Source organism: Pinus tabuliformis, chromosome 2_1 (assembly GCF_031772625.1).
Source record: "Pinus tabuliformis cultivar Carrire ecotype Pingquan chromosome 2_1, CPIR1, whole genome shotgun sequence".
Lineage (NCBI taxonomy): Eukaryota > Viridiplantae > Streptophyta > Pinopsida > Pinales > Pinaceae > Pinus > Pinus tabuliformis.
In genome coordinates, this window is record NC_142299.1 from 970540749 (window position 1) to 970829106 (window position 288358).

Consider the following 288358-nt stretch of genomic DNA (forward strand, 5'->3'; position numbering starts at 1 on the left):
TATACCTATGGATGAATGGGAAAGAATGGTGCAAGACCCCGTGACTACTAATGGCAGACAATCCCTGTTTAGAAAAACCTTACACCAGTACTGGGTTATGAAAAATATAGTGGCACGGGCCATGACCCTCCACCACGAGCACATGGAAGGGGAAGAATTCGAAAAACAAGAAGACAAAAAGGAGAAGGATCCAGTCCGAGCTAAACTTCTAAGGGAAATAGCGACCATTCAGATACAGACTTACCGTAACAATCTTGCCTTAGGAAGGATTGAACAAACCCTGAAAGAGATAAAGTGGAAAATGGAACAGAGAAGCGAGATGCCAGGATCCAGTGCAAAGGCACCAGCTCCAGTAATATCCTCAGATGAGGAATGATCAAGCGAACCAGAATGCTTTGAATTTTGAACTTGATGAAGAAAACAAACATGTTTATTTTGATCTTTAGAGATAGTAGTAGAGACAGTCAACATAGAAATAGTGGCTGGATTGCTATAAACTTATTTAAATTTTGGACTGGATTTAAAGATGACCGGTGGTCACCTGGTTTCCTCCAGGCAGGTGACTACCCGAAGCAAATGGATGTAAAAAGTTTTGGAAAATAAATGATAAATAGAGACTTGCCAAATTTACAAAAAAAAAAAATTGTTGCATTGATCTATTTTTTCTTTTAGCTACACAATTTTGTTGTGGGGTGTTAGAAATAGTGAATTGTCTTCTTATGTCATGTTCTTCACAAAAATTGTTAAATTCATTTGAAGTGAACTCCCCAACCCTATATGAACATACACACTTTAGTTTACAATCATCTTTATTCTTAGCCATGGATTTGAATATCTTGAACTTTTCAAATGCTTCAAACTTTTCCTTTAGAAATGAAACCCACACAAGTTTGCTATAATAATCAAAAATCAACATTAAGTATATCTCTCCACTTGGAGTCTTAGTTCTTTTGGGCCCACATAAGTATGTATGAACTAGTCATACTGGCCCGGTGTACGGATTTTCTTTGGTTTTGGCATGGTGCATGAATTTTCTTTGGTTTTTAAAGGCATTAAGATTTGGTTTCCATTTTGGCATGATTTATAGATTGTGTTGCTTGGATTAGAAATATTTTTAATTCCCTTTTAACTCCCTTTTACTGAGCTTCAAATATGGTTGAAATTTAAGTGTCCCAATCTTCTAATGCCACAACCAGCTTTCATCAAGCTTCCCCAAATAAAAATCCTCATTTTTATCCTTGAGTATGTACATATTATTTGAGTTTATCACACATGTTGTTATTACTTTCCCTATGTTTTTTGACTTTATCTCATAGCCTTTGGAACGAAGTGTAACATCATAACCTTGGTCACGCATTTGGCTTACACTTAATAGATTGTGCTTGAGCCCATCTACAAAGAATTATCTAAGCTCATTGTTCCTTTTCCCCTAAAGTTTCTTGGAGCATCATTTCCAAAAATAGTACTTCCTATCTTTCTTTCATTTAGTGACAAGAATTTTTCCTATCACCACTCATATGCTTAGAGCATCCACTGTCCACATATAATGGCTCCCTTGGTTTTGGGTATACAAGACAATGCCATATTCTTCTTTCCTTTCCTCCTTTTTCTTCCTTCAGGTCTTGGGTTCTTCTTGTATTTGTTTAATCTGAGGAGTTAATATGAATTTGTTGGTTTTACACTTAGCTGCTTTATGTCCATAATTATTATAGTTATAGAATGCAATACCATCAAATAGGGGAGAAAAATGGTTTTTGTTGCTGAGATTATTTATATTTGAATTTACAAATATGTTATCTTTGTTTGATTGATAAGATTAATTTTTTTATTTCTTATCTGGTTGCTTCCAAAATATGCTCTACAGTATACAACTTTATGTCCAAACTTTGTACATGAAAAATAATAACCATTGAAAATATTCTGGTGCCTAGGAGAAAATTGCCTTTAAGGGTGTGATCTGTAAATTATTTTATGACTTTCTCTTGTAGAGTAATGATGTATTTACTGATTATTCACTTGATCACTATGGAATTTTGAACTTTTGTAATAAATTTTCTTTTGCTGCTACTGGTTCCTTTCATTTCCTTTGATCGTGTTGTTGGTTGGTCCTTTGACTGATTCAACATAGATGATTGGTCGTTTACCTTCATTTTCCCTATTGATTGATTCTACTTCATAGCCTAGACCAGTTTTGATGAGAAGGGGTCTATGAGTACTCATAATTTCATCCAACTTATTAGATCATTTAATAAAACTTAAGTTTTGGTTCAACTAAGTCTTGGTTTCCTCTAATTCCTTTCTAAGAGAGGCTACTGCTTCTTCTCACTTTTCACACTACTTGTCCTTCTCCTTTGGTTGGTGTAACAAGTTTTCTTCAATTTTCTTTACTTCTTCCAACTCAACTTTAAGAAGAAGTGATGAATCTTCAAATATATCCTTGTCCTCTTCAAATTTTGCAAGAATCTCCTTTTACTTCTTATTATTTTTCTTGAGCCTTTGAATTTTTGTTAAGGCACTAATCAATTCACCTTACAGGTATACTTTAGCCTCTTCTTCATCAGCCTCATTTTGTCCTTCATCTAGAGTTTCTAAGCCATGAGCATAAAATCCTTATTTTTTTCTTTCATTCTTTCTTCATCAGAGGATTGCTCATCTTCATCTTCTGAGGTATTGTTGTGTTCTTGGGTATAGAAAATATTATTTTTGAACTTATTTTCCTTCTTTATTTTCATATATTTATTCTTCACTTTATGATCATATTCATTATTTTCTTATTTGTATTGACATTTAGATTCATAATGACCTACTTTTCCATAATTAAAGCATTTGAAGGTTAACTTAACTTTGTACTTTCCAAATCCTCTATTCAATATTCTGACAAACTTTACCTCTTCTTTATTATATCCACATCTCTAGTCTTCTAGTTCTTCTTTTCTTTTCCTATAAGCTTTGAAAGAAGCCTCCCTTGATGTAGATTTTCCTTTTGAAGTTCACATTTCATAGGTTGTTTGTGTTCCATACAATCGATCCAATGTCAATGTGTTGAGATCTTACATCTCTTGAATGGCTAATACTTTGGCATCGAATATGGTTGGAAGAGATAACAACATATTTTGAACTATAAAGGAGTCATCCACATGTTCATCAAGTCCTCTTATGGTGTTAACTATTTTATCCACTTTAAGAAAGAATTTGGCTATGCCTTGTCCTATTTCATCTTCAATATCTCAAATTACATTTTGTAGCCTTCAAGTTTGGATTGCTTTGCTTTACTATCACATTTATAACAAATCATCATCTTATCCAATATATATTTGGTTGTTTTGCAGTGCATGATTTTATCCAACTTAGATTCAGGTAAACCACTTAGGATTTCATTCATTTCTTTAGCATTGTTAGTGAATTCTAGCTTATCATCTTTACTAACCAATGTATCTAGCTTTTTATCCATTTTGTATTGTGTCCCAGACATCTCCACCAATCGACATTATGTAGTTTTTCATATGTACCTTCCAAAATGCATAATTTGTTCCAATGAACATGGGGTATTTGTTGGTGGAATTTCCATCCTTGTTAGCAATTGTCTTGGATCTACCTTTCATTTGTTAGATTGTTGTTGAAGGAATCAACTCTAATACCAATTGTTAGAAACCATGATAATATTGAGAGGGAGGGCTAAATCAATATTATATATATTTCTATAATATTTAATTTTATTTATGTCATCACTAATTAATTATACCACAACACCATAAATCAAACAACATACACATATAAGACAATTTTTTTACTTGGAACCCAATAAACGGAGAAAACCACAAATATTTGTTTTATTCGTAATGCAAATGCAAGCTCCAAATTACTTAGTACATCAAATTTATTAGCACCAACCAAAAGGATATGCCCATCCCCTGACTTGAAAGCACCCACTTCCTGGAAGCACAAACTCCCACAATTTGTAGGCACCAACCTGTTGAAGACTGTTAGACCAAGGTCACACTAAGAGGGTGAGAGAGTGAATCAATGTGGTGGCAATTTTATCATTTCACAACTTTTATCAATGAGAAATTATATAGCTATCTACCATAACTATTTGTCACATATCAATAAATAGAGCAATGCATCAAGAAGTTATCATCACATCAACAATTGTTCAAGAAGCCATCACATCAACACAAGAGGACACAAGTTTTTACATTGAAAATCTTACAGGAGAAAACCAAAAATTATTCCTCTTGTTCTTCTTCAATTTATTACACAGATTTGCAGGGACCGACTTGCTGAAGGAACCCACCCCTAATATTTGCAAGGAACTACTTGCGATAGGCTACAACTTAATTGAGGCACCAACCATGAAAATGTGCAAGAAGCTACTCATTATATGCTACAACCTAATTGAGGCACCAACATAAAAAATTAGCAATATTTGAATTGATATAGGCTTCAATGTGATTAAAGCACCCACCTCCTTCTTAAACTCTACGTGGACCACTTTTCTTAATATTTCAAATTGTATCCACCTGCTCTTCAATGTAATATTTCAAAATTAATCATGTTGTTATTGCCATATTGTATTCATCAACATGACATAATTTGTGCATGCTTTATTCCAACTTTCTCATTAATTTGGTCACATAAAACCCTTCTCGGAACTTATTCTACCCACATACATAACTCTAACTGCAACCTGCTCATAAACCTTCAAAACACATAACAACGATTCTGGACATCAAAAATATATCATCAAGTCTCTCCATGCCTTCAAAAATGTTCACCACTAAAAACTTCTCATTGTTTCTTCTGGAATCCAATTTGGCTTTCAAATGAGCCCAAAATTCCTAAAAACTATATAAATCAAATATAAAACTAAACATCATACAAAATGACATTTCCCGGGCACGTTCTATAAATTTCCCAATACTCGAAAACAATTCTACAAAATGCTCACCACCAAATGTTTAAGTGTTCTACAGAATGGAAAATATTAGTGTGTCAATAACCTTTTTATAAAAAAATGACCGAGCTTGACCATATTTGGACCTATGACCAACACTATAGAAATCATGCCACATAACCAACCAACCAGATGCATAAGTCATTACTCGTCACCATATCACAAATATACATACCAAAGTTTGGGTAGAAATACAAAAACAACGGTGTGTGAACCCTTCATAACTCGCATAGCTCATACTATAAACACATCAACAATTCATACTCTACAGACTCGAACCATAAATTCAACATTTCAAACCACAACACTTTACCCTCAGGCTACCACCTCATACTTGTGTGTGTGTGTGTATTGTGTGGACCCACGATTATTTGGATCCAACCATCATTCGCCTGTATAATATGGGCTTAGCCCTTTTCCCTTTGACGCCAACCATGTGGCTCAAGATTTTCTCTCATCCCCGTTCAGTTACCCATGTGACCATTCATGTGACCCTGACCCTAGGGGTCCATGGTCACCTACATGATGACATTAGCATGATTTCATCATGCCACATGGCCGCCAATGAGGGGTGACATGTGTGACCTTTTTTTGGAATTTTCACCAGTCAAAATGTGCCAAGCGTACCTGCCATGTGGCGGGCCCTGGGGGCTCCACCTCATGTTGTTGATGTCATTCAAGTGACGTGTTAGGCCATGTCATCCCCTTTCCTGTCATGTCATTTTCTTTGCCCAATCATTCCTTGCAACATCACCAAGACTGCCAAGTCACTTTTTTCATTCAATCAATTTTTACCATGTGTAAGAACAACTACATCAATTTTTTTAGCCAATCATAGTGCCCCATGTGACATTGCATGACTGCCTGTCATGCAGGGGGGGCTGCTTTAGATTAACTTGTGAGCATGTAGATACAAAATTCATCATTTGATTCATCACCTATTCGTCTGATTCATCGGATTTGAACAACGGTGCTCAATGTTTAACATCATTAACTATTGTGCATGTTTGGTTGCTATATTCCATTGAATTAATTACTAAACCATGGATCTTCCCATTAGTTGCACACTGGTTTTAAAATTTGGTAATTATGGGTTTGGCCCAATAGTTTTTAAGCCCTTAAATATTGTTGATTTTCAAATGGTCATAACTTCTCATCCAGGAGGAGTTTTTTAGAATGTGACTATCCAACCATGTTTTTCATAGGGTCATTAGAAAATAATAATTGCACCAAAACTCAATAAAATTCATGCTTCTTTGACTACATGGATGAGAGAATACACAAGATTTGGAAATCATACTTCTTCCTTAGGCATCCCCTTTGACATCAATGACACTTGTTGTCATCCAACATCCCCTTTGACATTAATGACACTTGTTGTCATTAATGAAAACATTATATGCAACAATATCCCCATTTTTCATCGATGAAAAAACCACAAGACACTGATAGTCATTGATGATAATGAGTTCAAAACTCCAAAATTCCTTAACATGTTGTTGGGGACTTCTACTTGATTCTTTTTCTTCTCTCTTTTTGTATTTCTCCTTTCATCGATGCATTATTTGACCTATTATTCGATCTTATTGCTCCTCTGTCTTATTTCTTCAATTTTTGCATTATCTCCCCTTTTGACATCAATGGCAAAGGTACATGGATGCTAGCCAAACTGTCATGATTGTGTGGGAACCTAATCTTGATATAAGTGTAGTCTCTCCTTGAGACCACATTGTAAGTTCCTACCAGTGCTTCTCCAACTTTTCTTTCATGTGGACTTGGTAGAGTCTCCCCCTGTGACCATGTTTCCAACATCTGTAAGTGTTTTACTATGTTCTTCAATTGTTCTCCCCCTGAGACCTTGCTGCCAACATCTATAAGTATTCTCCAATGCTTCTCCAATTGTTCATGTACTTCCCTGTGAACTTGATAGCGTCTCCCCTTGATACCATGATGCCAAAATTTATGAGTGTCTACCTATGGTTTCCAACTATTCTCCCCTTGAAACCATGCTACCAAAATCTGTAATGTTTGATAATTTTTGCATCTTATTAAGTCATCCTATGGACTTGATAATATCACTTCTAAAACCATATATCCTCCTATTATTCTTCCAATAAATATCTTCATATGTTGTTATATTACTTTACATTTGGGATATCATCATCAAGTCATATTCGTGAATGGAATGGGATTTTCCCTTGAAATCATGCTTCATGTTGATGTTCTTTGTGACTCGTCGGACCTTTTTGAATGTGCTTGTGGACTTTATCAAGTGGAAAGTGAAGTCTCCTTCTTGGTTGAAATTGGTGATGCATTCCTTTCTGTTATACATATCCTCTAACATGAACTTCTTTGCTTCCTTAAATTGTCTTTCTTCTTTGATGGTGAACATATATAAGTTACTTATTTGTTCCTATGGACCTAGGCTTCTTTCTTGCATATTCTTGCTTCTTCAAAACATTCTAAATATTTGCAACTATAATCTTGTTGTGAGTATTGTCCTGAAATTGTTTCTCTTATCAAAAAAACTTCTTTCCACAGGAGATCATTCTCCATAATCTTGCTTCTTTGAGTTCCAATATAGTTGGTCATAAACTTGAAGAAGCCATCACCAAAGGATTAAATTTGAGAGGTGAAATCTACTTTCTTCCTTTCTCATCCTCCATCCCATAGTGTCGATTCTTGGATTAAAGGAAAATACATCTCTCTTAGAGCTTTTTAAGTTTATTTTGCAATCACATGTTGTATGTCCTTGATTGTGACATATGTAACATTAAATATTGGGTTTCATCTTTAGTAAAAATGGTCAATTTGTTCTTCTAATTTTGTCCATATACCTAAATCTAAGAACTTGAACATATCATATATGTCTGATCATATCATAAGTTATGCAATATTGTGCTTTGTGCCCAAATTTTGCACATGAAAAACAATTACCAAATAATTTATTTTGATACTTGGAGGTATAGCGTGACCTTGATCTTTTGAAGTTGTCTTTGGAGGATTCTCATTCATTCTCTGATTTCCAAAACTTAATTTATTATTTCTTGTGGATCCTTTATGAATATTTTTTGTGATGGGGGTTCTATTCTTTCATTTTAATTCCTTCCCTTTTATGTGCAATATGGTCCTTGTTGATTCCTGGCCTCATGTTGAGGATCATTGAAATGAACATGATTGAGCCTATTCATTAGTTGTTTAGGATCATCAAGAGAGTTACTATTGGATGCAATGAATGTATGATCAATATTCCTAGGATGACCTTAATTTGATGCGTTTAGGACACCTTTATTCTTTGATGTCTCACAACCTTCTTGATAATCATGACCTATTTTGATGAGAGGAGATATTTGTATGTTGAGAATGTGATCTAGAGATTCAGACCCTTTGTGAAGCTTTGTGTTGTGTTTGAGTTGTTCCAATTCTTATTTCAAAAGTACAACTTCCTCTTCCAAAATTTCACAAATTTGTTCCTTCTCATTCAATTATTATGACAAAAACTCCTTTATCATGTTAGCTTCCTCTAGTTCAACTTTGAGAGCAAGAATGGTCTCCTCATTCAAATATTTGTCTTGGAGTTGCTACATTAATTGACCTTCCCTCTTTATAAGGGTATTTATTTCCTTCAATGCACTTATAAGTTCTCCTTGATAATCTATTTCTTCTTTAGGTTCTTTTGTTTCAGAGATGAACAATATTTCACCTCTTTCATCATTGGTCACACTTTCACTGCTTTCACAGCCAATTTCTTCTTTTGAGTATAAATTATTCTTGTTGTTGGCTTGCTTCTTCTTTTGATGTTTAGACTTGAATCTTGGTTCATCATCATTATCATTCATTTTAGCATAAGGACATTTAGAATCATAATTTCCTATCCTTCCACATTCAAAGCACTTAAAAGGGATCTTACATTTGAGTTTGGTGGTTCCTTTTTCATCTTCTGGACAAACTTGACTTCTTATTCATCATAGTTAGAGTATGCTTGATTTTCATTCTTTTTCTCTTGTTTGGCTACTTGGAATGTTGCTGCCTTGATTTCTGATTTGTCCCCCTTTATCCTTAGCTCATATGTTGAGAGTGTTCCATGAAGCACATCCCTATTCATTTTGTACACATTTGTCAGTTCTTCAAGGGTTGATACTTTCGGAATGAATCATGTTCGAAGAGATCTCAATATTTTTCGAACAACAACACCATCCTTGACTTCTTCACTAAGACCTGCAATAGAGTTGACAATATTTTCCACTCAAAGAAAATATGAAGCAATATCCTCATCTTCTTCCATCTTTAAACTTTTGAATTGGGCCCTAAGAGATTGTAGCGTATCCTCTTTTACCTTCATGTCCCCTTTATAATAAGTCTTGAGCTTTTTCTATACCTCATGATTTAACTTACACTACATTACTTTGACAAATTCTGAATTTGATACGCCACTTAGAATATCATGCTTAGCTTGTGCATTGGATGTATAGAGTGTCTTACTAGCTATATCTATCGGAATATAATTGGGAACTTTATACTTGGTCTCTGTAATTTCCCAAATCTCAACTCTCAAGGAGATGAGATAGGTATCCATCCTTATCTTCCATAAAAAATAGTTGGATCCATAAAACAATAGAGGCTTCTCTGCTTCTTTGATCGTGGACATATTTTCTTGAGATCAACCTTCTAGTAGTTAACTATTCCTGAAGGCAACCCACTTTGATACCACTTGTTAATCCAAAGATCATGCTAAGAGCGGGGGGGTGAATTACTTTGGTGGAAATTTGATCATTTCACAACTTTTATCAATGAGAAATTATACAACAATGTACCAAACATTTCCATAATATTAATAAGTATAGGAATGCATTAATAAGTTATCATCACATCAACATAATAGGACACAATTTTTTATGTGGAAACCCTTAGTGGAGAAAGCTAAAAATTTGTCTTCTTCTTCTTCTTAAATTTATTACATAGATTTGAAGGCATCGATCTACTAGAGGCACCCACCCCTAAGATATGAAAGTAACTACTTGTGGTAGGCTATAACCTGATTGAGGCACCAATCTTGAAAATGTGCAAGAAAATACTCACTATAGGCTACAACATGATTAAGGCACTAACCTCATAAATTAGTAAGCTTCAAATTATTGTAGGTTTCAACTTGATTGAGTCCCAACATTAGTGGAGGCACCCACCTCCCTCTTCAACTCTATGTGGACCAATTCTCATAATATTTCAAACTGAATCCACATGCTCTTTAATATAGTACTTCAAATTTGATCATGTTGTTGTTGTCATACTATTTTCATAAACCTGTCATACCTTGTCCATGCTCTGTTCCAGCCTGCTCATCAATTTGGTCACATAAAACCCTTCTCAGCACATGTTCTTCCCACATACATAATTCTAACTGCAACCTACTCATAGGCCTTCAAAACACATAACAATCACCCTAGACATCAAAAACATATCATCAAGGCTTTTCATGGCTTCATAAATGTTCACCACTGAACATTGATCATCATGCTTCTTCTGGAATTGAATTTGGCTTGAAAATGAGGCCAGAAACCCTCAAAAACTATATAAAATCAAATATTAAATTAAACATTCTACAAAATGGCATTTCCTGGGCATGTTCTAAAAATTTCCCAATACTTGGAAATGGTTCTACAAAATTCTCACCGTCAAATTTTTAAGTGTTCTATAAAATGGAAAAAATTAGCACGCCAATAACCTTTACATAAAAAAATGACCGAGCTTGATCAAATTTTAACCCACGAGCAACATTGCACAAGCCAAGCCACATAACCAACCAACTAGGCACATGATTCATTACTTGTCACTATATCACAAATATACATACTAGAGTTTGGGTGGAAATACAAAAACGACGATGTGTGATCCCTTCATAGCTCGTGGAGCTCACATTTTAAATGCATCAATAATCGATAGTTTTCACACTCGAACTTCACAGCCAACACTTAAAACCACAACGCTTGACCTTCAAGCTACCACCTCAGACTTGTGTTATCAAAACAATTCAAATTGTATGTGTTCATTTGATTCGTGGCCTGGTTCTGTTCTGTATCTATATATATATATATATATATATATATATATATATATATATATATGTCGTGTCGACCCATATTTATTTGGAGCCAACCATTTTTCAACCATATAATATGGGCGTAGCCCCTTTTCCTTTGACACTAACCATGTGACCATGTCATGCAACCTTAACCCTAGGGGTCCATGGTTGCTTGCATGATGTCATAATGTCATGTAGCAGCCCATTAGGGGGTGCCACATGTCACCCTTTTTTGGATATATATATATATATATATATATATATATATATATATATATATATATATATATATATATATGTCGTGTCTACCCATATTTATTTGGAGCCAACCATTTTTCAACCATATAATATGGGCTTAGCCCCTTTTCCTTTGACACTAACCATGTGACCTTGTCAATGTGGCTTGAGATTTGCACTCAACGTCGTTTGGTTACCCATGTGACCATGTCATGCAACCTTAACCCTAGGGGTCCATGGTTGCCTGCATGATGTCATAATGTCATGTAGCAGCCCATTAGGGGGTGCCACATGTCACCCTTTTTTGGAATTTTCACCATTCAAAATGTGCCAAGTGTACCTACCATGTGGAAAGACCTGGAGGCACCACATCACCTTAATGATGTCACTTAGGTGACGTGTCATGCCACATCATCCCCTTGCATGCCATGTCATTTTTGTCACCCAATCATTCCTTTCCACATCACCAGGGATTCCATGTCACATTCTCGTGCTAATGAAATTTTTTCATTTGTCGAAACTTTAACATTTTTTCTTTGGGACAATCATGGTGTGCCATGTGGCACTACATGATTGGTTTTCAAGGGGTACTTCCCTAGATTAACTAGTGAGCATGTAGATACAATCTTTGTCATTTGATCCATCACTTGTTCATCTGATCCATCATATTTGAACAAAGGTGCTCGATATTTAACATCAATAATAATCATGCATGTTTGGTTGTTATGTTTCATTGACTTAATTGTTGAACCATGGATCCACCCATAATTTGTGCACTAGTTAACAAATTTGGGAATTGTGGATTTGGCCCAATAGTTTTAGGCCCTTATCTATTTCTTATTTTCAAATGGCCATAACTTCTCATCTAGGAGGAGTTTTTCAGAGTGCGATTTACCATTGGAAAGGTCTTGGTGAGAACTATCCAACCATATAGTTCATATGCTCATTATGACATCATAGTTTTACCAAAATCTGGGGAAAATTCATGCTTCTTGAAATTCATAGCATGCACGATATCCGACTATCACACTACTTCCTTAGGTATCACCTTTGACATCAATGGCACTTGCTGTCATTCAGTGTCCCCTTTAACATTAACAACACTTGTTGCCATCCATGAAAATACTATGTGCAATAGAGGCACCGAATTGAAGGAAGCACCCGCTCCCTGATATGTAGGTACCAACCTACCTTGCCTAGCAGATCTTTGTTTCATTCATTTTCAAACTCAGACACCCAGGCACATTCTTCTCAAATTAAAATTTAGACTTTAATTACTTTAGCTCTTAGTCGGCTAGATAGTCTAGAATTACAAACATGCCCAGATCAACAATTCAAATCTACTCTCTTCTCTACAATTCTTCTACTTAGCCTTTCACTACTACTCATCAAATTATTCTCTCACACACATAGTCATTATTGCACTCACATTTTTCACGCACAGTGATTCTCTGTTAGCCGCACACCACACAATAGTTTTAGTTTTCTTATTCATATGTCATACAACTCAACTCCAACATTCCCAACACTCTTAATTTTTCATATGTTAATTCTTCATTAGAGTAGTTGACCTTCTTGTGTTGTTCTCTTCCAATTTTATGGTTTGGCCCTTCAATTACCATGGGTATATATCCATGGTATTTACCCATGCAAATCTTGTTTAAATGTATCAACAACCCAAGTTTTTTGATTGTATCAGCAACTGAAATTATTTTAGTGTATCAGCAAATCATATCCAATTACTTTTGAACTTGTCAATGTCGTAGGGGTTTTATAGCTCATTTTCTTTTATTTTTGTTTTCATATGTCCATTGGCTAAAACCTAAACCTAAACTTCATAGGCACTTATCGGTCTATCGAATTATTTGCCTTTTCTCCATTCAGTATCATAACTTGATGGATGATAGGACCCCTAGGTACTAACTCTTTAGCCAAATGTACCTAAGGGTTGTGACCAAGATTTGCTTCTTTGTTGGCCCATCGCTTTGTTTCTCATCATCCTTTGTTTACACCTTTTTTTCTCAGACTGTTGAAGGCCAATACACCCTTTGGTGCTTTCCTATCTATCACTTGCAACTGAGGGCTATGACCATTGCTTTTCTATTGACCCCTCATCATTGTATTACATTCACATTTTGTCACTCTTCCTCTATCCAGGTAGTGGGAAATAGAGAAGAGCATCGTTTGACGATGTTTCATTTCAACAAGGAATTCTTTCTCAAATGCCCCACTACTCATTTCTCTACTGCTAGAAAATATTCATCATGCTCGTTTTGTTTCCAATGGGTGGTGGGTGGTGGCCAATGGCCCCATCTTCGTAAAAACATGAAAAAATCCCAAAAAAAATCAACATTGAAAACCCTTGAAAAACTAGTCCCTAACACAAATCCCAAGGCATCCAAAGTTTCCACGTCAATTCCACATATACCAATCAAAATGTGTCATGTATCATCCATGTTATCATGTACAACCAATTAAGTATTTCCACATGTTTTCCACTGACGTGTACCTTACCATGTGTCACTAGCTAACTGTTCATTTTTCCATAAAACATAGAACCCACCTATCAGGTGTCACTTTCACATGCTTCCATGTCATCATCACTTCCATGCCATTCTGTACCACTTTTCGTGCCATGTAATTTCCATGTGTCACTTGGAAAAGGTCTACTTGGCCACCCAAAAAGGTCAAATCCAATAGCTATGGATCATGACCACAAAGTGCCACATGTCATCATGTACACATCTCACCATGTGTCATCATCTCACTGGGCCACGTCATTGATCTTCTACCCATTTGTGCCACCTTGAACCTCAAAAAATATGTCAAGGATTGTCACCTACTACCTCACTGATGTGTTCTTTGTATGCACATCTTTTGCTCTTGGCAATTCAATAAGGACCTTGGTGCCTAGTATGAGAACCTTATGACTAGGGGCCTTTCTGCCCCACTACCTATTGCTCATCGTTTTCTTGTTTCTCATCATTTGATGCTCATTGTTGTTGCTTGTGCATCAAAAGGGCCAAGTTGTTCAATAAGAACCTAAGAACTTCATCCCAACTGCATGTGATTAGGGGTTAGGACTAGCAGCTTACTGCTCCACTGGTCATCGATTGCCACTACATTTCCTATGAGTTTGCTATTATATTTTGGCACCGCAGTGTTCCTTTTGGAACCAAAAGCCTTTGGGATCCATGAATAATCTTGAATTGAAGATTTCTTCTTATCCCTTGGGAGTTAGGAAAAGTGCCATATACCATTGGAAATATTTTTGAGAAAGCTCTCTACCCAAACACTTAGTTTCCTTATTTGAGCTAAGGAACTAAAGAAGAGATGCCTTCAAAGATATTACTTTCATTTATGACCTCAAACTAGCAATCAATACATATTACCACATCAGTATCAACATATTAACACATCAACGATAACACACTTACTAGGCTCCCCTTGAATGTGACAAAAAAAATGTTGCGTTGACACTAATGACTTGCACTTGACATCTATGGCAACAACTTCTAACATGGTCAACACCACATTTCAATTTGGGGGATGATTTTAAGGTTTTTGTTGGCAACATAATGATGTTTTTAAGGCCACGCTTGCAAAACATATGAATTTTAACCCAAAAAAACTTACACCCAAAATGAAGAGGGAAGAACCACACTCGCTCCTAGGATCCAAGACAAATTTATCGACACATATATTTTACATTCATACTCTCAAAAGGCTAAAATTAATTATTTAGGTTTCATTAATATTGCACCTACTTCCATCTTGGAAACTTTCAAGGGAATTCAATATGACTACAAAGAACAATATATGGAATGGAATTGAGAAGAAATAAAGCTACTACAGTAAGGGGTTTGTCACTCACTTTATGGATTATAATCTCATAGACACATGGGAGGAAGAGCTTTCAAAAATTGAAGAAATGGGGAAGGACTACTTCAAGAAATTTGCATTCCTTTTTGTATACATTACATAGAGGCTTACAATCCTTCAATTAGAGCTATAATGAGCCCTACAATTGTCCATTTTGTCTCATACTTTCCTACCCATCGCACCCCTTGTGGTTTCTTATTAGTCCATTGATGCACTTAAAACATTCCTATATTATTATATAATGACATTTTAAATATCACTGAATCATTTTTATTTTAATCCATTTGATATGGATTAATGATGATAAAGTGTGATGAATGTTGGATGTAATGACCCTTTTAAGTATTACTCAATGATTTTTATTTTAATTAATTTGATATGGATTAAAGGTGAGTGTAACCACCCCTCCGACATTTACCCCATTTCACAAGCCTTCCAGGGTAAACATGATACAAGTTTCACTATGACATGACCCATCCTCTCAGTTCCAATTAAGGAAGTGGAGCCTACAAACTAACCACAAATTGACATCTTACAAGGACTACAGATCACCCAAGAGCTGAAGAAACACCCTGGGTGGTCAACCCCTGAACTTGAACCTTGTTTCACTAACCTAGACCCTCAAACGAACCCTTGACACTGCTTCCATGTCGGTATGAGACTATAACTGCACTCATTAGCTTACCTCCATGTGGTTATGGCCTAAACTCCTTAGTTATGAGCATGTGGTCTCAAGATCCGTTCCATCTTTTCAGGCCAACCTCTAGAACATTGCCCATAGTTGCCTAAGACTTTCCAGAATCATTATTAACATGATAACAAAGCTAAATATTCAATCTTGAATAAAAAAATTGACCTAGAATGCCTAGAACATGCTAGACATTTTGTCAAACACATGGAAAACTTATAAGTTATAAGTCATGAATGCATATATGATCATAAGAGACTAAGATTCATTTGAGAATCACCAAGAAGGTTATATTCTCTCTCCATATAGTTGCAACAACACTTATTAGTCCATACATTCATCAACTAATAAAAAACTAAATAATCCATTATAAGAGCCATAGATGGTGTACATCATATAGCCAACATAGAAACCATGGAAACTCATCCATAATATCACCAACGTCATCACTTCAAATGCTCATAGATCACAATAACGAAATATCTCATATTAACATATGAAAATATAAACCAAGTCAAGGACTTCCACGTACCACCTAACCATAGTTTGGGTTGAACCAAACCTTTCTTTCAGCCAATCACCCCCGCGCCATATTCCAAGCATGAATGTGGGATCTCATGGAATAAACTAAAACAAAACCAAACCATGGCTTCCAGAGGCCAAACCACCTCAACCCTCAACCACAGTGATTCCACCTCTACGGTCAAACATCACTAACACCAACTAGATCAGGTCTCTACCCAAGTTGTCTAAGGCTCTAGGAACTAGCAACTCAACCCTCAGCGTTCCAGGGCTCTAGAGGGTTTGTCCAACCCAGCTCCAAGGACTAGTAACTCAACCCACCAAGGGCTCCAAAGCGTTTGTCCCAACCTAGGTTCTAGGACTAGTAACTCAACCCAAGTTGTTCCAAGGCTTCTAGAGCATTTGTTCCAACCCACGGCCATAAGCAATATGAGCACTAATCAGAAATACAATAAGTGAAAAAACCCACAAAACCATGGCTATCCAGGAAATGGCAAGGAAAGGCTAAAACCATTATCACTCCAATAAAATATCCATGTCAATGGCAACACGTAACCAGAAAATCACATGCATATACCATGTATCCAGAATTCGACAAGGAAATCACACATGCAACCCTACAAAGTAATCCAATTGTAGTTTTTGATCTATTTTTTCTCTTGTGCTTTCCTTCTTTCCTTTGCCTTCTTTCTCCAAATCCAAGTGAACACTAAAGTGCTCCAAACATGCTCCAAGAATGCTCCAAGATTTCTCTAAGTGTGCAGGAGTGTGAGATAATGAGAGAATGAAAGAGAGCTCAACCCATAAATCATCAAAAGGATCGCAATTGGTCCTCATAAGCTTTTTTATCATTGATGCCTCTATTTTCTTCATTTTCCTTCATTTTTCCTCCAATTTCCTTCGCATGCAAATTTGTGTCTCTTCACCCTCCTTTTCTCCTATTTTCCTTTATTTCATAACTAAAATGTCAATTAATGCCTCTTTGCCTTTACCAATGCCTTTGCCAATTTCCATAGCCATAAACAAATTGAAAGTGATCCCCACTATAATATATGCCCACCATTTAGCTTGAAATATGTGTCCCATGACCTTCGTCTTATTTTTATTTACATGGAAAAATCGACCAGGGGTTGTTACAGTGAGAAGGTCTGATGAATGATGGATGTTTCTTGAATATTTTATCTAAATATGTTGATCATGATGTTGTGGCATGAGGTTTCTTGTACTTTCTTTCCATTGAGTTCCTAAGTTATATTACAATATTTCCATGTTGTTCATTAATATGATTATCTCCATTACATTGTAGACTCCTTCAACCCTAGTAGCACAAGGAGTGATTTTAGGGATCCTATCACCCAACTCATGGAATTACCTAATGTTTTGTTAAGTGACTTATAAAGTAGTTGAATAGCTAACTAGAGTTTAAAACACTAAGCCTTCAACTATGATTGAGAGTAGCTTTTAGTTATGTGGATATTTTGATTAATCCTATGAGTATATGATAAGGTTATTACATCCATCCTACTATAATATTGACAGAATCCATTACATTTAAGTTTTAAATTTCAACTAAATTCTTATATTTTGAATTTCTATTGTTTTTACAATTGGATTGCAATTGAGGATTTTGAGCTAAGAATAGAGATGTAATTTCTACATTATTAATTAATACAAACTCTATTATATTATTGGTGATTTATGGTTTTATCAAGGGTTCATATGCGTTCTTTGAGTAAGGGTCCGATCAAAAGAATGTAACAAAATGAAACCATTTGTTATTATGTGGTGCAATGTTCTTTCGTTGTTAATCACATAACTTTTGTGTGTTTCATTATCTTGATTACTCATAGATATTATTACGAACACTATGCAGTTTCAAACATTTGAATGAAAAAAGTATTAATTTTTTTTTATCAAGTGAGAGTAGGACCTTCTATTAATCTGTAAAAAAAGTACATAATATACATGAAACAGAACTAGCTGCAAAGGAGCCGTAGCCCACACAACCACATAGCCAAGCGTGCTGAGACACTAAGGGACACCATAGAAAAATCCGCCCTTAAGGTGCCATTCAGGACAACCGGAGAAATAGAAACCTTCTATCCTCACTACCGAGCCACAAAAAAACCTTTGTTGACGGGGCCCACCATGTTGAAGGCCCACACAACAATGCCAAGTAACCACACATAACCTCCATAGAACTTGTTATCCCAAAGACTGTGTGATCAGCCTTCAAAGATCCAATGGTCAAGAGGTGATATCGGGTTGCCACCATGCTTACCCTTTATCCGTTCAAATGGACCCGAAAAGAAAAATGTGCCATCTCTCTAAACTATTTCGGGTCCGAATGAAGAGATATCCAACGAGCAGTTTAACCGCCTGAAATCCATCGGATGCAAGAGATCCAAAAAGGTCTGTGCAACTAGCTTGTATTATAACTGCCCTTATGGACCCAAAGAATAAATAAGTCACCGCCTTAAATAATTTCGGGTCCGTTTGGAAAATTATCGGTCTTACAGATTACCACCCGAAATTCATAGGATGACTACGATCTCATCAACTTGCCCACACATTAACAAAGAAAACGGGCCCAAAGAGTTAATAGGCCACATTCAAAGTATTTCAGGTCCCTTCAAGACTTAACCTATATGTAGTTTCCCACCCGAAAACCATAGGATTATAGAGTTTAGGGAGGAGTTTCCCGCTTGAAAACCAAAGGAAAACTTTAGTCGGGTGCCTGTCAAATTGCTCGCACTTTACCATATGCTACTTCCCCAAAACTCGTCTGTTTCCATTAGTCTTCACCCTACATATTTCTTATGCTCTGAAAGTACTCCCTGTCTAAGGTTGCTTGTCTATGATAATCTTCTCGCAATCGTCCTTGGGGAGTCACCATCCAGTCATATCTTTTATTTCTTTTGGAACAGAGTACTCTTTCGTTTGCTAAAATATCCGCTAACCTGTTGGCTATTCAGCGCACATGAACAAAACTAAGGGTTCTCATGGTTCGCGGGTGGGATTGAATACGTTGATAGACCTGCAGTAACTACCAGTGTTTCAACACTTTTTCTAGTGCTGAGCCATTGCATATTTTCTTGACTGAATTGATTATCAATTCAAAATCAACTTCAATGATGGTATTATGTAAATTTGACTCCATCAAGATTTCTAGGCATTGCTCAAGGGCCATGAGCTCTGCCATATTATTAGTGGCCTTCCCCAAATGACTATGAAAGATGGCTTTTATGAAACCCTTTTCATCTCTTATTACTCCGCCATAACCAGCCATACCAGGGTTTCCTTTAGAGGCTCCATCTATATTGCATTTCATAAAACCATGAGGGGGAGGTTTCCAGAAGTCCTTATCAGCTATTATATGACTTATAGTCTTATTTATGCCCTAGGGTAAAAGCCCCTGTAGGCCCAAATGAAGAAGTATCTGCGCATCCTGGTCTTGAGGTAGGTTCTCAGGGGGTTTCTTTAGAAGGGTTCCTACAGTCTCTTTGAGTTGTCTTATGATATGAGCCATGATGCTCTGGGATGAACCAATTATGTTCTTGAAGATCCTATTGTTGCGTTCTTTCCAGACATCCCAGATTAGAAAGCCTGGAACCATAGCCCAAGCTTTGTTGATTATTTCATTTTCAAAGAAGTTTCTCCTCCAATTCCTCAAAGTGCTGGTTATGCTGCCAATGTCCCTGTCCGTTTGTCTGAAGATTGAAGCCACCCAATTCCACAAGGTGGAGGTGAATGGACAGAGGTTGAGTAGGTGTTCCATTGTTTCTTCTTGTAATTCACATAGCTGGCATCTAGATGGTCCAGCTACACCTCTTTTCTGAAGGTTTTCCCAAGTCAGAATTTTTTTATGTTGCACCAACCACATGAACAGTTTGATTTTCATCCAGTTTTGGTTCTGCCATAGGTCCTTCCATACCTTATCAGGGTTTGGGGAGTCAAGCCCTAGGGCCATACACTTGGCTTCTTTGAGGTTGAAATTTCCTTCGTTGTTTTTTCCCCATCTCAGACGGTCTGAAGATGTTGATGTCAGAATCTTTCTCTATTCCAAGATAACTGCAAGAGCTTCTACTTGGGCCTTCAAATGGGAGTCATCACTATATACCAGTTTCTTCCATGTTCTCCATTTTCCATCGCTTCTATCCTGATCGCAGAAGTCATTTACCCTGAGTAAACCTTTGTCGTCAGTATCATTCTTGAGATTGGCAAATTCTTCTCTTAACAGGTTAGGTTCTTGTTGCCAATTGTCCTCCCAAAACCAAGCTAGGTTTCCATCTCTGATCTCCCAGAAACTGTGTTTCTGAATAATGGCTCTATTCTCCCAAGCTTTGTTCCAAATGTGGGAGCCTTTGATAAGCCCAGACATTTGAATGTCCTCCCTTTCTTGCCAATTATTTGCATATTTCTGTTTCCATACCTTGGCCCAAACCTCCATGTGTCTTAGGTTTACAGATCTTTTCCCAAGCTAACAAATACCATTTATTTTTCTCTTCCCCTTTGCCCCAAAGAAAATCTCTTTGGATATTTCTGATGTGTTGCACAACTCCTTTAGGAGTTGGAAGGGCTGAAAACATGAAGATGGGGACAGTTTGTAGGATAGCTTTTGTAAGCACTAGTCGTCCTGCTAAATTCAAAGACTTGTTTGTCCATTTTCGGATTGTGTCCTAGAGTTTATTAGTAATTGGCTCCCAAACTGCCTTGCTTAGGGGTTTGTTTGTTAGAGGTATTCCCAAATATTTGGAGGGTAGCTGATCTCTTTGAAAACCTAGAATTCTGGTGAGGTTTCTTTGAATAGAAATGTCAGTATTAAAAAAGAAAATCTTTGATTTGGTGAGGCTTACCTCTATACCCATAGCCATAGCAAAGTCGTTCAGGATTTGCTTGAAGGCTAGAGCTTCCTTGACCATGGGTGTACCCTGCAGCATGGTGTCATCCACAAATTGTTGGTGAGTCAAGGCATCCCCATTGAGGGTGAGTTTAAGACCCTGGATTTTTCCTTCTGCTTTGGTTGATTTGATCGTATTTCCTAAACCTTCCATCATGAGAATAAAGAGGAAGGGGGAGAGCGGATCTCCTTGTTTGAGTCCTCTCGAAGGCTTAAAGGTTTTGGATGGTGAGCCATTAAGCAGGATTGAGAAACTAGAGGTGGTAACAAGGGCCATTACCCATCTTATCCAGTTATGGTCAAAGCCATATGCTATTAGTACTTCCCTGATGTATGCCCAGCTTAGCTTATCATAAGCCTTTTCTAGGTCAAGTTGTATGATCATACCTGCCTGCTTATTTCTCTTGAGAGAGTGTACCACCTCATGAGCTTGAATGATGTTATTTAGAATTTTCCTTCCTTCCACATATACCGTTTGCTCCTCAGACACAAGAGTTGGAAGAAGGGGCTTAAGCTTGTTTGCAATTATTTTTGAAATAATTTTGTACACCACATTACATAATGCTATGGGTCTAAATCTATCTGGTGTTATAGCATTTTCCTGCTTTAGAATCAAATATATAAAGGAGGCATTGAGCGCCTTCAAAACAATTTTGTTTTTCCTCGAGTCCTCCAACACATCAAGGATATCTTGCTTAACTATTTCCCAACATGATTTAAAGAAGTCGACATTGAAACCATCCGGGCCTGGAGCTTTCCCATTTTGCATCTCTTTGATGACTTCGTTGACCTCCTCTTTAGTCACTGGCCTGTTAAGATTGTAATTGTCTTCTCTTGTCACAAGTTTAGGAATGTGCTTTGTGAAGTCATTAATGAATTGTGATCTATCTATGAGAGGCTCTTCTTCTATGCTTTGAAAATGTTGTACCAGAGCAGATTATGTTTCTTTGTGGGTATTGAGCTTTTTTCCTTGAGTATCTTTGAGTTTTGAAATCCTGTTATGAGACCTATGATCCATGGTGGACTTGTGAAAAAAACTTGTATTTCCTTCTCCTACTTTTATCCATTGTACCCTCGATTTCTATCTCCATAAGATCTCCTCTTGCTTACATAAGCCTTCCTAGTCCTGTTGAAGAGAGTCATCTTGTATTTTACTTTCCTCGGTGAAGCCATCTATGATGAGGACCTGGTTAATTCCCTATAGTTTCTGTTCAACTAGTTTTTTGGCTTCGAAGATATTACCAAACTCATTCTTATTCCAATCTTTAAGCCTGAGTTTGATGTGTTTCAATCTCTGATGTAGAAGGAACATTTTAGTTCCCTGAATGTTCATATCTTCTATCCACCATTTTTCAATATTGCTGATGAAGTCAGGATGGGTAAGCCAAATGTTTTCAAACCTGAAGGTCTGTTTCTAGGAGTGCCTATAAATAAAGCCTCAAGTTGAATAGGTCAGTGATCCGAGCCTCCAAAAGGGAGGATTAAAGCCGACAAGTCAAGGCCTGTGAGGATGAGGTCCTCAGAGATAATGAATCTATATAGTTTAGAGGAAACTTGAGAAGCCCCTTGTTGTGGAGGTAAATCCCCTCTGCGGACAGAGGCGATCCCTACTAGCCCAAATGGGGTCTAGCAACAATCAAACAATGCTAACACGCAGGTTCCTAATTGCAAATCAAAGACCGATGATGAGGGCCTACCTGGATTCCAACACTAGTACTTGTAGAAGAGTCGTCGCTCCAGTTCCTTTGCTCCAGCTGGTCACAATCCCCACGATCCTCGTGAACGCACACCTGCACATGCAAAGAACGACACAAACACAAACATAAAATCCAATAGATGCAACTATATATTAGTCAGAAAGGATATAACTCATCATCATCACAAATAATAACAAGAGTGGAACCATAATGATAGTCGTCTATTATTGATAAATAAAGAAGAATACAACCATATTTCTGACGTCAAATCCTCCTTTCGCTGGGTGATCAGCAGCACATGCCTTGCAAAGCTTGTTGGGAATGGGGAACAAGCCTCTCTCTCCTTGGTTACTTGGACAAGAATCTCCTCACTTTAGATTTAGCTTCATGGGAATGAAGAAGGCTTCTTGTAGCATAAGCTTAGCAATTCTCGGACTTTGGGACTTAGAATTTGGAACTTGGAGACTAACTTGTCAAAGGCAAAAGGAAAGGCTTTTATAGATAGAGGAGAAGGAGTTAGGGTCATCCACAAGATTCATGGGATTGGCTTTATCACTAAGAAGCTTCCATGAGAGGTGGAGAACTACTTCCCTTCTATGGAGATTCGAAGCCCAACTGAACTAACTCAAGATGGAGTCAATTCATGAATAGGTTAGGAAGAACCTTCGTAAGTTTGTTTGTTAAAAATTTTACCCAACTGGGCTGGCGTGAGTGCAACTCTGAGACAGAGCGCCAGCTGGCACGCCCTCTTTGGAGGATTTCCCCCATTGGCGCGAGTGATACACAGTGGAACTGTGCCAATGGAAAAAGGGCTATTTTTATGGGTATTTTGCAGAAGGTGTCTTCAGGGCGTATGAAGTACATACTCAAGGGGACACAATGCAAGTGTTTTTAGGTTATGTCACTTCTCACATGTCCCGGAATAAGTCCTCCAATGTGTGGGAAAAGGGGTAACAGGGACAGTGACAAATTACTGTGTAACAGATGCCCCCTAAAACATGAAGCCCGAGAGAGAGAGAGGGGTGAAATGCTTTACAAGAACATGGCCAACTGAAAACACTACCGCCATAGAACCTGCATGAAGAAGTACAACTGATATCTCAAGTACATGATATATGTGGTATGGGCGTAGCCATCCATAGCAGAGTACATAAAAATCCAGATCCAAGGTATGGGCGCAGCCATCCAGTAAGGATCGATAAGTAGACTCAAGCATGGTCGCAGCCATCCAGTGAATGAGTCATGTAATGATCATAATAATCCACAAAATCGCAACCTGTATCTCAACAGACAAAATCCAGGGTCTTGCGCTCCATCTCGACCCGAACAAAGTACAAGTTCAAGCATGCGAATATGGGAGTCGAAGTTGAACATGCAAGAACATCGACTGGTTACCATTCAATGATGAAAACTGTTAATAGACGCAAGAGGTACTACCAATAATGACAATGGTCCTCAAGGTACTATAGGTACAATCTACGACGTGCGAATCAGTGAACCGGCGTCGAACACCCATAGAATCATTCGATCGGAGGCCAATGATGAAAACCTCGCGTCGAACATGAAGAACCTACCATTGAGGCATGCAGGCTCCAAGGCACCTGAAGGGAGTCTCTAGGTCAACTTCCTGGATAATGAGCTGAAGTCGACAGGAAGTGACCTTGATCGAAGGTGGGCCATAATGTTTCCCACATCATCGACACGAGACAGAGAAGGATAAGATGTTTTGTGTGAGGTATCAGAGGGAGGTTGAGTATTCTGCAAAGGTCAACTTCTCTTGAACATATTAGCGGCATGACAGTGGACTTGGCAGTATTTGACATCAAATGATCAAGGGTCATGGTGACGAGGTAATGAACAGATGAGAGGTCAAACAGGATAACCCAAACCCATGGAGGCAAGTGTAAAAACAAGATGAGATGTCCCCACCCAGACACGAATGCAGACAAGTGCCATGTTCAAGAGCGACATACTGTCGACATGGCAAAAATTGTTGTTCCATTTTCCCCACCATTGTTGGCGAGTACCCCGGTTATTTTTTGATGACAAGCTTGACAGGGATAGCATATGCTTGAAAGGTGTCATGTTGACAGCATCCAATGTCATTAAATTTTAACGAGTCTGACAAAGGAAAACTCGGCGGCTTTTCACGTTTAGAGAGTTTGAAAAGACAGCAAAAAAGGAAACTCTAGGGGTGTCCTTTTTCGTAAAGTTGTGTCTCTCGAGCCCGAAAAAGTATAAAACAATGCTCAAAAGAACAGCCTGACCATTACGATCGAGGAGTACTTTTCATGAGTAGTGAATTTTGACCTGAAAAAGTAAAAAAGCAATCGAAACCACATCGCTTCATAACCGTTAACGAACCTGAAACGACAAGGGTCCGATGATCTTTTCGTTTTTACACGGTCAGAAAAGGGTCTAAAGACGACCACCTCTCATTTACATTTAACGAGTCGAGAGGAATAACTCGGCGTTCTTTTAACGTTTAGAGAGTCAGAAAAGAGCAGAAAGATGACTCCAGAGTGACTTTTTCGCGTATTTACCGAGTCCAAAAAAGTATAAAATACAACTCGTTTCATTGCCTAAGCCGCATAAACACCTGTCGCTGCACAAAAACCAGTGTAAAATCCATTTTCGACACAAATATACATTAAAATATTCATAAAATGACTTTTAAAACCTATTGAGGGTCAAAAAAGCTATAAAATAGGTGAAAATGGTAAAAACAAGAAATTACTTTTCACTTTTACCTCTTGAGAGTGACATTAGGGCTTTTGGTGTGCGACCTTCAGGGGACGATTGTGACAAATCCAGGTGACCATTCGGAGCGTCGTTAGTGACAGGTAAGAGGCCTCTTCCCCTACTCCATTTTTGTCTATGTTGAATTTGTTTTAGGTTGTTTTTCATCCTCTATGGAGGGGATTTCAAAAATGAGGGTTGCGCCCATTGGCGCGGGTTTCAGGCACAGACCCGCGCCAATGGGGAAATTTTCCATAAAGGCTCGCACCCATGGGCACGACTGTTTTAGAAACAGTCGCGCCAACGGCCGCGTGGACTTTTCCTTCAAAATTTAACAATTCTAAAGGCATTTTACTGCATTTTTAAATTTCCCAAGGGTATAATTCAATGCTTTGACCTTGTGATTGTAGGAAAACACGCAAAAATGGTAGTCGTATGGAAAGAAAGAGAACATGACCAAGTAGACACATTGGCCCTAGCAGATGAAAACTGCATGGAAGTGCTTAGAGCTTGCGGGCTCAAGAAATACTTCCTCCTGTCTTATCTATGAGCTCAGCCAGAGCTCTTGCAATATTTGATCAACTTATGGGATGAACAGGATCAAGTGTTCTGCATACGGGACCAAGTACTGGAATTAGACGTGTCTGACGTCTATTTCATCACTGGATTGTCGCGTAGAGGGCTGGTGCCCCGATTGACTAGTAGTAGGCCATCCGGGGGGAAGATGGAAGAGGTGAAGGCTCGAGTTTGCCCAGGGGCAAGATATGGGTCGGGCAGCTCGAAAGTGGATATCCCCACTGTTCAGGACCTAACACTCAGAGCTCTATTATTCACCATCACACGAGCTGCGAGGGCACAGGCACCCCATGAGGCTACGAAGAACCACCTGATACTAGCGACAGAGTGTCTTAACCCGACGGTCTTCAATTGGGCGTCAGCAGTGATGACCAATATGAAGAGGCAGCTAACAAAGGCCAAGCGCAGCAAGATGCAACAGTTCGGGTATGGCTCCATCTTGGTGACGTTCTTCTTGGAATGTGTGCCACTCTTCTAGGGCCAAGGGGCCCTTGTTCCTGACCCAGCACCTCGAGAGCTGAGGATGGCTCGTTGGGTGGCACTAATGCCGAGAGGGGGGGTGGTTAGCAGATGTCATTCAAACCTGAGTTTTTTGGGTGGCTTCGCCGCCAATTGATCGTGGTTGAGGACTGGCCGTATGTGGGGACAGACTTCACCGGCGACCCTGATCTCCCATTGCCAGAGGGAGAGGATTGGGATGAGGAGATAGGTATGACCTCATTTTGATTTTGTGTTTTATGATTTTTTTTTGTTAATACATGTTCGTTCTAACAACGGTTATATGTGTATGCAGATGTTGGCCCAGAACGCCCAGCTGGCATGTCTCCTATTGCAAGGAGACACCAGGCTGCAGCGGATCCTTAGGAGGAGGGTGGTGATAGAGGGGAACTCATCCAGAACCTTGAGGGTATCACTCGAGGGATCCCGGATTATGCTCAGCTAGTGGATGTCCCGTTAGCGTATCAGAGGTACACGGTGGGGGTGCCCAATCGCATCCACCGACTCCTGAGACGTTTAGTGCGAGCAGTGACGTGCTACCATGAGCACCATAGGGATTAGATATCTAGGCTTTATTTCCATGCATATTTTTTGAGAGACATGTCATCTCCGGATGTATTAAGACGAACATGTATTATTTTTTGATCTATGTGATGCACGTTGTGCAAACATTTCGACACACACACACACACACACACACACACACATATATATATATATATATATATATATATATATATATACATATGCCTATTTTGGATGGATCTTTTACATGTGATGATGTTTTTATATGCTATGCAAATGTCTAACACAAATGTAATCTAATGTATCAGATGCATAACAAATGACCCAATGCGAAATGTTTTTAATCACGTATTTTATTTTTACGCAAGCTTAAAAGCACACATGACAACACATATGCAAACTATGCTTGGAAATGGATTTTATTTTTATACAAGCTTAAAAGCACACACATGCAAACTGTGCTTGAAAACAAGGGAAAACGGGCATGCCCCCCAGCATGATGTCTCAATTCGAGGTACATGCCCCCCAAGCTTTAGTCCATTAAAAATGGAGTGAAGGTTGACAATATTGTGATCGCACTCGAATTGCACGAGCTCATGTTTCATTATTTTAACAAGGTTGACACACTTAAAATAACTATCCTCATAACACCTAGGTTCATTTGTTAAGGAGCTTGACACAGGAAAGGAACTATGCTCCGACCAGACCCAGTTTCATTTTTTAAGGAGCTTGACATAGGAAAGCGAACTATGCTCCGACCAGACCCAGTTTCATTTTTTAAGGAGCTTGACATAGGAAAGCGAACTATGCTCCGACTAGACCTAGTTTCATTTTTTAAGGAGCTTGACATAGGAAAGCGAACTATGCTCCACACGAACTTCATCATAATGAACAGGAGGTTGTTGCTTCCAAGGGTGTCACTCCCAGTGGAAGGAAAACATCTGGGAAGTTAGGACCCAACGCCCCCAGGACATCATGCACGACGGCATCATCACTGGATATAGGCACGGGATAAGTAGCCACGTAGTTGACCTGCGGTGGGGCAAACACAACCGGTGGATAAAAACTAATAGGGGGTGGCAGTTGCACAGGAGGCACCGGGGGACTAAAGAATGATAATTGATCTATAGTCACGATTCTTCCGTCGTGTGGAAAACAAACCACACGGAAAAGTGAAGAGACCAGGGCCGCCATGGCATAAACATAGTCACGACCAAGGAGAAGACTGAAATCTAAAGCACCTTGGGTAACCAGTATGTCTATATAGACGGTTTTGCCTCCCAAAGTAACAGGAAGCTTTGGGAGGATCCCTAAAGGTTGACTGGTTCCTCCGTCAAATGCCAACAGATTCTATGTGACCGGCACAAGCTGTGGGGAGCCCAAAGCTTGCCAAGTAGTGAAAGGCATGAGACTAACTAACGCACCCTCATCCAAGGCAGTGCCAGGTACAACCTTATCATAGGCATGTACTATAATCTGGAAAGGCACATGGGATGGAAGGCGGAATGTAGTCAAATGACTCCAGTCGAAGGCCAACTGAACTACTTGGTGGGGGAATCGTATGATTGCCCTCCTGCTCTACAGGAGCCGAAGGAGGACCCCCTTGATCAGCGAGGATAGGAGGGTCGTTCTCGGACTCAGGATAATCTGACAAGATGAGAAGAACATGAGCAGTAGAATCATGATGCTCCTCTGGAAGAGAGTAATCAACAGGTGATGAACCCAAGTCAACACTCTCTCCGACCAATGGTTGGTCTGGAGCAGGCTTGGCATAGCCAGGTTTGGAAGGAGGAGGACAGACAAGAGAAGAATCTAAGTTGATCTCTTTGTCTACAAGGAGGGGGTCAGAAGAGAGCTTCTGATAACCAACAGGAAGTTGGGGTGAAGAAGCTATAAGACTTTCCAAAGCAGTGGAAGCTTTATCCATGAGCGGACAAAGGTGAAGGGGATGGTTGCCTTCACATAGTCTACAGGGGATTCGAATCTTCCCTTTCTTCTGAATGTTGTCAGTTGATAGGGTGGCATCGCCATGAGCTTTAAAGGACAATGAGGGACGAGCCGGATCGCGAGACCATACTTCAAGGATCCTAGGAATACCAGGACAATCACGAAGAAGATGGTCACCCTTGCACAACTTACAAGGAAACTTAACCTTCCGCGGGGGGGCGGAAGGTGTTTCGACCTGGGATGGATTTGGAGCAGTAACTGCACTTTTAGCCTCTCGCTTATGAGACTTCTTCTTCTTCGTCTTCTTATTCTTCTTCTTAGCCACCTGGTTACTTGAATCTAGGCTTTCACCAGGCGAAGTAAAAGACGAGGACGTAGAAACAAGTGAAGAAGGGGAGAGGTCCACCTTGGAATCAACATGATGTTGTTCGAGTGGAGGAGACAGTGGAACAGGAGCCATAACACTTGGGACCACCGAGGTTGAAAACAACCATACGGGCAAACCGATGGTTAACCCAGGCAAAGACAAAGTTGCCATGTAAGGAGCACCAACATTTCCAAAAGGAGGGAAATGACCAGGATTCCCATCAGAGGGGATGCTTGGGTTGGTAAACTCTGAAAAAGTTGCCATCACAAACGAGAAAGAACCCTACTCAAACTAACACAAACAAGATCTAACCGGGTAAATTTGAATCGTGGCCGAATAAATTTTAAGACACAAGGACATAACTTGACCTTTTTATTTTTTAAGAGTCGAGCAAAGGACAAAAAGATGACTCTAGTCGCCTTCGAATGTTTAATGAGCCGGAAGTGACAAATTCTCAAATGAGCCTTTTCTTTTAGGGAGTCTGAAAAGGATCAAAAGTGACTACTCTGGAGAACTAGGAAAAAGGTTTACCAAACAAATCCGTAAAACTGCATATACACCTTGGCAATCGTATGAAAAACAAGGACTTTCCGTACGGCAGTCAATCTTCCCGAATACTGTGTTCGGTGCATTACGGCTTGTAAGGCGGCAGGCACGGCTTCCTATGGATAAAGGATGACAACCTAGTGAGGTCTCCCCATATACTCGATGGTACGTGGGAGCACAAGTCCGTACTAGACCACAATTGAGTCACAAAAGGAGGAATCACCCAACCTTGAGTGGAAACAAAAGTGACTAGGTTTAACGACGCCGAAGCACGTCTCTAGCCTAGACCTCTAAAAAGTGTGCCTTATGTTCCAATGCGTTGTTAGATTTATTCAGTTCATTTTAAAGTTGATCTTGTATTAGGTTTCAGTTTTCAGGCCTTACTGTATGTAATCTCTCAAAATTCCCTAAATGCAAACTATATGCCAAAATATGCCATTTCATTCGATGAATGCTAGTTATGAGAGGGTTTGAGGGCTTTCACGCAAATGAAATGATCACAACACAACAAAGAACTTCCCTAATGAAGCTAATGGAAATTAACAAACTTTTCTTCGAGATCACTAATCACTAATCAAAATGAAAAGTTCTAATTCTCATTAACTAATACAAAGCAAAAGAGATTTTTTCCTTTTTGATGATGGCAAAATGCACTAAACAACTTTGAGAAATGACAACAATCAAATTCTATTCAATACAAGCACATTCAGTTCCCTAAATCACAAATCAAAACTCCAAAGAACAAGAAAGATCCCAAAGACACCAATGAGTCATGTAATCTAGGCTCAAAGTGAGACAAAGCGGAATTCAAGTGAAGACAAAGCAAGTCACCCAAATAACGCAACAAAACGATTTACAACCACCAAACAAGTGCAAGGGAGTAATCAAAGAGTCGACTGGACCACTAAAAGATCAAAACACCTGAGGAAGGCTCGACACACAAAGCCACTAGATGTCCTAGGGCTAGAAATGTGAAATCGATAGGAAAAAGAAAACACCTAAAGGGTAAAGATCAAAGCCAGTCAAATCACACTCCAACACACTCAAGTAGTCTAAAAAAGGTACCCGGAACAAAAACTAAGCTCAGAGGGCTCACAGCCAAGCAAACTTCAAAAGTTCCCAGGCCTGGCGCGACTGTCAAGGTGAAAATATTGCCTTTCATGGATTGGCACAGGTTGTCAATGTGCAACTGGCACCAACTAGCGCGACTGTAACCCTATAAAAAAGCGCCAGCCGAGTTTGCTATGGAAAAATAAAAAACAAACGAGCCAAAGCTAATTCAACAGTACTCAGGTACACCAAAGAGCAAGAAGCAACACAGGGATTCAACCCAGAAGGCTAACCAAGTAGAATAAACCAAGAAACAAGGCAAGTTCCAAGTCGTTCAGTTCGTAAACCAAACCGGAGATGGACTGAAGTGGCGTTGATCTACTTTGCTAATGTAGAGCAATAGCGTTTCGAAGGCTATCTGGCCGTACTTCAAGCTCCGTCCAAAGTTTACAAATCAAACAACAAGACAAAACAATCAACAAGACAAAAAGCCAACTCCCCAGTGGAGTCACCAAATTGTTGTGGAGGTAAATCCCCTCTGCAGACAGAGGCGATCCCTACTAGCCCAAATGGGGTCTAGCAACAATCAAACAACGCTAACACGCAGGTTCCTAATTGCAAATCAAAGACCGATGATGAGGGCCTACTTGGATTCCAACGCTAGTACTTTTAGAAGAGTCGTCGCTCCCGTTCCTTTGCTCCGGCTGGTCACAATCCCCACGATCCTCGTGAACGGACACCTGCACATGCAAAGAACGACACAAACAGAAGCATAAAATCCAATAGATGCAACTATATATTAGTCAGAAAGGATATAACTCATCATCATCACAAATAATAACAAGAGTGGAACCATAATGATAGTCGTCTATTATTGATAAACAAAGAAGAATACAACCATAGTTCTGACGTCAAATCCTCCTTTGGCTGGGTGATCAGCAGCACATGCCTTGCAAAGCTTGTTGGGAATGGGGAACAAGTCTCTCTCTCCTTGGTTACTTGGACAAGAATCTCCTCACTTTAGATTTAGCTTCATGGGAATGAAGAAAGCTTCTTGTAGCATAAGCTTAGCAATTCTCAGACTTTGGGACTTAGAATTTGGAACTTGGAGACTAGCTTGTCAAAGGCAAAAGGACAAGCTTTTATAGGTAGAGGAGAAGGAGTTAGGGTCATCCACAAGATTCATGGGATTGGCTTTATCACTAAGAAGCTTCCATGAGAGGTGGAGAACTACTTCCCTTCTATGGAGATTCGAAGCCCAACTGAACTAACTCAAGATGGAGTCAGTTCATGAATAGGTTAGGAAGAACCTTCGTAAGTTTGTTTGTTAAAAACTTTACCCAACTGGGCTGGCGCGAGTGCGACTCTGAGACAGAGCGCTAGCTGGCGCGCCCTCTTTGGAGGATTTCCCCCATTGGCACGAGTGATACACAATGGAACCGCGCCAATGGAAAAAGGGCTATTTTTATGGGTATTTTGCAGAAGGTGTCTTCAGGGCATATGAAGTACATACTCAAGGGGATACAATGCAAGTGTTTTCAGGTTATGTCACTTCTCACAGGTCCCGGAATAAGTCCTCCAATGTACGAGAAAAGGGGTAACAGGGACGGTGACAAATTACTCTGTAACACCCCTCCCCTTTTATTATTCCAAGTGAAGGTACCATTTCTTGTCTCTGTATCCACTAGCCTCATGTTGTTTATGAAGTTCTGAAATGCTATGGAATCTCTGCCTAGTGATCTGGTCCCACCTTTTTCTTTTTAGAGAGATCTGATCATATTAAAGTCCCCTCCCAGAATCCAGGGGATAACCGAATATATTTCTCTTAGCTCCTCTAGTAAGGTCAGAAACCTAAGTTTGTCCTCAAGTTTTTGTGGACCATAGACATTTGTGATCAAATAAACTTCCTTATCACCCAAAGGTTGGATAACCATTGATAGGTAGTTCCTGGATGCTTCAGCATCTAGGATTCCAAGTTTCTGGGGGTTCCAAAGTGTGAGAATTCCTCCTATTGTGTTGTCTACTTTAACTTCTAGATATTCATACTTTATAAGCCATTTGCTATGTATCTCTCTTATTTTCTCTATTGAACATTTTGTTTCCTGGATAAACACCATATCTAGTTTTTCTTCTTTCATTCTATTGCTGAGATTTCTTTGTTTCCTTTTACTTCCTATGCCCCTAATATTCCATGTTGTAAGCTTCATTAAGAAAGATTTGTAAATGAGTAACTATTAAGGTCTTTCATCTTACCTGAGGCAATCATGAGTTTTCCACACTCTATCAGCAACTCATTCTGTCCTTTTCTTCCTCTTTTTCTACCTGGGTTCTTGGGAACTTGTCCCAATGTTGCCTCCATCATTTTTACCCCTCCGGTGTCTTAATTGTCATGGTTTCTTTTGGCCCTAGAACCCTTTGCTTGAGATCTCCAAAGGAAGAGTTGTTGTACTCTGTTAAATTCCTTTTGAGCTAGCGAATCCACCCCTTTGGCAGTTCCTTACTTCAAGAAATTTTCTAGATCGAGATTCTCCCTTTCAAGAATTTCCTGCAGCTCATGATCCTCTATCCCCACTTCGCTTGGGGTCATCTCATGGTCCCTGTCAAGTTCCATAGTGCTTGGTAGATCCTCCTTTTGTTGGTTGTTTTCAAGTCTATCCTCCATGTTGTCATCCTTTTCCTTCTTTGCAGGACTGTCCTCCAGTACCTAGTTCGCTCCATTGTTCCCATCTTCTTCTTCTAATATCTTGAATCTATTATGACTTGGCTACTTTTCCTCGTTGATTTTCTTCTGGTTATTTCTCCCTCCTTTCCCTCTGCCTCCCACTTTGGTAAAGCCTTCAGTGTCTTTGCCTGAGGTGGCTTTAATACTGCTCTCCATTTTGTTTAAAGGGCAGTCTCTAAAGAGGTGCTTGCGTTCATGGCATTTGCGACATCTGAAAGGGACATGCTCATAGTCCACCACCTACACCCATTTTTCATCATATACTTCTAGAATGATTTCATCCAGTAGAGCTCTAGAAAGGTCCATTTCTACGCATATTCGGGCAAAGGAGGTGTATTTTCCGCGCAGTGTGGCATCTGATATTTTTAAAAAATGCCCTAGTTTATTGCCTATGGATTTTAAGGATTCTAGCAGCCAATAATCTAAAGGTAGGGAGTATAGTCTTATCCATACCGACACTGATGTGAATGTCTCTTGTTCTGGGACAAAATTCATCACCCATGGCTGCATATAGAGGCCTGCAGCAGCATAGAAGTATGGTCCTCCTTCGAACACTCTATCTTTATCCTCTAAGTTTGAGAACACTATTGTGAAGAAACCCTTGGATCCAAGGTGAAGATTTATTTCTCCCTTAGGTTTCCAATGGTTCTTTATCCATGCATGTAAAGCCTTCTCCATTGGCCATATCCCCATAAATTTGCAGATTACTGCATAAGTCACCATGTGATCCCTATGCGCCTGTAGTGCTGGATCACTTAACACCACTCGGGGTGTGATGGTTGACCTAGGTTTACATAGTCCTGTCAGATTCCTGTGGTCAGCTTTCTGACTGCCTCCTCCTATTCTCTTCTCTCTTCTAACTTCCTCCTGATTTTTTGTCTGCCCCTGTGATCTACTGTTTTCCTGTTTTTCTCTGTCGATACTCCCGGTTTCTGCTTCCATTGGCTTCTTGAAGCGGTTCGAGACTGCATGACTATAGGAGGGAGTGGAACTCCCCCCCTCTTGCCCCTCCATGGTGCCCAACACTGATGCCCTGCTGCAAACCCTAGTTCTGCGTGTTTCCCCCGTAGTCCCAACAAAAATCCAATTGTGATTAGTCTAGCTTTTCGAAACAAACTTCGGGAAACACCAAATGAAAAAGTATTAATTAGTATAATTATTGTCATTGTATTTTAAATGAGTTTTTTTACTAATAATTTTTATATTCATAAATGAATTTTTTTTATCATTGTATTATAAATTAGAAGCATCACTAAGTACTTAGGTTAAGGCCTTTACTCACATTTCATATAAGCAAATAATTTTTTAAGTTTTTCGAAGATTTTGTTAGTATTTCAATGAAAGCACAAAAGTGAAACTTCATATACATATATTTTCTTAGTTATTATTTTCACTCATTCAATTATTGTTTCTAGATTTAAGATTTTGGTAGTATTTCAAGGAAAACACAAAAATGAGTCTTCATATACATATATGTTTTTAGTTATTATTTTCACTCATTATTGTTTTTAAATTTCCTATATATACTTTGAAGAGCAAAATAGATAATATCGTTTAGTAAATCTTTAGTAATTTTAAAAAGAATATAAAAATATGTCTTGATCCATTTATATAAATATGCAATAATGTTACAAGTACTTCATACATTTAACCATTACCTTAAAATAATCTTATAAACTTTTTAAAATACCAAATAAAAACTTTATTTAAATTAAATCTAAATTAATAATAAAAAACATATTACCTGCAATCTTTTTAAAAAATATTCTTACTTACTTTCACAAAATTCACTTTGCAATTTAAATTACTTTGAAATATTTACTTACCAATCCAATAAAATTATTTGCTTGGGCCTCCCAACATGTAAGAGAATAAATCACACGACATTTCAGTTCAAATGATTAAACTTCACACATGAAAAAGAAACCTTCACTCAAAATAAGCCACATATCTTATAAAGGATTCTTATAATAATTTAATGTTTGTGATGTGACATTGAAATCTCTTTGCAATATTTTTTATATCTCCCAAGGAGCCTCTTTTTTCCACAACCTGAATATGTGGTGATTGCATTTCATTACTATCACTTTACCCGGCTCATATGTGGGGGTTTGCTCTTATTTATTTATTTATTTATTTATTTATTCCATGGTGGGTGGGATAGTGCCATCACCACAAATGATGCAAAGGTCATTTTTATATGTAAATTAATGATCCACATTAGATTCTTAGATAAAAAAAATCAAGTAGAGATTGAAATTGCTTCGGGAGCAAGCAATTAATTGGGAGTAGCGCTCTCCTTTTACAACATATATTGGCATGTTGTTGATCATGTCCCATGCCACAAGCGGTTCTAAACATAGTAAAAAAATAGTAAGTGGACAAAGTGTGTGATGTAATAGTAGAGTTTATGCCTCACACTTGTTTCGGTCAATTCGTTATGGTCCCCTCACCTTACATTAAGGGATGGTTGCCACATTCGAAGTATTTTGGGTCATTTGTTTTTTTCATGGATAATTTTGTTGTGATTTTTATAGATAGGTTTGAAATGTTATAAAAAAAATTTTAAAAGTTAAATTTTGATAATCTCATTTTTTATTTATATAGTATTGTTTTTTAATTTTTAATTTTTATAATTTTCTTATAAATATTTTTTTTTGAATTTTTGAATTAATTAAATATGATTTTTCTTTTATACCTTACTTTTCAAACTAATCCTATATGAATAAAAGTTAATATAATGAAAACGATTTTAAAATAAATGATAAAAGACAAAATTCAGAAGGTGGAAGATAGTTTGAAAAATAAGACATAAAAGAAAGTTCATATTTAATTAATTAAAAATTTCAAAAATGAAAATACACATATCTTACTTTCCCATATTGATAATCTTCGTACACATTTTTATTATAATTATAATGATAAGATTATGTATTAAAATTTTATTATAATTATAATGATAAGATTATGTATTAAAAAACTATACGAATCCAAAATATAGGAATCTTTTTATGCAACAATAATGATGATCATAGAATTAATTTTTAATAATAATAATTATCAAATTATTATAATGTAATACTGTTCTTATTTGGTGTGTTTATTGATTTTCATTTTATGACTTTTCTATATATATCACTTTTCGACATATTTAATCATTATCAAACGATTATTGTGTATTAATAACTTTTATTATTATTAAATTTTGTTTTAATAATCATAATTAATAAAGTATTATAATGTAGTATTGTGACTGTTTTTTGAGCGCTTTTTTATTTTATTTTTTAATTTTTTATTCTATAATTATTATTATTTTAATTTTTTTATAATTTTTTTAATGGAAATATTATTATTTTTATTTATATAATTTGTGTATGTTTAATGGTTTAGAATATGTATTTTTCTAAAAAAAGTTAAAAATTCAAATCTTTAAGGAAAACAATAGTAGCTAGCATCTCAACAAATGAACTCAATAGATTAAAATATGAGGAATGGGGAATTAAGGGTCATATTGTAGCTAGCCCTCAATAAATGAACTCACTGGATTAAAATATGAGGAATGGAGAATTCGGGGCCAATAGCTCAATAATCTATCAAGTCATACCGTAATTAATATTCATCCTTCGATTGGTAAGGATACGAGACTTGCATTCTCCTTATAGATATTTAGCTTCATGTGGAGGTCCACTTTGAATTGGCTTTGGATTTATATCCTGGTTAAGGTGGGAACACGGTGAATGGTTGTGGGAGCTTTAGGAGGGCACATGGCCTTCTCCTTGTCCTGCTACTAGGGAACAAGAATGTTCTGCAACTCTTAATATGTGTTAAATTGATGCCAGGTTGGTGACACTAAACTTGTACATTGCATTGTTCATCATTTGTGGGTTTAAAATTTTTGCGAGTTATAGGTGTGTGAGTTTGTGAGTAATTTCGTGTTAAGGCTTCTTCTCCTACATGGAGCACCAAGTCATTACTTGAAGAATTTACCTATGATTCCATGTTCTTCAATTCATGGATAATGTATCAATGTCTTTGGTTTCATTTCCTAGTGACAATTTTCGGTCTTTTAAAGGATTGTTTCAATATACAGTTATCCCTTTTTGCCTTGTCATTGTTTTCTATACCTTATTTCTTAGCAATTTTTTTATTTCAACATGGGAAAATGGACTATAAAAGACAACAAGAAATATGAAGGATGTTATGGTTCACTTCCATTATGCAGATCTGTATCAATTAAAACAATAAACGGTCAATCTTGATGTTGAATGTGCTATGTAAGAAGCTTGATTATTCATTTAAGCTAGGATACATGTTTTGAGGCCTTAAATTATATGGAATCAACTAATTTTGGACCAGGAGAATTCCAGGATCCAACAACTTTTTGAAGCCATAGAGATGGGTAAATAATAATAACTCGTGCCACTTAACTAGGCATAAGTAGAAGAAGCTATTAGTTGTCACATCTTTTGAATAGGCTTTTTAAATTTATTTCATGCATAGAAGTAGAATTTTAATGACATCCAAGTAATCTTTTACTTTCCCTAAGGTTCAATAGACCAATTCTAAAATAGGTGGATGTTCATCATCAACATCAATGACTAATTTTGAGATATCATCATCATCATTAAAAGATACTAGGAAATTTTGTTGGCAAACATTTGTAAGCTTTGTATTTTGGTTTGATCTACTTTGTTTGTTTATTTTTGAAAGACTTTAGTTGATTGGAATATTGTTATATAGCTCAGTTGACTCATGAGGTATAGGCTAATTAGATTTTGCGGGGTTTAGCCACCTTAAGTCTTAGGTTCAAATCTCATAGGGAGAGATTGAGAATGGGAACTAATTAAGGTGTCCAAGCTTGACCAAATATGACACAATCCTAGTGATAACATCATATTATTGGGAATATTGATCCAATTATCATTCTTCCATCCAACATATAAACTATCCCTAACCTCACATGATTTAAAAAAAAAAATATTAATATCAATAAATTAAATCAAATCATAGTAAAGGGGAGCAATGTCTAGTTCAACATCAAAGTAAATGTATGAAATCCCCGGAGGCATCTAGGCCCTTCTATTCCACTTTGACACTCTCTTTATCGCTTCAGTGCAAATTAAAAATCTAAAAATCACTATCTTTGTTTGTGAGCTAACATCTAGTGGGAAGTAGGGTCCACGGCCTCTTTAGTGCCTCAACCTTTGAATCCTAATGGCTCGAAATTATCCATACATCCTCCTATGGTTAGGCCAAGGGATTATTGGAGTATTATTCACTAATTAAAGATTAAAAATTAATTAATTATATTTTGCCTCCTTATAAAACGGAGACCCAGAGGCCGCTTAGTTCCGTCGAATGAAGTCCTGCACACTCTCCATCAATATCTGCGATCTCTTCATCGATTCAAGGAATTTTCATTTTCAATTTTTCTCGGATAAAGTGCAACAGAAGCTATAAAATCCGCTGGTAAGCGCTCAAGATTAATTTTGGCCTGTTCTTTTCAGATTTAGAGTTCGTATAGAGCCGGAGCTTCGAAAATGGCGGAAAGACTGGATCCCGTGAGTATAGAGAAGCTGGAGGCGGTGAAAAGATTCAAGAAATTTCAGTCTTGGAAGAAATCGATGCGCTATTTTGTGCTCTGCAGCGTTCCTGTGATTATTTTCTTTTCTTTATTTGATTTGAAATCGGTTTTGCCTTATATGCGCGTCGTTTGTCTAGAGAAGATACCAGCAATTTGGCAATTCTGTTCAAATCAGCGGTTTCTGTTCCTGTTGAGCAATGTTATCATAATGAGCCTGGCGGCCAACTCCGGACTCCTAAACCCTTCCGACGGAGGCGCGGATTTGTACGAGGAGTTTGTGCGGCAGAGCAAAACCACCCGGAAAAACTACGTTTGCCGGCCTGCTTTGGCAGAGGAAAAGGCCGTTGCCGGAGAAGCGACGGTTCAAGTTAGTTCGCAGGCCAAATACGGTCGGAGCAAATCCGAAATCGTAAAGCCGACGGCGCGGCAGAGTGAGGGGAAACTCCGAAGGTTGGAATCTGAGAAGACGGCCCAGCGCAGGCCGAACCCTGAAGAAGCGCCAGATGAAGGAGCGGAGTCAGCTGTTGCAGACGAAGAACTGAACAAGAGAGTAGAGGAATTTATCGCTAAATTTCAACGGGAAATGCGCCTCCAGGGCCGGCGATCGCTCGTCTGTTCACAAAGTTGAGCAATCTGCAAGCATAACAGATCTTAAGCGGTGTTCAATTTAGAAGAATTCGCATTTAATGTTTGCGAGTCTTGCCTCTACTGTTATATAACAATACCTTCCCCTATTCCCCCTGTAAATATAGCACGGAGGTCTTCTGTATTTTCTTTCTTTGTAAATCACTTCCGAGGCCGCCTAGACAAGATTTCAGTTTTTCAGATTGTCTAGTATTACTGTAAAGAGACGTAAAGAGTACCGACATAAGCTCTTAACAGCTAAATAGTAATATTTTCTTCTTCAATTATGACATTTATTTTGAAAAGTCTAGGCTATGCTACTCAATTTATGACCTTATTGAAATTTCAGTGTAATATTGTTCAATTTATGACCTTATTGAAATTTCAGTGTAATATTGTTCAAATTATCACGCGTAACATCAGTTAGATCACTTGTTTAATTGTATCGTAGGTTTTGAAATATTTCTGGGAATTGTTTAATTGGAAATATTCAAAATTTCTTTTGCAGTGTATATTATTCTTTTGCAGTTTAGATTTTGGAAATATTCAAAATTTCTTTTGCAGTGCATATTATTCTTTTGCAGTGTAGATTTTGGAAATATTCAAAATTTCTTTTGCAGTGCAGATTATTCTTTTGCAGTGTAGATTTTGGAAATATTCAAAATTTCTTTTGCAGTGCATATTATTCTTTTGCAGTGTAGATTTTGGAAATATTCAAAATTCGATAAGCAAATTCGGAAATATTTCTAAAATTTATTTGTAAAATCTGCAATCGAAATTTAGACCACTATCATGCTGCTCCTCAATAAGGGAAGGTTGAGTGACAGTGCGGGACAGAAATAAAGAGTCATATTTCTAATGCGGGAGAGGCTCAACTAGCCAGGCTGACGCGTTGGTCCGGTGAGAGCGTTTGACAGTTGCCAAGTCCGTTTGTTACGTTTTGTCAGGCCACGGCAAGACGGTCCAAGATTGGGTAGAGTGACTTCCCATGTTATTGTGGCCGCCAATGTAACATCAGCTGTCCACCGAGCGGTAGAAAAAGCTTACCAAGCGCTTCAGCTGTCGTCTATCTGTTGTCGGTCGAGACAGAAACACGCGTGATTGGATGTGGCGCTCGTGTCGTGTTGACGCCTGGCTGTATAGGGACGGTCATACATATCCGAATTTTCTCGAGGCTCGTTGTCGTGTCATCTCTGGTTTATCTTGGCTCAATTTCACATCCCCACCGATGCGACATTTCCTTGAATCGCAAGGAGATTTGATAGGCGGTCCTGTGATCGCCACGTACCTGCTTAAATATTTGGAACTGTTTATTGTATATAGGTTTTCCATGAAAAGGAGATGTGATAGGTGGTCCTGTGATCGCCACGTACCTGCTTAAATATTTGGAACTGTTTATTGTATATAGGTTTTCCATGAAAAGGAGATGTGATAGGCGGTCCTGTGATCGCCACGTTCTTGGTTAAATATTTGGAGCTGTTTATTGTATATAGGTTTTCCATGAAAAGGAGATTTGATAGGCGGTCCTCTGATCGCCACGTACTTGCTTAAATATTTGGAGCTGCTTATTGTTTATAGATTTTCCAATGAAATTTGGGGATAAAAATATGTTAGATATATTTTAAATTTAAATTTGTTGTTTTCCTAAAATGGTGGGCGAGTTATTACGGGTTGTTGTCAGCTAATGCAGTTTGATTCATCCCGAATGAAAACCATGAAAACCATTTCCCTTATAATTGCGATGAAAACCATTTCAACCATTTCATTTAGAATTGGATCTAAATTGCGATCCATAGAGAAAACCATGAAAACCATTTCACTTAGAATTGCGATCTATAGAGCCTTCTAGGCATAAAATTTTACTTTTTCTAGATACTTAGGAAAAATAGTCCTTAACCAAATGCAGCTTGACTTATTCCCTGTATGGAATGAAAACCATTTCACCAAAAATTGCACACTAGTGATCCATAAAGCGATCTTATAAAATTAATTTCACTTCTTCCATATACCTAGATAAAAAACAGAAATTCTAACAAAAGTATCAATTAAATATTTAAAAACATGATATTTATTAAAACATATTTAAAAATAATAATTAATATATTTAAATAAGGAATTTTAATATAAAAAATAATCTAATTTTTAAACAAAATAGATTTATGAATTTTCTGTATATAACAATTTTATATTATTAAAAAAAATCTCACGTATTTTTTATGTATTTTTTTTTTTTTTAATTGGAAATAAAAATATTATATTATAATTATTATAATTATAAAAATGTATATTGCAAATCACAACTTTTAGCCACCAGACAGGTGCATGCATCTGAACCAAACCAAAAATTTATAAAACTGTGAAAAACATAAAGAAAATAGATACATACATGTCGGATAAAACTGTGAAAAAACATAAAGAAAATAGATACATACATGCTGGTCACTGCTTGCTCAAGCCCAAAATACATGTGACTTTGAAATGACAAAAACTAACTACTTACTAAAGGCCAAAATACATGGGACTTTGAAATCATTAAAACTAAGTAAAGACATGTCCACTCACTACTTCCTCCGGTAAGTCTATTGATTCACTTTCCATTGATATTTTGGATTGGTGAATAGTGTTTTTGTGAGTCCATCCATAGATTCAAAATTGCTTTACTCATCTAAAAGATTCATAATGCTTGCATTTTGTGTTGAACAGTATGCCCTATAAACTATGCTAATACTCTATAGTGTCTCTTCTTGTCATCATTTTTCATTGTCACGAGAATGGAAAGAAGATGCTTCGAGAACTATGCTAATACTTTGTAGTGTCCTCTCATGCCTTGTTAGAATCTTGTGAATTTTATATTGATCTGTGTAGTGTAGTGTACTCTCATGCCTTTTTAGAATTTTGTGAATTTCATATTGATCTTTAGGGTTCATAATAACATAGAATGTAGATGAAAGAACAAGATTTAAATAAATTACATCCAAGCAAATTATATTTGAAAAATAATTCCCGAGTATACTATGTACCAATTTTAGTAGTGAATTGCACCTAATAGTTAAGAACACTAATCCCAAAGCTATTGAGCAGAGCTTGATACCAAGGTTGAAATTTTGAAGAAAAATCCAAGATCAAAGCTAAGAATTTGAGTTATGGAGAAACTTGTAGGAATCTACCAAAAACCAATCAAAGAATTTCCTAAACTTGAAGCTTAGCGCATTGACACTCCTAGATAAAATAACATAAATGAACAGAGTACACGGGTTGGGAATAGTCTTTCTATAGCATACCTTGTCATAGCCCCATGTTGTGGCGACTCAAAGTCCACTTGTGAACGTGGGGTGACACCCCCTAACTTTTTCGTTTCACTGCTACTCAAGTTTACAAACTACGCCTACTACCAACACTTAGCCAAATTCTTGTTCAAGTGTTCTCTTACTTAGCTATGCAGCGAAATTAACTTCAAATTATCTTCATTAACATTCACTTAATAAGACGTGTGATATCATAAACATCCATAAACAACAGTATACACAAGTTATGAAGGGAGGGGGAAATTCCCCAAACAAATCTACCCCATCTATAATAAAAGTCCAATATATAATACAAGTGTCAATTTTACAAATTTACAATGGTATGATAGTTGCCTGGTTGTCCCAACAACTCACCCACACAATACTTCCCAAGTCGTGTTGTTAAACATGCATTGCCTGCCCTGGTTGTGTAGTTCGGCCCACATTTCTATTTCATGCAGCGCTTGCCAACACACCTTATTGAACTGTGCCCTCTGTCTGCACACTGCTAGGAAACCCCAAGCTTGGCCCTGCCATAATACAGAATTATCCATTCAGAATTTTGCCTGTATGCCCGCCCTAGGTGGGTGCATGGCCCTAGCCATTGCCTATTACGCGTGGTTGCCCTATCGCGCGCTAGGATGCCCTATGATGACCTAAATCATTATGCACACGCCCTTGCCTAAACTGTCCTTACATGTTCACAGTATTTTACATGTCTTAAAATATGTGAACTTGTGTGTTTGGTTAATGCCTTGAATGAATGACACTCCTTCATATTTATACACTCTTCACCCAACTGTTTTATGAACCATCACATCCCTTCACTCCATGGGTCGACCTAAACGTTTTATACACTCTGTCGACTTGCCAACGTATGGTGAACATCCCCGGGTGACTTGTGTTAAATGCACTCCTTTGTTAATTTTGCCATGAGCCGACTTAACTTGTGTTCGGGTGGGTTCTCTTTGCCGAGTCTGCACACGCTCGCTCGTCTGCACCTTGCCTTGGTTGCTCGCTCTTTGTTGCATGTTGTGCCTGTGTTGCTATGTTGCTCTCTCAAAGCTTGCCTTCCCACTACACGTCGCACGTGCTACACAAGTTGGGCAGGCACCCGTCGCTACACCCCGTCGCACCTCATTTGAATGTGCTTGGGTGCCCTGCCTTTGTGCGCGCGCGGCCCCTCCCGGCCGACCCTTTTTGTGTCGTTCGGTTAAGTGCGTCCATTGCCCGTCAGTCCAACTCGCCCTCAGTGATGTGTGTTCATTTTTTTTACTCTCCCCAAGTTAGTGGGCATTCATGTGCGTTCGCCAACTCGAGGCCCTGCCCACTTTAAAAAGGTTGTCGCCCTCAACAACACCATCCCAACAAATCCCATCACCAATACCAAATGTCACAAAGTGTCATCAGCTCCAACATAAAACCATCCCTGCTGCATGAATTTTTTTCCTGCATCGTACGAACCTCCATCAAGGCCTATGACTCCATGTGGGTAAGACTCCTCAATCCATGTTCATCAGCCACAACACATCGCAATGTATCGTTGCGACTAATCCACCATTTATTATCATCATCATGTGAATTGTTGTTGCCATACTCCAACTCAACTCCAATATAACTTAGTACATTGAGCTCCCCCATGTCTCGAACTAGTCGGGTGATCAGTCCAACTATCACGTCGAAATCATGAGAATGCACCTCCTCAAGCCATCGTCAATCGTTTCCTTCAACACTTTGTCAAATTTTCCAACTTCAATCAAGATTTCTTCCCATCTCCATGCATTAGTCCTCCAACCAATGCTCATCATGCCATACCCAGGTCCATGAAGAAGTCTTCATCTCATCTATGATATGATTCCCATCAATGCTATCATTCATGTGCTACCCATGGTCATAGACCAACAACCACATTCATCCAAGCATCATCTTTGTCTGCTGCAAGGCCATTTCTCCTAAGGCCCCTTTGTCATGGTGGTGCAACACCTCCTCTTCATCAAGACATTGCACTCACCTATCTCCAAAGTTCTAGTGCATGCTAAAGGCTAGGAAGTTGCCTCCCTAGATCTCATCCACCCATGTGTCTGATTGTTCTTGTGTCCCTAAGCAATTATGCACAACAACAACCTCCTCCTTCATACATCCAATCTTCTCAATTTTTCCTTCATCAAATGAAAATCATGGATGCCCATAACATATCTGCAATAGTCCACTATACCAATCAAATCTCTACCTGCATACTCACCTCCTTCGCTTGCCTTGGAAGAAGCACTTGGGCCTCCTCTCTCTTCAACACTTCCTTGGTGAAGGCTCACGATAGAAGTCACATCTTCCTTCTTTGCGATGGGTGGAGCCATTCCTCCACCTCCATCCTTCTTCTCCTTCATGGCTCGTGCAACAAAGTCGATCATCCTCTTCTCCTTTGTTACTTGAGTCAAACATCCAACCTCCTGTCATTCCACATGTTCATGCTTCATGTTTATGCCCTTCTCATACAAAGTCATCGAAGCAATCCTTGGATGATACCCCAAGCAACTCTTCCTTGTCATCGACATGATCATGGTTTTCCCACCAGCTTTAATAAAGAGTATATCTTGGTCCACCATTACTATGGCTTGTGCTACTACTAAGAAGTCCTACCCCATGACCATAGCATGATCATCCATCTGTATCACCCTTAGATCCAACTTCCCAAACCACAAACCTACCTTCACTTGTGTCTCTTAGAACACCTATCACAACCTTCATACTTGAGTTAATAGCTTTGAAAGCACTTAACTCCCTTTCCATTCCAACCTTCAACTTCAAAGATTTCGTTACTTTCTTGTTAAGGAAACTGTGTGTAGCTCTCGTATCAATCAATGCAGCAAACTTCCTTCCACACATGATTTCCTGCACAAAATTCAATCCCAATGTGTCTTCATTCTACACGGGCTTCGTCTTGCATCTTACTTCGGCAACATTCTTCATCAATTCCTCATTCGAACTGTCTTTCGCCCCACGTATCAACCTGATCGTCCTCTTGGGGTATGCTACTTCCCCTTTCGGCACACTTGGGAAATTCGAACCTGGCCCAACTTGAGTGGTCTTCATTCCATCAAGCTTGTCCCTCTTTGCATGTTGCCCAATCGCACCTACTCGGCACACATAATCGTCAACTTGGAGTGCTCCCATCCTTTGCAAATCATTCTTCATTGAATGGTACCAAGCTCCAAGTCTATCAATGTACTTGATCTCATATTCTTTTATGACAATGTGATCTTCTTTTTCGTGATCAAGAAATTCCCTCTTGATCCCTTCCTCATGTTCCTTAACTTTGCCCTGTAAGTCTTGTTATTCCTCCCTTATGGAAACTCATCCAGTCATGAGTTCTTAGAGTTTACAATTTCCTTGTTGCAATTCTTCATCAAGTTCCTTAAGTTCAACGGACTTCTCATGGAAAGAATTCAAGGCCCTCTACACATCACTATTCCATCCTTGATGCAGTTCAAGTGCTCCCAGTCCTACACAAGTTCTTTGTAGTGTTTCTGCCCCTTAACCTTCCAAAAATATGCCATCTCTTCAAGCTTTTAAACATCCCTTATGAATGCCATTACACTTCATTCAGCTTGACTTGGCCCCTTAGTGTGCCTCTTCCGAAACCAAACTTTAATGCCTCTATGTGTTTTGCTCAACCCTGAGTTTCCACCTTGTTCCTGCCAAACTATGTTGCACTGGGACAAATTCTTAAGTCAGCTCAGTCATGCCTAAACCAAGCTCTGATACCATCTGTCATGGTCCCACATTGTGGCGACTTTAAGTCCACTCGTGAACGTGGTGTGGTACCACCTAACTTTTTCGTTTCACCACTACTCAAGTTTACGAACTACGCCTACTACCAACACTTAGCCAAATTCTTGTTCAAGTGTTCTCTTACTTATGCAAAGGAATTAACTTCAATTTATCTTCACTGACATTCACTTCATAAAATGTGCGATATTAGAAACATCCATAAACAATAGTATACACAAGTTATGAAGGGAGGGGGAAAATCCCCAAACAAGTCTGCCCCAACTGTAATAAAACTCCAATATATAATACAAGTGTAAATTTTACAAGTTTACAATGGTGCAACAATTCCCTGGTTGTCCCAACAACTCGCCCACACAATACTTCCCAAGTCGTGTTGTTGAACGTGCACTGTCTGCCTTGGTCATATAGTTCAGCGCACGCTGCTATTTCATGCATCCCTTGCCCACACACCTTGTTGAACTGTGCACTCCGCCCGCACATTGCCAGGAAATCCCAAGTTCGGCCCTGCCACAATACAAAATTATTCGTTCATAATTTCGCCTGTCTACCTGCCCTAGGTGGGCGCATGGCCTAGGCCACTACTTGCTGCACACGACCACCTTCTCGTGCCCTAGGATGCCCTGAACAATTCCGCACGCGCCCTCGTCCTTAGTTGTTCTTGATCGTCCGTACTATTCTATATGTCCTGAAATATGTGAACTTGTGTGTTCGGTTAATGCCTTAAACGAATGACACTCATTCATATTTATACACACTTTGCCCAAGTGTTTTATGAATCATCGCATCCCTTCACTCCATGGGTCGACCTAAACGTTTTGTACACCCGGCTGAATTTCCATTGTATGGTGAACGCCCCTGGTAAACTTGTGTTGAACGCGCTCCTTTGTGTTGAGGTTTTTTCTGTTTTAGACAAAATAGGCAAAAATCCCAGTGTGTGACAACAATAGAAATCTGTTGCTGGATTAGCTTCAGGTTGTTGGGAGAAAATTAATGCATCCTAAATTTGATGTGAGAGGCGGTTAGATTCTCCCTGCTATAAAATAGGTATTCATACGGATAGCTGGGAGTAGTGTGAGAGTTTGTTTTATGTAGTCTCCTGTTTGATTAATAAGATTGCCAATGCCTTAGTTGTGTGGACGTAGCCCAGATTGGTTGGGTGAACCACGTTAAACTCTCTGTGTCTTTATGTGCTTGATTTATCTGCTGTGTATTTGATTTAATTCTGTTGTGCATCTGATCTCCAACAATTGGTATCAGAGCAAGTTGGAGACGTTGTGTGAGGGTGATGAGTGTGCTGCGTGGATCAACTGATTGCTGGAGGCCGGAGAACCGAGGCGAGTTGGACTTGCGTACTGGAGGTGGAGCGCAAAGGCGTTGGAGGTGCTTGGTGCCTGCAGAGTCCTGCGTATGACATGCTGGAGCCTTACCTGCGTGAACTGGTGGTGCGTTGCCTGTGGAGCGCGTGAACACATAAAGTGGCTGACCGAGTGCTGCATACTGTTGCGTGGTGGAAAATCCATAACCTGCGTAGATATATATGTAAAAACAGCGTGGATATATATTTACAAACAGCGTGGATATATATTTAAAAACGGCATAGTTATATCAGCGTGGATATATGTTAATATCAGCGTGGATATATAAACTGGCTTGAGGGTGCGTATAGACTGCTGTTGCGCGCTGTATGTGACAGCGTTTCCATACGTGGAATTAAACCATACACACAGCTGCGTGGAATTGAACCAGCGTGGGTGTGCTGCTGTGCTTGGAGCTGCCAGGACCTGCGTATGTCAGATACGTGTAATGCCAGAACACCCAGGAAAATTTTGGTGAGTGCGTTTTCTGCTTGGCGCGGGTAATTCAATACCAGTCGCGCCAACCAATTGAATTAGCGCGGATACGAATTAATTAAGTGCGCCAATGCGCTAATTTGCTGCTCAGCGCGTATTTTCAAGGAATACTCGTGCCATTTTGTCATCACTTACAGCGTTTTTTAAAAGGCGCGGTTCAGGTGCTGATCAGCAAGCGCCATTTGTCTTTTACATTGAAATCTGAGCTTTAAAGCACAGGGGTTGTTTTTTTTTTTAAAAGGCAAAGATAATCTGAGGCATAGGAATATATATTGAGATTCAATTTTGTTTTTTGTTAAATTGAAATTGGAGATTCTTTGTTTTAGACGAGATGGCGAAAACTCAGAGTGCCCGATTCGAAATCGAGAAATTTAATGGCAAAAATAATTTCGAGATCTGGAAGGTAAAGATGCATGATCTGCTGGTACAGCAGGGCGTGGCAAAGGCATTGTTGGGCAGGTCCAAACTGCCTTCCCCCATGACAGATGATGAGTGGAATGAATTGGATGGAAGAGCCTTGAGCGGAATTCGGTTGTGTTTGGCTGATGATGTTTTATTTAACATCGTGTCAGAGAAGACTACAGCTGGTTTGTGGACAAAGTTGGAGAAGCTGTATATGACAAAATCCTTGACAAACCGGATTCTCCTGAAGCGGTAACTTTATGGTTTGCGGATGAAAGAAGGTACCTCGATTACTGATCACCTGAATGTTTTTAATACCTTACTGGTGCAATTAGACAGTCTAGATGTGAAATTTGATTCAGAGGATAAGGCAATAACTCTATTGTGTTCATTGCCTGAATCCTGGGATCACTTTGTTACTTCCATAAGCTTTAGTACAACAGACATCCTTGAGTTTGACGATGTTGTTGGAGCCTTGTTTTCTGAGGAGACGAGGAAGAGGTCGAATGCAGACACCTCTACATCAGAAGTAATGATGGCCAGAGGTCGCTCAAGAGAGAGACACTCCGGGGCAAGCATAGCGACTCTCGTTCAAAGTCCAAAGGAAAGAAGACAAAGGTGAAGTGCTGGCATTGTGGCAAGGCTGGACATCTGAAAAAGGATTGCTGGAAGCGAAAGCAGGCTACTAAAGAAGGCTCTTCGACAGAAAAGAAGGAAGCCAACACCACAGATACAGGTTCAGTATCTGGTTCAGGTATGAGTGATGAGGTATTGTCTGTTAATGTATCAAAACATGATCAACATTGGTTGTTAGATTCCGGGGCATCTAACCACATGTGTATTCATAAAGATTGGTTTAAGACATATAGATCAGTTGATGATGGAGTCGTGTACATGGGTAATTATGTCACTTGCAGTATTATTGGAATAGGAAGCATACAACTACAAATGTTTGATGGCACAACCAAATTGCTAACTGATGTGAGACATGTACCAAATCTAAGAAAAAATCTAATTTCATTAGGAGCACTGGATACGAATGGATATAAAACTGTAATTCAAGGTGGAGTTATGAAAATCTATAAAGGTATCTTACTAGTGATGAAAGCTAAGAAGGTAGGAAATCTTTTTCAATTAGAAGGTAGAACTGGGTCAGATCATGTGTCTATGGTGTCTGAACAGGACAGTAGTTCCATTCGCCTATGGCATCAAAGGATGGGCCATATGAGCGAACGAGGGTTGAAAATATTGGCTGACCGCAAGTTACTTCCTAATCTAAGATCTGGAAACTTAGATTTCTATAAACATTGCTTGTTTGGAAAACAAAGTAAACAAAAATTTAAAACAGGCAAACATACTAGTAAAGGAATACTTGACTATATCCATTCAGATGTTTGGGGTCCAGCACCTACAACTTTGTATGGTGGCTCGTCGTATTTTGTATCGTTTATTGATGACTTTTCTAGGAAAGTATGGGTCTACATGTTGAAAAGGAAGTCTGATGTTTTTACAGTTTTCAAGCAGTTTAGAGCATTGGTAGAAAACAACACTGGTAGAACTATAAAATGTTTAAGAACTGACAATGGTGGTGAGTTTACTTCCAAGGAGTTTGACAGCTATTGCAAGGATGCAGGGATCGAGAGACATAAGACCACAGTTTATACTCCTCAGCAGAATGGAGTTGCTGAACGCATGAACAGGACTCTTCTAGAGAGAGCAAGGAGTATGTTGAGTAACGCCGGGTTGCAAAAGGAGTTGTGGACGGAAGCAGTGGCAATAGCTTGTTATGTGATAAACCGATCTCCATCAACGGCGATAGGCTGCAAGGTTCCGCAAGAGGTATGGAAAGGACACCCTTGTGACTATTCTAAACTCAGAGTGTTTGGTTGTGAAGCATATGCTCTAGTGCCTAAACATCAGCGAACTAAATTAGATCCGAAATCGAAAAGGTATGTCTTTGTTGGGTATGGTGATGGAACAAAGGGATATAGATTGTGGGATCCTACTACCCGCAAAATCATCATCAACAGAGATGTAAAGTTTAATGAATCCTCTCTTGTACAGTTAGATGTAGATAGTAGATTGAAACAGGATGATGTATCTGATTTCCAGCACATTCAGTTTGACAGCATTTCTAATGATAGTCATGATGACCATAGTTTAGATTCTAGTCATGAACAGGTTTCAGAATCAGATTATGAACAGGGTTCAGATGGAGGTCATGAACAGGTCTCAGATGGCGATCAGGAAGAAGTTCCTACAGATGATAGACAACCAATTGTGGAAGCACCAGAAACATTCTTAAGGAGGTCTACAAGGATCAAACGCCCTCCGAGGAGGTATGATGATTATGTTACTTCAGTTGCTTTGACCGCTAATGATGATGAACCTTTGTGTTATCAGGAAGCTGTAGAAGGTTCAAATAATGATAAATGGAAAGCAGCCATGAAGGAAGAAATGATGGCCTTAGGTAAGAATGGCACGTGGGATCTGGTTGAACTTCCCAAAGGCAGGAAAATTGTGGGATGTAAGTGGGTGTTCAAGGTGAAACGGGGTGTGAATGATACGGAAGACAGCTACAAAGCGAGACTGGTTGCAAAAGGATTTTCTCAGAAAGCTGGCATAGACTTTCATGAGATTTTTTCACCAGTGGTTAAAATTGTTTCAATTAGAATTGTGTTAGCATTAGTGGCTTTGCTTGATTTAGAATTACAGCAACTAGATGTTAAGACTGCTATTTTACATGGTGATTTAGATGAGGAAATTTATATGGAACAACCGGAAGGATTTGTTCAGCATCGCAATGAGAAATTTGTCTGCAGGCTCAAGAAGTCATTATATGGCCTGAAGCAGTCGCCTCGACAGTGGTATAAGAAGTTTGATTCTTTCATGTTGAGTCAAAAATATGTAAGAAGTGAATATGATCATTGTGTTTACTTTAAGCAGTTAAATAATGGCATGTTCATTATCTCAGTGTTGTATGTTGATGATATGCTTTTAGCAAGCAAAAGCATTGAAGAAATCAACAAGTTGAAGACTCAGATGGCAAGGACGTTTGATATGAAAGATCTAGGAGCAGCAAGACAGATTTTGGGCATGGAGATTTTCAGAGACAAGAGTAATGGTAAGCTGTGGCTATCACAACAGAAGTATGTTGAGAAAATACTTTTGACGTTTGGTATGAATAATGTGAAGCCTGTGTCAGTCCCTTTAGCTTCCCATTTCAAGCTTTCTTCCAGTTTATGTCCTAATACAGATGAAGAAAAGGATTATATGTCTCAAATTCCATATGCCAATGTAGTAGGATGTTTGATGTATGCGATGGTGTGTACACGACCAGATATTTCACATGCAGTTGGGGTTGTCAGCAGGTACATGGAAAATCCAGGTAAAGAGCACTGGTCAGCAGTGAAATGGGTGCTTCGGTATATGAGAGGCACAAGTAGTTATTGTATTACTTACAATAAGAGTAGTGAATCTGTTTGCGGATATGTTGATTCTGATTTTGCAGGTGATTTGGATAAGAGAAGGTCAACTTCAGGGTATGTCTTTACTCTTGCAGGTGGAGCTATTAGCTGGATGTCAAAGCTACAAAACATTGTTGCTTTATCCACTACTGAAGCAGAATACATTGCTGCTTCACATGCTTGCAAAGAGGCGGTTTGGTTGAAAGGTTTGCTTGGTGAGTTTGGTAGGTTACAGGACAACATCAGGTTACTTTGTGATAGTCAAAGTGCAATACATTTGGTTAAGAATCCGGCCTATCATAGTAAATCAAAGCATATTCCAATCAAGTACCATTTTGTAAGACATGTTATCACTGAAAGGGGAGTTTCTCTTGAAAAGGTGCATACAAAGAAAAATTGTGCAGACATGTTCACGAAACCAGTTTTGTTAGAGAAGCTGCGTTGGTGTTTGGCTTCTCTTGGCTTGCAGAAAAGATAAAAATAATAAACAAACAAGGCATCAGGCTAATTGTTGTCAAGGTGGAGATTGTTGAGGTTTTTTCTGTTTTAGACAAAATAGGCAAAAATCCCAGTGTGTGACAATAATATAAATCCGTTGCTGGATTAGCTCCAGGTTGTTGGGAGAAAATTAATGCATCCTAAATTTGATGTGAGAGGCAGTTAGATTCTCCCTGCTATAAAATAGGTATTCATACGGATAGCTAGGAGTAGTGTGAGAGTTTGTTTTATGTAATCTCCTGTTTGATTAATAAGATTGCCGATGCCTTAGTTGTGTGGACGTAGCCCAAATTGGTTGGGTGAACCACGTTAAACTCTCTGTGTCTTTATGTGCTTGATTTATCTGCTGTGTATTTGATTTAATTCTGCTGTGCATCTGATCTCCAACACTTTGTTAATTCTACCATGAGTTGGCTTGACTTGCATTCAGGTGGATTCCCTCCACCGAGTCCACACACGCCTGCCCATCCTCACCTTGCCTTGGTTGCTTGCCCTTCCTCGTACTTTGCTCCCGTGTAGCTATGTCGCTCACCCAACGCTCACCTGCATGCTACACGTTGCACGCGCTGCACATGTTGGGTGGGCGCCCGCTGCTATGGGTGTGCCCACCACTATACGCCACCACACATTAGTTGAACGCGCTTGGGTACCCCACCTTCGTGTGGGCACGTGCCCTCCCAACTCGCCCTCCGTGTTCATTCGATTAAGTGCGCCCATCACTCGTCAGTCCAACTCGCCGTTGGTTATGTGCATTTGGTTTTTCTACTCTTCCCGAGTTAGTTGGAGATCAGGGGTGCTCACCAACTCAAGGCTCTAACATGCCCCCTACTATCCCTAGCCCCTACTAAGGGTAGAAGGAGGCAGTGACTATGCTAACCTAACCTCCAATGTCTTGTTATGGAAATGGGGAATAATTTTTTTTATCTCTTTCAACTTCTTCAAAACTTAAAATGGATAACAATGTTGTGTTCATCACTTTGAGACATTTCCAATGATATAAAACTTGCTTCAATCTTACTCTTGGATTGAAAGATATGACCATTCAAAGAATGGCCTATCAAATAGTGCCATGTCATCTTGACCTGCCATGTGGTGTCGATGTGGCTATCCGAGTTAGCCACCTCATTGCCACATGGTAGTGTTACCCTAACTGTCGACTCATCCACACTGGTCTCATATATTAACCCATCTTTATGGCTCACATGGCCAAAACTATATATATATATATATATATATATATATATATATAGAGAGAGAGAGAGAGAGAGAGAGAGAGAGAGAGAATTTGATTTTAAAATCTTGACATTGAATTCCATGTCATAATGTGTAAGTCAATCAAAATCCTTTAAAATTCAAAAGAAATACAGGTGTGACTAGGCACCAACAATTTTTTTAATAATATAATTTACCTACCTCAAACATTAATGGTGCTCAAGTGACCCCAAACTACATTAATATTAAAAATAAACTAATATCTTATTTTACGAAAGTTATAATACAAAGAATATTTTTAATGAAGGGTAAAATATGGGTTGAGTGTTTTTAATGACGCATAACTAATTTAAATTTTTAATTTAATTTTTTTAAATCTTGTGTTAATAATTTAATATGTGTGTGTGTGTGCGCGCGCACGTGTGCGCGTGCTTGTGGGGTTATTTTGATAAAAGTGTATTTATTTGGGTTATATAAATTTAAATTTACCTTTTTCTTAATTTAATTATATATATATATATATATATATATATATATATATATATATATATATATGAGGTTGATGCAGACACTTTCTGTCAAGGACACGAAGGTACGGGCTGGGCTAGATGGCGGATCCACCGAGGCAAGGATGCATGAGTCAGGTTAGGAAGAGACAGCTGGGGTATCATGTAGATGCTCTTTCTCTTGGTTCGGGGTCACAGTACCTGTTGACGGTTTTGTCGCTGGTGGATACCCACTGTGGAGGTTTTGTGGTGAACGGTCCCAGGCGGTTTTAGGAACAACAGCTATCCGAGTAAACAAAAGTTTATTGTTCCCAGGCAGTATCAGGAGTGTAACAGGTAACGACTGGTTGCGGTGTCAGTTTTTTACTGCAGTCTATTACCATGGTGAAACCTAATGAGGCAGTTGACCTAGACCCAGCTCTGGAAGACATCCTGTTGGTTTGGGGAAAGGAGGTAAATGCCCAGAATATCGTCAAGTTTTTCGGGCCTGTAGGCAGCCATGCATCCGCCAGTTTCCCTGTGGAAGGTTCGTGGAGCAACAAAGCGTCAAAGGGCTTGCTGGAGGAAAGCTTGGAATTATCTGGTTTGCTCGACAAAGGAGGAAGGGTCACCAAAGAGACTGTCTCACCGGAGAAGGAATGCATCCTGAAAGAAAATCCCTACGGCACCCTAGCAAGTAAGGTCCATTTTCCCTCAAATGTGTTTTGTCCGTCCGGAGGGCTCGAGGATATCATTAACTTCAAAGAAAACTAGGGGATCTGGAGAGCTATGGGGGGTGGACAAAAACCCGGAAATGAACTGCTAGAAAGGGGCGAGCAGCCAGCCATTAATAGGCACCTTATAATAAAAGGATCTCCTAAGCCCGGCTCGGGTGCAGAACGGATTTTCTCAGCTCCCGGCAAGGTTTCAAAACTAGGGAAGGAAGGCCAAACCCTAGTATCTGGATGGGAGGAAGAGGATTTAATATTGGACCCAGGCAGAAAGGAAAGCGCTGAAGGAGGTATACATGCAGCTATCTCAGAAAAGGAAGGAAAAACCCTAGCTGGAAATGAGACTGGACCTCAGGTAGTCTCGGGCAAGACAGACTTCGAGTTCATAGCCAGGGAGGTGGAATCGGATCAGGAAAGGGCGGGGGGTAAACGAAAAAAGGCGAAACCACTAAAGAAGAAAAAGATCGAAGGAAATCTGGTCCTAGGTATGGATGTTCAGGTCGAAGATGCTCTGGAGGTAGCGGAACGTACGCTAGTGGGAAGAGCGAGAGGGAAGTTTGTCTCAGGCAAATATCTGAACCAGTGGGCGGAGCAACAATGGAAGGAAACCCCGGTAAAATATTTTGAAACTGCAAAGCTGGTAAAAGGTTGGTTTATCGTTAGATTTGAAAATAAGGAAGCAACGGATTGGGTTGCAGAGAGAAACTGGGCTTTTGGGAACCATCCAGTAATGTTCAAAAGGTGGTCGCCCTTATTTGATGCATCCAAGGAAAAGGTAGAGGAATTCCCTGTCTGGGTCAGGGCACCTTGTTTGCCTCCTTTCCTGTGGGTAGATTCTGTCTTCAGATCAATTGGAAACCTACTGGGTACTTTCCTGGAAGCAAATATGTCTTTCCTTCACACCCACGAAAGAGTCATGGCCAGGATCTTAGTACGATTAAATCCAAAAGACGGATTAGCTGAATCCATAAATCTGCAGTACAAAGATTATGTATTTGAACAACCGTTGGATTACGAACATCTCCCTTTTCGATGCCACAGATGCCATGAATATGGGCATTTGGCAAGGCACTGCCCGATGGGCAATCGCAGAAGGAGGACACAGAAAAAAGACGTGCAGGGGGAGGAAATATTACGGAATGAATCGGATCCTGCAACTGAGGTTATCCCAGAGGGAAATCCTATGGAAGAGTTCCAAATCCAGAAGGAAGATGGCTTCAATCGGGCCGGAGGGGATCCAACTGAAGGTAAAGAGACTCAGAGCAGCGTAGAGAAGATCATCAACGAGACTACAGTCGATGATGCAGATATCTCTGTTAAGGACCCAATCGGTATGCAGCTAGACCCATGTAATTCATCGTTAATTTCTGAATCTAAAGATGATTACGTACTTTTGGGAACTCCTCTTAAAAATAGTTGCAATGATGATCTCTTAAATATTGAAAATCTTACTGCCGCTATCCCATCCATTGACCTGAACTGTGAAGATGTCTCCCTTAATAGTTTGGATATTGGGTCTTCCCCTCCTGTGTGCCATTATAACCTTAGATCTCTCGGCAAATCCTCTGGCAGAAGGCTAGAATCTCATGATACGGTTGGTGGGCTCGGTCCATCACCGTCTCAAGCCTTCAAAAGGAAGGTCAAAGGCAGGAAATCAAACTTGTCAAAAGTTCAGGTTAAAGCGAAGTTTGATGTGGCCGATGGAAAACAAATGTCTATCCCTGGGGCGCTTAGAGCAGCTATTCCCCCTGAGAATGTTCTAAAATGATTTTTCTGTCATGGAACTGTAGGGGTTTAACCAGTAAACCCAAAAAACTGGTCTTGAAGGAGTTAATCTCGCGTTACAATCCGGATATCATCCTTCTCCAAGAGACTCTAGGCAGAAGTGTTGAGGTGGAAACATCCCTTAGGATCTCTCTCCCGGGGTGGTACTTTCTAGCGTTAGATGCTGTGGGGCATTCGGGTGGTTTGGCTATTGGTATCAGGGAAGGAAGAATGAAGGTTAAAAATCATTGGGGTATGGCTCATGTGCTCGGAATGGAGATTCTGTCTCCTGAATTCGATTTTCCTCTTCTGATTATCAATATTTACGGGCCATGCCAGGGTAGGGTAACTTTTTGGAATGATCTCTTGTCAAAAGCTTTACTGAAGGATAGAAACCTGATTATAGGGGGAGATCTAAATTTTTCAATGGGGATTGCGGAGGCTTGGGGTCCCTATACCAGGGAAGATCCTCTATCGGATTTCTTTTCAAACGCCCTCCTATCTCACAATCTGATAGATGTAAATTTAATCAAAGCAAAGCCTACCTGGAGGAATAGAAGAGCAGGGGAGGAGAGAGTAGCAAAGAGATTGGATCGTTTTCTCATATGTGAAGAGCTGGCATCCAGAATACCAATGTTCAGGCAATGGGTGGGTGAGGGGGGAAATTCAGATCATTTCCCCATCCTAATGGAATTATCAAAACCTCCCACTAAGCCAGCGGCCCCGTTCAAATTCAATGCTTCTTGGTTGCAAGAGGATTCTTATAATCAGCTCTTCAGGGACACTTGGAGACATCCGGTCAGAAATTCTTTGGAGAATAAAGGAGCTTTCTTTATGGAAAACTTAAAAAGACTCAAGAAAGCAACCATGGAATGGGCAAAAGATAGAAAGAAAAAACAAAATGAGGAGCTGTCCAAAATCGATGTTGAATTACGAGATCTGGAAGAACCTGAGGCAGATGGATATGCTACTCAGGAGTCAAAAGAAAGAATTCTGATGCTTGAAAAGAGCAGGGCTAAGATTTTACTGGACAGAGAAGAGGAGTGGAGGCTAAAAAGCAGGGCGATCTGGTTGAGAGCTGGGGACGAAAACACAAAATTCTTTCATAATTATGCAAGAGGTCGGAAAAATGCAAACACAATATGGAAGCTAAAGGATGCAGAAGGAAGAGAAGCCTCCTCTTTTGAGGCTCTATCAAATATGGGAAAGACTCACTTTCAAAATCTTTTTACTGAACAAGGTGGGATAACTTTAGCAGAAGTAATCAGAACTGCTCAAGATTTTCCCCGTTTTGTGGAGGAGGAGGAAGCAGAAGCTCTAATCAGAGAAGTAACAAAGGATGAAGTGGAAAGTATAGTAAAATCAATGCGAAAAGACAAAAGTCCGGGACCGGATGGGTGGACAATCAAGCTCTTCCAACACTTTTTTGAATCGATTGGAGCAGAATTAACAGAAGTGGTGGAAGAATCGAGGAGGAAAGGGGAAATATATTCTCCTTTTAATTCAACTTTTATAGCTCTCATACCAAAAAAGGAGGATCCAGAGTCTTTTGAAGATTTCAGGCCTATATCTCTGTGCAACTGTGTTTATAAAATCATTGCAAAGCTAATAGCTGTACGCCTAAAACCAATCTTGTCAAAATGCATCTCAAGTGAACAATTTGGGTTCTTAGACGGTCGTCAAATCCATGAAGCCATAGGGGTGGCTCAGGAAACCATTCACAGTATAAGACAATTAAATAAGAAAGGGGCTGTGATAAAAATTGATTTGTCCAAAGCTTATGACAGGATCAGTTGGACATATCTCAGGATGTTGCTGACCCAACTGGGGTTCAATCTGGAGTTTATAAATTGAATTATGGGATGCATTACCAGTGTAAGTTTTGCAGTATTGATAAATGGGGCTGCTTCTCAATTCTTCAAAGGACAAAGGGGGTTGAGGCAAGGATGTCCACTTTCACCATTGCTTTTCCTCCTAGCAGCAGAAGGTCTTAGTAGACTGATCTTGGAAGCCAGAAGAACAGGTTTGGTTAAAGGTTTGGAAGTTGCTGTAAATTTGTTCATCACTCATCTCCTATTTGTAGATGATATTTTATTATTTACAAATGGGAGCTTAAATGAAATCAAAGAACTTAAAAATATCCTTGATCTGTTCTTGAAAGTTACAGGGATGCAAATAAACTCTAGAAAGTCTCAGCTAATAATGGAAGGTTTCAATAGGCAAGAAGAGATTCTGATTTCATCTATTTTTCCTTTTGAGGTTTATAATATGGAAAATCCGTTCAAATACTTAGGTTTTTGGCTGAAGCCAAATGCCTACAAAAAGCAGGACTGGAACTGGTTGGTGGCCAAAATAGAACAAAAAATCTCCCATTGGAGCTTCAAGTGGCTTTCTCGAGCTGGCAGGCTGACCCTAGTGAACTCTGTGTTGCAAGCCATGCCAGTGTTTTGGGCATCCCTGACTTGGATCCCAAAAGGGATTCTCCACAAGATAAAAAAGATATTCAGCAGATTCCTTTGGTCAGGGTCAAAGGAGGACTCGGTTCTTCCCTGGGTGGCTTGGGATATAATTGCAAGACCAAAAGACTGGGGAGGATGGGGAATAAAAAACCTCTATGATTTCAGTGCCTCTATGGCAGCAAAATCTGGATGGTGGATAATCAATTCTGAGAACCTGTGGACAAGAGTCATGAAGCGTAAATATATCAACCCTGTTCCTTTGGAAGAATGGATTCGGAACCCAAATAAGAAGGGAAGGAATGTTTCAGTGATGTGGAAAGCCACTACTGAGGCATTCAAAATCATAGAACAAGGTTTGGCTTGGCAGGTAGGAAATGGTGAAAATCTGAGGATAGGCAGGGACCCATGGGTGGGATACAATGAATTGTATGCACTGTCCCCAGGTCTGATTAAACACTTGGAATCAAAAGGAATCATATATCTAAATGAGATAGCGAATATAGGGCAGTCTACTATATGGGGGCAAGCATGGAAATCTGGAGAAGATCTAGATATTAGACCTTTTTGGTGGAATGAGCGGCAGGTGTTCATCCAGGAACTCTCAAGGTCCAATGTAAGAATAAAGGATAGACCAGATCTCTTGGTATGGGCTCATGCTGACTCTGGAGCCTACTCCCCAAAGGCAGGGTATAAGTTCTTAATGAAGAAAAAGGGTTGGGAAGAACTGGAATGGTGGACTAAATCTCTGCTGAAATTAAAATGCCCTAAAAAAGCTAGATTGTTTTTTTGGTGTGTGTTAAAAAAAAGAATACCTACATGGGATATTCTTCAATCTAGATATAAACAAGGTCCAGGAAGATGCCCACTATGCATATCTGATTTGGAAACCATTTCTCATCTATTTCTGTTTTGTCCTTATGCAAAGAAGGTATGGGAAGAGGCGCAAAATTTGCTAAAGAAGCAGTTAAGATGGGAGGGGGAAAACATTTTAGTTGCATGGGAAGATTGGTGGAAGTGCAACACTGAGAGGAATATGAGGAATATTCCGCCTATTATTTGCTGGGGTATTTGGATTGCAAGAAACAGAAGAATTTTTAGTGACAGACACTCCTCCACTGAATCAATTTCCATCCAAAGCTTAGCCATCCTGTCCAGTATCCCTGAGCCAGAGGAGACTCGAAAACCAACTCAGAGTAGGGAAGAACATATTAGAAATGGGATTCCTTGGGCCTATTTCGATGGGGCAGCTCAGGATAACTTAGCTGGGGTAGGGATTATCATCCATCTAAGTACATCACACTCATTAAAAGCATCAGTGGGTCTTGGAACCGGATCAAACAATTATGCTAAGCTTTCTGCTTTAAAACTCCTCTTATGCTGGCTTCTACATAGGAACATCTTCACAGTTCAAATCTTTGGGGACTCATTGAATGTAGTAAATTGGGTCAATGGGAAATATAGATGTCAGAATTATTTGTTGAGACTGCTTTTAGAAGAGATCCATAATTTAAAGCTCTCTTTTAATGTGTTTACAATTGATCATATCTATAGGGACCGGAATGAAGCAGCGGACAGGCTTTCTAAAGATGGTCTACAACAAGTTATGGGCTCGTGGCGAATAACTGAACAATTCCAGGATCAGATCCGTGTGTCGGATCACCCTCCTTACACTTAATTTTATATCATCAGCTAGTTCAGAGCTTTTTTTGAAAATCTTTCCCATCTATAGACTGCAGTTTTAAAATTTTGGATAGTACAATTTTGTTGTTATCTGGACAAGGAAATATGGAGATCTCGGTTTCTTCTCTGTGGGTTGTTTTTCCTCTTAGAAGGAGACCCACGAATTGGAACCGAACCTGTGACTTTTTTGACTATGCTGTTTCGGTTGCAACAAGCCGGATAGGTAAAGAACGTTTTTGGAAATCAGGGGAACAGTGTTTTAGTTCTTTCTTACACTGATTATTGTACAGAGGAGACAGGTCCCCCGTTTGGACTGCTGTTGGTTGCATCACCACAGCTCACTGAATGTTTACTCATCTGCTTGTAACTTTTTTATCAATCCTTTATAAAAAAGTTCGTTTTTTTTCTTTGGAATATATATATCTATATATCTCTCTCTCTCTCTCTCTCTCTATATATATATATATATATATAAGTGACGTTTATTTGGGAAATTTCTATCTAAATTTAAATTTACATTTTTAATTTAAATTTTATTAAACTTTGCGATAATAAACTAATTTAAATAGAATATATGTGTGTGTGTGTGTGTGTGTGTGTGTGTGTGATTATTTTGATAAACGTGACATTTATTTGGTAATTTTGATTACTAAAATAATAAAAATGATATATTAAAAAGTTGTCTACATGGCATTATTTTATTATTTTCTTAATTTTTTCTTAGGTGGCTATTTTTGAGTTGAAATTTCCTCTATATATATATATATATATATATATATATATATATATATTCGATGTATGTGGGTGTGGGCCTTCTATGGCCATGCCACCCTAAGAACAAATTATGGCAGGTTCTGATATTGTTCCACGTTGAAACTGTTGGGGTCAACCTTCTGGGCTATGGGGCAATACACACTTGCAATAAAGCTAGCCACCCCCTTGATCTATATGTAAAAGCATTTATGACATGCAACAGTCATCCCCATTAAATGGGCCCCACATGCCAAGTTAGCCCCAGGCTTAAATCCTAGGAGTTCTACCATGCTCCTTGTCCAAAACCTCCAGGGTCCGATGTCTGGGGTGACAACACCAGTCCTAAACATCGGGGCGACAGCGTACATTTTCACGTCCTCCACGTGGCCTTGGTCCCACGTAAGTCTTTGAACTCATGCAATTCATAGCTTTTGCATTGCACGGAAATTAGGCGTTTTTCCTAGTCAATGTATGCACCCATATGGTGGCTTAATATGCCACATCGTCCTTACATTTTATTTCTAGAAGGACTTGCCTAGCCTCCCATTGAAATATTTGGGATTCCAAACCTCCAGGACACATGGATAGCTACAAGGTGCTTAGCCAATGATGGACTGAATTTCTCCTCATCTAACACTTGATCACCACACTTAGTCACAGGGTTAAAAAGGGTTTAAGCCATTTCCTTTTGAAGTCTAACACTCTGGTTTTAAGGATTCAGCCCCCATGCTTGGAAATTGTTAATGCGCAATAGGGGCCTTTGCCTATGCCTCCGAAACATAATCTATAAATATATAAGGGTATATGTAGGCCCTTCTGGGCTATCCCTTCTGAGATTTATGAAGGTGCTCAAACCAATTCGACCTCTCACCTACAAAACAAAGATATACATACAAACATACATATATACATATATGTGTGTGTGTATGTGTGTGATATCCCTCCTAAGCTTGTACTGCTTCAACCCAGACTTAGTTTGCGGATGCATAGATGAACTAAGTATTCATATACTTGTATGTATGTGGATATAGATTTAAGGCTATCTCTCCTGAGCTTACGGGTAAATATTGACCCAATAGCCAAGGTATTTTGAATGCACATATTTATTTGTTTAAGAAATATTGATCTATCTCTTCATACACAGTCCATTTAGGCCAATTTGCAAGCTCATGATGGACACAAGAATAACCATTCCTAAGAAAAACATTCAAGAACACTTATGTACAAGAAGTCACATTCCTTAGTCTTAACCTGAATAGTTCATCAACATAATGCCCAGATATCCAGGAATTTCCATGCCATTAATTAATCATTAATAGAGATTCCCATCTCTTCATGCTTAGGAAATCCTAGGCTAATTTCCAGCTTAGATATATCCATAGGAAATGAATTATTCCTTAAAATATTTACACAATACATTGAGATTCCTCATTCATGTAGGAAACAACACTCCTCAACATAATTATGACATCATTTCAGCACAATAAACAAAGACATAATAATCACATGCACAACGCACAAGAGAATACTTATCTTATAAAGAGATATGACAACTGAGATTGGGAATCTAACTCTCCACCCAACCTTAGACAAGCTACAACCACATTTACTTTTAGTTGTCACCCCAAGCACTAAGTTCGTCAAGGAAACATTTATTTCATCAACAAGTCAAGCACTAGAGCTTCAACCTCAAGGCAACTCCCATTGGTTCATCATCCCTCACAAATACCAGAGTGTCTCTTCCCAATTTAGTAGGTTCATCAATCAATAAGCTTCCAGTGGATTCCTTAGCCTTCAATAAATCCACTACTCTTTATAATGTTTTCACCTAGAAAGCCTCTCTAAGGGTTCCTCAGCTAGTTCACCTTCTCCAGAGCTTAATCATTGTGAGTTATGATCACTGCTCTAAAAATTATCTTACACCTCCAACCCTTGGTGGACTTTTCTAGTTCTCCCTGTTGGGTGTTTTTTCATTGCACCCGAGGGAGAGAGAGAGAGAGAGATAATGCATTCTCCACTCTTTTGCCCATCAACTTGTTTCGTGTCTCCTAATAGACCAATCATCTGTCCTTTTTCCAAAGATCCACACAATCAAAATGCCTTAAACAGTGTAACCCATTCCTATTCTTTAATTTTTTGTCCTTTGTTGCTTGATGTTAGAGACAAAAGACACATGGGTTTGTTCTTCTTCTCTCCAATTAAATTTATTGCACAATCATCTCATTTAAGCCTCTTAACTAATCCATGGTTGATACATTTAAAATCGTGAATTCCTCAAGTAACAACCCTCCTTAAGCAACTAGAATCTATGTCCCTTTCTCTCAAAATTATAAATAATTAGAATTATTTACAATGAGGGAACATTAGCCAAGGGATGTCACACTTCCCAAGCCCCACCCCATTGGAAAAAATATTGAATGATCAAAATTGATGTAGGAGCATCCAACTAAGGCACCATGACCGGGTGTCAGTCTCTGCCAAGGTGGAGAGTTGAGTTAACATATTGTTTTTCTTATATGTTTAGTTTGTCAGAGTAGGAGGTAGGATTTTGTTTTTGTCTTAATCTTTGTATTAGTCAAAGGTAGTTTGGTCGGTTAGGGTTATTTACTTGTCTGACTTTAATAAACAGTAGATTAATAATTGTCTTGTCATTTAAGAGAAAAAGACAAATGTGTCTAAATGTAAAATATTTTCATGTAGATAGAACCAAATACTTAATAGTTATGTAACTAAAATTTCTACAACCAAAAGTAACTACACAGTTCCATTAACTGTAGACAAAGCATATAAATGTAACAATGAAAATCATGAAAAGGGTTCAACATTTCTTTGCATTCAAGTAATAATAATAACAGAGCAGACAATTCAATCCATCCATGCGTTCTATTATACTTTCTTTGTGCTTCCTAATCCACTGAATATCTGAATAGACAATATAATTCTCACAGACCATTTCATTTAATTCTTTTTGTTTTCCTGAGAAGACAGTCCAGACAGCGAGACAAAAATGCAAATGCCAGAACAAGGGTTTGTATTTCCATAGAAGAAAACAACATTGATTAAACAGGAGCGAACACAAATAAGTACCAGGACAAGTAAAGCACCTACAGGCCATACGATAACCTTTAACTTCGAAATCGACCACCAAACAAATTATCAGAACAACCACAGAATTTCCTGTTCGTGGAAAAGCGTTACAAGCACAGCCGTAAAACAACAATTGAAGTTCGAAGGCGTAGAATCTAGATTGGAAAGAACGACGGCCTAATCATATAATTAAAACTCAGGTAAATCGAAACCAACATTCTTTCCTGAAAGTTTTCTTCGAATTACAAAAAGAAATGTATGAGAATATACAGTAGAATTCCAAAATAAATCACGGACAGTCATATAAGCCAACAGTCGACAAACCCTAGGTGAGGGTTTTGAGAACTGTTTCCATACATAGAAAGTTACAGCTAACAATCACTAGAACGAGAAAGCCCGAAGACAGCAAAACGGCCAGAACGCTGGCTACAACTGAAAACCACATCGACTTAGCATCGAGGGGAGACAAACCCTCATACTCACAGGCCTGTTCTAAAGACAAGAAAAAGACTGAAGACTAATTACGTTGGCAGAGCCTACCAGGCAAAGACCGATGTGTTCATTCCAAGAATAACCAACCGCAAACCCCAACACCTGCAGAGGAGCCAACACACAGTTGTTAGTGCAAATTGACAGGGGAAAACAAAACCACAGTGCATGAAAGCAAATATACGGAGGATACATTCACCATACCTGAAGGATTTGCAGTGAGACCAGAGAACGAGTCTTTAACCCACGAAATCCAACCAACGGCTGAGACAAAGGAGCAGTCACGTCAGAAACGGAGGAATGAAAGTGGCAAATTGAATCAAGGATAGAGGAGGCTACCTGCATTGAAGCCGAAGACCGGAGAATGTCGTTGTTTCGAGCCCTGAATGCACGCCAAACACTGAGTTTCGCAAACAAGATAACATCATACCAGACCACGAGCTCGAGGAACAAAGACCACTTGAGACAATAGTAGAAAAGGCACAGAACATTACTTACACAGGTAGCGGCAAAGTCATTCTCAGTTGCCCAACGAACCAGGGCCAGAGACTATCCACACAGGCATAGAAAAACCAAGCACGAGAGTCACACTGTCGAACTAGCAAATAGACCAGAAGGTGCGCCCAGAAGTTGCAGCGCAGCTGCATACCCAAGTAGCAGAACCATACTAGAACAAACCCTCAGCAAACACAAGCAGAATGACTAAATGAGCGATAAAGGAGGAGTTTTGGCAAAGCAAGAAGCGAGAAATGTGACTCGAGGTGAGTACATAACATTGATTGCAAAAATAAATGCCACCTATCACTTTCTAGAAATATCCGAGGGCATTGGTAATCACAAATTAGTCCACAGTTGAAACACTTTGCAATCATTTAATTATTGATAGTCCAAACAGTGTTGGGCTGGTCCCATCATAGTGGTATTAGAGCAGGTGAAATTGACTAAAGAAATGGAGGTAGGAAGGAGAGGTTGTGGAAGAGGTGTTTGGAGGATAGCAGAGGAAGGATTGAGAGAAGAGATCAGGATTCTTACTGCCCCTTTGGAGGCAGTCGAAGCAGGGAGAGGAAGAGACCCTGAGGTGGGCGATGACAGTGAAGAGGAAGCTGAAGTGACAACAGATGGATCAGATGGCGAGGGCCCATAAATGAAACTGTTGAGATCTGTTTTAGTGGCTAGCAATAAACCCAAACCAGAACTCCCAATCTATGACGACAACCTGTCCATAGAGGTTCTACTAGATTGGATCTGCGAGCTGGATAAGTATTTCGAGTGTGAGGAGGTCAGTGAAGACTGCAGAGTTAAGTTCACTGCGACGAAGTTGAAGGGACACGCAGCCCTGTGGTGGGACAGTGTCCAAGCAAAGAGAAGGAGATTGAACAATTTGTCGATTAAAACCTGGTCAAAGATGGTGGCCAACTTGAAGGACAGATTTCTGCCGAAAGACTATCAGATTGCACTACACAAACAAGTGTAGAATCTGAAACAGAAAGGAATGACGGTGAGGAAGTACACTGAGGAATTCTATCGAGTGAACCTAAGAGCTGGTTATACAGAGGATACCTCGGAAAAAACAGCCAGGGACATAAATGGTTTAAGACTAGAAATTTTAGGTGAAATTAGTATTCTGTCTCCAAAGAACATTGAAGAAGCATATCAGAGTGCAATGAAAGTTGAAGAGAAAATTACTAGAAGGCAGAATGCCAGGAGAGGACGAGGAGCCGGTAGGGGAAAAGGCCAGTCATATGGCAGAGGGCAGACTGCTAGTAGTAATGAGGAAGGCAACAGTTCTAGAGCTTCCGAATCAGTAGACAAAGGTGATAATGTGAGAGGTGGTAGGCCATACCAGCGAGGCAGGGGAAATGGCCAAGGCAGAGGAGCTAGTTACCAATGTTACAGGTGTCATAAATGGGGACACAGATCATTTGAGTGTCCTGAGGTAGACCAAGCTGGACAGAGGGGTGCATATGTTGCACAACCAGAGGAAGCAGAGGCACCTCCCCAAGAAGCAGAGAATGCTCTAGAAATAGGGGAAGCCCTGGTGCTGAACAAGGTGTTGTTAAAACTAGCCAAGGAAGCCGCCAAACAAACACAGCGGAAGGCTTTGTTTAGAAAGTCACATGGTAAGTGTTGTAAGTTAATTATTGACAGCGGTAGTAAAGATAACTTAGTGGCCACAGAGATGGTGGAAAAGTTGGAATTGAAGCGATTGAAACATCCCACCCATTACAAAGTTTCATGGCTGCAAAAAGGCCATCAATTGCTGGTGGATGAACAATGCGAGGTGGAGTTTCAAATAGGCAGATATAAGGATAAAGTCATTTGTGACATCATGCCGATGAATGTATGTCACATACTGCTAGGTAGGCCATGGCAGTATGACAGAAAGGTGGTACATGATGGATTAAAGAACTGTTATAAGTTTTTCAAGGATGGAATCAAGCATACGCTTGTGCCCATCAAGGAGGAAAGGACAACAGGGACAAGTGAGCCAAGAACATTGTTGATTAGTGGAAAACAGTTTCTGAAGCAAGTTGAGGATAGCGAGATGGGTTATGCGGTTGTAAGAAGAGAAAAAACAGTGTTGTTGCATACGGAGGCATCATATTTACCCCCAGAAATTCAACAGATGTTGCAGGAATTTACAGACATAGTGGTGGATGATTTGCCAGACAAATTGCCCCCCAAAAGAAGCATAAGTCACCATATCGACTTCATACCTGGAGCCAGTTTGTTGAACAAGGCATCATACCGAATGAGCCCCAAGGACAATGAAGAGATTAGGAAGCAGGTGTAGAAACTGCTAGACAAAGGATTGATTAGGGAGAGTTTGAGCCCTTGCGCAGTTCCAACGGTTCTCACTCCCAAGAAGGGAGGAGAGTGGCAGATGTGCACAGACTCGAGGGCCATCAACAAAATCACCATCCAGTACAGGTTTCCACTGCCACGGATGGATGACATGATGGATTGTTTAAGCGGGGCAGCATATTTTTCTAAGATAGACTTGAAGAGCGGGTATCATCAGATCCAGATATGAGAGGGGGACAAGTGGAAGACAGCCTTTAAGACAAATGGGGGACTGTATGAATGGCTGGTTATGCCATTCGGACTGAGCAATGTGCTCAGTACATTTATCTGGTTAATGAATGAGATGCTGAAGGAGTACATCGGAAAATTTGTGATAGTATACCTGGACGACATACTAATTTTTAGCAGGACAAGGGAGGAGCAGTTTCGACATGTTCAGAAAGCGCTGGAAAAATTACAGCAGAATAAACTGCTGATAAATCTGAAGAAGTGTACTTTTCTACAGAAGGAATTGATTTATTTGGGCTTTGTAATAGCAGAAAATGAACTGAAGATGGATCTGGAGAAGATTGCGGTGATAGTTAATTGGCCATCTCCGAAAGGCTTATTTGAGGTACGTAGCTTTCATGGGCTAGCGAGTTTTTACAGGAAATTCATAAGAAATTTTAGCGGAAACTTGTGCACCTATGTTGGACACCATTAAAAAGGCCAGTCAGCCTTTTCAATGGACTGATGCAGCAGAGAGAAGTTTTCAGCTACTAAATAAAAAGATCACAGAGAGGCCGATCCTGAGATTGCCAGACTTTAAGAAGCTTTTTTAGGTTCGTTGTGATGCTATTGGTACAGATATTGGAGCTATACTCAGCCAGGAGGATAAACCTGTTGCATTTTTTAGTGAGAAGCTAAATGAAAGCCAACAGAAATATTCATCTTATGATAAGGAGTTCTATGCTGTTATACAGGCATTAAAACACTAGAGGCATTATTTGCTGGGAAATGAATTTGTGTTGTTTTCAGATAATTCTACACTATAGTATGTAATGCAACAACATAAGTTGAATCACAAACATGCCAAGTGGGTGGAATATTTGCAGAGTTTCACCTTCGTGTTGAAACACATCAGCGGGTAGGCCAACAAGGTGGCAGATGCACTGAGTAGGAGAGCTTTACTTCTGCAGGAGAGTATTGTACAAGTGCTGGGTTTCGAGCATTTGAAGGATTTATATCAGACGGACACGGATTTTAAAGAAGCCTATGAGGCATGTCAGAATCCCTTGGTGAGAGATAATATTCCATGGTTGGACTACAACTTGCAAGAGAAACTACTATTTAAAGGAGGACAGCTATGCATTCCTGACTACTCAATGAGAGAGAACATTATTCGGGAGAAGCAAAGTGGAGGTCTAGCCAGACATTTCGGCATAAACAAGACACTCGAGCAGCTCAGTCATTTCTACTTTTGGCCAAAGATGCGAAGGGATGTACAACGATTTGTGACCAGATGTTAAGTGTGCCAGTTGGCGAAGGGTCATAGTCAAAACACAGGACTGTACACACCGTTACCTGTTCCAGGCAGGCTGTGGGACTCAATCAACTTGGACTTTGTCTTGGGTCTACCTAAGACACAGTGAGGTTACGACTCGGTGATGGTAGTAGTGGACAGATTCTCGAAGATGGCACATTTTATCCCTTGCAGAAAAACTAGTGATGCCACTCACATGGCCCACTTGTTTTTCACAGAGATTCTCAGGCTACATGGGTTGCCTAAGTCCATTATTTCGGACAGGGATGTGAAGTTTACAGGGCACTGTTGGCGTACCTTATGGAAGAAGATGGATACACAATTGAGTTACAGCTCTGCTTATCACCCGCAAACCGACGGACAAATAGAGGTGGTAAACAGGAGTCTGGGAAACCTACTACGAAGCTTGATTGGTGAAAACTCGCGGATGTGTGATCGAGTGCTTGCTCAAGCAAAGTTCGCTTATAACGACTCACCTAATCGTAATATCGGTTACAATCCATTTCAGATCCTGTATGGCATGCATCCTTGCAGAGTGCATGAGTTACAAGATCTCAGACTACAAGAAAGGCGAAGCGTAGATGGAGAAGATTTTGCTATTGCGATGAGAGATTTGCATGAGCAGGTGAAAATTAAATTGCAGGATAGCAGCCAAAAGTATAAACAACAAGCAGATTTGAAGAGAAGGGAAGTACAGTTCAACGTAGGAGATGAAGTCCTCACGCATTTGCGCAAGGAACGCTTCCCCAGAGGTGCATACAATAAGTTGAAGTATAAGAAGATAGGCCCCTACAAAATTCTTCGAATTTTTTTAGAAAATGCCTATGAGATACAACTGCCACCAGGGATAGGCATTTCACCCATCTTTAATGTAGCAGACCTGTTCCCTTACACTGCTGACCCAGAAGAAGAAGAAGACAGAACTACATAGCCCACTCGGAATACCCAGGATGGAGGAGAAGCTTGGATGAGACAGATGCCTTACGTTCAGCCTCCCGATATCGAGAGCATCCTCAATACTCAGGTGGCCAAACGAACTCGGCGAAAGGAGTATTTGCAATACCTGGTCAAGTGGAAGAACCGTCCTATTGAGGACAATTCGTGGCTTGATGCCAGGCAGATTGAGCAAATAGGTTCTTTAGTCGAGAAGCTCATGGACCGGAGTCATGATTTCTTTTTGCCCCAAGAGCCTAATGCAAGAGCATCCAGCTAACGCACCATGACCGGGTGTTGGTCTCTGCCAGGGTGGAGAGTTGAGTTAACATATTGTTTGTCTTATATGTTTAGTTTGTCAAAGTAGGAGGTAGGATTTTGTTTTTGTCTTAATCTCTGTATTAGTCAAAGGTAGTTTGGTCGGTTAGGGTTATTTACTTGTCTGACTTTAATAAATAGTAGATTAATAATTGTCCTGTCATTTTAAGAGAAAAAGACAAATGTGTCTAAATGTAAAATCTTGTCATGTAGACAGAACCAAATACTTAATAGTTATGTAACTAAAATGTCTACAATCGAAAGTAACTACACAGTTCCATTAACTGTAGACAAAGCATATAAATGTAACAATGAAAATCATGAAAAGGGTTCAACATTTCTTTGCATTCAAGTAATAATAATAACAGAGCAGACAATTCAATCCATCTGTGTGTTCTATTATACTTTCGTTGTGCTTCCTAATTCACTGAACATCTGAATAGACAATATAATGCTCACAGACCATTTCATTTAATTCTTTTTGTTTTCCTGAGAAGACAGTCCAGACAGCGAGACAGAAATGCAAATGCCAGAACAAGGGTTTGTATTTCCATAGAAGAAAATAGCATTGATTAAACAGGAGTGAACACAAATAAGTACTAGGACAAGTAAAGCACCTACAGGCCATACGATAACCTTTAACATCGAAATCGACCACCAAACAAATTATCAGAACAACCACATAATTTCATGTTCGTGGAAAAGCGTTACAAGCACAACCGTCAAACAACAATTGAAGTTCAAAGGCATAGAATTTAGATTGGAAAGAATGACGGCCTAATCATATAATTAAAACTTAGGTAGGTCGAAACCAACATTCTTTCCTGAAAGTTTTCTTCGAATTACAAAAAGAAATGTATGAGAATATACAGTAGAATTCCAAAATAAATCACGGACAATCATATAAGCCAACAGTCGACAAACCCTAGGTGAGGGTTTGAGAACTGTTTCCATACATAGAAAGTTACAGCTAACAATCACCAGAACGAGAAAGCCCGAAAACAGCAAAATGACCAGAATGCTGGCTACAACTGTAAACCACATTGACTTAGCATCGAGGAGAGACGAACCCTTATACTCACAGGCCTGTTCTAAAGACAAGAAAAAGACTGAAGACTAATTACGTTGGCAGAGCCTACCAGGCAAAGACCGATGTGTTCATTCTAAGAATAACCAACCGCAAACCCCAACATCTGCAGAGGAGCCAACACACAGTTGTTAGCGCAAATTGACAGGGGAAAACAAAACCACAGTGCATGAAAGCAAATATACAGAGGATACATTCACCATACCTGAAGGATTTGCAGTGAGACCAAAGAACGAGTCTTTAACCCATGAAATCCAACCAACAGCTGAGACAAAGGAGCAGTCATGTCAAAAACGGAGGAACGAAAGAGGCAAATTGAATCAAGGATAGATGAGGCTACCTGCATTGAAGCCAAAGACCAGTGAATGTCATTGTTTCGAGCCCTGAATGCACGCCAAACACTGAGTTTCACAAACAAGATAACATCATACCAGACCATGAGTTCGAGGAAGAAAGACCGCTTGAGAAAATAGCAGAAAAGGCACAAAACATTACTTACACAGGCGGCAGCAGAGTCATTCTTGGTTGCCCCACGAACCAGAGCTAGAGACTATCCACACAGGCATAGAAAAACTAAGCATGAGAGTCACACTGTCGTACCAGAAAACATACTAGAAGGTGCGCCTAGAAGTTGCAGTGCAACTGCATACCCAAGTAGTAGAACCATACCAGAACAAACCCTTGGTGAACACAAGCTGTTATGCTCTTAACCTCAAAAAGATACCCAAATACAGAATATGTGAAGAAAGATACCCAGAACATAGAATAGTGAGAGACAACAACAAATATTTTATTATTCAAAAAGCAATGTTCACTGGCCTCTTCGAGGGGGCAACCTCCAATAGAGCAGAGCTCGATTAAAAAATAAGACACGATGCTCCTCGCAGGGAGTCTCTATCCTTTATATATGACTCATACATGCAATACCATGGATCAATACCATGGGTTTTATTAATACCATCTATCTAATACCATGGCCCATTTGCAACTAATTGTGGTCCCGTCATTAATTGCGGGTTAACCACTTACAATTATTAATATGGGCTTTATTGACTCTTTACTATGACTCGATCCCACTACATAAATAAGGGGGTTAGGGTGGGGCCCTAACATGCCATCCCCATTAAGAATAGCCTTGTCCTCAAGGCTGAAGCTGCGGAAATTGCTGAAGAATAGTGGCTGGTTCCCAAGTTGCATCTTCCAGAGAGGTGTCTTTCCACTTGACGAGAACTTCCCTAATCATGCGACCACGCAGGTGCCTTTCTCGTGTCTCTAGGACCAGTTCAGGTTAGAGCCAGATTGACCCTTCCTCGTACAATTCAGGTAGACTCATTTGAATTCTACAATTGTTCCCAATCACTTTCTTGAGGCATGAGACATGGAAACTGGATGGATTTTTGCAGTAGGCAGCAAAGCCAGCTTGTAGGCTACTTCTCCAATGCGCTGAAGTACTTGATATGTTCCGTAGAATTTTGGAGATAGTTTCTGACAACCCTTGTCTTTGAGTGATGTTTGCTTATATGGTTGCAGCCTCAAAAAGACCTGATCCCCTTCTTGAAATTGGCGCTCTGAGCAATGCTGGTCTACCTGTTGCTTCATGCGGTTTTAAGCTTGATGAAGATTCTCTCTAAGATGGGCGAGCATGGTTGCGCGGTTTTGTAGGAGTTGATCCACTGCTTGTACCTTTGAGCACCCCTTGATATAAGAAGTAGGGGAAGGAGGGAGTTGACCATATACTGGTTCATAGGGAGTCATTTTGGTGGTGGCATGATAGTTGGTGTTATACCACCATTCAGCCAGAGGTAACCACTGTACCCAAAGATGTTGCTTTTCTGAAGTGAAACACCTAAGGTAGGTTTCCAGACATTTGTTGACGGCTTCAGTTTGACCATTCGTTTGTGGATGATAAGAAGTACTAAGTTTTAGTTGGGTGCCTTGTAGCCTGAAGAGTTCCTGCCAAAAATTACTAGTGAAGATCGAGTCGCGATCGGACACAATAGAAGTGGGCATGCCATGCAATTTGAAGATCTGATCCATGAAAGATTGAGCAACCAAAGTTGGTGTAAACGGGTGGGGTAGGGTGCAGAAATGAGCATACTTCGAAAGTTTGTCCACAACCACAATGATGACTGACTTGTTTCCTAACTTTGGAAGACCTGTAATGAAATCCATAGAAACCTCCATCCATATTGCTGCCGAGATGGGCAACGGTTGTAATGTGCCTGGTGCTTTGACGGTCTCCCCTTTGTGGCGTTGACAGACATCGCATTCTACTACAAAAGTAAGGATGTCCTTTTTCATTCCTATCCAAAAAAATGATCTTCTGGTGTGAGCATACGTCTTCTGAAAGCCTGAATGTCCTGCAATGAGGGATGAGTGCAATTATGCCAAAATGCGACTTTTGAGGGTGGTTGTTGGTGATATTATGACTCTGTCCCTATAGTGAAGAATCTCATCCTACCACGAGTAGCCCTTGGTGGAATTTGGATCTGCCTGCAATTAAGAAATGAGTTGGGAGAGCTCGAGATGTGAAAACCATTCCCTGCGAGCCTCTTCAATCCATTCTGGAATGGGAAGGGAAATTTCTAGCAGGGTACTTCCCTCCTCAAATTGGCGAGATAATGCATCTACTACACTATTTTCTTGCCCTTTCTTGTAAATGATCTCATAATCATATCCCAGGATTTTGGCGAGCCATTTATTTTGTTGTGGGGAGGATAGGCCTTGCTCCAAAAAATATTTATGACTGTGGTGGTCTGTGCGGATTTGGAAACGTCGCCCCAATAAGTAAGGTCGCCAGGTCTCTACGACATGTAAAATGGCCATCATTTCCTTCTCATAGGTAGATTGGCCCAGATTCTTCCCACTTAGTTGTTGGCTTGTGAAGGCCAAAGGTCGCCCTTCCTGCATTAAGACCACCCCAATACCCGTACCCAAAGGATCACATTTAATGACAAAATATTTGGTAAAGTTAGGGAGTGCTAAGACTGGAGTGGAACACATGGCATTTTTGAGAGATGTAAATGCCTGTTGTGCGTCCTCATTCCAGAAGAACGAATTTTTCTTTAGGAGTTGAGTGAGGGGCTTCGCTATGCGACCATAATTGCGGACAAATTTGCGATAATAGCCTGTGAGACCCAAAAATCCTCTCAAGCTCTTCAAGGTCTTAGGTTGAGGCCAATCCTGCATTGCCTAGATCTTTTTGGGGTCCACCTTGACACCTTCACGTCCCACAATGTGGCCCAAATACTCAACTTCTTCCATGCCAAACGAACACTTGGACATCTTAACAAATCATTTATGCTTGCGGAGCAGTTGCAAGAGTAGATCTACATGCTGAAGATGTGCGGCCCAAGTGCAACTATAGATAAGGATGTCATCGAAGAAGACAAGGAAAAATTTCCTGAGATAGGGTTTGAGAAGGTGGTTCATAAGGCTCTCAAAAGTAGATGGGGCATTACAAAGACCGAATGGCATGACCAGGAACTCATAATGGCCTTCATGAGTTCGGAAAGCAGTCTTTGGAATGTCGATTTCCTTCATGCGAATTTGGTGGTAGCCTGAGCGAAGATCCAGCTTAGTGAAGAATTGAGCCCCATTGAGTTCATCCATCAAATCATCAACCATCGGGATGGGAAATTTATCTTTGAATGTCAACTTATTGAGGGCCCTGAAGTCTGGACACATCCGCCACTCCCCATATTTCTTGAGCACCATGACCACCGGTGATGAATAAGGACTAATGCTGGGACGAATGACACCTACTTCCAAAAGTTCCTTGATTATTTTTTCTATTTCATTCTTTTGGGTGAAAAGATATCTGTATGGGCGCACATTTGGGGGTTGGGCCCCTGGAACCAAGGTGATGCTATGATCATGTTCCCCTCTCGAGGGTGGAAGTTCATGAGGCTTGTCAAAGACCGACAGATGGTTATTTAAAATCTGTTGCATCTCAAGATGAATCGGCAGAGACTTGGTTTTGACTGCCTGGATGGCATTAAATTGAGCTATAACTCCATGATGGCCCTTTTTTAGCAATTTTTCCATCCTATGCGAGTTGATGATAGAGGAAGCTCTCGCCTGGAGTCCACGGAGGGTATGTGTGGAGTTGTTCTGCTTAAAACTCATATATAACTCCTGGAAATCCATTGTGATTGGCCCAAGAGTGCGAAGCCATTCAACACCGAGGATAATGTCGCACCCTCCCATGTGTATGGAAAACATGTCGGTCTTCAACTGATAATCCCCCATTTGAAGTTTGACATTTTCACAATGGCCTTCACATTTCATTGTGCCCCCATCCGCAATTTGGACTTGGAAGTTAGAAATTGCTCGTACAAAACAATGAACTACTTCCGCGACTTTTTGATGGATGAAATTATGTGTACTTCCACTATCAATCAAGACTACTACTGGGCGATGCTTAATAAAACCTCTGATTTTGAGAGTTTGAGGTGAAGAAATCCCTGCCAAAGCATGCAGTGAAATAACTGGTTCGTAAGGGAGATTGTCCTTTTGGTTGCCCTCTTCTACCGCCTCATGTTCCTCCAGTGGTGGATCTTCCTCCGATGAGCTATAATCAGTGGCATCAATTTGAAAAAATTTGGGCTCCTTGCATTTATGACCTGGGGAGTATTTTTCATCACAGTAGTAACATAATCCTTGCTTTCTTCTTTCGGCCATTTCTGCAGGTGACACCTTTTGAACCTTAAGTGTTTCAGTCGTGCTGTGAGCCTGTGGGGGGCGACCCTTAGCGGTGAAATTTGGGCGACTATACTGGGCTGCTAACGCACGTTCCACGTTACGAGCTACCTTGCAAGCCTCCGTCCATGTGGGAGGGTGGTGCAGTAGGACGTGGGCTTTTATGGCTTCTTTAATACCGCTGATAAAACATTCCGTGTAGAACACATCTGTGAGACCCCTAGTGTGGAAGGCTAAGGCTTCAAAGGCTGTAACATATTCATCCACTGCGCCAGTCTGTCAGAGTTTAGTAAGACAACCCAAAAAAGAAGATTCCTGGTCAAAGCGTTCTGTAAGAGCTTTTTTGAAGGTGGTCCAAATCACAAAAGCTCCATTGCAATGTTGATGCCATTCCCACCATTGCCACCTTTCATTGTCCAGGTACATGCTCCCCACCATAAGCTGAGTCTCATAATCTAAGATGTTATTCAGATTGAAACACTGCTCCATTTGTGATATCCATGCTGCCGGGTGAGAACCATCAAATTTATGCATATCCAACTTGGGAGGTCGCGGACGGGATTGTTAGTGGGGGCCCCAAAGGTGAAGAGAGTAGCTAGACTCACCCTCACTGTGTCCATTGCCAATATACACCTCCTCGTGGGCTTCCTCCTTGCCCTTCGGGATTATGCTAGTTAGTCTGTCAAGCTGAATTTGGAGGGATTGCAAGGATTGTTCAAGTTTGTCCATCCTCTCGTTGGCCATAGCTTGAGCTCTAGTTTCTACCATGCACCGACCCGATGTTCTTGAAATTTGGGACTGCCCAAAAAAAATTTCACTAAGAATTGAATGGTACCACCGTGCTCAGCTCGTCGTCCTAATTCTGATGGGCTAGATCACCAATAAGTGCCCTGGGAGATCTCAGTCTTTTTTTTTTTTTTGAAAACTCCTAACGGAGTTTTAATCCTCCTTTAGGAATACTGCAGTAACCGAATCCTCAAAATGTCAATGCTGCCAAAAGTCCTGCGAAAATCATGCCCTGGTATAGGAACCCCACACAACTACTCAGATCCAGTGGATCTGAGAGATCTGAATGGCGGATAGGATAGCTCTGAGCGGCGGAACAGATTGCGGATCTGATGGATCTAATAGATCAGAATGGCTGGTCTGCTAACTTGGAACTGTGGGACTGATGTCTGCTGCTGCTGCACCCCTTTGTGCGAGCGGATCTGGCAGAGATGATGCGTGATCCCAAGATAGAAAAGGGAACTATTGTCTCGAGGAGTGTCAGGTGCTATAGATCGCAATATACATAAGGGTCTGACAGTAGTACTCGGCCCAATGTTTCAGGGCTCTAACTAAGGAGGATCAACCGTACCCTTAGCCGTACAACCTGACTACCCTATCATACGGGCGAGTAATCTCTCCGAGTGCTGTTCTCGATGTACTGTAGCAGCAAGACGGCCAACGGTTTATCTATGGCGAGGTTGTAGAGGAGCTAAGGGGCTTCCGATATACCCAGAAGGTACTTGGAAGACAGTCCATACGCGGTTCTGTCTAATGCGCTACTACTCGAAGGGGTACCCACAGGGGTTACAAGGGATTCCAACAAGTGTGACCACCTCTTGTATTTCCTGCGTGCATGCCTCCCCAAATCCGCAGGTTTATGCGCTCAACGACAAATCCCGTGGTTTAAAGACGCCGGAACACGTCTCTAGCTAAAAAAATTTTTTTTGCTAAGAAATGGAGATCCCACCAGCCCTGGAAAGTGCTCTGATACCACTTTTTATGCTCTTAGCCTGCAAAAAGATACCCAAATACAGAATATGCGAAGAAAGATACCCAGAACATAGAATAGTGAGAGACAACAACAAATATTTTATTATTCAGAAAGCAATGTTCACTGGCCTCTTCGAGGAGGCAACCTCCAATAGAGCAGAGCTCGATTCAAAAATAAGACACGATGCTCCTCGCAGGGAGTCTCTATCCTTTATATATGACTCATACATGCAATACCATGGATCAATACCATGGGTTTTATTAATACCATTTATCTAATACCATGGCCCATTTGCAACTAGCTGTGGTCCCGTCATTAATTGCGGGTTAACCACTTACAATTATTAATATGGGCTTTATTGACTCTTTACTATGACTTGATCCCACTACATAAATAAGGGGGTTAGAGTGGGACCCTAACACAAGCAAAATGACTGAATGAGCGACAGAGGAGGAGTTTTGGCAAAACAAGAAGCGGGAAACGCGACCTGAGGTGAGTACATAACATTGATTGCAAAAATAAATGCCACCTATCACTTTCCAGAAATATCCTAGGGCGTTGGTAATCACAAATTAATCCATAGTTGAAACACTTTACAATCATTTAATTATTGATAGTCCGAACAGTGTTGGGCTGGTCCCATCAAAAATATTGAACACACAAACTATATCCAAACTTATATACCATAGAGTGCCCTTGCAAAGACCTCCCAACAACTAAGCCATACAATAGACAACAAGGGAAACAAAGTTTTTACATGTTCCAAATGCACTCCACATTTATAGCAAGACATGAAACCAAAGTGGCAAAATAAACCCAATGACTACTGCATGCCAAAAATTTGGTTGAAGACCCCAAAAACACCAAAAATGAAGCCACATACTATGTTGGGGATATTTTGATATAATACCACCTTGTAGGCTAGGGGCTAATATTCGCAAGTGAGCTAATTTTCCATGTTTTTTCCAAAAAAAAAGATTCGCCAATTTCCATTTTTTCTAAAAATGATTTGCCCAAATTTTGTAGTATAAAATTATTTTTCCTTAAATATCACTTAAATTTCACAAATGTTATATATAAAATCAATATAAATTTGAATATTTTTAAAAAGATATCTCCAAATATTGTATAGTTTGAATATTAGGGACTTGTAAAATTCACTGAAATTTCTAAATTTTAAGACAAATTTCCATCTTTAAAATGCTCCCTACCTAAAGCATATCAATTCAGGCATAACATTCCACTTGTGTCATAAATTCCATGTAACTCCTCTTGTTTTAAAAAATCATATATTTTGAGAAAGGGTTTAAAATAAAAATCCTTTTTTTGTCAAAGCACCTTGTGGTAGATGGGTGGCCTCATTCACTAAGAAATTAAGATAATAACACGAGACTTTGTTCACAGACTAAGAAATCTAAATGATTCTTAAGATAATGAAAGATACTTTAATGTTTCTTTTGACTAATTAATAAATCGAAGTTTTAACAATACTTTTTAATTAATTTATTATAATTATAAAATTGATTTTAAAATCCAAAATTATAATGATATTTTAAAAAGTATATCATTTATAATTATAAAATTAATTTAAAAACTCAAAATTATGATCATATCCCCTTTCTATATATATTTAATTATTCATCTAAACATTTATATTCTATCTAAAAGTAGTAAAAAAAATTGGGGCCATAAATCACTTTCTACATCCCACACCCTTTAGTCATGGCACCATTAATAATCAGTGTTCTTTTCAACATTAAACACTTTCAATATAGTCTAATATTACAATAGTTCCGAAATTTATACTTTTAAGGTAAGAGTTATGTTTAACTAAAATTTATATGTTTAAGAATTTGTAGATTTAAGAGGATAGATGGTCTTTATATATATATAGCTTTCAGAGAAGAATGCAAAGAATAATTTATAATTAATAATAATTTTAGGAATACAAAATATTAAGTTAAATTAAATTAATATTAATAATAACATGATTAAAAATAAAAAATAATAAAGATTATATAGTAGTTAGTACTTGTTTTTAGTTTAAATATAATTAATTAAACTAAAAATTAATAAAGACAAATATTTTATTATAAAAATAAAATACTATATTGTTGAAATTCATCACCAAAAATTAAGAAATATGATTAATTAATATTGTTTATATATTTATATATATAATTTTTTATAACTAAAATTATTAAAATATATTTTTAATATAATAATAAGTATTTTTGAAAATATGGAGAAAAAATTATAATTCATGAAAATGGAAATAATAAATAAAGCAAAGAAAACTAAAAATGAAAAAGTTAAATGAAACTAAAAACAAAATATTAGTAACTAATAAAAATGGAAGTTACTAAACAACCTATAATAAGACCTCAACCAATCACATTACAAATAAATAAATTTAAATAATAATAAAAATTATCAAAAATTAAATTTTCAATGTTAAACTATGGATAAGAGGCAAACAATTTTGGTTAAAAACATAATAATATTAAAAATAAACAAAAATTAAATAATAAAAGGGTAAAATTAAAGATTAAAAAATAATATAAAAATTATTAACATAATTTAAATGATAAATGAAATTTAATTTAAATATAAAGAAATTAACACCCATCGGGCGTAGAATAGGTGATGATGGGGTGCTTTGTTAAGGCACTTCGTGATATGAAGGTCACTGGTTCGAAATTCCATGGGCAAAGATGCAGTCATGTTAAGTGTTGGTGAGACCCATGTTGGATGTGATCCCCGAGTGATTTTGACAGCTTAGATGACCCTATGTCATGGTTTCTCAAGCCAAAGGTTAAACGTGCAATCATCTCAAGACTTACACAACTTAACTATATATATATATATATATATATATATATATATATATATATATATATATATATATAATTATTGACATAATTTAAATAATAAATTCTTAAAATAATAAAGGGAGGAATTTGAAAGAGGAATACAATGAAGGATACATTGCATTTTTAAACAAAAAATGAAAATGCTTAGTAAAAAAAAGAGAAGATTACTATTTTATATAATATAAAATTTCCTTGGATGGGGATGGGGTATCTAGCCACAAGAGGAAGGATGTAGAGAGGGTATATTTTGAGATCAATCATTCTCCTATGCAAGTCAATATATGTATATAAGTTTAGGTGGGTAATGTAGGGGTACGATTAATAGTTTAATTATTTAATGAGGGGGAATAAGAGATCTGCCATTCTAGTGGATTTGCATGTAAGCAAATGCACAAGTGATTGTGGAGGTTTGTCGATGTGGAGGGTGAAGAGAATCAAGGTAGAGGGGGGAAATGTGTATAGAACTGGCTCCAACAAAAGCATGGTACAACATTGATGTGAGATTATAATGATATCTGGACTGTAAAGAGTTATGGTTGTGGTGGGATAATCATTAGGGGAGTTTTCAGGTCTAAAATGGGCCTCCTAAGGAAATTATAAAATAATAGTGGAAATAATAAAATAAGATTTGATTACATCATCAAATTTTAGAGGGAAAAAAGAAAAAACTATTTTTTCAACTCGTATTTTCAACTTATCTCCCTATGGATTTACTTAAATTTCGAGCGACAATACTCGTTGGATGCATAATCTGATTCCTCATCAAAGGAGTACCCATGTTGCAAAGTTTTGATGGACCCTGCTACACGAAAAATGAGAAATACATGAAAAAACATGATTGGAATCACATTTTTCATGTATTTCTCATTTTTCGTGTAGCAGGGTCCATCGAAAGTATGCAACATGGGTACTCCTTGGATGAGGAATTAAATTTTGCATCCAAAGAGTAATCCCACTCGAAATTTGAGTAAAACTTAGGGAGATAAGTTTAAAATACAAGTTGAAGAAGTAGTTTTATTATTTTATTATATTTTAATTTTTTTACCTTTTTACTCCAAAAATGGTGAATCATCCCCCATGGTTGACATCATCATCTTAAATCCTATTAGTTCTTATAAAGGTTATTTTCGTTGTAAATTTTTCTTAGGAGGCCCATTTTAGACCTCAAAATTCCCCTAATGATATATTGACGATGGGGAAAAAGTTATAAAACAAGTTAGAGGAATGCATAAACATTGTCTCAAATCTCAAAGAGAAGGAGTTGACTTTGTAGCCCCGATATTGTAAGTGAGAAGGGATCGAATTTGTAGCGGTATTCTCATCCCCCATCTCATTCAACTCAATCCAACATGATGGTTATTTCTCAATGGTAGTTAGAGGATTTTCATTATTGTAAGTGGGTTTCTAGTCCTCTACTAGCTATGGGGAGAGGGGCTTTATTCTTTGATAGCATTGTGGTGGTGAGGATAAGGGGAAGGACAACATGGATGAGGAGAGCTAGTGTCTTCCCCATATAGAAGGCCTATATCTCTTGCCATGTCATGTGGGCATAAAAATATGTAAGGAAAGTGGAGTATAAATTCATGAAACATTGCTTAGGGGTAGGAAAGAGAGAATTCCAAATAAAATTGGGGAAATAGTAAAATGCAAATGACTACAGATGAGTGAGGCTCAAATTTTAAGGGAAGTTATATATTAGGTGAAGGAACAAGTTCATTCCTGCACATGAAACACCAAATATTTTAGGCTGGTGGAAATGTGTTTGGTTAGTGAAGGCCATAACTGCTCATGCCTTATAACTAGGATGGCATGGGCAAAAATATATCAGGAAATTGATTTGTGTTTTTGAGGGTAAGTTAAAATCCTTTTGCAAAGAGGTCATTAGGCCTAGTATTTTCAGTGAAGAAAGTGATCCATAAGTTGTGGTTGATATTTCACTGGAAAGTTCTTCACAAAAGATTTGATAATATTATATTAAAAATCTGAGATTCTGCACTATTAAAATTTTATTATACTTTAAAATCTGTAGGTTTAATTATAATTATTGCATGCATGCGAATGGAAATTATGTCAAAAGTAGACAACGGAAAAATAAGCTCACACACACACATAAGACACAAGATATGCTCTATGGGAAACCCTTTTGGGAGAAAACCCAGCTAGAAGGTGAGGTCGCTTCGCTCTCTTTCTCTGCCTAGAATTATGGCTGCAGGTACAAACAAGTCATGCTTGTGGCCCATGAGCTGCTACAGTGCACATATCCTCTATGTGTGCTCTACCTCCTATCTCTCCTAGCTATATTTGCTCAGTTATGCAACAAAATTATCTCAAACGAATGGAAAGCATCTTCCTCCTAGTGGTTCAGTTATAACACAGTCTGATAGCCTACTAGTGGTTACTTTTGACTATATCAACTCCTAATTAGAGTTATAATATAGAATTTTATAGAATCTTTTACATAATAATCACGTGACTAGCCCCTTTTCCATGAATAATGGGGATTGACAAGACATCCTCCCGAAATATAGGTGTGAAAATAGGAAGGTCAACTTATGAGTTGCATACGAACTCTAATTGACGCGCTTCTTGCGTCGTTGGAAAGATATTTGTGTGTATAATAACATGAAATAGTGTAGCTCTAAAGTGACAAAGTTTTACCCCAAAAAAACTTCGTTTGATGCCTCAAGATGCTCTCAGAAGGTTCCAGACTCCGTTTCGCCAAACTGGGTCCTGCCAATAACAATGGTCCCATGAGTTGATTCCTCCACTTTTCCACTCCAAATGCATCGATATGGATGAAAAAAAATATAATTATCCAATCTAGATCACACCTCTCGATTTTAGAAGGATTTTGGTCACCAAAATCTTTTACTGAATGAGGTGAGGAAATTTTCCCTCCACCTTCTCTCCAGTGTACCATTTAGCTTTGCCTAGAAGTTGTCCTTAAATCTAATTTGCCAAAGGTCATGCTTCCCCTGTCTTGTAGTTCTGGACCTCTTTTGCAAAACTATATCTTTTGTCAACTCTTCCTGAGCATCTGGTGCCAAATCCTACACAAAAGGTAGGACATGTTCCTCTTCCTTATCTAGCATGGAAGGCTCATAGAGTTTCAAATTATCTACATTCACAACTGAGTAAATGCAGATATATGGTGGTAAACTGAGTCGATATGCATTATCACCCACCTTTTCTAGTATCTCAAGGGCACCATACCTCATAGCCTTCATTTTCTTACCAGGCCCTTGCAATCTCTCCTTTGCTCAATTATAACCATACTTGTCTCCCACCTTGAATGAATTCTCTATTTTATGTTGATCATGCATGACCTTATACTTCTCTTGTGACTTTTGCAGTGTTTCTTGTACATGTATATGGATCTACTCGATCTTCTCTAAAAAAAATTCAGCCCTCAAAGCATCTCCTGTAAGATCTTCCCTCACTTGTCCTTGTTTCCCATATGCAATATCGAAAGGTGAAGGTGGAAAATATCCAAAACAAGTCTCAAATGAGGACTATCATGTAGAAGTGGGGACTGTTATGTTGTAAGAATGTTGTATATATACTAGATTTTCATCCCAGGTCTTTGGATATTCTGGTTGTATCCCCTCAAAAGATGCACCAAAGTCTCGTTGACGACTTATGTCCACTCATCTGTCTATGGATGGACTATTGTACATATTTTCAACTTTGTGTCCATCTTCTCCCACAATGTAGTCCAGAATGCACTAAGAAATCTTGTATCCCTATATGAAATGATGCTCCTTGGTATCACAAAATGCACCCAGAACTATCCAAAGAATATGTTTGTTTCTTCTTTCCCACTGATGGTCATTTTACATTGCATCAAAACACACATATTGTTGAACCTGTCAACTACCATGAACAAGTAGTCATGTCCCTTCCTGGTTGTTGGTAAGCCTCACACAAAGTCCATGGAAATTCTTTCCCAATGATGAGTAGGTACATGAAAAGGATGATATATACCCTATTTCATGTTGTTAGGTTTGCTAGTACAACAAATCATGCATCCTCTTATGAACCTAGTTACTTGCTCTTCAATATTGGGCCAATACAGATACCTCTGCAAGTTAGCCACAATCTTCCCTACACCAAAGTGCCTTGCAACCTTTGAGCTGTGAGCCTCTCTGGTCAGTTGCAATCTCTCACCTTTAGGAACATATAGCTTATCCAGCCTATAGAGTAACCCATCCTGGAGATGGTAGTCAACCGTGTTATCACCATCATGCACATGAATTTGACTCTGCAACTGTTGATACACCTCCTTGAAGTCCTCATCTTCTGAATATGCATTTATGTATGCATCATGGGTGAATGGATCCATGTGAATAAGAGTCACAAAAATTGTGATATTTAATGTGGGTGGCCTTGAAAGCATGTCAGGTAACTTGTTTGTGCTTCCCTTCTTACACTTGATCACCAAATGAAATTGTTGTTAAAACCCCATCCACTTGTAATGTCTAGTCTGTTGTAGCTTATTATGGGCCTGCAAGTACCTTAACGATTGGTGTATTGTCTCCTTTCCCATCAGATAGTGCTTCCACTTCTTCACAGTGATGAGCCTCGATATTGCAACAAGAATGTTGCAACTCCCAAGGCTACCAACTTTAATAATTAACCGGGGGTTCATACAAACTTAAGAGGTACTGACACTGTATGTGTAGCATATAATGTGTCAATTTCTTTGATGTCATGATGTAATGGAGTGAATATAATAAAATCAGATCCTAAACTAATTGCAGAAAATGAAATGCTCGAAATGGAAACCTTAACCTATCACAAGAAAGAAAATACAAGGAGAAAACCTATGCTAATTGCATAAAGTAAATATCATGAAGTAAATATAAATCATTACATTTCAAAGAGTTTACGTCCATTAACAAAGTCCATTGGATGTGGCAATCATCATTGTATTATCCATTTCATAAATCTGTTCATTAGCCCAAATCGCTGAAATGTTTTGCATGGGTAAAGAGGAAATTCCTAAGCGGTCTTTAGTTTTCCCTAATAATTTATTTAGAGCCTAGGGGTATTGATTCAACCATAAGGGACAATAACCAAGCTTCTTGAGTAAATATGGGCAAGTATATACATGTTGGAAGGCTGCTACAGAAGATTCTATAGTTACTACAAGAAACTATAATTCACCGAATGACTAACAAATCAAATCCAAACTGGATGGGAAAATTTTTGTTATTGACTAGGATGTCTCAGGTCTCCATTCCAAGTTGAACCACTCAAAAGACCTCTGTTAACCCATGCTAAAAAATAGCAGAAAATTACTAGTCTAAAATCTAGAAATTCGAGAACTAGTGAGCTAGTAAACCTAATCAATTGCAAATGCAATGGGGTAATTTTTTATTATTAAATAGAATTTTTTGGTGATCTAATGCAAGTGGAATCAACGCGGTTGAAGCTCATCAGCAGGCTCTAAAAAATAGCAGAAATTTACTGTTATTTGCCACAAGGGACTTCCACAAATCTAGATTTGGGAATAAGCAAACTAATCCAAGTAGTTCAATGATTACTATGACCTTCCAAAGTTGTTCCAATGATGAAATGATGCTTTTGATTGTGAAAAATATAACTTAATTCAACCATTTAATCCAATCCTAAAACAAGAAATCATTAATACTAAATGCAAAAATAGAAAAAGGACAAGAACAAGAGATGCATGTGAATAAGAAGTGAAAAGAAGAAAAATAAATGATACAAAAGGGCTCTGAGGCTCCTGGGATGGCCAAGCCCAAGGATAATTAGACTCCTATGAAGGACACCAAGATTTAGAAGTTGAACATGGCACCAATATTCATTATTTCCATCAATACAATTACATCTCTAGAAGAAATGACAGTGGATCTGCAAAAATATGAGTTCTCTCCACAATAAGACTAATCAAAATCAAACCGTAGAGGCAAATACGACTTGGTACTTATAAAAAATGATTAGGAAGCATTCCCCGTGAAAGGAAGAAGTTTTCCTCACAAAAGGCCCTTAAATAGTGGATTTGGTTCCCAATATTAAGAATCTGCATTAAATGACAGGGAACACATTCCTAGATTTTCTCAATCATTGGAGCTCCAAAATCTGTGCAATAATTTCATAATATCTTCTTGATTTATTATTTAATATTGATCCTCCTGTAGTAGGGAGAAATTCCCTAAATCATCTCCTCCTCCAAATCTTCATAATCTGCCCAATATTCTCACAATATTCCACAAAAATAAATAATATTAGGTATAATTATGCAATTATCCATAAGCATTCATAATGAACATATTAAAGTTAAAAATACATTATCTAATGCAAAAGAAAGGTTTAATGTGCTAAAGGATAGTCATATGGGCCTTAATTTATGTCAAATTTGGAGGCCCATCATACCCCCCTACTGAAAGTGTTTCTCATCCTCTGAGAAAGTTAGTGACCTCATTGTGACTCATTCATGGCCTTGGTGGCCTCTCTCTTGTGCATTCCTCAACCCTTTCTCTTAAGAATCTTGGTTTTAAGTTCTGCAAGGACAAGCACAAAAATGTAGTTGTTCCTTTCATGATTGTTTAACAGTCTTTCAAGAAAAAAAACATAACTTTCCTCTTTGCAAGTGAACTCTATTTGCTTGTAGATCCATTTCATTCATATCCTCTCCCTTGAAACCTTCATTCCATTTTCACTCATTTTTCCAAAATTATTTGTGCATAGAAAAATCACAGTGTTTCTTGAGACCACTGGCCTATCTTCTTCCCCTTATTCAAGGTGCATTCTTGAATATTTTTCAGTTTGGAAAGGTCTTCCACATCCTTTTTCAACCTCCTGCTACCTTTTTCCACCATTTGGACACCTCTAAAACCTTCAAAACACCTTTAGATGAGATCTTGTAGTAACTAGGACATCCTGTAGTAACTACATGAAACCTGGTAGCAACCTGTTTAAACCTGTTTTGAGCAAAAATGATAGTCTAAGCATAGGGTAGGCCCTCAACTTGACTTTCATGCCTCTCAATGCCATTTTGGACTGGCTTTTCCATGCCTTTCTCCCCTTTCTAAAACATCTTTTAGGCCTTGGACAAAAGCTAGAAAGAGATTAGAGACCCCTTGGAAAGCCTCTTTTCATCACTACAGCTTGAGTTCTATTTTGATGCTGAATTCCTTCTTGCCTTTTGTTGTCTTCTTCTTCTCTTATGTGGCCTAGATGATTTCCCAATGGGATTTGGAGTTCTTTGTTTTGAGTAGGTCTATCTTTGGCACTGCCATTTTGGTTTTCAGCACAATTTGTTCATTTTTTCCTTCTTGTAGCAACATTCTACCTTTCTGTAGCAATCATTCCTTCTCTTTTAGGGTCTTCTAACTATATGGGAGTGATGAGAAATGATGTAGAGGGTTTGGAGGATGATGTTAGGGCTCAAAAGGAGTAGTGTAGGTTTGTGAAAATGGAGAGGATGTGCTTTGTGTTTTTTCAAGAAATTTTCAGGGTGAGATAGAGTGTAGGGTTTGTTCTTGAAAAATGTTAATTTTTTCTTATGAAATGGGAAGGATGAATGATGGATAGATTGTGGATCTGAAGTGGATGGAGGCTTGGAGTGCTTTGGTGACTTAGCCTTTGCACAAATTTCCTCTTTTAACTTTTGTCCCCACTCCTCAAAATCATTACCCTTCCTAATTTGGCTTTTCCACATTGCATGAGTGAGGGAGTTAGTTGCAATTAACTAGTTGAGGGTGGCTGAGACTGCTGACCCATCCTTATCTTTATAAAAAATCACCTCTCATGCATTGAAAACAAATTTCTAACTATAATATGCTCAAGAGAAGAGTTCAATAATATTGCATACATGTACCTACTTGATGGTTGTTGGAGAGGCATGCATGTTGCCGCTGAGTTGATGATCGATCCATGCTTCCCTGGAGGTGCTAATTTTCTTTGCTTGCTTCTGTATAGGTCTTCATATCTTGTTGATTCTTTGACTGATAAGGTTGTTGTGTGCAATTTTCTTTCCAGTGTTCAATATTTTGCTGGTGGAGTGGATGGACCGCTTCCTAAGTAGGGTGTGCCCCCTTTTCAATCTTCAGAAACGGTTTCATGCTTCTCAAGGTGGCTAGATCTTATGCTGTGTGAGTGAAAAAAGAATTTATGTTGAGTTCTGTTGTAACTATGCAGGCTACTTACAAGAGGTATCCTCTTCCTGTAGCAGTCATTTAATTCCTCTTCGATACCTCATTAATGCATGTTGGATTTATGGAAATTCATAGGAGGTATATGGAGGGTTAAAATCATCAATAGGTGGTGTAGGTGGTGGAAAAGTTGATGACAAAGACTTTTCTGATTTTTTTCATGTAAGGCAGAGTGGAATTTGAAGATGGATTTTGGTTAGATGGAGTGGATGAGTGATGAAAGTGGTGTTGAGGTACCTATATCAACCTGTATGTTTTAACCCCATATAGAAATTACCTGCATACGAATTCTAAAAACATAAAATAAACAATGCGAGAACATAACACATAAAACACATATACACAGAGATTTTCCCCTGGATCCCAAAACCGGGACTACCAGCTTGATTTTTCATTATATTCCTTTCAATGTTACAATACATATTTATACATGCCGAAGCATCCAATACCATGGACCGAAAACCATCGCATCTAAACCATGGACCAAAAACCATTGCGTCCAAAACCATGGACTGAAAACCATCACGTCCAAAACCATGTGCGAAAAATATGCACAAAACCATAGGTAGGTCCGCCCAACCTAATATAAAGTCCAATTTATTTTTTCTTCGGGGCGTTTCCCCAGACCACATAGAGGGGGGCTACCTGCCCCCCTCAAACCCCTTGGACAGAGGGGGCTGTCGCCCCCCTCGTGACCCCCCCACTGCGCAATCGGCGCAACAAAGGGGGGGCTTCGCCCCCCCTCTAACCCCCCAGTTAACTACAAGGGATAGTCATGGAAAGAATATAACACAACATTCCCTAAATAATACATGACCTTTTGACCCCTTTCTCTAATCAGATTGTCTCCTATAGCTTCTTTTCAGCCATCCGGTAGTACTACCAGATCTTCCTGTAGTAATTCAGGACAACCTCCCGTAGTAGACTTGTTTTGTCGATATCTCCCAAGTAGAATGGATTTACCTGCAATTTTTTGAGCACGTTTCCATCATCCTTATGAACCTCCCCATTAAAAATATTGGCTAATGGATGCACGAATCTAGAGAAAAATTAAAAATGGCTGTAGGTGATGGAGGTCAATTTCTCAAAAACTGTGCACTGAAATTTTCTGAAAATTCTTGGACATGTTACCATCATCCATGTGCATATCCACATCAAACAACATTGCAAATGGATGCACTAATATCAAGAAAATAAAAAAAAAAATTGTAGGTGATGGAGGTCAATCTATCGAAAAGTGTGCACCAAAATTTGCTAAAAATGCTTGGGCACCACTACAACAAAATAGACAATTTGCGCCAAATTTAGCACCAGCTTTTAGTGCATTTTTTTCTCAATTGGGATGAGCAGCCTGGCACTAAATCTGGCTCTATTGTACAATTTTTAAAGCATCATTTTTTGTGCCAAATTTTCCATCTTTTTTTACGCCAAATTTTTCATTTGGTTTTACAATAGGTTTTGCTTATAGTTTTGTGCCATTTTTTGCATCATTTTTTGCTTCCTATTTTGTGCCATTCTTTTCTTCTAGTTTTGTGTCGTAATTTACATCAAGTTTTACACCATTTTTTCATCTGATTTAGTGCCCTTTTTTGCTTCTAATTTGTACTTATTTTTACATCTATTTTTGTGCCAGTTTTTCTGCCTTTTTTTAGACCATTTTTGCATTCCATTTTGCACCATATGTCGAATCTAATTTAGTGCCAAATTTGCATCTAGTTTTGCACCATTTTCTGCATCCACTTTTACGTTTTATTTGTCTCCCTTTTTGAATCCTATTTGCACCATATTTTGCATCTAATTTTGCATCATTTGTTGCATCCAATTTAGCATCATTTTTAACACCACTTCTTACATCCAATCTTGCATCATTTTGAGCATCTAATTTGCATCCTATGTTGAACCATGTGTTGTGTCCACCTTTGCATCCCATTTTGTGTCTAATGTTATGTTCAATTTTGAGCCATTTTTTTCATCTACTTTTGCATTTGTTTTTGCACCAAGTTTTGAATCATTTGTTGCACCTCATTTTGCATCTTAATTTGTATCCAAATTTGAGCCATTTTTATTCCCATTTTTGCACCATTTTTTTCTACATTTGTGTACAATTTTTGTTATGAAACCAGCTCACAAAAATATAGAAAAGAAAGATAAACGCCTTAGAATTCAACCTTTTCGAGGGGGCAACCTCCTTTACATTACACAATTGAACAATTCTTGGATGATTCAAATGACAAAACCTCCTTTCTATATATAGGAGTCTAAGGGGTCACAATATAACCAAGCCAACCTAACAATAATAATATAAAGGCACAAAAATAACAATAGAGGGTTTCTATGGGGCACAGTATTAACAATATGGGGACAATAGGGGTGCAAAAAAATTAATAAGGGATACAACTACAATAGTAATGGGGGCATCACTAGTATTATAGGGACCTAACATGCCCCTCTCCTTCAAAAAAGTGTTGTCCTCAATGCTTGAGTAGTTCTGGATGCTTCTGTATAAAATTCTCATCCTCCCATGTGGAATCTTCAATGGATAAGTTCTTCCACTTGATGAAATACTCCGAAATGGATCGATTTCATAGCTGTCGAGTTCTTGTTTTTGTGACTACTTCTGGTTCTAATATAATTTTTCCTTCCTCATCAAGTTCTGGAAATATTGTTTGAACTGGGAGCTTATCGCCTATAACCTTCTTTAAACATGAAACATGGAAAACTGGGTGCACTCGAGAAGCTGCAGGAAGCTCCAACTTGTATGCCATAGTAACAATCTTTTGCAACACCTTGTACGGACCATAATACTTTGGTGATAATTTATTATCCTTCTTAGCTTGCTTGAGGGACATTTGTTTATATGGTTGTGGCCGTAGGAATACACAGTCACCTACATCAAAACTTCTTTCACTGCGATGTTGATTTGCCTATTGTTTCATTCTATTCTGCGCCAACACGAGGTTATCCTTTAAGAGTTGGAAAACTTGTTGTTGATGCTCGATGTGATGTTCCACTGCTTGAACCTTAGAATTTTCTCTTAAATATGATGTGATGGATGGTGGATGATATCCATAAAGTGCCATAAATGGGGTCATTTTTGTTGCAGTATGGAAGGAAGTGTTATACCACCATTCAGCCAGAGGCAACCATTTGACCCATTATGTCTATTTATCAGATACAAATCAACGAAGATATCCTTCCAAACATTTGTTTACTATCTCATTTTTCCCATCAGATTGAGGATGATAAGGTGAGCTATGAGCTAATTGAGTACCAAGACAAGAAAATAATTCTATCCAAAAATTTCCAGTAAAAATGGGATCTCTTTCACTTACAATAATCTTTGGGTTTCCATGTAGCGTTTGAATTGTTTCCATAAATGCAGTAGAAACTGTACTGGCTTTAAATGGATGTGATAATGCACAAAAGTGTGCAAACTTGGTAAGTCTGTCAACTACCACCATGATGACACTCTTTCCCTCAGACTTGGGTAAACCTATGATAAAATCCATTGAAACCTCCTCCCAACGTTGGCTTGGAAAGGATAAAGGTTGTAATAGACTTGGTGTCTTAATTGTTTCAACTTTATTTTGTTGGAAAACCAAACATTCGGCCACAAACTTTTGAATATCCGATTTAAGGCCATCCCAAAAAAAAATCCTTCTTAACCCTGTGGTAAATTTTTAGAAATCCCAAGTGCCCTCCTAAGGGAGAAGTGTGCAATTCTAGAAGAATCTTTTGTTTGAGTTGGGAATTCTTACAGAGGTATAAGCGATCTTTGTACCATAATGAATCATTTTTCCAGCTAAATGTATCAGATGTACTAGAATCTTGTTGTAACTTTTGAATAAGTGCCCACACTTCTTCATCATTCTTCCATTCCTCCCTTGCTTCGTTTATCCAATCTGGTTGGATAATAGAAATGGTGCACAACAATGCTTCCACATCCCCATCCTTTCTTGAGAGTGCATCTGCCACAACATTTTGCTTCCCTTTTTTGTATATGATTTCAAAGTCATAATCCAACATCTTTGTGACCCATTTTTGTTGTTATTTAGAGGATAATCTTTGTTCTAAAAAGTATTTAAGGCTATCATGATTCGTTTTTACCTTGAAGTGTCTTCCCATTAGGTAGGGTCGCTATTTCTTAAGTGCATGTAGTATTGCCAACATTTCCTTCTCATAAATAACTTTGTATAAATACTTTCCCTTGATTGGATGACTTTCAAAAGTAATGGGTCTTTCATCTTGTATTAAAACAACACCAATTCCATTTCCTGAAGCATCACATTCCACAATAAAGGTTTTTGTGAAGTCCGATGTAGCTAAGACTGGTGCTTGGCACATTGCCTCTTTAAGATGTTCGAAGGCCTTTGTTGCTTCTGGAGTCCATGAAAATGCATCTTTCTTCAATAATGTTGTTAAAGGTGCTGCTATTTTCCCATAATTCTTAACAAACTTGTGAAAATACCCTGTCAACCCGAGAAATCCTCGTAGATGCTTTATGGATGTGGGGATTTTCCATTCCTTAATGGCTTTAATTTTGCTAGGGTCTACCTTAACTCCTTCATGAGATATAATATGACCCAGATATTCCACCTCTTGTACTCCAAAGAAACATTTGGATCTTTTTGCATATAATTGTTTCTCCTCCAATAGTTGTAGCACCCTGTCAACATGTTCAACATGATCCTTCCAAGACTTGTTGTAGATTAGTATATCATCAAAATATACTAACACAAATTTTCTAAGGAAGGGTTTGAAAATGGAATTCATCAAACCTTGAAATGTAGAAGGGGCATTGGTAAGGCCAAAAGGCATGACCAAAAATTCATAGTGACCCTCATGAGTTCGAAATGTTGTTTTCGGGATGTCTTCAGTCTTCATTCTGATTTGATGATATCTTGAACAAAGATCCAACTTGGTGAAGTAAATTGATCCATGCAATTCATCAAATAATTCATCAATGACAGGAATGGGAAACTTATCTTTAATAGTGAGCTTGTTGAGCTCCCTATAATCAGGACACATGCAACATGATCCATCCTTCTTGTGCACCAATACTACTGGAGTTGAGAAAGAACTTTGGCTAGGTTGAATTATACCAGCCCCTAGCATTTCTGCAACCATATGTTCAATTTCACTCTTTTGGGCATAGGGATATTTGTATGGCCTGATGTTTGGAGGAACACTTCCTGGAATCAAATGAATAGCATGATCATGATCACAAATAGGTGGGAGACCTTTGGGAGTCTCAAATACCTTGGAATGATTTTCCCAGACTTTTTGGAGATTTGGAGAAATAGATGATTTCGATGTGGAAACATCTAGCGAACATAATTGTGCAATTACACCTCGTTGTTCCTTTTTTAGAAGCTTTGTCATACCATTAGAGCTTATTATCTTTCCCGATTTCCCTGCAATACCCCTTAATTCAACTTCTTTTCATTCTATAGAAAATTTCATGAAAAGTTCTTGAAAGTTAAAAGCTATTGTACCCAAGGATTGTAGCCATTGGACTCCTAGTACAACATCAGCACCTCCCATTGGAATGGAAAGCATTGGGCTATTCAATACATATTCTCCCATGGATAGCTTGATATTATGGCACTTTCCAGAGAAATTTATGGTTCCTCCACTTGCAACCATCACTTGACACTCTGGTGCTAGATATAGGAAGCAATTCAATTCTTTTGCTATCTTACAATGGATAAAATTGTGGGTACTTCTTGAATCAATCAACACTATTACCTTTTTCTTCTTGATATGTCCTTCTATCTTAATGGTTTGAGGAGTGGTAATTCCAGCCAATGCATTACAAGATATGGTTGGATTCATTTCTTCTTTATCTAAGGTTTGTTCCTGGAGTATATCCTCTTCTTTTGACCTTTCTTGTTCATTTTCTTCCTTCTCTTCACAATCTATGTAGAATAATTTCTTCTCAGCACACTTATGACCTTTAATGTATTTGCTATCACAACTGTAAAAAAGCCTTTTTGCTCTTTTTTCTTCCAATTGTTGTGGTGTCAACCTTATAGGTTGTGGAAGGCTAGGGGCAACAACACTTCCATATTTATAGTTGTGAGTGGTAGGCTTCCTGGTTGCCATAATTTTTCTTTCCATTTTTCTTGCTAATCTGAATGCCTTCTTCAATGAATCAGGTTCCCAAATGCGAACCTCATGTTGGATATTATCCTTTAAAGTCCCTATGAACACATCAATCCTATGCTCCTCTGCCTCTGGAATATATTTTACCCTTATGTTCAATTTTTGGAACTCCTCAATGTGCTCCATCATTGAACCCTTTTGTTTGAGACTTATCAATTGGCTAAAAAAGGTGTTTCTTTTTGTATTCTCATAATGTGCTGTCATTTCTTCCGTAAAAATTGCCCAAGTGACAATTTGTTTACGAGAGCAAAGCCATTGATACCACAAACTGATTTGGTTCCAAATATAAAGTTGCAATACGTACCTTTTGTGTGTTTTGCACATTATGCAAATCGAAAAATTGCTCCATTTGTAGTATACATGTTGCAGGATCCTTGCCATCAAACTTCCTCATATCGATTTTTGGAATATGGTGGGTCTTCAATCCAACATTAGAGTCTATGAAATCATGATTAACATTTCTTTTGTTCTCATCATAAGTTTCCTTTACTACCATTTCACCAATAGTGACCATTTCTTGTAGCAACTTATTCAAATTTATCTTTAATTCATCCATCTTATCGTCCATGCCATTCATCTTAGCTTTCACGTCATTCATATTAGCTTCTACGTCTTTCTTTAAATCATCCATCTTAGTTTCCACACCATACATCTTAGCTTCTACATATTTCTTTAAACCATCCATCTTAGATTCTGTTACTTTTTGTGCGAGTGACATTTGTTGCACTTGGTCTCATAATTTTGATATATCATGTTGCATATCTTCCTCTTCCTCATGAGTCATGCTAGAGCTTTCAAGTTGCTTACTAGGTGTTTGCATTTTTTTTCCTCGAGTCATCAATTACTGATAATAATGCTATACTATGCTCTTTGAATTCCTTCAAACTAATTTTTCAAACCAAGCTTATGCAAAAATTAAAAAAAAAACTACACACCTTTTTTTCTCACTTTGTAGGAGCTCAATATTGAATCTGATGTATCTCTGTAATTTTGGATCATCCAATTATGAAATTGTGATTTGAAGTAGCCCTCTGCGTCTTATTTCCAATGCCACCAGTATGATTGAATTTAAATTCTCCAAGGTAGAGTTATGCACAATCTCCCAAGATGACCTGATTTTAGACCTTTTCAAAAGAGCGAACTTGTATGAAGTGCTGCGTGTCACTGTTTTGACCTTCAGATCTAAAAAATATACTCATGAAACTACAGTCCGTCCTCTTTCTGTAACTTCTTACAAAATTTCAATCTGATGATCAAAACAAAAGTTATGACGATTTTCCCCAGGTCACCTGTTTGGAATGAAATTCGGGAGTCTGCAAAAAGGCCAACTTCCTCAGATCATATCTCCGCAAATATAGCGCAAAAAGATCTGAAATTTGGATCTGAGGTTCATAATGATTTCGGCCCAAATGGGTTTTTTTAACTTTGAAACGTCGCAGAAAAAAAGTTATAGCGCAAATGCCACGATGACCTGTTTGGAGTAGCGAAACCCTAAAATCCAAAGCTCTGATACCAAATGTTATGAAACCAACTCACAAAAAGATATAAAATAGAGATAAACGCCTTAGAATTCAGCCTCTTCGAGGGGGCAACCTCCTTTACATTACACAAATGAACAATTCTTGGATGATTCAAATGACAAAACCTCCTTTCTATATATAGGAGTCTAAGGGGTCACAATATAACCAAGCCGACCTAACAATATTAATATAAAGGCACAAAAATAACAATAGAGGGATTCTATGGGGCACAGTAATAACAATATGGGGACAATAGGGGCACAACAATATTAATAAGGGATACAACTACAATAGTAATGGGGGCAACACTAGTATTATAGGGACCTTACAATTTTGCACCATTTTTTATGTCTAATTTTGCATCTTTTTTTTTGCCACATTTTGTGTCCACATTTGAATCTCATTTTGCACCAAGATTTTAGTTTGGATCTTCTTCTAGTTATGCATAATTTTTGGCATCCTTGGTTTCACCCTTTTTTAGTCCCATTTTGCATCTTGCTTTGTGTCTTTTCTTACATCCTTTTTCCACTCAATTTTTCATCCTAATTTTACACCATTCTTTGCATCCTCATTTTGGTCTCCATTTTGCATCCTTGTTTGTGCCTAATTTGATATCCTTTTGTATGCCCTATTTTGTTCCCTTCTTTGTGTCTAGTGTTGCACCCTTTTTTAATTCTACTTTAAAACCCTTTTTGTGACATTGCTTGCATCTTGTTTAATGGCTAATCTAACATCCAATTCTACTCTCAATTTTGCATCCATGGTTACATCCACTTTTCACTTCTTGTTTATAGTTTTACTTTTATTTCCATTTATGACCCCCTTTATGGATTGATTTTACTAATTTCAATTACATAGTGAAATATATTAAAGTTTCTAAATATCATTTTTCTGTAGGATTTAGTGCACTGTTAGATGAACATAAAAGCCTCTCAGTTTATCTTGGAAACCTAGGATAGGTTGATTAAGAGAAAGGTTGTTCTAAGGCTTAGGATTCTTAGTAGATCAAGATGTAGAGTATAGATTAATAAAAAAAGAAGGAATTCCCATGAGTCTTCACATGTAGGTTTTGTTGGAGTTTTTAGTGTAGCTGGGAAGCACTCTTAGCTAGCTCTAAATCTTGGTCCTACACATAAGAGAGAGAACAAAGCAACCTTCACATCATAATATCTTGATAATCAAAACTATCATAAACATATAAATATTACTGAATAAATAAATATAAACCAAAATCCCATACATTCATTAGTTAAATAGAATAAGTAAAGAATGAATATAAGAATATGGAAGGAAGAACAACTAATCTATATTAATAAAGGAGTTGGAGGAACATTACAACCATTAGATGCAGTTGCAGCAGCACCTCACCCAACTCCTAGCTCCAAAACTCTCCTCTCAAGATAGATCTCAGCAGCGTGACAATACAAGAATTCCCATCCTTTTCTCAATGGCCAAGCCCCAATATTAAGGAAAGTGAAGGCTATGAAGATTTCCAAAATTCATGATTAGTTCAATTTGGGCAAAAGATTTTTGGTGAATAATGTTTCCTCATATAAAATGGCCTTTTCCACTTTTTAGATGCTTTTGTGCTTAGGAAAAATCTTCCCCATGCTTTATGGATCTTTCCCACTTTTGTATGATTTTCTTTTATGAAAAATTTAAATATGAGGATAAAGAGATCACATTCCACCATATGAGTTTCTGAAAGTGAACAAGAGTGTCAAATTCTAACTCGAGCTTTTTACCTCGTGATTGAATGAGAATTTTGGTAACAAAAGTTAGATGAAGGGGACAACTTGTTATAGACTAGGATAACGTGGTCCTCATGGTACATAACTTGTATTATAGTCTTATACAGTCTAGGAGAAAGGTGTATTTCAACCAACAACATAGTATTCTCCTCCAAGATGATGAGGAGGCATTTTCATATATAACACATTTAAGAAGATATCACAATTCAAATTAATAACTTAATATTTGTAAGCAAATTTAAGGGTAATTGCGAACATTCATAAAAAAGATAGCAGTATCCTCATATATAACAATTCTCCATCAAAAAATCATTGACAAATTTTCAATATACATATATGACTACTAAATCAACACTTATCGCAATATCATTATTCCAAGGTAAATTCACAACTTTACATCCAAAAATAGTAATATCATCATACATAATGATTCTCCATCAAAAACAATTGGCAGTTTTTAACACATATATAAAGTAACAAGAAAATACTAATAATATCCTCATCATCTTTAATCAAATCAACTAAGATTCAAATGTGTGATTATCAGATCAAAATCTTTCCTGAACACCATTGATAAATTCACAACATCCATAAAAAAATAGGAATCTCATCATACACAATAATTCTTCATAAAAAAAATGTAAACAATTTTCAACATATTCATAAGATAACAAGATAGTACCGATAGTATCATCATCATTATTCGAATCAACTAAAATTCAAATGTATGATTACCATATTAAGACATCCAAACTAAATATAAAAAATAATGCATGGCTAGCTAGCACCACGAAAATCATAATTAATATCATCCTCGTAATCATTTCCATGATCATCATCCTGACCATCCTGATAATATAATCCACATAATCATCACCATTGACATCACCATCCTCATCATCATCGTCTCTGATATATGATGTAACCTAAACATAGTATGTATCATCATCTTCGTGGTCCTTACCTGTAGCATTTTCGAAAAAACGTCAATATTACATATTAGTACTAATTCTATAACACAATGCATATTTTTATTACAATGCTAACCATAAAATGAGGTAGGACATAATAACATTTAATAGTAATAAAAAATAAAATGAAAATATGGTTTAAGATGTATTGGAGATCCAACTAAGATTACACTTGTAATTCACGATGTAGTAGAAGCATTTTTTAATGCATAAGAAGTAGATACCTATTTGTTCTTCATATTATATTGTGAATGTTTCTTTTGATGTCCATGCACGATTGGAAAATTAAGAGTTACTGGAAGCTTTGTTTCAAATTACAATTGCAATTTAGATTAGAAATAGAACAAATTTTAACAAAAAAAGAATGTCGCATGAAAAAGTAAATTGTTTTTAATGACAAAATAAGTCATATACAATATGAATGTCACATGAAATATAGAGTTGTTTTTAATGCATGTACTTTTCTCTATGATAAAATGGATCCTAATGTTCATTCAAGAACAAATGCTCACAAATAATTACTTCATTTTATCCATTATCACACTTAATCCATTATACCTAGTGATGACAATGATTCTATTCAAATTGCTTTGAACTCCCTAAATATAATGTAATAGAAAAAACTCCACAACCACGACCGCGACCGCAACCCCCTCCCTTGCCTCGTCCACCATCAGAGACAATGAACTTGGAGTTATGACCACGATAGAAACCCCTCCCTTGCCTCATGTCCACCATCAGAGGCATTGAACTTTGAATTAAGAGTACTGATGTTTTCTTTGCTCTAATTAATCTTGGTGGAATCAAAACTTGATCAATATATTAAGGACTCCATCAAGGAATAGATATATCATAGGCAAAGCTCAATAGGCTTTGCCAAAAGAGTGTGAAATAACAGTTGTCTCTGTTTTATGAAATAACTCGAGTGAGTGGAATGAATGGTGGGAAACACTTACCACAGAAAGAAATATTTTTGGTTTTGAGCTATGCCAAAAGAGTGTGAAATAACAGTTATCTCTGTTTTATGAAATAACTCGAGTGAGTGGAATGAATGGTGGGAAACACTTACCAGGGAAAGGAATATTTTTGGTCCGTCCTTATTTCTATTATTATTTTTGCTTTTTAGAATGGAGGGAAGTGTTGAAAAAAAAAAAAAAAATTAAATTAAAAAAAAAAAATTATTTGCTTATGTTTTATTTTTTCTTTAATATATATTTAGTTTTATTATTTTTTTTATTTTCTGAAAAAATATATTTAGTTTTTGATTTTTTTTTATAACAAAAATTATATTTTGTTTTTATAAAAAAAGATTTTAAACATTCCATTCATTCTAAATTTGTGATTTTATGATAGAAGTTTAAAAAACACACACACACACAGAACCTAATGCCACACACACACACACACACACATATAACTTAATGCACACACACACACACACACACATAACTTAATGCCATGTGTTGTGTCGCTGAGATGTGTATTATACATCTCTTCCTTGCTAAGTTATAGAATGTGCTTGGGTTTTCTCAATGCAATAAAATTAATTCTTCTCTTCATTATATCTTGAGATGTTCAACTTGCACCTAATAAAACAATAAAGTTAAAATAGGTTTGCCTTTTTCCTTTGTAGATATTTGTCCCCATTAATCTTTCTCTTAACAGATTAATTGCCTTATGATGGCCTTAAGTGGTCACTCCCATTAGTTGCATGCTTTTTAGTTTTCTGTTAGTGACATGTCTTAGGATTGATAACATGTTATTTAATTTATGAAAATGTTTTATTGTCCATATTATTGTTAAATATTATATTAAATATGTTGGTTTTGGGCATGGTTTAGAAAAAAGTTCCCAAAAGGTTTATAGATTGTATTTAATAATGTAATGATTCATTTCTTGATCAAATTGTTTTGAATATTTCTTTTTAATGATTCATTGATTGATGAAATTGTTATGGATTTTTTTTAGTGTATTAACTTGCATGTGATAAAGTCACCTCTTTTTGAGATTTTCATTCGTAAATTTCCGTTAAGGCCATCAAGTTCACCATTCGATCCCAAGTTAAGGAAATATAGGAGCCATGAAGTGGCATTTTCCAAGCACTCAAATATTGAAACATGTTTTTTTTAGTCACATTATACTTCCTTTCTATGTAAATTCTCCATGAAAACAGTCTCATGGAACATGACGGGCCTCAATAGTAAAGGAAAACAAAGACTCCTAAAATAAAAATGGTACGCAAAGCACCCATCAATAATGTTGATATAAGAAACAAAAATATTAAGTGAAGTTCTACCTCATATAATTAGAAAATGGGGGAGGAATTTCCAATTAGTAGCGATTGATGCTTAGAGATACTTGGGTGGAATGGTTGTTATTTGGAATGATCAAGACATCAAGGTTACCAATATGTTTACCTATTTTCGCATTATGACAATACAATTTTAGCTAATTGACATCGAGGACTACTACCATGTATCCAATGTCTATGACTCCAATATTGCAAATCGAAAACCTCTATTTCTCAATTCCATTTCCAACACAAATAATTTATACTCCCCATATCCATGGATTATTGGGAGTGACTTCAATATTATCAAGTGTCTCAAGGAAAAGAAATGATGAATCACAATTTTTACCAAGAGATTTTGTAAGCTATACTATCAAAGCCCTAAACTAGTCCCCATTAAAGTTCTCAAGCAATGAGTCTCCAACCCACACATGTGGATCAATGAGATGCAATACATGTGTGTGTGGTGACTAACTTAATACACCATTCTAATAACTCCACAAATTTAAGTATTTCACTCTATCACCCAAATTAACTGTAGTGTGACATAAGTAAACCAAGAGTAGACATGAAACCCTTAGGCAACAAACATTCCCTAGATCCTCAATTAGGTACTTAAATAATGAAGTGAAAATGCAAGGGGAAAAGAGGACTTCATGATTTAACCATCACAAACATGTGATCAAGTGTGACTAGGAGTGTATATATTCATATGTTTTCCAAAGAGGGAGCGAATACATGAGTTACCATTCATTGGGCCTTATTTTTATTTCTTTTGCCTTTTCTTATATATAGGACTTAGGGAATAAGGTTTTCATAAGTTTGGCATAACTCATAGATATAACATTTACATGAATTTTCACTTCAACTTTAGATTTTAGACTTAGATAAATCATTATAGTGTATCTTTAATTATTTTGGCTTTCACTTTTTTATTTTCTTTCATCACAAATGAAAAAGGGAAAATATTTTGCCACAAATCTATGAATGCTTAATCATAAAGGCATCATGCGATGAAAACAAATTAATGATGTTATTCTCTATGAAAATGATACGTATTCTTGAGAAAAGCTTATGCTTGTGGATGTCTCTTCCCTGGTTGAGAGGGAGCGAGGGTGCACACCATATTATCCATGTGTCATGTACTATGGCCAGGAATAACAGTTGTAAGCCTAGTAAAGACACCATTAGGGAGAATGGTGGACTGGATAAACATCTGGGACCAATATTCTTTAAGAATTTGTATTTTGACTAGGACTAACCACCATAAGTCAAGTACATTAATCAAAGATGAGAATAGTAATGAGGATCGACATTTCTTGGTGTCAAATATTATGACAGTGAATTAGGAAATGATCATGTGAGGACATACCTGGTGAACATCCTCGCAGGGTAAGTGCATAGAGAGGTAGTGGTGTCCAAATTTATGCCTCCCAACATTGTGCTCTAATCTAATGGAGAGATAGAACTTGTGAGTCAAGGCCTTTATATTTTGACAATGTTGGCTATGATGATGTAAATCATCATTGATGCTCATCAATCCATATCCCTTCTTATATGAATATTTCAACTTGACAGTACTTTTTTGTCTCATTATGAGTACCTTCCTAGTTTAGAGGGAGTGTCATCATATTCATTATCATCATCATCACCACCATCATTGTCATCATTACATTATCATCATAATCACCATTCAGGTCGTCATCATCATCATCATCATGATTACAAACATTGTCGTCAATTGTTCATAATTATAGGTGTCGAAAGAAATATCATCAACCCAAAAATGTTACGAGTGCTTGAAAAGGGTTGTTAGGACACATGATATATGCGAGAGAAATAACAAATTTATTTTTAAGAGATGATCGACGATCATCATCATCACTGCCATTATCATCATCATTATAATTTTCATCATCCCCATCATCATAATTAATGTAATTTCTATCATCATTGTTGGTGATGATCACCAAGATGAAAATAATGATAATGATGATCAGATGATGATGACTTGGAAGACAATGCCAAAGATAATGATTATGATTATGACCATGACAACATTTAAAAATTGGGAATATTGGCCAAGGTCATTAGCATCATCATAATCATTGTCATTGTAACCCCCATCATCTTTATCATCATTGTCCTTATCATAATAATCACAATTCATGTCATCGTCATCATCTTCGTTATCATCATCGTCATAATTATTGACATTGTCATCAGTTGTTCATAATTTTCAAATGTCATAAGAATGATCATCAATGGAAAAAATATGATGAGTGTTGGAAAATGGATGCAAAAGTGAACAAAAAAAATGGGGGCAACAATAGACATAAAATTGGATGAAGAGTCAACACAACATAAGTAGATGCAAAACAAGACAAAAAAATTGACACAAACGTGGATGACAAAGTAGATGAAATAGTTGATGCAAACTTGGACACAAAATAGGATGCAAACATTGGTGCAATAGTAGGCATAAAAAGTAACATGAATTGTGGTGAAACAAATGTGGATGCAACAACGATCGCAAAAAAAGACACAAACTTGAATGCAAAAGGGAGACAAACATGGATGAAAAAAGAGATGTAAACATGGACCAAACATGGGTGCAATAGTGGACACAAAATTAGATGAAAAATTGGACGCATCAAAAGTGGATGTAAAAGTAGATGCAAAAAAACATAAACAATATTTGATGCAAACTTGGACACAAAAGAGGATGAAAATGTGGATGCAAAAGTGGAAGAAAATGTGGGTTGCAATGATAATCACAAGATATGACACAAATTGTGGCACAACAAAATTGGATGCAAAAGTGGATGTAATAACAGACACAGAAAAAGATGAAAACTTAGATGCAAGACAAGATGCAATAAGGGATGTAAAAGTGGATGCAAACATGGGTGTAACAAGAGAAACAAAATTGGATGCAATGGAAGTAGATGCAGAAGAAGATACAAAATGAAACACAAAACCCAACACATAAGTGGATGAAAAAATAGATGCAATATTTGATGCAAAAGAGGATGCGAAGATGGATGTAAAATTGGAATAAAACGTGGGTACAACAGTAAGTACAAAACATGGCACAAATTGTGTCACAAAAAAAATGGATGTAATGATAGATGCAAAAAAATAAAATGAAGATATAAAATAAGATACAAAAGTGGACATAAATATGGGTGCAACAATGGATGCAAAATAGGATGCAAAAGTTGATGCAAAAGTGGATAAAATAAGGGACGCAGAAATGGATGTAAAAATCGATGAAAACCTAGATGTATATGAGGATGCAATCGTGGATAAAAATTTAGAAGCAAAAATGGGTGCAAAGGGAGGTGCCAAACTAAGTGTTAATTATGGCACAAGAAAATTGGATGCAATAGTAGACATAATAACATATGAAAAAGATGATGTAAATATGTATGAAAAAAAAGATGTAAAAGTGGATGCAAAAAAGTTAGATGCAAAATTAGATGAAAAACTAGACACAAACCTTGATGCAAAACTTGGCGCAAAGTGGATGCAAGAAATGATACAAACATGGATGCAAAAAATGATTTAAAAAATGATGCAAAAGAGGATGCAAGAGATGATGAAAAATTTGATGCAAGTGTAGGTGCAAAAATTGGATGCAATAGAGGATGAAAAAGTTGGTGAAACAAAATTAGGTGCTAAGCTTGATGGAAAACATGGTGCAAAAGATGGCACAAAAGTTGGCATAAAACCTGATGTAAAATTTGGTGCAAAACCTATTACAATACCTGGTGCTAAACTTGGTGTAAGACTTGGTGCAAAACTTGGTCCAAAATTTGCATCAAGTTTTGCACCATATTTGATAAATGGACACAAATAGCACCAAAAATGGGCTCTAGACGCAAAAAAGGAAGCAAAAAGGGACATTAATCACAGGGTTTTGTTGTAGTGCATATTACTATCATCCATATGCATCTCCCCCAGAAACATCTTGGCAAAGTAATGCATGGTTTTGAAGATGTGACAAAAATAAGTTTATGCTCTATGTATTTTTGTTTCGTGTAGTAACTACAAGATCTTCCTGTATCATATTAGGAAAGCAAGGAGAACGAGTGGTAAAAAGGTTGGGAATGATGAGTGGATGGTGGAAGTAGATGAGGATGATGGATTGACATGGCCTTGGTCCTTCTGGAGCATCTGAGAAAATGAGGAAAAAGTCCAAGTTTGACTAGGATTTTGATCAACTTTTCTTTTGGTGGCTAACTTTTTTTTGTTGCTTGCAGTGGTTGGAGAACACCTGCATTCATGACAGAGAGATACATGGAGCAAAGTTTTTTTATTTTTTCTTATTTTTTTCTTCTAGTCCTATTAGTTGCCTCAATGAGGTTTTCAACTAGTAGGTCTGCCTAGGCGCCTCAAAGGAGGTTTTCACTTAGGATCTTTTTTTTTCTTCTCTTTTTCCAACCCATTGACTACCTCATGGAGGTTTTTAATCAATGAGTCAATATTAGATGCCTCAAAGGAGGTTTTCACCTGAGATTTTATTTTTTTCTCTTATTTTTCATTTTTCATTTTTTTTCCTATCATACTCTACTTGAAAAAACAAAATCATTTTCAAGTGTAGGTATACTTCCAATGGAGCCACTTGCATAATTGGATGGAAAATAAAATCATGTATAGGCTCGAAACATATTCTTTGATATGTACTTGAATGTAAGAGAACAATTGCTTTGACTTCAATGATATCAAGAACAGTTGAAGAAGAGAGTATTGTTGCAACTTAGTGACTATCTGGAACCATATTTTAATATAGTTGTGATGCCCCTGGTCCACTTGCTGATTTGGATCATCTTGGATGTCTTCTTCTTCCATGAAATTCATATCTTCTTCTTTTTGTTGATTATTCTCTTGAACACATAGAGGATTTGATGGTAAACATGAGGGCACTTTCCCAATATCTGATTCTAATGTCTGCTCTTCATCAAGTGCAACCCATGATTCTTTGGTATTCTCATTTGAATCTTCTTTTTCTGCATGTTGTCCTTTAATGATATCAAGATAATTTCTTTCTTGTGATACTCTTCCAGAGCTAATATGAATACCATTTAGATCAAGAGGATATGTTTGGAAGTTTTGTACCTCAACATTATAAGTGGGTTGAGCTACTTCATTGTGTGGGTTCGGAAATGGTGGTAAAGGTAGTTGAGTGGGATTGGATATTTGAGATGGATGTGGTTGGGAATGTGGTTATGGTGCAAGTGAATGGTAGGGATACCATGGAGTTGGGTATGGAGGATATTGAGGAAAATATTAAGGATATTGTGGTTGGATCCCATAAGTTCCTTGCCAACCTCGTTGGCAAGATTGGTTTTGGGGCTGAGATGGCTAAGCTTGCCAAGGAAAGGGTGTGTTCCAATTACTTTGAGATGGATGTGCATAAGCCTAAAATTGGGAATTAGGCTCTTGCATCATATCATGTTGAATATGCTACCATGGTCCTCTTGGAGCTACATAACATAGTTGCATTGGAAATTGACTTGCTCCATTGTCCTCTTGGTAAACTTCCTCCAACCTTGGTAATGAGGGGAAATATTTAATAGCATGTGATTCTGCACGAAAAGCACAAATATCAACATCTTATTTTTCCTCATATTGCATTCTTAGCATTTCTACTTGTTTTCTTAGATTTCTAAGAATTTTTGTTTTAAAGTCATCAAACAAATTTCCAAGTTTAGCTTGACTTACCGATCTTGATGTTGATTTACTTACTCTTGCCATTCCTCTTGATATGTGTTTGCATGTTTCACAAATTTCTTCAAATGATAATTGGTATAAATCACCTATACTCATGAGATCAAGGAGATCAATCCATTCATCCCTAATTGTTCTAAGTAAGAGGGTTCTAAGTGTGTCGAGTTCTAAATGACGTATTTTTTCCCTCTTAACATTATACATGAACCTCTCTATTATATACTCAAGGCTCTCATCTTCTTTTTGTTCATTCTAAATATTTCTTCTTTAAGATTATGATCTTTATATTTTCTAGAAATATATTTTGCATATCATTCCATGATCTTATTAAATTAGTCCCTAAACACATGAACCATTTAAGAGATCTACCCTTCAATGTTGCCGAAAACAATCTCAAATTTTGAGTGTTTAATAAGTAACCATAAGATATATAAACAATTTAAAATTTAAAGAGAAAGGTTTCTGTATCCTCTGACCTTAAACAATGAAAGTTTGGAAGAAGAGATGGAGGGATGTTCTTCATGCGCACACTGACATCAATATCTTGAATGGGAAATCCAAGAGGATCTTCTTCATTGTCATCATTTCCATCCATTTATTCTTCCTTCTCTGCCACCTCTTCTTCTTCTTCTACTTGCAAAAATGAATGGTCATGTGGCTCTTACTGCACCACGTGATCAAATGGGGGGCAAGGGTTGGTGTTGGAGAAGTATTTTTAATATTTTTTGTTTGAATAAGAATGCTAATGCAATACAATTTTCTGTTTTTGAAATGTAATATGCCAAACGCAATTTTTTTGTTTATGCAGAAAGTAAAAGAAATGAATCAACTAGGGAATAAAACAATGCATACTTTGACACCTCCAAGGAAACAACACCAAAAAGTGATGAGCCTTGGTATTGCAAGAACGCTGCAACTCCCAAGGTTACCAAATTTAATTATAAACCCAGGGTTCATACAAATTTAAGAGGTATCGACACTATATGTGCAACATACAATGTGTCCTTTCTTTGATGTCATGATGTAATGGAGTGAATATAATAAATTAAGATCCTAAACTAATTGCAGAAAATGAAATGCTCGAAATAGAAACCTTAACCTATTGCAAGAAAGAAAATACAATGAAAGAAACATATTATAATTGCATAAAGTAAATCTCATGAAGTAAATGTCAATCATTACATTTCAAATATTTTAGGTCCATTAACATAGTTCATTGGATGTGGCAAACATCATTGTATTATCCATTTCATAAATATGTCAATTAGCCCAAATTGCTGAAATGTTTTGCATGTGTAAAGAGGAAAGTCCTAAGTAGTCTTTTGTCTTCCCTAATCATTTATTTAGAGCCTAGGGGTCTTGATTCAACCCTAAGGGACAAAAAACAAGCTTCTTAAGTAAATCTGGGCAAGTATATACATGTTGGAAGGCTGCTACAGGAGATCCTGTAGTTACTATAGGAAACTGCAAATTTACTACACGAAACTATAATTCACCGAATGACCAAGAAAATCAAATCCAAATTATATGGGACAATTTGTTTTATTGAATATGATGTCTTAAGTCTCCATTCCAAGTGGAATCACTCAAAAATACCTTTGTTAACCCATGCTAAAAAATAGCATAAAATTACTAGTCTAAAATCTAGAAATTTGAGAACTAGTAAGCTAGTAAATCTATCAAATGCCTAACCTAATCAAGTGCAAATTAAATGGGGTAATTTTTTTATTAACTAGAATGATTTTTTGATCTAATGAAATTTGAATCAACTCAATTGAATCTCGTTAGCATGCTCTAAAAAATAACATAAATTTACTGTTGTTTGCCACAAGGGACTTCCAGAAATCTAGATTTGGGAATAAGAAAATTAATCCAAGTAGCTAAATGATTACTGTGATCTTACAAATATGTTCCAATGATGAGATTATGCTTGTGATTCTACAAAATAACTTAATTCAACCATTTAACCCAATCCTACAACAAAAAATCATTAATACTAAATGCAGAAATAAAGAAAAAAAAAGAGAGACAAAAACAAGAGATGCATGTGAATAAGAAGAAAAGTAAATGATACAAAAGAGCTCTGAGGCTCCTGAGATGGCCAATACCAAGGATAATTAGGGTCCTATGAAGGACATTGAGATTTAGAAGTTGAACATGGCACCAATCTTCATTATTTCCATCAATACAATTACATCCCTCGAAGAAATGACAATGGATCTACAAAAATATGAGTTCTCTCCACAAGAAGACTAATCAAAATCAACCCCTAGAGGAAAATTCACCTTGGTACTTATAGAAAATTATTATGAATTATTCCTTATGAAAGGTGGAAGCTTTCCCCACCAAAATCCCTCAAATAGTGGATCTGGGTCCCAATACTAGGAATCTACATTAAATGACAAGGAACACATTCCTAGATTTTCTTAATCATTGGAGCTCCAGAATTTGTGCAATAATTTCAAAATATCTTCTTGATTTATTATTTAATATTGATCCACCGATAGTAGGGAGAAAGTCCATAAATTATCTTCTCCTCCAAATCTTCATAATCTACCCAATATTCTCACAATATTCCACAAAAATAAATAATATTAGGCTCAAATATGCAATTATCCATAAACCTTCCTAATGAAAATATTAAAGTTAAAAATACATTATCTAATGCAAAAACAAAGGTTTAATGTGCTAAAGGATGGTCATATGGGCCTTAATTTATGTCTAATTTGGAGGCCCGTCACACAACTTGCACCATGGCATAGATCTCCTTGTCATAGGTAGGGTAGTTAAGGACTGCCCCATGAAATATTTCAGAATGGTAGCATACAAGCCTTCCTCCCTGCACCAAGACAAGTCCCATAACATATCCACTCACATTTGTCTCCACTTCAAAGCATCGCTGCAATTTCGGTAATGCTAGAACTGATGCTTGGATGATCTTCTTCTTTATCTCTTTGAAAGCCCTTTGCTGACCTTTTCCCCACTAGAAACTCTTGCCACTTGTTGTTATGGCATGGAGCGGTGTTGCTACCACTGAAAATAAGGCTATGAATTTCCTTAGGTACTGTGTTGCCCCAATGAAACCCCTAACCTCAGAAACATTAGTAGGAACCGACCATTTCATGATGACCTCCATCTTGGAAGGATCTATCTTCATCTCTCCTCCACCGATCACATATCCCAAATACACCAAAGACTATTGTGCAAACTCGCACTTCTTGAGATTTTCTAGCAGCTAGTTCCTCTTTGATGTTTTCAACACCTGTGTCAAATGTGACATATGCTCCTCCCAAGTAGCACTATATACTAGTATATCATCCAAATAGACAATAAAAAATGAATCTATAAAAGGGCGCAATACATCATTCATTAAGCCCATAAATATAGTTGGTGCATTACATAGGCCAAATGGCATGACTAACCACTCATACAAACCTTGTTTGGTTTTGAAGGCGATCTTCCATGTATCTTCTTCTTTGACTCGAACCTCGTGATATCCAGATTTCAAGTCCAGCTTGGTGAAGTACTTCTCTTGTTGCAATTGATCCAACAGATAATCTATCTTGGGAATGGGGTATATGTTCTTGAGTGCGATTTTATTCAACATGCTGTAATATATACACATATGCCAAGTCCCATCCGTATTCGGCACAATGATGATGGGAGACCCACATGGTGATGTAATCGATCAAATGACACATGTTCCAGCAACTGCTGGAACTGTTTCTTCACCTCACTTGCTTCTATACCAGACTACCTGTACAACCCAATATTTGGCACCGGGGAGTTTGGAGATAGATGGATCTCATGCTCCACTTCTCTCTTAGGTGGTAACCCTTTAGGCTCTTGGAACACATCCTTGTATGCCTATAACAACTCCTCCAATTATTGTTTATGTTTCTTAGTACACCCCTCCAGGGATGCCTTGCCTCTTATTGACTCCTCTTCAGACTGAATTTCTCTTAAAAAAAATAAAACATACTTCTTCCTGGACCTGATCAATTTCTTGGCTTAGTTGGCACCTCTAGTGAAATTTTCGACTTGCCTTTGTGTGCGTTGATGATGAACGATTTTTCATCCTTGACGAGTTAGTACTGATTGAATCTCCTAATGAACATTTCATTGTGCATGTACATGTATGGAATCCCAAACATGACTCCACATACATCAAGGGGAACCACATCTAGATGTACTTCATCAATAAAATCAACAGTGATAGCAAATCCATTTTTACATTATTTTGTTACCTTCAGCTTTGCATCCTTATTTACCCATCCTAATGGATATGAGTTTGGATTGTCATGAACTTCCAACCCCAACTTATTGACCAACTCTACTACAATGAGATTTTCATGTGATCCTGAGACAAATAGAGCATCAATCTTCATCTTCTTGAACTATATCTTTATATGGAAGAGTTTGGTCATTTCTTTCTTTTCCTATTGTCGAAGGCTACTCAGATTCACCTCCTTCTGCACTGATTTACAGACTATCTTCTCATCCACATCCGAGCTGCTTTCAACTTGGTTTCTCAAATTCGTGGCCATGAGATTCTTCTTCTTGTCATCTTTCTTCTTGTTCTTCGGGTTTAGCTCTGGATGCAACTTCCAACATTTCTTCTCTGTATGGCCTTCAATGTTGCAGTGGTTACAGTGGCTGTTAGGATCTTTGCACTATTGTGTTGTGGCTGCCGTATTTTTATCTTTTCCCCCTTTTTTCTTCTTCTTCCACTCCTTAGAAGTGTCTTGTTCCTTCTTTTGCTTTGATCCACTTAATTACGCTCTCTTCAGGCCTATTTTTTCCAAGTACTGTGCCTATACATAAGACTGGTCCACCAATTTGGGTTTGAACAACATCACTTGCACACGCAGATGGCGGTGTTGACCCCCCAAATATTTGGGGAGTACATCCAGGTTCTTTGGAGAGATACCCAACATTATTGCCATCTTTTTGAGTTTCATGGTGTACTCTTGTACGCTTTGGCCTAAATTTTGTCTGAAGTAATCCCATCAGATCCACTGGTCCTCCACGTGCCCAATGGGATAAAACTATGACTTAATGAGGGTTTCGAAATATTCACACTTAGTCACTAGAGGTTCTCCCTCCAACCTCAGGGTTTTTGTATGGCTCTCTGACGAAGTCATTGCATGGCCCTCTAATTTCAGTCGTGAGAATGAGATCTTTCATCCTTCCTCAATCTCATGGACGCTGAAACAAACTTCTAGTTGTTGCAACCAATGGTTCAACTTCAAAGCGTCGATCTTACCATGATATGGATTGATATCAACTTTTTATTCCATTTTAAACAGGGACTGTCACTGGTTCATGACACTCAAACTGAGTTGATCTTTTTCAAGTCCTTTCTTCGATTGGTTCTCCATTTCTCCCCGGCCTTCTGATCCTCATTCTAATTTGTCCTCTGCATTTGAATCCCCATCTTCTCCAAATATCCCCATCTTTTTATTCAAGGCCGCCACGAGGAGGCTTACATTACGGTTGATATCTGTGACTTGTTGTTCAAACCTTGTAAACCTCACCTCTACAGGATCACAAGGTTTGTTTACATATTCGTCGGCCATGATTAGGCTTTTAAGATTTTCAGTCCCGCTGATCTAAATCCCTGCAATCTCCACAAAATATGAAAAGAAACATGGTTTGATATGAAATGATCCTTAAACTACCATGGATATTCCACTGGACAATTCGTCACAACAAATATGATAATATTATATTAAAAATATGAGATTCTACACTATTACAATGTTATTAGACTTTAAGATCTATAGATTTAACTGTAGTTAATGCATGTATGTGAATGGAAATTATGCAGAAAAATATAGAACTACAAAATAAGCTCACACACACACATAAAACACAATATATGCTCTCTGGGAAACCTTTTCGGGAGAAAACCTAGCTGGAAGGTGAGGCCAATTCGCTCTCTTTCTCTGTATGGAAATATGGCTGCAGGTATGAACAAGTAATTCTTGTAGCCCATGGGATGCTACAGTGCACAAATCCTCTACGAGTGCTTTACCTCCTATCTCTCTTGGCTATATTTTCTCAGTGATGGAACAAAATTATCTTGAAAGAATGGAATGCCTCTTCCTCCTAGTGGCTCAGTTATAACACAGGCTGATAGCCTACTAGTGGTTACTTTTTGACTACATCAACTCTTACCTAGAGTTACAATATAGACTATTCTAAAGTATTTTACATCATAATCACTTGGCTGGCCCCTTTTCCATGAATAATGGGGCATGGTGTGACATCCTCCCAAACTATAGGTGTGAAAATAAGAAGGTTAACTTCTTAGTGGAAAAAATTTTGCATACAGACTCTGATTGATGTGCTTCTTGCGTCGTTGGAAATATATCTATGTGTAGAATAACATGAAATGGTGCAATTCTAAAGCGGAAAATTTTTACCCCCCAAAAACATCATTTGATGCCTCAAGATGCTCCTAGATGGTTTCAAACCTCGTTTTGTCAAACTGGGTCCCGCCGGTAAAAATGGTCTCGTGAGCTGATTCCTCCACTTTTCCACTCCAAATTCATCGAGATGGATGACAAACAATATAATGATCCAATCTAGATCAGAAAGTGCATGAGAAAAATGTCATAAGTAAGGACGAGACTACCCCATGACTCTAGAGATTTGTTAGCTAACCCTATTGATATCATTGAGAATGCTTAACCCTCTACGAAGTCCTTAACCACTCTGGACTCTGACACTATTCTCCTAAAATTTGTAGTGGAGGAAAGTTCATCATCCTTGTTGTCTGATTCATGTTTTTTTATTTTATTTATGGCTCGTTAGGTGTAGTTCCCCTATACCAATAATAATAATAATCTTTTTTTATTTACTAATATTTAGATAACAAGACAACCACCTATGATGATTTGAATAATACGATGCTAGTAGAAATATTCTTTTTTTAAGGGCAAGAATCCACTAATAATTAATTTAGTGTACTTTTATATATAATATAATATAATATAAAAAAATTGATTCAAAGAAATCGAGGAAAAAAGAAATATGAAAGGTTAAAAATAGGAGAAATAAATATATGACTCACACATGAGTAAAGGTAAAACCAATGTTGAAAAGGAAGAATAAACACAACACAAGGTAAATCCAATGTTCAAAAGGAAGAATAAATACAACACAGAAAATTTAGTATGGAATTTAAGATACGAGGATATTAAAAAAAAAATAATGATGTTAAATAAGAAAAAGAGAGAATTGAGAAGAGAAGATGAAATTTATTAATAAAGTTTATAAATTACAAGTTTTATAATGGTTTAAATTTATAATTATATTTTTAGTTGAAATTGTTACTAAAATTGTTATCATGTTTATTAATTTTGAGAACTTTTCTAATAATTTGACATAAGTTTGGTTGAAGCAAATTGAATGTTCAAATATTATAAGAATGTTTAATGGTTGTAGATTTAAATACATAATTAAGAACGATATAAGAAACTTGTTTTTGAGTCGATTTCTCATAAAATAGTTAATTTAATCAACATAGGATGATTTAGATAATTTGGTGAAAGCAAATTGAATGCTAAAATATTATAAGAATCTTCCATGGTTGTAGATTTAAATACACAATTAAGAAAAATATTAGAAACATTTTTCTTGAGTTGAGTTTCAACATAATGATTAATTTAATCTACATAGGATTTGCCACAAGAACATTATATTTGATGAACATCTTAACAGTGCCATGACAAAATCTATATTTGACGTTTCCAAATAATTGTTTGAGGGCGTTGTAAGGTTTGAAGAGAAATTTATGATTTTTTTTTGCTAGTATATTGGGTAATTGATTAGTGATATTCTAGATGCAAGGGATAGAAATTTGACCTTTGGAATAAATAAATTAGTGATTCTTAGGCCAAGGTGAAGGACAACCTCAAATGTTTTGTTGATATAGGAAAGGGAGTAGCTATTTGATTAAAGGTATTTAATGAGGTGAATATATTAGACTTTGTTTAGGTGATGGCCCCATTGTTGGGAACGGGTCCCTTGGGGTCAATTTTGGAGTTAAAAACCCAATTTTTGGGGCAGAAGGCCCGAAGTTTGTATAAAAAAATGTAAAGTCTCCGCATTTTGTGGTCACGAAGTGTGAAGATATATAAAGTCAAAAGGGGTTTTCCGCCCTTAGTCTAGATAGGTTGTGTCGGTTTTGGAGACTCGCCCTTGGTTCGCGGACCATGGGGTTGTATAAAAAGGAGGTCTTAAGAGGAGTCTAGATCAGAGAGCAGAAGGAAAAGGGAAGTAGTACTTGATGAGTCTGTAAAGAGCTAAGAGTGAGAGTATTAGCGTAGGAAGAGGCTCTGCAGTTCAGTGCGCAGAGGCCTAGGGTAGAAGTCCGCAGCTGAGTGCACAGACCCCTACAGTTGTGTGTGCAGGGCAGATAGAGTCTGTATTGGGCATCTGAATCATCAATAAAGAGAATTATTTTGAAATTACTATGTACTTTCCATCTGTGTGTGTGTTATTTTACTTCTATTATAAATGTTGTGATTATGCTATGTTGAATACTAGGGTTATGAATTAATACTATATTGATGCATGAACCTATGTATTTCACTTTGTCATATGAACGCAAGTAAGAATATATGTTTACGCAAATATAACCGTAATACATGTTAAAATTAACCAATACTTAAGCTAATCTGGGTAGACACAAAAGTAAGACTAATTACAGAAGCGCGTAAGCACCTGATATATCTATTTAGGGTCTACGAAGGATGACTGGAGACTTTCACGGAGGCTCCAAGGATGAATAAGAGAAGTACATTGATAAGCCCTAAAGGGCTTATCGATCAGCGCGAAGGCAAAGCAAAGGTCTAAAAACCGACATCACAACCATCTCAAGGTGCAGAAACTTGGTTCCTGCATCCCCCCATACTGCTTCGGGTGAGACTTCAGTCCGGGCTCTATGGATTAATGCCGAAAGGGTCAATAGTGTAGGGATTTGCTTGGCTTCTTAATGATGAACCTGGGTCAGAGCCCATCAAGCCAACAAATGGTTCGGTTGCTGGGACCGGGATCTGCATAACGAGATGTGTGATGTCGCATCATTGGAATCCAACTAAGAAAGAGATCGAAAACTAGTTGGATAGAAAGATAGATGACGCAAGACAACAAGAATCCATGATTGATGAAAGAACAGTGGTTGGATAGGTATCTGTACACAGAAATACACAAAATCTTCTTCTGTTCCTTCCCAGTTGAGTTATACGAGTGGATCGCGAAGTTGGTAGACGGCCAAGGAAGGTGGAGGCTTGACAATCTGATTGTTTCGACACCAGAGTTAGTACGGAGATTGGAAGCCTTTGAAGATAAGATCGTGCGCACTGTCGACCATTGGCTCCACCGCATCATAGGAGGACTTGTGAGAGAGTTCACGGTCGATACTTCTGCTAGTTACAACAAAGCAGAGCAACACTTCTTTAAAGGACCGTGAGGTAAGTATTTGAAGTCACTAAATACTTAGATTAAGATGCTCTTATGTGAAAAACGGGTCATGCGGTTACTTGATGTTTTGAGCTACGCGAAGTGGAAGGTATTTCAGGGACGGAGGAAGAAAAGGTCCTGAGTATAGCCTGTTGATTGAACCTCCTTTGAGTGACAACAAAGGAGCAGTGCAGTCTTCTCCACTAAGCACTGTTCAGCTGATAAGACAAGGGTTCCCATGAATACCTACGCTACCCCCATCCTCGTCCCATCCATCCACAACACCTCCATCCTCACCTCCACCACTTATCCCATCACCCCCACCAGCATCACCTCCACTACTGTTCAACATGGCGAACAACATAAGGCTACCTATATTCAAGGGCATAGGGAATGAAGATCCTAATCAGTTTTGGTTCATCATGAAGGCGGTGTGGGAAGCTCAGGGTATCACGGACAACCAAATGAAGAAAGCCGCACTGGTTAGTGCTTTTCAGGACCATGCACTAACATGGTACATTAAGTACAGTACTGATAACCCAACTTCCGTGTTGGCATATATTCGGGTTGCGCTGAATAGAGAATTCAGTAGACCTAACTCTCAAGTGCAATCAATTGTGGGATTTAAGGAGATCATGATGAAGCATGGGGAGATGCCCTGGGATTTGGATCAAAGATTGAAGTGTACAATCTATGAAGCCAACATGAACCTAACTGATGGGCAACACCGCGAATGGTTCGTGGCCTCCCTCCTGCCCCACTTAAGGGTTGCGCTATCACAACAAAATATTGGGACCCAGGCAGAAGATCTGAAAATCGCGATGAGACTTCGTGAGACACCAATGAAGGATGCTAATTTGGGGGTTCAGCAAATTCAAGTGCAGTTGCAGAACCTTTACCTCGAAATGCAAAGTCGTAAGAAGGAAAGAGCAGCTCTGTCAATGGTGCACGAAGAAGTTTGGTGCCTAAAATGCAAAGGTTAGGGGCATGACAATGATCACTGTCCAGTCCTTCTAAACTATGTTGCAACAGGGGGACCAATGCCTCTACGGCTGGAAGCTATGGCAGGGCCAAGTGCAGGGCCCACGCTATGGTGCACTATTTGCCAAGTGGCTGGGAAACATGCGACCAATAATTGCCATTTGCTGCAGAAATTTGTACAGACACCACAACAACTCTTCTGCAATTTCTGTCAATCAGTAGGTCATGATGAGCGTAATTGTCGTAGTTATGAATTAATGATGGATAGGACACCTACATACAGGGTACAAGCAGAAACTCCGCCTCCAAACTAAGGCATTGGGGGAACACGAGGTGAGTATCAAGGGTGCGGCCAAGGCCGAGGGTAGCTTATTTGTTACAATTGTGGAGGACCAGGACACTATGTGAGGGACTGTCCAAATCCGATGCGACTGTCATGCCACTACTGTACTCAGTTTGACCATGCGAATGAATATTTACCTATATTGTTGGCCAAGATTCGTGAAAAGGGGGCGCGGTCTCCGCAGCCGACACAAAACCTCCAGATGATGAGGGCTGAGCCTCACGAGGAAGACCCTAAGGTAAACATTATGCTGCGGAGCGAAATGATGACTAGGGAGGATAAAGGGAAGCAACCTACAGAAGATGAATGGGTCTGCAGAGCACCAAAAAAGGAGACTGGGTTTGATTTGGAGCGTGTGAAAGAAAAAAATATGGAAGCAAAGAAAAGCTTCACTGAGGCCTATACCTCAAGAAGTCAGGAGAAACTATTTGAAGAAATGGACCCATCCATGATTACCATGTTCTTGGAGACCTGCATGAAACTGCTCCACAATAGTAAGGCTGTGAAGGGCCTATAGGAACTGATCAATCGGTACGCTAGCAAGGACAACGCTACTAGCGAACCATGCGTAGTTAGAAAGCTTGACAAGCATAAGGCAAGGACTGAGCGTGAGATGAGGCTCACCGCACAGATAGGGGAATACAAAATGGACCAAGTTATCTTGGATTTGGGGTCCGACACAAATATTTTGCCAAAGAAAACATGGGAAAGAATGGGGAGACCTACGCTCCAATGGTCTCCGATCCAGTTAAGGATGGCGAATCAACAGAAAATTATCCCGATGGGGAGGCTGCAAGGGGTGACAATTGACATCGAAGGCACGAGTGCACTGGCGGATTTTGAGGTAATAGAGATTGTGGATGATAGCAATCCCTACCCTGCGCTCCTTGGAATCGATTGGGCCACTGACATGAATGGGGTAATCAACCTGAAGAAGCGAAATATGATATTTGAAAAGAAGTCGCTCCGCATAGTGGTGTCATTGGATCCTACAGAAGGACCGCACTATACAGAACTAGTTCGTGATTATGAAAGTGATGACAATTTGGACCAGATTTACAAGATAACAGCACGAGACCAGGATTGGGTAAATTTGACAGCATACGGGCATATCGCATGGGACCACGAGAGCTCCTGCACATTAGATTCAGATGAAGAATTAGAGCACTCGAAGGACCAGCTGCATGAAGTATCTATGTTGCGTTGTAATATCATGACCAAGTCATTGCACTGCATGTCATCAGAAGTAAGGAATCTTCCTCACTATGATGGGCTAACTGATGTTGATCGATTTTTGGATGCATTTGAGAGAGAAGTGCCAGAGAAGCATCACTTCCAGGCCTTGAACTAGGTATTGCGCGCTACGCTCCCAAGATGTTGGGGTATGCACAAGGATAATTTCGATGATTGGCGCGACTATAGGAGGATGATGAGAATGCATTTTGGACAGCCGAAAGTGTGGATGACAGACAAGTATGATAGAAGGGATGATCCACATGATCACTTGGCCAAATGGACTAAGGCTTATGGAGCGGAGCCCCAGCCTGAATGGGTGCATCTTTTTTGTCATACCAATGAATTGGTACTTGGAAACAGAGCTCCGCCATGGCACTGAAGAATGGGACATCTAGCGCCAAGATTTATAATGAAGTTCAGCTTTGAGGATGGGTTTCACTGTATTGACACGGCACTACAGGAGGTTAAAGCAATGATCTTTAGGATACCGCAGTATCCTTTGGACCTGATTCAACCTGATTGGACTACCCAACTGAACCATGCACTGGAATGCTATAACGTGACCGCTGAAGAAGAAGACGAGGATCCCAGAAAGATTAATATTCTGGAAACCAAGGGTCACCACGAGGTTGAAGGTCCACAGATAGAGGATCTAGACATAATCGCACCACTAAAAACTAGGTAGGTCAACATTGGCACAGAGGCGGAGCCAAAATTTGCAAAGATTGGGGACTATTGGGATGATGCAACAGTAGACAAGGTCGCTGAGCTCCTCCACGAATATCAGGATTTGTTCCCCACAAATTTTTCTGATCTGAAGGGAATAATAGGAGCCCTGGGTGTCATGGAGATCAGCCTGAAACTAGACGTGAAACATGTAAAACAAAGACCTTACCACCTTAATCCGAAGTATAAGGAAAGGGTCCACGCTAAGTTAGATAAGATGCTCGCGGCAGGAATTATTGAACCAGTGGAAGAATCTGATTGGGTAAGCCCGATAGAGGTTCAAGGAAAGAAACAGAAAGAAGAAATAAGAAAATGCATGGATCTTTGGAAATTGAATGACGCTTGTGTGCATGATCCTTTCCCGACCCCGTTTAGTGATGAGGTCCTGGATAATGTAAGTGGCCAAGAAGCATACTGTGTCACTGATGGGTTCTCTGGGTACCATCAAATCAAAATCGCACCTGAGGATAGAAGAAAGATGACCTTCATGATTGAATGGGGATGTTTTTAGTACACCGTAATGCCTTTTGGGCTAAATAATGCGCCAGCAATGTTTTCGCGCGTAGTCATTGAGGCATTCAAAGACTTCATTCATAAATTTCTGGAGGTATACTTTGACGATTGGACAGTGTTTGGATTGGTCAAGCGCCATGTGGCAAGTCTGTGCTTGATGTTGGATACATGTCAGAGATACCAGATCACACTCAATCTAAGGAAGTGTCTGTTTTGTGTCCCTTTTGGGATCCTGCTAGGTCATGTGGTATGCAAACAAGGATTGATGGTAGACGCCGCGAAGATCGCGGTGATAATCAAATTGGAGGTGCCGAGGAATTTGAAACAACTGTGCGCAACTCTAGGGCATACCGGATACTATAGGAAGTTCATCACGAGCTATGCTCAGATCCCCGCACCTATGGAGAAATTGTTGAAAAAGGATGCTACATTCTATTGGAATGATGAATTTCAGAAGAGCTTGGACGTGCTAAAAGAGAAAATGGTTACTGCACCAATCCTAGTCTTCCCAGACTGGAAGAGTGAATTTCATGTGCATGTGGACGCATCATGTAACGCGCTTGGGGCCTTGTTGAAACAAGCCGGTGAGGGAGAACTGGATCACCTTATAGCGTTCGCAAGTAGGAAGCTATCTAAAGCAGAGGAAAATTATTCCACGACAGAGTGCGAAGGATTAGCTATGGTGTATGTGATCCAGAAGTTCAAGCACTATTTGTTGGGCAGACACTTTAAGATGTATACAGATCATTCCACGTTGAAGTACCTGGTCAACAAGCTTGTGTTGGGGGGGGGGGGATATGTAGGTGGCTACTGTTGTTCCAAGAGTACGACTTTGAAATTATTGTGAAGCCAGGATGACTAAACACGGGACTTGATCATCTGTTGCGCATTGAAACGGGAGAGGAACCTACTAATTTGAAGGAAGGGCTTCCTAGCACGCAGTTCTTTGTGGTACGTGTCGTCGACAATCACTTTGAGGATATCATCCACTTCCTGACGACAGGATCAGCTCCGGAAGGTTATACAAGTCAACAGAAGAAGGAACTAGTAGTGTGCGCGGTAGACTTTTCTATCATTTCAGGGAAATTGTAAAAAATGGGGTTATATGAAGTATTGTGACGTTATATGCCCGACTCTGAGTGAAGCAGCATCCTCGCTGAGGCTCACGGAGGATCTGCAAGAGGACATTATGTAGGGAAAGCAATAGCACAGAAGGTTCTACGTGTTGGGTTGTGGTGGCCAACCCTACATAAGGATTCATAAACGTATTGTAGGGAATGTGATGCATGTCAAAGGACTGGTAGGCCGTCGCGGAGGGATGAACTGCCTTTGATGCCATAGGTGATGTTACAACCATTCAAGAAATGGGCGATTGAATTTGTGGGTCCAATTCAGCCTCAAGGAAAGAAGACGGGTGCACGGTACATCATCACTGCAACTAAGTACTTGACCAAGTGGGCGGAGGCATAGCCTGTGAAGGACTGTACAAGCGCGACAACAACAAAGTTTATTTTTGAATATGTGTTGACAAGATTTGGCTATCCAAAGATCTTGATGAGCGATCGTGGTACACACTTTCTTAACGAAACAATCAACACGTTGACATAATAATTTCATGTGTATCATTAGAAAAGTATGTCTTATCATCCGTAGGCTAATGGGGCTGTGGAAGCATTAAATAAGATACTGGAGATCAAATTGATGAAGGTCTACAATGCTCAGAGAAATGATTGGGATGTGCGCGTACTCACAGACTCGTGTATGGTGTAGAAGTTGTGATGCCAATGGAATACATTGTACCTAGTCTACGCATAGCAGCACTCACTGAAATGACGGACCATGGAGCCTTGGAAGAGAGGCCTACGCAACTAGCAGAGCTTGAGGAGGACCGATTTCTAGCTGGATTTCATCAACAAGTTCAAAAGGAGCGCGAAAAGGCATGGCATGATCGGCACATCAAACTGCGCACCTTCAAGGTAAATGATCTGGTCTTGTTATATGATAGTAAATTTGATAAATTTCCAAGGAAATTTAGGATGCACTAGCTAGGGCCATATGTCATTAAGGAGATTACCGATGGTGGAGTAGTTTAGCTGGTTAAATTGAATGGAGAACCCTTCCCAGGGAAGGTGAATGGCAGTCGATTGAAGCCATACACCGGTGATCCAACTAGGTGACTATATGAGGGAAGCACAGTCTTAGCGCTCCAGGCAGCTGAAAGGAAGCGTGGGACTATAAACTACACTACCCGAGTCGGAGAGCTACGTGATCGAGGAATTGCACAGAACAAATATATGTCACAAAGCCTGCAAAAGTGTGTAGGGAGTTGTGCTACCAAGGGAACAACCGCGCAGGATAGCCAGAAAGTGACCGTTAAAGTCATTGGACGATGAAAAAATGGCCAAAGGGAGCGGGGGGGGCCGCCATTTAAGTCAGAATGTATGGACTAGATCTTTGAAAATCTATCATCAATCTAGCATTAATGAACTGATTTTGGGGGGAACGGTCGGATTTGAATTTGAAAGTACCTATAAATTGAAGGTGGCTGCCCAACGAAAAACATTTGGAATTTTTAGAATTGAGTTGTTGATCTCTCAGGTGTGCATGAACCGTGAAACCTTTGAAGTTTTGCTAGCAAGTTTCGTATTTGAGGCATTGCCACAGGTGACACAGGATTTGTTGCATAGCATCATGTCAACACCCACAGAAGCTATGAGCGCTGAAGCAGTGACAACCGAGGGAGTTGTTCTAGAGGTGGCAATGGCAGCAGAGGGAGCTACCCTGGAAGTTGTGCCTGTGGAAGTACGGACAGAAGTGACTAAATACCCCAGGACACCCCGGCCAAGGCCTACGCTGACCCAGGAGGGGCCAAAACCGAAGAAGGACAAGCAGAAAATGCCATCGCTAGTGTGTGCATCACCTAGGAGGCACCCACAGTTGGGAAAACCCACCGTGCAAGAAAAGGCCAAAATGATTGACCTAGAGCCGAAAGAAGAGGTCAAAGAAATCCCCATGGACGATGAGGATATTGCAGTGGAAACGAAGGTCATTGAAATTGAGGGGTCAGACCCCATATCTAAGTTGCCTGAATACATTCCTCCGCGCAGGGGCAAGATGAAGGTGCCCAAAGATATTGATGAGAGTAAAGTCACCCTGCACACACCCCTCCTGCCGGACCAAATCATCTTTGAGGGACTGCACTTGGGGCGTGTCCCCCTTTTGAAGTTGGAGGACTGGGACTTAGCAGACACGGAGCACTTCCCTCATTTAGCGACATACCAACTTATGCACTGAGTCTTCCACAAAAATACTGGAGTAATCGCATTGGAGCTAAGGAAGTGGCTGAAAGGTGTGGACAAGGCAAGCCTACTAAACCTACTATGGGTGCATTACAACCATGCACCTATCACGCTGGCAGTAATCAAGCAGCTGATGTGCTGGGTGCATGATGGGTGTCTGTGGCTGGAGGAGCCGATACCCATCATGGACATGCTGATCCATAGGATCACGCGGCTGCTATACATAGGAGAAGATCCGGCCATGGCATTTGGCGGAAAGTTCGGCCAGCATGTTCTTGTCGAGGCGATGAAGGAAAAATTCAAGCTGGTAAAGAAGCTGCGCGACTACGCCATTTCAAGCATCTGTGACCCTGCGATCAAAGTGGCAATGCAAATCTTAGTCAGGAAGGTGATGCGAAAGTGTCACGTAGATGAAATGTCGGCACTAGTGAGAGCTTTGGTGGCCCAGTGTGTGGAGGGAGTCCAATTTAACTAGGTGCGCTACCTTTGCATTGATTTCCTCGTGAACTGTCGTGAGGCACAAGATCACAGTAAGACCTTTCACTATGCATGGCTATTGCTGTCCATAGTGCTAGTTGCATGGGAGCTACCTGAAGATAGCCAGTTCCCTCTGGTTGCACCGAACCTACCAGAGGCAGCGAAGTTTGCTTCACTGTGGGCGACGAAGGATCCTCCGCAGATAAGGGACATCAAGATCTTCTAGAGCTTCATGGAAATGAGCATACATATGGCCATCAACCGCAAGCCATGGTTGACACCTACAAATTTTGAGAAGTTGCAAGAATACATGGAATTCAAGGCTGACTTCCACCATGTGTCAATACGGGCATGGAAGGACCCTGAGCAAAAATGGCATGACCTACCATACTTGGCCATTGATGATGAAATTTCAGCAGTCCTCGACTACTGGACGAAAGATTGGTGCAATGCCATGGATTCGACAAAGGGGTCTAGCAAGACCACCGCGCAATGGAAGAAGGAAGAAGCCAAGTTGAAGGTGGAACAGCTGGCCGCGAAAAGGAGAAAGGAGGTTGACGACAGGACCAAGGTGGAGTGCGCTACTGTGCAGCAGTCAGGTGGGCAGGCAGGAGAAGAGGAGCGCGGCTCTGACGGAGGTCAAAAGTTGCCTTCACCAGAAACAAAGGAAGAAGAGGATGAATAGACGGAGCAGGGAGGAGCAGATCTGGAGATGACTCCGTTCCATATCAGGTGCACTAGAGGTTTAGAAAAAGTAGGGCCACGGAAGAAGTCCAAGGCTAGCAAGATGTCTCTGGATCCGATCACCCTAACAGAGGGGGATCTGAATGATATTGGGGATACGGTGTGGGATGCCACTGCTGAATTTCTGCAACAATTCGAGCAACAACAGCAGCAGGCATTGGGCGCTATTCAGACAGGTCTGCGTGAGCTGCAGATCCATGCATCACAGATACAGACCAGCGCATCACCCACCAGTTTGGCCCTTGGCACCTCAGAAGTTGTCGGGATGCTGTGCGCAAGGGACGCCCGAGCAATAGTGCTGCCAGATGGAGCACTAACAACAAAGACTAAAGCTGAAATACCCGCTGTTAGTGCACTCAAGGGAGTTAGACTCAACCTGGCCATGCTTCCGAATTAGGTGCTTTATTTTTTTCTAGACGGTGTGATCGCGGAACTTCTGGCCTACGAACAATGCACTTTGCAGATCATCGGCGAACAAAAGGTCAACAACGCCCAGATGTCTGTGCAGCGAGACTCTACCATTAACCTTGTGACCAAACTCACAAACAAGAATTAGCGTATAACCAAGGTTGTGGATGAAGCATGCCGGACTATCCCAGAGCTAAACATTCCCGAGGCTGAGCCAGTGGATGTGCGGGTTAGGAAACTCGCTGCGAGAGTGCATTACACATGCACAGAATTGGAAAAGGTTCAGTTGGAGCTGAACCTCAAAACTGCAGAATTGCAGTTGAAGGCCCAGCCTTCGACTCCGTCAGAGATCAAAGAGCAGCGTGAGACCACTGTGAAAGACGTGGTAGCAGTGGTGGAGAGAGTAGTAAAGGACTGTACCACGTTCTTCGAGCAGTCGATCCAGGTAGTCACCTGCCTACAAGAAGATCCTAGGGTACAATGAATGGAAACAAAAGCACGAGAGCTGCAACAACGCTATGATGAAGTCACAACGACAGTCCGCACTATCACCATCACGCAGAGGTTAGCTAAGTTGTAGGTGGCCAAGGTGTTGAAAGAGTAGGTAGATGCAGCTCAACAAAAGGAAGTCGTGCTGAAGGCTCGCTTGAAGCCTTGGTTGGACGAGGCCTACTTGATCACGACCACTATTGAAGGTAAGCTCGCTAGTCTACAGGAGACTCAGCAGAAGATTAAATCTGATAACGCAAGGCCAGCAACAGAGCAGTTAGTCGAGGAGATGAAGAATGTGGTAACGCAGTGCGCCGCCGTGGTAGTAGTTGTCTAAGTCGAGCTAGGAGGTCTTCATGACAAGATCTCTGCGCCAACTGAGTGATTCGAGGGTGAGTCACCATCTTTGTGTATTTTGGGGTTAAAATCCCAAGTATTGGGGCAAAAGAACCAAATTTTGTATAAATAAATGTAAAGTCTCCGTATTTTGTGGTCGCAAAGCACGAAGATATTTAAATTAAAAAAGGGTTTTCCACCCTTAGTCTGTATAGGTTGTGTTGGTTTTGGAGATCCTCCCTTGGTCCGCGAACCATGGGATTGTATAAAAAGGAGGTCTTAAGAGGAGTCTAGAGCAGAGAGTAGAAGGAAAAGGGAAGTAGAATTACTTGATGAGTCTGTAAAGAGATAAGAGCGAGAGTCTTAGCGTAGGAAGAGGATTTGCAGCTGAGTGCGTAGAGGCCTAGGGTAGAAGTCCACAGCTAAGTGCGCAGACCCCTGTAGCTGTGTGCGCAAGGCGGATAGAGTTTGTATTGGGAATCCGAATCATCAATAAAGAGAAGTATTCTGAAATTACTGTGTACTTTCCATTTGTTATGTTTTATTTTACTTTTGTTATAAATGTTGCGATTATGCTATGTTGAATACTGGGGTTATGAATTAATACTATATTGATGTGTGAATCTATGTATTTCACTTTGTCATATGATGCAAGTAAGAATATATGTTTACACAAAGATAACCGTAATACATGTTAAATTTAATCAATACTTAAGCTAATCTGGGTAGACACAGAAGTAAGACTAATTATAGAAGTGTTTAAGCACCTAATCTATCTATTTAGGGTCCGCGAAGGACGACCGAAGACTTTCCCGGAGGCTCCAAGAATGAATAAGAGAAGTACATTGATAAGCCCTAAAGGGCTTATTGATCAACACAAAGGCAGAGCGAAGGCCTAAAATCTGACATCACAACCATCTCAGGGTGTAGAAACTTGGTTCTTGCATCCCCCCATACTGCTTCAGGTGAGACTTCAGTCCGCGCTCCGTGGATTGATGCTGAAAGGGCCAGTAGTGTAGGGATTTGCTTGGTTGCTTAACGTTGAACCTAGGTCAAGGCCCATCAAGCCAACACCCATAAATTTGAATACTTTAGATATAAGAGTCCTGAGGACGATGAAATTTTGAGTTGGGTGGTGGTGGGATTGGGCATGGTGGTCTTTGTCGATATGAACCCTTTTACAAAAAAATTAATAGGAGAGGGAACCATCAAGTTGATGTGTAACTAAGACATCTAGAAAATGAAACAAGTTTCCTTATTCAATTTCCATTGTAAATCTAGATGTGAAGGAATAAGTTGTTAAGATAACTAGAAAATGACTTTAGGAAAGAATGACGATAAACATTCTATGTTTCAAGCTTTCATGGTTTTTTGTCACTAAAATATGGTCATGCACATTTTTCTAAAATTACAATTTTGGATTTTGATAAAATTGTTATTTTTAATGTGTAAATGGATTTACTGTTCTTGATTACCTCTATTGGAACATGGGAAGTTAACATGTGATATTTACAGTTCCATTAATCCAAAATCATTCTTGTAAGATGTTAGATCATAAATGTCGATTTCGTATTTTGTTATTTTCAACCATAAAAAAAAAAGAACAATTATAACCATATTTAAACTAGGTAAATTGAAATTGAATTAATTTGACATAACTTATTATGAAATGAAAACTAATGTTTTTCTTTCCCAAAGTAAGAAAAAAAATTATAATGTTTAGGACAACCAACATAAGTGCAATCCTAGGACCTTAACATGCAACAACATTATTGTGTGTAGATAAAATATCCCTATCTAAATAATAATGTACTAGTAATCCATAAAGAAACAAAATTTCATTTAATTTATATGTCAACATTATTGTGTGTAGATAAAATCTCCCTATCTAAATAATAATCTAATAGTAATCCATAAAGAAACAAAATTTCATTTATGTTTTTTGTCACCGGATACTTAACAACCATTAACATATTCTTTACATTTAAAAAAATTAAATAATAAAAAAATATATAAAATCATATTTTAACATAGAGAAAATTTTCAATATAAATCACATTAACAAGAAAATTAAGATGTTAGAGAAAATTAATATCTTATAGTATAATCATTGAGAATATAGCAAAATAACATTTAATTTCAATCTCTAAATAAACTTGATTTTTTTTTTTTTTGAAAAGCTAAGTATCTTGCTATTCATTGTTGAATCAAAGATATATACATTAATCATGCTCAAGAAGGAGCTCAACAAAATTTGAAAAATAAATACAACTAAACCTAGAAACATCTATAAGGGACTAATAACAATCTAAAAAAGATTCTACAACTACGAAAGATGAGATCCAAAAAGAAATAGACTTTTGACATGCAATTAATTATAACCAACAAGAAACACCACTGCATCAAGACTATACCTAAATATCCATTAACAATTTACAAAATGACCAAAGATATAGACTTTTAACATGCAATTAATTATAACCAACAAGTGATAGTTAGTTCCCTGTCAGCAATGACTTCTCCAATTGATAGGAGATCATTCTTGATCTCAGTGATCCATAAGAAGTAGGATTGAATATCCTCGTCCTTGCCCTTCTTAATATCCTTCAACTTATTTTTTAGGAACAAAACTTGATTTGCATCCCTAACTTTAAACAAACTTACCAGTGTATCATAGATCTCCTTGAAAGTGTTCAACTCGAAAACTTAGACCACAGAAGTTTGCAAAATAACCATTATATTTCAAAACAAAAGCAAATTCTATAAAAACTTAAAACAACTAGTATATATCAACATGAAAACTTTTTCATTAAACCATTCTTCCAACGGAAGGAGTCCCTAGCTAAAACAGAAGATTCATTTTTGATAGTAACAGAAGACCCATTTTTGACAGTAAATCTACCTGATAGTTGAATTCTCTGTGAACACGGAAAAAGGATATTAGGATGAGATATCTTTTCATGTAATTTCATGAAAAGAGGTTTATATTACAATTTTAAGGATTTGAACAAAAACGTTGAAAAGGAAATACAATTATTAATTTGGTACAGCTAAACCTTATTCCCACATCTCTTTCAAGTATTCCTTTTAGGCCAATCATGGCTTTCATTGATCCACGTTCTAAGCGTTTCTCATGATATGTCTCTTTTCATTACTTTTGAGCCCATAACGGATCCACGTTATCAGGATGCGTGTATATTAATTTTTACGTACGCATGTCACTTTTTCTTTTAAATATTAGATTTTGATTTTATTCTTAATAAAGTAAATGCATTTATATTTGTGATGTGTGAGATATTTCTCCCACTTGGCTTGTAAAAATTGAGAACTTGGAAAAGGACATTAAAGTTTTCTCCACTTTCCTTCAATCTAAAGTAAGCGCCAGCTGGAATTAAAAAATTATTATTAAAAAATATTTAAGATTAATGAAGCACCACGTGCAACTACAAAATTTTAATATAAAAACCTTTGATATTTTTGTTTTTTCTAATAAAGGTAGATCAATGTTCAACTAAAATATTTGTACTTCTTAAAAAGATCTATTTTTAACTATTTTTTTGAAATAGGGGTACGTGGCTAGATTTCTTGATTTGTCCCTACTCCAATTTATCTTCTCTTCTTATCCTCCTTGGTCTCAAAAATATCAAGAGGGTTTTTTCAAATTCTGAAAAGATACATGTTGATGCATCGTTAGGTGCAAACAATGATATATATTAAGGTGATTTTTTATTCAAAATATGATGTATAGTGATGCATTGTTTAGTCATTGAGTTTAGCTAGCGGTTAATGTGTAATCATCTTTATTTTTTTTTTTTTTGGGTAATATTTATATCATGATTTCTTTTAATATATTAAAAGAAATAAGATTTATATACGATGTTTTATAAGAATTATGATTGATTCTGATTTATATAATAAGATCATGTTGATTTGGTTAGAAATCTATGTCTTACGGACTAAAATAGGCTTAAAGATTAGAAGTTAAAATAACATGAATGTTTTTTCATTCTTCAAAATTTTCGAGAGTTGAGAAATTACAAATCAACTTTGACTCAGACCTTGACATTCTAGTATTAAACAGTTAAACGAAAGACATAACAATGACATAGTAAAACAAACATAGTTATATATGAGGTGGCTATAATGCCATTAACAGTGGATGAAACAAAACAAGAGCACATTGATGAATTTAATCATCCAGTATAATCATCAAAGGAGTCGGTGAAGGAGGTGCATGAACCATGTTGAGTGGTGCTGCATTGATGACCGCCTCACCATTTTGGGCTTTCTTTGAATCAGTACTTGAATTTGAGACAATGTAGTGTTTCATTTTGTTGAGTCTCACTACGATTTCATTCATATCATAGCGAATGTCTCAAACAATCCTCTTGATATCTTCCTGTCCAACAAACAACTTGTAATTATCTACTTGCTTGTCACGTAGTACCATGTTGAGGAGATTCACCATCTGCCTATGAGATGCAATTGAGTGGAGGAAATATAAACGTCTCTTCCTGCATTTTCCAGGGCCAAGAACCCAATTTGTACTACCCCTGCATACAACTTTTGAATTCGAATGGTACTGATATTCATCAAATTCCTATGGCTCAAGAGTGCGAAATTTCCTTTGAACTTCGAAAGGCATTGAGTCTAAGAAATGTGATGTTGATTCCCAACCAAAGAGGCAGCACTTCTTGAAGGTAGAGGCCCCTGAGGTGCCATCGTGACGACTAATCATACATTGACGTGGTGCCATATGCGAGGCAAACCTGCAAGAGAGTGTAACACAAACAGACTTGGACAATCAACTGACCTTACTCAATTCCACTATAGACCGAACACCAACTAATTTAATGCGAAGAACCCCATTATGAGGAGTGTGCAAATGGGTAAGGGCCACAGTAAATTGAAAACTGATATCATTAATGTAGTAGTACCAGATGAAACCCAAGACATGATAACAAACATAGTAACGAGAGACATGAGTAATTGAAAGCATAAATTTGTTTAACAGTCGAACTATCATGTGTCTTATAGAAGTTGCAGGATTGTTAGAACCAAACCGAAAAGGTGCCACTATACGAGACTCTTGCAAGCAACACAAGATAGTTGAAGGAAATACCAGATGGATCAACAGTTTGAAGGTTCACAGAGGGCAAGATGACCACCAACTCGAAAGATGGACCGAAGGAAGAAGCATGTAAGAAATAGACAAAGTACATTTGTAACCACCATTAATACCCTGCAAACCCTGATGCCAAGAACCACTAACTGAATAAAAACCCAAGTGTAGAGACCCACACTTATTAAACCCAACACCCTCAAATTTTTCTAGATGTTCACTATGAGAGAGGAAGTACCAAAATCCAAAGAAATGATGAAACAAACCAGAGACAACCAACACATACTGAGAGAGAAGTTGTAACTTAAATAACCATCGTGAACAAAGTTGCGATAAGAAACATACCCAAATGCAGGCATAAAATGAACCAGGGATGGCTAGTACCAACCTGGAATGAAATTGAAACTTAACTCACCACCTCGAGTCCTTACGGTGAGTCCACCACCCTACTCTTACAGGTATCTGAAATGGTGAAATAACTAACCAACTCTAAAGTAAAAGAATCACTGCTCTGTGGTGAGTTTCAATGCCCGAAGAAAAACAACAATTTTCTTGCTTCACGGGATCCTCCATCCCAATGCATTGAATGATGGAGTCATTAATACTATGTATTCTCTTGTTAGAGGGGATCCTCGTCTTAGCCAATTGCTCCACCATTCTCTTCGTTGCCATGTCTACAACCTCAATCCGAAGGAATGTCGGATCAAGTGAAGAACCAAATAAAATGTTCCCCTGTGTCATGACATTAATGTTGTCATCCTCCCCTTCTATGGATATCTTGTTAAACTTAACTCCTTGCCACACATTGAAGGAAGAGTGCTAAGTGGAGGCCTGGGCACACCCTCCAACAACCACCTCCATCCTGGCCAAAATGTTTCGCTGCATGTCAATGATGGTTGGCAATACAAGTTATTAGCCGAAATCCGTCCTCCGAGACTTTCCAGGACCTGTTCACGACGACAACACCCCAATAGGGGAATCTATAACCATCTCTATTAAATAGTGAATAAATAACATGTAGATTAGTAGATATAACATGAATATGCTATTTCCAATTTATTTAACGATTGTGTACCAAATAGAAATTTACGTTGTGTTATGAATAATTTTTTTGTTTTTTTCCTTTCTTTAAAACTGTAAGAGACTTAAATTGTTTTTTTACACCATTATCTATTTATTTTGTTGAAGATAAATTTAATTATTTTATAATTTTATATACAAAATGTAGAATATACATCATATTTATGATATTTATTATATTTAACAAATAATATACCTCATATTTATTATATTTAACAAAAATATACCTTATACATCATATTTATTTTTGTGATTTTACAATTTTTCATAAAAATATTTAGAAATTCAATGCACATTTCAAAAGATGAGGTTTATGTAACATACTGTGGGTCGTACTTTTATATATCAATGACTAAAAGCTTGTAATAAATAATGTACTATACTATCTTTGTTTGTCCATTTTTTTGTTATGGATACATAATATTTATTATATTTAATTGTGTATTTATATAGTTTTTTATAGAAAATATTTAGAAATTTAATGCACATTTTAAAAGATGAGGTTCATGTCACGTTGTGCACTATGCAAGCTTTATATGTTAATGACTGAAAGCTTGTAATAAATAGTGTACTTTACTAAAATTTTTATTTGTCCATTTTTCTACGGATAGAATATTTTTTTTTTAATTGGATATTCATCAATCTCCATAATGTTTATGGAATTGATTCATAAATTTGTTGTTACGATGATTGGATGATAATAATCCAAAATTCCTCCTTAATCATTTTTGTTTGTCCATTTTTCTATAGATAGAAAAAATTATTTTTTTCATTGGATATTCATCAATCTCCATATGGAATTGATTCATAAATTTGTTGTTATGATGATTGGATGATAATAATCCAAAATGCATCCATACTCAATCATGGATTTCTACATGGATGTTGCAAATCATGACAATCATTATTGAAATATCCACAATTATCATAAGATATTTTTGGTCCTTATTAACATGGATTCTTATGACCTTTTCGAAATTGGATTTAGGAGACACTGGTACAACTTAAAAATTATTAAATTTAATTGACTATTTAATGATAACTTGTGCCTTTCATATTCATTTTCATTTCTTTAAACTATTAGGAAAAAAATCTTTTTAGTATAAAATTTATAAAATATAAATTTTAATTAAAACTCTTTATACTCATTATCATATTTATTTTATAAATAAATGAGAAATTAAACATTTATATACATTATATTTTACTTACATAATTTTCTAATCCGAATGGGATCCATAAAGAACTGTCAAAGGAACCATGACTATATCAGGTCGGGACAGACATCAAAGAATTCAAAAACAGCGATCAAAAACACCTCAAATCAGTGGCAGTGGCATCCAGCATGGAACGACGAGGACCTTGGTCAAAGCGCGCTGACCGAAGCCCATAGAGACTACACGAGAGGCGAAATTAGCCCCTAGGAGGCCCAGATCGGGAAACATAGGAGGTTTTTGATGCGTGATTAGCGCCTGCTAATTGCGCATCGCTAGGCGAAAACCCTCAAAATGGAGAAGCCGGAGCGCCCGGTCGCATGGAGAGTCGGGGAAGCGAAGGACAAAAGGCGAAAAGGGCTAAAAGCTAAAAGGCGGGACCTGCTCCGAAACCGATGGTATTGATCGGGGGCTTCTTGAACGGTAAGCAGTTTTGGATGAAAGCGGAGCGATCCTACTCAACGATCGATGCATGGCGAGCAGAGGAGAGAGAAAACCGCCGCTCATCGCGCACTAACGATCGAGCAAGTCACCCGCACGAAATGAGTGGATGGCTTTGGATCTGGGGGATCCAGATCGGACAGTTGACATCGCGCCCAACGACAAGACCGGACCTAACGAGGGAATAAGTCGCGATTTGAAAGGATTTGAGATCCGCTTTGACCGCCACAGTGGAGGAAGACTCATTCCACGACGTAACCGAAGAATTGAACCAACGAAGCAGGCTGGCGTAGTTATAGGAGGACATGTGGCCACTCCCTGTGAGCCTGATGATGACACCGAACAGGGAGCTCCAAGCACAACTGCAGAAGGCGATTCAACAGAGGTGGAAGAGGAACTGAACAGACATGGGAACAAATGGCCTTAAAGCCATGCACAGGAAAAGCAGAAAGACACTTGAACCCCGAGAGGAGGACGAAACACAGAGAGAGGAAGACAAAAGACAATAAATCAAGCAAAAGCAGAACGAAAGACAAAGGTCCGAGCTAACCAGAGGCAACATCGAGCACCAAAGAGCTTGAGAGATTCAATCCATCCCAGAGAGGATCTATCTGGACTGAGCACCACATTGGGCTCTCTCCATTGTAGACCAAAAGGTCACAGAGCTAGTAAGGAGAAGAATCTATGTACTCTAGTGGCTTGGGGCATCCCAAGAACCACCCTGCCAAGAAAATTCTGTTCAAGAGACTCATAGTGAGCTCCTGCATTGTAATTTTCTGCTTAAGACACAATAAAATAAGGCCACCACTGAGAGCTGGACCGGAGATGTAGCCCTGGAGGATAGGGTGAACTCCTTATTAATTTCTTGTGTTCTTGTATTGCTTACTGTATTTCTCTGTTGCCTTTCCATTTTCAAGTGTCTGTGTATTTTCAATCTGATCGATCTGTTGCTTAAATAACATAGACACACACACGAGCACATGAGTCTGTACTACCTTTATTCAATAAATATTTAACTGAGGTCACTCATAGGGTGCTTATCAGATCAAGTGGTATCAGAGCTTTAGGTTGTAAGGTTAAACAAGCTTGTGTTGGTTTAGCTGTTGAATGCTCACTAGATCAAAGCTCAAATTAGGAGAAGGAGAGTTGGTGGAAACTAATCCTGAAATTGGGAGAGTCTATCCTCAGAAGACAATGTCAGAGGAAGGTTCTGTGGGGCCAGACCCTCAATTCATAGAAAGTTTCCTAGCTATAAAGTCCATGGTAGAAGAAATGTATAGGGACTTTAGAAAGCATAAAGATGAGGATTCATCAGGTTCTAAACATGACAAAGAAGAAGATGAGTCTCATTCCCATGACCACTCCAAGGGAAAAGGGAAAGAGTAAAGCTTTCTCACACCTCCTAATAGCCATGTGCATAATAAGAAAGCATCTTTGATCAAGCTAGATGTTAAATTTGATTTGCCTATATATGATGGAGAGCTAAATGCTGAAAATTTGGACAATTGGATTAGACAAATTGATGTGTATTACAAAGTACAGAACATTAACTCAGACAAGAGTAAGATTCAGCTGGCAAGCCTACGCCTAGGAGGCACTGCCTTGGTTTAGTGGGAAGGCAAAACCCAAGCTGACATGAAAAGACATGGTAAGACTATCTCTGTCTGGAGTGACTTTGTTTCTGCAATTAAAAAGCAATTCTATCCATTGGCCTACATGCAACAAGCCATGATGAGTTGGCAAACTCTTCGACAGTTGAAAGGGAAAAGTGTGCAAGGGTGTTATAGACATATTTGGGCACTTCAACCCCAATCACATATTTCCATAAACCAAGGGCTTCTAAACCCCTAAAAGTGTTGTTTCATACCCTAAAGGGACAAGGTCAGCTGATTACATCATTTCCCAGAAGTTCTCCCTGAAAAACTCCTCAAAACTGGTCAAAACTGGACCATATAGACTGCTCCATGCTGAGGGTGCGATGCATCTCACCTGTTACACACGGGGGGTGCGATGCATACTGAAAAGCCCTTCTGTAGGGTGCGATGAGCGAGAGCAAACAAATGGCAGAAGTAGTTTGCTAGGTGGAAACTCAAATAATCTTCTAGAAACTGCTCATATGACACTTGCATCTTTGAATTCACCTAGGGATGAGTAAGAGATCATGAAATCTCCAAGTGGAACCAAGAACTATCAGTGAAATGACACTAATAAAAATCCCAGAAGCTAACTCACTCTCCTGCAAACATCTATATATGGATCCCTCGTCCTAGAGATCCAAGGGGGCTGGAATTTTGTAATTTGTAAGGAAGTGCTGTTGGTTTCTCTTTGAAGACATTGTATTGTTGGGTGATCTTGCTTTGTATGAGGCGAAGAGGGCTTTCATGCTAGGAGGATGTTGCTGGATCAGACAGCTTGGTTGTAATCCTCTCTTCTACTACTTCTATCAATAAAGCTATTTGAGTTTTCCTCCGTATGCTTGTATATCTCTGAATCTTGTATTTGTATGGTTAATGTACATCTGATCCTACATTGTTTATGGTTATAGATCTCTATGCTTTGATGGTATTTTGCTGCTTTGACTCTACAGGTGTTCTTTAAAGCGGGACAAGTGAGAAAGGAGTGGCGAAAGCTCTATCAAAGGGGAGAGGAAACAAGCAAGGAGACTAGCGAAAGACTGAGGTTGGTACTCTTTGCTTCTCTCTCATTTATCTCTCATAAAGGAAAACACAAGTAACTTTAGTTTGTTTGTTTCTAAGATAGCTACCCGTCTTAGTGGGACTAGCAGCTCTGAATGGACACTAGTTTTCCCGATAACAAAATGGCGACTCCACTAGGGAGCGAATAGTTTGTTTGTTTTGTTACTATTGTTTGCTTTATAAACCATAGACAGAGCCTGAAGTTAAGCCAGCTAGCCTTCGAACTGCTTTTGCTATGCAACTGCAAAGTAGATCAACGCTGCTTCAGTCAATCTCTGAGTTGGTTTATGAACTGAACATCTAACTTGCAAACATCGTAAGTGACCTAGTGGTAGCTCAAATAACCTCATTAGATCAGCCCCTATACTTTGTGTTTACTGAAAATCATTAGCTCAGCTTAAATCCCTGAACTTAGCTGCAAACTGTGAGTGAAAACCAAGCTCAGTCTCATCCCTGGACCATCGCACTATCTCTCATTGGAAATCTGGATGCATCGCACCTCCTGTGTGTTGCAGGTGAGATGCATCCTTGTTTCCCTGTGTTACAGGTGCGATGATTGACTAAGACTGTTTCTGCCTCCAAACTTTGGTTTTTTCTTCATTGTCTTCAACTTTATTCAGCAGTTTTGCTGTCTATGATCAGTACATCGCTGTTGAAACCATCTTCCTTTGCATTATTTCAGCCTCCATTGATAAGGAATTATGAATGTTTTTAATGTATTTTTCATCATTTACTGTCCTCCTTTGCAAATAGTAGCTTAATCGAACTGTCGTCTTTTGATTTGAAAGTGTCGCAAGTGTCATTTTCAGTCAACAAAAAGAGTGTCGTAAAGCATTCCTCTTTTAGATAGTCGATTACACTTTTGCCATTGTATTTGATTTGAATTAATAGTATTTCAAGTGTTGAAAGCAATTTTAAATTCGAAATCGAAAGTGTCGTCTTAGTCTTCCTTTCGTTTTTTGAATTCGAAATCGCAAAGTGTTGTCTTAGTCTTCCATTCATTTTTCGAATTTGAAATCACAAAGTGTCGTCTTGGCCTTCCTTTCGTTTTTTGAAGAGAAAATTGTTAGTACCGTCGCTTTGAAAGAAGATAGTTCAGATCTGTACTTAGTTTTATTTTGTCATTCTCACATTAAGGAAACTAAAAAACAATACATGCATGTGCATTTGCATTTAGACTGCATGCTGAAATTGATTTAGGAAAAGTGTATCTAGTGTGTGCTCTCTGCTCTATGTTGAAAGAATTTAATCTCTCTTTCCTTAGTAGCTAGGATTTTCATTACAAAAAGAAAGTAAATGATTGTTTATCATCTTAGATTGCATATTTAGGAATTGTATATCTATATCACGTGATGAACCTTAAAGGCAAACTTCTTAAGAAAGATCAACTATAAAATAAACCTCAATGAACATAAAAATGCTTTGGAACCTAATGCACAACATTTAGAAGTCTAGGCTAGAGACGTATTTCAGCGTCATAAAACCTGGTAACTATCGCTTTCATCATAGGTTGGGTGATTCCTCCTCTTTGAGATGACAAGTGCTAGTACAGACTTGTGCTCCCACGTACCGTCGAGTATATACTGGGAGACCACAATAGGCTACATCCTTTATCCTTAGGAAGTTGTGTCTGCCACCCTATCAATCGTAATGCACTGAACACAGCATTCGGGAAGATTGACTGCCGTACTGTAAAAAGTATTCTACAGTTTTGCGATTGGTTTGGTAATCCCTTTGTATAGATTTCTAGAGTAGTCACTTTCATTCCTTTTCAGACTCCTTAAAAGAAAAGGTCCATCTGAGCACTTGTCACTTCAGGCTCATGAAAAATCGAAGGTGACTATAGTCATCTTTAGCTTTTTCTCAACTCTTAAAAATTGAAAAAGCAAGTTGTGTCAAAGCGTCATAAAATTTATTTTAATTGAAATAAAATCATTGTTCCCTCGTTGGTATTAGGTTGAGAAAATGGATTCTACCAATCAAGGATTTCCCCCTGGGGGAAATCCTAGTCCCTTCTCCTCTTGGGGAGATGTTGGTGCTCCACACATGGCTACATTGTCCCTTCCAGGACTCACAATTGGCCTGCCAGTATGGCTTTTCTCGACCTCTATCGTTCAAAACATCGGAATTCCTCAGCAATAAAATCAGCAACCAGATGATACTGAAGTTTCTCCCCCACCTTCTACTTCGTTTGTTTCTTCCTCTCCTTCTTCCTCTTCACTTGGTGAAGCTAATAACGATAAAAACCAAGTAACTGAGAAGAAGAAGAAAGGGAAGGAGAAGAAGAAGAAGAATCCAATGACGAAAGGGGGCAACCATGCATCATCTGGTGAAAATCCACACACTACATCTTCCAAACCTAAATCTCCATGTGTCATTTGCAAAGGAGACCACTATCATCGAGATTGTCCTTGCATCCCACGGATCTTGAGGGACTGGTCTCCCCGCTTGCACAATCTGGTGTCTTCAACCTCTGACGATCATGTTGAGAGCACACCATCAATTAGTGAAAACGAAGCCAATGGAAAGAATGGAAAATCTAAATTTCCTTGTAAACTGTGTGAAGGCGATCATGCCCTCCACCATTGTCCTTTCCTGGACGAAGCTAAAAGAGTCTTGGATAACCATCCCGCTTCGTTGCAGTGACTTCCTCCTAGATACAAGAAACTCTTGCCAAGTCCATCACTAGTTGAAAATCTAACTGACACAACTTTGTTGTCAGTCGAAGCACCTATCATTGAAGATAAACCCTCTGAGTCCACACTGGACCAAAGTCAACAGGTCGAGACGACAGTTGACCCAATCTTGTCTTAGAAGGTCCACCTTCAGATGATGCAGTCACCAAAGAGAATGAGAACAACATCGTTCAAATTCTTTTTGTTAACACAGAATCTGATGAACATGGGGGAAATCTACCTGTTCCTTTACCACAGGAAGGAATTTTGTCAGAGATTTATCCGACCGTTTATTCGGTCCCTCCTCCAAGCAATCTAGTCGTTTCCTTTGATTGGAATCTACTAGGGAGACCCCGCCTACCATCTAATGTACCATTTCAAATCATAGTACAAGCTTATAGAATGATAATGGTTGGTACTATCATAGATGAAGGGGCTTCTGTGAGGATCCTTTCCTCAATTGCTTGGAAATCGCTTGGTTTGCCATCACTTCTGCCTGAGATTCAAAATCTGACAGGCTTCAACAAAGGAACCAGTTGACCGTTGGGGATCCTTCCAAATTTTCCTATAACTTTGAGAAGGAAAACCGTTCATCTAAACGTGATGGTAGTCCAAGGGCCTCTAGATTACAATCTACTCCTTGGGCGTGACTACATTTATAGCATGGGAGCTATTGTTTCCTCACTCTTTTGAGTGATGTGTTTTCCGCATGAAGGCAGAGTGGTCCACCTAATTGACCAGCTTTCATTCCCTGGTTCAAACACAGCTATTAGTCAAATGCCATCCATAACTGGTATTTTTGCACAAGGAATGTCTCATCAATCTCCAGTCCGTCCACCTGATGATCACGAGTGATTCAATGAGTGTGAGTGAAACCCAGGAGGCATGCGCCTTGGTCTGCTTCGACAGGAAAACCCCAGATATAAGGTAGGTTTCTACGTAGGAATATGACTAGTTTGACTATCCTGTCTGTTTAGGAAAATGGATAAGACTGGAAAAGGATTCCCCCATCAAAGGTTAGGTGATTGGAACTTGAATCACCTTCGTCCATTTTGATGGACAAAGCTGAGGAAGCGTTTTATCTACTACGCGGATGGAACAATCTTGTTAATGGAAGAACTTCCGTATGGTAACCTGGAAGCTCTATTTCATTATACCTGGGGGCATGCAAACCTTTTTGCATGCAAGTGAAAAGTGACCATTTATTTTCCTAGTTTGTAGGCTCTCAACCCTTTAAACTCATAGGTTGGTCATTCCTAGCTTGCATAACAAAAGGATTTAGAGCAAAGTTTCGAATGGGGCAAACTGCCTAAAAAATGAACCTATCGAAGAGATATCCTTATTATACGACTAGCACGAGTAGGTTTATGCGAAGTTCAAGCTCGTTAAAAAATAAACCTAGCAATGAGCAAATTTCCCCCCAGAGTTTAAGTTCATTAAAAAATGAACCCACTTTCGGTAAATAACCATTATGAACGCATGACTATTAGCTTTTGAACCTTGCTCATGTTCTTACCATCACCTCCACTCTTTTTTAGCTGATCATACACCTCCATTTGATTGTTTACCCTTTTGAGGAACAGCTGCGATGAGTGATTCTATTAGCCACCTTCTTTACACTACCATGATTGAAAAGTTCCAAACCTTACCTGGAACCAGTTGCTATCCAAAAACATCACTCGTTCCTCAAAAAACGAGTCTCCTTTAAGCTCTTTTCATCTGACTCATAAAATATGAAAAGATTGTCGAGAAATTGGCCTCCCCAGCTCGTTAAAGCAATCGGAAGTTCCATCCCTCCTCTAGTTTTTAATCTTTTTGGACCTGAGGGATCATTACACAAAAAGATCGAGCGCTTGTCTTGTTCGGCTCGTTAAAACTATCGAAAAGTCATCCCTTTCGTATTATTTTATACGTTTTCGGACTTAAGGGATTATATTACAAAAAATGACTACTGGATTTGCCTTTACGTCTATTTTTAGACTCTCTAAAATTGAAAAGGACGAAGTTATCTTTGTTGTTAAACTCGTTAAAACAATAGCGACAAACTTGTCCATGTAGACAAGAGCGAGTTTCACTGTCGCTAGGCTCATTAAAACATAGAGACATGTTTGCCCGAAGGGAAAATTATAGAACAAGAATATGTTATCCTCCTCAAGCTTGACAAAAATAAAGAGGTACTGGTCAGCAATGACTGGGGAAAAAGGGAAGAAAACTTGAATAACATCATTGGTAGCAGGTCACTCTTGAACATGACACTTTCACTCCATCACCATGATTGAGTTGGGTTGGGTTATTCCGTTCACAGGTCATATCACCATTGGTCCGCCGTACCATCCATTTTGGGGTTAATGCTACCAATCCATTTCAGTGTTGCTGATATGTTCAAGAGAAGTCTCTCAGAGAATTCACCAACCCAACTAACGCCTCCTCCGCTGCAATACCTTCACTCTCCATTTTTCATGACCATCACCCTGAACCTTATATCATCAGATTGTTTTCACCTCCACAAACTCATTTGCTCCATTCTGTGTTGTAGATGTGGGATTCATTAAGGCCCTCCTATGATGGGTCACTTCTTGTCAACATCAGCTCATTATCCAAGAAGTTGACTTAGGAACAACCCTTTCAATACTTTGAAGCTTGCATGCCTCAATGGCAAGTTTCTCACTTCCAGCGACATGTTTACATCAATGGCCTTCGACCGAAATATTTTGCATGGTGTTTGACATCAACTCATGTATTCACACCATGTGAATTGTACTACAGTACCTTGAGGGTCATTATCATTATCGGTGATTCCTCTCGTGCCCATTAACAACTTACATCATTGGTGGGTAATCAAGCGATGTATTTCCATGTTCGACATCAGAAAATCTTTTCACATGGATCGACTTGTACTTCGGGCGAAGATTAAACGAGTCTGAAGACCTCGGATCTAGTTTCATCCATCCGGGATGCGATATATATTCAGGAAAATAAAAACATCAAATGTACATCATAGCTGCATAGATAATCATCCAAACTAAGGGATGATGGCTCTACCAGAATCATTAGTTTGCCACACAGATGATTGTCTGTCTTATGTACATGAAAATGAATTTATAACGCTGAGCATGGGAATGCCTGCCTCAGCTAGATCATGAAAATATTATGAAGATAATGTATTGCATTGTATCTTATTATAGGTCACCTTCTAGTTTGAAAAGCCTCAGATCCTCATTATAAAGCATTTCACCCGACATCAGAAGATATACGACCTCATGCTTTAGGGGGCAACTGTTATAGACATATTTGGGCACTACAACTCCAATCACATATGTCCATAAACCAAGGACTTCTAAACCCCTAAAAGTGTTGTTTCATACTCTAAAGGAACGAGGTCAGTTGATTACATCATTTCCCAGAAGTTCTCCTTGAAAAACTGCTCAGAACTGGTCAAAACTGGACCATACAGATTGCTCCATGCTGAGGGTGCGATGCATCTCACCTGTTACACATGGGGGGTTTGATGCATACTGGAAAGCCCTTCTATAGGGTGCGATGAGAGAGAGCAGACAAATGGCAGAAGCAGTTTGCTAGGTGGAAACTCAAAGAATCTTCTAGAAACTGCTCATATGACACTTGCCTCTCTGAATTCGCCCAGGGATGAGTAAGAGATCATGAAATATCTAAGTGGAACCAAGAACTATCAGTGAAATGACACTAATCACAATCGCAAAAGCTGACTCACTCTCCTGCAAACATCTGTATATGGATCCCTCATCCTAGAGATCCAGGGGGTTGGAATTTTGTAATTTGTAAGGAAGTGTGGTGAGCTCCAGTATTGTAGCAATAATGCTACAACTCTTGGGGCTTCCTGTCTCTTAATTTTATCAACCCGGTAGTTCGTACAAACTTGGAAGCGACGGTGCTATATGCACAAGTACTAGCTCTTGTCGCAGCTGTCACTTGGTCAGCTGGCACAAGTCCGCTAGGGCTCAAGCCAACTTCTATAGGCTCTCAGAAGAAGCTTGCTAATTGATGGACGAAAGCTATTCTCAAAGGAAAGCTACTTTACTTGACAAAAATGGACTGAAAGCAAATCAAAGCATGTAAACCTAGGAAACCCTAATTTGACTAGTCTAACCTCTATAACGCAAAGAATGTGAATGAAACTTCTACCAATGCTGTCATTACCTCTAATAAGTGAAAATGCATGAATCTAAGTTGCTTGCATCTTAAAAGACATATTTTTGTATTTTTTCTTTAAGTGGATGGAATGATTGTGATTTTGTGCTTATTAGGGTTTGGTTGTGCAGATGGGATGGAGAAGGAAGGAAAGCGTGGGAAAGGTTGGGGAGGCTAGGAGAGGTCCCCAGGGATCCTTAGCATCCGTCCACAGAGGTTCCTCACGTTCAGAAGCTCAGCAACCGAGTGAGTGGCCTCCTACAGGATGTCTGCAGGGGATCCTACAGGAAACTCAGAGGTTTCTACAGGAAGTCTACAAATTGCTACAGGATGACCTACCGTGGGTGTTTGAAGTGATGGAGGAGTGATGGAATGGTAGGGGGAGATATGTAAGGTAGGAATAAGGCTGGTGATGGCTCAGAAGTGGAGGGATAGGATGGGGAATGAGTGTAGGGAGTAGGTTGGAAGATAGAGGGCTATGTCAATGAAAGGGCTAAAGAATGAAGTTACGTGAGGAGTGGAGGAATTTGGAAGATAACAGAGCGGAGCAGTGGTCAAGGATGTGGTTGCATGCGTGATCAAGACGAAGGAGGAGGTAATGGAGTGAGGGAGAGCAGTGTAAATGAAACAAATGCTTATGACTGTCACCAAGACGAAAATGCATTCACCTAGACTACCTGTGCTATGAATTCAATGAACAGCAATCCAAAACGCGAAGAGGAATGTGCATGAAGCTGTGATGAAGGTGTGTGGTGCAGGTGTTATGAAACCAGCTCACAAAAAGATAGAAAAGAGAGATCCACGCCTTAGAATTCAGCCTCTTTGAGGGGGCAACCTCCTTTACATTACATAAATGAACAATTCTTGGATGATACAAATGACAAAACCTCCTTTCTATATATAGGAGTCTAGGGAGTCACAATATAATCCAGCCGACCTAACAATAATAATATAAAGCCACAAAAATAACAATAGAGGGATTCTATGGGGCACAGAAATAACAATATGGGGGTAATAGGGGCACAACAATATAAATAAGGGGTATAACTACAATAGTAATGGGGTAATCACTAGTATTATAGGGACCCAACATGCCCCTCTCCTTCAAAAAAGTGTTGTCCTCAACGCTTGAGTAGTTCTGGATACTTCTGCATAAAATTCTCATCCTCCCATGTGGAATCTTCAGCGGATAAGTTCTTCCACTTGATAAGATACTCTGAAATTGATCGATTTCGTAGCTGTCGAGTTCTTGTTTCTGTGACTGCTTCCGGTTCCAATATAATTTTTCCTTCCTCGTCAAGTTCTGGCAATATTGTTTGAATTGGGAGCTTGTCACCTATAACCTTCTTTAAACATGAAACATGGAAAACTGGGTGCAATCGAGAAGCTGCAGGAAGCTCCAATTTGTATGCCATAGTACCAATCTTTTGCAACACCTTGTACGGACCATAATACTTTGGTGATAATTTATTATCCTTCTTAGCTTGCTTTAGGGACATTTGCTTATATGGTTGTAGCCGTAGGAATACCCAATCACCTACATCAAAACTTCTTTCACTGCGATGTTGATCTGCCTGTTGTTTCATTCTATTTTGTGCCAACACGAGGTTATCCTTTAAGAGTTGGAGGACTTGTTGTTGATGTTCGATGTGATGTTCCACTGCCTGAACCTTAGAATTTTCTCTTAAATATGATGTGATGGATGGTGGTTGATACCCATAAAGTGCCATAAATGGGGTCATTTTTGTTGCTGTATGGAAGGAAGTGTTATACCACCATTCAGCCAGAGGCAACCATTTGACCCATTGTGTCTGTTTATCAGATACAAAGCAACGAAGATATCCTTCCAAACATTTGTTTACTATCTCAGTTTGCCCATCAGATTGAGGATGATAAGATGAGCTATGAGCTAACTGAGTACCAAGACAAGAAAATAATTCTGTCCAAAAATTTCCAGTGAAAATGGGATCTCTGTCACTTACAATAATCTTTGGGTTTCCATGTAGCTTTTGAACTGTTTCCATAAATGCAGTAGAAACTGTACTGGCTTTAAATGGATGTGATAATGCACAAAAGTGTGCATACTTGGTAAGTCTGTCAACTACCACCATGATGACACTCTTTCCCTCAGACTTGGGTAAACCTGTGATAAAATCCATTGAAACCTCCTCCCAACGTTGGCTTGGAATGGATAAAGGTTGTAATAGACCCGGTGTCTTAATTGTTTCAACTTTATTTTGTTGGCAAACCAAACATTCTGCCACAAACTTTTGAATATCTGATTTAAGGCCATCCCAAAAAAATTCCTTCTTAACCCTGTGGTAAGTTTTTAAAAATCCTGAGTGCCCTCCTAAGGGAGAAGTGTGCAATTCCATAAGAATCTTTTGTTTTAGCTGGGAATTCTTACAGAGGTATAAGCGATCTTTGTACCATAACGAATCATTTTGCCAGCTAAATGTATCAGAAGTACTGGAATCTTGTTGTAGCTTTCGAATAAGTGCCCACACTTCTTCGTCATTCTTCCATTCCTCCCTTGCTTCGTTTATCCAATCTGGTTGGATAATAGAAATGGCACACAACAATGCTTCCACATCCTCATCCTTTCTTGAGAGTGCATCTGCCACCACATTTTGCTTCCCTTTTTTGTAGATGATTTCAAAGTCATAACCCAACATCTTTGTGACCCACTTTTGTTGCTCTTCAGAGGATAATCTTTGTTCTAAAAAGTATTTAAGGCTATCATGATCCGTTTTTACCTTGAAGTGTCTTCCCATTAGGTAGGGTCGCCATTTCTTAAGTGCATGGAGTATTGCCAACATTTCCTTCTCATAAATAGCTTTGCTTAAAAACTTTCCCTTGATTGGACGACTTTCAAAAGCAATGGGTCTTTCATCTTGCATTAGAACAGCACCAATTCCATTTCCTGAAGCATCACATTCCACAATAAAGGTTTTTGTGAAGTCCGGTGTAGCTAAGACCGGTGCTTGGCACATTGCCTCTTTAAGATGTTCAAAGGCCTTTGTTGCTTCCGGAGTCCATGAAAATGAATCTTTCTTCAATAATGTTGTTAGAGGTGCTGCTATTCTCCCATAATTCTTAACAAACTTGCGATAATACCCTGTCAACCCAAGAAATCCTCGCAGATGCTTTATGGATGTGGGGATTTTCCATTCCTTAATGGCTTTAATTTTGCTAGGGTCTACCTTAACTCCTTCATGAGATACAATATGACCCAAATATTCCACCTCCTGGACTCCAAAGAAACATTTGGATCTTTTTGCATATAATTGTTTCTCCTCCAATAGTTGTAGCACCCTGTCAACATGTTCAACATGATCCTTCCAAGACTTGCTGTAGATTAGTATATCATCAAAAAATACTAACACAAATTTTCTAAGGAATGGTTTGAAAATTGAATTCATCAAACCTTGAAATGTTGAAGGTGCATTGGTAAGGCCAAAAGGCATGACCAAAAATTCATAATGACCCTCATGAGTTCTAAATGCCGTTTTCGGAATGTCTTCAATCTTCATTCTGATTTGATGATATCCTGAACGAAGATCCAACTTGGTGAAGTAAATTGATCCATGCAATTCATCCAGTAATTCATCAATAACAGGAATGGGGAACTTATCTTTAATAGTGAGCTTGTTGAGCTCCCTATAATCCGGACACATGCGCCATGATCCATCCTTCTTGTGCACCAATACTACTGGAGCTGAGAAAGAACTTTGACTCGGTTGAATTATACCAGCCTCTAGCATTTCTGCAACCATACGTTCAATTTCACTTTTTTGGACATAGGGATATCTGTACGGCCTGATGTTTGGAGGAACACTTCCTGGAATCAGATGAATAGCATGATCATGATCACGCATAGGTGGGAGACCTTTGGGAGTCTCAAATACCTTGGAATGATTGTCCAGGACTTTTTGGAGATCTGGAGAAATAGATGATTCCAATGTGGAAACATCTAGCGAACATAATTGTGCAATTACACCTCTTTGCTCCTTTTTTAGAAGCTTTGTCATGCCATTAGAGCTGATTATCTTTCCTGGTTTCCCTGCAATACCCCTTAATTCAACTTCCTTTCCTTCCACAGAAAATTTCATGAAAAGTTCTTGAAAATTAAAAGCTATTGTACCCAAGGATTGTAGCCATTGGACTCCTAGTACAACATCAGCACCTCCCATTGGAATGGAAAGCATTGGGCTAGTCAATACATATTCTCCCATGGATAGCTTGATATTATGGCACTTTCCAGAACAATTTATTGTTCCTCCATTTGCAATCATCACTTGACACTCTGGTGCTGGATATAGGAAGCAATTCAATTCTTTTGCTACCCTACAATGAATAAAATTGTGGGTGCTTCCTGAATCAATCAACACTATTACCTTTTTCTTCTTGATTTGTCCTTCTATCTTGATGGTTTGAGGAGTGGTAATTCCCGCCAATGCATTACAAGATATGGTCGGATTTATTTGTTCTTCATCTAGGCTTTGTTCCTGGAATATATCCTCTTCTTTTGACCTTTCTTGCTCCTTTTCTTCTTCCTCTTCACAATCTATGTAGAATAATTTCTTCTCAGCACACTTATGACCTTTTGTGTATTTGCTATCACAATTGTAACAAAGCCCTTTTGCTCTTTTTTCTTCCAATTGTTGTGGTGTCAACCTTGTAGGTTGTGGAAGACTATGGGCAACAACACTTCCGTCTTTATAGTTGTGAACGGTATGCTTCCTAGTTGCCATAATTTTGCTTTCCATTTTTCTTGCTAACCTGAATGCCTTCTCTAATGAATCAGGTTCCCAAAGGCGCACATCATGTTGGATATTATCCTTTAAAGACCCTATGAACACATCAATCCTATGCTCCTCTGGAATATCTTTTACCCTTATGTTCAATTTTTGGAACTCCTCAATGTGCTCCATTATTGAACCCTTTTGTTTGAGACTTATCAATTGGCTAAAAAAAGTGTTGCTTTTTGTATCCTCATAATGTGCTATCAATTCTTCCGTAAAAATTGCCCAAGTGATAAATTGTTTACGAGAACAAAGCCATTGATACCATACAAACTGATTTGGTTCCAAATATAAAGTTGCCATACGTACCTTTTGTGTGTTTTGCACATTATTGAGATCGAAGAATTGCTCCATCTGTAATATCCATGTGGCGGGATCCTTGCCATCAAACTTCCTCATATCGATTTTTGGAACATGGTGAGTCTTCGATCCAACATTAGAGTCTATGGAATCATGATTAACATTTCTTTTGTTCTCATCATGAGTTTCCTTTACTACCTTTTCACCATTAGTGACCCTTTCTTGTAGCAACTTCTTCAATTCATCCATCTTATCATCCATGCCATCAAATTTAGCGTCAATATTAGCTTCCATGCCATCCATCTTAGCTTCCATTCCCTTTATCTTAGATTCCACGCCATTTACCTTAGATTCCACGCCACTTATCTTAGCTTCTGTTAGCTTTTGTGAGCGTGACATTTGTTGCACTTGTTCTTGTAATTTTGATATATCATGTAGCATTTCTTCCTCTTCTTCATGAGTCATGCTAGAGCTTTCAGGTTCCTTACTAGGTGTTTGCATTTTCTTTCCTCGGGGCATCAGTTACCGATAATAATGTTTTACTATGCCCTTTGAATTCCGTTAAACCAAGCTTACACAAAAATTAAAAAAACTACACACCTTTTTTCACTTTATAGAAGCCTGATATTGAATCTGATGTATCTCTGTAATTTCGGATCATCCAATTCTGAAATTGCTACCTGTAGTAGCCTTCTGCGTCCTCTTTCCAATGCCACAAGTCTGAGCCAAATTGGATTCTCCAAGGAAGAGTTATGTGAAATCTCCCACAGTGACTTGCTTTTAGACTGGTTCAGTAGAGCGAACTTGTACGACGTGCCACGAGTCACTGTTTCAACCTTTGAATCTGAAACACACGCACAAGAAACTACAGTCCGTCCTCTTTCTGTACCTTTTTACGAAATTTCAATCCGATCCTCAGAGAGAGAGTTATGACGATTTTCCCCAGGTCACCTGTTTTGAATGTAATTCAGGAGTCTGCAAAAAGACCAACTTCCTCAGATCATATCTCCGAAAATATCACAAGAAAAGCTCTGAAATTCGGACCCAAGGTTCAGCGCCAATTCTTCTCAAATGGGTTTTTTTTGCGACTTCTGAAACGTCACAGAAAAAAAGTTATAGCGAAAATGCCACGATGACCTGTTTGGAGCAGCGAAACCCTAGAATCCAAAGCTCTGATACCAAATGTTATGAAACCAGCTCACAAAAAGATAGAAAAGAGAGATCCACGCCTTAGAATTCAGCCTCTTCGAGGGGGCAACCTCCTTTACATTACATAAATGAACAATTCTTGGATGATACAAATGACAAAACCTCCTTTCTATATATAGGAGTCTAAGGAGTCACAATATAATCCAGCCGACCTAACAATAATAATATAAAGCCACAAAAATAACAATAGAGGGATTCTATGGGGCACAGAAATAACAATATGGGGGTAATAGGGGCACAACAATATAAATAAGCGGTATAACTACAATAGTAATGGGGTAATCACTAGTATTATAGGGACCCAACAGCAGGTGTGAATTACATGGAAGCATCTAACATAACCGTGACTGTGTTGCAGCAATCATGAAGTAAAGAAATGCGTATTTTTGGTGGTTGGTTATGGACTGCACCCCAATCCCTAACAGAGATGGCAGTGGGCCTTTACAACCTTTTTGCTGGAGCTCCAATGATGTATAACTATCCTCCTATTGAACTTAAGCAACTGAAACAAATGCACCATAAACTAATCCTATCTAAGCTCATGAAAAAGACTAAGTTAACAAACTGTAAATTCGAATTGCATGTGAAAGTAAACAAACTCAAAGTGCTGGAACTAAATGCAAACACATTACAACACCGAGGAGATCTATTGCTCTCAGGTTGGGCCCTAACCTGAGAGCTATAGCTCCTTGAGAAAACTCAGAACTAGATCAAAATTTGCCTTCTTTATTCATAATCTGATGTCATGCCAAACTGGCTTACAAAAGGAACAAAAACACAGAGCTGTGCTCAAGAATTACAATAGTAATGCGAAAGTTTCAACAACCTCTCAAAGGCTACGGCCTCTATACTTATGCAAAAATGATCATCCAATAGGTGTCCTTGATTTTAGGAGCTCGGCTGTCCAACTGAAGTTTAAACTGCTGATCCTGTAGGACAGTCATAATTGCTGTTCCTGTAGAACAGTTATAACTGCTGTTCCTGTAGAACAGCTGGCTGCTTCTAAGCTCGGTGGGGAGATGGATTGGAGCTCGGAGCTATGGTGGGAATCACGAGGAGGGTCCCAAGACTGTGGACATCCTCTCCTAAAAACCAGCAGTGCCACCTCATTGTCTCCTTGTCTCCTTTTCACGTGGTCTTTTCTCCATTTTAATGCAAAAACCTGAAATCATAATGCATTAGTCACGTGGATAGAGTGCCTACCCTTCTTCCTACAAACAACATGAATAAACTAAGAAATGCATGCATAAGCAATAAAAGATGAATGGTTTGAGCAAGTAGAATAGGCCAAAATGAGCCCAAAATTGTACCAAAATTGGGGCTCATCAAAGTGCTGTTGGTTTCTCTTTGAAGACATTGTATTGTTGGGTGATCTTTCTTTATATGAGGCGAAGAGGGCTTTCATGTTGGGAGGATGACGCTGGATCAGACAGCTTGGTTGTAATCCTCTCTTCTACTACTTCTATCAATAAAGCTATTTGACTTTTCCTCCATATGCTTGCATATCTCTGAATCTTGTATTTGTATATGCATTTGTATGGTTAATGTACATCTGATCCTACATTGTTTATGGTTATAGATCTCTATGCTTTGATGGTATTTTGCTGCTTTGACTCTACAGGTGTTCTTTAAAGCGGGACAAGTAAGAAAGGAGTGGTGAAAGCTCTATCAAAGGAGAGAGGAAACAAGCAAGGAGACTAGCGAAAGATTGAGGTTGGTACTCTCTGCTTCTCTCTCATCTATCTCTCATAAAGGAAAACACAAGTAACTTTAGTTTGTTTGTTTCTAAGATAGCTACCTGTCTTAGTGGGGCTAGCAGCTCTGAATGGACACTAGTTTTCCCGATAACATAGGGTATACTCAAGAATTTAGAAAGAGAGAATTGATTCTAGGCATCTCATTAGACTCACCAGAGACTCTTTTGAAGTACATTGGTGGTCTACACAGCTACATGAGGCATACCATCCTCATGTTTAATCCCACTAGTATAGATGAGGTATTTTTACAAGCTACTCATCTAGAAGCTAGAGGAAAGAATTGAAATCTAGAAGTTGGGGGACCATCCCACCCACTGCAAGCAAGAGCAAGGAGAAAAGAAAGCAAAAGTGGAAAGCAAGGAAGGCTAACACTGCACAGAAAAGAAAAGCTTCATGCACTCACTATAAAAAGGATGGGCATGATGATGAGCATTGTTGGATTCTGCATCCAAAGCTGAGACCTAAGAAGTCCGAGGGCAAGAAGAAGAAGACTGCTGCAACTATTCAGAAAGATTTGGGGTCAGACTTAGGAGATGAAACAACTATTGCAGCCACAAGTATAAAAGGTAAGAATTCTGAAGCATCTACTAGTAATTCTGCTCAATCTGTTATTGATGAAGAAAATGAGAGAAAAAGACATGAGCTTTTCCATATTCGAGTTGTTTCCAAACATCAAAAGATTGATACTTTGTTTGATAGTGGCTCACAAGTAAATTTAATTTCTGAAGCAATTGTAAAGAAATTGGGATTAGCAACTACACCTCATAAGAAACCATACCCATTAGGATGGTTGAATGATAAAGCACAACTACAAGTGACTAGACAGTGCAAACTCAAGTTTTCTTTTGGGTCAACATTTGTAGATGAGGTTGAGTTAGACATAATTCCTTTGGATATATGTGGAATTGTTTTAGGAAGTCCTTACTTGTATGATAGAAAGGCTATCTTCTATAGAGCTGAGAACAAGTATCTACTTGTTAAAGATGGAATCAAATACTTTGTAAGAGCTCATAAGCTCAAGAATAATTATACTCTCATAAACTCAGGGCAGATGAAAAGAATGATAAATTCATGCAAACAATTCTTACTGATGGTTGTAAAGGAAAAGAAACCTGATAAAACAAATGTATTTGAGGGCTGTAATGCTGAACAACAAGCTGATATAGAAAAGGTTGTTTCAGAGTATGATGTCTTATTTCAAGAACCTAAAGGTCTGCCACCCAAAAAGGGAATAGTACATGATATTATTTTGCAGCAAGATGTTCCATTGCCTAACATTGGAATGTATAGGTTGTCTGCTTTAGAGAATGCTGAAATCAAGAAGCAGGTGCAAGAGTTGCTTGAGAAAGGGTTCATCAGGCCTAGCACATCACCATGTGGGTCACCAATCATTTTGGTGAGAAATAAAGATAGCTTGTGGAGAATGTGTATTGATTATCGAGCACTGAATAAGATAACAATAAAAAATAGTTATCCCCTTCCTCACATAGATGATCCTTTAGATCAATTAAAGGAAGCTGTTTATTTCACCACGCTGGATTTGCACAGTGGATACCATCAGGTCAGGGTTGCAGAGCAAGATGCATGGAAGACCGCTTTCAAAACAAAGCAGGGATTGTATGAATGGCTGGTTATGCCTTTTGGCTTAACTAATGCTCCTGCTACTTTCATGAGATTAATGAATGATCTACTCAGAACTTTTCTTGATGATTTTGTTATTGTGTACCTGGATGACATTCTGGTTTTAGTAAAACGTGGGAAGAACATTTAAAGCATGTTAAGCAGGCACTAGATGTTTTGAAAAGAGAAAAACTTTATGTTAAACTCTCAAAATGTGAATTTGGCAAAACATGTCTAAACTACTTGGGTCATATAGTAGGGGGAGGTGAATTGAAAATAGATCCCTCTAAAGTAGCAGTCATTGTAAACTGGCCTAAACCCAAGTCTGCTACAGAAGTGAGAATCTTCTTAGGAGCAACACAATATTGGAGGAAGTTCATTTCTAACTTTTCCTCAATTGCAGCTCCCTTACATGCTTTAACAGGATTGAACAAGGTGTTTCAGTGGGGAGGAAAACATCAGAAAGCCTTTGACACCTTGAAAGAAAAGATTAGTACAACACCTGTACTAGCACTGCTTGATCTGTAAAGACCATTTGAGATCCAAACTGATGCCAGTGACTATGCCATGGGAGTGGTGTTGACACAAAACGGTAAACCCATATGCTATCATTCTGAGACTTTTAATTCTGCTGTAGTTAACTATCCTACATATGATAAAGAATTGTATGCATTTGTTCAGAGTGTGAAGAAGTGGAAACATTACTTAATGGGCAAAGAGGCAGTAATACATACTGATCATCAACCACTTCAATATCTACACTCCCAAACTAAGTTTCAGCAATCAAGACATTACATATGGATGGGTTTTTTACAACAATTTCATTTAGTCATCAGATATAAAAAGGGCATACATAACAAAGTTGCAGACATGTTATCTAGACCCATTATAAATGCATCTACTATACTTAAGCATAATTCTGTGCTACATGAAAGCTACATTGAACAATATGCTCAAGATATGGACTTTAAAGATGTATATGCAAATTTGAGTCAAGGCAAAAGAGTAGAAGAATTGGATTATCATGTGAAGGACCGACTCTTATACCATTGTGGGAAACTCTGCATTCCACAAACTGAGAGAGTAAAGATAATTAGGGAAGCACACACTTCTCTGATATCAGGTCACTTTGGGGTAAGTAAAATAGTTGCACAGCTGCAAAGGTTTTGTTATTGGCCGAAAATGAATGAGACAGTTTCTAGATATGTAAGAGGGTGTGCTATGTGTGCTAAAAGCAAGCCCAGTAACAGAAAACTAGGCTTGTACACTCCTTTGCCAGTACCTTCTCACCCTTGGGAAAGTATTTCCATGGATTTTGTTGGAGGATTGCCTAAATCTAGGAAAGGTCATGATTATCTATATGTTGTTGTGGATAGGTTCAACAAAATGTATATTTTGATACCTTGTAATAAACAGATTATAGCTGAACAAACTGCAAAATTGTTCTTTGAGCATGTATGGGTTCATTTTGTATTACCCACTTCCATTGTATATGATCGAGACACCCGATTTGTGGGGAAGTTTTGGTCAAGTCTGTGGGAACTGATGGACACCAAACTGAAGAAAAGTACAACTTTTCATCCACAAACTGATGGCCAGACAGAAGTAGTTAACAGGACAGTGATCCAGTTACTGATAGGATATTGCAGCCAAACATCCTAAGCTTTGGGATGGACACTTGTGTTATGTGTAGCGTACTTACAATAGAGTAAAGCATTCTTCTACACAGAGATCTCCTTTTGAGACCTATTTTGGTTTCACATCAAGGTCTCCTTTGGATTTTGTCTTTGGTAAAGATACCATGGTTGATGGACACAGTGATGTGGATAGGGAAACTAGGTTCATTGAACAGATCCAGGAGATCCACCAGGAAATACAGGAACAATTGGAAAAGGGCCAAGCCAAATACAAGGCTAAGCATGACAAGCATCGGATGGAGCATAGTTTTCAAGTTGGTGACCAGGTCTGGCTATATATCAGCAAGGACAGGATGTAAGGTGAAGGTAAGAATCTAAAGCATATCAGGTATGGACCCTTCAAGATACTTGAGAAGATTGGTGAAAATGCTTTTCGCCTTGATCTACTAGCTTACATGCACATCTACTCAATCGTAAATGCAGATTGCTTGAGATTGTCTGAACCTTCAATGATTGAGGACCCTGAAGAGCAAAGTCAATTTCCTTCTATTGATGACCTGCTACCTGAATATCTTAATGAATTATAGGAAGACACCGTACTAGACAGGAAGGTGAGGACGACGCGCAGGGGAGATGTGGAGTACCTCAGGATTGGGCTCAAAGGTTCAAATCCAAGCAGTGCAAAATGGATTGAGATTGGGCAAGTGAGAAAACAGTACCCTCACTTAGTCGATGCTTGAAAACCAACTTTTGGTGGTCCAAAAGCTTTTTAGTGGGAAGGCCGTGATTCGAATGGAATCCATAAAGAACTGTCAAAGGAACCATGACTGTATCAGGTTGGGACAGACATCAAAGAATTCAAAAACAACGATCAAAAACACCTCAAACCAGTGGCAGTGGCATCCAGCGTGGAACAACAAGGACCTCAGTCAAAGTGCGCTGACCGAGGCCCATGGAAACTGCGCGAGAGGTGAAATTAGCTTGTGGCAGGCGCACATCGGGAAACAGAGGAGGTTTTTGATGTGCGATTAGCGCCCGCTAATCACGCATCGCTGGGCGAAAACTCTCGAAATGGAGAAGCCCGAGCGCCCGATTGCATGGAGAACCGGGGAACCGAAGGACAAAAGGCGAAAAGGGCTAAAAGCTAAAAGGTGGGACCCGCTCCGAAACCGACGGTATTGATCGGCGGCTCCTTGAACGATAAGCAGTTTTGGATGAAAGCAGAGCGATCTCACTCAACGATTGACACGTGATGAGCGGAGGAGAGAGAAAACCACTGCTCATCGCCCGCTAATGGTCGAGAAAGTCACCCACGCGAAATGAGCAGACAACGTTGGATCTGGGGGATCCAGATTGGATGGTTGACATCGTGCCTGATGACAAGACCAGAGTTAACGATGGAATAAGCCGCGATTTGAAAGGATTTGAGATCCGCTTTGACCGCCACGGTGGAGGAAGACTCATTCCACGATGTAACCGAAGAATTGAACCGTTGAAGCAGGCCGACGCAGTTACAGGAGGACATGTGGCCACTCCCTGTGAGCCTGATGATGATGCTGAATAGGGAGCTCCAAGCGTAACTACAGAAGGTGATTCAATGGAGGTGGAAGAGGAACTGAATAGACATGGGAACGAATGGCCTTAAAGCCATGCACAGGAAAAGAAAAAAGACACTAGAACCCTGAGAGGAGGACAGAACACAGAGAGAGGAAGACAAAAGACAGTAAAGAAAGCAAAAGCAGAACGAAAGACAGAGGGCCGAGCTGACCAGAGGCAGCATCGAGCACCAAAGAGCTTGAGATATTCAAACCATCCCAGAGAGGATCTGTCCGGACTGAGCACCACATTGGGCTCTCTCCATTGTAGACCAAAAGGTCACAAAGCTGGTAAGGAGAAGAGTTTGTGTACTCTAGTGGCTTGGGCATCCCAAGAACCACCTTGCCAAGAAAATTCCATTCAGGAAACTCACACTGAGCTCCTGCATTGTAATTTTCTGCTTAAGACACAATAAAATAAGGCCACCACTGAGAGCTGGACCGGAGATGTAGCCCTGGAGGATAGGGTGAACTCCTTATTAATTTCTTGTGTTCTTGTATTGCTTACTGTATTTCTCTGATGCCTTTCCATTTTCAAGTGTCTGTGTATTTGCAATCTGATCAATCCGTTGCTTAAATAACATTGACACACACACCAACACATGAGTGTGTAATACCTTTATTCAATAAATCTTTAACAGAGGTCACTCATAGGGTGATTATCAGATCATTTTCTTATTTAAATATTTATATACATTATATTTCATTTATATTTATATATAATTTTATATTTAACCAAACCAACTTTGACATTAAATATATTTTCATTTCAATTGCATTGAAAGAAAAAACATATATAATATAAAAAAGCAAGCATGCACATGTGAATATTATGTAAAAATAGTTTTCCTCCCATGATAAGAATAAATGGCAATTATTATTATTTGACTTAATACATTAAATGACAAGGGAAACTCTCTACTACTTGAATTTCCTTCTCTCAACACAATACCAATTCTTTCTTTCAAACACAACACCAAAATATGTTCACAATAATGTCACTTAATCCAATCCAAAAATATTTTTCCCAACATAAACTAATACTAAATAATTGAATGTTGCAAATTCACTAAGGATGCTATGTTATCACTCATTTTCCCTGTGGGCATCTTCTCATGAAAATTACGCACATTCGAATGGTTGTTGCATTTTCGGATCTAACACTGTGTCCGGAAACTTTCATGCTATGATTCTCATAAGAAACCTCTCCCTATATCTAGGCTTTATTAAGACAATGCAATTCATCACTCATACAAGCACTACACAATTTCATAAGTAAATTTAATTGAAACTTTCAACTTGAGTCAATCAAAGGTTTAGCATAAATATTTCTTATGCTTATTATTATCATTTTAATTACTTTTACACAATAATATATTTAAAGAGGTTGGATTTAATGGTAAAAAGTAAGGAGTTTCTCATAATTAGATAAGGTGTAGTTCTTGTGAGGGCTTAACTCTAAATCTATAGATCACTTTGAGATAGTAGTTGAATGTTTGGTTGCACTCAAACAAATTATATTAAAAATAGTTTCATAAGTGGATAAAAGCTCACCACTATATCTTTTTTTTTTTTTTTAAATAAGGCTTCCGGGGGCAGTTCAATTGACAATGACTATGTTATGAAGTACCATATAAACTATGAAATTTGAGGTTCAACTCTTTAATTAACCGTGTTTGTGAAAAAGACACACATAAACACTTAAATTTTTTAGTGAGAGTGATTAAAATCGACCCCATATGACATAAATACAAAAATATCTTTTTATTCAATTAAATATTATTGTTAAAAACAATCATTCTATGGTTACTATAATAGTTAATTATATGTACAAATAAATATAAATGTTAAGATGATCATAATCCAAAGACAAAGTATTGATATTGGTACCATTCCAAGTGCCTATATATATATCATCCACACGGGTTTGACATGTTGCCGAACTAGCACATAGAAAAGTCCAACGTACGCTCACCATGGCTTTGAAAAACATCATTGAAAACCTAATCTTACCCTTTCACCTTTCTTGTTTGGATTATAAGCTTTGTTGTTATAAGTTATATGTTTATAAGAAAACATGTTGAATAAGAAGGTGAGGATGATGACTAAATTTAAAATGAAGTTAACAAAGCAAGATTTAAAAGTTAACAAAGGAGGATTTAAACTTTGGGTAATTTTAATTATTATTGATTTGATTAATAGAAACTTTAATTATATACTTTAACAGTAAAAAATGTTGATTTATTTTAAAATATCCAAATTATTAAAATTTAAAAAATTAAATGAATGAAAGTAAAATTTTACTGAAAATTTGAACTCGTCCACTCAATCTACTTCAACATAAACTATTAAAATAAAAATATGAAGTGGGGTAACATTAATTAAGCTTCCTAACAATGCAAGTTGGAAGGTTAGAAAAATTTAAAAAATAACAAAACACGATACTCAACCTGAAATTGAGAGGACAATAGATATGGCGACAGGGAGGATGCATGTATGGCATTAATATGCATCTACTAGAGTTTCTGTCCCATAATGTCCACTACATAACTTTGCAATATGTTAAAATATTTGGGAAATACTATAAATGTCCTAGGATCATTACTTGAGAGGGATATCCAGAATTTAAGTACATATAGAGAATTAAGAAAAGGGGATTACTCACTTGGAGAATTAGATCATTTCCATACCTATGTGTTTATAGATTATTCTTTTTGTCCTTACACTTTTTGTATACTTAACCATAGTATATTGAAAGAAAGTAATAAAGTGTAGAGAGTAGATAACTAGTTGAAAATATAAATATAAAAGCATTCTCACACTTTATAAAATATTTCATGTCAAGGAAGGAGATTACCTTGAAATTTGGTTGGAAGGAAAATTCATAGCCTTCTTTATGTTTATGAAGGTCATTTAGTACTCAATGATATTTGTTTTTCTTATATTGCATTGGAAATATTTATATATTTTTATGGTAATAACTTGTTTGATGAATGCATTATTAAATGATTTAATGGTAAATGTCATACCCATGAGGAATTTTGGTTACCAATAAATATATTGCATCTAAGTTGTAATCTCTAACCGTGAGTCATAAATCAAGTAATAATATCAAGTGAAACTTGCTTTAAATCTTAATTATTTGGTTGCATATTTATATAATGGTAAAACACTATGAACCATCATGATGTTTATATATCGTTGATATCATACATCTTACATGAGGTGATAAGGAGATTTTTTTTTATTAATGGAAATTTTAAGATCTTTATGTCAAGGAACAACTTTGGTTAGTAGAGCATTTTGGCCTCTTTTAAAAGGAGAAATTTTTTCCCTTTTTTAATTTAAAATGATTTATTGCAAGAATCATCAAAGTGGTTCTTATTATAAATCTCTGCTAGCATCAATATATTGTAAGTTAGCATTACTTAGGTAACTTATGATTTAACAAGTGTTAAGACATCTAAAGATACACCTATGGGATCTCATTTGTAGGGATGCCTACCCTTCCAACCTCGTCACAATAGGCCAAATGTTTCATTCAGAACTCAATTTTGGGTGGGGATAGTATGAAAGTTACTCCAAACTAGTAGAGCTATATTCCCCTCAATAATTCTTCCAAATTTTATTACACACTGAAAGCATCTGAGTCCTAAGAAAGAATTTAATTTTTTGGGAATCAAATACACAACCTATTATGTTCCATTATAGCATTTTACCATTATGGAACTCCTTGGAATTATGACTCTCTTGGTAATTTCTCTTCAACAATTTTCTAGAATGTAGCTTCTTAATTCTAGTCAATAGGGCCCAACATGGGATCAAGCTACTTGTAACAACCCTGGTGGAAATTCCATGTAATAAAAGTTAATAAAGGAAAAATAATAGCCACGGTTACGGGACACTTATTCCAAGCTAAATGTTGGGCAAGGCATCATAGTGTGGGTGTTCATTTCGGTTATTATGGATAAGGAAATTGGCAAAGGCAATGCCAAAGGCTTTGGAAAGGAAAAATGGCATTTTTGGCATTTTATTTATGAAAATAATGGAAAATAAGAGAAAAGGAAGGTGAAAGGTCACATGTTGCATGTGAGGAGGAAAATGAAGGAAAATAAGGGAAAATGAAGAAAATAGAGGCCTCATTAATAGAAAGGATTCTAAGGATTAGTTCATGGCTTTTTTGTTAGTTCAGTCTTGGAGCCCTCTCTCTATTCTCTCTCTCTCTCACTCTTGGATACTTAGAGTTTTCTTGGAGCACTTCAACATTGGATCAAGAAAGACAAAGAAGGAAAGAGGAAGCAAATATCAAGCAAGGAAGAGCAGTATCAAGCAACTACAATAGGATTATTTGCAGGTATTGATTTGCATGTGTGATTTCCTTGCTATATTTGGCATGCATGGTTGTGCATGTGTGTTCTTGGTTCTCTTGCTGTCATGGGCATGGGTTTTGCTAGGTGTGACAATGTTTTTCAGCTTAGCCTTGCCATTTCCAGATAGCCATGGTGTGGTGGATTCTTTTGTATGTGGTTGATCTGGATTGTCGGATGGAATCGAAGCTGAGTGGGGTGGTCCTAAGATTATTCACAATGCTTAGGAATAACAAGATGGGATACACAGTATAGCCTGAATGTGAACACCTTAATTGAGCCTAGGAATCCCTTGACTGACAATGACGAGATATATGGTAAAGATCAGTGGTGAGTACCCTTGATTGGGCGTAGAATTCCTGGGATGGGATACACGGTAAAGCCCAGAGGGTGGAGACCTCTAGGCCTAGGAATCCCTTTCTTGGTAATGGCAGGATACATGGTAAAGCTGATTAGTTGGGATGGAAAAATTCCTCACGGTGTAGGTGGAGAGATCTAGTGGCATCCATGATTGTTTTGGCCTAGTGATCTGGTGAGGATTGTGGTAAAGCCTGATATTGTATGTTTGTTATTTATGGCTTAGTGATCGGGGGGATTGTGGTAAAGCTTGGCTCTATTGTTGATGGTGAAGTGGTGTAGCCTCGGGAAGCCCTAGACGATTTTGATGATAAGTCCTACATTCACGCTTGGAATATGGCACGGGGGTGATTGGATGAAGAGAGACTTGGCTAAGCCAATCTACGGTTAGGTGGAACGTGGTAGTCCCATACCGGGTTGAATTTTGCATTCATTAATGAGAGCTATTTCTCCTTGGTATTTTATGAGAAAATGTACTGCTTAATATGAGACATTTATGGCTGAACATTGTACCCTTGATATTTATGTTGGTTATATGATGGTTATGAGCATGATATATGTTAGTGATGATGTATGGTTCTCATCATGTTTTGATTTGTAAATGAATGTACAATGAATATATGACCTAATAGATGATAATGCGGCTAAAGTGATAAGGCATCAATGGTTTTCAATGATTCTTAGACAAGTATGATACCCCTATGCTTAGATATGTTGTTATGACTTGTAGAATGAATATTTGTGACATGTTTGACGAAATGTCTGGCATGGATAGTAGGGTTCCATTCAAGTATTTGTTCAAGTATTTGTGTTTGTATCATTGTTTCGATGTTACATTTCATTCCTGAAAGTTTCATAGAGTTCTCGGTAGTGGCCTGAGTCCTAGCCTTGAAAAAGTGGCACAGAATCTGGGGTCGCGAGCTCAGAACTAGTTGAAAAAGACCCCAGTCGCTTACATGCCTATGTTATGAGAGTGAATGTAGGGTCCCATTCGCATGCATGCCCATGTCATAGGAGTAAACGAGGCTCTAGGGTAGTGAAGTGTCAAGTTGGTGTAGGGGTTGGTCACCTGGAAGGGTTGGTGGACTCCTGTAGGTTCTGTGGTAGGTGCAGAAGGTCAGATTGGTTGTGTTGTGTTAGTTCCACTTCCGTAAGGTGACCTAGGAGGTTGATTCATATTGTAGTAGCTTCTCGTCACATTTTTACCCCAACAAACTGGTTAACTTAGGTAAATGTGGGAAGAGGGTGTTACATAGTGGTATGAGAGCATGGCTCATCCCTTAGAATGGATGGGTGGTGGGCGTTGGTCATACATTCATGTCAGTTGCATATGTGTTACTTATACTTTTGGTCTATGTTCTTGTTGTATATGCATGTTGTTGGTCATGGTTGCATTGATGTCGCCATGTGAAAGTGGATGGTGTGTTGTTGGGTGTGTTTATTATGAGTATAGGTTGGTTATGCAATGGTTATGCATGGCAGTGTTTGTATGTATCATATATGCATGCATGTCGTCCATATGTTAGTTTTGCATACATGGATATGGGTGTAGTTGTCATGCATGAGGTCATGATGTATGGTTGATATGTTTATGCATTGATAACTGGACTCTGGTTAGGATGATATTTATATTCTATTATGATTATGTTTATACATGTATTTTTCTAATCTGGTGGATCTTGCAAATGAGATATCCTCCCCGAGCTACACTGAGGTATTTGATTATGTTTATATTTTGGTTTAGATGACATGGTATGTTTGGTAGGAAATAGATCAAGATTACTAGTAAGATGGTAGACTACAGTTCCTGAGACTCTCCCTATGGACCAGATGAACAGTGTGGTGTTGAGCATTCTTCTGACTTACAAGACAATAAGAAGCTTGAAGGAATAATTAAGGAGTTGCAAGGAAGATAATTACAAAATCATGCAAGCATAGGAGAAACAAGCAAAAGTCAATGTAATAATCCTTCAAAGTTTGTCAAACTTGCATAGACAGGGACCACTTCAGATCAACCATGGATATGAAAATAAGACTAATGGGGCATATGGTAGTAGATCCCTTGGTGGGCACAGGTCAGATAGAGATGACATGGTTAGAGATGGCAGGTTCTTGGATACTCCAAATCAGAGAGGTGATAGACACATGTACTATTATAGTTCTGATTCTGACAGGCACTATGATTGTCATCCTTATCATCCTTACATGAGGAGTGATAGGGGATGTTTTCTGGATGAGTTTAAGAAAGCTAAGCCACCTACCTTTGATGGAGATTTGAAGAAGCCAGACGATGCAGAGGCTTGGTTACTTGGGATGAAAAAGTTCTTTGAGTTGAATAATTACATAGATAATATGAAGGTCAGAGTAGTTATCTTCAACCTGAAAGGTAGATCAAACATCTGGTGGGAAGATGTAAAGTGGGTTAGAGACATCGGGACAAAAGATTTGAGTTGGCATGAATTCAAGAGACTTTTCAGGAAGAAGCGCTTGTTGGAGAGGTACTATAATAGCAAAGCGAAGGAATTCTATGAGCTTAAAATGGGATCGATGACAAATGAGGAGTATACAACTAAGTTCTTAGAGCTATTGAGGTATGTACCATATCTTAAAGATGAAAAGGATAAAGTTTAGATATTTTTCAATGGATTGCCATTAGAATTTAGAGATCAGATTGAGTATGATAAGCCTCAGTCACTTGAGGAAGTTACTCGGAAACAAAAGAATTTTTATGAGCCGTCAAAGCATAAGAATGAATCTCAGTAAGGATGTAAATTGAAAGATAAAGGTAAAATTAAATGGCAAATGAAAAGAATAAGGCCTCAGAATGTAGAAGAGAAAGAGAATTTTGCACCATACAAGAAGTTCAACGTAGCTAGATAGGGACATCGGTCATAGCAACTGAATAGAGGTGATGGTACAAGACGGTTGGCATGTTGGTTATGTGTTAAAGGGCATCTCAAGAGAGATTGTCCACAATACCAGGGTGGTAGGTCTCAGATTTACATTGCATGTCGGGAAAAGAATTCCTTGTATCTATGCAAAATTGGATAACAAGCAAGCAGATCACCAAACATCTATCGTTGAGAGGGATGGAAAGCTTTGTGATCAAATTGTTTCTATTTAAATTGACCCTAGATCTAATTATAGTTATATTAGTCTTGACTTGGTGGATAAGTGTGGTCCGAATAAATAAGTGCATGCAAAATATTGGTTAGTGCAGTTGGCTACAGGTACCAAGAAGAGAGTTCATCATTGGGTAAGAGCTTGTGCATTTGAGTTGAATGGTATGCCTACAACAACACATCTGAATGTATTACCATTGGGGTCATATAGTATGATTTTGGGTATGGATTGACTATATCTTCATCAAACCAAAGTGGATTGTTATGAAAAAGCTATTGAATGCTTGGATGACAATGGGGAACAAAGAATCTTACAGGGTAAGAAGAAGGCAACATCAATTAGGATGGTGATAGCTATGCAGGAACAACGTAGTCGCAGAAAAGGGTGTGTGTTATTTGCAGTACACATTTCTAGTGACAAAGGTAAGGAGGATGAGGATGCAGAGGTATTGAGTAGGTACCCAGTTTTACAACAGTTTCCAAATGTGTTTCCAGCAAAGATTTCAAAGTTTCCACCTCATAGAGAAGTGGGATTTTCTATTGAGTTAGTACAAGGGGCAACACTAGCATCGAAAGAACATTATAGGATGAGAACTCCATAGTTGCTAGGGCTGAAGTTCCAGTTGAAGGAATTGCTTCACAAGGGATACATTAGGCCAAGTGTATCACCTTGGGGTGCACCAGTATTGTTTGTGAAGAAGAAGGATGGTACTCTCAGGATATGCATTGAGTATAGGCAGTTGAATAAGGTCACCATCAAGAACAGGTATCCGTTGCCGATGATTGATCAATTATTTGATCAGTTGAAGGGAGCAACAATGTTCTCAAAGATTTATTTAAGATCCGGATATCATTAGGTACGCATCAAGGAAGAGGACATTTACAAGACAACTTTTCAGACCAGGTACAAACAGTATGAGTTTTTTGTAGTTCCATTTGGTTTGAATAATGCTCCAGCTACCTTTATGTGCTTGATGAATAGTGCGTTGCATCCTTATTTGGACAAGTTTGTTATTGTATTCATTGATGACATCTTCAGATATTTTAAGAATGAGGAAGAGCATGCTGAGCATTTAGCAGCAGTATTGAGATTGTTGGGAGAGCATCAGTTGTATGCTAAGATTAGTAAGTGCAATTTCTTTCAAACAAAGGTACATTACTTGGGACATGTTGTTTCTAAGCAAGTCATAGCAGTAGATCCAAAGAAGATAAGAGCTATCATGGAGTGGGAAGCTCCTAGAAATGTGCAAGAGGTAAGATAATTTATGGGATTAACCGGTTATTATAGGAGGTTCATCAGGAACTTCTCCTAGATTGCATATCCTATTACATCACTGCAAAGGCAAGGTAATAAATTTGAATCGACAGAGGAATGCGCAACAAGTTTTGAGCAATTAAAGTAGTTATTGACAAATGCTCTAGTGTTAAAGATTGCAGACCCAGACAAAGAGTTTGTAGTGTGTACAAATTCTTGCAAGAGAGGACTTGGTAGAGTCCTTATGCAGGAGGGTCAAGTAGCATGTTATGAGTCTCATAAACTTAATGAGCACGCACAGAACTATCCGACACATGATCTTGAGTTGGTAGTGATCATTCATGCGTTGAAGATGTGGAGGCACTATCTTCTTGGCAGGAGGTTTGTATTGATGAGTAATCACAGTGGGTTGAGATACTTGTTTGACTAGCCGAATCTGAATGCCAGGAAAGATAGATGGTTTGCCATGATTAGTGAGTTTGACTTTGAGATCAGGTTCATCAAGGGTAGAGAGAATAAGGTTACAAATGCTCTTAGTAGGTGGGTAAAGGTAAATCACATTGCAACTATGAGTTCTTATGGCACAGATCTACATGATCAGATCTTACAGGCAGGTCACCAAGATACCAGGTACATGGAGCTCAGGCACAGGTTACAACATAGTACATGTATAGGTACAGGTGCATAGGATGTGGACTATCATCTCTCAAAAGATGGCTTGATCAGATTTAGGGACATGATATATGTTCCAGACAACAGTGAACTCAATAAGGTTATATTGAGGGAGTTTCATGCAAAACCATATTAAGGTCGCCCAGGATATCAGTAGACATTGACCACAGTGAAGAAGTTATATTATTGGCCAAACCTAAAGAAGGATGTGGCAGATTTTGTGGCTAGGTGTTTGGATTGTTAGCAGGTGAAGGTAGAGTGTAAGAATCCAGGTGGACTACTACATCATATTGCAATTCCATAGTGGAGATGGGAAGACATTTCTTTTGATTTCATTACAGGTTTTCCAGGAACATCTAGACAACATGATTCCATCATGGTGGTGGTGGACAGGTTGACTAAGGTAGAACACTTCATTCTAGTGAAGACTAAATATTCAGCTAGTGATGTGGCACAAATGTTCATCAGATATGTGATTAGATTACATGGTGTTTTGAAGAAGATTGTGTCAGACAAGGATGTAAATTTCACTTCCAAGTTTGGAAGGAGTTGTTTGCAAGTTTAGGTATAGAGTTGGCCTTCAGTACAACTTATCATCCACAGACAGATGGATAGACAAAGAGGGTCAACAGGGTATTGGAGGACATGTTGAGGATGCATGTGATGCATCAACAGAGGAGATGGGAGAAGAATCTTCCATTGGTCAAGTTTGCTTATAATAATTGTTGCCAGGAGTCTTTGAGGATGAGTCCATTTGATGCACTCTGTGGGAAGATTTGTAATACCCCCATCAATTGGAGTGACACAGAGAATAAGGTGTTGTTTGGACCAGATATGTTGGCAGAGATGGAACATGAAATGCAGGTAATCAAGAGTAATTTAAAGACATCACAGGATAGGAAGAAAATCTATGCAGATCAGAATAGGTTGTTTAAGGAGTTTCAGGTTGGGGAATAGGTGTGCTTGTGCATCAAGCCAAAGAAGAGCTCCTTGTAGATCGGACCGTGTGCCAAGTTGGAACCTCAATTTTGTGGACCTTTCAAGATACTTGAAAGGATCCGACCAATAGCCTATCAACTTGCACTGCCTCTGACAGTGAAATTCCATGATGTTTTCCATGTGCCACTGCTTAATAAGTATGTTAAAGATGTTGATAATGTGATTGAATGGTCTGTATTGTAGGTTGATCCAAAAGGATAATTCCAGCCAGAACCACAATGTATATTGCAGAGAAAGATGCTCATGCTCTAAAACCGAGCAATCGAATAGTTGAAAGTGCAGTGAAAGCACTTTGGGCATGACGAAGCTACATGGGAGATGGCGGATCAAATGCGGGCTATGTATCCTTCTCTATTCACTGGTTGAGTGATTTTTTTTTATATATGTTGGTTTGATGTTTTTGGATGTAAATATCACCACGCGTTGTGTTATAAAGCTCCAATAAGCGGTATGGCTGTCATGTCATTATGGTTATCATGTAGTTATGCTGTCATGTTGGTTTGCTTCTCAGCAGGTTGATCATTGTAAATATGACATCGAGCTAAGCTATAAAGATCCATAGGCAGTATGTTTTTATTTTAGTAGTCTTGTTGGTTTTAGGTGTCATTGAACACCGAGGATGGTGTTCCCCCAAGGGGGAGGGTTCACTAACAACCCTAGTTAAAATTCCATGTAATAAAAGTTAATAAAGTAAAAATAATAAGCACGGTTATGGGACACTTATTCCAAGTTGAATGCTGGGAAAGACATCTGAGTGTGGGTGTTCATTTCGGTTATTATGGCTAAGGAAATTGGAAAAGGCAATGATAAAGGATTTGGAAAGGCAAGATGGTATTTTTGGCATTTTATTTATGAAAATAATGGAAAATAGGATAAAAGGAAGGTGAAAGGTGAAAGGTTCCATGTGAGGAGGAAAATAAGGGAAAATGAAGAAAATAGAGGTCCCATTAATTAAAAGGCTTCTAAGGAATAGTTCATGGATTTTTTGTTAGTTCAGTCTTGGAGCTCTCTCTCTATTCTCTCTCTCACTCTTGGATAATTTTTCTTGGAGCACTTCAACATTGGATTAAGAAAGGAAAAGAAGGCAAGAGGAAGCAAAGATCAAGCAAAGATCAAGCAAGGAAGAGTAGGATCAAGCAGCTACAATGTGATTATTTTTAGGTATTGATTTGCATGTGTGATGTCCTTTCTATATTTGGCATGCATGGTTATGCATGTGTGTTCTTGGTTCTCTTGTTGTCATGGGCATGGATTTTTCTAGGTGTGACAATGTTTTTTAACCTAGCCTTGCCATTTTTAGATAACCATGGTGTGGTGGATTCTTTTGTATGTAGTTGATTTGGATTTCCAGATGGAATCAAAGTTGAGTGGGGTGGTCCCATGATTATTCATAATGCCTAGGAATCCCAATATGGGATACAAGGTAAAGAATGAATGTGAACACCTCAATTGAGCCTAGGAATCCCTTGACTGGTAATGACGGGATACACGGTAAAGCTTCGTGGTGAGTACCCATGATTAGGCTTCGAAATATTGGGATGGGATACACGGTAAAGCTCAGAGGGTGGAGACCTCCTAGGCCTAGGAATCCCTTGACCGGTAATGGCATGATACATGGTAAATATGAGAGGTTGGGATGAAAACATTCCTCACGGTGTAGGTGGAGAGATTTGGTGGCATCCATGCTTGATTTGGCCTAGTGATCCTGTGAGGATTGCGATAAATCCTGGTATTGTATGTTTATTGTTTATGAACTTGTGATTCGGTGGGGATTGTGGTAAAGCTTGGTTCTATTATCAAGGGTGAGGTGGTGTAGCCTCGGGAAGCCTTGGTTGATTTTGCTGATAAGTCCCACATTCATGGTTGGAATATTGCACAGAGTGATTGGTTGAAGAGAGACTTGGCTCAGCCAATCTATGGTCTGGTGGAGCATGGTAGTCCCATATCGGGTTGGCTTTTGCATTCATTAATGAGAACTATTTCTACTTGGTATTTTATGAGCAAATGTGCTAGTTCATTTGAGACATTTATGACTGTTGTATCCTTGATATTTCTATTGGTTATATGTTGGTTATTAACATGTTATATGACAGTGATGATGTATGGGTCTCATCATATTTTGATTTGTAAATGAATGTACAATGAATATATGACCTAATAGATGATAATGCAGCTAATGTGATAATGAATGAATGATTCTTAGCGATTCTCAAATAAGTATGATACCCCTATGCTCAGATATGTTGTTATGACCCGTAGAATGCATATCTGTGACATGTTTGATGAAATGCTTGTCATGGCTAATAGGGATCCAGTCAAGGCTTTGTTCAAGTATTTTTTTTTTTTTGAATCATTGTTTTGATGTTACTTTTAATTCTTGAAAGTTTCATAGAGTTATCGACAGTGGCCTGATTCATGGTCCTTAAAAAGTGGCACAGAATTTGGGGTCACAGGCTCAAAACTAGCTAACAAAGACCCCAGTCACTTGCATAACCATGCTATGAGAGTGGCTAGAGGGCCCTAGTTGCATGCATACCCATGTCATGGGGGTGACTGAGGCTCTAGGGTAGTGAAGTGTCAAGTTGTTGCAAGGGTTGATCACCTGGAAGGGTTGGCTTGCTCCTGTAGCTTCTATGGTAGGTACATAAGGTCATATTGGTTATGTTGTGCCAGTTCCACTTCCTTAAGGTGACCTAGAAGGTTGAATTAGATTGTAGTGGCATATCGCCACATGTTTACCCCAACAGATTGGTTAACTTGGGTAAATGTGGGAGGAGGGTGTTACACTACTATAGTGCATGGTGAAACAAGAAATATGGTTCCTCATTTGAGATTATAGGACTTAGCAATGAATTATTTCCCATGTGTTGAGGTTGAACGATATAAAAAGAGCAAGTGTTGCTTTAATATACCTAATCACCATGTTAAATACATCAAGAATAAAAGAAAAAGGAAGAATAAATGAGTAGAGTATTATCATGGTCAACTAGTGGAGGGTATTTAGTTACCATGCCATTGACTCGTATAAGGCCAAAAACCATTTACATGTTCTAGTGTTTAATAAAAAATGTTCTTATATGAGGACTGACTGCCCACTAATTACCCATGTTTACCTTGTGTAAGTACTCATGATGGATGAAGTTAGCTATTTATATAAGCATGTCCAATGATTAATCATGATTACTTCAAAAACAATTCCATCATGAACATGTAATCAAGTGCCAACATGACAAAATCAAGGAAAATTAGAAAATTGGAATGATTTAATAAACTAGCGGTTAGACCCTATAAAATACACTTGCAAATTAACATACAATATAACAATAGGCCTTATTTTTTGTGTCAAACCTATTTTATACCCCTCTTGTAAATGTCAAATTGTAATTCATGAAAATAATGTGGAAATGTAAATAATGACTAGGCCGAGGAGTGGGCATGGATTCATAAGTCCGAGGAGGAGTTGTTTGTGTTGAGTGTGAACCTAAGCCACCAAATTTATTGGACCACCTATCTCCTTGATGAATTTATGGCTATGTTGGTGCAACCATTGAATGTATGGGATACCTGAGTAAAGGACGAGCCCATATGGTCCTTGATCTCATGAAACGTGTTGGTGTGCTCAACATGAAAGGAAGGGACAAGAAGAAAAATATATACCAGAGATGGTATGTAGGGGGATGCACGAAGACATAATGTGGTATCAGGGCAAGTATGCTCAGTTGCACATGTTAGTAATGTGAGAGAGAGCTCACAAAAGAAATGTGTATCAAAGGTAGAATGCAATGTGGCTATGAACGAAGATCACAGGGGGAGAGTGACATCCAGAGAAAATTTTAAGAACCCCCCCTAAATTTATATGTATAATAAATGAGCGAATCTCCATGGTATATAGGAAAAATGGAAGGTGATTTTATCAATAATATAATATGTATATATAATTTTTTGGCGAATATCTCACCAGGCATGGCGAATATTTTACTCAATTATAAAATCTTGTAAGATCTTGGTGAGTCTTTCACTAAATAATAAAACTTTGTAAAGTCCTAGTGAATCTTAGCATTGTGAACTCTTAGAGAATTTTTTGAAAAAGTATAAAACCATATATGACAAGAGCCACTGTTTTTTTTTTCACATTTCCACGACATGGAACTTGTTTATAAAATTATAAAAAAGCCAGCCAAGTCCCTTAGAATATGCAGGTAAGCTTATAATAGAGTCTGATACCTCTACTATGCTTGTCTTCATTCAAGTGTCATAGCTGCTATACTTAACACTGTGAATCACAACTCTCTCAGAACTCAACTCTATAGTGTAAATAAAACCTTTGGAAATTGAATCTGACAACTCTATAAAAAGGATTGGTGAAATAGAAGCTTTTGTGAATGAGCCCACTAACTATCACTACTAAACAATCAATCTACACTATGAAGTCTTCCATCTTGATCACAATCATGGTCACGATCAAGGGAGTGCGACCACCTAGCCTGACATAATGGCCATCATAGCTTCCAATAATCAACAACCACCTTGCAAGGACATCCTAGCTCATGTCATGAATTTTATTCATCAATCTTAACTGATATAAATCTTATAAAGATAATATTAGAATCCTCTCCAGATTCACTATTAATACAATGGTTAAGGAAATTTTCTAGCTCAAGGCATTAGCCAATACCAACTTTGGTATTTGTGACCCCTTTGTGGGGATGCACCTACCCTGCCCCGTTGGGTTTCTGCCTTGTAATATAGTTCAAGGATCACAAGACTTTCCAATCTTCCTACTCCATTAGACACAATTTATATGCTATACATAGTGAATGGAAAAGAAGCATTATAGAACACACAATTTCATAGAAGGCAGAAAAATCTTCGCCAGTTCAATATCAAAATCTTAACCACTGATTAATAAAGAATAACAAGTAGTGTAATGAATTGTTCCGAGTTATTTATTTACAAGCTGTAAAGAATGTAGTGGAATGGAAAATATTACTTAGGCAACCCTTCAATATTTTCTACTAATATGTCTGCGCATGTACATATGAAATTAAGAGCATTGTTGAATACAAAGTTTCCTTTTCTCTTGCCTCCATTTTGACAAATCACTGTGAAATCATTGTCACTTTGAATCTCCTTTCCTGTGTGGATGTTTTGACAAATCAATGTGAAATCAAAGTCACTTTGAATTTCCTTTCCTGCGAGGGATCACATCCACAATTGATTAGTAAAAGATAATCTACTATATATTATGTTCAAGAATTAACTGACTGCAATCTATAGTGGAAACGAGACCTCAATTCTTATTCTGAATTTGAATATCTCAGGACAACATAAGAGATAAAAATGCATATGGCATTAGTAGCTAGAAAACAATCACTCCATCATTACAAGACCACCTAGATTTCGGCACTTAATCTAAATAATGGCACTAGTTGCAGTGCTTATTTGCATTAACACCATGGAAAAGCAACATCAATGTTTCAAAGCACACTTACTGGAAAAGTTGTAATGTTTCGAGAATATTTAATGATAGCATCTGAACCTAGTAGCTATGGTGGGGAAACTAGGGAACCCAAATCTTGGAAGATATCTCATACCAAATCTGAGAAAAAAATAAAAAAAGGGAAAAAATCAAAATCTATAAATCAAGCAATGAATTGTTTACAAATCAAATACAATTCCTTTAACTAACAGTTAAATTGTGGTGATATTAAGGGAAAAAATCAAAATCTATAAATCAAGCAATGAATTGTTTACAAATCAAATACAATTCCTTTAACTAACAGTTAAATTGTGGTGATATATTTAAATATTTAGTAAGAGGGGAACTTCAAACCATGGAATATTACCTTTGTCATTACTGTCATCCCTTAGTGACTGAGATTACAAATCAATACTTATGGAAATATTGTAAGAAATTATGTGAAATAGTAAAGCATAACCTCTATTTTGAAGCAACAAAATCAAGACATTGTTACTTCAAGAGCCATAATTGATACATAATCAATGAATCAAGTCCTTGTATGGCACAGGCTTGTTTCACAACCTCTATTTTCTCAATAACAAAATCAAGACATTGTATGTGGTTATTGCCAAAAGGAAACTGCATTCTAGTTTGGAAGAGGATCTTATCAAAAGACATGGATTTATTCAAAGCTACAAAACCTAATGGGTTACTGAAAAATAAGTTGGAATATGGGATCATGATACTTAAATTGAAAAAATATGCTTTCCTTTTAGAAACATTACAGTTATACAATGTTTTTTGAAAGCATTAGAATTTGAAATTGGGCCTTTCTCTCAAGACAAATTTTCATTAACCGAATGTACTTTCCTACCTGAAACATTGTAGATATCCAAGAAAAACTTGAAAAGCATAAGAGAACTTAGCATAATGTACTTTCTTTCCTTAACATTCTTAAAGAGTTGAGGTTCCCCAAGTCATCATGTAACTTTCAAAGGAAATGATAGTTAGTAATAGTCCAATTCACAATTGAAGATGTGTCACAAATACGAGGGGGCATCTCCTCCAAATCACAAAAGTGCTCCAGGTTAAAATCTAGCATTATTGGAAGCTTAATGCTCGACTAGGTGGTATTGAACCCAGACATTTTTCCAATCTTCACTAAAAGCTTAAAGATAGCTTCTCTAAGTTCTACATGACTTTACTATGCTCTTGAAGTGGGGGCACATGCAGCCTCTCCAAGTGAATAGTCTTAAACTAAGTGAAGATAAGGCCAATAGATCATTCAATGTGGATCTCTTTAACCCATAATTGAATACTATGTCTCTCTTGAACCCATAATTGAATACTATTAGGACTTTCAAATTTTTCATGGAACTCAAAAATGTTGGAAGAAAGTATTTGCTTCCAAAAAAGAGTAAAACTAAAGCCTTTGCTTGAGGACAATTGATGTCACACCACTAATACTTCTCCATGGAATCTGTATAGGTAAACCACAAATGCAGAATTCCATTAGAATATTGTGTTTATTGAATACACAAATGAAATCATTGCATTTATTTAAAATATTTTTTGAAATCAAAATTGCCGAAATTACATGTCGATAACTTAGTCGGTGTAAGATAAAATTCACCTGTGTCATTCACAGAAAGCATGAGAAAAAACCTAATACTATATATAAAACCAAGAAAAATTCAAATTCATCACTTCTAGGGACCTCGTAACCACCCACCCTGCCAATACACAAGTATGTTCCTATTTGCAGTTAGAAAAATTACCCAAATTACAATCTGTTTACTCCAGCCTATGTTGGAAAGTTAAAGAAGGATGACTAGTGCAATCAATCCATTCCTTTTAGCCATGGATTTGTTTTAGTAAGTATACAAATATACTTGTCCAATGTCTATGCTTTAACCATTCACCTTAAGATGTTTTTACAAGATAATTTCCTAAGTCTATTTAATATCTTCATTATCATAAAAACCAACCTATATCCATCTTAACTCCACATCTACCACTCTTAGCGGGATGAAATCTATTTATCCCTCTGAGCACTTGGTAGACCCAGAATTAAGATGGATCTAAGATGATAGAATTTCCCCTTTAAATAGTCTATGCTCACATGAATACCATGGTATTACCATGGGTCAATACCATGGGTTATCATAAACTTGGAGCTTAAAAATTACTATTAGTAATTTATAAAAATTAATAAAATTAATAGTTGATTTTTTATTTTATTTTTATTTTAACCAAGCTAAAATGTTTAACATACATTAAATTACAACATCCATTTTTACTCTTGATCCACCAAGCCCCAGAGGGATCAAATATTTTTTCACTCTATGCTAGTTTGCATATCACGATATTTGATACCTCTCAGGGGTTAGTAGATCCAGAGTAAAGACGGATCTATGCTGGTTTAATTCCCCCCATTTAAATAGGCTACATTCTAGGTGAATACCATGGGTCAATACCATGTGCCATTTTTATTTTTATTAATACTAATATTAGGGTTAATAATGATTTTTTGCATGGTATTAATAATAATCTAGCCCATGGTATTTGTCCCATACGTTTCACCTAAATATAACGCATTTTTTGAGTGTTCGTAAATATAAGGTGACTTATGGAGTAAATATAAAAAAAAGTTTTATTTGTTTCCCATACCTCTCATTTATTTATATTTTTATTAATTTACCATACCTCTTTTACAAATATGGTATTTGGCCCATAGGATTCACTTAAATAAAACCTCTTTTTTGAGCCTTCATAAATAGAAGGAGGGTTATGGACTAAATATAAAAAGAGGTTTTATTTATTTACCATACGTCTAGTTTATTTATATTTTTATTTATTTACCATACCTTTTGAGTAAGTATAAAAAGACGTTTTATTTATTTACCATACCTCCACTTATATTTTTATTTGTTTACACTCTTGCATGTATATAAGGTGACTTATGGAGTAAATATAAAAAATGTTTTATTTATTTACCATACCTCTCATTTATTTATATTTTTATTAATTTACCATACCTCTTTTATAAATATGGTATTTGGCCCATAAGATTCACTTAAATAAAACCTATTCTTGAAAATTAGGGCGAATGGAAGGTTGTAACTCCTAATTTCAAGGGCTAAATTTACCTTTTTTACCCTCTCCCTTAAAATAAGGTGGGCTATTTGAGGTGATTTGTAAAAATGTACTATGATAAAAAATATTCGCCCACTAAAAATTTAAAACCCCTTAATTTTGCTAGAGGGCGAACATTCGCCAGTGATATCCCCTAGCATGTGCTCTATGAATGGGACACCGTTCCTAGTGTTTTATTGTGGCTAGTTGTGTGTGCCCCTGATTGGGTGGCCAATGAAAGTTTAGTGGAGAATTTGAATGACTTAGTGATTTCCTTGGGGTTGATAAACCATTGGGGTGTTTGCTGGAAGGATGATAAACCACTTGGCAGGTTGAGACACTGAGGCGTTTGTTAAAAGGTGCTAATAAACCACTAAACACTTTCCTTGGGGATGATAAACCACTTATGTGCTTTCCTAGTAACTAATAAACCTCCTGGATAGTGAGCTCTTGAATCCTACAATGCTTGCCAAGAAAACAGGGCTGATAAACCATTCATATAATTTGTTCATTGTCCTAGAACTAAACTATATCTCATTGAGACTTGGGTGAATCCATATGATTGATTTCTGATTATAGTACAAGGTCACTTTGGTGCTTGTTGCTAAAGGAAGTTGATAAACCACTTGGACAGTGGAATCTTCTTTGTGATAATCTATCGATTGGTGTTGGTGTGAATTCGCTTGAGCATGTAACTCCTTTGAATTTGAATCTAGCTCGGGGGTGGTCAACTGCAAGAAAGATTGCAATGTAGTTTGCCTATGGATGGGTGGAGAGTTGAAGTCCCTCCCTCAGTTGCTAACCATTCAAGGTTAATCAAGTAAGTGTATTTACTTGTACATATGTTGCACAATGAATGATGAATGATGTTGCCATGTGTTATAAAAACGAATATTTGCATTGTTAATGGAGGAATGTGTTATTCCTTTTTATTTATAATAATATGTTTATGTGAATGTTTTCATGGTTATGGGGGACTTGTTGATCCATGTGGTTGCTAATACTTTCTTAAATTGCAGGGCCATTTACATGACTATGTAAGACTTCTTGATGTGCTCACTTTAATTGTTATGGTGTTTGAATTCCATTGCCTAGTATGCTATTCAAATCATCGATCTCTATTGATTAAATATTGTTGTCTGTCTACCTAGTAATGGATTGATAATGATGCAATGTATGATCTATCAATGAATATTATAGTATTGCGTAAGATCCATTTTGAGGAATGCCATGATGCCACTGTGCTTGAAATTATAGTGTAATTTTAGCCATGACTTGGCTTATTTCTGTGCCTGTTAGTACACATGCAGATAACTTCATTGATGTATTATTACTATGTTTAATGTATGGAATTTTGATGTTAGAATGAGTGTTTCATTCTTGTGGAAGTTAGTGTTTTGAGCAACACTAGTTTTCAAGGAAATCTTGGGAAAAGTCCCTTGAAACCCTTAGAATTTCTAAGTCTGAATAATGCAAAGTATCAAACTTGTATTTGCAGCCAGATAAGTAATTGGTAAGGTTTTGTATTTAGGTTAGATGTATTTTTGGAAAGGCATATCCAAGAGTCCGAGCATCTGGGTAGTTTATACTTATGTGTTTTTGTGAACACACCATATTTGACATAATCTAGATAAGCCGTGAATGAAGTAAGTAAGAGGTGATATATATTTTGGGGCCCATTCACATCTTCAAAGTCATGAAGCCAAATTTATCCACAATCTAGATTTTGTATGAGCATCCAAAGTGGGGCTTGTTTGGTGATTCATTGGTGTGAGGCCAAATTACATTTACCTCACATGTGGAGGATGTATTAGGGATCTGAGACATTTGTGGGGAGGAAGTGATTCAAAATTTGAGAAACCTCAGATGGTGGTCTAGGGCCAGATGAACTTACTAATGGTCTAGGAATTTTACCATGTGAAAAATTCTAGCACACCCAACTTTTCCTCCAAAGTGGATAAAAAGAAAATTGTTGACTTGCATGAAGGGATTGGGCCCAGTGGGACCCGTAAGCATGACTATGGCCACATGGATTCCTCATGGATATTTAAAGTGACGTGGAAACATATTTTTGAGGTGATAAGGGTTAATTGGTCAAGTTTTAAAAGGGAATAAATTTCAATATGTGAGTTGGATTGGGATAAATTTTATATCGCTAGAAAGCTCTTAATGTGCTGAATTGATTGTGTTGTCCAAATTTAATTGTGCAAAATTTGGTGAATAAGGATTTTTTGTAACCCCATCTTCATAGTGAGACGATGGAGGTTGAGTTAGTTAAAATAATCACCTCCCATCAACCTAGAAATCATAAGGGGTTGGGAGGGAATGTTACATAGTGGTATTTGAGTGAAGGTTCTATACTGGACCCTTTAGAGAACAAAATTGATTTCCATTACAATATGGAATACCACACTTTGTGGTATTTAAATATGATTGTTTGTTGTGTGTAATTGTGTGTTTATTGTTAAATATTGACCAATGAATGTGTGTTGTATGGATGATATCAGAATTATGAAATGATAAAATGATTGGCATGGTATATTGGTGATATGATATTTTGTTTTCTAACTAGAATACTAACACGAGATTTGATGTTATAGACAACTTCACATTAATATTATTATTGAAAATATGCCAAGGTGATGGGTAAATATGTTTATTCTTATTTTGTTTTGGATAAAAATAATGTGTGTGCAATAGCACATAATAAGACAACAAGGAGCAAGAGGAGAGTAAAGGAATGGGCCACAAAATGTTGCAGTACAACACTAATAGATCTCAAGATTTTTAAGAAGAAGAGTCAATTGGAAAGAGGAGAGGGGAATGATCCCTTAACTAGATGTACACCTTTAGAAGTTTGAGGGTTGAGTTGAGAAGTTGTAATATTGAAAATGAGAGGATTACTAGAGCTCAGAAGAAGCATGTAGAGGTAAATGTAGTTATACTGCAGAGCCTATCATATTTTCAATGATAAAAGAAACATGAGCTAGGTGAGAGCTACCTAGGAAAGTATAAGTATAGGAAGAGTCCATTAGGACTTGGGAAGCATGAATTGAGGACTAATGGTGTAGAAGGTAGTAGATATAAGAAAAGGTATAGGTAGGAAAGTGAAGATACACTGAGAGGAGGAAATCCACTACGTACTCCAAATGGGAGAAAAAGCAGCCATGAGAAATGGTCTAGTGTTGCAACCAAGAAACACTATCAGTAGAAAAGGAAAGAGAAAGTTTTGATGCTAAAAGAATTTATGAAGGAAAAACTCCTACATTTGATGAGAGGCGAAGAAGGCTGAGGAAGAAGAAGTATAGTTATTGGGAATGAAAAATTATTTCAAGTAAGAGTAGCCATTTTCAACTTGAAAGGAAAAGATGATATCTGGTAGGAAGACGTAAGGAATGTTAAGAACAATAGAGAAAAAGAGCTTTCTTGAAGGGAGCTTGAGAGATATTTCTAGGAGAAGTACCTCTATGAAAGGTACTAAGATATAAAGGTTAAGGAATTTTATGAGCACAAATTAGGGAAATTAACAGTTGATGAGTGCAACAACATACTTTTGGAGCTGTTGAGATATGTGCTTTACATCAAGGATGAGAAGGTAAATATTCAGAGGCATCTTAATGGGTTTCCATAGGATTTTAGAGATAAAATAGAGCTTGATGAGCCAGAAACTCTAGGGGACACCATTTGAAAGATGAGGCACTACTATGAACAATCCAAGCATAAGACTAAGTCTTGAATTAATTAGAAAAGCCAAAGGTAAGTCTAACTTTAGAGGAAAAGGCTAGAATACTACATGAAACCATTCAAGAGGGAGGAATATAGTGTTTACCACTCATACCAAGGGTGAGATTCAATATAAATCTACTAATGCTAGTAGAGGCTAGTTATCTAAGCCTACAAGAGAGGAAGTTGAGGGGTTCAGAAGAGGACCCATACAATGTTGGACATGTGGAGAAAATCACTTAGGAAGGGATTTCCCTCAATAATAATAGAATGGTGAAAGGTTGTACAATGTGTAAGAATAAGAGAAAATAAAAAATGCAGCTCAAAATGTGCCACGAATCTATGTCACATTAGACAACATGTAGGTTGATCACCAAGCATCAATGATCAAGACGGAAGGTGTGGTTGATAGTAAAAATGTTTCAATTTTTATTGATTCAGGTTCTAATTTCAACTATATTAGTCTAACAAGTGTTCCAAAGTGTGCATTACAAAGAAATCCAATGAGGAATCATGGTTATTTTAGCTAGCTATAGGAACCAAAAGGTGAATTACAGGCACAGTGAAATCATGCCCAATAATAATAAGGGACATGCACACATCAACTGATTTGCATTTGTTACCATTGGGTGTGTATGATGTGTTGGTTGGAATCAATTGACTAGAGGCCCACAAGACTAAAATTAACTAGTACAATAAATTTATAGAATGTCTTTGTGATGAAGGGGAAAGGGTGACATTGCAGCGAATAAGGAAACTTGTGACTATTCGAAAAATATTAATGTTGTAGATGAAGAATTTCAGGAGAAAATGACACCATTTATATTCCGTTCAAGTACCCAATGACTTAGAGGTTATTAGAGAAATAATGGAAGAGTACACACCATTAAAATAGTTTAGTGATGTGTTTCCTGAGGAAATCCCAGGATTGCCACCAAGGAGAGAAATTGATTTCTCAATTGAATTACTACCAGGATCAACGCTAGTGTCAAGAGCTCCATATCACATGAGCACACCATAGCTAGTGGAGCTAAAATTATAGTTAAAGGAGATGCTGGAGAGGGGATACATCAAACCCAGTGTATCGCCCTTGGGAGCTTGAGTACTATTTGTAAAGAAAAAGGACGATATATTGAGACTGTCCATTGATTACAAGTAATTAAATAAATCCACAATAATGAACAAGTATCATTTTCCTAGCATTGATGACTTGTTTGTTAGCTAAGAGAAGATGCTGCATTTTTGAAGATATACTTGAGGTATAGGTACCATCAAGTACAAATTAAGGATGAAGATATCCACAAGATAACTTTTAGAACTAGGTATGGAAATTATGAATTTTTTGTGGTACTATTTGGACTCACTAATGATATAACAACATTTATGTGTTTGATAAACAACATTCTCAGTCCATATTTTGATAGACTTGTGTTGGTATTTGTAGACAACATTTTGGTTTATTGTAGAACCAAAGATGAACATGATGAACGTTTGGAAATAATATCACAATTTCCGAGAGAACATCAAATTTATGTCAAAATAAAAAAATGTGATTTCTTCCAATCACAATATTAGTGTTTGGGACACACTATTTCCAAGGAAGGAGTAGTAGTGCATCATGAGAAAATCAAAGCCATCATGGAGTGGCCTACTCCTTAGAATGTGGCAAAATTTAGATCCTCTATGGGATTGTTCAGGTATTACCAGAGGTTCATTTGGAATTTATCAAAGATTGGGCATCTAATCACAACATCACAAAGGAAAGGAATTCAAATCAAATGGATATAAGAATATACAACCAATTTTGAGAAATTAAAACATATGCTTACGCATGCACTAGTACTAAAAATAACAACCCTAGAAAAATAATTTTTGGTTTGCATAGGTTCTTACAAGGAAGGGCTCATTGGAGTCCTAATGCAAGAAGGATAGGTGGTTTGTTACAAATGAATGAATTTGAATGAGCACGAGAGAAATTATGTCACTCATTATTTGGAGCTTGGAGCAATAGGGCATGCATTTAAAATGTGGAGGCACTATTTGTTTGGCGGAAAATTTGTTTTAATGTTATATCATGGAGGGTTGAGGTATTTATTTGACCAACCCAAGATGAGTGAAAGACATGCACGTTGGATAGCCTTGATCAATGAATTTTATCTTGAAATAAAGTACACTGAGGGAAAGGAAAATAAAGTAGTAGATGCACTTAACAAAAGCCTACAAGTGGATCACGTGGCAACCATCAGTACTTTTGAAATTGATATCAAGGAAAGGATGAAAGAGGTAATGCATTAGGATGAGAATTACTAGAAAGTGAAGGAAGACTTGCAACATGAGTCGAAGGGAGCATTGAGTAAGAATTACTCACTCACGAGTGATGGTATGCTGAAATTTAAAGGTAGATGGTACACACCTTGCATGGGTGACTTGAAGAAGCTCATATTTGATGAGTTTCTTAAAATACGTGATTCAAGTCATCCTCGTTATCAAAAAATGATAACAACTATGACATTAGCGGAATTTGGAGGTCTAAAATGGGCCTCCTAAGAAAAATGTACAACCAAAATAAAATTTATAAGAACCAATAGGATTCAAGATGATCATGTCAACCATGGGGGATGATTCACCATTTTTGAAGTAAAAAAGTAAAAAAATTAAAAAATAATAAAATAATAAAACTATTTCTTTCAACTTGTATTTTCAACTTATCTCCCTAAGGTTTTACTCAAATTTAGAGTGAGATTACTCGTTGGATGAAAAATTTAATTCCTCATCCAAGGAGTACCCATGTTGCATACTTTTGATGGAACCTGTTATAGGAAAAACAAGAAATACATGAAAAAACATGATTGCAATCACATTTTTCATGTACTTCTCATTTTTCGTGTAGCAGGGTCCATCAAAAGTATGTAACATGGGTACTCCTTGGATGAGGAAACAAATTCTGCATCCAACAAATGTTGGTGCTCGAAATTTGAGTAAACCCATAGGGAGATAATTTGAAAATATGAGTTTAAAAAATAGTTTTTATTTTTTCCCTCTAAAATTTGATGATGTAATCTAATCTTATTTTATCATTTCCACTATTATTTTATAATTTCCTTAGGAGGCCCATTTTAGAGCTCAAAATTCCCCTAATGAAAAAGATGTATTATTGGTTGGGCATGAAAAAAGGTGTTTCCAAGTATATTTCTAGATGCTTGGAGTGTCAACAAGTGAAAGTGGAGTGTAGACATCTAACGATATCTCTACAACCAATCCTAATTACTGAGTGGAAGTGGGAATTCACCTCCATGGAATACATCATGGGATTACCAAAGACATCTTGACATCATGATGCCATAATGGTGGTGGTGGACAAGCCGAGTAAGGTAGCTCATTTTAGAGCTATCAAGTCCACCCACAAGGTAGTTGATATGATCATATTTTCATTAAATAAGTATTTAGATTGCATGGGTTGCCTAGGAAAATTATTTTAGATCAGGATTCTTAGTTTCCCTCAAAGTTTTGGAAAGTGTCGTTTTCTAGTTTTGGAATAGAGTTACCATTCAATACAATGTATCATCCTCAAATGAATGGACATGATGAAAGAGTAAACAAGGTGTTGGAGGACATGCTAAGAATGTATATCGAGCATCAACCCAAGAGCTGGCAAGGGTTTATGTTGGCTTAGTGGGTCTTGACCCAGGTTCAAAGTTAGTTGCACCAAACAAATCCCTACACTACCGGCCCTTTCGGCATAAATCTATGTAGTGTAGACTGAAGTCTCACCTGAAGCAATATGGGGGGATGCTGGAACCAAATTTTCGCATCCAGAGATCAGTGTGATGTCTTTTTATGACCTAGATATGCCTTCGCATAGATCTCTAAGCCCTTAAGGCTTAGCATTGTATCTTCCCTCAATCAGCCTCCAGACCTCCACGAAGGTCTACGACTGGTTTTTGCAGACCTTGAATAGGAAAATTAGCTACTTACGTGCACCATACATTACCCTTAAGTTAGTATTTACTCAGATCTACCTAAGTGTTCGATAACTTTAAAATAAAGTGTTATGATCTTCGCGTAATCACTTAACATTAATTGTGTTCAGATAATAATATGGATCAAGTAAATTTGCACATCAATACATAATTATTTTATAAAGACATCATTTCATCACAGCATATATCGCAATCATACATGACAAAAGTAAAGAGATAAAACACATGAATTTCTGCAACAGTCTTCTTTATTGATATTCAGTATAGTTTTACAGACTCATTACTTCCCTGCGGACTCAGCTACAGAGGTCTGCACACTCAACTGCGGACACTACTCTAGGCCTCTATGCACTCAACTACAGAGCCTTGTTCCCCTCTAAGACTTACTTCTTTACGCTAGACTTCTTCATTCGTACCCATAGACAAAAACCATAGATCTGCCTTAGAATCTCTAAGACATACCTATTTATACAATCCCATGGTCCACAAACCATGGGTAGATCTTCAAAAATTGACGCAAGTTTACATGAATGAGGGTAAATACCCTTTTTGACTCTTAACTAACTTCACGCTCTGTGTCCACAATTTGTGGAGGCTTTACATCTTTTTACATCAAAACTTGGGCTTTTGCCCCAAAATTTACCTAGGGGATCCCATCCAACTAGGCTCCCAACACAAAGGTCATGACTCGCCCTCGAGTCACTCAGCTAGTGCAGTGATCTTTCCGTGAAGATCCCCCAGCTCCACCTGTATAACTGCTACTTCAACCACACTCTTCGTGGTTGCCTGCTTTACTTGTTTGACTAGCTGCTCTATAGCTGGTCCTTCGCTGGCTCGCTTGATCTTCTGCTGTGTGAGCTGCAAGTTCATCAAATTTTCCTGTATGTTGGCTAAGACTTGGTAGGCTTTGTCCAACCAAGGACCCAACCATGCCTTAAGCACTGTCTCTTTTTTTTGCATTGCTTCCTCTTGTGCAAGGAGCTTCTTTGCCTCCGACAACTTGGCGAGGCGTTGCGCAATAACAATGGAATGCGCTGTCGCCCTTACTTCATCATACTGCTTCTAGAGCTCGCGGATCTCTGCATTCAATATCTGCATGGTGGGATCTTCCTGTAGGGCCATCACCACTTCCATGGCTTGTTCGAACAAAGTGGTGCAGTTAACGACCGTGACATCCATAGTAGTTATCCCTTCGTTGACAACAGTGTTACGTTGTTCCCTAAGTTCGAGCAGAGTTGAAGGCTGTGACTTAAGCTCCAGTTCCATGATTTTCATGTTGAGTTCAAATTGAACTCTTGCCATCTCTGCCTTCACCGTACGGATGCTTGCAACTAGCTTCTAGATCTTGGCCTTGAGCGGTGCCTCATCGGGTATGTGCAACTCCAACACTGTCCTGTATGCGTCTGCAACTGCTGCCGCCAGTTGGGCACTTTGCGCTTGGATTGTATCCCTCTCCTTTAGGGCCTCCATCTTCTTGGTGAACATTTGTTCACTGTTCACCCTGTACTCACTGATTAAACTGAGAGAGCGCTGCTCCTGTGCTCTCAATTCCACTATCACACTTGTCTGTAGTGCATGAAAATATTCGTTAGGGAGCGCTGCAATGTTGAGGCCAATGTTCTTTAAGGTTCCAATGATGGTCTTATCATTGCTGATTTTGTGCTCAGGGACCCTTCTGGCCGCACGAGTGTCCTGAGATCCACTCTCCTGACAAGCTCTACAACTTGAGTTGTTCCTGGTGCCAGGCTCGTCTATGTGATGCTGACTTGTGCTGTGCCCACCTAAATTCTGCTAGTCTGGATCTGCAGTTTGCGCATATCCTTTTGAATATTGCCTAAGGACTACAAGTGTTGTTGTTCAAATTGCTATAATGGTTCGACTGAAGTGTCATGCACTTTGTCCCCGATCTCATCGAGATCGCCCTTTGTTAGCGTAATGGGATCCAATGGTGGCTTAGTCACCTTTGTCTTCTTCTGGGACCCATCCTTCTGGTTTTCTTTATACCTCTTTACTTGGAATGGAGTGCTTTGTCCCTCATCACCTCCACAGCCCTGCGCCGACTACTCTTCCTCTTCAGTTTTGGGTGAAGGGGATTTACTGCTTCGCTCAAAGTTGCGCTGCTCCTATTCATCCTGTTGTTTTGCAACACGCTCCTTTTCTAGTCGGGCCTTATCCTCGGCCTCCTTCCTTCATTGAGTGGCCAAATTTTGTTCCACTTGCTTCAGTGCATCCTTCCTATTTTTATCTATTGAACTCTCTACACCTTTTCTTGTAGCCACAACCAAGTCAGACGAAGAGTGCCAGTCTGCTGGAGTGTGCTTGATTACTTCTTGAATCGCATCATTCATGGTGAGATATGGTAGATCAAACCACTTCTGTTGTGGATCCTTCCGTGTTCGGATATACACACGATGGAAGTCTGCTTTGAATTCTGCATACTCTGACAACTATTCATATACGGTAAGGGACAACCGTGGGCGCTGGTTGATGGCCATGCCAATGCTCGCCTCCATCAAAACCTAGAAAATCTTCATTTCTGTGACCCACGCGGGATCCTTCGTGGCCCAAAGGGAGGCAAACTGTGCAACCTCTCGCAAACCTACATCCAATGGAGGAAACTGACTATCCTTTGGAAACTCCTAAGAAACTAGCACAATGGAGAGCAGCAACCAAGGGTAGTGGAAGGTCTTGCTCTCATCTTAAGCCTCACGACAATTCGTAAGGAACTCGCTACATAAATAGCGTGACCTATTAAACTATATGCCCTCTGTGCATTGTGCATCTAACAAGATCACAGGCGTCGAAACCTCGTCCGCGCGACACTTCCTCATGACCTTTCCAACTAGTATCTGGGTGGAAATTTTTTCCGCAGGTTTGTTGATGGATGTTATGGAGTACCCGCACAGCTTCTTGAGAAGCTCAAATTTCTTCTTCATCTTCTCTGTCAAGTTTTGCTCTCTTGTCTTTTCGCAAAACTCCTTGGCCGTATTCAAGCCTTCATGTGGTAGGAGCGTGATCATGTGGATGAGCATGTCCATGATGGGGATATGCGTGCCAAGCCATAAGCACCCATCATGCACCAAAGTCAGTAGCTTCTATATATAGGTGGTATTTATGTTAGAGCGGTGGTAATGGGACACCCACAACAGGTTCAATAACCAATACTGCTCTACTCCATGGATCCATTGAACTATCTCCAACACAGTGACACCAGAGTCTTTGCAATATACTCGCTTCATCTAATTCCTCGTCGTGAGGTGGGGGAACCTCTCATGGTTAGCCAAGTCCCAATCCTCCATCTTTAGAAGGGGAACCCGCACCAGGCGCGGACCTTTGAATGTTATCTTTTCCGCTAGCAGGGGCATATGAATGATGAATTTCTCCACGTCAAGGTCCTTGGTGACCTTCACCTTCCCTTTATGCGGAGAGATGTAGTCTGGAAACTTGGTGATGGGCTCCACGCCCTCAACATCTATATCTTTAGTACCCTATTCGGCTTCCAAATCTACAATATTCTTAGGTTTCTTTTCCTTCTTCTATGTCTGGGTAACATAGTGCTTTCTAGGTGCCTCATGCACTAGCACCGACCTTTTCTGCTTGTCTTTCTTTAGCTTGTGGGTATCGCGCATTGGTGTCGGCTTCAGTCTAAGTGACCTCGATACCATAGGAATAGGAGTGGGAGCTTCCATGCTCACAAATTCTAGAGCGGCTCCTTAAGAGGCAACAGTTCCTCCGGTGCTTGTAGTCTCACCTAGTCCTGACATAGTGCTGTAAATGAATTGTCATGTTTCCTCGGGTCGATTATCAAACACGAAGCTTGTGACCAAATCTTCGAAAAACATACGATTCATAAGTGATGAATAACACATCTCAAAAACTCTAATGGTGCAGAGTGTTCTCTGCTGGACTGGCACGCATAATTTATAGGAGATTTGGAACTCAAATCTGACCATTCCCCCCAAAATCCATCCATTAACACTAATTTGGTGGTAGATCTCCAAATATTTCAGCCTTAAATGCCACCCACTCACTCCTCTTAACCATCTCTTGGTTGTCAAATCATGAAAATTGACTCTAATGGTCATTTTCTAGCTGTGCTGTGCTGTATCGCCCTCCATAGTGCAACTCCCTTCGTGTGGCTTTTGGTACGGTGACATCACCCTGTTTTGCGTAGCCCCCTATCACGGAGTCCCCAAAACTAGGCAGTGTAGTTTATAGTCCCATGCTCCCTTACAAATGCCTAGAGCACTAAGACTATTTGGCCACCATATAGTCATTGAGCCGGATCTCTTGCATACAGCTTCAACCAGTTCCCACTCACCCTTCCTAGGAAAGGTTCTCCGTTCAACTTTGCAAGCTACATCGTGCCCCCATCTGCGATTTCTCTAATGACATACGGCCCCAACTAATGCATCTGAAACTTCCCTGGAAAATTATCAAACTTACTATCATATAATAATACCAAATCATTTACCTTGAATGTGTGCAGCTTGATGTGTCGATTGTGCCATGCTTTTTCACGTTGCTTTTGTACTTGCTGATGAAATCCAACCAAGAATTTGTCCTCTTCAAGCTCCATCAATTGTGCGAGTTGTTATTCCAAGGCTCAATGGTCCGCCATCCCTGTTGTTAGCTACCTATACCAATAGGTTTCATATTTCATGATTGGCTATGGAAGGTCCAAATATGCTCTGCTTTGATGATTCAAAGATCACATATTTTCTAGGAATTTTTGATCGGTGCTAATAGCTTGGTATGGACTCAAAGTTTTGATGGATGGTCCAAAAGTCTAATCTGGATCATTCCATGGTTTAAATTTGCAGTTGTAGAATAGAGAAAGGAGTCTGTCCAAACTGTTCAATCTTGGCAGACAAGTAGTTCAGGTAGAGAAGAAAAGGCTCCCAACAGCTTAATCTGGGACCTTGGAAGAGATAAGGGTAGAAGTAGATAGAAAAAACAAAGAAAAAGCCAAAGAAAAGAAAAGGCAAGTAAGGGTTTGCAAGTCCAAGTGCACCCTCCAAGGAGAAATAAAAAATGCTAGATAAGTAGCTGGGTAAGTAGTTGGGGTTGCAGAAAGGTTATCTTTACCATTGCACATATGTTAACTGTGTTTACCAGAGTAAAGTCAATTAATTGACAAGGTGTTCACCTCCATCAAGTTACAGCAAGGAGCATGACTAACCTCCCTCCTTCCCCCTTCCAATTTATTACTAACATCCCTTCATCAGCTGAGATTCATGGAAGAAGATCATGGTTTCATGGTGGTTCTTGTTCATTCAAAAGCCACATTTCTTGTCTAAAAATCTTTTCATTTTGATCTACTCTCTAAACTAAGTAAGCTTCAAATAAGCTTAGTGGTTTCCCCTCCATTTACCCCTTCATCCATATTAACTCCAACATTACTATGTAAATCCCCTACAGTACTTTTTCCCCTACTAGTATCTAACACCATGGTGTATAAACCCCAAATTTTGTATAAATATCCCTCCCCTTGGTATTATAGCCAATAAATTCTGTGTCAGGGATCAAATGGCATATGGCCACTTTGATGAACCTAGCCCTAAACCCCTCCCCTCTTCTGAAGTCATTTAGCCCCTTGGAAAACTTCATCTGCCATAAGAAGCCTCATAACTCACCTTGTTTTACCTATACCCCTTCATTTGCAAAGCTAACCCCTAAATACCCACTTTGTTCTTATCCAAAGTATCGGGCTTGCATTGCTGCGCATGGAAAACCTTTGTTCTAATCCCCTTTATCCATAAACCCCTTCGCAAATTACCAAAGTCCAAAACCCACCGTTGGCATTTATCCTAAGTGTCAGCGCGCGAATTTGATTGGTTAAAATACATTGAAAACCTTGTAAAAACCCACATTCGAAGGTTTCCGCCCGTACGCATATCCCCCGAGCACATCAATACCCCACCCATCGTCGGATCAGATCCAAGAGATCTGACGGTCCATATCAATATCGGAGCAGCCCCCGCGGCGGACATTTAGCGCCCGAGAAAGTGACGTTGCGTCACGTCACGGCTCGGCCACGCGTCGCTCATTGAGGACTCTCGGAGCAAGCTCTGACAATAGCGGGGCCGTACCCTAACCGCCCCGAGAGACCGTGGTGGCTATCCACAACCGTAACCGTCACGGCCCTAACCGCCAAGTTATTGTCCCACGTCATGCCCACGTCACTTCCACCCCGCCATCGCATCAGTCCTTTGTCCGCCCCTCCGCCGACGTGGCTGCCACCGCACCATCCCCCATGGACCAACAGTATCCCGCCACGTCACCTGATGACGTCAGCTGACGTCATCCGACCTTGACCCCACCAATGACGTCACGCTGACGTCATCACAAAATAGCGCCAAATTTGCAAAAAGTCCATATTTAGCCAAAAAACGCAATTTTTTGTACTTTTCGCTCATTCTGCTACTGTTTCCGTTGCATGCTGTTTACGTTCTGAACTCCGCCAACCTGCTCAATCGGCCAAGGAGACCTCTAGAGTACCTGTCCTGCACGCATACGCGTCTTTCGCTCACTGTTTACCAGGTATTCTTCATCATTTTCCTCCGTACCCCTGCAGTTGTCTATAAAATCGCACAGGAAGCTTAAAAGGACATCAAAACTCATAATTCACCAGTGAATTTCCTCTACAGACCTCTGTTTTCAATCAACACCTCGAAAAACACCAGCTGAGCCTTGTTTGCCCTCATTATCACAAATAAGCAGTATTCTGTTCGCGCTTTCGCGAAAAACTCATTTACACTGAATTCACCTACTAAGGAAGACAAAGTAAGGCCTGACAGTGTTACAGTCCCCAATTCATACCATATTTCACTTACTCTTGGGCTAATTCCCCTCTGATACCTGTAACCCACTTGCATTGTGGTAAATCACTCCTGAACTGGTCTGCCTGCTGCAAACAGTTCAATTACAATGGATGCTCCAACTGCACTAAACGTCAAGCCACTCAATGCCCCTCACCAGGAATTGGAATGGAAAGCCCTGGGAGATATGGAATACCAGATGTTAGACTGGTTTCCATTGGGCTCCAAATATAATATTCAGATGCTGAAGGAGTTGAAAGCCCAACACCTTAATGGAGCTGACATCCTGGGGATTTGGGACTCAAACTTGCCTATTTATAACCTCCCTCAGGTAAATCCTATGCCAGAGTTGATCTTCAGATGCCAAGAGTGCTATGATCCAGGCCAAAGAGCTATTCTCAGCCCTACAGGCTCAGTTCTATTCCATATCACCCCAGAAAGCATAAATGAGATGCTGCATTTCCACACAGCAAAGCCATTGACTCCCCTCTATATGCAGAACTTGATAAAGAAGGGAAGAAACTTGACAAATGACCAGATTGTCAAAATCAACCAGCTGTTTATAAAATCAGGCTCTGAAGCCATCAGAGCTCCTCCTATTGGATACCCATACTTAAATGACTTGGGCAAGATGCTGGTGGACTTGATCAGCTATGTCCTGGGCTTCAAGGGAGTTGAGGATGTGGATGAAACTATAATGGCAGTGCTGTCCATATTCTCTCCTGGAAAGCCTCCAACTGTGCATTATGACTATGCCACATATATTGCAGACAAGATCCATGAGCAGCTAATGGATCTGCAAAGGGAGAGATTGTTCAGATACACTTCATACATCTACCATCTCTTTCTGTTTTATCAACCGGGCAGCTTCTCCATTCCCTTGAAACAAGTCAATGCCCAGGGAAATCCAAGGTCAGATGTGTTCTGGACACCTGTGTTCCATCATGTCTCAGTGTCACCATACACATACTGTGAGTTCATAGACATGTTCATTCATCCAGCTATGACAGTATTATATGGTGTTCCTCCTCCAAGACTAACTGATGACATGAGGAGAATTCTCCATTTGAGGAAATCCTACAGCATTGGTAATTGGTACTTTTACCAACACCACATAGTGATCAGAGTTTATGGCTGTCAGTTGAGACCTTATAGGCTGCCAAGGTATGTCCCTATGAGACTGTTTGCCCTAGAATACTTCAGGCAATTTGGGAATGCCGACTATCTTCACTTCTAGAGTAACAACAAGAGATCTCAATTGAAGATAAGGAACCAGCTGGGCCCATTCCTATATAACACAAAAGAGGGATGGAAAGAAGCAAATCAGATCCTACAGACACTCAGGCTGCAAACTAGCTTTGAGTGGACACCATATGACCCCAATCACTTTGTTTCCCTCAGAAGAATAAGGTACAAATTGGGTAGCTATTCACATGTGAGGCAACCTGAAATTGAGCAGTATGCCAACACACTGAGCTGGAAAGAGGGCACATTAGAAGAGGAATTTACTGAGGAAGAACTGCTAGAAAGAGAGGCTAGAAATATACAGAAGGAAGCTGACTTGGAAACTTGTGTACAGGTTCCCTCCACATATAGAAAGCACCCAGGAGCAGTCACTTCATCATCAACAACACAGCAGCAAGCTGCCGGGAACACGGTACAGACAGCCAGCAAAGGCAAAGAAAAGCAGGTGGAACAGCCACCTCCTTTGACAGAAGAGCAAGTGGAAACATTGCTGCAGCAACAAGAAGAGATGGAGCAGCAGGGAGAAGGGCAGCAACAAGAAGAGATGGAGCAGCAGGGAGAAGGGCAGCAGCAAGAAGAGGAGCAACAAAACAAACAGCAGCCCTTGCAGCAAGAAAAAGGGATTGATGCTCCAAGTTCCACTGAGAAACAGGCTCAAAATATAGTGCCTCCTAGGCCAGAGACCACCTTTGATGCCTCGGTCCTCCAAACCCCACAAAAGGAGGACTTAACCAGAAAAAGGGACAGAGATACTCCCCTGACTTCATCCATCGACCAGGGAGAGAAAAGACAAAGATTGAATGACTTTCCAGAGGATGACATAGCAATAAGGCAAGCAATGGGCATGGGCCCACCCAGCAGAGAAGTTTCAGCTAGTTCCTTCCAGCATGAACAGGACAGAGCTATAGGAGGAGAGGTCAGCTCCTCCAGCCAGCAAAAAGAAGGACAAGTAAGCATCAAACAACAATTTATAGACATCAAAAGGAGGAGTGACCCCATCAAAGTACAGATGTACAATCATCTGTTAAATATGGCTCCTTCCAATCAGCAAAGACTCATGTCTGCCTTTGATGTAAGTGAAGGCAAAATGATCATGAGTCACTTTATGCCCACAGCACTGCAGCCTCAATCTTCCTCAGATTACCTCAGGACCAACCTGGAGGTCATGGCCAAAGACATACACCCAATGGACAAAATTGAACTGCACAAACAGACTGGTGAGATGGTGTATGCCTCCTTGGCAGATGAAACGTTGGAGAATTACAAACTAAAAAGCAGCCTTAATAATACAGCCTCTCAACTGGAGTTGGAAAGGGCATCATCCCAGGCAAAGGACAACAGAATCAGGTCCTTAGAAGATATCATTATTGAGATGGGACATGATCCCAAGGATATTAAGGGTATCCAACAAATATTGAAGTTGAGAGATGCAGACCTGACAGCATTGAGGAGGAAAATTAAACTCCCAGCCACAATCCACCCTCAAACAGATGAGATTGCTCAACAAAGGCTTGAAAAAGATGCCACAGATCTGATGATATCTCTCTATAAGTAGCTTATCCAAACGCAAGAACAACTAGGAGAGTCAGAGGCTGCAAAGGCAGCACTACAGGCAGCATTGAAGCAAAGAGAAGAAGGGCAAACCTCCCAGCCTCCTCCTGAAATCATCAATCTTGAGGAAACTCCTCCGACAACTGTCCCTCCTCCTCTGCAAACAGGGCCTACAGCACCAACTACATCGACAACTGCACCAACAACAGAGGAGACTCGTAGTCTGGATATGCAGAAGCTCCGAAATGAAATCCAAGTCCTAGAAGCTCAAATGTTAGAGCTCAATTCAGCCAAAGAATCCTTGGCTAAAGTAAATGAGAGATATGATAAGAGCAAGCAGAATGAAGCTGCAAAGGAACGAGAAATAAAAGCTCTAAAGAAGAGGATAACTGAGCTTGAGAAGGAGCTCACATTAGAAAAGGTGACAACAGAGCTAAAAGCAGTCCTTTGGGGCAATATTGGCCGGTCCATCACAAATCAGTGGCAGTATATTGAGACTATGGATGAACAATCAGTACTCATTGTAAAGGCAAACAAGGAAATACACAGAGCTAGAGCTAGCCTTGGCAACATGCCTGATGCTGCTACTAGAATGATAAATATTTTAAATAACAAGACAAGCTCTCAACTGGCCACAATGGGGATTGTTCACAGAACTGAGACCATCTCAATGGTTAAAAGGGTCCTGACACTACGAAACCTGATTGGAACATTGGAAAGAAGAACCCAGGATATGCAGACTGAAATCAACAAGTTCATGGACAGATTTCAGGCATTAGAGAACAGAGGCCTCCCCAGCATATTAAGCAGTGTAGGTAGACTGCTTACCCTTGAAAACTACACCAAGAGGGTTGATGCCTATGCTGCAGCACAAATTGCAAGACAGCCCAGTACTTCAACAGAAACAGGACCAGCATCAGGGCAAACTTTATATGATAGGGTGGACAACCTGTTTTTCATTATGAATGAGATCGACCATCTGTTTGATGCACCTCCAAATTTTTTCAAGTATACAGAGGCAGATGAAACCATAGAGGCAATTGTGAAGCACCAATTGCCCCCACCAGAAGTCTGGAAGAATTTGACACACATAATATTGTCAAGCCAAAACCTGTAATATTAATTTTCAGTTTACAAAAAATCATACACAGGCAGAATTTTGATAGATAAGCATACAGAGCAAAGATGGAAGGGCTGAGCCAACTCAGCAAAGATATCGGCCAACAAAGCAGAAATTGCAAACCACAGGTAGCAAGGCCGAGAAGATACAGCGCAGCAAGAAATGAAGACACACTATTCAGCATTAAAACAGAGCGGCTCAACCGACTCAGTGACCTCCAAAGGTCAAATCATCCTCTGACAGACATAAAGAGCATTTATGCTGCATTCAAAGTTGCAATAACTTCTTTTCCTACTTTCTGTACGCATTTATGAAGATATTTTCTCTCTCAGATGACTCAATGCCTGAGATATTTTGTATAAGCACTACTATAAAGTCCCCTTCGCATGAGTTTGCAAGGGTTGTTGTTGATTCCTCCCGAAGAAGTTCTTGTGCTGTAATCCTTTCAGAAGTTTAATAAAGAAAGTGATGGAATTTCTCGGATCTCTGAAGTGTTGAATGCGTTTCTGGTGTCTGTTGATAACTGCTGGATTCCTGGGTATTACATAATACAATAAGTATCTGTAACTCTCTCTGTCATGTGTTTTCATTCACCAATATCCATATATGTTTCTATTGTTTGAGTATTTAACAACAAAGAAAAAGAATAACTCCAGGATTTATTCAAGAAATACCCTGAGTTCAATCTGTGTTGTTAATAAATGTTTTCTTCAGGTTTAATCTACATAAAGTGTAATTCTTAAATGCTGCACTTTCAGAATACCCCTTTCACAGTGGCCTTTGTCGCAGGAATTCAAGTTTTGCTCCTGTGCAATGTGCTACACTTTCACCTCACCAGTTTAATAGAAAATTCTTAAATGCTTCCTATTGGCTGACATGTTTCACCACTCAAAATTAACTTTGCTTTTATGTAATACACAATAGGCCCTGCAGTTAGAACACCACCAATCCTGCACTTCTAAGCATTTCACAACTCCAGACTCCATTGCCCAATGGTATTTCACTATCTAAACACTATATCATAAGACTTGAAAGAAATCCTTCAACCAAAAACATAAAACAAAACCTGAGCATAATAGCTAGCCTAAAAAACACCATCATAACAGAGACAAATCATAAAGAGAGAGCCCTCTCTGATCACAGTTTGGCTAGAAACAGTGATCCAAAGATTGGTTAGTGGTTACCCCGACCGTATTCCCTTGGGAGTCATAGGGAACAACCTGGGTGTTAACATTATTGGCGACTCCACTGGGAACTGCTTTAGGTTTTTCAATTACTATCTATCTTCCAAAGCTACCAGCAAGCCTGAAGCCAGCCAAGAGGCCTTAGAACTGTTTCTGTACCACAGTGACAGCTTTAGGAAAGAGCTAGTTAGGGAATCTTCATCTTAGCTTTGAAACATATATAGCCATTCCAAAATCTTCATCCAGTCCTGGCATATATAAAAATTTTCTATAAAAATCCTGAAAAACAGTTAGAAACTGGCTCCTAAGAAAAATCCTCGGCACACTAGGGCAAATCCTAACCCTAGTCCACCCATCATTGTTGATAATCCAAATACCATCCGGAAAAACATTAGGAAGCAGCAAAGGCAGGACCAACCTGCTGATTTAACCCCTCGAACAGTTCATCCCGACCCCATTTCTACTCCAATAAAGGTTCTTTTCCGGTCCACTCCTAGTTCTCCTAGTTCACCATCAACATCTCAAAGTCCTCCTCTTTCACCTTCTTCCACTGCACATACTCTTTTAACCAGTTTCCCGCTAGCCATTCATCCCACTAACCTGGTTATACCAGTGACCCTGTTGTCCCGCTTGTTCCTATCAACCCTCTAAATCCCATAAATATGGTTAACAGGTATGCACCTCTGCAGATACCAGCTAATGCCGCAGCTTTACCTCAAGATTATCAAAGCAAAATCTCATATTTTGACTCCAATGGCTCTCTAACAGCTGTCCAGCATGCCAAGAAGATGCAAGACCATTTTGAGACCTATGAAATAGATGATGACAGTGTCCGAATGAGGATGTTTGTTCAAAGCCTTACCGGGGATGTAAGAACTTGGTTTAGATCCCTGAATGCAAACTCCATTGCAACTCCCAATGATCTATATCAAGCCTTTACTACCAGATGGGAGAAGAAGAAAGATCCCCTGCACATACTTGTTGAATATGAAACAATCAAGAGAGGTCCGCAAGAAACCGTTCTGGAGTATTGTGCTAGATTCAACAATGTGTACAATGCAATACCACAAAACCTAAGACCTCCTCCTGATTTGGCCTTGTACAAATTCCCTGATGGATTTGATCCTGACATGGCATATCAGTTGAAGGAAAGAGAACCTGAAACCCTTGAAGATGCCTAGAAGGCTGCTGTCACAGTGGAGGCAAACCTGATTGCCAAAAGGAACAGGGCAAGGTTAGAAAAGAGAAGCATATACAAAGAAGAACCTACAACCCTTGATCAAAAACTTGATGCAATACTTAATGGTATGAAAAGATTGGGTGAGAGAGTGGAATCGGTTGAAAGAAAGTCATCATGGGAAGCACCACAAAACAACCCTCCTAGAAATCCGAATTTTAGGAAAACCCAAAACCAGAACATTGGTAGGACAAGTGCTGACCAAGATATAAGACCCCCTTTCCAAGAAAATTATGCAGAAACTTCAACATCAACTGAGCCCAATGAAGATCCTGAGATTAATTTAATAGGTCTGGATGGTAAAAGCCAAGTTTTTCTAACACAAGAAGATCAAGAGGATGAGGAAATCGAACTATTCCAAACTAAATCAGGAGAATCCTTTGACTTCAAACAAGGCTATGACACTGCAGTTTATGAAGTCCATAAACAATACAAGCTGAGGAGCAGAACTGTAAATATTAACCAGCCTGAAAAGAAAAAGGATAATCAGCAGCCTGAAAGAGTCACAGGCACAGAACCTGGTGACAAAATAAATTCACATACACAAGAAGTGATTGTTGAAGAGATCATTGAACCATTGCCACCACAACAGCAGCCTTTGGCAGCTTCATCCTCTTGCTCTAATCTAAACTCTGTTCCTCATGAGATGAGTGAAAAGGGCAAGCCTAAAAGTCAAGATGAAAACCAACAAGAAGACTTGATCAACAAAGAAAGGACTGTTATCCATAACCTCAAAACCCAATCTGATAAACCTTTTGACTTAGGCACAGAAATTGGCAAACTAAAGATAGTGATTCCCCTCTCAGAATTAGCTAAGCATGACATCTATAAACGACAGATCAAGAAATCACTACAACTCACTAGCAGCAAAGATGATGTCAATGTGCTGGATGACACTCCTGAATTACTGTTTGGCCCAGAAGTGGATGGAAAAACAGCAGTTGCAGGAGTATTACCTTTTTATGTCAGCTTACACATCCATGATAAAGTACTACACAACGCAATGTTTGACTCAGGTGCATCTCACAATCTTATGCCAAAAGCTGTCATGGAAAGACTGAACCTAGACATAACAAGACCATATAAGGACCTATTTTCCTTTGACTCCAGCCAAGTCAAATGTCTAGGTCTCATAAAAGATTTATGTGTGTCTTTAGTTCAATACCCAAACAAGACAATCCTAATGGATGTGGTAGTCGCTGACATCCCACCCAAGTATGGGATGCTGTTATCAAGATCATGGGGAGCTAAACTCCAAGGTTCCTTACAATTAGACATGTCATATGCCACCATCTCTGTTTTTGGGCAACCAAAAAGACTATATAGAGAAACACTGATGAAATACATGGTCAGCAGTGAGGAAAAGCCTCAAAATTTCCCCATATATGCTATCCATTCAGACATAGACTCATATATCCTTTTCAATGACACCACAACTCCCTTACAAGGGGAAGTTGAAATCAAGACAATCATACAAAAAAAGGACTCAACTGAAAGTATCACCACCCACGAAACAGCAGCTAAACAAACACTAAATACTGCTGCTATTTTAAATCCCAAGCATAGCCAATCAAGTGAGGAAATTGCCCTAGAAGACAAGCTTGAGACAAAACCCCAACTCCTGCTTACATTGCCATCCCATGAACCGATTTTTAAATCTCCTGTCAAGCAAGATATCCAGTGGTTCCTAGAATTTGATGGCTCTGTCAACAAGTTAGGGGCAGGAGCCGGAGTCTGGATACATAACAAAGAGAAAACCCATGCAGAAGGCAGAGCTTATAGATTAAACTTTAGATGCACTAATAACATGGCAGAGTATGAAGCTCTGTTACTAGGTCTCAAGCTAGTAAAGGCATTACAAGCTCCTACAGTTTCGATCATGGGAGATTCTGATCTAGTGATTCAACAAGTGAAAGGAAGCTTTGTCACCAATGACAAAAGGTTGAGGTCTTACAGGTCCGCTGTAATAGAAATATTGAACACTTTCTCTGAGTTCCTTATCACAAAAATTTCAAGGAGTCACAATCTCCATGCACACAGCTTAGCAACATTTTCCAGCACTTTCAAATTTCCACTGGAACCCAACAACTGCTTCACTGCCGAGGTCAAGTACAGACCCTCCATTCCAAACAATGTCAAAGATTGGCAAGTGTTTGATGATGACAAGCAAATAAACAATTTCTTGACTTTGCAGCAGGAATTTTCAGGACTAAATATTGACAATGACAAAGCAAGTCAATCACAAATACTGTTTCAACAAATGGTTCATCCAATATCACCTAGAACAGCAAAACAATTACTGAATCCAACCAATTTCAACAACGAAGACATTCAGCAAATTCACCAAATTGACTGTGAAGAGGTAACCAGTGCTGAGGCTGAAATCATAGAGCTGAAAGACAACTTTTTACCCGCTGGTTTGGCTCCTTTGGAAGACATTTTTAATTCAAATGATGTTCCCAGCAAGCCAAAAATGCAGCCCATCAACAATGCCATAGAAGAGTACAACATAGGTACAATTGACAAACCCAAAATAATTAAATTGTCTGCATCCTTACCTCCTGATCAAAAGCCAAAATACATTGACCTTTTTAAAGAGTTCCAGGATGTCTTTGCGTGGAGTTATGAGGACCTGAAGTCCTATGACACCTCTGTTATTCAGCATACTATCCCTCTCAAGCCTGATCAAAAACCCTTTAAACAAAAATTGAGAAGAATCAATCCTATGCTTCTCCCAGCAATGGAACAAGAAGTACAAAAAATGTTTAAGGCAGGCATCATAGCACCAATCAGATTCTCTGAATGGATATCCAATTTAGTCCCTACAAGAAAGAAGACCGGTGAAATTAGGCTGTGTGTGGACTTAAGAAATCTGAACCAAGTATCCCTCAAAGACAATTATCCCTTACCTAAGATGGATCATATTCTCCAAAGAGTGGTAGGGGCCTCAAGGATCTCATTACTTGATGGATTCTCGGGTTTCAATCAAATCCTAGTACACCCTGATGATCAAGACAAAACGGCATTTACAACCCCATGGGGAACTTTCAAGTATGTTAAAATGCCTTTTGGGTTGAAGAATGCTGGGGCAACATTTCAAAGAGCAATGGACATTGCTTTTGCGAAGGAGATTCATGATTTCCTTGTCATTTATTTGGATGACCTCACACCTTTTTCCAAGTCTGACCAAGAACATTTGAGACATTTGAGACAGATCTTCCTTACATGTAGGAAATATGGAATTTCGTTGAATCCCAAAAAATCCCTGTTTGGCCTAGAGGAAGGTAAACTATTGGGCCACATCATCTCTAAAGATGGCATAAGAATTGATCCAGATAGGATACAAGCTATCCTACAAATGCCCCACCCAAGAAATATAAAAGAATTACAAGGGTTTTTGGGAAAAATCAATTTTTTAAGGAGATTTATCCCAAATCTGGCCGAGTTGATCAAATTACTTAACAATATGCTAAAGAAAGATTCAAAGGTGAAATGGACAGTTGAAGCAAAGCAAGCCTTTGAAGGCATAAAGCTGGCCCTCACTCAAACCCCGGTGTTAACCAATCCTCAGTTTGACAGAGAGTTCATTATCTTCTCTTTTGCCTCCCAGCATACTATTGCTGCTGTTTTATTACAGAAAGATGACCAAGGAAATGAGAAGCCTATTGCCTTCTTCAGCAGGGCTCTTAGAGATGCACCTCTAAAATATCAAATTATGGAGAAACAAGCATATGCTTTGGTTAAGGCCATTAAAGACTTTAGGATTTACATCCTTTATTCCCATGTTGTGGCTTATGTACCAAGCCCTATTGTCAAAGACATTCTCACCCAAGAAAACTTAGAGGGCAGAAGAGGAAAATGGATTGCCAGCATACTAGAATTTGACATTGAAATAAAACCTACAAAGCTAATAAAAGGGCAAGGCTTGGCCAAATTAATGACAGAAACAAATTTCCAAGCCCTAGATATCAATCAGCTGGACAGTGAAACAGAGCTGGCGACTCCAAAGATCAATGTAGCCTTTGAAAAATCTCATTGGTACTCTGACATCTGTTATGTATTACAAAACCTGTGTGCTCCCCCAGGACTGTCCAGGACTAAGTGTAGGTTCTTAAAAATGAAAACATCAAGATTTTGTGTGATGGATGGAAATCTGCTTTGGAAAAACCATGAAGGTATATTGCTGCACTGTTTAATTGAAAATGAAACTAACAAAATCATGGAAGAATTTCATGCAGGTCATTGCGGCGGACATTTGTACTGGAAGTCCACTGTGGACAAAATACTGAGGGCTGGTTATTACTGGCCCACCATGTTCTCTGACGTCAAGAGATTCACCACCTCATGCCACAAATGCCAACTGTTTGAGGGCAAAAGACAGTTGCTGCCACTCCCCCTAAGACCTATTGCAACAGAGAGACCTTTTCAACAATGGGGCTTGGACTTCATTGGGGAAATTCATCCCTCATCTTCAGGCCAACATAGATGGATTTTGACAGCCACAGACTACTTCACCAAATGGATCGAAGCTGCCCCATGCAGACAAGCAAATGACTCAGTAATCATTCAGTTTTTGGAAAATAACATACTGGCTAGGTTTGGCTGTCCAGACAAAATAATCACAGACAATGCTGCAGCTTTCAAATCCAAGAAAATGGTGAACTTCTGTCATAAATTTCATATTACTTTGGGCCATTCTACTGCATACTATCCCCAAGGAAATGGTCTTGCTGAGTCATCAAACAAAAGTTTGGTAAACATCATAAAGAAAGTGCTAGAAGAAAACAAAAAGAATTGGCATAAGAAACTAGTCAATGCCTTATGGGCAGACAGACTAACAACCAAAAGATCAATTGGGACCAGCCCTTATGAGTTGGTTTATGGACTAGAAGCCAAATTCCCCTCATCTCTAGGGGTGCCTGTCATGAAGCTTCTTCAAGAAAGCCAAGCTGAACCAAATGATATGCAAAGAAGGATTAATCAGATCATATGTCTACAGCAAACCAGAGATCAAGTTTTTAGCAGAGTTCAGATCTTGCAAGAAAAATTAAAGAAGGCTTTTGACAGGAGAACCAAGGCAGAAGATTTCAACATAGGAGACAAAGTCCTTAAGTGGGATGCAAGGAGAGAGGATAAAGGGAAACATGGAAAATTTGATTCTCTATGGAGAGGACCATATGCTGTCCAAGCAGTACAAGGAAACAACACTTATTTCCTTAAGAGCCTCAATGAAACTGATTTGGATGAAGGTCCTGTCAATGGCAGGATGCTGAAACACTATTTTGAATATCACCCATGAGTGGAGCCCGAGGTTCCCTTGTATATATGAGGATGTATATATTGTTTTTCTGCTTAGAGTGTAAAAAGGCAGTTTTTGAAGGTTATTGACTATCAGCAAAAGGCACCTAGAATCAAAGGTATATTAAGAAGCGAAAGCACACAATTTTGGCATCTCAAAGCAGCTAATTTCAAGACTGGCAAGAGCAGTCAAGGAGCAAGGAAATCTGACCTGCTGTTCTTGGTCTTTCAGGAGAAAAACCATCCCCATGTGGAGCCACTGTTAGCTACCTATACCAATAGGTTTCATATTTCATGATTGGCTATGGAAGGTCCAAATATGCTCTGCTTTGATGATTCAAAGATCACATATTTTCTAGGAATTTTTGATCGGTGCTAATAGCTTGGTATGGACTCAAAGTTTTGATGGATGGTCCAAAAGTCTAATCTGGATCATTCCATGGTTTAAATTTGCAGTTGTAGAATAGAGAAAGGAGTCTGTCCAAACTGTTCAATCTTGGCAGACAAGTAGTTCAGGTAGAGAAGAAAAGGCTCCCAACAGCTTAATCTGGGACCTTGGAAGAGATAAGGGTAGAAGTAGATAGAAAAAACAAAGAAAAAGCCAAAGAAAAGAAAAGGCAAGTAAGGGTTTGCAAGTCCAAGTGCACCCTCCAAGGAGAAATAAAAAATGCTAGGTAAGTAGCTGGGTAAGTAGTTGGGGTTGCAGAAAGGTTATCTTTACCATTGCACATATGTTAACTGTGTTTACCAGAGTAAAGTCAATTAATTGACAAGGTGTTCACCTCCATCAAGTTACAGCAAGGAGCATGACTAACCTCCCTCCTTCCCCCTTCCAATTTATTACTAACATCCCTTCATCAGCTGAGATTCATGGAAGAAGATCATGGTTTCATGGTGGTTCTTGTTCATTCAAAAGCCACATTTCTTGTCTAAAAATCTTTTCATTTTGATCTACTCTCTAAACTAAGTAAGCTTCAAATAAGCTTAGTGGTTTCCCCTCCATTTACCCCTTCATCCATATTAACTCCAACATTACTATGTAAATCCCCTACAGTACTTTTTCCCCTACTAGTATCTAACACCATGGTGTATAAACCCAAAATTTTGTATAAATATCCCTCCCCTTGGTATTATAGCCAATAAATTCTGTGTCAGGGATCAAATGGCATATGGCCACTTTGATGAACCTAGCCCTAAACCCCTCCCCTCTTCTGAAGTCATTTAGCCCCTTGGAAAACTTCATCTGCCATAAGAAGCCTCATAACTCACCTTGTTTTACCTATACCCCTTCATTTGCAAAGCTAACCCCTAAATACCCACTTTGTTCTTATCCAAAGTATCGGGCTTGCATTGCTGCGCATGGAAAACCTTTGTTCTAATCCCCTTTATCCATAAACCCCTTCGCAAATTACCAAAGTCCAAAACCCACCGTTGGCATTTATCCTAAGTGTCAGCGCGCGAATTTGATTGGTTAAAATACATTGAAAACCTTGTAAAAACCCACATTCGAAGGTTTCCGCCCGTACGCATATCCCCCGAGCACATCAATACCCCACCCATCGTCGGATCAGATCCAAGAGATCCGACGGTCCATATCAATATCGGAGCAGCCCCCGCGGCGGACATTTAGCGCCCGAGAAAGTGACGTTGCGTCACGTCACGGCTCGGCCACGCGTCGCTCATTGAGGACTCTCGGAGCAAGCTCTGACAATAGCGGGGCCGTACCCTAACCGCCCCGAGAGACCGTGGTGGCTATCCACAACCGTAACCGTCACGGCCCTAACCGCCAAGTTATTGTCCCACGTCATGCCCACGTCACTTCCACCCCGCCATCGCATCAGTCCTTTGTCCGCCCCTCCGCCGACGTGGCTGCCACCGCACCATCCCCCATGGACCAACAGTATCCCGCCACGTCACCTGATGACGTCAGTTGACGTCATCCGACCTTGACCCCACCAATGACGTCACGCTGACGTCATCACAAAATAGCGCCAAATTTGAAAAAAGTCCATATTTAGCCAAAAAACGCAATTTTTTGTACTTTTCGCTCATTCTGCTACTGTTTCCGTTGCATGCTGTTTACGTTCTGAACTCCGCCAACCTGCTCAATCGGCCAAGGAGACCTCTAGAGTACCTGTCCTGCACGCATACGCGTCTTTCGCTCGCTGTTTACCAGGTATTCTTCATCATTTTCCTCCGTACCCCTGTAGTTGTCTATAAAATCGCACAGGAAGCTTAAAAGGACATCAAAACTCATAATTCACCAGTGAATTTCCTCTACAGACCTCTGTTTTCAATCAACACCTCGAAAAACACCAGCTGAGCCTTGTTTGCCCTCATTATCATAAATAAGCAGTATTCTGTTCGTGCTTTCGCGAAAAACTCATTTACACTGAATTCACCTACTAAGGAAGACAAAGTAAGGCCTGACAGTGTTACAGTCCCCAATTCATACCATATTTCACTTACTCTTGGGCTAATTCCCCTCTGATACCTGTAACCCACTTGCATTGTGGTAAATCACTCCTGAACTGGTCTGCCTGCTGCAAACAGTTCAATTACAATGGATGCTCCAACTGCACTAAACGTCAAGCCACTCAATGCCCCTCACCAGGAATTGGAATGGAAAGCCCTGGGAGATATGGAATACCAGATGTTAGACTGGTTTCCATTGGGCTCCAAATATAATATTCAGATGCTGAAGGAGTTGAAAGCCCAACACCTTAATGGAGCTGACATCCTGGGGATTTGGGACTCAAACTTGCCTATTTATAACCTCCCTCAGGTAAATCCTATGCCAGAGTTGATCTTCAGATGCCAAGAGTGCTATGATCCAGGCCAAAGAGCTGTTCTCAGCCCTACAGGCTCAGTTCTATTCCATATCACCCCAGAAAGCATAAATGAGATGCTGCATTTCCACACAGCAAAGCCATTGACTCCCCTCTATATGCAGAACTTGATAAAGAAGGGAAGAAACTTGACAAATGACCAGATTGTCAAAATCAACCAGCTGTTTATAAAATCAGGCTCTGAAGCCATCAGAGCTCCTCCTATTGGATACCCATACTTAAATGACTTGGGCAAGATGCTGGTGGACTTGATCAGCTATGTCCTGGGCTTCAAGGGAGTTGAGGATGTGGATGAAACTATAATGGCAGTGCTGTCCATATTCTCTCCTGGAAAGCCTCCAACTGTGCATTATGACTATGCCACATATATTGCAGACAAGATCCATGAGCAGCTAATGGATCTGCAAAGGGAGAGATTGTTCAGATACACTTCATACATCTACCATCTCTTTCTGTTTTATCAACCGGGCAGCTTCTCCATTCCCTTGAAACAAGTCAATGCCCAGGGAAATCCAAGGTCAGTTGTGTTCTGGACACCTGTGTTCCATCATGTCTCAGTGTCACCATACACATACTGTGAGTTCATAGACATGTTCATTCATCCAGCTATGACAGTATTATATGGTGTTCCTCCTCCAAGACTAACTGATGACATGAGGAGAATTCTCCATTTGAGGAAATCCTACAGCATTGGTAATTGGTACTTTTACCAACACCACACAGTGATCAGAGTTTATGGCTGTCAGTTGAGACCTTATAGGCTGCCAAGGTATGTCCCTATGAGACTGTTTGCCCTAGAATACTTCAGGCAATTTGGGAATGCCGACTATCTTCACTTCTAGAGTAACAACAAGAGATCTCAATTGAAGATAAGGAACCAGCTGGGCCCATTCCTATATAACACAAAAGAGGGATGGAAAGAAGCAAATCAGATCCTACAGACACTCAGGCTGCAAACTAGCTTTGAGTGGACACCATATGACCCCAATCACTTTGTTTCCCTCAGAAGAATAAGGTACAAATTGGGTAGCTATTCACATGTGAGGCAACCTGAAATTGAGCAGTATGCCAACACACTGAGCTGGAAAGAGGGCACATTAGAAGAGGAATTTACTGAGGAAGAACTACTAGAAAGAGAGGCTAGAAATATACAGAAGGAAGCTGACTTGGAAACTTGTGTACAGGTTCCCTCCACATATAGAAAGCACCCAGGAGCAGTCACTTCATCATCAACAACATAGCAGCAAGCTGCCGGGAACACGGTACAGATAGCCAGCAAAGGCAAAGAAAAGTAGGTGGAACAGCCACCTCCTTTGACAGAAGAGCAAGTGGAAACATTGCTGCAGCAACAAGAAGAGATGGAGCAGCAGGGAGAAGGGCAGCAACAAGAAGAGATGGAGCAGCAGGGAGAAGGGCAGCAGCAAGAAGAGAAGCAACAAAACAAACAGCAGCCCTTGCAGCAAGAAAAAGGGATTGATGCTCCAAGTTCCACTGAGCAACAGGCTCAAAATATAGTGCCTCCTAGGCCAGAGACCACCTTTGATGCCTCGGTCCTCCAAACCCCACAAAAGGAGGACTTAACCAGAAAAAGGGACAGAGATACTCCCCTGACTTCATCCATCGACCAGGGAGAGAAAAGACAAAGATTGAATGACTTTCCAGAGGATGACATAGCAATAAGGCAAGCAATGGGCATGGGCCCACCCAGCAGAGAAGTTTCAGCTAGTTCCTTCCAGCATGAACAGGACAGAGCTATAGGAGGAGAGGTCAGCTCCTCTAGCCAGCAAAAAGAAGGACAAGTAAGCATCAAACAACAATTTATAGACATCAAAAGGAGGAGTGACCCCATCAAAGTACAGATGTACAATCATCTGTTAAATATGGCTCCTTCCAATCAGCAAAGACTCATGTCTGCCTTTGATGTAAGTGAAGGCAAAATGATCATGAGTCACTTTATGCCCACAGCACTGCAGCCTCAATCTTCCTCAGATTACCTCAGGACCAACCTGGAGGTCATGGCCAAAGACATACACCCAATGGACAAAATTGAACTGCACAAACAGACTGGTGAGATGGTGTATGCCTCCTTGGCAGATGAAACGTTGGAGAATTACAAACTAAAAAGCAGCCTTAATAATACAGCCTTAATAATACAGCCTCTCAACTGGAGTTGGAAAGGGCATCATCCCAGGCAAAGGACAACAGAATCAGGTCCTTAGAAGATATCATTATTGAGATGGGACATGATCCCAAGGATATTAAGGGTATCCAACAAATATTGAAGTTGAGAGATGCAGACCTGACAGCATTGAGGAGGAAAATTAAACTCCCAGCCACAATCCACCCTCAAACAGATGAGATTGCTCAACAAAGGCTTGAAAAAGATGCCACAGATCTGATGATATCTCTCTATAAGCAGCTTATCCAAACGCAAGAACAACTAGGAGAGTCAGAGGCTGCAAAGGCAGCACTACAGGCAGCATTGAAGCAAAGAGAAGAAGGGCAAACCTCCCAGCCTCCTCCTGAAATCATCAATCTTGAGGAAACTCCTCCGACAACTGTCCCTCCTCCTCTGCAAACAGGGCCTACAGCACCAACTACATCGACAACTGCACCAACAACAGAGGAGACTCGTAGTCTGGATATGCAGAAGCTCCGAAATGAAATCCAAGTCCTAGAAGCTCAAATGTTAGAGCTCAATTCAGCCAAAGAATCCTTGGCTAAAGTAAATGAGAGATATGATAAGAGCAAGCAGAATGAAGCTGCAAAGGAACGAGAAATAAAAGCTCTAAAGAAGAGGATAACTGAGCTTGAGAAGGAGATCACATTAGAAAAGGTGACAGCAGAGCTAAAAGCAGTCCTTTGGGGCAATATTGGCCGGTCCATCACAAATCAGTGGCAGTATATTGAGACTATGGATGAACAATCAGTACTCATTGTAAAGGCAAACAAGGAAATACACAGAGCTAGAGCTAGCCTTGGCAACATGCCTGATGCTGCTACTAGAATGATAAATATTTTAAATAATAAGACAAGCTCTCAACTGGCCACAATGGGGATTGTTCACAGAACTGAGACCATCTCAATGGTTAAAAGGGTCCTGACACTACGAAACCTGATTGGAACATTGGAAAGAAGAACCCAGGATATGCAGACTGAAATCAACAAGTTCATGGACAGATTTCAGGCATTAGAGAAAAGAGGCCTCCCCAGCATATTAAGCAGTGTAGGTAGACTGCTTACCCTTGAAAACTACACCAAGAGGGTTGATGCCTATGCTGCAGCACAAATTGCAAGACAGCCTAGTACTTCAACAGAAACAGGACCAGCATCAGGGCAAACTTTATATGATAGGGTGGACAACCTGTTTTTCATTATGAATGAGATCGACCATCTGTTTGATGCACCTCCAAATTTTTTCAAGTATACAGAGGCAGATGAAACCATAGAGGCAATTGTGAAGCACCAATTGCCCCCACCAGAAGTCTGGAAGAATTTGACACACATAATATTGTCAAGCCAAAACCTGTAATATTAATTTTCAGTTTACAAAAAATCATACACAGGCAGAATTTTGATAGATAAGCATACAGAGCAAAGATGGAAGGGCTGAGCCAACTCAGCAAAGATATCGGCCAACAAAGCAGAAATTGCAAACCACATGTAGCAAGGCCGAGAAGATACAGCGCAGCAAGAAATGAAGACACACTATTCAGCATTAAAACAGAGCGGCTCAACCGACTCAGTGACCTCCAAAGGTCAAATCATCCTCTGACAGACATAAAGAGCATTTATGCTGCATTCAAAGTTGCAATAACTTCTTTTCCTACTTTCTGTATGCATTTATGAAGATATTTTCTCTCTCAGATGACTCAATGCCTGAGATATTTTGTATAAGCACTACTATAAAGTCCCCTTCACATGAGTTTGCAAGGGTGGTTGTTGATTCCTCCCGAAGAAGTTCTTGTGCTGTAATCCTTTCAGAAGTTTAATAAAGAAAGTAATGGAATTTCTCGGATCTCTGAAGTGTTGAATGCGTTTCTGGTGTCTGTTGATAACTGCTGGATTCCTGGGTATTACATAATACAATAAGTATCTGTAACTCTCTCTGTCATGTGTTTTCATTCACCAATATCCATATATGTTTCTATTGTTTGAGTATTTAACAACAAAGAAAAAGAATAACTCCAGGATTTATTCAAGAAATACCCTGAGTTCAATCTGTGTTGTTAATAAATGTTTTCTTCAGGTTTAATCTACATAAAGTGTAATTCTTAAATGCTGCACTTTCAGAATACCCCTTTCACAGTGGCCTTTGTCGCAGGAATTCAAGTTTTGCTCCTGTGCAATGTGCTACACTTTCACCTCACCAGTTTAATAGAAAATTCTTAAATGCTTCCTATTGGCTGACATGTTTCACCACTCAAAATTAACTTTGCTTTTATGTAATACACAATAGGCCCTCCAGTTAGAACACCACCAATCCTGCACTTCTAAGCATTTCACAACTCCAGACTCCATTGCCCAATGGTATTTCACTATCTAAACACTATATCATAAGACTTGAAAGAAATCCTTCAACCAAAAACATAAAACAAAACCTGAGCATAATAGCTAGCCTAAAAACACCATCATAACAGAGACAAATCATAAAGAGAGAGCCCTCTCTGATCACAGTTTGGCTAGAAACAGTGATCCAAAGATTGGTTAGTGGTTACCCCGGCCGTATTCCCTTGGGAGTCATAGGGAACAACCTGGGTGTTAACACCTGTGAAAGCTGCTATGTGTAGACTAGGCATGATATATTCCATAGACATCACAACTTCTATGCCATAGACCAACCAGAAAGGTGTCTGACCTGTTAATTTTTTGCAAGTAGTCCTGTACATCTATAATACTGCTGGTACATACACGTCCCAATCATTTCGCTACACGTTGCAAATATTTATCAGTGCATTCTCCAGTATCTTATTGAAGGCCTCAACTATTCCATTAGCTTGAGGACGATATGGTGTACTCTTTTGATGATAAACCTGGAACTCTTCGGTCAATATGCTTATCGTTTCATTGAGGAAGTGCGTACCATGATCACCGATCAATACTTTCAGGAAACCAAACCTGGTTAACACGTACTCAAACAAGAATTTAGTTGTTGTATCCCCTGTACAATCCTTCATAGGATGTGCCTTCGCCCATCTAGTTAGATACTATGTCACGGTGATGATATAGAGTGCACCTATTTTCTTGCCTGGGGGCTGAATTGGCCCTACAAAGTCAATAGCCCATTTCTCAAATGGCTGTAATGACACCTGAGGATTCAGAGGTAGCTCATCCCTTCGCGATGGCCTGCCCATTCTTTGACATGCATCACACACCCTACAATATGCTTTGGTATCCTTGTGTAATGTAGGCCACCACAACCTAGTTCGCAAAATCTTCTGTGTCGTTGTCTTTCCTGCATAATTCCCTCCTGTAGCCCCTCCATGAGCCTCCACAAGGATGTTGTTTCTTTTGAAATCGAGCACATACCGTCGGAGTATCTCATCTGATCCCATCTTATATAAATATTCTACAATTACTGAGAAATCAGGCGCGCGTACTACAAACTCTTTATTTTGCTGATTGGTGTAGCCTTCTAGAGATCTCCTTGTGGTCAAAAAGTGGATAATATTTGCAAAGTGGTTGTTCGCTATGCGCACTGCAAAGAGATGCACGTTGGACAACCCTTCCTCCAAATTAGTAGGCTCCTCCCCTGTTTCAATTCACGACAAATGGTCAGGTCCTTCATTTAACCTTCTTGGCTTCACAATTACATCAAAGTCATATTCTTGAAACAGCAACAACCATCTACATATCTTCCCCCCCCCCCAACATAGGCTTACTGACTAGGTACTTCAAGGCGGAGTGGGCTGTGTACATCTTGAAATGTCTACCCAGCATATAGTGTTTGAATTTTTGGAGTGCATACACCATAGCCAATCTTTTGCGCTATGTTGTGGAGTATTTTTTCTCAGCCTTTGATAATTTCCTACTCGCAAAGGCTATAGGGTGATCCATCTCTCCTTCACCAGCCTGTGTCAGCACTGCTCCCAACGCAATACACGAGGCATCAATGTGCACATGGAATTCCTTCTTCCAATCCAGGAAGACCAAGATCAACGCAGTGACCATATTTTCTTTCAATACATCCAAACTGCGTTGACATTCTTCATCCCAACAGAATGTAGCGTCCTTCTTTAATAGCTTCTCCATAGGCATGGTAATCTGAGCATAAGCCTTAATGAACTTTTGATAATACCCAGTATGGCCCAACATTGTGCGCAACTGTTTGACACTCCTTAGGGCCTCCAAATTGACTATTACCACGATCTTGGTAGGATCCACCATTAGTCCTTGCTTGCATACCACATGACCCAGCAAAATGCCAAAGGGGACGTAGAATAAGCACTTATTCAGGTTCAACACGATCTGATATCTTCATCATGTATCCAACATTAATCGTAGACTGGCTGCATGGTGCTTTACTAACCCAAACATCGTCCAGTCATCAAAATATACCTCCCAAAGTTTGTGAATAAACTCTTTGAATGCTGCAATGACTATGTGAGAGAATATCATTGGCGCATTATTAAGTCCAAATGGCATCATCGTGTACTGAAAACACCCCCATTTTGTCACGATGGTAGTTTTGCTCTTGTCTTCCGGTGCGATCTTAATCTGATGGTACCCAGAGAACCCATCAGTGAATGAGTAGGCCTCCTGCCCTCCAACATTGTCGAGTACCTCATCAATAAGAGATGTTGGGAAAGGATCATGGATGCAGGCATCGTTAAGATTTCTTAGATCTATGCAATCAGATTCGTCCACTGGTTCAATAATACCTGCCTCAAGCATCTTGTCCAATTCCAAGCAGACCTTTTCCTTGTATTTTGGATTAAGGCGATACGGCCTTTGCTTGATGGGCTTCGCGTCCAGTTTCAAAGTTATTTTCATCACACCCAAATTGCCTATGATGCCTTTCAAGCCCAAAAAATTTGTAGGAAAAAGATCCTGGTATTAACAGAATAACTCAATAACTTTATCCACTGTGGCATCATCCCAATAATCTCTGATCTTCGCAAATTTTGGTTCTGCTTCAGTACCAATGTTTACTTGCCTAGTTTTCAATGGTGGGTGATATCCGGGTTCTCTATCTATGGACCTTCGACCTCACGCTAGCCTTCCTTTTCTGGGATATCGATATTCCTTGGATCCTCATTCTCCCCTTCAGCAGTCACATTATAGCTTTCCAGTGCATGGCGCAGCTGGGTGCTCCATTCTGGTTGAAGAAATTCCAAAGGATCCTGCAGAATTCTGAAGATTGCTGCCTTAACCTCCTGTAATGCCTCATCAATGCTTTCGAACCCATCTTCAAAACTGAAAGTCATTAAGAACCCTTCCCTTAATATATCCCACTCTGCGGTGCCATGGTGGAGCTCCATTTCTAGATACCAATTCATAGGGATTATATCCAGAGTGTGATAGAATAAATGCACCCATTCTAGCTGCGGCTCCGTTCCATACACTTTAGTCCATTTTGCCAAATGATCACACAGATCATTCCTCCTATCATATTTCTCGGCTAATTGGACTTTATGATGACCAAATCACATCCTCATCATCCTCCTGTAATCGTGCCATTCATCAAAGATGTCTTTGTGCATACCCCACCACCAAGCAGGTGTAGCATGCAGTGCCAAATCCATCGCTTGAAAGCAGTGATCCTCCAAGACTTATCTTTCAAAAGCATCCAAAAACTTATCTACATCAGTTAAACCATCATAATAAGGTAAATTTCTTACCTCTGAAGACACACAGTGCAATGATTTGGTCATCATGTTGCAGCGCAGTGTAGATACTTCATGCAACCTGTTTTTCCAATGTTCCAACTCTTCATCCTAATCCAAGGTACAGGAGCTTTCACAATCCCATGCAGCCTGTCCATCAGCTGTTGTATTAACTCAATCTTAGTCTTGCACCGTAATTTTGTAGGTTTGATCCAAATCATCATCACCTTCCTCAAAGTTGCGGACCAGTTCAGTATAGCCTGGTTCTTTTGCAGGGTCTAATGGTACTAAAATGCGGAGAGATTTCCTTTCAAATGACATTGTCCACTTCTTCAAATTGATGACCCCATTCATGTCAATAGCCCAATCAATACCAAGGAGTGTGGGGTATGGATTATTGTCATCAACGATTTCTATTACTTCAAAATTAGCCAGCGTGCTCGCACCTTCTATATCTACGGTCACTCCATGTAATCGTCCCATAGGGATAATCTTCTGTTGGTTCGGCATCCTCAACTAGATTGGAGACCAATGTAGTGCAGGCCTCCCCATTCTCTCCATTCCTGTTTAGGAAAAAAGTCCGCATCAGATCCTAGATCCAAAATAACATGGTCCATATCATAGTCTCCTATTTGCGTGGTGAGCCTCATCTCGTGCCGTGTCCTCGTATTATGTTTTCCAATCTTTCTGACTATGCGGTGTTCTTTAGGAGCATTTTCCTTCCTAGTGCACTTATTTATCAATTCTTGTAGCCCTTTCACAACCTTGATATCATGTAGTAGTTTCATACAAGTCTCCAAGAAGGTGGTAAGCACAGAGGGGTCAACCTCTATAGGTGCACCAATTACTAGTAGTTTGTCCTGACTCCATGAGGTAGAGGCCTCAGAAAAGCTTTTATTTGCTTCCATAAATGTTTCCTTTGTGCACTCCATATCAAACCAAACCTCCTTTTATGGGGCCTTGCGGACCCACCCACTTTCTTCAGGTTGTTTTCCTTTATCATCACCAATCATTATTTTGCTTCGCAACATGATAATCACATTTGGATATTCCTTGTGGGGCTCAGCCCTCATCATCTGTAAGTTCTGGGTAGGATGCTGAGGCTGCGCCTTCTTCTCCTGCATCTTAGCTATCAACATAGGGAATTCTTCTATTGTGTGGTCAAACTGAGTGCAATATTGACATGACAGGCATGTCTGACTCGTACACTCTCGTTCATAGTGCCCTGGTGTTATGAAATTATAGCAAATGACCTGTCCATGACCTCTACTAGGTCCTCCTCCTACGCAGCCTCGTCCACGCCCCTGATATCCTCCACGTGCTCCCCCAATGCCCTGATCTGGAGGCCGAGTTTATGCTTGTATTTGATACATAGGCATCCTTTCCATCATTAGTTCATCATGGCCCACCAATTCGCAGAAATGACAAAATAATTGTTATGGTGTCTGCACAATTTTTTTTGTAGCAAATGACAGTTATCCGTTACAGATTTTCCAACCATCTGAAAAATAGTGCACCATAGTGCGGGCCCCATACTTGCTCCTACTGGAGCAACCTGCCTCAGGGGCATCGCACCCGCACCCCCCCCACCCCCTCCCCCCCCCCCCTTGAGATATAATTATTGAAGACAGGGAAATGATCCTTATCATGCCCCTGGCTCTTACACTTGAGGCACCAGACTTCTTCACGCACCTCTATCTTGGCCTCCTTTTTTTTTCAAGCTCTACAATTCCAAACAGAGGTTCTGCAACTGCGAGTGAATTTGTTGGACTCCCAAAGACGTGTCCTGAATAGGTGTTTCATGCAATCTCATCATGATTTCCAGAGCTTCCACCTGAGTTCCTATCTTTTGCTGCGATAAAGCAATCCTTAGGTGGGGCAGGAGCGAGGCTATAAACCACTTGCGGTGCTAACTATCTATGAGATGCATATTAGCTTCGCGGATCTCACACTTTAATCTTTGATCTAGCTCCCAGGGAATCTCACTAGGCCTCATCATGATTTCCTTAAATTTGATTACTGATTGCGAGTCAGACTTAGGCTTACCGAATTATTTATTCAAAGCGGTTTGAGTATCTGCTAATGATGCCAATGGATTACCAGTGCAATACTTAACTTACCATGTGAGCGTGCAATCTTGCAAGGCAGTAACCAACTGTGCCTTGCTTATATTATCATCCATGATCTATTGTGCTATCCACATAGCCTTCACAACAAACCAAAACTGATCTAGATCCTCACTTCCCAAGCCCTTGAAAACTGACAATTCATGGTATTCTACATGTCGAATGGTGGTGGTGGTGGAGGTGGAGTGGGCGAAGGTGTAGGTTGTGGAGGTGAAGGTGGAGGTGGTGTGGAAGGATGATGTATCCACGGAAAACCCTGCCTTATCAACTGGATAGCGCTTTGTGATGCAGTCTGTACCGCTCCTTCGTCGTCACTTGAAGGAGGTCCAATCAACGGGCTGTATTCAAGACTTGTTTTTTCTTGGTTTCTAAAGCTCCATCCACTTTTCTTATATCCAAACATCAAGGCAATGGCATAACCCATTTTTCACACAAGAGCATCTTAATCCAGGTATTCAAAGATCTCAAATACTTACCTCACGGTCCTTTGAAGAAGTTTCGGTCTACTTCGCTGTAACTAACTGAGGTGTTAACCACGAACTCTGTAACACATCCTCCTATAACCTGATCAAGCCAATGGTCAACAACATGCACGATGTTATCTTTAGAGCCTTCACACTAGCTCCGGAGTCCACACTATTGAACCATTAAGCCTCCACCTTCCCTGGCTTTCTGCCAATTTAGCTATCCATTCATATAGTTTAGTCGGGAAGGTGCAGAAGAAAATTTCGTGTATTTCTGTGTACACATATCTATCTAACCACTATTCTTTTGTCAGGCACAGATTCCTGTTTTCCTGCGGCGGGAATTCGTGGAATTTTCTATCCAACCACTTCTCAATTCCCTTCTTGGTTGGATTTCAGTGATGCGACATCACACATCTCTTTATGCAAATTCCAGTCTTGTCAACAGAACCATTTGTTGGCTTAGTGGGTCTTGACCCAAGTTCAGAGTTAGTTGCACCAAACAAATACCTACACTACTGGACCTTTCGGCATTAATCTGTGTAGCGCAAACTAATGTCTCACCCGAAGCAGTAATGGGGGATACTAGAACCAAGTTTCTGCATCCAAAGATCAGTGTGATGTATTTTTATGACCTAGATCTACCTTTGCGCATAACTTTAAGCCCTTAAGGCTTAGCACTGTATCTTCCCTCAATCGGCCTCTAGATCTCCGTGAAGGTCTACGATTGGTTTTTACGGACCCTGAATAGGAAAATTAACTACTTATGTGCACCATAGATTACCCTTAAGTCAGTATTTACTCAAATCTACCTAAGTGTTCGATAACTTTAATAGAAAGTGTTATGATCTTCGCGTAATCACTTAACATTAATTGCATTCAGATAATAAGATGGATCAAGTAAATTCACGCATCAATACATCATTATTTTATAAAGACATCATTTCATCACAACATATATTGCAATCATACATAACAGAAGTAAAGAGATAAAACACATGAATTTCTACAACAGTCTTCTTTATTGATCTTCAGTATAGGTTTACAGACTCAATACTTCCCTACGCACTCAACTGCAGGGGTCCGTGCACTTAGCTGCAGATAGTACTTTAGGCCTATGTGCACTCAGTTGCAGAGCCTTTCCCCCTCTAAGACTTACTTCTCTGCGCTATAATTATTCTTTCGTACCCATAGATAAAAACAATAGATTTGCCTTAGACTCTCTAAGACACACCTATTTATACAATCCCATGGTGCGCGGACCATGGGTAGATCTTCAAAAACAGACTCAAGTTTACATGAATGAGGGTAAAAACCTTTTTCGACTCTTAACTAACTCCGCGCTCCGCGCCCACAATTTGTGGAGGCTTTACATCTTTTTACATCAAAACTTTGGCTTTTGCCCCAAAACTGACCCAGGGGACCCCATCCCAATAGTTTCTACCTTTGGTAGAAATTTCTTACAAAAATCGATATCGGGAATCATTGAAGATAAGTCCTTTTGATGCTCTGTATGTAGAAAATGTAATACACCCGTCAACTAGAGTGATCCAATGAAATGGGTTCTTCTTAGACCTAGTATGCTAAAGGAAATGCATCAAGAAGTGATTACTATCAAGAAAAAAAAATGAAACTAGCTTAGGAAATACATAAGAGATATGTAGATTAGGAGAGAAAGCATAAGGAATTTCGAACATGTTTACCTCTGCATCAAACCAAGGAAGAGTTCACTGAGAATAGGACCATGTGCTAAGCTTGCACCAATATTTTGTGGACCATTTCAAATCTTAAAAGAGTGGGTCCAGTGGATTATAGACTAGCCTTGCCACCCACACCAAAATCCCATGATGTTTTCCATGGTTCTTTTCTTAAAAAGTATGTGCATGATGTTAATCATGTTGATAACTAGTCTATGATACAGGTGGAATCTAGGGGAAAATTCCAACCAAAACCATAGTGTATTCTAGATTAGAGGCAAATCGTGCTGCATAATTGAGTAATCGAGCAAGTCAAGGTGAAGTGGAAGCACATTAGACCAGATGAAGCGACTTGTGAGATGGATGATCAAATCAAGGTATCTTACTCATTTTTGTTTACTATGTAAGAAAATTTAAAAAAGAGTTGTGTGTATGTAAATCTCGTTGTTGAATTTTGTGTTCTAGGTATAAGAACACCTCAGATAGTGTTTGGGGTTTGTGACAATGATTTTTGCTACCCATATTGTAAATGCCAATATGAATTGTAATTCATGAAAATAATGTGGAAATGTACATGATGACCGTTCTAAGGAGTGGACCCAGATTTAGTGGTCTAGGGAGGAGTTGTTTGTGTTGAGTGTGAACCTAGGCCATTGTATTTATTTTTCCACCTGCCTCCCAAATGAATTTATGGCTATGCTAAAGCAAGCATTGAATGTGTGTATGGGTTTCCTAAGTAAAGGATGAGCCCATATAGTCCTTGATCTTCTAGAACATGTTGGTGTAGACAACACAAAAGGAGGAGATTCCAATCAAAAGATAGATAGGAGATGGTATGTAGGGGGATGCACAAAGATACATTTTAATGTTAGGGCAAGTATGCTCAGTTTCACAAGCATGGAATTTGAGAGATAACTGATAGAAAAAAGACACAGCAAAGGTAGAATGCAATGTGTCTATGAACGAGATTCCTAGGGAAGAACAACATCCCCTAGCCCATGTTTTATGATTAGGAGAACATTCCTAGTGCTTTGTTTAGGCTAGTGGTGTGTGCTTATGATTAGTTGGGTAGTGAAATTTCAATAGAGAAGTTGAATCACTTGGTGCTTTTCTTGGGATAAACCACTGGGGTGTTTACTACAAGGTCAATAAACCACTTGGTAGGCTGAGAAACCCAGGTGCCTACTGAAAGGAGTTAATAAAACACTATGTACTTGTATTAGGGATGATAAAAAACTTATGTGATTACTCAGTAAGTTGAAAAACCTCCTAGATAGTGGGCTCTTGACTCCTACAGTGCTTGCCAAGAAAACCCAACAGATAAACCACCTATATAGTGTGTTCATTCTCCTGGAATTATATATATCTCACTAGGCCTTAGGTGAATCCCAATGATTAATTTATGATTGGAGTAGAGGGTCATTGTGGTGCTTAATGTTGGAGGTAGTTGATAAAAGACCTAGATAGTGGAGTCCTCTCCATGATTATCTATTGACTGGTATTGGTGTGAATTACCTTGAGCACTTAACTCCTCATACTCTGATTCTAACTTGGCGGTGCTCAATTGCAAGAAATATTGTAGTGTAGCTAACCTATGGATGAGTTGAGAGTTGAAGTAACTCCCTTAGTTTCCATTCATTTAACATTAATTAGATAAGTGTATTTAATTGTACATATGTTACACAATGAATGATGAATGATGTTTTTATGTGTTATGACAATGAATGAATTAGCATTGATGATGGAGGAATGTGTTATTCCTATTTATTTACAATCATGTGTTTATGTGAATGTTCTCATGGTTATGGGGGACTTAATGATCCCTGTGGTTGCTGATACTTTCCTAAGTTGCAGGGCTACTTACATGACTGATCCAGGTGGATATTGGTGGCCACCTGCCAAGTCCACCTGGACCCCCACCATTGTCCTTCTCAGCATTTTCAGTTTCCTTAATTGTAGCACAACTTACTATTTTTAGCAGTTTTTCGGGTCCTGAACTTTCGGAGCCGTTTTGAGGTCCTAAACGACGTTTTTTGGGGAATCCGGGGGCAACATGGGTCCATGGAATGGACTGATGTTGCCTGTTCCAACAATGGTAGTGCTCGGATAGATCTTTCTAACGAGCTATTGTATGCGTCAAACGGAGATCATATGCCAAAGTTACGACCCCGGGAAGTTGATGTACCAATTTACCCCAAACGGGGCCCACAGTTTGGCGTTTCATCTCCTAGGGTTAGGTTTTGGAATGTTAAGGGTTTTTCATTGTTTCTCAACAATAAATAGGCCTTCGAGCCTCATTGTAACACAGTTCAGAGGCATGTAGCCATCACATCTCTTCTCAGAGATAAGCTACCATCGCCCTAGCTGGTTTATTTCCATTTCTGGTTGTAAGCATATTTCAGTATTTTCCATTAATGAAATGAAGTATTATTTCCGCTGCATCTTTGTGTATATGGTTATCTCTGTAATTTGTTGCGTTCCTGTTTAAATCCGGATCAGTGGTATCAGAGCGGTCTGCTTTTTCTCTGTTTTTCTTTGCATGTCCCCAACAAGGTCGGGATATAAGGAGTTAGGGCTTGAACTGGTTGAACCTTTGCAAGACCAGCCTCGCAAATCCCGACGGCCTCCCATGGCGGACGAGAAGAAAGACGAGGGGGCAGGAGATCCCATCAAAATCTTGCTCGAAGAAGCCCTCGAGTGACAACGGAACGCGATGATGGACAGCTTTGCCCAGATCCTTCAGCGGCTACCCAGAAGCGACGCATCGGCTTCCAGCAGCTACTCTGGAAACGCCACACCCTTTAAGGTACAAGTTAATTTTGAAATCCCCATATTCGAGGGTCAGATAGATGCAGATGCCGTAGATAAATGGTTAAATCTGCTAGAGGGTTATTTTTCTGTTCATGATTTTTCGAGTCGGGAAAAGATTGTTTTTGCTCTTCTCAAAGCAGCCCCCCACGTCAAGGACTGGTGGGAAACCTACTGCGAGCAGAAGGATGAAAGTACTGGCTCACTATTTTCAGCCGCACCCACCTGGGATTCATTCCGGGATGCCGTCAAGGAGCAGTACTACCCTGTTGGAAGCTATGAGGATGAATACATAAAGTGGACCACGCTGCGGCAGGGAAGGGACCAAGACGTGCCGGAGTTCACCAATCTTTTCCATACCCTTCGCACAAAGTTGGGTATCAAGGATTCGGAGCAACATTTGATACTCAAATACCGTGGCTGCCTGCACAAGTACATCCAGGAAGAAATACAATTCCTAAACATCCCCTCGCTCGGCGCAGCATACCGATATGCCGTCAAGGTTGAGCAGAAGTTGAAACAAAAGAAGCGAGATTTTGGATCTGCGAATCCAAAGCAGGGGAAAGGTGCCCCGAAACCACAGAACAAAGGACAAAGCCAAGGCGGGACAGCCCAAGACAACCAGCCGAAGCTACAAGCAAAGAACAACGCCGCGAAGCCGAGAAAGGACACTGGAAAATGGTGCGAGTTCCATAAGAGCTCCACTCACAACACAAGTGAGTGTCGGGCCAAGCAGTCACTGGTGGCTGAGCTAAAGGTTTCAGAATCAGATGCATGTTCCGACTCTGAGTCAGAACCCGATAAGGGGTATGAAAAAGGGAAGCAGATCATTGATGCGGATCCCAGCGCCACTGTTGCTACCGCAAAGATCCAGAAAAATGAACCCGAAGATCCAGAGGAGGAGGAGCGTCTCTTCCACTCTCAGATGTGGGTAAAGGGCTCCCCGATACAGTTCATTGTTGATAGCGGGAGTCAAAAGAACCTCATTTCGACAGAGGTCGTGAAGCGGTTGGGCTTACCGACCACAGCACATCCACAACCATACACCATTGGGTGGCTGCACCAAGGACGAGATCTTCGCGTGAGCCAGCAGTGTCGCCTTCCATACAACATCAAGCCCTTCACGGATGAGGTATTGTGTGACATTGCTCCCCTTGAAGTTTGTGATGTATTACTAGGACAACCATACTTGTGGAAGCGACATGATGTGTATGAATCAAGACCCCGTGCTGTTATTATTACATTGGGAAATAAGTTGTTCAGGATACCAGAGGTAGCACCACCTGCCGCCATCTCTTTGATTACTGCAAAACAATGCAGTAAGATCATTTCCAAAACCAGGAAATTTGTTTTCCTGATGATACACCCTCAAGGAAAGAAGAAGACAGTGGCCGCGGCCTCCAGACGGGGTCCCTCTGCACGACAACTACAGATGGACAAGATTGTGGAGGAGTACGAGGACATCTTCACCTCTCCGGCAGGAGTTCCTCTGCACTGTCAAGTCAAGCACTCCATCGATCTGACCCCAGGTGCGCCGCTACCCAATGGACCAATTTATCGGTGCTCCGTTCTGGAGAACAATGAAATCAAGAGGCAGATTCAGGAGCTCCTGCAGAAAGGTCACATCCGTCCGAGTTCATCGCCCTGTGGGAGCCCGATCGTGTTGGTACAGAAGAAGGATGGGACGTGGAGACTCTGTATTGACTATCGGGCGCTGAACAAGATCACTGTCCGTAATAGGTACCCGATCCCGCGGATTGATGACCTCCTAGACCAACTAAAGGGGGCGAAATATTTCAGCAAGATCGATCTGAAGTCAGGATATCACCAGGTACCAATCGAACCCTCTAATGTGTGGAAGACTGCCTTCAAATCCAAGGAGGGCCTCTTCGAATGGTTGGTCATGCCTTTCGGATTGACGAATGCTCCTGCAACCTTTATGAGGCTAATGGATGACATCTTGTGGCCATTCACCAACTCCTTTGTAGTAGTATACTTGGATGACATTCTGATCTTCAGCCAGAGTTGGGAAGAGCACCTCCACCACATCCGACAGGTTCTCCAAACACTGCGGCAACACAAGCTATGTGCCAATTTGGAGAAATGCACTTTTGGCATGACCCAGGTTCAGTATCTGGGATACATCATTGATGAACAGGGGGTGCATGTCGATCCAGCCAAGGTCCAAGTCATTCGGGATTGGCCCTCTCCAACCACTCTAACAGAGCTCCGCAGCTTTCTAGGTCTTGCCAACTTCTACCGCAGGTTTGTGTTGGGGTTTTCTCATATTTCTTGGCCCTTGAGTCAGGTCACCAAGGGAGGGGCGAAAGCAAGGTTCTTTTGGTCTGAATCTCAACAGAAGGCATTCATGGAGTTGAAGGATCGCCTCTGCACGGCACCAGTGCTCGCGTTACCAGATTTACAACAACCATTTGAGGTCGAGACAGATGCCTCTGACTATGCTATTGGGGCAGTCCTTACTCAACATGGACATCCAGTGGCATATCACAGTGAAACACTTTCAGACACAGTCCGGAAGTACCCCACTTATGATAAAGAGATGTACTCCATTGTATAGGCCTGCCGACAATGGAAGCATTACATTTTGGGGAAGGAAACAGTCATCCACACAGACCACCGACCCCTGCAGTTCATACAGACCCAAGGGAAATTGCAGAATGATCGCCATCAGAAGTGGTCTACATACCTGCAACAGTTCCACTTGAATATCAAGTATAAGAAGGGCAGCACCAATAATGTCGCAGATTGCCTCAGTCGACCACCGATCATGGCGTTAACCACCGTGCTCAACTCTTGTGGGCACGAGACTTTTGATTGGCCACTTCTCTACAAGAGCGACCCAGAATTCGGCCACACATACCAGACACTCTTGGAGGGTCGGCGTGTTGCAGATTTTCACCTCCAGGATGCCCTATTATGCCACCTCGGTCACCTTTGTGTTCCTTCAAGCGAGCGTGCCAAGATGATTTGGGAAGCACACTACAGTCGGGCTGCTGGGCATTTCGGGGTCGAGAAAACAGTGGCAGTACTGCAAAATTATTTCTATTGGCCGAATCTTCGACAGGATGTTGGGAAGTACATCAGATCATGTACTGCCTGTGCCATTGCCAAACCGACCATTAAGAAGCACGGCCTCTATACCCCGTTGCCTACCCCTAGTCGACCTTGGGAATCCATCTCCATGGATTACATGTCAGGCCTTCCTTCCACCAAGCATGGAAATGACTGTGTTTTTGTGGTCGTCGACAGGTTCTCGAAGATGGCCATTATGATGGCCTGCAAGAAGAATATCACAGCAGAAGCCACTGCTAAACTCTTCTTTGAACGAGTGTGGGTGCACTTTGGGATCCCACAGTCTATCATCTCAGATCGGGACAGTCGGTTTCTCAGCACATTTTGGTCCAGTCTCTGGTCAATGCTGGACACCAAACTCACGAAGTCCACAGCCTTCCATCCTCAAACTGATGGCCAGACAGAGGTTGTCAATAGGATGATCGTGCACATTCTGCGCATGTATAACTCAAAGCATCCACGCACATGGGACGAGAGCCTCCCCTATGTTCAGCACAGCTACAACCGAGCTCTTCACAGCTCCACTGGCCATAGCCCTTTTCAAGTGGGTTTGGGATTCCAGCCACTATGCCCCATTGATGTGGCCATGCCACTTGCAGCTACTCACATGAATTCAGCTCATGTCCAGTCCAAAACAGATAAGGCCACCGGCTTCATTGAGCGCATCCAACATATTCGCCAGCAGGTCCATGACATTCTTGAGAAATCAAATGCCAAGTACAAGCAGCGACATGATCAACATCGGGTGCCACACAAGTTTCAGGTGGGCGACAAAGTCTGGTTGCATTTGCAAAAGGAACGCCTTACTGGAGCCTATCGGAAATTGAGACCACTCCGATATGGTCCTTACACCATTACTAAGGCTATGGGAGACAATGCATTTGAGCTCAGCATTCCCCCATTCCTTGGCCTGCACCCAGTGTTCAATGTGGACCGCCTTCGGCCATACTTTCCACCATTGCTAGACACATCCGACATTGCAGAACAGCTCAAACCCACAGAATTAAATCCAGATTGCATGGAACAAGCTGCAACTGATCGGATCATGGACACACAGATCAAGAACACTCGCCAACAGAATATCCAACTGTATCGAGTTGTCAAAGCAGGCCAACTCCTTCAGCAGGGCAAGTGGCTCACCAGGGAACAAGTTCAGCAAAAGTTTCCTCATCTCATGGAGGAGCTCAACGCAATGGGGACCATTGCTTCCTAAGGGGGGAGGAATGATCCAGGTGGATATTGGTGGCCACCTGCCAAGTCCACCTGGACCCCCACCATTGTCCTTCTCAGCATTTTCAGTTTCCTTAATTGTAGCACAACTTACTATTTTTAGCAGTTTTTCGGGTCCTGAACTTCCGGAGCCGTTTTGAGGCCCTAAACGACGTTTTTTGGGGAATCCGGGGGCAACATGGGTCCATGGAATGGAATGATGTTGCCCGTTCCAACAATGGTAGTGCTCGGATAGATCTTTCTAACGAGCTATTGTATGCGTCAAACGGAGATCATATGCCAAAGTTACGACCCCGGGAAGTTGATGTACCAATTTACCCCAAACGGGGCCCACAGTTTGGCGTTTCATCTCCTAGGGTTAGGTTTTGGAATGTTAAGGGTTTTTCATTGTTTCTCAACAATAAATAGGCCTTTGAGCCTCATTGTAACACAGTTCAGAGGCATGTAGCCATCACATCTCTTCTCAGAGATAAGCTACCATCGCCCTAGCTGGTTTATTTCCATTTCTGGTTGTAAGCATATTTCAGTATTTTCCATTAATGAAATGAAGTATTATTTCCGCTGCATCTTTGTGTATATGGTTATCTCTGTAATTTGTTGCGTTCCTGTTTAAATCCGGATCAATGACTATGTAAGATTTCTTGATGTGCGCAGTTTAAAAATTATGGTGCGTGAATTCCATTATTTGGTATGCTATGAATGTCATGGATCTCTATTGCTTAAATATTTTTGTCTGTCTACTTGGAAATGGATTGATAATGATGGAATGTATGATCTATCAGTGGATATGATAGTATTGTGTGCGATCCATTATGAGGAATGATATGATGCCACTATAATTGAAATTATAGTGTAGTGTTGATATGTTTAATGTTTGGAACGTTGGTGTTGGAATGAGGGCTTCATTACTATTGAAGTTCGTTGATAAATCCTTCTAATAAATTTTATTATTTTGTTGAATTTTGAAAATAAATCTGAAATTGCCTTTGAACATTTAGTAAAATTTGTTATGAATTCGTTGGCTGCACTAATGTCACATGTTGTAATTTGAGATATATTTTTCTTGCTATCACCTCTTTGTTGTTCTAAGTCTATGATGCATAACTATCTTGGAGCTATTTGACCTTGATATTCAATATGTGGCATGCTGAAATATTTAACTAGTTCCATGATAGTATCCCTTATATTTAAACATCATTGATTGTGCTTCATCAATCTAGTCATTGATATTTGTGCAAGTGTTGGTCTAGGTATCCATGATATTTATCACTGATACCTTTGGTTTTTAGTTTTTATTGGAATATTTTCAATTGGTGTTTTATTTTTCACTTCCTAAAGTTTAATTTGATCAAAAGAATTTTGGGCTTTCTTTTGTTCTTCAACTTGAATTTATTTTCTGTCAGAATTTTGAGAAAATCGTTATGATGTTGTTGGATTTCACTCAATAAGCTTGATATTTATTAATATGGATTATGCGTTGAAAGAATCACAATAATCTCGTTCATCTCTAAATTTTTCAACTCATGCCTCCAATAAATGGACTTGTTCTCGATGCCAATAATAAATTTCTTCAAGTATGATATTGTGTTCCTTGTTAATAACCACTAGTTCCTCTAAATGTTTCTAATGTGATTTTTCTACTTGTTCTTTGTGTTGGATTTTTGGAAATGCAAGTTGTATAGTATGTTTCTCCCTAAGTTGATTAACCTATTGTTGTTTCTCCTCTGCTGTTATAGACCTATGATCTTTTAACATTTTTCAAGTAATGGTAATTGTTCCTTTTGTTCCTTTAATTCATTTACTATCTCATTCATATTCCAAGCATTGAAATTATCAAATTCTCCCAAGGCCGTTGTTCTTTCTTGAGTAGATTTATGTGGCTATAATTATGCAACATTACAAATCAAATACTGTATGGAAGACTCTTCTTCAAGAATTCCTATTTTTCTTTTCTTTTCCTTCCTTAAATTTCCTTTTCTTGGTACCATTGAAGAAATATTCACCCAAGGGCACATAGTTTTTCCTACTGGCTCCCATTGGTTTAGGTCAAGTACTATACACATTATAACTCCACTAAGTGTTTTTATTGTTGTAACTGAAAGAGAGGTTCATGTAATAATGATTTAAGACTATTTGGTTATAGGAATATGAATACGATTTTCATTAGTCATGATTACCTCTTTTGAACTTAGGTTTTAAACTCCAGGTTACTTTCCTTTTCAGAAGGGCTTTTGTCTAGGTTTCGTTGTTTTTCTCTATCCTGTGCATCCATTTACATGTCTTGATCGTTTCCATTCCTATTTTGTCTAACATCCTCTATTCCCTATGTTGATTCATTTTTATTCTAAGCATAATTATGTGTACCTTGGATAGAATCCCCCTTGTCTTATTCTTCATATTTCTTTCCTTGAATAGGATTTTATTCTTAAATATAATTCCCATTACTTTGTTCTTTACTTCAAAAATGACCTTTTCCTTTTATCTGAAAATTCCAACCACTGTTCCTTTTCATTGACATCTTCAATACCAAGAATTGTCCACAAAACCTCTTCATAATTTTATTCACCTTTAAAAATAACATCAAAAGGGAAATCCCCATTATTATATGACTTGGAAAATATTATCAATTTGCAATGGACATTTACAACATCTTTGAGATCATGCCTTTAAAACTTGCATTTCCTTGCATGATTCAGAATTAATAATGTATACATGCCAAGTTTTAAGGGGAAATATGATCATAGCTACTTTCAATTGAAAATTAATGAGCAACTTATTCTAGTGGCTACTTTCTAGTAGGAAAATTCTTTAGCTTGTCAGACACGTATTTAAGAAACAAATGAGAGCTGATACATGACCAAATACTATAATTGAAGAGAAATTTCCATCTATATGATAATTTTCATATTTTAGGCACAAGAACATGATCTAAGTGTGAAAAAATATCAAATTGGCTTCTACAACATAAAAGAGGAGATAATAAAATTGTTGAGAAAATTGACGAAGTTACCAAAGATATGATTCAAATTACTTATGAAACTTTGATAAGATATTTTATTGAACATGAATACAACAAATAGACTCTGCAAGAGAGAAATTCATTTCAAATTAGGATTAGGTTTCATTATGCATGCACTGAATTAACTAGTTAGCATTCCTAGAATAGTTAATAAGCCAAAAATGGAGTGGGAGACCCTAAAATAGAAAAATATCTAATGATAGGGTTAACTACAAGGAAGTGAAGTTAAAAATTAGTTAGAACCGATGTACTAATCCTTACATTCAATAAATACCTGATCCATATTGGATCACCATATTATTTGTCATCCATATTGATGCTTTTAGAGTGCAAACATGAAGGAATTGACTTACAAAAGAAATTTTATCAGTGGGACCTAGTTTGGAGAATTAGGGTCTGAAACCTTATGGGGCTAGTTTGAAGTATTTTTTTTGTTTGTTTTTCAATTTTTCTGTGATTCCAAACTTGACATGTGACTTGAGGAGTTGCGACCCAGGGGAATCTAATTCATTAAAATCACCAGGGATCGCACCCGCCTTGGGCTGCACCAGCCCTAAGCTGACTATATTTTTTAGCATGTCTCCTCCCCCTAGCACAGGAAACAACCACCCCCCATGAGGTTTAATCTTAGGTTGACTTGCTAACGAGGCCCATCCTCAATTGGTTGTTCTACTGGGACTTGACACGACTAGTTTGAAGTATTAAATGAAAAAAATTAGTGTAAAAATTTCCTTCCTAAGTGCTAGACCCTATGAGGCTATTGCATAGTTAGATACATTTCCAACCATATAAGAAGTATGGCAATTGAATTTTGGATGCAAAAGTTATGCCTCCTGGAAGTTGAATTATCATTATTGACAACCATAATTTGAGTGGATGTTATGCCAACCCCATTACTCATGGAGAAAAAGGCTAGCCACATGGAGATTATGAGGACTCTAGAAGGCTCAAAGTTGTAATTCTAGTTGGGAGTTTAATATCTCAAACTTAATCCCTAGTTGGCTATAAAGTTGTGTTATAAATTCATCACTAGGAGGAAAGGGGGTTCCATTCTATTAGAGTGCATTTTGTCCCATAATAGAGTATAATAGCTAAAAGTGAGAGAGAGAGAGAGAGAGAGAGAGGATAATGGAGGGAGCTTATATTATGTTTTAGCCCATAGGCCACAGATTTCAGGCAACTCCATTAAGAGAACCTTCTCATTTGACTTATTATTATTTCCATCCCAAACAAAGGATAGCAAAACAACCAAACCTTCTAGCCAAGTTTTCTCCTGAAATGGTTTCCTAGAACATATATTGATGTTCATTATGATTGGTGTGTGTTTTGTTAGAAAATTATATATATTACAGAGCAATGGAACACACAGAATATTGCATAAATACAAACATAGAAAACACATAAAACCAGAAAGACACAGATATACGTGGTTCACCCAGTTTGGGCTACGTCCACCCCGAACAGCCAGTCCTTCCTTTATATTATCCAGCAAAATAAAGAGACACAACCTACAACAGATTCGCTGTAATATCCTTTGTTTTCTCTCATAGTCTCACCTCTCTGTTTCTCGCTCAGAGAATACACATCTATATCACAGACTCAATACAATGCCCTCATACAAAGAGAGGGGTTGCCTTCTAGGGCCAAAAACCCTAAACTAAACATAAGTTCTACCGTCAGATCATCTACCTAATGAACGGCCCAGATTGAGTAGAAATTACTATACTTTTACAAGGTAATTTTAAATCTGTTTTTAGCTCCGGGGGTGCTGCCCTCGAACCCCTACTAGGGGACCGTTGGCCCCCGGACCCCCTAGCCAGGGAGGATTAGCCTCCCCGGACCCCTGCAGGGGGGACTTGTCCCCCTCGCACCCCCCTGCGTGGAGGGGTGGACAAACTTCCTGGGGTATACATCCGGCTGAAACAAAGACCTCTAAATAATCATGCTCCACACCCAACAATCTCCCACTTGGAGAATGATTGTAGCAACTTCACCGCTACTTCATTTGCTGGACAATGACTCCTCTTTGGACCTAGCTATTTCTCATCTTCATCGTCATCCTTGAAGACCTATTGAAACTGAGCATATTCTCAGTTTCTCCCTGGTTACAACTTTTGTTAGCATATCTGCAGGATTTTGGCTAGTGTGTATCTTTTCCAGCTTCAACTCTCCATCTTCCAACACTGATCGTATGAAATGGTACTTGAGCTGTATGTGTTTAGTCCTAGAATGAAATGCTGAGTGCTTTGCAAGATGAATGGCACTTTGGCTATCATTGTATAACGTGCCCATATCATGCTTCTTACCCAATTCACCCATAGACCTTTGTAACCAAATCATTTCTTTACAAGCCTCTGTAGCAGCAACATACTCTGCTTCTGTTGTTGAAAGTGAAACAACACTTTGGATTTTTGAAACCCAACTGATAGCTGTTCCACCTACAATAAATACATATCCTGTAGTGCTCCTTCTGTTATCTCTGTCACCTACCATATCTGCATCAACATATCCCTGTAGAGAAATGTTTGAACCGCCAAAGCATAATGCTTGATTTGTGGTACCTTTCAAATATCTGAGAATCCATTTCACTGCCATCTAATGTTCCTTTCGTGGATTGTTCATGTACCTGCTTACAACTCCCACTGCATGTGCAATATCAGGCCTTGTGCAGACCATTGCATACATTAAGCTTCAAACTGCTGATGCATATGGAACTTTAGACATATAATCCATGTCTTCTTGGGTCTTTGGGCACATTTCCTTACTAAGTTTGAAATGGATAGCAAAATGTGTAGTAACTAGTTTTGCATTGTGCATATTAAATCTTTTCAACACCTTTTGTATGTTCTCATTCTGAGACAATGTTAATTTGCAATTTTTCTTGTCTCTAGTTATTCTCATACCAAGAATTTTTTTTGCAGCTCCAAAATCCTTCATTGCAAATGAATTTGCCAATTTTCTTTTGAGCACATTTATTTCCTGAATGTTAGACCCTACAACAAGCATGTCATCTACATACAATAACAATATAATATAGCTGCCATCATTTCGCTTTTTCAGATAAACACAATGATCAGAGTGACATCTAGTATAACCTTGTTCACACATAAACTTGTCAAATTTTAGATACCATTGCCTTGGAGCCTGTTTTAAGCCATACAAGCTCTTCTTCAACTTGCACACCAGTTTCTCCTTCCATTTTACCTCATATCCTTGTCGCTATTGCATATATATCTCTTCCTCCAAATCCCCATGGAGAAAGGATGTCTTTACATCTAACTGCTCAAGATGCAAATCTTCAACTGCTACTAGACTTAAAATAGTTCTGATTGAAGTCATTTTAACAACAAGAGAAAATATTTCATCAAAATCAATACCTTTCTTCTATGCAAACCCCTTCACCACAAATCTAGCTTTGAACCTTTGTTTTCCTCCATCTTCTTCCTTCAGCCTGTAAACCCATTTATTCTTCAATGTAGTTTTTCCTGCAGGCAACCTGACTAAGTCCCAATTCTAGTTATGCATTAAGGAGTCTATCTCTTCTTCCATGGCTAGCTCCCACTTCTTCCTACTTTCAACCTGCATTGCTTCTTCATAACATTCGGGTTCACCAGAATCAGTCAACAATAAATAATATAATGAAGGAGAGTATCGTTCAAGGGGTATACTTATCCTGGTAGATCTTCTAACACCACTTTTAGGTCTTTGGGGTGCCTGTTGCTGTTGTGGTGGTTGTTGTTGTTGTGGTTGTTGATTATTATTATTTTCAGGCACCTTTACTTTTTCAGTGATCTCATCAAGAACTGCGTATTTCTTGTTTTCTTTTTCCTGTTTCTTTTCTTGCAACTGATTCTTATACAAGACCTTTTCATTGAATATTACATCTATGCTCCTAATGATTTTGTGATTTTCGTAATCATATAAGCGATCACCAAAATCATTAACACCATATCCAATAAAAGTACATTTCTTTGACTTTGCCTCAAGCTTTGTTCTATTTTCTTTATTAATATGGACAAAGGCCTCACAACCAAAAGGCTTTAAAAAAGAGTAGTTCACCTTTTTACCTGCCCATGCTTCCTCTGGAACACCACCATCCAAGGAACTTGAAGGCCCTCTGTTTATTAGATAAACAACAGTATCTACAACATCTGCCCAAAATTGTAAAGGCGATCCTGCATGTAATCTCATGCACCTTGCATGCTCCATGATTGTTTTGTTCATCCTTTCTGACACACCATTTTCTTGTGGTGTTCTTGGAACTATCTTCTCTCTGCGAATTCCATGCTCTGAATAGTACCTATCAAACTCTTTGCTGCAATATTCACCTCCATTGTCTGATCTGAGACACTTCAATTTCTTTCCTGTCTCAATCTCAACCAAAGCTTTCCATTTCTTGAAAGTATCAAATACATCAGATTTATTCTTAATACAATAAATCCAAGTTTTTCTAGTTGCATCATCAATAAAAGTAACATAATAACGAGAGCCACTGAGAGATGATACCTAAGCAGGTCCCCATACATCTGTATGCACAAGCTCTAATTTTTCGCTCTTCTTTTCTTTCCCAACTTTGAGAAATCTGATTCTCTTATGTTTTCCATAAATGCAATTCTCACGGAAGTCCAAATCAACATTCTTCAAACCTGGCAACAAATTACTTGAGTGAAGAATCTTCATCCCCTTCTCACTCATGTGTTTGAGCCTATGATGCCATAATGTTGCATCTGCTCCTTTGGAAGTTAAAGCATTAACAAAGTTAGAAATACCATTGCATAAATACAATGTACAAAGCTTTTCGCCTTTTGCTATTACCAGGGCTCCTTTGGTGACCTTCCAAGCTTTATCTGTGAAAGTTGTCACACAACCTTCACTGCTTAATTGCCCTGTTGAAATCAGATTTTTCTTCAGATCTGGAACATGCCTTACCTCCTTTAGTAGCCATTGGTTTCCATTCTGCTGCTTTACAAGAAATTTACCCATTCCAACAATTTTACAAGGTTTATCATCACCCAAACAGACTTGTCCAAAATCTCCTTGAACATAGTCATGAAAATATTTCTTATCAGGTGTGGCATGGAATGAGGCCCTTGAATCTACCACCCAGGAATCAGTAATATTTTCGAAAGAAAGAATCAAAGCATCTTGTAACACCTCACTGTCACATTTGCTTCATGATTGTTTTCTTGCTGTGCATCTCCTTATTTTCCCTTCTGAGATCTACAGTCTTTCTTTAGGTGTCCTTTCTTTCTGCATTTCCAGCACACTATCCCCGATCTGGACTTGGATCTGCCTTTCCTTGATTTACTGCGATATCCTGAGCTCTTTCCTCTTTCCATTTTTCTTCCCCTAGACTCTGCACTCAAAGCATTACTTGATGTCTCACCGGAGCTTTTCTGTCGCATTTCCTCGCTAAGGATAGCACCGACAACATCATCAAACTTTAAAGTACTAGATCCAGAAATAGAGTTACTAATGGCCATTACTAAACCATTCTAACTTTCTGGCAATGAGCATAAGAATAACAGAGCTCTAACTTCATCATCAAAGTTTACCCCTATAGAACTTAACTGACTTGTAATAGTATTAAAGTCATTTAAATGGTTTGCAATAGATCCACCTTCCGACATCTTCATATTAAATAACCATTTCATAAGAGATACCTTGTTTGAGGCCAAGGGTTTTTCATATAGTTTCGCCAACACCTTAATCAAACCCTCTGTCATTGTTTCCTTTGAAATGTTGAAGGCAACCAACGCTTCGAGGCACAATTGTACTGTTCCAAGTGCCTTTCTATTGAGAAGGTTCCATTCTTCATCTGTCATACTTGTCGACATCTTTGTTTTTCCACCCAATGGTAGGTACAGATCTTTCTGATATAGATAATCTTCCATTTGCATCTTTCACAACGAGAAGTTTTGGTCGTTAAGTTTCTCGACCCTAAACTTACCATCTTCCGCCATTGCTCCCACTCGAAATAGGAACCCTTCTTTCCTACAAGTTTATCAGCCAATTAGACCTTCAGCTCTGATATCGGTTGTTAGAAAATTATATATATATTACAGAGCAATGGAACACATAGAATATTGCATAAATATAAACACAGAAAACACATAAAACCAGAGAAACACAGATATACGTGGTTCACCCAGTTTGGGCTATGTCCACCCTAAATAGCCAATGCTTCCTTTCTATTATCCATCAAAATAAAGAGACACAACCTACAATAGATTCGCTGTAATATCCTTTGTTTTCTCTCACAGTCTCACCTCTCTATTTCTTGCTCAGAGAATACACATCTATATCACAGCCTCAATACAATTCCCTCATACAAAGAGAGGGGTTGCCTTCTAAGGCAAAAAACCCTAAACTAAACATAAGTTCTACCGTCAGATCATTTGCCTAATGAACGGCCTAGATTGAATAGAAATTACTATACTTTTACAAGGAAATTTTACATTTGTTTTTAGCTTCGGGGGCAACCCCCTGCTGGGGGACCACTGGCCCCCGGACCCCCCAGCCAAGGGGGATTAGCTCCCCCAGACCCTTGCGGGGGGGGACAAATCCCTCCCGTACCCCCTCGCGTGGAGGGGTGTACAAACTTCCTGGGGTATACATCCGGCTGAAACAAAGACCTCTAAATAATCATGCTCCACACCCAACATGTTTGTATTTCACTATTATTTATTTTGCACATTTTATCTATTGCCTGCACAAAAACGAAAGTAGTAATAACAAATATATAATCTATAATAATTAACCCTTCATAGTATAGGTTCTAGTTTATTTCAATGGATATGTTATGACAAACTATCTAGTGGAATATCCTTGATGGTTTACAAATCACTATGCATGCAAACTCCAAAAATAAGACTAAAAGCCAATAGGTAAGGTAGGTAGTTGGGTGGATAAGGTAATCTCACAAAATAAGAGAGATAATTTGTATTAGGAACCTTAGGATAAGGTAATACATAATAATGGAAAGGAAATCACCATGTCATAGCCTAGTCAGTGCCCAATCACCACCATGTGTCATCCTAGGTGTCACACCCTACTAAAAATAGACTTAGTAAACACAGAAAATTTTAACAATATGTGATGATCCCAAATTAACAAAGTTATCAACTTAATGAAAAATTTATCGAGTTCTTATTTTTTTAGAGGTTGCATTTAGTGATGATTTTTATGCTCATTTTGAAAAGTGGTGATGCAACATAAGCTTCTTTTTAAGGGTCAAAATTCCAACATTTTTCAACCATGGCATTAAAAAGAAAATATCATGAATATGAAAAACATGAAAAAATACCCTTAAATGTAGAAGCGTTGATGCAACATCACCTTTTTTTAGGGTTAAAATTGCAACATTTTCCAACTATGGAATTTTCCAAATATCAGTACTTTGAAAAACCTTAAATATCAACATATAAATTGGAAAGTAGTTCAACATAGAGTAATTTATTTTTATATAAGGTCAAATTTCTAGCTCATTTGAAATTTTACCATAAGACAATTTGACCCCCTTTTCAATGGGGCATTAAAACTACAACATTTTTTAAACTGTTCTATAAAATCATCACTAGTGTGGACAACATCTTAAAGAAAGACAACATAATACAAATTTATCGATTATATATATATATAATATTAAATATTTAAAAGACACAACTTTTCCAAAATATATTTAAAAAACAATAACAAAAGAAAATGTTAAAAAAATTTATTTAAAAATTTAAAAAAATAAAAAATACTGGAATAAATTGAAAAAAACCCAAAATACACTAAATATATATATATATATATATATATAATTTAGGAAAAAATGAAATGAAAAACTATATTAGCAAATTAAAGTTTTTTGTACCTTCAGTTTTTTAAGCTCTGAGGATTAGTTTAATTGGTCAAGTTCTGGTTGCTAAAAACATCTTGCTAGTAGGTAGTCATGTGGTCAATTATCCTCGATGCCCTTGGGGTAAGGCTATGCTAATAAACCAGTGATAAGTGATCTTTTCGGGTGGATCTCCCTAGATATTTCCTTGAAGAAAAACAAATTAAAATTTCGAAAAAAATTTGAGCAAAGACAAAAATCAAAGGAAAAAAGTTAAAAAAGAAAAAAAATAAGAGTAAACCAAAAAAAAATATATATATCTATATCTATATATATATATATATATATATATATATATATAATTATTTTGTTTTTTAGTTTTAGTTTTTCAAAATTTTTAATTTGTTTGTATAGCGTTTTATTTAGTTTTTTCCACCCCACACATATATGGAAAAATTAAATAAAAATACTTACCCCATAAGGCTTGCATGTTAGTGTTGTTATTAGCGAGAAGCATTATGTTTTTTCTACCTATTAATTTTTTTTTGTTTTGTTTTTTAGTTTTAAATTTCCAATTAAATCTACATGTATATAATTTTTTGTTTTTAAACTTTTAATTCTTTTGTTTTTTAGTTTTAGTTTCTTCAATTTTTTTAATTAGTTAGTATAATAATTTTATTTAGTTTTTTTCTATCCCCACACACACATGGAAAAATTAAATAAAAAAACTTATCTCATAAGGTTTGAGGGTCTGTGTTGTTATTAGTTAAGAGCATCATGTTTTTTCTACATCTTCAAAAAGTAAATATATAAAAACCTGTTAAGGTTTCCACTATCCACAATTTTCATATAAAGTCTTTCATGAATTTTCCTTCTTCAATACTCTATACAAAGGATTGTCTTGAATCAAAAAGTGAATGTCTATTATGAACATGTAGGAATATTGTCTAACATATTATTCATAGAAAAAATATTATTAATAGTAAAAACCAATGGTACTTCCATTAGTTATTCCGAAGGGTTGAGAGAAAAACAAATTTTGTAATCTGCTAGCTACCTTTGTTTAGCAACAATCCACTTTCTGAACATTCATTGGATTTAGAATTTCTATTTCTTTCGATGTGGAGAAAAGAGACAGAGGTAAGGTAATGTTGGAAATGAACTTTTGGTAGATTGGTAGCAAAGTATAGTTCCTTATCCCGGAAATAACATTCATCTAATCAATTACTAATTTTGAATTGCCATAAATATGTAGTGAATTTATGTTATTATAAAGTGCTAGATGTATTAATAATTTGGGTGTGAATAATTCAACATAATTATTTGAGGCCTACCCAATTTATTTTCTCGTGGAAAATTCGTAATTTTATTCATAAGAAAAAATTACATTTTGTAGATGTTGAAGAGCATATGAAAATGTTCTATTCCGGTTCTCACCAAAACCAAAAAGATGTTAAAAAAATAAAAAATAAAAGATTGAAATAGCTATTGTTTTCTCCCTTTCTTCTTCTCCACCTTTCGCCATCCACCCATATTGGGGGTAGCTATTACAATGGATAGCTGATTTTCTGTTATAGTTGTGGGAGAATCCTTGTCTGACTCCGATCCTTCTGATCCATGAGCTCTCTTATTGTCGGGTATTTCCTTTCCTGTTAGCTGGGAACCTTGTTGCTGCATGGGGTTTTGGGGGCTTCCTCTTCTTTTTGTGTGTTGTCCTGAACTATTTGTTCATCTTCTTCTACATTGTTTTCTGCATTCTCTGTTGTATCTTCTTCCTTCACCAATGGCTCTGTATATTGCCATCCTTTCGATTTCCATTGTTGCTGCTTGTTCCTGTTGGGGATATTTCTTGTCTGTGGGCATGCACTAAGCAGGTGGCTTGTTTGTAGGCATCCACAGCATTAGAACACTATGTTTTCATAATCCAAAGGTTGTATCCACTGTGTATTGTTGAAGTTCAATATAATACTTTCTAGCAGTCCTTGACTGAGATCTACTTTGATACATATTCTGGCGAAAGTAAATATTCCCTTTATGAGTCTCTCCTTGTCAATCTTTATGAATTTACCCAAGATATTCTCGATAGCTATTAAAACCTGGTGGTTCCAGAAATGTAATGGGAGGTTGTGCAACCTAACCCAAACTGGCATCTTTGATACCACCATTGTGTTGGCATCAAACTTTGGAAACCAAGGGGTGATGAAGAGTCCAACACTGCCCCAGAACCATGGTCCCTGTTATGAAACCAACTCAAAAAATATAGAAAAGATAGATCAATTCCTTAGAATTCAACCTCTTCGAGGGGGCAACCTCCTTTACATTACACAAATGAATGATTCTTAGATGATACAAATGAAAATACCTCCTTTCTATATATAGGAGTCTAAGGGGTCATAATATAATCAGAGCCGACATAACAATAATAATGTAAGGGCATAATAATAACAATAGTGGGCTTCTATGGGGCACAATAGTAACAATATGGGGATTACATGGGTACAAATATATAATAAGGGGGTTGCACTAATAACAATAAGGGGTTACACTAGTAGTATAGGGGCCTAACATGCCCCTCTCCTTCAAAAAGTGTTGTCCTCAACGCTTGAGTAGTTTTTGATGCTTCTGTATAAAAATTTTGTCCTCCCATGTGGAATCTTCAGCGGGTAAGTACTTCCACTTGATGAGATACTACGAAATTGATTGATTTCCTAGCTGTCGGGTTCTTTTTTCTATCATTGCTCTAGGTTCCAATATGATTTTTCCTTCCTCTTCAAGTTCTGGCAATATTGTTTGAATTGGGATGTTCTACAACTTTTGAATGAGTGGCCACACTTCTTTCTCCTTCTTCCATTCATCCCTTTCTTCGTTTATCCAATTTGGTTGGATAATAGAAATAGCACAAAACGATGCTTCCACATCCTCACCCTTTCTTGAGAGTGCATCTGCAACAAAAAATTTCTTCCCTTTTCTGTAGATGATGTCAAAGTCATAACCCAACATACTTGTGACCCATTTTTTGTTGTTCTAATGATAATATTTGTTCTAAAATGTATTTAAGACTATCATGATCCATTTTTACCTTGAAGTGTCTTCCCTTTGGGTAAGGTCACCATTTCTTAAGTGCATGTAGTATTGCCAACATTTCCTTCTCATAAATAACTTGCTTGAGATGTAACCGTAAAAATACCCAATCACCTACATTAAAACATTTTTCACTGCGATGTTGATCTACCTGTTTTTTCATTCGATTCTGCACCAAAGTGGCATTATCCTTTAAAAGTTGGAGAACTTGTTGTTGATGCTCGATGTGATATTTCACTGCTTGAACCTTTTTCTTCTTGATATTTCCTTCTATCTTGAGAGTTTGAGGAGTGGTAATTTCTTCCAATGCTTTACAAGATATGGTTAGATTCATTTCTTGATGCTCGATGTGATCTTTCACTTCTTGAACATTTTTCTTCTTGATATGTCCTTCTATCTTGATAGTTTGAGGGGTAGTAATTCCAGCCAATGCATTACAAGATATTGTTGGATTCATTTCTTCTTTCTCGATGTGATTTTTCACTTCTTGAACCTTTTTCTTCTTGATATGTCCTTCTATCTTGAGAGTTTGAGTGGTAATTCTTGCCAATGCTTTACAAGATATGGTCAGATTCATTTCTTCTTTCTCTGGGGTTGGGTCCTAGTGTATATCCTCTTCTTTTGATGTTTCTTGATTCTTTTCTTCCTCCTCTTCATACTCTATGTAAAATAATTTCTTGTCAGCACACTTATGACCTTTAGTGCATTTTCTATCACAATTGTAACAAAGCTCTTTTTCTCTTTTTTCTTCCAATTGTTTTGGTGTAAGCCTTGTAGGTTGTGGAAGGCTAGGAGAAGAAACACTTCCAAAATTATAGTCATGAGTGGTGGGATTTCTTGTTTTCATAATCTCGCTTTCAATTTTTCTTGCCAACTCGAATGCCTCTTCCAATGAATCAAGTTCCCAAAAATGAACCTCATGTTGAACATTATCCTTTAAAGTCCCTATGAAGACATCAATCCTTTGCTTCTCTGGAATATAATTTACCCTTCTATTCAATTTTTTAAAGTCTTCAATGTGCTCTTCCATTGAACCCTTTTGTTTGATATTTATCAATTGGCTAAGGAAGGAGTTTCTCATTGTATCCTCATAATGTGCTATCATTTCCTTCGTGAAAATTGACCACGTGACAAGTGGTTTACGAGAACAAAGCCCTTTATACCATAAAAATTGATTCGGTTCTAAATAATTAGATGTAATACATACCTTTTGTAATAGTGGTACACCATGTAGATCAAAATATTTCTCCATCTGTAGTATCCAATTTACTGGATCCTTGCCATCAAACTTCCTCATCTCGCTTTTTCTTGATTTTAAGAGCTCGCTCTTGAAACGACTGTAACTATGTAATTTCAGATCTTCCAATTCTAAAACCACGACTTGTAGTAGCCCTTTATGTCTTCTTTCCAATGCCACCAGTTTGATCCAAATTGGATTCTCCAAGGAAGAGTTATGCCAAATCTCCCACGATGACTTGATTATAGACTAGTTCAGCAGAGCGAACTTGTACGATGTGACACGTGTCACTGTTTCGACCTTTGGATCTAAAAAATGTACACAAGAAATTGCACTACGTCCTCTTTCTGAAAATTTTTACAAAATTTCAATCTGATGCTCAAAGAGAAAGTTATAACGATTTTCCCTAGGTAACCTATTTGGAATGTAATTCGGGGGTCTGCAAAAACCCTAACTTCCTTAGACTATATCTCCGAAAATATAGTGAGACAGGATTTGAAATTCAGAGCCAAGGTTTAGACCGATTTCGTTCGCAAATGGTTTTTTTTCTTAGCTTCTGAAACTTCATAGCAAAATAGTTATAGCGAAAATCCCACGATGACCTGTTTGGAGCAGCAAAACCCTAGAATCCACAGCTCCGATACCAAATGTTATGAAACCAACTCACAAAAAGATAGAAAAGATAGATCAACGCCTTATAATTCAGCCTCTTCGAGGGGGAAACCTCTTTTACATTACACAAATGAATGATTCTTAGATGATACAAATGAAAATACCTCCTTTCTATATGTAGGAGTCTAAGGGGTCATAATATAATCAGAGCCGACAAACAATAATAATGTAAGGGCATAGTAATAACAATAGTGGGCTTCTATGGGGCACAATAGTAACAATATGGGGACTACATGGGTACAAATATATAATAAGGGGGTTGTACTAATAACAATAAGGGGTTACGCTAGTAGTATAGGGGCCTAACAGTCCCTCGTTTAGGATACTATCCATTTCTTCTTTTGTATTGAATCTTACTATGAAAAACCCCTTGGGGAATAAGTAGATTTCGCATTCTGTTGTCTAGTATGTATGTATCCATTGATTCAGTACATCAGATCTGGGCCAAAAACCATTAAAACGGAAAATGACTGCATTGGTATGTAGGTCTGAGTATATGGTATTTACCTCGGGTATAGCGATGGTGAGAGATGGGTTCTCAGGTTTTTGTTCTACTATGTAATGCCCCGAGAGTTCAGAGGAAGCTGTAGGATTGATTTGTGCCTCCCTTTGCCCTTGACTACATCCTTGAATGTGCCTATGTTCTTTGTGTTCTTTGAACCAGTTCCAAAACATCCGCCCCGCAGATGGAGATTGACGATGATGGTCGAATCCGAAGTAATATTGTAGGCCTGGAGGGTGTGATGGTCATGCAATCTTTGTTCCATGTAGATCAGGTGTTGCTCGTGTGCAGGTATGCCAAGGAGACTCTGTATTCTGAATCTCAGATCCTGGATCCTGCATCCCTACCAGAGCCTTAGGCAGTAGTGCTTGCCTTCTGGTGCTTTGAGAAAGATCTGTGTGAGATCCATGATTTTAGGGTCCAATCTACTCCAATCCGCTATCTCTTCATTTGTCACCTTGCCGTTCAGGCCCTCTATTGTGCTTTGGGCCTGTTGTACAGGCTAGGGTGTGGTTGCGGTGCTTGTTTGCCCCTAGATCTAGTTTTTCGGTAGGCTGTTCAACACTTTGTGTGCCTGATCTAATGGATCATATGTAGGTTTGAGGGTATTATCATTTGGATCTATGGCTCTTTTGCTTCTAGATTCAGTGCTGTAATCCCCATTTTTCCCATGACCCTGTGCCTGAACTGACACGAGTACAGTGGTTTCAGAAACCCTCATTGTTCCTTTTATATACACCTCATCCCTAATGCAGTTGCTACCTCGGCTGTGTGCCGGATCCAAGAAATGGTGAGCAGAGGAATTTGGCTCGAAGCACAGTTCTCTGCTTTGAAAAGTAGCCCGAATCTTTTGGAGAAGATCCTTGCCTTCAACAGGAAGTTGCAGCATGGGGGTAAACCTGTGACCTTGTAGTGAAGTCCACACATCGAGTCCCCGGCCCTGAGCCGAAGGCAGAATCAGTGCCACGGAAGCCATGGAGAAAGGCAGAACGGAGTCCCGGGAACCCACAAGTTGGTGCCTTTGGTAAAGTGAAATAGTTAATGTGAGGCCTACCCAATATTGCAAGAGATTGAGAGATAGTGAGATTCATATATGTATATGAGACCACCAACTCCCCTAATTGGTGGGTGGACTGAGAAGCATCATTAAAAATACCCTATGTCATGTCCTTTTGAATTTCAGTTTCATAAGTTTGATCAACAAAGGGAGTTTTTTATTGAAGAGAGATGCAATCTTGAAGTGCCAAATCTTGCACAACCATACAAAGATAATAATGTCCCTAATAAACAAAGATATCATGGTTCATTTCAAACTATATGCCCCATGCGATAACCATATAGAAGGATTTTATTTTCATTTTATGTTTGTATTGTGTCCATGTTTTTAGAAATTCTTCTAATATAGCACCTTTCCTAGTACATGTTGGTCCCTCTAGAAGTTGTATTTATTTTCATATTATCGAAGTGAAAGGGTAATAGATAGGAAGATGGGAAATCGATTTAGAGTTTTCTAGATAGAGTGGACACCTACTAGGTCCTTTGAAATATCTCTTTTTAAGATTATCCCATGTTTCCACTTTATTTTTTAATACGATCCACATGGAAAATTTTGATTTTGGTGGGCATTTGAATTTTTGTAATTCCCCCCCACCAAGTGGCTTATAGGGGCCTAGAAATTTATTCAAGATATTGGTAACCATTTTTTGGAGAAAGTTCTCCCAAGGGACTGGGAGACTAAATTAGGTGATCATCATCCTCAAATATTGTGATCAGATAGAGAATTAATGAGTTTGTGTAATTCTCCCATACTTTGATCCAATTTCCCTCAATATTTATTTTGGCTATTGATCTCCAGCCTTGAGTTCCATTAGAAAAGTTCCTAATTGCGATCTAATTTACGATATGCTACCCGACCTCATTTAGTTTTTGTATTAATGGTTCAAGAATAATTTAATTATTTTGATTCCCTATTGATATGTTCTTTCCAATTAATCCCACTCCCAAAAATTGGGAAAGATTAAAGAATTTCATTCCAAATGATTGATCCATTTTGCTCTCTTAACTATAAGTCTAATCCAATCCAGAAGAGTATTTAAAGAAATACATTTTTGGAGCATAACTTGTGCTCATAGACCATTTCCCTATATAAGTTTCCATACATTCTTTTTTTCCAATGCTTTTGAGAACTAGACTAAGTTTTTTAAGCCCCACTATCCCCGTGATATTGGAAGTGTAATGGATGACCAAGCAGTCAGGTAAAAAGGTATTTTCTCCATTTTCCTATCCTATAAGAACCGAATAGTTAACTATTTTATATAATGGGTGATTCAAATGGGAATCATATATAAGGATGTCAAATAAAATGGGATTGCCTTTATAACCACTTTACACAACACCAATCTTCTAGCTCTAGATAACCACCTATTGCACTAGGATTTGATTTGAGTTTCAATTTTTTCTAGGAGCAAAGAGAAATCTTCCTTGGCATAATTTTTTGGCTTTGAGTGAAAGCCCAAATATTTGAATGAGCCTCCCGTATTTTTTGGAAGTTTTCCAAAACTCTATTTATTTCCTCCCTTTGACTTTAGATAGGCCATCCTAAAACATATAATTTTTTTTAGTTAATCAAAATTCCTTTTGTAGATGATAAAATTTCCAAAATATATTTTATGATATAAATTTTATAGGTATCCATTTAATAAAATAAGAATGTCATTTACATATTCTTTTTTAACAGTAATGAAAATTTATGGAGAGTCGGATAACTTCGATAGCTCGACTGCCACTATTAAACTAGATACAACTATTTCATAAATGCCACTAATAGACCAGATACAACTTGTCTCTAGAGAATTGAACCCATCTAGTTAGGAAAACAAACTTTTCACCAAACCACTTGAGCTAAGATCCTTTGATGAATTTAATCTATATACAATAAATGTGAAAGGGAACAATTATGAGAAATGTTATATCCCATAAAGAACATTTATCATTTTTGGATCAAGGATAGCCCTACTCAACCCTTCTACCACCAATACAAAGAGTAAATTGGAGGGGTGGAACCATTGTTTAAGACCTCTTTTAGGAGAGAAAAAATGGGACGTTGAGCCATTAATGAGGATACCTAATAATGTCATACTAATACAACTATAAATCTAATTCTCAAATTGGTGGTGGATCCCAAGGTGCAGAAGGAGTAGTATGATGTAAATCTAATATACTCTATCAAAGAATTTTGATAGGTCAACTTTATATATTATTGTTTTTCTATTTTTTGTATGAATGGAGTGGATTCCTTCTCGAGCAAGGCTAATGCCTTCACGAATCTGTCTCCCTTTGATAAACCCAAGTCACTCCATGGAGATAAGATCATATAGTGAATGCATTAGTCTCCCTATAATAATCTTTGAAATACTTTCATATGTGGTATTGTAGAGGGGGATTGGTGGAAAGTGCTCAAAGGAGAAAGGGTTGTTTCTTTTAGAGATGAGGGCTAGGAAGGTGGTATTAAAAGTAGTTAGTATTTTTTCATGCTAGCTTTATTATTCAATAAATCCAAGGAGGTCCATTCCAATGAAGTTATAGCATTATAAATAGAACTCAATCATGAAGCCATCCAACCTAGGACTTGTATTTCTAGAAGCTATTCAATACTTTTTCCAACTTACAATTTGTGACTCCAACCAGAAGTGATTGGTTTCCTTCTTCATAAATAAACCTCGAGAAGATATTGAAACTCTTAAAACTTTGTCAATAGTTGCTCGATATCCCCTTATGAAAAGTTGACTAAAGTGATTATATCCCTTCTCAACAATTTATTTAAATGAGAAAACCTTCTAACCATACAACTTGGAGATTTCCAAGATCGAGTTTGATTCCTTTCTATAATTTGCAATTGTATTTTCATTCCCAGTATACAACTAGAGAGCCCTACTTTTCAACCTCCATTCCTTTTATTTTTCTAGAAGTGTGGAGTTTCTTTTACTTTATATATGATTTAATAGAGTTTGTGATTGAGGAGAGATTGGCAATGTATAATAAAGCTTGAAGCTACTGCTCAATCTCCATTAGAGTTTTATATCTTAATCCCTTTTCCTTCTTTCCCATGGGGAGATAACCACTTTTTCATTTTTAAGGTTCTTTTGAAATTCGATAGGAGGAAAATATTTGGAAGATGGGTTATAGGGGAACCATCCATTTTTAATCTCATATAGAAGCGAATTATTTTATTTTTTATATGTGACTAGAAGAATCTGCATCGAGTCTAGTCTCATACTTGCATGACATGGGGTCAATTCCAACCGCTGTCACCATAAACTCTAGGTGTGTATGTAGGCCCCTTTTGGCATGCATAGGGTGGCTTGTAGGGATTTGAACACCAGACCTGCTTGCACATAATACATCATTTACACATCCATTGCTAACTAAGCTATCCTTGAGGGGAAAATCCATGAGAGATTGATCCTCAAGCCATTGAGGATTTAGCTCAAAAAGGCCCTGATGGCTTCAGGGGAGGAATTTCCATGTCTAGAAAAATGAGGTAATGATTTTAGTCTCCTCAAAATGAGACCCATTTTTTGATTTAGAAATTTAGATCTAGCATGTTATCAAAGATTAGAAACTGATCTAGCATTTTTGAAATTTGAGCCTCACCAAATCCATTATTTGACTAAGTCAGCATAAATTTTGGAGACAAAACATTGATTAATCCAAATGAATCTAGTTTTTTGATGAGGAAATTTCAGAGAGGATCCAAGTGAGTAGAGAGTCCTTAGTTTTTAGACAACCCCAGAGTGAAATTTAAGTCCTCTCCCAAAATAAATAAGACTAAGGAAAAGCAAGAGAGGTCAAGTGCGCATTGCCAAAATGTTTTTCTCCCAGAGTATGGCCCATAAATATTAAAAAAATAAAATGTGAAATTACTGTAGCGGCTACAACCACCCTCCAAAATTTTGCCTTCACTTCATTTTGGAGCTTCCCTCCTCAAAATCTTAGCAGCATGTCTTGCATTGCTTAGGTACTTGTGCTTTTGTTCGAAGTTACCTTTCACTTGACAACTTGTGTTTTCTAACTTGACTTGTTTTTCCGATCAAACACAAGCTAACCTCCCGTGACTTGGTTTGAATCCAATTCTTGCGCTACCATGGAAAACTGCAAAATCTTAGAGGGGAACCAACCTTTCTCTCATGAATTGCGTAGAGCAGCCCGACAGCTAGCACTGCTCTCTAGAAATGCATAGAGCTGTCCGACAACCCCATTCAGAGAAATTGCGTAGAACATCCAGACACTGGGCTTCAACTTAGGAAATGCGTTGACCCAACTGGTAGCTTGTATTCAGCTGGGAAATTTTGCAAAGGCAGCCAGAGCCACTCAGCCTAGGAATTGCATAGATGCATTCCTCATTTTGTTGTCTGATGCATGTGCAGACAAGTTTCTCAGTTCCCTCCATAATTGCGCAATATTCCCATGCATGCATGGTAGCCATTTCTGGAAAAAGAAAAAAAGAAAAGAGAAGAAATCATCCCTAGAAGTAGGGATCTATTTTTAGCACTAGGAGTTACATGCAAAGTCAATTTTAGAAACTTCCAACCAAGTGTCGATTTTTTCTAGATTTGTTGTATGCACGTCATAAACCCTAAAACTTCCAAATCTATTTAAACGATGCCCTAGAGATCATTCTACACATTAAATATTGGATCTTTGACATTCTTAAGGCATCTAGGAACCTTCGGCACAATTGACACAACTTTTCCTAGTAAGTTTTTCTTTTCAAGTCTTTTGCTATTTTTTTTGTCGCTTTTATTTCCTTGGCTTGTGTGAGTGATGTTTTGCATGTTTGTTGAACGACTATTGGCGTTTTAGTTTGTTTTAACTTGTAGAAGTGTTTTTCAAGTTTTTCATTGTCTTTCCTAAGTGTTGCATGCATAACACTATTTTCGCATCAACGGTCATTGTTGCGGCGACCCTCTCCACTAGATTCATTGTTCATCTGTTTCACTAATTCTTGCATTTATTTTGATTGCATGCATGATCATTATTTCCTATCCACACCATCCTTTTCTTTCGCTTTCAAATCTACTCATTTTCAAGTCACCCTTGGGCAGATGTGGGCTTCCATGGCTCGAGTCTTGCTTTCATCGACATGCTCTACTCATTCTGGAACTTGATGCTTTACCTTGGCCACATTAATTGTGTAGAAGCTGCCTATCACTGGCCTCCAGTAGTGCTCTATGCTGTTCTGGGATTCAGTGGACAGTATTTCCCACTAGGATTGCGCAATGCATAGTCCCAACCAATAGTTAAGCTGGACTAGCTGTGCATTGCGTAATTCCAGTCCATAGTCAGCCTAGCTAGACGACACTCTACACAGTTCCAATCAGCAAAAATCTCACTAGCAGCTGAGACTATGTAATGCGAAGTTCCAGCTGACAGTCTCTGAGCCCTGAGAGTCACTACTACGAAATATTGCCCAGTAGTCACCTAATTTACTGCATGATCAATCTGTGAAGTGCATTATGTTTTTAAATTGAAATTTTCTTACAGTGAGTGTCCACTCTATATCTAGGTACATCAGTTATTGAGCAGTCTCTCAGCAGTACATGCATCTGGTTTCCAAGAGAGATGGATCAAAGGAAACTGTAGAGAGAATCACTGGATACGTGGTTGAACAAGTGCCAATAAACTTTCCCATCTATGTAGACAAGTAGATTTTCATAGAGAAGGACATGAAGATCACATGGCAAGAAATAAAGGACATATTTGCAGGCACTTTCAAGGAAGATCTGGAAGACCGTCAAGTCTATGTCAACATTCATAAGTCAGGATTGTACAAGGTTGCATGTAGGTACCTCACCTTCCCGTGCACGGATGTCATTCACTAGGTTGTCTCACATATCGATCCTGAGACAATGACACTGAGCAACACCAGTGGAACAAATCTTGCCACCTTCAGGAAGGAAAACCACCATCAGATGTATCACTTGCCACAACCAATGAACTACATGGATGTAGTGTTCTTCATTCCCAACAACAACATGAACTCAAGAGATATCTTGAAGTGTTGGGTAAAAGAGCCATCAAAGTTTGGGACAACACCCAAATAGGTCTAGAAGATGAAGTCACTCAAGAAGGCTTACCAACTCTTGGTCATATTCACATGTCGCTTGTATGGTCAAGAGAGCATGGAGACTTTCCCGCATAGTTGGCTTGTTAGGTTGGATCATTTGGAAAGTGAAGGAAGACCTTTCAACTGGTCAGAAATGTTGGCTCTTCAGTTAAAAGTGCATGTGTCAAATGCTTGAAATCCGCCTAAGGATGGACAAGAAAGATTCTATATGTCTGCGTACCTGCTTGATGCAATCCATGCCCAACAAAAGTTCCTAGGGATGGGTTGGACATGGAGACCATCAAAGGAAGTGTGAATGTTTATTTCAGGTTTCTCTCTGAGTACAACTACTGAGGAGTCATGACGATGCTGTCTGACCACTTCATCACCTCGCTGTACAGGATGATATCTGAATAGGACCCACCTTGCATGTCCCAGGAAGCGATGTAGGAACTGCTCAATATTGCAGATTGGTATGCATCACCAGGTGGCACCTTCATCAGGATGTTTGGCATGGAGAAGCGTTTGCATGAGCTACCGAGGTTTTCCATGGACAAGTTGGTCATGCAAGAGGTTGTGTACCACATCTCCACAGGGTTTTCAACATGACTACATAGGAGGAAGAAGGAACCAAGGCACACCCTTCCTTTGCGGATTGGATTGTACAAGATCCACATCTTGAAGGATGTATATGTTGATGCCAAGGAATTGAATTAGTTCATGTTTGGCACCAAGAATTTCAATCCCTATAATCCACACTACATATGCAAGAACCACTGTGTGAAGGTGTACTTCCCATGGGTCCATGGGGCATGTCATTGGCCAGAGGAAGATCCTTAGAGGTATTGCTATAACTCCTCTTGTTGTGAAAGTAAATCCCCTCTATGGACAGAGGTGATACCTCTAGCCCAATGAGTGGGTCTAGAAACAAACTAACAAACTAACATACACTTTCCTAGCTTATGTTTAACAAATGCAGAGAGAGAGAGTGGCCTACCTCGCTTTGATGCTAATTGCTCGATCCTTTTGGAGATGAATTTGATTCTTTCACTTCAGGCCTTGCTCCTTACTTGTCTTTCACGTCTGAGTACCTGCAAGGAAGATCAAAGAGATATGCAAGATACATGAGCATATATGGCATACATCAAACATAAACTACGTAATAGATCAAGGAGTATTAAGCTAAAAGTATAAACATTTACACAATTACGAAAAGTGAACATCAGATGTATATATTAATAAGCTAAAAAGGGAAGCATAAAACCTATGCCTTGATGTTGGAGACCTCCTTTTGGTGGATTTCCAAGTCTAATAAAAGACTCTTCAAGCACTCCTTCTCCAAGCTAGAATGGGTAGCATGTAAGCATAATCTCAGCATAGGGATGTAACAATCAATGACCAACCATTTGCGGATGGAAGGGAGTGAATTTATGAGAAGGGAGAGGGACTTAAGGATCCAAAAAAAAGGGAATAAGGTCCACATATCAATGGGAAAGCCCACGATGATGAGATGAAGAGGTCCAAATGGGAGAGCTCAACCATATCAACACTAACCAATATCCAACTCATTGTTCTCAAAGGTTCTAGTGAATGAAGCTTCTCCTCTAGTTTGGGAAAACCTTCTAGAAGAGGTTTAGTGTGGGTTTTCCTATCGAAACCCACACTGGCAGCACAAGTGTATAAATGTCCTACCCGCCATCAACACAGGAAGGAAGTGGAGCAAAGTGCATTGATGCTAAAAATTAGTTTTTAGTTAACCTTCTTCAGGATGAATTCAGGGTAGTTTCTCTTTCATTCTTCAGGGAGATTTTGTTTTGTATATCATTATGGATATGCCGTATAGTAGTCAATGTTTTGTCACTTCAGGATATGGAACAAGAAGTGAACAGGAGGTATGAAAAATAATGTGTAACAGATGCCCCCTAAAGCATGAAGGCATAACAAGGAGTGATGGTTGAGATGCTTTACAAGTCATTGCAAGGATGAGAACAATACCATCAAGAGACCTGCAAATCAAGCATATACATATACATATACATATACATATATGAAATCTTTGATGATCATGGCTAATGATACATGAATAGGCATATAATAATACATGAATCTGCAGTATGCACACAACCATCTGAATAGAAGAGATCATGTGCAAAGATCCTCAGCATGGTTGCAACCATACGAATAGAAAGGATCATGAATACAGATCCACGATATGGTCACAACCATCCATCCAGAGGAAACATGTGTACAATCATGAATAACTCATAACTCCACGCAACCTAGACTTTATCAGACAAAATCTAGGGTCTTGTACTTCGTCTCGACCCAATCAATGTACAAATTCTAACATGTGAATAGATGTGTCAAATTTGAACATGATAGAAAACCACCTAATTACTGGTCAATGATATAAATAGTTAACAAGAACGAGAGAAACCACCGATAATGACAATGGCTCTCAAGGTACAATCAGCACAATCCACAAATGTGAACAATGAAGCTGAAATTAAACACCCATGGAATCACCCAATTGAAGGTCAATGATGTAATCCTATCATCAAATGCGAATAACTTACCATTGAGGCATGCAAGCTCCAAGGTATTGGAAGGGAGTTTCTAGATCATCTTCCTCGATAATGAGCTAAAGTTGACAAGAAGTGATCCATCGAAGGAGGGCCATAGTGAATCCCACATCATTGACATGAAACAAAAGGATGTAGTAGAATAGATAAGTGTGATACAAGACTGCAGCAGAAGGTCAACCAATGTATAAGTGGTAAAGAACTGCATATAGGACTTATCTTGAACATATCGATGACACGACTCTAAAGTTTGGCATCATTTGAATCAACACAGGATCATGGGTCATGATGACGAGATGGTATAATCAAATGAGAGGCAAAATGGATTTCCCAAATCTAAGGCAAGTGACCAAGTGAGGATGTCCCAAACCCAACATGAGCAATAGATGAGTGTCATGTTCAAGAGTGACATGCTACCTTTACAAAATACTAGAGATGATCGCTTTCACTTCCCCCCCACCATTTCTGGAGAGTACCTCATACATTTTTTATCGCAAGCTTGAAGGGGATAACATATGCTTGCCATATAAGTTCATCCTTCGGATGAATCCATCCTAGTAATTTTTACGAGCCCTAGGAAGGAGAAACTTGGTCTCGTCATGGTGACAAGTCTTGCATCGTTTATGTTTTACGAGTTCGAAGAAGGTGAAACTCGACATCGTTTTCATGTTTAGAGAGTTCGACAAAGAAGCGAAAAATAAAACTCCAAAGGTCCCTTTTCGTAAGTCGTCTCTTGAACCCGAAAAGGTAGAAAACAATATCCAAGAGAACCTCTTAGCCATGTTTGACTAAGGTATTCCTTTTTCATATAATAGTCTATCTCAGTCTGGAAAAGGGTTAAACTTATAATGAGTAGACATCATTTCATTTACTTTAATGAGTTTGAAACGATAAGTACTCGATAATATTTTCATTTTTTGAGAGTCAGAAAAGAGCTTAAAGATGACTCCAGGGGGTCAATTTTTCGTTTATTTTTTACGAATCCGAAAAAGTGATAAAAGAAAACTCGTTGAATCAGTCAAGATAAATCAAATTCACCAAGAGTATATGATCTATCGCTGCAAAAGGAAACACACATTACAAATTGCGAGGAAAAGTATTTAAAAATGAGTGAAATATGCCCTAATTTGGTAAAAATATTATTTAAAACTTATAAATAGGGCAAAAAGAAAGTCATTTTTACCATTTTACCAATTTGCAATTGTGAGAGCATTTTTACCTCATTTTACCACGATTTTCAAGCAAGGAGCATGAACAATCCCAGATGCCATTCACGGAGCTGCTTGTTGCAAGTAAGAGATTTGTCCATTCTCTTCATTTTGGTAATTATTTCATGCATTTTCATCCATAGGATAGGCTGCAACGATGATTTGCAAAAAATTCATATCGTGGGTGATCAACACGGGTTTAACCCATCGGACTCGTGTTTCTCACCCTATGGTCAATTAGGCCCTCACATGGGCAGCATGAGAAAATTCATAAACAGACATGCTCGCGCTGAGGTAAATTTTTTTTCAAGTGAAATCCTCCATGTAAAATAGTTTATCTTGGATTTTATCTTCATGGAAGCTCATGAAATGTTGGTTTATTGATTTTCCATAGGATAACCAATCCAAAATGGTGATTGAATGGACATAAATGGGCCATGAAGTTGAAGATCATCAGGTTATGCAAGATCAAGATTGTGTTGATGCCCTATGAGCATGTGGATTTATCAAGTTCTTCATGATTCCTGGGATCAGATCACAACCTGAGTTATTGTAGCACCTGATTAGTTGGTGGGATGTAGATCACCAACTATTCATGTTCGGGGATCAAGAGCTCAAAATAGAGGTTGTTGACATTTACTTCATCACACAACTGGTGCATTTGTCTAGATCACGCAATGGAGGAGAGAGCACAGATATGCTCACTGCGAGGCATTGCCCAAGGACCAAGAATACCCAAAGTGGGAAAATTGACATAAATACCATTACTAACTTCCCATGATGAACAATCCTACATACCATGGCATGAGTAGTTGGGGCTCAAACGTTGCATAAGGCAACCAAATCTCATTTCTAGTATGCAATTGAGTGTCTGAATCCAACTGTTTTCAATTGGAGTGAGGGTTTGTTGGTATGCATGAAGCACCAATTTACCAAGTGCAAGTTAGGGAATTTGAGACAATTTGGTTTCAGATCCATTTTAGTGACATTAATTCTAGAACGTGTGCCATTTTTCTGTAATTAGTGGTTGGAAGTGGATCCACCAGCACCTAGAGATCCATGATTACTCAGGAAGGGAGCATTGATGTCTCAACATGGAGTGACCAACAGATGTCATTCCCTTCGAAATTTTTTGGATTGCTGCATTAACAACTAATCATGGTTGATGATTGGGTGTATGCAGGTACAAATTTCCAAGGAGATCCAGATCTTCCACTTCCTCTAGGCGCACAATGGACCGATTCAGGTAAAAATTATTTTTGAAGTTTTTTGTTTTATTTTTATGTGTATTGAGATTTGAATTATGATGTTTTGCAGATGTGGGACCAAAAAGACATCTAGGGGTTTCTCTAATAACCAAATGAGTGCCATGCCAGATTGAGGAGGCTTCTTATGAGGGAGCAAATCTTATCATCAAGGTAGAGCGTAACCTGGAAGTTTTAACCAGGGGCATTTCAGAGTATGCCTCGATTGATGAGGTGCCATTACGCTACCATAGGCACATTGTAGGGGTTTCCGCCAGGCTGTGTTGGCTATTGTGCTGAGTCATTAGGGCTATTTCATGCTATCATGAGCACCATGTGGGCGAATATCCAACTCTAGTTTACTTTTTGCACTATTGTAGGCTTATAAAGCCATGTGTCTCATAACACAGATTTTGTCATTTTGATGTAGCAAAATCTTTTGCAAACACTCGATATATATATATTATATATGTTTTTCCGTTTACCATGTTTGATATGTGATGCTTTATGATTTACAAGTTTCGCAAATGTATATCTAACACATAATTAGCTAATGCATCTGTTAATGTGTTCATGCATCGCAGAATGTGATGATAAGTAATAAAATCAAATTCTCATTCCAATAGATGAAATCACAAATAAATTCTTAAAATTTGAGAGTTTCTAACTGAATATTGTCCATTAAGCTATAGTACAATGAGTCATGAATCAAGTTTTATGATTAACTCTCTAATGCTAAGAGCGATAGCTTCTGATAAAAGGTCAATGACTGCATTATATTCGGCAATGTTATTAGTCGTACGACCTAAATATATACCTTGTAAATTCACTAACTCACCATTAGGGTCATAGATTTTCCAAGTAGCAGAAGATATATTTTGTGTACTATGACAAGCACCATCAGCAAAACTAACGTAATGGTTGGATGACATCTACAAACCAAGTAGAGCACGAGGTAGGCAAAAGAAACTAACACAGCAAAACCACATTATGCACTAATGAAAGCACACTAATGTACATCAGTATTTATACAGAAAACAAGTTAAAATTTTCAGATGGAGCCCATTTGTAGACTTGGGTAATCTATTAACAAAGAGAAAAAATGAAGTTTCATCATTGGCATAACATGTAAGCATCGATTTGGCCAAATAGTGGAATGACACACATAAATGACAATGCCCCCATTCCCCTTGAGCGATTGAGGGTTACGAGTCATAGGATGAATACCCCATTGCGATAATGGGTGAATGGTAAATACTCGGTGACAAGGTCTCATGAAAGAAGGTAAGAAAATATTAATCTTATTGTGAGAAAAAGATGCCTCTAGTTGAAATATTTTGACAATATCAGGTTGGACTAAAATGTCAATGGGCAAGGTAGTATTAATGTTCCGCATGTTTCCCTCAGAAAAAACTTCATGCACCAAAATGGGCATTTGAAGTGGATGGGTGAGTGTACGGGAAACAAAGGTATATAAACATGACGAAATCTCTTCGAGACATGGGAGAAATGAGGAACGATGATGCGCATCATTCCAGGGAATTTCCTCAAGAGTCATAACCTCAGTGATACTCTCGTAAGTGGGAAATTTCCCATTCATGGGATCCATAGAATCCCAATAACAAAGCCAAGGGGACTATGAACATGTGTTTAGATGCATACTAAGAGTACCATGACTTTCATAAGTGATCGCCGAAGCCAAAACAACAACTGTAGGCTTGTTTTTCTAGGCTGAGCGGAATGACATTGCCAAAATAATCAACCTAATCAGGGTGAGGAATGAGCCAAGGATAGTGAGAAGTGGATACCATGTTGACAAAAGTGACGTTTGGAGGTGGGAGGGAAAAAGTTCCCATAAGAGCAGAGTCTTTGAAAAGATTCACTCCAACACTCTGATAAGGGATGCCAGTATTTCCCGCATATGGCACGTTTCCATTTCAAGAGAAAGAAGAGAAAAAGGCTAACTAATTAATGGTGACTATTTTCCCCTTATGAGGAAAACGAAGCACATAGAACAAAGAAGAAACCATAGAAAACATAGCATGAGTCCAACTTCGTCCAAGTAGAAGGTTATAATCAAATTTGCATCAATGACTTCTACTTCTAAGTCAATAGTTTTCCCTTCCAACGTTATGGGCACGCTGGTGAGAATACCATAATGATGAGATCCTCTTCCATCAAAGGCTTCTAAGATGTTAGGGGACTGGTTGAGAGGTGGAGAGCCTATGGATTTCTAGTATGAGACAGACATGATGCAAGTGGAAACACCCTCATCAATCACAATCTGATGAATCGTCTTCCCTTTAATAATGACTTGGATTAAGAAAGCAAGTTGATGGGGAAGAAGTAGAACATGATTTTCTAGATCAAAAGTAATCAAACTCAAATCCATAGGGTCAATTCCTCTCATAGCAAATAGTAATGCTTTCTGCTGCGATGGAAAACTCTGAAGAAATTCCAAGGTAGACATCATCGAACATGCTTGAGCTAAATCTTTGACAATATTGTAATGTTGGGCAACTCGTGCATTCAAATTGTAAGATGATTTCCAAAGGACACCCTTGGGAGGTGGTCGGATAATGGAGTCATTTCTAGGCCTCTAAATATGAAGAGGACCAGAACTAGGTGGAGTAGAAGTAGAAGGTGTATCAATAACTTCTTCCTCTACAATCTATTTTGGAGGATTCAGATAGTCTTTTGACTAAGTGGCAACAGAAATAGGTACCATTGCACTCATATAAATTTGAGAACCTGAAGATGTAGAAGATTGCAGTTTTTCTACCAATTGGGCCTGCTGTGATGAGAAGGGTTCTTTTAGTATAGTCGATTTCCCTTGAGTTCCTTGTAACAAGCAACTAACTTCCACACAACAGGGAAAATCTTTGGTATAGTGATCTTCCTCACAAATGAGGCAAGGATTTTTGGGTTTATGTTTAGATGCATCATCAACAAATGATTTTGGAGGATCCTATTTTGGGGTATCAGATTTGGCTTTTCCTTTACCCTTCTTTTTACCTTCTGAGGCTTTGTTTGTCGCAATAGATTGAACAGAATTAACCTCGAAGGTTTTACCAGGATTTGGAGAGGGATTCGAAGGAGGATTGGATGCAGTAGTTGAAATGGATTTTTGCTTCAAAGAATATTTACTGGAAGTTTGAGTCACTGACCCAATAATACCATTAACAGGTGGTACATTTGGAGGTTTAGAAGATGCTGGATCCATAGATGGTCTCAGAGCATCAGGAAAGAGATCATATAACGTGCCAGATTGGGAATATACCAAATCTAAATATTGGGCACGTGTAATGGCTTGATCTTCAGTTACACAACCACCCATAGCTATGTCCTTGGAAATTTTGTTGACGAATGATTTGGTAAACCATTCAATTAACAACTCATCAGGTATATCAAACTTGATAAGGTGACGCCGATGTCTCCACTCATGGATATGATTAGAGATGTGGGTAGTAGTATTTTGTTTCAAAGATGTAAGAAGATGGGTGCCAGTTTCATATCAAACTAGTAACTGGAAGTGAGTAAGGAAGGCCATTGCTAAAGAATTGATGTTTTGATAGGCACCTCTAGGTAACTCGATCTACCATTTAGCGGTGGTACCCGCCAAGGTTCGCTGGAAAATACATAGATGAACAAAGTCTTCAACCTAGGAATTCGATGAACACCATAAATGGTAAGTCATAACATGGGTCTGGGGGTATTCTCCATAATTTCCTTCGAATTTTAGACAATCTCTAGGAATCTTAGTAGGAACCGAAGGCCAATACAATGAATGGAGTATTGGATCATTGGTGAGTCTTGACATATCCCGTGGTTCCAACATTGCTAGAAATGGAAATTGTGGATTGAAATACATGGGAGAACTTTGATAAGGCCCAGCTTATGGATTCCATCCTTGTTGGTATGGGTTCTACCACCAAAGTGGTGGATTTTGACCATAAGGAGCTTGCTATTTCCCCCATTGAGAGGTAATCTGACCATACAAAGGTGGATTTTTCCCCCACAAGGGTGGGCTTTGACCAGGGTAAGTTTGATATTGACCCTCCATGGGCCATTGAGAACCATAAGGTGGATAAACAACTTGTAAAGCATATGGACTATAAGGTTGTTGTCGTAACTGTTGACCCTGGTGGTAAAATTGTTGATCCTTCTATTGCAGGGGTTGACCTTGTTTCTGTAAGGGTTAGGCTTGTTGATACAAGGGTTTGTTTTGCTACTACAAAGGTTGTCCTTATTGCTGCAATGGCTATTGATAAAAACCTTGTTGCACATAAGGTCCTTGTTGTACATAAGCCTTTTGTTGTTGGAAATTTCCTTGAGGAATTTGATGAGTTCCAGGTTGGCACTGATAAGTTCTAGCTTGAAATTGACCAAATGCCCCAAATGAGGGATTTGAACCAAGTTTCATTTGGGGGCCTTCCTGTTGAGTAAAAGATGAATTTTGAGGATGTTGTGAGTCATACAAAGGATACGGTTGTTGGTAGGGTATCTGGACCAAAAGAGGCTGATGATACGAGATTTGGCATGATCCAGATGGAATTGATGATCCACCAGGATAAGGTACACTGCCAACATTTTGACTAGCTCTGGTAGCGTGAGTTTGAGATCCACTCACATAAGTTCCACCCGAAACAGGAGGTACATATGGAGGAGGTGGCTCTTTCCCCCATGTGGTGGGATAGGTGGTGGCACATATTGTCCACTTAATGGAGGACCTGAGAAACTTATAGGGACATTAATTGCCCCAACCGTAACTGTCGGTTGTACAGGAACTGAAGAAAATACAATCGGTATAGGAATTTGAGAGGCCACATTTGAAAAAAATGGACTAGAAGTAGGCATGGAGCCCGATGACTAAATGGGACTGTGATAAAGTGAAGACACACTTGGAGTACCTTAAAAAAATTGAGCCAAAGAGGTATAACCTGCAGGAAACAAAGGTTCACTACTTTCAGGTAGTGGTGGAGGTGTAACACTTCCCACATATGGATAACCTTCAGGTGGAAATTCATATTCAAAATCATTTTCAACACTAGGAGTATGAGTGGCTGAGATTTCTAGAGGACCTCAAGGAGAGATTGGAAACTCACATTCTGATGCCATGGGTGGAAACAGTTGGCGACAGGGAATCTGAGATGATCGTGGAGATAACTCCAAAGGCACACTAGGATTATTGTATGGACTGTAAGGTTGTTGAGGAGATATGACCAATGGATCAAAAAGTGGATTTGGAGGGAATAGAACAAACCTCTGTGGACTCTTAGGAGTTTCTAGATCAGATTCCTGAGATGATGAGTCTCGAGGTGGAGGATGAGAAGCAAGGGGTTGAATACTCAGGATAATTCCAAGTTTAGGACCTTGGCCTTCAAGTGACTGTGAAATCTCAGGATGAACTCATTGTGATGACCCTTCAGTGTTAGATGATGAAGGGGAAATGTAAGGTGAACCAAGTTCATCCACGATGACCTTTTCTCAAAAACAATAAGGGGTGGTTGATTTGAGCCTATAATTAAAATTTACTATTAATCAGGCAATATGAGGCCAAGGATAACTGCATAGGTAAGTCATCTTATTGTGGGAAGTTAAATTTTAGAACTTAAAAATAAGAAATAAATAAAAAAGGGTGTACTATGCAAGATGGTTTACCAAGTATCCGTGAACCATTATATACACCTTAGCAGAAACCAAGGACTTAATGAAAGACATCCGATATCCCTGAATGCTATGTTCGTTGCATCACGTCTACAAGGCGTCTGACTCGGTTTCTTTTGGGTAAAGGATAACAACCTAGTGGGGTCTCCCAATATATACTCGACAGTACGGGGAACACAAGTCCATGTTAGCGTTGTCTAATGGATAACCATTCAATGAGAGTGTTCCCATATACTTTCCATACCAGAGTACCTCCGATATACCCTAGAGGATTGGAGAACCTTCGATATACTTCCATATTGGATTAAGATTTCAGTCCCGGGATACAATGCAAGCAGTTAACGATATCTACTAGGTTTAAAGATGTCGTAACACATCTCTAGCCTAGACCTCTAAATGTTTGCATTAAGTTCAAAATGATCCTTAGGTTAATTGAGTAAATATTAATGTTTTTTTTTTAATTATGTTTTAATTTTGCGCTGAAATGATGTCACCTGAATCCTAGAATGCAACTATATGAGAAAAGGAAATCTTTCATTTCAATGAATTATATACTAGAAAGGGAAGAGAGTTTAATCAATTAATGCATCAAACAATATGCCTCCACTAACTTTTCCAAATGAAACATGCAAGAGAAAACTAAACTTCACTTTCACTAAGGAACATTCAATCTATTGAAAGCAAAAATGACTTTTGCTTTACTAAGATGCACTTTACCTAAATGATGTTCTCTTTAATATTTAGATGCTCTAATGCAATTAAATTTAAACTAAAGAAAAAAATGAATATTTTGATTCAAAAAGGCTCCTAATGCAAACAATGCACCAATCAAAGCAACACCAAATTTGAAATTACTCAATGAAAATGTATTTCAATTTTTCTTTTGAATAGATAAACAAAAACACTCATTTCAGTTTGTAAACCAAATAATGTAATCTATGCTTGATGAATGAAAAAGATGAATTTCAAATGCAAGATGACTTAATACAAATGAAAAGAAACTTTGCACTTGACAAATCGAAGCTAATGCAAATCAATGTTTCAAATGATTTTATTAGATAAACAGACCCAAAAAATCAACAAACCACAAACTCAATGACATTCACAAGTGACAAGACAAGTGACAATCAAGTGACCTATAAACCCTAAAATCAATCCAATTGTACTCAAATAATTGAAAGTTCAAAAAGTAAGAATTTGCTAATGAAATTAGGTAATCAATCAAAACACCAATAAATCCAGTCATGCAGGACAAAACAAGACCTCAGGGGCTTAGACACACTAGAGTTTGACAAAGAAACCCTAGGTTTTTTGTCAATCTCAGAGATCAACGCAACTGTTATGGACAAATAGGCACTGAACATGGGATGAATGTGACTATTTTACTAAAACAAGCGCTAATAGTGCGACTGCTAGAGAAAAAAGTGAGCTGGGTGAGGAATAAGGAAAAAAATGAAAATATTTCCACAAACACTTCTAGACTCAACACTCTAAGGCATCAACTAGTGATTGTTCATACCTATGCAGAACCAAACTAACTAATAACACGATGGTTAGTCAAACTAATCACGATATCAATTGAGAAAAAAGGATGAAAAGGATGTAGCTTCCCTAACAGAGTGGCCATTTTTTTGCGAAGGTAAATCCCCTCTATGGATGAAGGCAATCCCTCTAACCCAATGAGTGGGTCTAGAAACAAACTAAACAAACTAACATACACTTTCTTAGCTTATGTTTAAAAAATGCAGAGAGAGATAGTGTCCTGCCTCGCTCTGATGCTAATCACTCGGTCCTTTTGGAGATGACTTTGATTCTTTCACTTCAGGACTCAGTCCTTGTATTTCACACCCGAGTACTTGCAAGGAAGATCAAAGAGCTATGAAAGATACAAGAGCATATATGGCATACATTGAACATAAACTACTTAATAGATCAAGGAGTATTAAGCTAAAAGTATTAACATTTACACAATTATGGAAAGTGAACATCAGATGTATATATTAATAAGCTAAAAAGGGAAGCATACAACCTATGCCTAGATGCTGGAGACCTCCTTTTGGTGGATGTCCAAGTCCAAGAAAAGACTCTTCAAGCACTCCTTCTCCAAGCTCGAATGGGTAGCATGTAAGGATAATCTCAGCATAGGGATACAACAATCAATGACCAACCATTTGGGGATGGAAGGGAGTGAATTTATAGGAAGGGAGAGGGAGTTAAGGATCTACAAAAGAGGGAGGAAGGTCTACATATCAAGATGGAAGCCCATGATGATAAGATCAAGAGGTCCAAATGGGAGAGCTTAACCATATCAACAACAACCAATATCCATCTCATTGTTCTCGAAGGTTCTAGTGCAGAAAGCTTCTCCTATAGTTTGGGAAAACCTACAAGAAGAGGTTCAGCTCGACTTTTCCTATCAAAACCCACATTGGCAGTGCTAGTATATAACTGTGCAACCTTCCATCAACACAGGCAGGTAGTGGAGCAAAGCGTGCTGATGCTAAAAATTACGTTTTTAGTTAACCTTGTTTAGGATGAATTCAGGGCAGTTTCACTTTGATTCTTTAGGGATATTTTGGTCTGCATATCATGATGGATATGCTGCACTTTAGGATATGGAACAAGAAGTGAACATGAGGTATGGAAAAATATTGAGTAACACCTATAGGATCAATGAAATGGTTAGTATGGTTGTAGAATGGAAAGTGGCACTACAGGCAGCCGTACCACAAGAAGAAACAACAACAACAACAACAGTGAGCAACAAACCAGTGCAAGACAGAGGAAAGAGGAAGATTTCTGATAGTGCATAGGTTGAGAAAAGCTACAAGTTCAAAGAAGATCCACTTATTGAGAGAGTAGCTTTGGAGATAGATGCAAAGAGGTGGCAACATCACAAGAGAGTAGTGTAGAGAAAGAGGAAGAAGAAAATATTGGAAGAGACAAAAAGGAGATTGCAGGAGACAGAGAAGAAGTTGAAAGCAGAACAAGAACTCAAGAGGAGAGAGAGTGAAGAAAGGTGGAAACAAGATCAGGAATAAAGACAAGGCACACTGACAGAGCAAACTGTGCAGATATAGGTTGAAGCAGCAATTCATCCAGCAGACAAGGATAATTTTAGGGGTGAATGTTCGCCCTTTGGCGAAATTAAGGGGTTTTAAATTTTTAGTGGGCGAATATTTTGTATCATAGTACATTTTTACAAATAACCTCAAATAGCCCACCTTATTTTAAGGAAGAGGGTAAAAAAAGTAAATTTAGCCCTTGAAATTACGACTTACAACCTTCCATTCGCCCATTTTCAAGAATAGGTTTTATTTAAGTGAATCCATTCGCCCATTTTCAAGAATAGGTTTTATTTAAGTGAATCCTATGGGCCAAATACCATATTTATAAAAGAGGTATGGTAAATTAATAAAAATATAAATAAATGAGAGGTATGGTAAATAAATAAAACATTTTTTATATTTACTCCATAAGTCACCTTATATACATGTAAGGGTGTAAACAAATAAAAATATAAGTAAAGTGGAGGTATGGTAAATAAATAAAACGTCTTTTTATACTTACTCAAAAGGTATGGTAAATAAATAAAAATATAAATAAACTAGACATATCGTAAATAAATAAAACCTCTTTTTATATTTAGTCCATAACCCTCGTTCTATTTATGAAGGCTCAAGAAAGAGGTTTTATTTAAGTGAATCCTATGGGCCAAATACCATATTTGTAAAAGAGGTATGGTAAATTAATAAAAATATAAATAAACGAGAGGTATGGTAAACAAATAAAATATTTTTTTATATTTACTTCATAAGTCACCTTATATTTACGAACACTCAAAAAATGGGTTATATTTAGGTGAAACCTATGGCCAAAATACTATGGGACAAATACCATGGACTAGATTGTTATTAATACCATGCAAAAAACCATTATTAACCCTAATATTAGAATTAATAAAAATAAAAATGGCACATGGTATTGACCCATGGTATTCACCAAAATGGCACATGGTATTGACCCATGGTATTCACCTGGAATGTAGCCTATTTAAATGGGGGAATTAAACCAGCGTGTAGCCTATGCTAAGATTCACTAGGACTTTACAAAGTTTTATTATTTAGTGGAAGGCTCGCCAAGATCTTACAAGATTTTATAATTGAGTAAAATATTCGCCATGCCTGGTGAGAGATTCGCCAAAAAAATATATATACATATTATATTATTGATAAAATCGCCTTCCATTTTTCCTATATACCATGGAGATTCGCCCATTTATTATATTTATAAATTTAGGGGGGGTTCTTAAAATTTTCCCTGCCAGCAGATGATGAACAAGGTGAGTAGGTGTAGGTTTGGGAACTTTCTCAGTAGATTGAGCAGTTGGTTGAGGTAATAGACATGGATCCAAAACTAGAGCTAGAGGACCAAGACATCGATCTCATGACGAGGACATCAGAGGTAGAACCACAGTCTTCACCACCTCTAGAACCACAACCAATACCTAGCAAGCAAGGAGAAGTTGTTCTCCTTGAATATGATTTGGAGACAGATGTGTACAATATGGAATTTGACGAGACATAACAAAGGATTGTACAGGCATGAAGAAAGAAGCTCTCGGATGATCATACATCACCTGCGCACACAAAAGAAAGGGTGATTGTAACAGATGTTAGAATACATCCATTTTCCATTGTCGATGCTTCTAAGGATTATACAAAAGCCACAAGTTTGACATTCAAGTTCTTGGTAGCAAATAATGATCGAATGGTGAAGGAATTGCAAGAGGCTCGACAAAGAGTAGAGTAGTCCGCGAGATCCATCATGACAGAGATGAAGAAAGAAATAATGGTAGAGATATCAACTTTGGAGGCCACCCTTGAGACAGTTTATAGAATATTTATCACTGTGCACAAAGTGGTTGTCCATTTATATGACTTTCAACAGCAATGTGTGTAGACAACCAAAACACTCAAAGAAATTGACACTACTATTGCACACATGCATGAATGGACAATGAGGTATAAGGGAGCCCTAATTTACTTGCATAAGAAGATGAAGCCACTGGATGAGGTTGACAAAGCACAAATTTTGCTGCAGATCCAGAATTATGAGCAACTCCCTCCTCTCATCACTAGCATTGAGGCTTCCTATGCATGGTTGTTCAGGAGTTTGGATGTCATAGTGCAAATGTACAAGATCCCTTCCATCAAAACCCTCACCCAGGCCATGAGGAAGAACCAAGTCATGCTAGATGTCGACAAGTACATAGAGCAATTGATGTGCATAGCCACTAGGGATGACTTGTAGCTTAGTGCAGAGAACATGCAAAGGTACATCAGTGGTCCATCTAAACTCAAGAAAGTGTTGCAAATGCTTAAGGATGAGCTGGACATAGGTTTCTGAACCATATACCCAGAAGCCATGGAGGCAAGGGTCCGCTTCGACAAACATGACATCAAACAGTATGGGGACACAATAGAGAAGAAACAAGATTAGTATCAGTTCGTCACCAAAGATCATCACGAGGAGGTTACCAAGTTGGTCTTTCCAAAAGACCCTGAGTGATGTTGTTTGGCTTGTTAGGCTAACTCAAGCTTATTTTGTCCCACATGGGCATATGTGGAAATTGTATTATTGTAAATGTATTGTAAGTGAAATTCCAAGTGTCATTAGTGGAATGCAAATAATCATATGTAATGTAAAGAGTTATAAGTAATGAAGCCGAGGAGTCATGACGATAGTCCAAGAGTCAAAGGGGAATGTGAAGGGTCACCCCACCCTTTGCTATATATAGAACCTCATAAATCATAGAATGAGATTTTTGGAGCCAAGATTTTGGCTAGGAATTTCTTAGAGAAGGCTTGGAGAGTATTTTGATGAGCCTTGGCTTCTCCACATTGCAAAGCGAGGTCATCTCTTAGGAGGGGTACGTGGTGTTGATTGTAATGTTCCACTATTGGGGCTAGTCGCTGTCAATGGTGTATGTATGGATGGAACTTTCACTTTATATATATATATATATATATATATATAACAGAGCCAACACGTCCTCATGCATTTGTTGTTATTGTAGTTTGGCTATTCTGGTTACTTTAACAATGTATGTTTTTTAACTTACGCATTGATGTATGAACTATTTTGTATACAATTGTATGAATCTTGTTGAAGTCATGTTGTTGGTTTAACCCTTCACTTTAGATTGTGAACTATTCTGGTTTCCAACTTGTGATGTCATTAAGATCGTGTGTTCCTTTCAGGCTACATACTATTACAGGTTTCTAAGGGATACAATTCCTTTCCCCCTCCGTGTGTTAGAACCCCCATGCATCTCACTTGACTTGCTGCAAGATCACAGACTTGCTTCCGAAAAAGATATCACACTTACCTCTGCGTGCTACCGTAGTCAAGGAATTTCTTTACTACCCACTACTGGGACTCCTAATCCAAATAATCCGAGGTCTAGTTGGGACTTCTTATTGGGTAGATCCACTGACATGTTGGTGGGTCGAGCATCATCAAAATTTCTAGTGCTAGAAGGAGGTCCAGATGAGAAGCTGAGTCTTCAAAGTCTGTTTTTAATATCTGCACATATTTCATGACTAACATTACAATTCAACCTCTGACATGTCTGTCTCACGGATGTGATTTTGAAGTGTCGGAGGATCTCTACAATGAATTTTCATGTAACACATATGATGGTTAAGGAAAAGAAACTTTTCTTAGTCATAGTGTTGCCTTCATGGGTTTCTGTGAAAGAAATGAAATCCATGAGGATCACATTGCCTGCTCGCTATTCGCATTCACATTTTGAGGGCACACACTACAATGGTGTGTCACATTGCCTGCAACATCTATTCACTCTTTTGATCAATTGATCAGAGAGTTGGCATGTGATTTCTATTGATACAATCGTAGAGAAGTCAATAAAAAATTCTAAAATTACGCAAAGGACCTAATGAATCCATTGAGAAATTTCACAAACGCTTTCATAATATTTCTTTTCAAATTCTTGAAGACGAAATTGATTGGAAATTTCTCGATGAAAGATATATGTATCTTCTTCACATCTCTGTAAATCTACATATCTTGGAAGCATTTGAATCCCTCCCAGCATATCTTAGTGTCAGAGCTACCAAACCCAAGATGGACAAGGTTGCTGTCACAAGTGACCCCCCGTCTACTTCTCATCAAACAACTCTAGCTCTGCAGTGCGAGGTGGGAGAAGGTGTGTGCACATCTATTGAACTGTCACATCCTCCCGCCCCACCTTCTTTGGATACTTATGTAGATTTGTCTTGCAAGCCTGATGGTTTTCACATGAAATTGTTCTCTCAACCTCCATCCTCTCATTTTGTTGATCCTACAGATTGTACCGTGCTATGTTTTTCCATTCTGGACTCCACACATTTTGTTCACGAGGATCAAATTGTTGATGGAGTTGGTGTTGAGAATCCAACCTGCGCTGTCATTTATGATGAGTATGTGTGTGAATCTGAAGAAGAATCCACAACAAAGGATGATCTCCTTCCATCTGCACCTCATCCGCTATTTCCTGACATCTTTTCTGATTCTTCCATTTCTGATTTGTCTTATGAAAATTCATCCCGGTATGTTTCTACTTCTAATCATTCACATAGCACATCGAATGTCAGTCTGTCATTACATTGCGAAGAGGACACATATTTCTTTGAAAATCCTTCCAATCTATCATATTTTCTTTCTAGAAACGCAGAGGGTGAACATTCTTGTTTCTCATCAACACGTTTGTATGATTCGCCAGATCATGAGGATGTCGATGAACATATCAAATTTTCTGATCATGGTTGTCATGATATCTTTACTCCTTCATTCGATCATGATGTCGATTTATTCACTATTGATCTTTCTAAGCCACCTGTCTTTGATGATCTACTTGATGATGAAGTGGAAACCCCTCAAGCTATCGAGGAATTTCAGCCTGAGCTGATGGTTATGTCAGGTCCTCCCTGTCTTGAGGTCAGTTCCGCTTCCGATTAGAAATACGTTGAAACACCCCAAGCTCCTAATCACTCTCCTATTTGCATTAAAGATCAACCTTATCCACATATTTCACATCCTCCACTTGAATCACATCATCCCATCGCTCATGCATTGGAGGAATCATACACAATGAGCACTCTTACTAAATGAAAGTTTTCTTACTTTTTCATGTTTTCTCATTTGTCATGGTCAAAAGAGTGTACATTCTCATTGTTTTTGCACTGGGCATTGCAACACCATGGTATGTCCACAAAATGTTTGTTTTATGCATTTACTCTTTTATTTTCTGTGGATGCATTCAAACTTCAAACATGTCAGTATTTATTGTCTTATCTTTCATGTTTGATGGTTTTCTTGAATATCTTTCTTATCAACATGGCTTCACCAACATGGGCCAACCAATGTGTCGGTGGCTGCATTGGAAATATCAGTTTACGTGAATAAGCTCATGCATAGTTTAGCATGGGAGTAGGAGTAGTGTTTGCTTCTCATCTACTTTTCTTGCATGTTTTCTTTGCTTTCATGGTTTTTATTTCATTTACTTCTATTCTTTTCTTTTTTGTTTTGTTGCATGTTATGCACCCATAGGTTTAGCTTCGCATGAAACTGTGTTTGGCTCTTGAGACAAGCAACATGAAGTACAAGAGGACTTGTACATATTTCAATAATTAGTTATCTATTGTCCTCTTTCTTTATGAAGATTTTTTTGTCTTTAGTCAATGATACCTTGATGGAAAATATTCCATTCAGAGTGGGTCTTGGTGAAAAAACAACGCTTGCACTTTTACCTAGTATTGCCTACTCTAATCAGTTTTTCTATATTCGGTTAACCCTTGTTAGCTCAATCAAGTAGAGTAAGGTGAGGGGGAAAACCTTAACAAGTATGTCAAGGGAATATATAACATACCTCTCTGAAGGGACAACCTCTTTTGCTCAAGTCGGGATCCCTCCTCTACCTCATGAAATAAATAAGTGTCTATGCATAGTTCTCTGAAAATGAAAAAATAAAAAATAAAATAAAGGTAAAAGAAGAGAAAGGCTTCCTACATAGAGAGGTGATGTAAGTAACTCGACCAAGGTACTGAATAGGCTCGCCGGCAGCAGAGCAATGCTTGTGTTCCTGTGTGACTCCGTCGGGGTACTATCCAAGCCTGTTTGTAGTGGAGCAACACCAAAGATGAAACTAAGACTCTGACACTTTATATTACTTGTACATCAATATACCCCTCATCCCCAATCGAAACAAATCAGTTGGAAAGGATTGGTATGTGTGCTGACCGATCAAGAGAATGGTAGGGACTATATCTTTGACACAAGCTAGTGAAGAAGCCATGATGACCAACAAATCGAACAATACTTCCAGAGGAGTTAGACTCGCCTTACATGAAACAAGGTCCATACAGAGAGCTGGAGTTCTACCATTGTGTCACCAATGTTGTAGTGGCTACAACTGGCCTCCAAAATTTTGTCTTTGCATCATTTTGGAGCCTCCCTCAAAATCTTAGTAGCATGTCTTGCACTGCTTAGGTACTTGTGTTTTTATTCGAAGTTATCTTTCACTTGACAACTTGTGTTTTCTAACTTGACTTGTTTTTGTCAATCACCCACATGCTAACCTCTTGTGACTTGGTTTGAATCCGGTTCTTGCGCTACCTTGGAAAACTGTGCAATCCTAGAGGGAAACTAAACTTTCTCTCAAGAATTGTGCAGAGCAGCTTGAAAGTCAACTTTGCTCTCCAAAAATGCGTAGAGAATTCTGAAATCCCTGCTCATAGAAATTACGTAGAACATCTAGATATTGGGCTTTGGTTTAGGAAATGAGCTGACCCAACTGGCATCTTTTCTTCTGCTGGGAAATTGCGCAGAGGCAGCGAAATCCACTTAGCTCAGGAATTGCGCAAAAGCATTCCTCAGTTTTCTGTCCGATGCATGTGTGAGAAATTTGCCTGGTTCCCTCTAGAACTATGCAATATTCCCATGCATGCATGAAAACCCTTTCCCAAAAAAGAAAAAAAGAAAAAATAAAAAAGCATCCCTAAAATATAGGGATCTATTTTTAGCACTGGGATTTACACGTAAAGTCGATTTTAGAAACTTCTCGCCAAGTGTCGCTTTTTCCTAGATTTGTGTCATACGCATCATAAACCCTAAAAATTCCAAATCTATTTAAATGAAGCCCCAGAGCTCATTCTACACATTTGATATTGGATCTCTGGCATTCCCAAGGCATCTGGGAACCTTCAGCAGAATCAACACAACTTTTCCCGGTAAGTTTTTCTTTTGAAGTCTTTTGCTGCCTTTTTTGTTGCTTTTATTTCCTTGGCTTGTGTGAGTGTTGTTTTGCATGTTTTGTTGAACGACCGCTGACGTTTTAGTTTTTTTAACTTGTAGAAGTGATGTTTTAAGTTTTTCATTGTCTTTCCTAAGTTTCACATGCATAACACTATTTTCACACTAATGGTCTCCATTGCAACGACCCTCTCCACCAGCTTCATTTTTCATCTGTTTCACTAATTTTGACATCAGTTTTGTTTACTTGCATGATCATTCACTCCTATATGCACCATCCTTTTCTTTCGCTTTTAGATCTACTTGTTTTCAAGTCTCCCTTGGGAAGATCTGGGCTACCTTGGCTCATATCTTGCTTTCACCGACTTGCTCTACACTTTCCTGAACTCAAGGCTCTACCTTGGCCCTAGATATTATGTAGAGGCTAGATGTCACTGGCCTCCAGCAATGATTTGTGCTATTCTAGGAGTCAGTGCCCAGTCTTGCCCACTGGGATTGTGCAATGCATAGTCCCAACTAATAGTCAAGCCAGAATGAACTCTACATTGCACAATTCCAGTGAGCAACAAGCTCACTGGCAGCTGAGACTACGCAATGCATAGTTCCAACTGACAGTCTCCCAACCCTAAGAGTCACTACTACGTAATCTTTCCCAGAAGTCACTTAGTTTGTGGCATGACCAATCCATGAAGTGCATTATGTTTTTAAACTCACATTTTTTTGTCGTAAGTGTTTGCTCTATCTCCATGTACATGAGTTGTTGAGTAGTATCTCAACAGTATAGGCATCATAGTTTCCAAGGGAGCTGGATCAAAGGACATTATAGAGAGAAACTCTGGATACGTGGTTGAACATATGCCAATAAACTTCCTGCCTATGCAGACACGTACTTTTTCATAGAGAAGGACATGAAGATCACATGGCCTGAAATAAAGGACATATTTGTAAGCACTTCAAGGAGGATTTGAAAGACCATCAAGTCTATGTCAAGATTCATAAGTCAGTCTTGTACAAGGTTGCATGCAGGTACCCCACCTTCCCATGCACGAATGTCATTCATTGGGTTGTCTTGCATACCGATCTCGAGACAATGACACTGAGCAACGCCCATGGAACACAACTTGCCATCTTCAGGAAGGAAAACTACCATCATATCTATCACTTACCACAATGGTGAACTACATGGATGCACTATTCTTCACTCCCAACAACAACGTGAACTCAAGATATATCTTGAAGCGTTGGGTAAAAAAGCCATCAAAGTTTAGGAAAACACCCAACCAGGTCTACAAGATGAAGTCACTCAGGAAGGCTTACCAACTCTTGGTCATATTCGCTTGTCACTTGCAAGGTAAAGAGAGCACCGAGACCTTTGTGCAAAATTGGGTTGTCAGGTTGGACCAGTTGGTAAATGAAGGAATACATTTAAATTGGTTAGACATGTTGGCTTTTCAGCTAAAAGTGCATGGGTCAAATGCCCAAAATCTGCCTAAAGATGGACAAGGAAGATTCTATATGTTCATGTACTTTCTTGATGTGGTCTGTGCCCAATACAAGTTCCTTGGCATGAGTTGGACATGGACACCATCAGAGGAAGCTGTGAATTTTTATTGCAAGTTTCTCTTTGAGTGCAGATACTGAGGAGTCATGAAGAGTTTGTATGACCACTTCATCACCCCGCTGTACATGATGATATTTGAATAGGACCCACCTTGCATGTCCCAAGAAGTGATGCAGGCATTGCTCAACATTGCAGATTGGTATGCCTTACCCAATGGCACCTTCATCAGGATGTTTGGCACAAAGAAGCCTTTTCATGGGCTACCGAGGTTTTCCATAGAAAAACTGGTCATTCAAGAGGTTGTGTACTACATCTCCACATGGTTGTCAGCAGGACTGCATAAGAGGAAGAAGGCACCATGGCCCACTCTTCCTTTGTGGATTGGGTTGTACGAGAACCGTACCTTGAAGGATGCAGATGTCAAGGCTAAGGACTTGAAGAAGTTAGGGTTTGACACCAATAGTTTAAATCCATATGATCCGCACTGCATATGCAAGAACCATTATGTTAAGGTGTACTTCCCATGGGTCCACGAGGCATGTCATTGGCTAGAGGAAGATCCTTAGAGGTATTTCTATAACTCCTCTATGCTCAATGAACCGGTCAGTATGGCTATAGAATGGAAAGAAACACCGCAGGAAGCCACACCACAGGAAGCAATGACAACAATAAAAGTGAGCAGCAAACCTACGTAAGACAGAGACAAGATGAAAATTGTCGATATCACAGAGCCTGAGCAAAGATACAAGTTCAAAGAAGATCCACTTATTAAGAGGGTAGCTTTGGAGATAGATGCAAAGAGGTGATAATGCGATAGGAGAGTACCACATAGAAAGAAGGGGAAGCAAATATTGGAAGAGACATAAAGGAGATTGTAGGAGATGAAGAATAAGGTGAAAGCAGAACAAGAACTCAGGATGAGAGAAAGTGAAGAAAGGTAGAAACTGGATAAAAAAGAAGGACAAGGTGCATTGACAGAGCAAACTATGTAGATACAAGTTGAAGTAGCAGAGAAACTAGTAGATGATGAACATGGTGAGAAGGGGTAGGTTTAGGACTTGCTTAATAGATTGAGCAATTGGTTGAGGTAACAAACATGGAGACAAAACTGAAGCTAGATTACCAAGACATTGATCTCATGCCAAGGGCATTCGAGGTTGAAGCATAGTCTTCGACACCTCCAGAACCACAACTAGTCTCAAGCGAGTAAGGAGAAGCTATTCTCCTTGAAGATGATCCGAAGGCAGATGTGTACAATATGGAATTTGACAAGACACAATAGAGGATTGTACATGCATGAAGAAAGTAGCTCTGAGATGATCATACATATTTGCACACATAGAAGAAAGGGTTATTTTACCAAATGTTAGGAGACATCTCGTTGCCAATGTCGAGGCTTTTAAGGCTTATGTAGAAGCCACAAGTTCGTTAGTCAAGTTCTTGTTATCAAAGAATGATTGAATGACTAAGGACTTGCAAGAGGCCAGGCAGAGAGCAGAGCAGTCCATGGGATCCACCATCATAGATATGAAGAAAACAATAATGGTAGAGATATTGACTTTGGAGGCCACCATGCAGACAATGTATAAAATATTTGTCATCATGCACAAAGCGGTTTTCCATTTATATGGCTTTTAGTAGCATTGCACACAGACAACCCAAACACTAAAAAACATTCACATTTCTATTGTAGACATGCAAGAATGGACAATGAGGTACAAGGGATCCCCGATTTACTTACACAAGAAGATGTAGCCATAGGCTGAGCTTGAAAAACCATGGATTCAGATGCAGACCCGAAATTATGAGCAGCTGCCTCTGCTCATCACTAGAATTGAGGCTTCTTATGCACACTTGTTCAAGAGTTTGGATGTCATAGTTCGAATGCACAAGATCCCTTCCATCAAAACCTTCACCCAAGCCATGAGGAAGAACCAAGTCATGATGGATGTCGAAAAGTACATAGAGCAGTTGATGTGCGTAGCCACCAGTGATGACTTGCAACCTAGCTCAAAGAACATGCAAAGGTACATCAGTTGTCCAACCACATTCACAACAATGTTGCGCATGCTTAAGGATGAGTTGGACAAAGTTTTCACAACCATATATCTGGAAGCCATGGAGACAAGGGTCCACTTCGACAAATATGCCATCAAACAGTACAAGGATAAAATAGAGCAATACCAAGCTTGGTATCAGTTTGTCACCGAAGATCAGTGCGACTAGGTTATCGAGTTGGTCTTTACCAAAGACCTCGAGTGATGTTGTTTGTCTTGTCAGGTTGACTCAAGCCTATTTTGTCCCACATGGGTATATGTGAAAATTTTATTATTGTAAATGTATTGTAAGTGAAATACCAAGTGTCACTAGTGGAATGCAAACAATCATATGCAATGTAAAGAGTTATATGTAATGAAGTTGAAGAGTCATGATGGTAGTCCAAGAGTCAAAGGGGAATTTCAAGGGTCACCCCACCTTTTCCTATATATAGAACCTCATAACTCATAGAACAGGCTTTTGGGAGATAAGCATTTGGCTAGGCATTTCTTGGAGAAGGCTTAGAGAGTATTGGGATGAGACTTGGCTTCTCCGCAATGTAGAGCGAGTACATCTCTTTGGAGGAGCAGGTAGTGTTGACTATAATGTTCCACTATTGGGGCTAATGGTTATCAATGGTGTATGTATGGATGGAACATTCATATATATATATATATATATATATATATATATATATAGATATATATATAGGGCCAACATGTCTTCATGCATATGTTGTTATTGTAGTTCAACTATTCTGGTTACTTTAGCAATTGTTGGCTTGGTGGGGCCTGACCCAGGTTTTGCGTTAGTTAGCCAAACAAATCCCTACACTACTGGCCCTTTCAGCATCAACCCACGACGCGCGGACCGAATTCTCACCTGAAGCAATATGGGGGGATGTTAGAACCAAGTTTCCGCACCCTGAAATGGTTGTGAAGTTGGTTTATTCCTTCTATTCCCACCTTCGCACACATCGTAGAGTTCTAGGGCTTTGTCTGTCTAGCCCTTTTCTCCGCCCTTCGGTACCTCTGCGAAAGGGTACGATTGGCCTTCACACCGCCCTAACCTGTGGTTCAGGTACTTTCGCGCTGCTAAGTCAGTGTATCGTGTAGATTTCCAAACTAGTTTAAGTGTCTTATCTTATTAAACAATCACAGTTAGCACCACGTAAACAGATGTTCTTACTTGTGTTCACTTAATCAACGTAATTACATACATTCGTGCATCACATAAGCATTATAAATGAAAACCATACATAATATGACAAGATGCATTAACAGGAAATAAAGGCACAAAATTTGTAGAATGCTTCTCTTTATTGATATCTTCAGACGATTACAGACTCTATCTTCCCTGCACACACAGCTGCAGGGGTCCACGCACTCAGCTACAGAATTCTACCCTAAGCCTCTGCTCACTCAGCTACAGAGCCTCTACCTACACTAAGACTTGGAAACTTAGACTTCTCTCTTTATCGCTCAAGACTCTGTGCTTCAACTCATGACTCCTATCTCTACTTAGAGCTTACTTACTTAGCTCTTTTTATTCAATTCCATGGTCCATGGACCATGGGTAGATCTTTACAGCTGACTTTACTTTACAAAAATAAGGGCAGAAAACCCTTCATGACTCATGACACCTTCGTGCTCCACGACCACAAAATAAGGAGACTTTACAATTTATTACAAAATTCGACCCAAAACATGGTCTTTTTTCCCCAAAACTGTCCTTGGGGGGATCCCATTCCCAACAAGACCCCAAGACAAACATCGTGACTCACCCTCGAGTCACTTGGTAGCACGATGATCTTAGCGCAAAGACCTTCCACCTCAACCCATATGACTGCAACCTGGGTAGTGCATTGCGCCATCGCCTGCTTCGCGTCTTCAACCATCTGCTCGGTCACTACTCCTAAATTGTCAGCCTAAAGCTTTTGCTGAGTTGCTTGTAGTGTCACAAGCTTTCCTTAAATAGAGGCTATCACCATGTAAGCCTCATCCATCCAAGGCTTTAGTCATTCCTTTAACACTGCTTCCTTATGCAGCTTTATATCCACCTGTTCCTTTAGCTACTTGGCCTCCTACAACTTTTCCAGTCTCTATGTGAGCGTGATGGTTCGCGTTGTTCCTTTGACTTCGTCATAGCACTGATGTAGCTTGCATGCTTCTATCTCTAGTATCTGTACATTGGGGTCCTCTTGCAAGCTTGTTAGGACCTCGAATGACTGCTCAAAAAGTTGTGTGCAATCTGCTACTGCACTATCAACTACTGCTATTTCTTTTGTGACAGTGGTCACACGTTGTTCCTTTACTTCTGGCGAGGTTGAAGGCTGGGCCTTCAACTATAACTCTGTGATCTACAGGTTCAACTCCAACTAAACCCTTGCCATTTCTTTATGTGTGTCATGCACCCCTGTAGCTAGCTTGCGGACGCACACCTCAACTGGTTCTTCCTTAGGAATGGCCAACTCTGGGACCATTCGGCATGCCTCCTCGACAACCTGCATAATACACTTGTTCTGGTTGGTCACCTCGATCACAGTGGTGATGGAAGAGTCTCGCTATAGTGTCATCTGCTCATTGTTGATCTGCTGCTACTAATCATCTGGAGGGTGCGGTGCTAATGGGCCCTCAGCTCCGCAATCACTCCATCCTACAAAAGGTGGAGCGCTTCACTAGGGAGCGCTGCCAAATTCAACCCTACTCCCTTTAGGGCACTAACAGTGGGCCTATCAGCTTCATTCTCCATGGTCAGTGCTCCATCAGGCAGTACTATCATGCTAGAGGCCTTTGCGCACAGCATATCGGCAGCTTCTAAAGTGCCGAGAGCAAGGCTGGTAGACATTGTGCTAGCCTGTAATGCATGGGTCTGCAGCTCCTGCAAACCTATTTGGATAGCCCCCAAGATTATTTGCTATTGCTACTCAAACTGTTGTAGCACCTCCGTAGTGACATCCTACAACATGTCACTGATGTCGTGAAAATTGCCCTCTATGAGAGTGATTGGGTCCAGTGATGTCTTGGTAGCCTTGGATTTCTTCCTGGACCCTCCTCTCTCTTGCTCCCTTGGACGCTTGATGCAGGCAGATGTCGCCCGTGGATCCGTGCCATGTTGTTATGTCTGCTTGTCCATCTCCTCCTCTATATTAGGTGAAGGTGACCTCGTGCCTTTGTTAGAGCCTCACTCTATTCCACCTGCTTGCTTCACGGTTTGCTCAGCGGCATTGTGCCCTGCCTAGGCCTTGTCAGCAACCTCCTTCTTCCTCTTCTTGGCTAGCTATGACATCTTTAGCTTGGCCTCCTCCTTCTTCTTCTACGCAGCAGATTTGCTCCCTCCCATCGCCGAGTCTGCTGTAGTGTGCCACTCTGCTAACCATCGATCAAGTACTGCATCAATAACGTCATCTGTTTCCAGGTAAGGCAAGTCATACCATTTCTATGCAGGGTCCTTCCGCGCCCTGACGGCCACATGGTGAAAATATTCTTTGAAATCTGCGTAGCCCTATAGGTTGGTAAACATTGTAGGTGACAACTGCAATTTGCAATTGATGGCCATGTGTATGTTCATCTTCATGAAGATCCAGAAGATCTTACTATCCTTGATTCGCTGCGTATCCTTGGTCACCGACAAAAAAACATACTTCGCTGGTAGGTCTGGCAAAACCGAAAGGAATTGGATTTCCTCTAGCATGATCTAGGTGGATATTGGTGGCCAGTCGCCAAGTCCACTTGGACCCCAACTATTGTTTCTTTCATCTTTTCAGTTTCCTTAATTGTAGCACAGTTTACTATTTTTAGCAGTTTTTTGGGTCCTAAACTTCCATAGCCATTTTGAGGCCCTAAACGACGTTTTTTGGGAAAATTGGTCGCAACATAGGTATATGGATTGATGTTGCTCTTCCCAAAGTTGTAGTTCTTGAATAAATATTTCTAACGAGATATTGTACATGTCAAACAGAGATCGTATGCCAAAGTTACGACCCCGGGAAGTTGATGTACCAATTTACCCAAACGGGGCCCACAGTTTGGCATTTCATCTTCTAGGGTTAGGTTTTTGGATGTTTAGGGTTTTCCATTGTTTCTAAAAAATAAATAGGCCTTCTAGCCTCATGGTAACATAGTTCAGAGGCATGTAGCCACCACATCTCTTCTCAGAGATAAGCTACCATCGCCCTAGCTGTTTATTTCCATTTTCTGTTTGTAAGCATATCTCAGTATTTTACATTAATGAAATGAAGTATTATTTCCACTACATCTTTGTGTTTATGGTTATCTCTGTAATTTGTTGCATTCCTATTTAAATCCGGATCAGTGGTATCAGAGCGGTCTGCTCTTTCTCTGTTTTTCTTTGCATGTCCCCAACAAGGTCGGATATAAGGAGTTAGGGCTTGAACTGGTCGAACCTTTGTAAGACCAGCCTCGCGAAACCCAACGACCTCCCATGGCAGATGAAAAGAAAGATGAGGGAGTAGGAGATACTATCAAAATCTTGCTCGAAGAAGCCCTCGAGTGACAAAGGAACGCGATGATGGACAACTTTGCCTAGATCCTTTAGCAGCTACCCAGGGGTGACACATCAGCTTCCCACAGCTACTCTGGAAACGCCACACCATTTAAGGTACAAGTTAATTTTGAAATCCCATATTCGATGGTCAGATAGATGCAAATGCTGTTGATAAATGGCTAAATCTACTAGAGGGTTGTTTTTCTATTCAGGATTTTTCCAGTCAGGAAAATATTATTTTCGCTCTTCTCAAAGTAGCCCCCCATGTCAAGGACTGGTGGGAAACCTATTGCGAGCAGAAGGATGAAAGTACCGGCTCACTATTTTCAGTCGCACCCACCTGGAATTCATTCCAAGATGCCATCAAGGAGTAGTACTACCCTGTCGGAAGCTATGAGGATCAATACATAAAGTGGACCATGCTGCGGTAGGGAAGGGACCAAGACGTGCTGGAGTTTACCAATATTTTCCATACCTTCGCACAAAGTTGGGTATCAAGGATTCAGAGCAGCATTTGATACTCAAATACCGCGGCTTCCTGCACAAGTACATCCAGGAAGAAATAGAATTCCTGAACATCTCCTTGCTCGGCACGGCATACTGATATGCTGTCAAGGTCGAGCAAAAGTTTAAACAGAAGAAGTGAGACTTTGGATCTGCAAATCTGAAGCAAGGCAAAGGTGCCCTCAAACCGCAGAGCAAAGGACAAAGCCAAGGTAGAGTGGCCCAGGACAACCTGCCAAAGCTACAAGCAAGGAACATCGCCGCGAAGCCGAAAAAGGACACGGGAAAATGGTGTGAGTTCCATAAGAGCTCCACTCACAACACAAGTGAGTTTCGGGCCAATCAATCACTGGTGGCTGAGCTAAAGGTTTCAGAATCAGATGCATGTTTAGACTCTGAGTCAGAACCCGACAAGGGGAATGAGAAAGGGAAGTAGATTATTGATGTAGAGCCCAATTCCACCGTTTCCACCATGAAGATCCAGAAGGAGGAACTCGAAGATCCAGAGGAGGAGGAGCGTCTCTTCCACTCCCAGATGTGGGTAAAGGGATCCCCACTACAGTTCATTGTTGATAGCGGGAGCCAAAAGAAACTCATTTCGGCAGAGGTTGTGAAGCAGCTGGGCTTACCGACCATAACACATCCACAACCGTACAGCATCGGGTGGCTTCACCAAGGACGAGATCATGGCGTGAGCTAGCAGTGTCATCTTCCATACAACATCAAGCCCTTCATGGATGAGGTATTGTGTGACATTGCTCCCCTTGAAGTTTGTGATGTATTATTAGGACAACCATACTTGTGGAAGTGACATGCTGTCTATGAATCAAGGCCCCGTGCTGTTATTATTACTTTTGGAAATAAGCTGTATAGGATACCAGAGGTAGCACCGCCTAATGCCATCTCTTTGGTTACTGTAAAACAATGCAGTAAACTCATTTCCAAAACCAGGAAATTTGTTTTCCTGATGATACACCCTCAAGGAAAGAAGAAGATAGTGGCCAGGACCTCCAAACAGGGCCCCTCCACATGACAACTACAGATGGACAAGGCCGTGGAGGAGTATGAGGACATCTTCACCTCCCCCACAGGGGTTCCTTTGCACTGTCAGGTCAAGCACTCCATCGATTTGACCCCAGGTGTGCTGCTGCCTAATGGACCAATCTATCGGCACTCCATTCTGGAGAACAAAGAAATCAAGAGGCAGATTCAGGAGCTGCTATAGAGAGGTCACATCCGTTCGAGTTCATCGCCCTATGGGAGCCCGATTGTGTTGGTACAGAAGAAGGATGGGACTTGGAGACTCTGGGTTGACTATTGGGCGTTGAACAAGATCACTGTCTATAATAGGTACCCGATCCCATGGATCGATGACCTCCTGGACCAACTGAAGGGGGGGAAAATATTTCAGCAAGATTGATTTGAAGTCAGGATATCACCAGGTACCAATCGAACCCTCCAATGTGTGGAAGACTGCCTTCAAAGCCAAGGAGGGCCTTTTTGAATGGTTGGTTATGCCTTTCGGATTGACGAATGCTCCTGCAACCTTCATGAGGCTAATGGATGACATCTTGTGGCCATTCACCAACTCATTTGTAGTGGTATACTTGGATGACTTCCTGATCTTCAGCCAGAGTTGGGAAGAGCACCTCCAGCACATCCGACAGGTTCTCTAAACACTGCGGCAACACAAATTATGTGCCAATTTGGAGAAATGCACTTTTGGCATGACCCAAGTTCAGTATCTGGGATACATTATTGATGAATAGGGGGTGCATGTGGATCCAGCCAAGATCCAAGTCATTCGGGATTGACCCTCTTCAACCACTCTAACGGAGCTCCGTGGCTTTCTAGGTCTTGCCAACTTCTACCGCCGGTTTGTGTTGGGATTTTCTCATATCACTTGGCCCTTGAGTCAAGTCACCAAGGGAGGAGCGAAAGCAAAATTCTTTTGGTCTGAATCTCAACAAAAGGCATTCACAGAGTTGAAAGACCACCTCTGCTCGGCACTAGTGCTCGCATTGCCAGACTTGCAACAACCATTTGAGGTCGAGACAGATGCCTTTGACTATGCTATTGGGGCAGTCCTTACTCAACACAGGCATCCAGTGGCATATCACAGTGAGACACTTTCAGACATTGTCCGGAAGTATCCCACTTATGACAAAGAGATGTATTCCATTGTGTAGGCCTGCTGACAATGGAAACATTACATTTTGGGGAAGGAAATGGTCATCCACATAGACCACTGACCCCTCCAGTTCATACAGACCTAAGGGAAATTACAGAATGATCGCCATCAGAAGTGGTCCACATACCTACAATAGTTCCATTTGAATATCAACTATAAGAAGGGCAGCACCAATAATGTTGCAAATTGCCTCAGTCAACCATCGATCATGTCATTAACCACCATGCTTAACTCTTGTGGGCATGGGACTTCTGATTGGCCACTTCTCTACAAAAGTGACCCAGACTTTGGCCACACATACCAGACACTATTGGAGGGTCGACATGTTCCAGATTTTCACCTCCAGGATGCCCTGTTATGCCACCTGGGTCACCTTTGTGTTCCTTCAAGCGAGCGTGCCAAGATGAGTTGGGAAGAACACTACAGTCGGGCTGCTGGGCATTTCGGGGTTGAGAAAATGGTGGCAGTATTATATAAGTATTTCTATTGGCCGAATCTTCGACAGGATGTTGGGAAGTACATCAGATCATGCACTGATTGTGCCATTGTCAAACCGACAGTCAAGAAGCAAGGCCTCTATACCCTGCTGCCTACCCCTGGTCGACCTTGGGAATCCATATCCATGGATTACATGTCAGGTCTTCCTTCCACTAAGCTTGGAAACGACTGTGTTTTTGTGGTCATAGACAAGTTCTCGAAGATGGCCATTATGGCAGCCTGCAAGAAGAATATCACAGTAGAAGCCACTGCTAAACTCTTCTTTGAAGGGGTGTGGGTGCACTTTGGGAACTCACAGTCTATCATCTCAGATTGGGATGGCTGGTTCCTCAATACATTTTGGTCCAGTCTCTGGTCGATGCTGGACGCCAAACTCACTAAGTCCACAGCCTTCCACATCAAACTGATGGTGAGACAAAGGTTGCAAACAAGATGATTGTAAACATTTTGCACATGTACAACTCAAAGCATCCATGCACATGGGATGAGAGACTCCCCTATGTTCAGCATAGCTACAACCGACCTCTCCACAGCTTGACTGGCCACAACCCTTTTCAAGTGGGCTTGGGATTCCATCCACTATGTCCCATTGATGTGGCCATGCCATTTGCAGCTACTCATGGAGTTTTGGCTCATGTCCATTCCGAAACAGATAAGGAAAAAACTTCATTGAGCACATTGTTACAGGGAAAAGTGTCTATGCAGAACTGCTAATCCCACTAAGGCTAGTGGCTACCTTAGAAACAAACAAAGTAAAGACTACTTTCGTTTTCCTTTATGAAAGATAGATGGGAGAAGAATAAAGGAGACCAACCTTTGTCTTGCACTTGTCTCCTTGCTTGATTCCTCTCTCTTCTGATAGTCCTTTGCTACTTGCTTCCTTGTATACCCAGCTTCACAGAGTACCTGTAGAATCAAAGCAGCACAATACTATACGAGAACATGGATCTATTATCATAAACAATCTAGGGTTAGAAGTAAATTGACCATACAAATGCATAAAACATAAATCACACAAGAGTATGGAGGAGAACTTGAATAGCTTTATTGGTAATCAAGAAAGAGCCAAGAGAGTTACAACCAGTTGTTCTGACCCAGCATCATCCTCTCAGCAAGAAGAAGCCCTTCTTCACCTCATGACAAGCTTAGATCACCCAACACTATGATCTCACACCAATAAACCAACAGCAATTCCTTACAAGATGCAAAATTCTAGCCTCTGGATCTCTGGGATGAGGGATCCATATATAGATGTCTGTAAGGGAGATGAGTCAGCTTGTGATTTGATTAGTGTCTTCCCTCTGATAGTTCTTGCTTCCACTTGGAGATTGATGATCTCTTACTCATCCCTGGTCGAATTCAGAGAGGCAAGTGTCACAAGAGAAGCTTCTGGAAGATTCCATGCTTCTCCACCTCGCGGATTGACACTGCCATTTGTCTCTTCTCACCCATCGCACCCCATAGAAGGGCTTTTTGAAATGCAACGCACCTACTGTATGTATTTAGGTGAGATGCAATGCACTTTGCCTATGGAGCAGGCGAAATGATCCCGTTTTGACCAGTTCTGAGTAGTTTTTCATGGAGAACTTCTGGGAGAAGCTGTAATTAGTTGACCTTGTTCATTTAGGGGTTGGAACAACACTTTTAGGGACTTAGGAGCCCTTGGTTTATGGACATTTATGCTTGGGGTTGCAGTGCCCAAAAATGTCTATAACAGTTGCCCCCTAAAGCATGAGGTCGTTAATCTTTTTTGATGTCGGGTGAAATGCTTTATCATGAGGATCCGAAGTTCTTTCAAGCTGGAAGGAGACCTGTAATAAGATACAATACAATACATTATCTTCATAGTATTTTCATGATCTGGCTGAGGCAGGCATTCCCATGCTCAGCTTTATAAATTCATTTTCATGTACATGAGACAGACAATCGTCTGAGTGTAGACTGATGATTCTGGTAGAGCCATCATCCCATAGATTGGATGATTATCTGTGCAGCAATGATGTACATTTGATGTATTTATTTCCTGAATATATATCGCAGCCCGGATGGATGAAACTAGATCTGGGGTCTTCAATCTCGTTCGATCTTCACTCAAAGTACAAGTCGATCCATGTGAGAGATGTTCTGGAGTCGAACATGGAAAGACATCGCCTGATTACCAGCCAATGATGTAAGCTGTTAACAGGTGCGAGAGGAATCACCGATAATGATGATGACCCTCAAGGTACTACAGTACAATTCACGTGGTGTGAATTTGGCATTGAACACCACGCAAAATATTTCGGTCGAAGGCCATTGATGTAAACTTGTCACCGGAAGTGAGAAACTTGCCATTGAGGCATGCAAGTTTCAAAGTACTGAAAGGGTTGTTCCTAGATCGACTTCTTGGATAATGAGATGATGTCGACAAGAAGTGATCCGTCATAGGAGGGCCTTAGTGCATCCCACATCAATGACACGGAACAGAGCAAATGATTTTAATGGAGGTGAAAATGATCTGGTGATATAAGGTTCAGGGTGGTGGTCATGAAAGAAGATGTATTATAGTGGGTGAGACACAGGTGAATTCTCTGAATGACTTCTCTTGAACATATCGGCGACACTGACATGATGGATTGGTAGCATTAACCCCAAACATGGATGGTGTGGTGTGACCATGGTGATGTGACCAGTGAATGGAACAACCCAACCCGACTAGGATGCGGAGTGAAAGTGTCATGTTCAAGAGCGACTTGCTACCAACAAAGTTTCTTCAAGTTTTCTTCCCAATTTTTCCCCAGTCATTGCTGACCAGTACCTCTTTATTTTTGTCAAGCTTGAGGAGGATAACATATGCTTGTTCTATAATTTTCCCTTTGGGCAAACCCATCGCTATGTTTTAACGAGCCTAGCGATAGTGAAACTCGTTCTTGTCTGCTATGGACAAGTTTGTCGCTATTAGGTTTTAACGAGTTTAACGACAAAGATACCCGGTCCTTTTCAATTTTAGAGAGTCTGCAAAGGGACGTAAAGGAAACTCCAAAAATCCTTTTTCGTCATCTAATCCCTTGGGTCAGAAAAAGTATAAAACAATACATAAGGGATGAATTTTCGGTACTTTTAATGAGCCGAACAAAACAAGCGCTCGATCTTTTTGTGTAATAATCCCTCAGGTCCAAAAAGATTAAAATCTAGAGGAGGGATAGCACTTCCGGTCACTTTAACGAGCTGGAGAGGCCAATGGCTCGACAATCTTTTCATATTTTATGAGTCAGTTGAAAAGAGCTTAAAGGAGACTCATTTTTTGAGGAACAAGTGATAAATTCGGGTAGCAGCTGATTCTAGGTAAGGTTTGGAATTTCCCAATCATGGCAATGTTACAAGGATGGCTAATAGAATCACTCTTTGCAGCTGTTCCTCAAAAGGGGTAAACAATCAAGTGGAGGTGAATGATCGGCCAATATAAAGTGGAGGTGATGATGAGAACATGACCAAGGCTTTAAAGGCTGAAGTACTACATTCACGATGGTTATTTACCGGGAATTAGTTCATTTTTTAATGAGCTTAAACGCGGGGAGAAACATTTGCTCATGACTTATGTTTATTTTTTAACGAGCTTGAACTATGTGCTAAAACTGCTCGATTAATCCAGTCGTATAATAGGAATGTCTCATATATAAAAACGACATTATTTCAAAGTTTTGGCCCACATCCTTTCTTTATGCAAGTTAGGAAACGACCAATCCTATGAGTTTAAAGGGTTAGAGGACCTATAAATTTAAAAAATAAATAATCGCTCTTCGCTTGCACGCCAAAAGGTTTGCATGCCCCCAGGTATAAAATAGAGTTTCAAGGTCACCCTTCAAACTACCGACAAAACATTTGTTTTATCGGGAAAGGTTTACCTCTTTCAGGTTACCAAAGATTGTTTTATCTACAGCGCAAACAAAACACTTCTTCGGCGATGCCTACCGAAATAGACAAAGGTGAGTGGCGCAGATGCCACCACCCACATAACTTTGACAAGGGAATCTTATTCCAGCCCAACCCCCTTTTCCAATCACGAACGGGAGTGTCAGACTAGTCATATATCTCTCGCGGAAACCTATCCTATATTTGAAGTTTTCCTGCCGAAGCAGACCAGGGTGCATGCCCCCTGGGTTTCAGTCATGTCCCCCGAATCACTCGCGCTCATCAGGTGGACGGACTGGGGATTGATGAGACATTCCTTGCGTGAATAGACCATTCAGGGATGGTATATGACTATTTGCTATGCATGAATCGAGGAATGAAAGCTGGTCTACGAGCTTGACCACTCTTCCTTCGTGTGGAAAACACATTACTCTAAAGAGTGATGAGACAATGGCTCCCATGCAATAAATATAGTCTCGTCCAAGGAGTAGATTATAATCCAGGGGTCCTTGGACTACCATTACGTTCATTTGAACGGTTTTCCCTCTCAATGTTATGGGCACATTGGGAAGGATCCCTAACGATCGACTGGTTCCTTTGTCAAAGCCTGTTAGATTTCTCATCTCAGGAAAAAGCGATGGCGAACCAAGCGCTTTCCAAGCAGTCGAGGAAAGGATACTCACAGAAGCCCCTTCATCTATGATGGTACCGGCCATAACCATTCTATATACTTGAGCAATGATCCGGAATGGTACACTAGCCGGTAAACGGGTTCTACCTAGCTGATTCCAGTCGAAGGAAACAACTAGGTTGCTTGGAGGTGGGACCGAATAGACAGCCGGGTATGACTCTGACGAACTTCCTTCCTGCAGTAAAGGAATGGGTAAATTGCCCCCATGTTCATCGGAGTCTGTGTTTACGAAAAGAATTTGGACGGTGTCATCCTTGTTCTCTTCGGTGATTGTATCATCTGAAGACGGAACCTCTGAAGCCAAGACCGGGTCAACTACCACCTCGACCTTTTGACTTTCGTCTGGTATGGGTTCAGATGGTTTATCTTCAATGATAGATGCTTCGACTGACCACCTGGGTGGGTCAGCCGGTTTTTCAACTAGTGACGGACTCGGCAAGAGTTTCTTATATCCAGATGAAGTTGTAACGGTGAAACCGGACGATCATCCAAAACTCTTTTAGCCTCGTCTAAGAAGGGACAACGGTGGACGACGTGATTGCCTTCACATAGTTTACAAGGAAATTTGCACTTTCCTTTTTGTCCAGGAGCTTCACTTTCACTAGTCGATGGTGTGTTTTCAACATGATCATCAGAGGTTGACGACACCGGGTTGTGCAAACGAGGAGACCAGTCCCTTAAGATCCGAGGGATGCAGGGACAATCTCTATGATAGTGGTCTCCTTTGCAAATGACACATGGCAATTTAGGCCTGGTTAGTGCAGTGTGTGGATTTTCTCTAGACGACGCTTGGTTGCCCCTTTTCACCTTTGGCTCCTTCTTCTTTTTCTCTTTCTTCTTCTTTTCCTTCTTCTTCTCAGGTACTTGATTTTTGGCTTTATCAGCCTCATAAAGCGAAGAGGAAGGAGGAGAGGAAGAATTGGACGAAGTAGAGGTTTGGGGGGTAACTCTGGAATTGTCTAGTTGCTGACTCGATTGTTCAGGAATTACAGTGTTCTGAACAACGGAGGTTGAGAAAAGCCATACGGGCAAGCCGATTGTCAATCCTGGAAGTGACAATGTGGCCATATGGGGTGCACCAACATCTCCCCAAGAGGAGAAGGGACTAGGATTTCCTCCAAGGGGAACTCCTTGGTTGGTGGACTCCATTTTCTCAACCTAAGACCAACGTAGGAAAGGTGATGATTATTCCGTTTAAAATAAATTTTAGACGCTTTGACACAACTTGTTTTTTCAATTTTAAAGAGTCGAGAAAAAACAAAAGATGACTCTAGTCGCCTTCGATTTTTAATGAGCCTGAAGTGACAAGTGCTCAGATGGACCTTTTCCTGTTAAGGAGTCTAAAAAGGAACGAAAGGGACTGCTCTAGAAATCTAGACAGAGGGATTACCAAACCAATCGCAAAACTGCAGAATACTTTTTATGGTACGGTAGTCAATCTTCCCGAATGCTGTGTTCAGTGCATTGCGATCGATAGGGCGGCAGACACAGCTTCCTATGGATAAAGGATTAAGCCTATTGTGGTCTCCCAAAATATACTCGACGGTACGTGGGAGCACAAGTCCATACTGGCACTTATCGTCTCAAAGTGGAGGAATCACCCAACCAACAGTGAAAACAACAGTTACCAGGCTTTACGACGCCAGAATACGTCTCTAGCCTAGACTTCTAGATGTTGTGCGTTAGGTTCCAAAGCGTTGTTAGATTCATTAAATTTATTTTATAGTTGATCTTGCTTAAGAAATTTGCCTTTCAGGTTCACCGTGTGATGTAGATGTACAATTCCTAAAATGCAATCTAAGATGATAAACAGTCATTTTATCTTCTTTGTGCAATGAAAATCCTAGCTACTAAGGAAAGAGAGATGGCGTTCTTTCAACAAAGAGCATAGAGCACACACTATATGCACTGTCCTAAATCAAACCAATCAAACAGTCTAAATGCAAATGCACATGCATGTATTTGTTTTCAGCCTTCTTAATATGTGAATGATAAAAAGAAAGCTAATGCGCAAATTTGAATTATTTTCAAAGCGACAATTACTAACAAGTTTCTTTTCAAAATCAAAATGATGACAATGACAACAATTTGCGATTTGGAAATGAAAACTTGCTTTTGACACTAGGAAAAACTACTAATTCAGACCAAATACAATAGTAACAGGGTAATCGACTATCAAGAGCAATTAGACTCTCTTCTATGACTGAAAATGACACTTGCGACACTTTCAAATCAAGAAACGACAGTACAATTATGCTACTTTGTAATGGAGAACTGAAAATGACTCAACAAATACATAAAAACATTTACAGTTCCTTGCACAATCGAGGCGGTATAACAACAACGAAAGGGGTTTCAAACAGAGGT

General features: G+C 39.1%; 1 protein-coding gene across 1 annotated transcript; it reads left to right on the plus strand.

Annotated features, from left to right (window-relative positions):
- The first annotated feature begins 39280 nt into the window (after nucleotides 1-39280).
- LOC149203859 (uncharacterized) lies at nucleotides 39281-40427 on the plus strand. Its single transcript, XM_089403601.1, has one exon. The coding sequence runs from the start codon at nucleotides 39470-39472 to the stop codon at nucleotides 40139-40141; it is 672 nt and encodes a 223-aa protein (XP_089259727.1). The 5' UTR covers nucleotides 39281-39469; the 3' UTR covers nucleotides 40142-40427.
- Nucleotides 40428-288358: the final 247931 nt, after the last annotated feature.

Coding starts and splice junctions, on each gene's coding strand:
- LOC149203859 (XM_089403601.1), top strand. CDS start 39,470: ATGGCGGAAAGACTGGATCCCGTGAGTATAGAGAAGCTGGAGGCGGTG.